Source organism: Syngnathoides biaculeatus, chromosome 15 (assembly GCF_019802595.1).
Source record: "Syngnathoides biaculeatus isolate LvHL_M chromosome 15, ASM1980259v1, whole genome shotgun sequence".
Lineage (NCBI taxonomy): Eukaryota > Metazoa > Chordata > Actinopteri > Syngnathiformes > Syngnathidae > Syngnathoides > Syngnathoides biaculeatus.
Window position 1 is genome coordinate 5,290,389 of NC_084654.1, and position 288,358 is coordinate 5,578,746.

Sequence of the window (288,358 nt, forward strand, 5' to 3'; positions counted from 1 at the left end):
TGTCATGCATGCAATGCAAATGATGCATCGACAGTTTGTCCTAGTGGGCTTGCCGTAGTTTGCAGTGGAAGTCGATGTGCGTAGATGCAAAAGGGTCAAACAGCAATCAGTTGGCGCAACTAATTATGGAAACGCCTTTGATTTGACAAAGGTTGCTTGAAGAAAAAAGTATGAGTACTGGAGGTTTTAAGAAGAACGGACAGCCTTTGGTGAGAGAGACAGTTCTGCTGTGTCTAAATTCACAGATGGGGAGTATGCCAAAGTATTCGTACACGATGTTGCAATAAACATTTCGACATCGCATAAAGACAAGATAATCAAATGAATAAAAGACACGCCTTTGTCAGCAAGTACTGTTCACCATCATACCAGCATGATGGCAAATGAAATTGAATTATGTTACAAATAATGAGCCTGAAACTTGAAATTGACGGTGATGTGTACTATGGAATTTGAAGCTATGCCCCATAGGTACGATGTGACTTAGAGGTGAAAGAGGAATTCTGGAAGGAACTAGATGAAGTAGTTCTGAGCATCCCAGAGACACAGGGAGTTATGTTTGGTGCAGATTATAAAAGACATATTGGTGAAGGATGCAGGGGTGTTGAAGAAGCTAAGGGTAAGTATGGCATCCAGGAAAGGAACTTTGAGGGACCGATGGTGGTGGACTTTGCAAAAAGAATTGAAATGGCAGTAGTGAACACTTTTTTCCTCTCGACTCCGCTTTGGCGGTGGGAGACCATCAGCAGCACCAGCATTCCAACTTCAGGAATCGCCTCTAGGTGAAATTGGAGATACAGAAGAATTCCTGGCAATGAGAAAAGGTGGGTTCATTCCCACAACGATCAATTGAACAACCCGCTATTTCTCTCCTTGCTCAACAACAACAGCAGCAGCAGCGCCCACTTCTTACCAATGCCTTGGTGTTTCTCGACCAGCAGCAGTAGCCGCCACGTCTTGACAATGCCACGGCGGTGCTCGACCAGCAGCAGCTGCCGCCTCTCGACCATCCCATAGCAGTGCTCAACCAGCAGCAGCTGCCACCTCTTGACCATCCCTCGGCAGTGCTCGACCACCAGCAGCAGCAGCCACCACTGCCTCTCGACCAGGCCTTGGTGGTTGTTGATCATCAGCAGCTGCTGCGTCTCGCTCGGCGGCGCTTCGTCCACAGATGTCACATGCTCCTCTTTGGTTGCTGCTTTGCCATTGGGACCCTCTTTGCAGATGTTCGCCTGAGTGGCCCTGTAGGGACCCTGTTGCTTGGCGATCTCACCAACCTCCTGAACTACTCAACAAAGCTCCTCGCGTTACTCAACCTCCTCCTCCTTTTTAGTTGTATGAGGGTTCAGCTTGGAAAACTAAATTTGTGAGGTGAAATCTTCATTCTCTTAAACCAGTGGTTCTCAGTTATTTTCTGTTACGCCTGTGTTATGCAAGTTTTGCAGTGCGCAGCTTCTCAAAGCTTAGTTGTCACAGTGAAGCCAAGCTTTTTAATATTTCTTCATTTTAGCTTTCGGGTGACTTTCTTTTGTCTCATTGTCTTTGTCTCTCTCCACCTTTCTTTTCATCCCTGTTTAAAAAAAAATCATGTCGTCTCTTATGGGTTTGTTTACTGTATTTCAAATGGCCTGGTTGTGGCAATAAAAAAAAACTATACCATAGAGTTAATACTCCCTGCCCACACTCTGACAATGAGAGTGCCACTGCCAACTACTGTAGTAGCTGTGTAATTACACTTTATTCTAGTACGGCAAAAAAAGCATGTTCCTCAGGGTCAAACGCCCCCTGGCTCCCACTATTTGAGAAGCATTGTCTTAAACTGAGCTGCTGGGCATAGCTACAAGTGTAGTGCATCTGTACACACGATAAATGGCTTAAAATATTTTCTGAATCCAAAGTGATTCATTTTCAATATGAAATTGCATATTTTTTTCACAGAAATTACATAATTCTTGTAGAACTGTAAAGTCATCATGTGGTTCCACTACTGAAGATTCACCTATTTTTTTCACAGAAATTACATAATTCTTGTAGAACTGTAAAGTCATCATGTGGTTCCACTACTGAAGATTCACCTATATTCATTTGGATAACAGAAGAATGATGAAATTCAAGTTTAATAAACATTTTTCAATACAGGTACCTGTAATATCCCCTCAGTAATTAGTGTCACAGTAGTGAAAGTATAGTGTGTCGACATTTCAGAATCACAATTACAGTGAAGAAAATAAGTATTTGAACACTCTGCTATATTGCAAGTTCTCCCACTTAGAAATTGTGAAGGCGTTTGAAATTTTCATCGTCGGTGCATGTCCTCTGTGAGACAGATAATCTAAAAAGAAAAATCCAGAAATCACAATGTATGATTGTTTAACGATTGATTTGTGTGATCTTCTTCTTTTCCTTTCGGCTTGTCCCGTTAGGGGTCGCCACAGCGTGTCATTTTGCCTCACTCTTCCCCCTCCACTTTTCTCATTCACGCACATATATTCTGTTTTACTTTGGCTAATCTTCATTCCTCTCCTTTCCAGTGCATGTCTCCATCATTCTAATTGTTCCTCTGCAAGCTCCCTGCTTTCACTGCATATCACAATATCATCTGCGAACATCATGGTCCAAGGGGATTCCAGTCTAACCTCATCTGTCAGCCTATCCATTACCACTGCAAACAGGAAGGGGCTCAGAGCTGATCCCTGATGCAGTCCCACCTCCACCTTAAATTCCTCTGTCACACCTAAGGCACACCTCACCACTGTTTTGCTCCCTTCATACATGTCCGGAATGGTTATAACATATTTCTCCGCCACACCAGACTTGCACATGCAGTACCACAGATCCTCTCTTGGTACTCTGTCATAGGCTTTCTCTAGATCCACAAAGACACAATATAGCTCCTTCTGACCTTCTCTGTACTTTTCCACTATCATCCTCAAGGCAAATAATGCATCTGTGGTACTCTTTCTAGGCATGAAACCATACTGTTGCTCGCAGATACTTACTTCTGTCATGAGTCTAGCCTCCACTACTCTTTCCCATAACTTCATTGTCTGGCTCATCAACTTTATTCCTCTATAGTTCCCACAGCTCTGAACATCCCCTTTGTTCTTAAAAATGGGAACTAGAACACTTTGATTTGTGTGATACAGCTACAAATAAGTATTTGAACACCTGAGAAAACCAATGTTAATGTTTGGTACAGTACCCTTTGTTTGCAATTACAGAGGTCAAACGTTTCCTGTAGTTGTTTGCCAGGTTTGCACACACTGCAGGAGGGATTTTGGCCCACTCCTCCACATGGATCTTCTCTAGATCAAACAGGGTTCTGGGCTGTCGCTGAGAAACACGGAGTTACAGCTCCCTCCAAAGATTTTCTATTGGGGTTAGGTCTGGAGACTGGCTAGGCCACGTGAAAACTTTGATATGCTTCTTATGGAGAAAGTCGTTGGTTTTCCTGGCTGTGTGCTTTGGGTCATTGCCATGTTGAAAGACCCAGCCATGACCCATTTTCAATGCTCTGACTGAGGGAAAGAGGTTGTTACCAAGATCTCACAAAACATGGCCGCGGTCATCTTCTCCTTAATACAGTGCAGTCGTCCTGTCCCATGTGCAGAAAAACACCCCCAAAGGAGGATGCTACCACCCCATGCTTCAGAGTAGGGATGGCGTTCTTGGGATGAAACTCATCATTTAACTTCCTCCAAACACGGTTAGCAGAATTATGACCAAAAAGCTCCATAATGGTCTCATCTGACCTTGACGTGCTGATTTAAGCAGGGGAACCTTCCGTGCCATGCATGATTTCAAGCCATGACGTTTTAGTGTATTACCCAGAGTCACCTTGAAAACGGTGGTCCCAGCTCTTTTTAGGAAATTGAACAAGTCCTGTTGTGTAGTCCTGGGCTGATTCCTTACCTTTCTTAGGATCATTGAGACCCCCCGAGGTGATATTTTGCATGGGGCTCCACTCCGATTGAGATTGACCGTTATGTTTAGCTCCTTCTATTTTCTAATGATTGCTCCAACAGTGGACCTTTTTTTCATCAAGCTGCTTGGCAATTTCTCTGTAGCCCTTTCCAGCCATGTGAAGTTGTACAATTTTGTCTCTGGTGTCTTTGGACAGCTCGTTAGTCTTGACCATGTCACAAGTTTGAGTCTTACTGATTGCACGGGGTGGACAGGTGTCTTTATGCAGCTAATGACCTCACACAGGTGCATCTGATTCAGGAAAATACATGGAGTGGAAGTGAACTTTTAAAGGCGGACTAACAGGTCTTTGAGGGTCAGAATTCTAGCTGATAGACAGGCGTTCAAATACTTATTTTCACCTGTATAACACAAATAAATTGTTAAAAAAAACATACATTGTGATTTCTGGATTTTTATTTTTAGATTATCTCCGTTACTGTGGACATGCACCGACGATGAAAATTTCAGACCCCTCCATGATTTCTAAGTGGGAGAATTTGCGATATAGCAGGGTGTTCAAATACTTATTTTCTTCACTGTATCTTTATTCAACAAGTATGTTAGAAATATACAAGGAATTTGACTCTGGTAGTTGGAGCCGCTCTAGTAAGACATACATGATACCAAACAACAGTCAATTGAGACATAAGGACATTATGGTAACAGTCACAGAGGAGTAAAGGATATTAGTAATCTGGCAATGATCGAACTCTTTTTTTTTTTTGACACATGTGCAAAGAATGCAGAGTTCAGTTTTGGTGTCGTTGGGCTTTCCGCACATACCGGCCATCAAACCTGCCTGCTGACTCATCAAGTGCTGTAAAATGTCTCTGGAAAAGGTGCATGGTGATCCTCGAAATTGTATAGGTTCTGAAGAGAATAGGAAGACATGATACACGTTTTGAGACAAATTTCCAAAACACACAGAGTCGCAACCTAAGGCTGGATGCAGCTCCGCAGCCGTGGGTTGCCGAACTGTGTGATAGAGTATTGCACAACTTGTCACTTTAAACTGCATACATTCCTTGAAGCCTTGACATCCTTTTCACAATGATCATTGTACTGGCCTATCGCTCTAATGGGCATTCTAATTGTTCAAAATGCTAGGAGACTTCCATCCTTTGCCCAACTTTGCAAAACAGTGAGTTTAGAAAAAAATCCCCGTCAATTGACAATATAATATCATATAATATAATATAATATAATATGATATAATATGAGGCAGCATGGTGGTGCAGCTGGTAGAGCATTGGCATCACAGTGATTCCGGACCCGCCTGCGTGCAGTTTGCATGTTCTGCCCGTGCCTGGATGGGTTTCCTCCCCGCACTACGGTTTTCTCCAACATTCCAAAAACATGCAACATTAACTGGACACTCTAAATTGCCCCTAGGTGTGATTGTGAGTGCGGCTGTTTGTCTCGATGTCCCCTGCGATTGGCTGGCAACCAGTTCAAGGTGTACCCCGCCTCCTGCCCGTTGGCAGTTGGGATAGGCTCCACCACTCCCTGTGACCCTCATGAGGATAAACAGTGAAGAAAATGTATGGATGGATGGATAATGTAAAATAATATATGTGGATGAATGTGAGGGGCGGAGGAGCAGTAGTGAACTTCCAGGGAGAAGCGATAGCGAGGGTGGATGACTTCAAATACTTGGGGTCAACAATACAGAGCAATGGAGAGTGTGGTAAAAAAGTGAAGAAACAGGTCCAAGCGGGGTGGAACAGTTGGCGAAAGGTGTCTGGTGTTCTCTGCGACAGAAGACTCTCCGCTATGATGAAGGGCAAAGTTTATAAAACACTGGTGAGGCCAGCCATGATGTACAGATTAGAGACGGTGGCACTGAAGAAACAACAGGAAGCACAACTGGAGGTAGCAGAAATGAAGATGCTGAGGTTCTCGCTTGGAGTGAACGGGTTAGATAGGATAAGAAATGAGATCATTAGAGGGACAGTCAAAGTTGGATGTTTTGGAGACAAGGTTAGAGTGTACAGACTTTGATAGTTTGGAGATGTTAAGAGGCAAGAGTGAGTATATTGATAGAAGGGTGCTGAGGATGGAGCTGCCAGGCAAAAGAGGGAGGGGAAGACCAAAGAAAAGGTTGATGGATGTTTTGAGGGAGGACATGAGGACAGTGGGTGTTAGAGGAGAAGATGCACGAGATCGGTTTAGATGGAAAAAGATGACACTGTGGTGACCCCTAACGGGACAAGCCGAAAGGAAAAGAAGATTTACAGTATGTAGTATTAGGGTGGCTCCAACTACCGGAGACAAATTCCTTGTGTTTTGTTTATACTCTTGCCCAATAAAGCTTATTGTGATGTCTCATTTTCCTGACCGACACAGACCATCTCTCTGTCTCATGTTTATTTAACAAGGTTTTCATACATTGTGAGCCATACAGGTTTGAATGTTCCACCCAGTCACATTCTTGCCACCTCACTTTATATCGCTCTGTCACTTACGTCTTCATAATTCAGAGCTGCGGGCCTATTGCACTAGAATGAGTGTATGATTGAAAGGGTCACCTGCTGAAATGTGCTGCCTCAAAAGGAAAAGCAGCCATTCCCAAGTGATGAGTGTCAGAGGTTAACACTTACTGCCAAGAGCAGCATACCACCTAGGATAGGAGTAGCGACGAATAGCAATGTGGTGCCATTCTATCAAAATTTAAAGAGTGCTATTGTCTTATTCATGTATGGATTATCTGCAATAGTGTGGCCCAAATTCTTTTCAAATTCTGAATGAGAAATACCATGTGGTCCAATTATTTACATTAAGTATGTGAACATGTTCATCCATCCATCCATCCATTTTTTTTCCCCATTCATCCTCACTCGGGCCACAGTTGAGGTGGTACCTACGATGCATGTTTTTGGAATGTGGGAGGGAACTGGAGTACCTGGAGAAAACACAGGCAGGCACAGGGAGAACATGCAGATTCCACACAGGTGAGTAAACAGCAAATGTTTAAACAGTATTTGAAGCTTCTGATTTCCTTATTCTTGAAAGACGAGGATGCCGTAGGACTTTATTCAAATAATTCTAAAGAAATGAATACCGCTCTATTATTAAATCAAAGGCTGAACATTTTTTAAAGCTTTGGAGCAACTATTGAGCAATTTTGTTTATCCTCATCACTCTAACATGCATTTTATATTTAGCCACACTTGAAACTGATGTTAACAGGAAAGCTCAGTGATTCAACAATACAGACACATTAATAGTATTGTAAAAGAGACTTCTAGAGACCTATCAAATGTATTCAAACTGCCACAGACACAAAGGTTTATTAATTTTTTTTGTGCAGCAAAACAAGACAATGTGCTTGCTCAACCCTCTTCCTCGGTAACTCGTTAAAGAGCAGGGTTTTGTCATGACCAGAACGCGGAGTTAGACTCAAATGCACGACTTGGTAAACGGGGAGGCAGTTCGGGAAATATCTTTATTCAGTCCACGAGAGAAGTAGTGATAATGACGTCAGGCTTACGGAGCAGGTCGAGAGACAGGCAGGTGTCGGTACTCCGGGAGTCGAGATCAGAGTCGAAGAAGTGCAGGAACGAGGCATCAATGGCAACAATCTGACAAAGCCAGACCATCCGCTGGGTCCTATAAGTACTGCAGGTAATTACTGGGGATGAGGCGCAGGTGTGCGCCTCCTGATGACTGCCGGTGTGTCGGGCGACCTGGACAGCCAGGGCTCGGACCGCCAGGATCATGACTCTTTTTTTTTTTTTCTTTTTCTTTGGGCATTCAATTTTGTACGTTATAAATGTATCACTCTCCTCTGGGACTTTAACTGGAGCTTTTACAACAACTTTTATTTGACCTTAACTCAAAAGACCCAATCTCAAGAGTCCTTGCAATTAATAGGTTGGTCTAAAATGTTTTTTATTTATGAAAATTATGGCAGAAATTGTAGCACGACATCATTTTGGTCACTCGGGATCAAGCACACATTTTTAGTCCAGATAAAGACTAGATCACTCGACTGAAAATCTTGTCAATATGATGAATGATCTCTAATGTAACCACCCATCAATACAGTAATATTATTCCTTGACATCAGCGCTGCCTTGGATACTGTCGATCACAATAAACTATCAGATCACCTCACTAAACCGATTCCTATTACAGGCTCACCATTTTATTAATTTAGATCTTATTTCGAAGATAGGACGTACCGCATAATTATGGTAAAGTGACTTATTATGTCACTTGTGGAGTCACGCAAAGCCAAAGCCCTCTTTTACTCACTATTTATATGCTGCTGCTTTGCGAAATTCTACGCAAATAAAGGATTGTTAGGAATGTTATGCCAACAGCACCCAGCAATACATGCTATTAAAACTAGCAGACTCACATGACTGTTCTAATTTTGAGGCATGTCTCTTAGAGATTAAATAATGCATGTCTTGTGAATATTTCCTCCTTAACCCTGGGAAAACTGAACTGTTCATGATTGCTGCAATACAGAGAAACTTGTTGAAGGACACCATTCTAAGTTTTAACAACAGCACCATAACCCAAAGTGACTTAGCAAATAATCTGTTATATTTGACTCAATTCTCCTCTTTCAAAAGCACATGAGTAATATCACCAAAACTGCTTTTTCCATCATCACAATATCGCTAAAATATGGTCCATCCTATTTGTTCGTCACACAATTGTTCCCTCCTGCCATGAGTACTGTAAAATGCCACTCCCTAGTCTTCCCATGTCTTGCGTTAAAAGTCTGCAGTTAGGTCAAAATGCTGCAGAAAGACTTCTGACAAAGACGAGGAAGTCCGATCATATTACCCCAATTCCGGGCAACTTGCAAAGGCTCCATGTCCTCTTGTGATGTGATTTTAAGGTTCTGTTACTCACTCATAAAGTATTACTGGTGTTAGCTCCCTCCTATCTCACTGGTACCTATGCTGGTCGCTCTGAGTGCCAGAAATAAGTACGCAGGCTCTGGAGCCTTTTCTATTTAGGCTTGAATATTGGAACGACTTACCAATGATTATAAGTGCTGCTCCCTCAGTAGAAATGTTGAAATCCCAATTTAAGACTTAATTTTTCTCTTAAGGATTCAGGGAACGTACACCTTGGCCTTTTCCACTTAAATAGGAAAAGTCCATGGGTGTCTGCACCAATTGAGCAGCAGCCATGCTCGGATGCACCAAAGGCTTTGTCAGTACAGTGAAAGGAAGAGACCCCGATATGAATGTTACACATTGTTTTTTACACCATGAGGCCCTCATCGCCAAGACCTGACCAGCAGACCTAGTTCCTGTGTTGGAAGATGCTGTGCGCATGGTGTCTTTGCATGTTTGCATTTTTATGTGAGAAAATGGGTGTGGAACATAAAACCTTATTGTTTCATAGAGATTTTGTCCTGTGACAAGTTACCTGCCTGTGTTTAAGAATTGCTGGAGAAAATAAAAGTGCTTCTGACAAATGACAAGTTGGATTACACAAAACTGCTTGCAACTGATGAGTAAGGTGCAGACCTGGCATACCTGGCTGGCATTTTACATCATCTAAATCAGGGGTGCCCAGAGCTACTTTTCAAGCAGCCAGCCTCTTGCGATCTACCAAAAGCAAAAGAGAAACCGTAAATAGGAGGCCAGCTTGCTAGAACACGCCTTTATGTGCCTGTGATCGATGTATTGGCCTCACCTGAATTGAGTGACAAGATGGATGATAGGCTGACGCCTTTTTATTTTTTTTTTTTTGGCACAAATGCACGCAATCGACCAAAACTGCATCTGCGATTGATTGGTCACTCGCGATCGACACATTGAGCACCCCTATTCTAAATTAACTGAACACATCTATGCAAGGCTGAAATTAAAACCTGCCTACAGACACAGAAAAAATAAATGGATTCCGCTCAATATTCCCTCTATTTTTTCTGTGACTGACAAAACACAATATGCCCTTGAGCGCTCCCTTTGAGCACTGTGGGCAAAATCAGACGTATGTACTGTGGTCAGATCAGTGTCATCCATTGATGTTACATGCACAATAAAAGATTCAGATTATAGAATTTTCAATCACATTAGAACATTTTTAAGAACAATTTTGTATATTTGCAAACTTACTTTGGGGGGGGTGCAGGGGGTATTTTCTTTATTTCTGCTAATCCTGCGAAAGTCACATGGTGAGCCGGTTGTATTTTAATACTGTGCATTAAGCACTGGCTTATCGTTTATTAATTTGATGTACAGTATAGTCTTACATTTGTTTTATTTTTCATAAAACTGTAAGGTTGCAGTGCATAATGTCCGCATGCTTTAACTCTGACTGCGAGAGGTGGCCTTTTGGATGGTATAAACCTCACACTCTGCTTTTGATTTCATTTCATTTGATGCAGAAATAAAACATGGACCTTGCATATTACCTAGGGCCCGATTTCCGTGACATGTTAACTTTTCCCAAAATATGCTGTGAAGCACTATCATCATAACGTAGCAAAAAAATATATATTTTTTTTTGTCATAAAACATCAAATATTAAAAGAAAAGACGGGCTCGCTCTGGCCGCCGTTGAGCTCTCGAGGGCTGAGACGACGTGGTAATAACGCACGGTATCATCTGAGATCCAGTGGAGGGCGAATCGGGCCTCCATCTGCGCGAACCACGCTGTCGCGGACGTCTCCCAAAACTCCGGCAATTTATTTATTTATTATATATATACATTTCCTTTGCCTCTTATCCTCACGAGGGTCATGGGAAGTGTTGGAGTCTATCCCAGCTGTCGACAGGCAGGAGGTGGGGTACACCCTGAACTGGTTGCCAGCCAATCATAGGGACAAAATGTCACACTCATAATCACACCCAGGGGCAATTTAGAGTGTCCAGTTATTGTTGCATGATTTTGGTATGTGGGAGGAAACCAGAGAGCCCGGAGAAAACCCACACAGACACAGGGAAAATATACAAACTCCAAACAGATATAAATGTATTAATGCTGTTTTTTTACTGGCATAGTCCAAATGCAAATTCATGATAAACAAGAGTGTAAAAAAAAAAATTGAGCATAATGTGCCCCTGTACCGGGCTAACCTGGCCGGTCCTGGGGGCATCTACCCATTTCATAATCCCCCTTTCCCATATCATGAAGCTATAATATAAGTCTATATAACAGCTCCATGGATGCCCACACAGGTACATCTGATTCTCGTCCTTTCCAGCCATGTGGAGTTGTACAATTTTGTCTCTGGTGTCTTTGGACAGCTCTTTGGTCTTGGCCATGTTACAAGTTTGAGTCTTACTGATTGTATGGGGTTGACAGGTGTTTTTATGCAGCTAACAACTGCACACAGGTGCATCTGATTCAGGATAATACATGTAGGGGAGGTGGACTTTTAATGGCGGACTAACAGGTCTTTGAGGGTCAGAATTTTAGCTGATAGACAGGTGTTCAAATACTTATTTGCAGCTGTATCACACACACATAAAACATTAAAAAAATCATACATTGTGATTTCTGGATTTTCTTTTTAGATCGTGTCTCTCACAGTGGACATGCACCTACGATTAAATTTTCAGACCCCTCCCTGATTTCTAAGTTGGAGAACTTGCAATATAGCTGGGTATTCAAATACTTGTTTTCTTCACTGTAAATGTATTGATCTGGGGAGGACCGTGTCACTTGAGGAAGAACATGAATAGTGTCATTCTTAATGAGATTCAGACTCACTGTTCCCATGGCTTTTTTAGGAGCACTGCCAGCTTTGAAATGACAGTTGATCACGGAATGACACACTTTCCCACCTTAGAAGAACCATCCTTTCCTCAGCTGGCATTGACATTCCTCAGAGGAGAGAGGGAACCTGCCCAGTTGAATCGGTTCATCCATGGTGTTGCTGGCCAGTGGATTGAGGGCAGCAAGTTGAATGAACGCAAATAAAAAGTCATATCAGTATCACACAAATTAAAAAAAATCATATCAGTATCACACAAATAATTCATTTAAAAATCATACATTGTGATTTCTGGATTTTCTTTTTAGATTGTGTCTCTCACAGTGGACATGCACCTACGATGAAAATGTCAGACCCCTCCATCATTTCTAAGTTGGAGAACTTGTAATATAGGAGAGTGTTCAAATACTTATTGTCTTCACTGATTATATATATCTTGCATGGTACTCCTTTCTGATTGAGATTGACCGTTATGTTTAGCTTCTTCTATTTTCTAATGATTGCTCCAACAGCGGACCTTTTTTTCATCAAGCTGCTCGGCAATTTCTCCGTAGCCCTTTCCAGCCATGTGGAGTTGTACAATTTTGTATCCTGTGGCTTTGGACAGCTCTTTGGTCTTGGCCATGTTACAAGATTGAGTCTTACTGATTGTATGCGGTGGACAGGTGTCTTTATGCAGCTAACAACTGCACACAGGTGCATCTTATTTAGGATAATACATTGAGTGGGGGTGGACTTTTAAAGGCCGACTAACGGATCTTTGAGGGTCAGAATTCTACCTGATACACAGGTGTTCAAATACTTATTTGCAGCTGTATCACACAAATAAATCGTTATAAAATTATCCATTGTTATTTGTGGAGTTTTCTTTTTAGATTATCTCTCTCACAGTGGACATGCACCTACGATGAACATTTCAGATCCCTCCATGACTTGTAAGTTGGACAACTTGTAATATAGCAGGGTGTTAAAATACTTATTTTCTTCACTCTATATCTTTCTAAAGCATGTCAAGGGGAAAGGTTTTCTACTTCAAGATAACGTGGTACCACGGGAAAAAATGACTGTGCACATTTATATTTATGGACAGACTCGTCTTCGAACTAGATCAAGTCAAAGTAAATCACAATCTCATACTTATTATAGTTAGATACTAAAACATTATCTGTCCTATATCACAGAAATGATTTTAATGTAACTCAGAGGTCCCCAGTTCCCCCCCAATATCTACTTCTCAAGCAGGCAGCCTCTTGCGATCACCCGGGGGGCGGGGGTTTGGGGTGTTGGGGAAGGTGAAGCTGGTGCATGCACGCATCGCCGCGACTGCCATAAATAAGAGGCTGGCTTGTTGGAACACGCCTTTATGTGCGTGCGCTCGACGTATTGGCCACACCTGAATCAAGCGACAAAGTGGATGATGGTCTAATGTCTTTTTTTTTTTTTCACATCAACCAAAACTGCCTCTGGAGCGACACATTGAGCACCTCTGCTGTAAATGAATTTCCTTTGAGACACCTCATTATGTTGATGACTTTTGACGTAAACGCGCTCGGAGTACGTGAAGCATCTCGAAACATGTGCTTTTGGCATCACTTTGCATGTTCAGTACGGTTAACTTGCATTTCGTGTTTCCGAGTGAATACTGATTGTTTAGGAAGAATGCTTGTTTAGTTAAGAACGTTTATGAAAAAACACGTAAATCAATGTCAAGACTGCACAAAATAAGGGACATCTTTCAATATCTTTTTCTACTCGTAACAAACTTTTCGTGCGTGATTTTTTGCGCTCGAGTGTGCAGATTTGTGAGCGCTCGTCAATTCACAGTGACTGCATATGTAATGGGAGGTACATACCATCACAATATTGTAATGATATATTTTCAACATTCAACATTATAATAATTAATTATGAAGGTTAAACTGAAACACACCAGTGAAAAGTTACTTCTTTGTGACTGCCTGCGCGGTTTTTACAGTTAACAGCGCAACAAGAATTAACCATATTGACACCACAAAGCTAAACCCAACGTATTCCGTATGTTTCACAATATACAATTGTAAGGATTTCAAAGGATGTTAACTTTCACGTAAAATAGTACCCAAAGCAATGTTTTTCCCTGACCGGAGGTTGAAGCTGAATTACCACATGAAAGAGGTCTGTGCGCAGTCTAGTTTTTATTGTACGTCACTGACCTAACACCATAGAAAAGGAGGGCAAGAGGCTACGCTGCGGAACCAAAACTCTTATGATTCAAAAAAATATTTCCTCACAAACACCATGGATGGCACAGAGGATGACATGCTGTGGGAGCAAAATGGGATCACTGTTCATGATTCAATGGAGGAAGTACCGGAACTGTACAAAGTCATAGACGAGTTCGATACTTATACATCAAAGGTAGCTACGATGAATATGTTTCAGGTTGGAGGTGAGTCAGATGCTTCTTTTGAAGTCTTGGCTAAGGATATGTAATGTAGAGGATAAATTGCACATTGCACAATTTTTTTATGCACAAATATTTAATGCAAAAATGTTTAAGTTAAACAGTGTTAAATAGTTTATTTAAGACTGTAATATGTGTTATCAATAGTATTAATAAAATATTATGCCATCATTGAGCACTTATTTTAGAGGCCCTGTAGCTCAGTGGTTTAGAGCACTGGTTTGGTAAACCAGGGGTTGTGGGTTCGTATTATTATTTTAGTTGGTTGAAGGGTTCTGTTTTGACAATGACAGGGACCAGGACAAGCGTGTCTGTGACCTGTCCCGAGATTATATTACTGCGACATCAGAACATGCACAATGATTATCATTAATGATTGTCGTATGGACAGTTTTTTTGAAAACCAATAGTACAAGTACAAACCTAGAAAAATATAAATACAGATAATTTCTAATATTTATTACCAAATTGGTGGTGCACATTGTTTATTGATAGAAGGGTTTTCCTGAAATTTTTAGGTGAACTGTGGGGGTGCGCATTATACTTCAGAACGCATTATACTCGAAAAATTACGGTAGTTGCTGATGCCCATTCAAAAGTTTGAGTTCAAATTAAAATACTCTTTTTATGGAGTGAAGTTTGTAAAGCTGTTCACGCCTCATCATATGTAACTTCCAAAGATACTTCCATGACTTTGTCACTTTTCTACACATTTTCAACAATATTCTACGACTTTATAGTTAAACAAATGTTACAAATATATTTAAATGTTAAATATACATGTTCATCTAAATCTAAAGTCAAAATATTATATATACAAATCTTAAAAATATATGTACCTGAAATCTCACCAGTTGTTCCACCTTGCCGCCCAGTTTACACTGCATTAAAATTAAATAATTTATCATTTTAATTTTTTGAAAGCAAAACAGAAGAGGCATGAAATGGAATATAGAAGAATCACACCGCTTAACACTGGTGCGCCATACTCCAAGTATTCATAAAGAAAAAGATGGAATGTAGAATTCCAGATGGACTTCAATATTATGACTCATGAAAATTGCCAGCTCGTTTAATTAATTCATAATTCATTGGTTTGCAGGTGGTAGCATGGTGGAGCAGCTGTAGAGCATTGGCCTCACAGTTCTGAGGACCAGGGTTCAATCCCGGCCCCGCCTGTTTGGTGTTTGCATATTCTCATCGTGCCTGCATGGGTTTTCTCCAGGTACTCCGGTTTTCTCCCACATTGGAAAAACATGCATTAATTGTGCACTCTAAATTGACGCTAGGTATGATTGTGAGTGCGATGGTTGTCTCCGTGTGCCCTGTGATTGGCTGGTAACCAAATCAGGGTGTAGCCAGCCTCCTGCCTGATAACAGATGGGATTGGCTCCAGCACTCTCATGACCCTCATGAGGAGAAGCAGCTCAGAAAATGAATAGATGGGTAGCTTGCAGGTTGAAGCTAAGTGGTTCCACAACTTTGGTGGTTGTTGTTGATTAATGGTAGGTTCTCCAGATGTGCAGTTCCACATGGTCCTGCAAAGTGTCTCAGGTTGTCACATCGACAAAAGGGGTCCTGTGAGTCTGGGTGAGTGAAAATTTATGAATTGGTTGTGGAAAGCCAAGCTTATCCCTGGTTTCAATGAGAAGATTGACTGACTCTCTTTTATACAGGTATGTTGGAAACATAATTGACACTTTCCTGCCCTGTTTTCATCGAACATCAACACGGATGAGATTTTCTATAATTTTTTCCCCATAAAGTGTCAGGCTACTCTTGACTTCATTCTGCATGCTGGTTTGGCTTCTTTGTTGTTAAATTGAAATTTTGATCCTAGAAATGTCTCCTTTACTGTGGAAATAAAATCATATTAGGAGTGTCAGAGTTATTTGTGAGGCAGTATTTTAGTACAGTTCACATCAATGGGAAGTGGAGGGGCTGGAGTTGTGCTGTGGCCTACACAAACTGGAGCTAAACTCACTCAAAACTGGAGAGATAATTGGGGATTGTAGGAGGCATCCTTCAGCAGAGTGGTGTCATGATCCTGCTGGTCCTAGCCCTGGGTGTGCAGATCCCACGACACACTGGCAGTCATCAGGAGGTGAACACCTGCACCTCAACCCCAGTAATTACCTGCAGTACTTATAGGACCCAGCGGATGGTCTGGCTTTGCCAGATCTTTGCCATTGATGCCTCGTTCCCGCACTTCCTCGACTCTGATCTCGACTCCCGGCGTACCGACCCCTGCCTGTCTCCCGACTTGCCCCGTAAGTCTGACGTCATTATCCCTGCTGCTCTCGTGGACTGCCTGATTGGTTACCGACTCGAGACTGAATAAAGATAGACAAGTGGTCCCTCATGCTGTCTAACTGCTTTGTGTCAACCATCAAGACCTTTAGGTTCCTGGAAACTAATCTCTCAGGACCTCAAGTGGGAGACCAACATCAACTCCGTCCTTAAAAAATTCCAGCAGAGGATAAACTTCCTGTAGCTTCTGAGGAAGCATGGCCTGTCACAGGACCTGTTGGGGCAGTTCTACATAGCAGTCATACAATCAGTCCTGCTTCATCCATCACAGTTTGGTTTGGTATTGCCACAAAAGAAATGTAAAAAAAAATTGACCAATGCATCCCACTCCTGTGGTTGAGATGTATCTGCACCAATGCACAATTCACACAGTTCCTCTTTTTAACACTACTACTAATACTACGACTTTTGAAATTCTCATATTTTTTTAAAATCTCTGTCCCATTTGCATAATGGTCACTGTACCAGATTATTGTTCTGTTTTGCATAGTTTTCCAAAACTCTGTGGAGTATCCATTACTTTCCCTGTGCTTGCACATTTCTTTTTTTTTAAGATTTTTGTGTGTGTGTCCATTCCATTCTATTGACTGTAACGAAGACTATAAATTGTATGTGTCTGTGAAAACAGATAAATACCATGTAATGTCTTCAGACTTTTTTATCCTGTACTGGTAACCTTACCGTGTCAATCAACAGTGCCTTGCTTTTTAGTGTTGGTCAAGTGCATGATCTGTAAGCAACTAAGTTTGGCCCTTATTTACACATCACCTGGTCATGGTATTATTTCAATTGCCATTTTAGTTTTATTAGTATCAAACTCAACTGTCTGTAGTGCATCAGATTTTTTTCAAGTCTGTAAAATGAATGCAGCACATTGTTGTTCTCACACTATGGTATCCTTTTGTCGCGCATTCGCTTAATTCCATGGTTGCTCCTTGTTAAGATTCCAGCAGGTGCTGGTAAGTGTCATGAAATGTGGAGTCACAAAATGAATAACCAGATTGTTAATGTTCCTCTGGGAACAGACGGTGCAGGGGTTGAAGTCAAAGGATTTTTTTGTGTAACTTGTATTAGTTCCTTCACTACGTCAGGCTGTTCCTTCTTTCCATCATTGGATTGTTTCCTTTTAATGTGGTTGTCTTTCTGCTCTAGCAATGCTCTTTTCTTCTGGGTGAATTAAGCTAAAAATACAAGCAGACACATCGTGAATGAATAATTCATTGCCTATTAATAAATTCACGAGTTTGTTAGAGGCCAGGGAAGCAGCTGAATCCGAGTTTAGATGGAGCTAAATCAATCCTGAAATTCATCCCGATTTTTAATTCCTGTATATTATTCTGTTTACCTAAATAATGCAGCCCTATGGGGGCACAAACCAGTGCAATCTGTAGGCCGGTCCCAAGCCCGGATAAATGCAGAGGGTTGCGTCAGGAAGGGCATCTGGCATAAAAACTGTGCCAAACAAATATGAGCGTTCATCTAAAGAATCCCATACCGGATCGGTCGTGGCCCGGGTTAACAACGCCCGCCCCCGGCACTGCTAACCTGCAGGGCGTCGGTGGAAATTCAGCTACTGTGGGTCGAAGACAAAGAAGAGGAGGAAACCGGATCCAGCGTCAGAAGAAAAAGAGGAATGCACAGAGCCTACAACTGAGTGTAGGGACTTTGAATGTTGGGACTATGACAGGAAAAGCTCAGGAGTTGGTTGACATGATGATTAGGAGAAAGGTTGATATTCTGTGCATCCAAGAGAGCAGGTGGAAAGGTAGTAAGGCTAGAAGTTTGGGAGCAGGGTTTAAATTATTCTACCACGGAGTAGATGGGAAGAGAAATGGAGTAGGGGTTATTTTAAAGGAAGAGCTTGCTAAGAATGTCTGGAGGTGAAAAGAGTATCAGATCGAGTGATGAGACTAAAATTTGAAATTGAGGGTGTTATGTATAATGTGGTTAGCGGCTATGCACCACAGGTAAGATGTGACCTAGAGTTGAAAGAGAAATTCTGGAAGGAACTAGATGAAGTAGTTCTGAGCATCCCAGACAGCGAGAGAGTTGTGATTGGTGCAGATTGTAATGGACATATTGGTAAAGGAAACAGGGGCGATGAAGAAGTGATGGGTAAGTACAGCATCCAGGAAAGGAACTTTGAAGGGCAGATGGTGGTGGACTTTGCAAAAAGGATGGAGATGGCTGTAGTGAACACTTATTTCCAAAAGAGAGAGGAACATATAGTGACCTACAAGAGCGGCGGTAGAACCACGCAGGTAGATTATATTTTGTGCAGACGATGTAATCTGAAGGAGGTTACTGACTGTAAAGTAGTGGTAGGGGAGAGTGTAGCTCGACAGCATAGGATGGTAGTATGTAGGATGATTCTGGTGGTGGGTAGGAAGATTAAGAAGACAAAGGTAGAGCAGAGAACCATGTGGTGGAAGCTGAGAAAGGAAGAATGTCGTGCGGCCTTCCGAAAGAGGTGAGACAGGCTCTCGATGGACAACCGAAGCTCCCGGAAGACTGGACGACGACAGCCAAGGTGATCAGAGAGACAGGCAGGAGAGTACTTGGTGTGTCATCTGGTAGGAAAGGGGAGAAGGAGACTTGGTGGTGGAACCCCAAAATACAGGGAGTCATACAAGGAAAGAGATTAGCGAAGAAGAAGTGGGATACTGAGAGGACTGAGGAGAGGCGAAAGGAGTACATCGAGATGCGACGTAGGGCAAAGGTAGAGGTGGCAAAGGCTAAACAAGAGGCATATGAAGACATGTACACCAGGTTGGACACAAAAGAAGGAGAAAAGGATCTCTACAGGTTGGCCAGACAGAGGGATAGAGATGGGAAGGATGTGCAGAAGGTTAGGGTGATTAAGGATAGAGATGGAAATGTGTTGACTGGTGCCGGTAGTGTGCTAAATAGATGGAAAGAATACTTTGAGAAGTTGACGAATGAAGAAAATGAGAGAGAAGGAAGAGTTGAAGAGGCAAGAGTGAAGGACCAGGAAGTGGTAATGATTAGTAAGGGGGAACTTAGAAGACACTACAAAGGATGAAAAATGGAAGGCAGTTGGTGCTGATGACACACCTGTGGAGGTATGGAAGCAATTTGGAGAGGTGGCAGTGGAGTTTTTGACCAACTTACTCAACAGAATACTCGCGGGCGAGAAGATGCCTGAAGAATGGAGGAAAAGTGTGCTAGTTCCCATTTTTAAGAACAAAGACGATGTTCAGATCTGTGGGAACCATGGAGGAGTAAAGTTGAAGAGCCACACAATGAAGTTATGGGAAGAGTTGTGGATTCTAGACTCAGGACAGAAGTAAGTACAGTACTCATTTTCTTCACTGTAATGACATCAAATTTAATTGGAATAAGTTAGGTATAACTTTTTTGGTGTCAAGATGGTTAATTCTTGTTGCGCCGTTGGCTGTCAAAACCGTGCAGGCTGGTAAGTGGGTTTCAGTTTAAACTTCATAATAAATTATTCTAATTATGAATGCGGAAAATATATCATTACAGTACCGATTAATGTTTTGAAGTATTAGCTCTAGGTGTATAAGTGGCTTCTATCACTGATAATATATTTCATTATCCCAGGCATATATCACACTTCATCACAATTATTTTGTGCCACACTAACTGATATTTCAGTATCATAGGCATATATCACACCTTGATCACAATTCTTGTATATCATAGTCACTGATGTATATTTCAGAATAACAGTTTATCACAATTATTATGTATCGCAGGTTGTATAGTGTTGATATTAATGATGTTGCAAACGTATCTCAATCTGTGTATAAATGAGTGAAAGTGTATACTAAAGGTTACATTTCAAGTTCATAGAGAATAAATCTCTATAAAAGGGTATCAACTGAATATGTGTTGTTGCGGGTGTTGTGACGGTGGGCTTGGTGCAGGTGTACATATTCTGTAGGTGAGATGGATTGCGCATGCGTGTTGTGTGCTAAGCGCCAATAAGCGAATCAATGCACCGTGTTATTACTACTCCTGCCATTGAGCTTTGGAGGTGCGACATGAGACCCTGAGGAGGACAACCTCAGCCCAGGAGAGACGTCCCCCCTGCCACTTGACCACGGTCAGGCGACCGGTGTAGGAACCGTGAAGAGTGTACAGTGTGTGGAATTCATTGATAATGTTTCCGAGTTTGTTCAACCTCTTGCACAAAAAGTGAAGAATCCCTTGTATATGTGGAATATATATCAATTGAAATGCCTGCTACACTAAGACGAGTGGTGGGGTGACAGTTGACGTGTTTGGCATGGGGAATATTATTAAAGGTATGGAAGTGGAAGTGGAAATGATTACTAAGGGGGAAGTCAGAAAGGCATTACAAAGGATGAAAAACGGGAAGGCAGTTGGTCCTGATGACATACCGGTAGAGGTATGGAAGCAATTTGGAGAGATGGCTGTGGAGTTTTTTGACCAACTTATTCAACAGAATACTAGCGGGCGAAAAGATGCCTGAAGAATGGAGGAAAAGTGTTCTAGTTCCCATTTTTAAGAACAAAGGGGATGTTCAGAGCTGTGGGAACTATAGAGGAATAAAGTTGATGAGCCACACAATGAAGTTATGGGAAAGAGTAGTGGAGGCTAGACTCAGGACAGAGTAAGTATCTGCGAGCAACAGTATGGTTTCATGCCTAGAAAGAGTACCACAGATGCATTATTTGCCTTGAGGATGCTCGTGGAAAAGTACAGAGAAGGTCAGAAGGAGCTACATTGTGTCTTTGTGGATCTAGAGAAAGCCTATGGCAGAGTACCAAGAGAGGAACTGTGGTACTGCATGCGTAAGTCTGGTGTGGCAGAGAAGTATGTTAAAATAGTACAGGACATGTATGATGGCAGCAGAACAATGGTGAGGTGTGCCTTAGGTGTGACAGAGGAATTTAAGGTGGAGGTGGGACTGCATCAGGGATCAGCTCTGAGCCCCTTCCTGTTTGCAGTGGTAATGGATAGGCTGACAGATGAGGTTAGACTGGAATCCCCTTGGACCATGATGTTCGCAGATGATATTGTCATATGCAGTGAAAGCAGGGAGCATGCAGAGGTACAATTGGAAAGATGGAGACATGCACTGGAAAGGAGAGGAATGAAGATTAGCTGAAGTAAAATAGAATATATGTGCGTGAATGAGAAAAGTAGAGGGGGAAGAGTGAGGCTACAGGGAGAAGAGATAGCGAGGGTGGATGACTTCAAATACTTGGGGTCAACAATACAGAGCAATGGAGAGTGTGGTCAGGAAGTGAAGAAACGGGTCCAAGCAGATTGGAACAGCTGGCGAAAGGTGTCTGGTGTGTTATGTGACAGAAGAGTGTCTGCTAGGATGAAGGGCAAAGTTTACAAAACAGTGGTGAGGCCGGCCATGATGTACGGATTAGAGACAGTGGCACTGAAGAAACAACAGGAAGCAGAACTGGAGGTAGCAGAAATGAAGATGTTGAGGTTCTCGCTCGGAGTGAGCAGGTTGGATAGGATTAGAAATGAGCTCATTAGAGGGACAGCCAAAGATGGATGTTTTGGAGACGAGATTCGAGAGAGCAGACTTCGATGGTTTGGACATGTTCAGAGGCGAGAGAGTGAGTACATTGGTAGAAGGATGCTGAGGATGGAGCTCCCAGGCAAAAGAGCGAGAGGAAGACCAAAGAGAAGGTTTATGGATGTGGTGAGGGAAGACATGAGGGCAGTTGGGGTTAGAGAGGAAGATGCAGGAGATAGGCTAAGATGGCAAAAGATGACACGCTGTGGCGACCCCTAACGGGACAAGCCGAAAGGAAAAGAAGAAGAAGAATTCTGTTTACCTAAATGAGTAATTGTTTCTGTATGAGATACAGTATGTACATTACAATTTCAAAAAAAGAATCAAGATCAAGAGCAGTTAACACTCAAATTTAACACTCAACATTTTGTTGAGTGAAAACAGTAATATACAAATGAAAACTACAAAAAGACAATAAATGTTATTGAAGCCAAACAACATTAATTACATTCAGGGAGAGAAACTGAACTGAAATTGTATTGTTTAGCAAAATTAGCGTTAAAGACAGAGTGTCACATATGGGAAGTGGCTGTAAAAGTTTTCTGCTTCAGATCCATGAAGGAGGAGGACAAATCTGACATTGTACTGTAGATATCTCGGCTGGCATGGGACCGCCTCGGGATTCCCCCGAAAGAGCTGGATGATGTAACTGGTCTGGGCATATCTTCTAAAGCTACTGCCCGAGTGAGCCGACCTGGTATAAGTTGTGGAAAATGAATGAATGAAATTAATGCAGTGCCCTGCAATTGGCTGGCATCCAGTTCAGCGTGTAACCTGCCTCCTGCCCATAGACAGCTGAGCTATGCTCCAGCACTCCTGTGACCCTTGTGAGGATAAGTTGCTAAGAAAATGAATGGATGGATGGATGGATGAATCAATGCTGAACATGATGGGTAGCTTTTCTTCATATTAATGTTGGTGCCTACAACACCTTCAAAAAATGCAGGTACTGTATATGTTTATCACTGTGTTACATCATCTTTCCTTTTAAAATAATTTCATAAGCATTTGACAACTCAGGACTCAAATTATTGAAGCGTTGGAGGCTGAATTTCTTCCCATTATTGCTTGATGTACATTTCATTTTGTCCACAGTCTGGGTCTGCATTGACATATTTTCCAAATCATAATGCGCTGCCTAAGGGATCAAAACTCATAGGAATTCAATGTTTTTGGGCCTTGCCATTTATTTTCAGAGATATTACCATATTCCCTCAATCTTTTGATGACAGAAAGATTATGAAATCATTAAATACTTTGCAATTGTAGATTGAGAAACGTTCTTAAACTCCCCTTTTTTACATTTTTCATTGATTGTTAAAAAACATCAAACCGGTAACATTTTGGGTAATGTTGCACACTCTTGGCTGACCCTCAGGTGCACTCTGAGGCAGCCAGGCAAGCATGGAGTGGTGGTTCCTGTCTCCAGGTCAATTCCAGCAAAACATTGACACATTCACAGCCATCAAATATACAGTCTGAGGTGACCAAACGAGTGCAACGAACTGGTCTCTTCCTGGATGTTTTTTTTTTTTATTGTTTAGTGACTTGGGGGTTGTTTCTCTGGATGGAGTGCTGAAATGAGGGTGCATTCAAATATTGATAACTGTTAGGTCCAAAGCACGGACTTCTCACTCAATGTTGACCCAGAGGCTCCGGCACCAGGATAGAATGATTGAGACAGAGGCAGAGTTATTTTTTTACCAAACTGCAGTTTGGGGAGAACTCGGGGAAGAAGAACATATTCTTCAGCCCGCACGTAAGACTCTCTCCGAGCCCCTCCAAAACTACACATTTTATTGAGCTTCACACATAGGGTGGGGGAGAGCAGGTTTCACAAGACAAGTAAAGTTGTTATACAGAGACAGTTAATCTTCTCAAGGCTGGGTGTCCTCTGATTAGACACAGTTCTTCCTGTTACAAAAACCCACAAGAATGCAGCTATCATAAATTTGCAGTCACCTTGAGCTCTTAAGCCCACAAGAATGCAGCTATCATAAATTTGCAGTCACTTTGAGCTCTTAAACTTCCCATAGACAAACAGTGCACACACACATCTTTGCACAGTAACAGAGTTATTAAAAGAGATTTATGACACATGAGGTGATACATTTCACAGGCCTCTGTGAAATGTGTAAGCTTATCTTACATTTCCCCTCTGTTGTGGATTTTTGGAACATCAATTGAGCTCAGTCCTATAACAGGTTTTAGAGCACAACATCATAATAATGCACAACATAGGTACCCAGTCAGGGGGAGGCGAAAACCCTCTTAATAGGGAAAAATTCCTCCCCTGCCCTCCACTTGGAGCGACAGCCTCATGGCCTGGCTGAGAATCAAATAAAATATGGCAGAGAACACAGTAAACCTAAATAAAGAGGGAAAGAAAGCAGAGGACAGAGGTTACTAGCACATGTCCTCACCGGTGGGGTTTGGTTCTCAGTACCGCACCCGTAGACAGTAGGAAATCAGTCAGTATTTATACCGGGTCGTCAGGTTCGTGGAGAGCCTTCCTCTCCCGGGTCGTCAGGGCCATGGTAGGTCTCGTCATGTGATGCTTCGGGGCCTTCCCCACTAAACCAGATCAGTGTCCCTACACTGATCAGGAGGACGGTTGCTACAGCTGCAACTGTAACTCTCACACTGGAACCCATAGTAGCTGCTTTAAGTGACAGGATGGACCTTTTTGGTGTGGGACTGTGAATCCACGTCTCTCTCTCCCCGCGATTTTGACAGCTGTAGGTGTGGTCAGGAGCACTGTGAATGGGCCTTCCCACCTCGGGCTGGACCAGCACTTCCTCTTGATGACCTTTATCAGCACCTGGTCTCCTGGAGTCAGCGGTTCCTGTGTGGAAGGGAGAGAAGGACCTGGCAGATCATTTGCTCTTTTCACATTGTCATTTTGGAAAAGTCTAAGCAGCCATTCTGTCATGGGGTCAAGTTCCCCTTTTTCCTCCTGTACTCCTGACGCTTCCCATAATGGAAGATGAAAAGGTCTTCCTTTTACTGCTTCAAAAGGTGTGATGCCTGTTACTGTTGGAACTATTCTCATGTATGTTTTGACTAAGGGCAAACACTCTGGCCATGGTTTCCCTGTTTCTTCCATGGTCTTTTTGAGTCTAAGTTTGATAATGCCATTAGTTCTCTCCACTAGTCCTGCACTCCGTGGATGATAAGCACAGTGATGTTTTAGGCTGATCCCTAGATGTTGGGCCATTTCTCCAATAATTTGGTTAACAAAATGTGACCCATTGTCACTCCAAATAACTCTTGGAATACCGTGATCTGGGATGATGTTTTTACATATAGCTTTTGCTATTGTCAGTGCATCTGGCTTTTTTGCTGGGAAGATTTCTACCCATTTTGAGAATGAGTCCACTATTACTAAGCAGTATTTGTGTGGACCGGATCTGTTCAGTTCTATGAAATCCATGTGGATGATTTCAATGGGTAAGACCTTTGTGGGCACTTCCCTCTTGTAGGTCTGACATTTCCCTGAGCATTGTGTTTGCAGCATGTGAGGCACGATCTGCAAAAATTTTTAAAATAGGTAATGAGGCCTTTAGTACAGTAGAAGTTATTTTCTACTATCCCCACCATCCCCCCTACTGAGACATGGCTTGGCCCATGACTCAATTTAGCCACTGCTTGAAAAAGACTCCGAGGGAGGCAGGGTTTGTCCAAAACTCTGTAAATGCCCAGGCCGTCCATTTTTGCTCCTGCTGCAGTCCGCTGTTGCTTTTCATTCGGCGGGGCATTGTCCTGCATGTCCTTCAGAACTTGGAGAGGGATGATGTCTTGCTTCTGCGAAGGATGTGTCGTTCGTTCACACTTATCGTCATCTGTGCTGTCTGCTTCTTCTTGAACATGGGTGTGGCTGGTTCCCATCGCTGCTTGTTTTGCTGCTTGGTCAGCTTTAGCATTCCCTTGGGAGACTGGATCTGTGGCTTTCGTGTGGGCTTTGCACTTACAGACAGCAATTCTCCTTGGGAGTAGAACTGCTTGGAGTAAGGCTTTGAGCAGGTCAGCATGCTGGACTGGTTTTCCACTTGATGTTTGCATGCCTCTCCTGGCCCATTGTGCAGCAAAGACGTGGAGCGTTGAATAGGCATATTGGCTGTCCGTATATATCGTGACCTCTTGACCTTGGAAGAGTTTGCATGCTTCTGTGAGTGCCACGATTTCTGCTGCCTGGGCTGACCAGTTGCCAGGGAGCTTTCCCGCTTTGAGTATTGCCTCTTCTGTTCCCACTGCATAGCCTGTATTGTTCTTTCCATCAGGTGTCTTGGATGAGGACCCATCAACATAGACGACGTGACCTACTCCCAATGGAGTGTCTCTGAGATCTGGGCGTGGCTTGCAGCAGACTTCAGTTTTGTCTGTGCAGCTGTGCGGGTCTCCATCTTCTGGAGTTGGCAACAGGGTTGCAGGGTTGAGAGTGTTGCATCGCTGTATGGTCAGATGTGGTTGTGAGAGTAATGTAGCAGTAATGCTGAGGTGTCTAGCTGGTGACAGAAATGACATCTTGGACTGAGTGAGCAGGATGTCCACCGTGTGGCTGACTTTCAAAGTGAGTGGATGAAACAGGACTATTTCCGCTGAAGCTTGTACTGCCATTGCTGCTGCACAAACTGCTTGAACACATGGTGGCAGTGCAGAAGCGACAGGGTCTAGTCTCTTGGAATAGAATCCCACTGGTTCCTTCCAGTCTGATCTTGAAATCATGGACTGATTCTTCTGGTTTCTGGCGGCACTGTCTGATTTTGCTGTAATCTGGTGGCTTCTGGTAAGCTGTCATTACTCGCTCCAGTACTTCATCCATCGTGGTAGTCAGGAGGGGGTCATCTGGGCGTAGGATTGGTCCATTGTTTCCTCCACGGGGGTTAAAATTTCCTCTCACTCTTCCCCAACGATGTTTCAGCGCTGTCTTGAATGCTGTCTCCACTTCAGTCCCATTAAGGTGAAAAGAGCTTTTTAGTTCTCTGAAATTAGAACACCAGGAAGTTGGGTCGGTCTCTGGATCCCCCAGGCCTGTACAGGCTTCAGAACATTCAGTTGCTGTCCATGGTCTTGGCACTAGGATGGTGGGTTCGTTACCTCCATCCATCCCATAATGAGGATTGGCAACAGCATACAGTGGGTACATCTCTGCAGCTCCACTTGTAGTTCCACTTGGCCCCGCTGGGTGGCGTTGTGTCCTTGCTGGGGTCTGCTCCTGCCAATCAGATAAGCTGGGGTAGAACTTCACTTTTGTCTCATCAGCTCTCCGGCGTCCCCCTCTGGTGGTGATCAGCGAGAATGCAGGGCCTGCAGGATCCATTGCCTCTCTCCAATCTTCTTCTTCCTCTTCAGCCCCACCTTCTGCTGGGCTTTGGCTCACTGCTAGGGTGGTTTCACTTCCTCTTGTGCTTGCAGCTTGCTGGTGTGCGTTTCCTGTTGCTGATCTTCTCTGTGGCGCGGTTGTTTCTTCATCTGGCTTGATGCCAAGGGCAGCAATCAACCCCCCTGTTTGTCTTTCTCGTCTCTCCTTTTTTTTCTGTTCTTTTTTTTATATCTCTCTGCCTTTTATTTAACACACTGGTCTTCCCAAATTTTCAACTTACTTAATTCCATCTCAACTTTCCCTGTCTTCTTTCCCTTTCTTTCTTTTTTTTTTTTTTTTTGTTGCTCCTAAGGCAAGATTTTTTTTAGAAAATTCTGAATTTTGACGGGTGTGGTTGGGGCTCACGAACCTCCTCCTCCTCTGCTCACTTGTGCAGCGTCCTGCAGCGTTTACTCTATTTTAGTTTCACCTAGAAACTTCGCGTATGCAGAAACCTATTCTGCTTGGTCTCACCTAGAGACTTACTCTATTTTAGTTTCACATAGAAACTTCGCGTATGCAGAAACCTCTTCTGCTTGGTCTCCCCTTGAGACTTACACGTATTTTACTCTATTACAGAAACCTATTCTGTCTGTGTCTCACCTAGAGACAAGTTTTAAAAGGCAGGAAGTATCGGAGCGGTCCTCACACACCACTTTTAGTCTCCTATTTTAACGTAATTTTACTACTTGTTAAATCTGGGTTTATTTCCACTCTATTTTATTTTTAGATGTTAAGTTATACCATATAACCATCCTATGAGACCAAATAAGTTTTATCCTACCTCAGTGCCGTGGCCCTGGTCCATTGGGACCCGTCACCTGACGGTCCGGTCCGGCGCTGGATCAGCGATGTGACCGATCCTTCAATGGAGGACACTGGTACCAGATTCTTGGTCTCGCTGATCCTGCGTCGTTCCAGGCATCAAGCTGTTGGGTTCCCGGGTTTCGGCACCAGAGAAATGTTAGGTCCAAAGCACGGACTTCTCACTCAATGTGGACCCAGAGGCTCTGGCACCAGGATAGAATGATTGAGACAGAGGCAGAGTTATTTTTTACCAAACTGCAGTTTGGGGAGAACTCGGGGAAGAAGAACATATTCTTCAGCCCGCACGTAAGACTCTCTCCGAGCCCCTCCAAAACCACACATTTTATTGAGCTTCACACATAGGGTGGGGGAGAGCAGGTTTCACAAGACAAGTAAAGTTGTTATACAGAGACAGTTAATCTTCTCAAGGCCGGGTGTCCTCTGATTAGACACAGTTCTTCCTGTTACAAAAACCCACAAGAATGCATCTATCATAAATTTGCAGTCACTTTGAGCTCTTAAACTTTCCATAGACAAACAGTACACACACACATCTTTGCACAGTAACAGAGTTATTAAAAGAGATTTATGACACATGAGGTGATACATTTCACAGGCCTCTGTGAAATGTGTAAGCTTATCTTACAATAACTGCATCCAATGTCTTGAAATTTGGAAGGCCTGGCGTTGATTAACATTAAATATTTTTAACTTTATTCTTGGATTAGCTTCCAGCCAAGAATTATTGCTTTCTTAATAGTCAGAGTGCAATGTCGAAGGGATTTGCGGTGACTGAGACCAAGATAAAGATTTAAGATTATCTGGCTTTATTGGTCAATGTCCGTTCAACTGTTCGAAATGATACAACAAAAGGTATGCATTTTCACATATATGCACTTTATATATATAAAAAAAATTTTGTGTAAATGTTCCTATATATACACTGGCACCCCCCTCTCCCCATACACATACATTACAGTGTATGTTTCCAATGTCCATCCCTATTTGTGACAACCATGACATTTTTCCGAAGTTAAATTGAAAAACTCATTGATAGATCCATTATCGACTGTTAAATATTGGATTGTCGACCCCCATCGGTCTCCCGATTGGATTAGTGTGTCTGTCAATTACCCTTTGGCTCTAATCCAGATCAAAATCACATGGGCCTCAGACGGTCACTGACAGACAAGTCTTCAAATCTGTTCATAAGAACTCACATCGCTATCTACACTGGAGTACTAATATTCAACTACTTTAGCCACAGCACCCAACTAGCTGCCTAGTCTTTGTTTATTTATCAACTCTGTATACCACATTAGTCCACCCTTCTGTTATAAGTCGGTCACACACTGATTTTTTTTAAGTTGATATCCTCAATTATTCCACCAGGAGGTAGACAAATACCAAACGAAAAGCTGATGTACAACATGTATTTGGCTGTGTAGATCTTGTGGGAAGATAATTGTGTGACTCCAGCGTTACACTTTTTGTCTTTGTAAAAAAAAAAAAAATATATATATATATATATATATATATATATATATATATATACATATATATATATTGCAATAGAAAACAAGGCTTACATCAGTCTACTATCTCAATAAATGTGGCGCTTTCAAATGTGAAATAATTTCATGCTGCTGTTCATTCATTCATTCACTTTACCATTTTTTCACAACCATAAGGTGCACTGTATTAAAAGGTGCAGTCTCAGTTACAGCCGCTAATTTTGGACTAAACATACATGCACCGCATTATTAGGCATAGGCATGGTAAAACCTATATTTACTTAAAACACACTGTGGAACTCACAAAGCAGCAAGGAAAACTGCACTTTTACATTTGTGCGCAAAAGAACGTGCTGACACTTCCCACACAATCACGTGTTAGCAACTCATTAGTCAGCATGTCATGTACAATCATTGCGTCATAGCGAAAATAAAATGATCACACCACAGCAAACTGAATAGCATAACTAGCAAATAAAACTAATAAAACAATGACTGAAGAAATAACTGAGACAAAACATGCACTTTAAAAGCTTCCTGGGAGCACTCCAATACAATACAATACTGTAGGTTGCTTGGAGGCTGGAGGCACTCCCAGCATGCTTTGCAGCACTAAGAATGTAAATACCGTTAAAAGTAAATGTTTTGTGTCAATTATTTCTTCAGTCATTGTTTTAGTTGTTTTATTATTCGCTAGTTATGCTATTCTGTTTGGTGTGGTCTGGCAATTTTAGTTCCGAATACACACCATGATTGTACATGAAATGTTAATGCAGTCTTATAGGGGCACAAGCTAGTACAATTTGTAGGCCGGTCCAAAGTGCAGAAAAATGGATTGCATCAGGAAGGGCTTCTGGCCAAAAACTTTTTCAAACAACTATGAGCATTCATCGAGAGAATACCACACTTGATCGGTCATGGCCCGGGTTAACAACGCCAGCCCCTGGTCAGCAGAAGCAAACGAATGCACGGAGCCTGCAACTGAGTCTAGGGACTTTGAATGTTGGGACGACGACAGGAAATGCTCAGAAGTCGGTTGACATGATAATGACGAGAAAGGTTGATACATTGTGCATCCAAGAGAGCAGGTGGAAAGGCAGTAAGGCTAGAAGTTTAGGATCTAGATTTAAATTATTTTACTATGGAATTAGATGGGAAGAAAAATGTTAGTAGGGATGACAGTATTTTAAAGGAAGACCTGGCTAAGAATGTGTTGGAGGTGAAAACAGTATCAGATTGAGTGATGAGGCTGAATTTTGAAATTGAGGGTGTTCTGTATAATGTAGGTAGGATGTGACCTAGAGTTGAATGAGAAATTCTGGAAGGAACTAGATGAAGTGGTTCTGATCATCCCAGGGAGAGAGAGATTTGTGATTGGAGGAGATTGTAATGGAGATGTTGGTGAAGGAAACATGAGCGATGAAGAAGTGATGGTTAAGTACGGGATCCAGGAAAGGAACTTTGGGGGACAGGTGGTAAGGGACTTGGCAAAAAGGTTGGAAATGGCTGTAGTCAACACCTTTACCCATAAGAAGAAGAAACATAGAGTGACCTACAGGAGAGGGGGTAGAGGTGGATTATATCTTGTGGAGACGATGTAATCTGAAGGAGGTTACTGATTGTTAAATAGTGGTCGGGAGAGTGTAGCGCGACAGCATAGGTTGGTGCTGTGTAGGATGGCTCTCGTGGTGGGGAGGATGATTAAGAAGACGAAGGTAGAGCAGAGAACCATGTGGTGGAAGCTAATGTTGAGCCGCCTTTCAGAAAGAGGTGAGACAAGCTTTTGATGGACAGGAGGAGCTCCCGGAAAACTGGACTACTACAGCCAAGGTGAACAGAGAGACAAGCAGGAGAGTATTTGGTGTGTCTTTTGGTTGGAAAAGGGAGAAGGAGACTTGGTGGTGGAATGCCAAATTACAGGAAGTCATACAAGGAAAGAGATAAGAGAGGAATGAGGAGAGGCAATGGAGGACAAAGGTAGCGGTGGCGAAGGCTAAACGAGGCATATGGCAACATGTACACCAGGTTGGACACGAAAGAAGCAGAACAGGATCTCTAAAGGTTGGCCTGACAGAGGGATAGAAATGGGAATGATGTGATGTATGATGATGATGATGATGTATGATGATGTTGATGATGATGATGATGATGTAAAAGTAATTAAGGATAGAGATGAAAATGTGTTGACTGGTGCCAGTAGTGTGCTAAAAAGATTGAAAGAATACTTTGAGAAGTTGATGAATGTTGAAAATGAGGGAGAAGGAATAGTAGAAGAAGTAAGTGTGAAGAACCAGGAAGTGGCAATGATTAGGGGGAAGTTAGAAAGGCACTAAAGAGGATGAAAAATGGAAAGGCAGTTGGTCCTTGTAGGAATAATTGTAAAATACAATTATCATAAATCAGCTTCCAATAAAGATAACGTGGCAGCCGCTTAACAGAAGATAGCACAAGAACAAGAACATCTTTTCATCAGAACTGTTACAACCAGGACCATCTGTTGTCTGTTAAAAAATGATGACCACACATGTACTCAGCAATCTTCCACATACATTCACACACACACAGACATGAACAAACAAGTACACTTTGTTTCCAACTATGTTTTGCTCCCTGGTCTTCTTTTTATAACATCCATGTAAATAAGCGATGTTTTGGAACCAAATAAATAGAGGTGCTGAGGAGAGGATAATCAGAGAATGCAGTAGTGAATTGTATGAGACAGTTCCTCTCCTCTCTCCTCATGAGCTGTCAAACTTGAACTGAATGAATTTAATGAATGTCTAATTGGTAAACCTGACAGTCCTAATGACATACCATTGGAGGCAACTTATTCAATACTCGGAGGTGAGAATATCCCTGAAGAATAGAGGAAAAAAGTGTGCTAGTTTCCATTTTTAAGAACAAAGGCAATTTGCAGAACTGTGGGAACTATAGAGGAATAAAGTTGATGAGCCACACAATGAAGTTATGGGAAAGAGTAGTAGAAGCTAGACTCAGGACAGAAGTAACTACAGTACAGCCTCGGTTCTCGACCACAATCTGTTCCACAAGGCAGTTCGAGAAGTGACTTGCCCAAAAACTGAATCAATATTTCCCATTACAATGAATGGAAAAAGAAATAATGTGTTACAAAGTTAAAAATTTTTTTTAGCTTTTCCTGATAATAAATAGTAGGAAAACATGTATCGTTTTAAATACTTTATATAATAAAATAATTTAAGAAATAGATTTATGCTCTAGTAGTAGAGTAGGCTAGGCTGGGAGTGCATTGCTGTATCTGTAGCGATTTAGCCCAGTTCACAAAAGTGCAGAATAACTTCAAACAAGGAATAATGAGCGGAAAAAAGCATCTTTGTTTTTTTTTTTACAAAAAGTAACAGATAAAAACATTAACTCGTAACTCGAGTTAACAAAATCTTTGAAACAAAAAAAATGCAGAAATGCTAATGGAACAGAGCATTATTAAAGTTCACAAGAAAAAAGCAATGCAAAACTAAATAACAGTTAGGTGTGTATAGCACTATGAAAAAAAAGGTTGGGGGGAATTAATTTGTTTAACAGTTTATAGTGTGGTGTTTATATAATTCACCCACGGGACCTCGAGTTGGGGTGCGAGGTTCCGCACTGATTGTTTTTGCTTTTGCGCTTCCGGAATAAAAGGTTAACAGAGTTCCCGGCCTTATGGGAGTAGTGTTTTGATGTCGAACAATAAAACAAGTTTTGTTCCTGTGTCCGACACTCCGCCTCCGACTCCTTTACTCCGGCGCTACACTGGTGACCCCGACGTCATTCCCGGCGTTTTTGAGACTGAAACGAACATGGCAACCGCAGTCCTCAAATTGCCGGAGTTTTGGGAGACGTCTGCGGCAGCATGGTTCGCGAAGACGGAGGCTCAGTTCGCCCTCCGCGGGATCTCAGATGATTCCACGCATTACTACCATGTTGTCTCAGCACTCGGGAGCTCAACGGCGGCCAGAGCAGTGAACTTCATCACCTCTCCCCCGGGCCGAGATAAGTATGCTGGGATCAAGGCTCACCTTCTCAAGGTTTTTGAGCTTTCACGGCCGGAGCGTGCCCGACGTCTGTTGGCTATTAATGGACTGGGGGACAGCAAACCTTCCGAACTCATGGAAATAATGCTAAACCTGCTGGGCACGGAAGAGCCCAATTTCATTTTCATGGAACTGTTTCTCAGGTACATGCCACCGCATGTTCAGACGGCGCTCGCTAACAGTACTGTCACTGAGCCCCGGGCCCTGGCCGAGGAGGCCGACCGTTTCTTCCTGGCCACCCAGTGCTTCTCCCCTGAGACGCTGGCCGCGACGCGCAGTTACTCGCCTCCGGGAGCGGGGGTGGGATCCAGCAGGGGCCCCATCGCCACCGACGGCCGTGCTGGCACAAGCTTGTGCTACTTCCATGCCCGTTTCGGTGCGAAAGCGATGAGGTGCCGCGCCCCTTACAACTACGACGCGTCGGGAAACGCCAATGCCCACGCTTCGCAGCGGCCGTGAGCGCGGGAGCGAAGAGCCGGCTGCTGTTCGTCAAGGACACCCTTTCCGGGCGCAAATTCCTCTGCGACACCGGCGCCCAGAGGAGCATCCTGATGGCCACTGCGGAGGACGCCGCTGGCGGGACTCATGGGCCACCCCTACTGTCCGCTAATGGCTCCCCTATCCGCTCTTATGGCATGAGGACTGTGGACTTGTGTTTCGGGAGTCAGCGCTTCACATGGGACTTTGTCACTGCCGATGTCTCATTCCCTCTCCTCGGCGCTGATTTTTTTTGTGCCCACGGGCTGCTGGTGGATGTTAAGAGGGGCCGTCTGGTGGATGCACTGACTTTCTCCACGGTCGCCTGCGTCCGCAATGAGGCGACTTATGGCGGTCTCTCCAGTTCGCTCTCGGACGGCACCAAGTACCGGCTCCTCCTTGGTGAGTTCCCTGGCTTGACACGGCCCACTTTCTCCTCTGCCACGACTAAACATGGGGTCGAGCACCACATTGAGACCAAGGGTCACGCGAGGGCCCGACGGCTTGACCCCAAGAAGCTAGCAGTCGCTAAGTCCGAGTTGCCAACATGGAGTGCCTGGGCATCGTCCGCCGCTCGGATAGCCCATGGGCCTCACCGCTACACATCGTCCCTAAACCGAGTGGCGGGTGGCGACCGTGTGGTGACTACCGCTGCCTTAACGACGCCACTACGCCCGACCGCTACCCTGTTCCACACATTCAGGACTTCTCAGCCCACCTGGCGGGCAAAATCCTGTTCTCCATAAACCATAAACCCCTCACTTTCGCCATGTCCAAGGTGGCCGAGCCGTGGTCCGCCCGCCAGCAACGCCAACTGTCGTTCATCTCGGAGTACACTACGGACATCCAACACATCGCCGGCAAATCCAATGTGGTCACGGACTGCCTCTCCAGGGCGATCGTCGGCACTGTGCATCTGGGTCTCGACTACTCCCGCATGAGCGCAGACCAGGCCTCGGACCACGGGGTGCAGGCCCTCAAGACTTCTGACACGGGTTTGCGCCTGGAGGAAGTCGCGGTTGGTGACTCGGGCGTCAGGTTGCTGTGCGACCTCTCGGCTGACCAGCCTCGGCCGCTGGTCCCTGCAAACTGGCGGGGAGCTGTTTTCGAGGCGGTCCACAACCTCTCCCACCCCGGAAGGAAACCATCCGTGAGGCTGGTGGCCCAGAAGTTTGCGTGGCGCGGTCTTAAGATGTGCAGGCCTGGGTCGACTCGTGCGTGGCCTGTCAGCGGGCTAAGGTGCATCGCCACACAAAAGCCCCCCTTGGAGCCCTTCGCTGTCCCCGAGAGGAGGTTTGACCACGTCAACGTCGACTTGGTAGGTCCACTTCCTCCCTCGCACGGTTTCACCTACTTGCTCACCATGGTGGACAGGACGACCCGCTGGCCCGAAGCCGTTCCCCTCTCCTCGACACCGTCGTTAGACGTGGCCCGGGCGTTCATCGGCACTTGGGTTGTACGCTTCAGGACCCCGTCCGACCTTTCCTCTGACTATGGCCCTCAGTTTATCTCTGAACCCTGGAACACAGTCGATGAGAGGACCAAGGAGGACCTGATGTTCTTGTCCGCCGAGCTCGTCTAAAGCCAGCGGCTGCGGGTCCCTGGCGAATTCATCCCAGATGCCACGGCGCCTTGGTCTGCAGCCAGACAACGGTCCTCCCTGCTGGAGGCCACCAAAGGGTTCGTGCCTGTTCCCACGTCTCAACATGGCACCCCAGGTGCCCCGTTGCCTGTGCTCTGCGGAGTTTGTGTTCATTCGACATGACTGGGCGTTCATCGGCACGTGGGTTGCGCGCTTTGGGACCCCGTGCGACCTTTCCTCCAACCGTGGCCCTCAGTTTACCTCTGAACTCTGGAACGCAGTCGCTGAGAGTTTGGGGGTCAAGCTGCACCGCACGACCGCCTATCATCCCCAGGCAAACGGTCTCTGCGAGCGGTCCCACCGCTCCATGAAAGCAGCCCTGCGTGCCGGCTTGACGGACGGCAACTGGTTGGATAAGCTCCCGTGGGTCATGCTCAGCCTCAGGTGCGCCCCCAAGGAGGACCTGTTGTCCTCATCCACCGAACTCATCTACGGCCAGTCACTGCGGGTCCCCGGCAAATTGATCCCAGATGCCACAGCGCCCTGGTCCGCAGCCAGGTAACGGTCCTCCCTGCTGGAGGCCGCAAAAGGGTTCGCGCCGGTTCTCATGTCACAACATGGCACCCCAGCTGCCCGGCTGCCCCGTCACCTGCGCTCTGCGGATTTTGTGTTTGTTCGTCATGACGCCCACCGTGCGCCATATTGCCAGTCAAACAAAGCTACTCAGCAGCGCGGGAGTCGTTGAACTGGACCACATTTTTCAAATTGCCCGAGACCTGTTGTTTTGTTGGTTGTCACGATATCATTCTATAGAATACCAGCTGAAAAGACCAGAAAAGATTGATGGATTCTGGCAATTCAATGGGATGGATGGTGCGCAACAAAATACATACGCCTGTGTTGCGATCATTTAATTTCGGGTAGGAATTATTCTTCTTAATTTCAAATTATCAAGAAGTATTTATAACACCAAGTTCACTCATTTGAGAACAATGCGTATTAAAAAAAATGTCTGTCAAAGAGAGTTTTACGGAGGTTAACGTGTGGCAGCAATACACTTCCACGTAAACGGGATACGACTCCCTGGCCGAATTTTTTTTTTCTAATCATAGTTAATGAATGCAAGTTTTGTAAAACCAGGGGTCATTTATTTAAATATTGGTATTTGTATTGAAAAATCTGAGTGGGTCTATCACTATGTGGGCTTTATTCCTGATTGAGAACAGATCCAGCAAGGAAGTATTTCTATGCACCCAGACCTTTATACGTTTTGAAATTCTTCTGTGTTGAAACGACTTACTGTATTTACCAGATACACGTGTATATCCAGTTGTACAAGACAGGGAACCGAATTAACAGTCAAATTTCTTATCGGCGAAAACATCAACTTCGGCATTGTCAAGTCAACTAACAGGAAGAGCACCTGTTCCCCTCCAGACCTGCAGGGGGCAGAGAAACCCCAATCACACAACTCTTCAAATTTCCATTCAGAGACGAGGGGTCGCCATATTGCTCACCGACGGAATGTGAGCTTGGGTGTGGAACAAAGAAAGCCTAACAGCAAAAGGAATACATCACTAACAAACGACTGAAGTAACCAAGAAGCAACTAAAAAACCCAAAGGTTTCTGGTCAGACGCAACTGGTAGGGAAAGGACTTGGATGCTAATTGGTTAATTTGTGTCATTTCAGCTACAAGCTATGTTTGTGTTTGGCTAACTTCTGAATTAATCCAAATAAAGTATTCATGGAGACAAAGTGGATGCTTTTGTTTGGTTTATTCATTCAGTTATGGTGCTTATTTACTTTGTTACTTTTGAATACTTAAATGTATGTCATTAATTTAGTGAGGTTAAAGTAATGCTTTGATGACCTATTTATTTGCAATCTGTTCAATGTGCTTCTTTGTTCAAGGTTTTCAACCTAATCGACCTCTAATCATCTACCACCACCATCTAACCACCTTGATCATCAAACTGTGAAAAGAGGAAGATTTGAGTTGTTTGTGTGTTTGAAGACCAAGGCCCTTTTCAAGTGGGGGCAAAGAACTGAGGGAGTTTAAGACAACTTGACAGGCATTAAATATGGATCCTCTATGCCAAGTGTCTCTAATTTTTCTACGTAACTTCATTCACCATCAGCTTCTATCTATCTTCTTGTTGTGCTATAAGACATTTTGTTTCGTTTCAATGGAATTAACTTTCAACAATGCTTTGCTTGATTGGCAATACGCCGACGTAAACAAAAATCACATGATTTTATGACATTGGTGCACGATCTCTATCGTCATCATAGTCAAACGAATGTTCCGGAAATGTCCAAAAGACAGAAGGCAGTGTGGTGTCCGTGTATATGTATACTTATCCGAAAGCAGCAGTATGAATAAAAAGCTTCGTTGACAGTCATCACCGTTCTTATAGGAACATTCTAGAAATCCGCGTCTGATGACGCAAGAGTCCTTCTCTTAGAACATAACAAATGATCCACGACATAATAACTTAAAGTACGTAGGTCATGGGTGCTCAATGTGTCAGTGCGTGTCGGCCGCCGTTTCCCCCAACGCGGAGGTGGGTCGGGCGGGTAGGCAGGCGCGTGCGTGCGGTCACACTGGGGGCAGGGAGGAGAATAGAGCTCCCCCTCACCGGCCACCAGTAGCTGGGCACCCCTGACGTATTTACTTCGCCCGGCATGGGTCTTCCTGAGTATGCTATATACATAAGACTTGTAAAAGGGTTAGGAAATGGAACAATTATGGGCCAATCATTTACAATATTTCATCAGGTCCCTCGTCCTCCTTGTCTCCCCACTCGTCTGTGTCTGTAGGAGAGTCTGTTGTCATTGGAAAAGTGATCTGCATATCTAAATATGAATTGAAACGAAATGGTAAAATGGGTCCGGTTGCTTCATTTGCTTCTGAGATGTTAGTCTCCGAATGGGCGTCAGAAAAATCCAAAAATCGCTCTCCTTCATCTGGGATTCCATTTGGCACAGTGTGTTTTCAATCCCAGGGATCCAGTGTGTCATAATCTGTGTGCGTGTGATGGCTGGACATGACGTCACAGACAAATACGGCCGCCACTGGGATGCGCATTGACTGAGACTTAAGCAACTTTGCGCTTTTATGAAACCCTCCCTGCTCACTTTATGTTATCATCAAAGTGATCTATTAGTGGGCTTTTTCAGATTTTATTTATTTATTTATTTATTTTACAGGAGGCTGAATGTGTTGCACACGCATTGAATGGTATTTGGAGCTAATCATAATTGCCCATCGCATAAGGCTTACCTGTAGGTTTGGAACACAGTCCCAATGCGTGCTGCTGCCACCACCATGCTACATTGTGTGTAGCTCTTTTGATCATGCACAGTATTTTTGTTGTTGTTGTGCAAAGCACACCTTTTGGAATGGCCAAAAACTTCAACCTTGGTTTCCTCCTACACGTTTTCTCATATGAGTTTTGGGAGAAATTCCTGCAGCCCCTTTCATGATACTGTCAGCTCCTTAGCATCCAGCACGACCATTTTTTTTCCTCATCTTTTGAACAATTTAGGAGGGATGTCTGGTTTGTGGCAATGTAACTGGGTGCTTTATTTTCTCCACTAGATGATGACTGTAGTCACATTCCCAGTTATAAGAGGGTGTGCATGGTTGTGCAGCCACGTTGTTTGAGCATTTTATTTTTGATTCCCAAGTGTAAGGGATAAAAATAAGGGTCACATACAGTTATATTAAATGGTGGAAAACATTTTGGAATAATTTATCTTAGTCCCTTTTATAAATGGAAAAAAATCATAGCATTTTAACAGGGCTTTGGAGAGTTTTTACATCCACCATATCTGTGAAAATAAATACCAGAATGTGTATGTGTGGGTTTTTTTTTTAAACAGTGTTATAAATTTCACTGTGACCAGAGAAATGAAACTAATCATCTGATTGGTAATTGTTCAGAGCCTGACATATGTACTTTCTGATGATACAGAAAGAATCAAATATAGATGTTCAAGGTGGAAATTTGGACCATTGCTGTTTACAAAACTCCCTAGTTAAATCAATATCATTAGGTTGAGGTCCTGACTCTGACTGGGCCACTCCATCAAGACTACATTTGTGAATACATTTTTCTATCCTTCAAGCTGAAAATCAAACCTTAATGGTGGTCATTTTTCTCACACATGTAGCAATAAGTGTCCCTGTCAAAAAAGTCAACTTTTATCTGTACACAGAGTACTTTGGACGTGGCCCTGTCAAATCCTCTGGTGCTCTTTTGCAAATGTCAAGCTGTAACATTTTTCATTTTTTTTAAACATACTGTTTGTTTATTTGCCATGACTTAATGCATATCAAATCATGCATTTCATGAGCAATTTATGCAGGAATTCAGGTGAATCTAATTCCTCTCCAGGAGTTGGAATCACTCTAAAATGTGACACAAGAGCAATAAAAGGTTGCTAGTAACCTGATAATGCCTGTAATGTTTATTGTTTATTAGTGCTCAAAAATATGACTTAAGGGCATACTACCCTGAGAAGGCCCGATCTCGTTAGATCTCGGAAGCTAAGCGGGTTCGGCCCTGGTTAATACTTGGATGGGAAACTGCCTGGGAACACCAGGTCCTGTAAGGTTCTCTCACCGGCTGAAATGCAGAGGGGTTGCGTCAGGAAGGGCATCCGGTGCAAAACTGTGCCAAACGAAGATACGTTCATCTGAGGTGACAAGCTGTGGCGACCCCTAACGGGACAAGCCAAAAGCAAAAGAAGAAGTGCACAAAAAGATGCAGTCTTCTGGCAATTAGATCAGTTTCAATGACTAATCGAGCAAACGTCTGTTGCAATGACCATTGTGCAAGGGGCACTGAGACTTCAAGATATGTATGCAATTTAAAGTGACTAGTAGAGCATAATGATGGACAAGATTTATTGTGGAAATGTTGTAGATGCTTCTCAGTCGATTGGGAAAATGGAGAAGATGCTAGTCAGGCCCATAGGTAGCCAGCATTGGTCAGCAACTGATGTGCAAATAGTGCAGCTTGGCAATTCTACTGTAGTGAGTGCATGAGTAATTTTTCTGACATAAATTTGACAACAAAGCCTTTTTCAGTTGAATTGTAAGTTAGTTGTTCAAGAAGTTAATGGCAAGAGGGAAGAAGCTGTTGGCATCGCTGCTAGTTTTAGTTTGCATTTTTCAGCAGCGTCTACCTGAGGGAAGGAATTGAAAGAGATGATGACCATGATGTAGAGAGTCCAAGAGGATTTTACATGCTCTTGTCTTAGATCTGGCAGAATGCAAGTCCACAAGGGCGGGTTAGGGGTTACCGACAATGTTTTTAGTAGTTTTTATTGTCAATTGCATTAACACTTTGTCCTTTTTTGTGACAGGACCAAACTAAACTGTGATGGATGAACACATGACATATTTGATGACCGCTGTATAGCGCTGCCTCAACAGCTCCTGTGACAAGCTGTGCTTCCTCGGAAGCCACAGGAAGTACATTGTCTACTGGGCCTTTTTGAGAATAGAGTTGATGTTGAAGTCCAACTTCAGGTTCTGATGGACCGCAATTCCTAGGAACTTCAAGGTCACAACGTTTGACATAAGGCATTGGACAGTATAAGGAGGAACTGGGGCAAGTCCATAATCATCTCGAGTCTTTAGTGTTCAGCTCCAGATTGTGTCGACCGCAGCACAGCTTAACCCTATCCACTTCCGGTCAATACACAGATTCGTCACTGTTTTTGGTGAGGCGAACGACTGTGGTGTCATCTGCAAACTTAACGAGTTTGAAAAGTAGCAGTAGTAGTTGAAGTAAACACACCTCTTCACAGAAACTGATCTAGGATGTGGCAGTGTCCGTATAGTCATCCAGACTGCCAGCTGAATCGTCAAAGCCACTCCAGTCTGTGCATTCGGCAACTTTGAAGTTTTAGCTTTGCTTCATTTCACATCAAATATTTACAGTGAAGAAAATAAGTATTTGGACACACTGCTGTATTGCAGGTTCTCCCACTTAGAAATCATGGAGGGGTCTGAATGTGTCATCGTAGGTGCATGTCACCTGTGAGAGAGATAATCTAAAAAGAAAATCCAGAAATCACAATGTAGGATTTTTTAACAATTTATTTGTGTGATACAGCTGCAAATAAGTATTGGAACACCTGAGAAAACCATTTTTAATATTTGTTACAGTAGCCTTTGTTTGCAATTACAGAGGTCAAACATTTCCTGTAGTTGTTCACCAGGTTTGCACACACTACAGGAGGGGTTTTGGCCCCCTCCTCCACACAGATCTTCTCTAGATCAAACATTTTTCTGGGCTGTCTCTGAGAAACACGGAGTTTCAGCTCCCTCCAAAGATTTTCTATTGGGTTTAGGTCTGGAGACCGTCTAGGCTATGCAAGAACCTTGATATGCTTCTTATGGTGCTACTCCTTGGTTTTCCTGGCTGTGTGCTTCGGGTCATTGTCATGTTGAAAGATCCAGCCACGACCCATCTTCAATGCTCTGACTGAGGGAAAGAGGTTTTTCCACAAAATCTCACAATACATGCCCGCGGTCATCCTCTCCTTAATACAGTGCAGTCGTCCTGTCCCATGTGCAGATAAACGGGCCTTGACATGTGCTGGTTTAAGCAGGGGAACCTTCTATGCCATGCATGATTTCAAACCATGACAACTTAGTGTATTACCAACAGTCACCTTGGAAACGGTGGTCCCAGCTCTTTTCAGGTCATTGAACAAGTCCTGTCGTGTAGTCCTGGGCTGATTCCTCAGCTTTCTAAGGATCATTGAAACCCCACGAGGTCATGTTTAGTTTCGATTTTTCTAATGATTGCTCCAACAGTGGACCTTTTTTCACCAAGCTGCATAGCAATTTCTCTGTTAGCCCTTTCCAGCCATGTGAAGTTGGACCATTTTTTTCTCTGGTTTCTTTGGAAAGCTCTTTGATTTTGTCCATGTTAAATGTTTGAGTCTTAATAATTGTAAGGGGTGGACAGGTGTCTTTATGCAGCTAACGACCTCACACAGGTGCATCTGATTCAGGATAATCCACTGAGTGGATGGTTGACTTTTAAAAGCGGACTAACAGGCCTTTGAGGGTCAGAATTTGAGCTGATAAGACAGGTGTTCAAATACTTATTTGCATCTGAACACACAAATTGTGAAAAAATCATACATTGTGATTTCTGGATTTTTATTTTTAGGTGATCTCTCTCACAGCGGACATCCACCTGCAATGAAAATTTCAGACCCCTCCATGATTTCTCAGTAAGAGAACTTGCAAGATAGCAGGGTGTTCAAATACTTATTTTCTTCACAGTAAATTAAATTGAGGGAACATATTTTCATTGTCACATAATGCAACTTTATGCCTTCTAAAATTGGATGAGAACATGTCATGGTCCTACCGGTCCCAGCCCTGGCTGTGCAGGTCCCCTACACACCTGCATTGATTTGGAGGCCCACACCTGTGCCTCATCGGTGATAATGAACCCCAGTATTTATCGGACCCAGTGGGCGGTCTGGCCTTGCCAGATCGTTGTCATCCATGCCTCGTTCCAGCACTTCCTTGTTTCTGATCCTGAATCCCGGTGTATCGACCTCTGCCTGTCCTTCGACCAACCCAGTAATCTTAACGTCGTTGATACTGCTGCTCTCTCTGACTGACCTCCCGGTTTACGACCTTGGAACAAATGAAGACCTTCCATTAACTGCCTTCCTGCTTACCGAGTCATGCATTTGGGTCCACATTATAGTTCTGGTTATGGCAGAACGATCTGGCCACGGCACGGACTCACCCAACTCAGAAGCCATCCGCTGCTCTTTAAAGATCCAGGGCAGATGCCTGGCCGAGCAGGAGACTGCTCTTCAGATTACCAACCAAAGACTTCTCCACCCCACATCGCGGAGTTTCAGCGGTTCGGGTACACGCCTCTCTACCGGCCCAAACTCTTTTCCGGAGACATTGGGAACATCAAGCCCTTCCTTTCTCAGTGTGACCTCCACTTCGAACTGCAGGCTTCTGCCTTCCTGACGGACCGCGCACGGATTGCCTTCGTCATATCCCACCTGACGGGGAGAGCGGAGGCATGGGCTACAGCAGAGTGGAGTTGTAACTCCGAAACGTCCCACTCCTGGACCTCCTTCGTATGTGCCATGATGCAAGTCTCCCAGTATGCCTCGCCGGAACACGAGGCAGCGGCTACGTTGATCACACTTCGACAGGGACAGCGTCGTGTGGCAGATCATGCAATTGATTTTCGCATCAGAGCACCTGAGAGTCAATGGAAAAGCAAAGAATCGATGGAACAAAGAGGCCCTTCTCGACACCTTTTTCCAAGGACTTTCACCGCAAATCCATAGTCACCTCATTGCGGTGGAATTGCCTACCTCCCTGGATTTGCACATCGCCCTGTCTCTCAGGATTGACCAGAGGCTAGCAATCCAGGGACAGGCTCGCTACTAGAGGGGGAGCAGGGCGCGCCTATGCAGGTTGAGGGCTCGATGGCCCGGCTGATGAACGACTGCTACGCCGGCAAGAGGGCCGATGCTTTTACTGTGGATGGCTGGGCCACTTAATAGCCCACTGTACGATCAGGCCCAAGCGTTCTGCCCTCAAGATTACGACTCCGGTGAGTGTGAATTACACTGCGGCGGTATCAAATCGAGTGGCCTTTCAGACGCAACGGTTCCGTCACGCGTATGCGGCCAATGGAAAATTCTTATGCCGAGTAACACACCGTACGCAATCTCTGAGGATGACATTTCCGGACGCACACACTGAGAAGATAAGCTTCCATGTATTTAACTCCCGGAGAAGTGATGTCATCCTGGGCAGCCCCTGGCTTAAGAAACACAACCCGCACATTGACTGAACCACTGGTCAAATCAGGGCATGGGGCGCTGAATTCAGTAAGTAAGTAAGTAAGTAAGTGTCTCAGGGCTTTAAAAGAGAGGAACCTGCAGATCACCCCGATAGACTTACAGGAGCCGAGGTTCGTGCCAGAACTATCAGCAGTTCTGTCTTGTTATTGGGATCTTAAGGAAGTATTTTTGGAGGCAAAGGCCAAGTCCCTTCCGCTGCATGGGCCGTACGATTGTGCTATCAAGTTGTTGCCCGGTACCTCACTCCCTCGAGGGAGGCTGTTTTCGTTGACAGGACTGGAGCACCAAGCTATGATCGAGTACGTGGAGGAGTCACTGGCGGAAGGTCTCATCCGACCAACATCATCGCCTGCTGGAGCGCGATTTTTCTTCGTCAAAAAGAAGGACGCCTTGTCACGGCCCTGTATTGATTATCGGGACTTAACAACATCACCATCAAGGACAGGTACCCTCTTCCCCTAATTGCCACCGCATTCGAGGTCCTACAAGGGGCCCGGATCTTCACCAAGTTGGATCTGCGAAATGCGTGCCATCTGGTTCGTATCAGAGAGGGGGATGAGTGGAAGACTGCCTTTGATACACCAACAGGCCACTACGAGTACCTGGTGATGCTGTTTGGTCTGAGTAGCGCGCCAGCAGTTTTTCAGAATTTTATAAATGATGTGCTATGGGAGAGAGTTATCAAGAATGCATTTGTCTCCCTAGAAAACATTTTGATCCTTTCTTCAGACGAAGCTTCCCACATCGAGCACTTTAGGGAGGTGCTGCAGCAGCTAATACGACATAACTTATATCTCAAGATGGAAAAGTACGAGTTTCATCGGCCTTCCGTCACATTCCTGGGATTCATCTTGGCCAAGGGAAAGATTCGCATCGATCCCAGTAAGGTCAACTGTTCTCTAATGGCCCACCCGCACCAATCGGAGGGAGGTGCAGAGGTTCATTGGATTCGCTAATTTCTACCGCAAGTTCATCAGGAACTTCAGTTCCATAGCTGCCCCCTTACCTGCCCTCACTTCACCCCGCAATTCATTCAAGTGGGATGTGACCTGCCAGGAGGCCTTTGACAGACTTAGGTCAAGTTTCACCACAGCTCCAGTCCTCATCATGTCAGATCCAGAGTGGCAGTTTCAGGTGGAAGTGGATGAATCGGACTTGGGAATGGGAGCAGTACTCCTCCAGAGGTGTGCGATGGATGGGAGACTTCACCCGTGCGCCTTCTTATCTAAAAAACTGACTCCGGCAGAACAGAACTGTGACGTGGGTGATCAGGAATTTTTGGAAGTCAAAACGGTGCTGGATGAGTGGAGGCACTGGCTGCAGGGATCGCAAGTTCCATTTATGGTCCTTACTGATCATAAGAACTTGGAATACCTGAGTACCAATCCAAGAGATTGAATGCTCATCAGGCCAGGTGGACACTTTTCTTTACTCGCTTCCGTTTCACTCTGTCCTTTCATCCAGGTTCGAAGAATGGGAAACTGGATGGACTATCCTGGATCCATGAAGGGGAGCGAACGGAAGCCGTCAGTGTTCCCATACTTCCAGAGGCCTGCTTCGTGTGCGGGTTGACTTGGGAAATCGAGACACGGATAAAGGAGGCCCTAAGGGACTCTCCCGGCCCAGCCGAATGTCCTTCCGGTCGTCTGTTCGTGGTACCCTCACTATGGGGAGACGTCATCGATTGGGCCCACACGAACAAGACCGTCTGCCATCTCATCATGGTGAAGACCCGCTCTGTAATTGAACAACGGTTTTGCCGGCCAAACCTGGGAAGGGACGTGAAGAAGTATGTCAACGAATGCCTGATCTGCATGGGTAATAAGACCTCTCGCCTGCGACCTATGGGAGAGCTTCGCCCGCTACCAATTCCCTCTCGCCCTTGGTCACACATCTCTCTCGACTTAGTTACAGGTCTACCCTGTTCCCAGGGGAATACGGTGGTACTCTAAGTTATCGATCGGTTTTCCAAGATGGTTCACTTCTTACCAGTTCCAAAGATTCCGTCCGTCTAGCAGACTGCTCAGCTCCTGCTAGATAAAGTCATTCGCTATCATGGTCTGCCAGTGGATGTAGTGTTGGATAGAGGACCACAATTTGTGTCTCGGTTCTGGAAGGAGTTCTGCACCCTCATCGGGGCGAAACTAAGTCTTACGTCAGCCCATCATCCTGAGTCCAATGGTCATACGGAAAGAATAAATCAGGATCTGGAGACCGGTCTATGCTATCTAGCATCACATGATCACAGCACTTGGAGCCAGCACCTCGGATGGGTGGAATATACCCACAACTCACTGCCTTCCACTTCCACAGGTATGGTTTCGTTCCGCATCGTTCATGGGTACCCCCTCTCTCTGTTTCCATCTATAGTTGCTGACTCCACGGTGCCATCCATATAGGCAGTAGTGAGACGCTGCAAGCCGACCTTGGAGCTAGCCAGGAAGACGCGACTACGCATGGGCAGCTCCTACAAGTCCGCGGCAGATCTCAAGAGAAGAAGGGCAGCAACGTTCTAAGTGGGACAACGTGTATGGTTGTCCACGAAGGATCTAACACTGTGGACGGAGTCACACAAGCTAGCTCCCAGGTTGGGGGATCCTTTTCCGATCACCAAGATCATTAACCTTGTCGCTATTTCCTTGAAGCTTCCCAGATCGATTAGGGTTCATCCCATCTTCCATGTGAGCCGGCTCCGGCCAACTCCTCCATCGCCATTAGGCCCTCCAGCCAAGCCAAGCAAACACCAATGGATAATGATACAATCAGCATTAGTTTTTCCAACCTCTTAGCCATCAGATCTATGGAGTCATTTTCAGTGTGATATGATTATCACGAGTCGTACATGGGATCTTTCAATTGGTATGCAAAAGAATCAATACCTACATAGTCAGCTGTATATAACTTAGTACGTACCTTTGCACTTGTTATTTTCCCTCTAGTTATCGCTCATGGCATAGTGGTACACTCTTCTAACTTAGATGCGTCCAGCGTAGGTTGAGTTCCCACTTAGTGGCGGTGTGAATGTGAATGTGAATGGTTGTCCGTGTCTATATGTGCCCTGTGACTGTCTGGTGATTAGTTCAGGGTGTAGTCCACCTTTTTCCCAGAAGTCATCTGGGAAACCTCCAGCAGCTCGTTACCCTAACTAGTATTAGCGGTATTTTAAATGCATATTTTCCCACTATATTTAAACTTAGTTGTAATGTTCAGACTGTGCATAATGTTACAGTATCTTATAACGTTAAATTTTATAACATTAAATGAATTGTAAGAAATAAAACATTCTCCTCTTTTATCATGAACACTAAGGCCTACTACGCTAGCTTATGTATGAACATAGTGGTGATACTTGGAGGGCTATTAAATTTTTCAAGAATTACTTGGTGTCAAATGTTTCAGAACCACTGTGCATAGATAAGATATGAAATGATAAAGTAAGAACTGATATAAATCTGCTTGGATGGAGAAAACTGACAAAAAAGAGAGAACTGAAAAGAGCAGAGGAAACAAATTGCCATGAAGAAAGCCAAAAACAAACTCATCTGGAGAAATTCCATGTTTGTAATGCACATCTGTTCTGTCTAGAGATGGAGAGTTTTTTTTCCCCCTCAGTGAACACAGCAGATGGAAAGAGAGCTGTGTCAAGAGATGGGTAGAGTAGTGAAAAACCATACTCAGATATGACTACTGCTACTTTAGCTGAAGTAAAAGTAAAAAGTTGTCCTGCAAGTAATTTATTTAGTAAGAGGTAGTTAACATCCATCCATCCATCCATCCATCCATCCATCCATCCATCCATCCATCCATCCATCCATTTTCTTAGCCGCCTATCCTCACAAGAGTTGTGGGACTGCTGGAGCCAATCCCAGCTGTTATCGGTCAAGGGGCAGGGAATTGGTTACCAGCCAATCGCAGGGCACAGAGAAACAAACAACAGCTGTACTCACAATCACACCTAGGGGCAGTTAATGCATGTTTTTGGGATATGAGAGGAAACTGGAGTGCCCGGAGAAAACCCACACAGGTATGGGGAGAACAACACTCAGAACTGTAAAGCCAACACTTTACCAGCTGCTCCACTGTGGTGCCCCTGTTAGTTAACATTTTGTGGAAAAACTATTTAGGTAATGAGTAAATTAGATTTTAGATCATTTTAGATCATGCATGAATTTATATCCATAATCCAACCCGCTAATCCTCACAAGGGTTACTCAAGTCTGGAGCCTATCCCAGCTAGCTTTGGGCAAAAGGCAGACTACACTCTGAACTGGTTGCTAGTCAGTTGCTGGAGAGATAGACACCATCACTGAGCGGGAAACGATCCCACTCTGCCTGCACCAAAGTCAGGCATGCGTACCACTACACCATCAATAAACTCTTCCATGCATGAATATTAGAAAATAAATTGAATATGCAAATTCAAACATTGCTGAACAATATAATTTTATCACCAGTGCCATTAACCAAAAAGGTGCAAATTCATCTACTACATTAAGCTTCTGTGGGGCGAAGACGAAGGAGAGGTGGAAAGTTGGAAAGTTTCCTGTCCTCTCACTACCTGGTGGAAGAGTGAAGGGGTTCAGATGCAGTTTGAGCTGGGCGATGGCTGAAGTAAGGGATATTGGCCGTCCAATCCTCTTCCACATAAGCTACTCAAGTGAAGCGGAATTTGACCGTTCTGGGGGAAAAGAGCCTGAGATAGTGTGTTAGGTCACAATATTCCAACCACAGAGCTCACCTCAACAGACAGCTTGCACTCTGGTACCAATGTTTTTGAGATGATTTGGACTCTCGTCCACTCTGGAGTTGCACACACTCAGACTTATCAAGATGGTGTGCACATACATAATGCCCAACTGCTTGGTGCATGTATGTTGGGGTTCATCCAAATAGACGAGAGGGTAGTCATGCTTTGCCTTCGGGTGGGGGAATGGGTCCTGACTGTTGTTTGTGCCAGTGCACCAAACAGTAGTTCGGACTAACCATGCTTTTTGGAGTCCTTGGAGAGAGTTCTGGAGAGCGCCCCTGCTGGGGAGTCTCTGGTTCTGTTTGTGGACTTCAATGCTCATGTAAACAATGGCATTATGGCCCCTAAGGGTGTGACTGGATGAACCCCCACCCATCTGAACTTCACTGGTGCTTTGACATTTGAGCTCGGCAGAGACTATTTATAATGAAGAACATGTACAAACATAATGGTGTCCATAAGTACACTTGGCACCAGGACACCCTAGAACGCAGTTTGGTGATTGGCTTTGTGTTCACATATTTTGGACACTTCAGTGAATTACCTGGTTGTGTCGGCTTTGATGGGGAGCAAAGATGCCAGTCCAACCTGGTAGACCCAAACGTATTGAGAGTCCTGTGTCAGAAGGCGCTCAAAGTCCCACTTCTGCCAGAACTTTGTGAGGGAAGGGACACAGAGTCTTAATAGACCATGCTCTGTACCTCATTGTTGAAGTGGCCGACCCGAGATATGGTCATAAAGAGGTAGATTCCTATTGTGGTGGTAATCAACGAACCTGGTGGTGGACACTAGAGGTTGAGGGATGCCAACAAGCTGATGAAGGACTTTTAGGCATGTAGTACTCCGGAGGCAGTTGATTGAGACGAATGGGTCATGTAGTTTTGTTGGTCACTGGGGCAAAAACTCGGGCATGTACAGTGATGCCATGGAGAATGAAATTGTGGGGTACCATCCGGCGTCTCAATTGGAGGAACCATTGCATTATCAACATTATTTATAGTAGGGATGGGGTACTGCTGACCTCAACATTGGAAGTTGTGAGTCAAAACATAAAATACACCTATGACCTCTTCAATTCCAGTGACAAACCTTCCCATAAGAGAATCAAGTCCAGGGAGCCATGGAAGGCTCTCCTATTTCTGGAGTTGAGGTCACCAAAGTGGTTGAAAAGATCCACCAGGCTCTGATTGTATGGCTGTCCCAGCTGACAAGCCTCTGCAACATTGCATGGACATCGGGGACAACGCCTCTGTATTGGAAGATCTGATAGTGGTCCCGATTTTTATGAAAAAGAACCATTGGGTGTGTTCCAACTATAGGGGGATCACTTTCCTAAGCCTTCCTGATAAGGTCTATCAAGGGCTTCTGCGGAGGGTTCATTGGGAAATTGAATATCAGATTCAGACAGAAGAAAATAGTTTTCATCCTGGATGTGTAACAGTGGAACAGCTCCACACCCAGGAGCAGGGCCCTCAATGGTACATAGGAGCTCACCCGATCAATTTATATGTGCTCTGTGGACCTCTAGAAAGCTATTGAAAATGTTCCCTTCAGGGTCCTGTGGAGGGTGATATACTGTACTCTTGGCATCAGATCACTTCATCAGGGCTGTTCAGTCCCCGTACAAATGGTGCGAGGATTTGGTCCACATTGCACAATACATTTATGAATCCAGTTGGATGACCCCAGCCTTGCATCACTTTTTTTCCCTTTTTTTGTAGATGTTGTGGTTCTACACCTTGCTTTCATCAAGCTATGATCTTCAGCTCTCACTGGAAGAGTTTACAGCTGAGTGAGAAACGGTTGGGATAAGATCGGCACTTCCAAATATGTGGCAGTTGCAAAAGGTTCTTGTGCTCTTCCCAAGTTGAGGAATAGATCCTGCCCCAACTGGAGAAGATGAAAGATCTTGAGTCTTGTTTTCAAGTGAGGGACGAATGGAGCTGGAGATCAACAGACAGATTGGTTGAATATTTGCAGGAATGTGCCGTCTGCATCGATCTGTCATATGAATTGTGACCCAAAGAATCAGATTGCGGACACAAGAGATAGGGTAAGAAGGTCAGTCATGCAGGAAGAGGGTCAGAGTCGAGCAGCTGCTCTTCTCCATCGAGAGGAGCCAGATGAAGTGGCTCAATCATCTGGTTAGAATACCCCATGGTTGCCTTCCTGATGACTTGTTTCAGGCACATTTCACTGGAGGAGGCGGTGGATAGATGATGTTTCCTGTCAGGCCAGGGAATGTCACAGGATCCCACCAGAAGAGCGAGACAAAGTGGCTGGGAAGGCGGATGTGTGAGCATCCCTGTTTAAGATGCTGCCTTTGTGACTGATAAGCAGAAGAGGTGAACCAAATATTTAGTTCATTTTAAAATGTTCGTTTCTAAATTATACTATTACTTGCTTGCTCTTACTAGCTGAGCTATGCCTGAAAAAGTTTTTCAAATAGTTTCAAGGGGATAAGAATTGCAAAGGTGAAGCTGAGGAGTAGAATGTACAGGATTAGATGAATGAGCAATAAATCACTCTCAAGTCAAAGAAAACTCTTTGCTCAACATAACATGTGTGAAGCAACAATGACCCTGACACCTTAATACACCCTCGCACTAAAGCTGATTTGTTATTGGCACCTCTCCAAGGTCACAGCTTGTGTTTGATTGACCGCGGCATTATAATTTTGACAAAGTGGAATGTTGTCGTGCCAACACTCGCCAAGGCCAGACTAATAGAGAAGAAGCGTGACGTATGATTAATATAGATTTTTGTGTTTGATATTTCTCACCTTTACTGTTTCTGATTAAATTGATAGTGGTGAAACATTGAACACAGTTTAAAATAATTAAGAGTTGTTAATGCTTGAAGGAAAAAACAAGGACCAGATTCTCTCCACATTAAAATGTGCCAATGCCTCTATTCTAGTAAATTGCAAAAAAAAAAAACCTTGTTCAAATGGAAAGCAAGGAAGTTTTACACAATACAAAATAATACACGTAATATTCAGCATTACTATAATCCCTCATTTAAAATCCCATATTTGTCTGTCTATGATTATTTCTCCTCTACAATGAGGGGGAAACACAGTGAGCTGATCCAGAAACATGCAATGCAATAATTTGGATCAACCATGTCTTCCCCTCATATAACATCTTGTTCTCAAAACTTATTGTACAGTCATTTAAATAGTGTTGTAGCATGTATTGTTTGGATAACAATGTAATTATTTTGGGAAAAGATATGAAGAAAGGTTAAACGCCTATGTTCACTTCCAGGTCAATCAGATTTATAGTGGGTATGGAAATTTTTCAGACCCACTTAAATTGGTCACATTTTGCTAGATTGCAGCCATTTGTTAAAATAATTGAAGTTAATTTTTCCTCATTAATGTATACACAGCACCCTAAATTGACAGTAAAAATAATATAATTTAATTTATAATAATTTTTGAAATTTTTTGCTGATTTATTAAAAAAGAAAAATTGAAATATCACCAAGCCATAAGTATTGAAACTCTTTGCTGGGACACATATTTTTATCTTTTGTTCTGTCCATTTCTTCTGATTGTCCTTAAAATGGTTGTACACCTTCACTAGAGTCCAGCTGTGTTTGATTAAACTGATTATACTTGATCAGGAAAGTCCCTGCTCTGGTTATATACAACTCAAGTGCAAATGAGATTCATGAGGTCAAACAAACTGTCCGAAGATCTCAGAGACAGAATTGTGGCAAGGCACAGATTTGGCCAAAGTTACAAAAATTATTGAAATTAATCTTCTACATTCAAGGTTCATAAAAGCAGAGTGGCCTCCACAATCCTTAAATGGAAGACATTTGGGATGACCAGAACCCTTCCAAGAGCTGACTGTTTGGCCAAAATGGGCAATCGCGAGAGAAGTCCCTAGATGAGAGCAGTAAAAGAGAACCCAAAGATCACTGTGGCTGAATTCCTCAGATGCAGTCAGTAGATGGGAGAAAATTCCAGAAAGTCAACCATCCCTGCAATCCTTCACCAGTTAGAGCTTTATGGCAGAGTGACCTGTCGGAAGACTCTCCTCAGTGCAAGACACATTAAAGTCCGCATGGAGTTAGATGAATAAAAAAGAAAACATGTAAAGGACACCAAAACGATGAGAAATAAGATTTCCTGGAATGATGGTCCGATTGTTTGTCTCCATGTGCACTGCGATTGGCTGGCAACCAGTTCAGGGTGTACCCTCCCTCCTGTGTGATGACAACTGGGATTGGGTCAAGCACTCCTGTGACCCTCATGAGGAAAAGTGGCACAGAAAATGGATGGATGAATAATCATAAAAATAACGTTTACAATGAATTAATATGTACAGCGATTCAGACGGCTTAATGTCTGTTGTTCATATATTTATGAATAGAATACATGTGACAAATGACATGCACGGACTTCAGAATCTGTTTATCGGTTGCCGAATTAAATTCTCCAAAATCAGCTTTGCCAGGACTAAGATATCGTCTAAGCAGGCGCATATTCGGACTGATTTTCTGCCACCAAATTTTCCAAATGTGGGGCACATGGCCAAGGAAACTCCATTGCTTTACGAGAATTCCCAGCTTAGCGAACTTGAGCAGTGAGATCATCAGGATACCTCAGCATTTGTGCCCACCCACAGATGTGCCGTCCATGGAAAAAAAAAAAAACCCAGAGGATTCTTTCTCACCATTTTAGTTGCCTTGATTATTTTGGGAGAATATGCACTTGACCTTTCTGGCATGAGTTCTCCCTCCCCCTCTACATAAGTACTGAGTGCCTTCATTCCATCACCTACTATTAACTGGCGCTATTGCAATTTGCTTAGTTTTTGTTACAAGGCCCATTTCTACTAGTACAGCAGGCCATTAGCTAGCAAACTAAGTGTGCCTTCATCCCCCCCAATGTTTTTTGGATGGCACAATTAACAGAATACCTCAGCATTAATTAATTTCCCGTGTTATCTATGTTGGGTTATTCAATGCAGCCCTATGGGGGCACAACGAGTGCAATCTGTAGCCCGGTCCCAAGGCCGGATAAATGCCAAGGGTTGCGTCAGGAATGGCATCTACCTTAAAACTTTGCCAAACAAATATGACTGCTCATCTAAAGAATACCATGCCGGATCGGTCGTGGCCCAGGGTAACAACGTCTGCCCCTGGCAGCTATTAATTTGCAGGGCATTGGTGGAAATTCAGCTATTTTGGGTCAAAGAAGAGAAGGAAAGCAGATTCGTTGGCAGAAGAAGAGGACTCTACACAGCCTACAACTGAGTGTAGGGACTTTGAATGTTGGAACTATGTCAGGAAAACGCAGGAGTTGGTTGACATGATGATTGGGAGAAAGGTTGATATATTTTGCATCCAATAGAGCAGGTGGAAAGGGAGTAAGGCTAGAAGTTTTAGGGGCAGGGTCTAAATTATTTTGAGGCGTAGATGTGATGAGAAATGGAGTAGGAGTTATTTTAAAGTAAGAGCTGGCTAAGAATGTCTTTGAAGTGAAAAGAGTATCAGATTGAGGGATGAGGCTGAAACTCGAAATTGACAGTGCTATGTATAATGTGATTAGCAACTATGCCTCATAGATAGAATGTGACCTAGCTGGGAGCAGTTGGAGAAAAAATTGGAAAGGTGGAGGCATGCACTGGAAAGGAGATGAATGAAGATTAGCCGAGGTAAAACAGAATATATGTGCGTGAATTAGTTGGGCGGAGGGGGACTAGTGAAGCTCCAAGGAGAGGAGCTAGTGAAGGTGGACGACTTCAAATACTTGGGGTTAACAGTCCAGAGCAGTGATGATTGTGGTAAAGAAGTAAAGAAACTGGTACAGTACAACGGGGATGGAAAAGTTGGCGGAAGTTGTCTGGTGTGTTATATGATAGAAGAGTACAAAGGATGAAGGGCAAAATTTTTAAAACATCGGTTAGGCCATCAGTGGTAGTTAGGGTGAGACTGAATATCAGTCTTAAATCGAACAAAGAAACGGTTTAGTTCTTCTGCCACCAAGGTGTCCATGTTGGTACTGGTTATTCTTGTTGTAGTTTGTGATGTGTTGTAATCCCTCTCACATCTTTTTAGAATTATTTTCTGTATAGTAGTCCTCAATTATCATTTTGTAGGCCACCTTGGGCATTTTGAGGCCTATCTTTAAGTCACCTCTGGCAGCGCTGTACTGTGGGTTGTCTGCTAACCTGAAGGCGGCATTACAATGTTTCAGGAGTACCGGAGTCTCCTGGGTTACCAGGAATTTTGATTGGAAAAATATGAAAAATGAATCAGGTCCAGGTAGCTAAGTGAGTGTGGCTTTACAAAAAACTACAAATAACACAAAAATAAACCCTTCATGATCCACCATCTTGTCTTTGTGAAGGGGTTTGTGTGTCCCAGTGATCCTAAGAGCTAAGTTGTCTGGGGTTTCACGCCCATGGTATGGTCACCCACGATAAAGAAGTCCCAAGTGAGGAACAACATTTCAGAATGCCCACCCTTTTTGGAGTCCTTAGAGAGAGTGCTGGAGACCGTTCCCATTGGGAACTCCATTGTTCTGCTAGGGGAGTTCACTAATCACTTGGGCAATGACAGTGCGATCAGGAAGAGTGTGATGGTAAGAACCCCCCGATCAGAACCCAAAGAGTGTTCTGTTATTGAACTTCTGTGCTCATCACGGATTCTCCATAACAAACACCATGTTCAAGCATAAGGGTGTCCACCTGGCCACTTGGTACCAGGACACCCTAGATTACAATTTGATGATCGACTTTGTGGTTGTGTCATCGGACCGAATATCTTGGACACTTGGGTGAAGAGAGAACAGAGGTCTCAACTGATCACCAACTGGTGGTGAGTTGGCTTTGATGGTGGGGGAAAACAGGCCCAAATATTTTGTGAGGGTCTGCCGGCAATGTATGGCAGAATCCCCTGTAAGAAGGAGTTTCAACTCCCACCTCCAAAAGAACTTTCCCCGTGTTCTGGGGAAGGCAGCGGACAATGCCTCCAAGTGGACAATGTTCTGAGCTTCTATTGCCAAGGCCTGTCATGACAGCAATCTCCTAACCTGTTGGTACGTACCAACGGTGAGGGATGTCGTCAATCTGAAGACGGACTCCTATCAGGAATTTTTGACCTGTGGGACTCCTGATGCAGCTGATAGGTACGGGCTGGCCATGTGGAATGCTTGGGCATGGGAGGAGTTTGTGAGGCTATGTAGAAAGTCTTACCGATAGCTTTGGGGAAATTCTGGTCTCAGGAGGCAAAACAGTGCACTATGTATAGTGAGGACGTGGCGCTACTGACCTCAACTTGGGACATTGTGAGTAGGTGGACAGAATATTTTGAAGACCTCCTCTGCTCCACGACCATCTTTGGCAAGGCTCCAGGGATGGATGAGATTAGCCCTGAGTAACTAAAGGCTGTAGATATTGTGGGGCTGTCCTAGTTGACATGCCTCTGCAACATCGCTTGGACATTGAGGATAGTGCCTCTGGATTGGCAGACTGGGGTGCTGATCCCCTTTTTTTTAAGAAGGGGCCCAGACTAACTACAGGGAGATCACAGTCAACCTGCCAAGTAAGGTCTATTCTGGGGTGCATGACAGGAGGGTCCATCGGTATGTCAAATCTGTGATTCAGGAGGAGCTATGTGGTTTGCATCCTGGCCGTGGAACAGTGGACTGGCTCTACACCCTTGACAGTGTCCTTGAGGATACTTGGGAGTTTGCCCAACCAGTCTACATGTGTTTTGTGGACTTGGAGAAAGCGTTCGACCATGTCCCTCCAGAACTCCTGTGGGGGGTGCTTTGGGAGTATGGTGTACCAAACCCCCTGATACGGGCTGTTTGGTCCCTGTACGAACGATATCAGAGTTTGGTCCGCGTTGCTGGCATTAAGTCCGGTAAGACTTGGATTCCGTCAAAGCTACCCTTTGTCACTGATTCTGTTCATCACATTTCTGGACAGAATTTCTAGGCACAGGCAAGATGTAGAGAGGGTCCGTTTTGGTGGCCTCAGCATTGCATCTCTGCTTTTTTGCAGATGATGTGGTTTAATCTCAACTTCATCATGCGGACCGCGTCCCGGAGTTCAGCTCTGAGTTTAACACCATCATCCCTGAACTCCTCTCTTCCAAACTTTTCCAGATCAGTATCTCACCTGCCTTCTCCAGGTGGATCTACAACTTCCTGATGGGCAGAACACAGCAAGTAAGGCTGGGCGACACCACCTCATCCACATGCACCATCAGCACCAGGAGGGACCCTATTGATATGTCCTCTCCCCTCTGCTCTTCTTGCTCTACACTAACGACTACACCTCGTGGCATCCGGCTGTCAAACTCCTGAAGTTCACAGATGACACCACAGTCATCGCCTCATCAAAGACGGCGACGAGTCTGGGTATCGACAAGAAGTGGCGAGACTGGAGCTTTGGTGTGGTCAACACAACCGGGCTTCTAAAGAGTGTATGGATGATTGTGGACTTGAGGAGGCATCCCTCACTACAGCTGCTCCTGACGATGTCCATCTGTTTTGTGGCAACTATCGAGACCTTCAAGTTCTTAGGAATTACAGTCTCAGAGGACTTGAAGTGGGAGACGAAGATTAACTCCATCCCTAAAAAAAACAGCAAAGGATGTACTTCTTGCGGCTTCTGAGGAAGCACGGTCTGTCACATGAGCTGCTGAGACAGTAATCAGTACTGTGTACCTCGATCATAGTCTGGTTTGGGGCCGCCACAAAAAAAGGGCAAACTGGGACTGCAACGGACAATCAAAACGCTGAACGGCTTGTTGGCACCACTCCACCCATTATCGAGGACTTGCATCCAAGGTGAACAAGTTCCAGAGCAGGCAGGATCCTTTTGGATCCTCCACATCTTGGCTACCAGCTCTTTCAGCTCCTTACGTCAGGAAAGTGCTACAGATCAATGCAGGTCAAAACTAGCAGGCATTTGAACTGTTTTTTTTCCCTCTGGCAATTTAATCATTAAATTCTTGATCAGTGAACCTACTATTTTCTGCATTGTGCCATTGTTAGGACACTCACTCACATCCTGCTGGTCCAATCAGTATTAGTATTACTAATATATTTTGTAGATAATTGCAAGATTCGTCACTTTTAACTGTTCCCTTTGCACAGACGTTATTGCACTGGTCTATAACAGGAACCGCGAATGGGTAAAGGCACTATATACAAGCTTAACACAATGTGGGATGTTAACACACTCATCTCTTATGTGTTCTAAATTAAGAAGATTTTACATCTTGCATGACTATAAGGAATAGTTCCTTTAAATAGAAATGTCCCTTGTTCTTTGTTCTTGTTGCTTTGTTGTTTGTTCTGTATGTCATACCAGGGTAGCACTGACTGCCGGAGAAAAATTCCTTGTGTGTTTTTACACACTTGGCCAATAAAGATGATTCTAATTCTGTTGGCTTCATCAAGCCATCATCTCCAACACTCATTGGAGTGGTTTGCAGCCGAATTTGAAGCAAATGGGATGAGAAGCTGCACCTCCAAATCAGAGATCATGGTCCTCAGTCAGAAAAGGGTGGCGTGCCCTCTCCAGGTCGGGGATGATATACAGCCCCATGTGGAGAAGTTCAAGTAGCTTGGGGTCTTGTTCAGGAGTGAAGGAAGAATGCGGGAATGTGGGAGATTGACAGGCAGATCAGTGCAGCATCTGCAGTGATGTTGACTTTGTATTCATCCGTTTATGTACAGAAGGTGGTAAGTCAAAACACGAAGCTCTTTATCTATCCCTCGATCTACCCTTTACCCTCAATTTTGATCACGAGCTTTGGGTCATGACCGAAAGAAAAAAAATCCCAGATACAATTGGCTGGAATTAATTTTCACCACAGAGATAGGGTGAAATGCTTGGTCATCCGTCCCTGTTCGAGCTATGGTCCCTGGGACTCGACCTCGGATAAGCAGTACAATATGAATGAATGAATGAATGAATGCGCACCAAAATAATTAAAAATAAAAAGGACTAAATTGGAGAGGTGAGAGCTGCTGCACCCATGTGCCATCCTACTTACAATTCCTTTCACTTACTTTTCGTGGAGGTGCAGTGATCACATTGCTCAATATATTTTCCCTATTCAATGTCTGCATGAAAATCATTTCTCATATCACATTGCATTTATTGGGGTTTAAAATTAAGTAACTGTTGAAGGACGCTTTTCTTCCTCCGCATGTTCGTTTAATTTCGGGTAGTGAGAATGTTGGTTATCCAAATAAAGGCTGGAGATGATGAACAGTTTTTCTTCGAAGAATTTACTTACAGAATATTCCGGGCACTTATGAGTTCCAGACAATGGCTGTAGAGAGCAGATCATAAGTGTGAAGGTACAGAGAAAACACACATCCTTTATCTTGTCAGAAGAGCGGACTATGGGTGGTATCAAACCTGCGGCATGACATCGGGGCTTTCCAGTGAGACAAAGGGTTTCTGTATCAACCGGTTCTAGCTGGCAATGGATTATTACAAAGTGTCCAGTATGCAGTTCATCAAGGTTAGCATACGTGCAGAGATACACTCAAGGACTCATCTAGCTAAAGAGCAGAGCCCCACTGAGGACATGACGAAATTATGGAGTCATGACTAAATATGGGCATAAGACTTCATAACCATTATCAGAAGTTGGCTAAGTTTGAAATGGTTAGAGTAGGGAAATGCAGTGTAGTGTATGGAACCATCATGTGACTTTAATACAAAAGGGGCTGACATAAATTGGTTTAAGAAAAAATCTGCATTTTCTGTAAAATAAAACACGAATGGTTCAGTGTTTGTATCTATCTTTTTTCTGGCTTGAAGGGGAATCCACCAAAATCTTCTAAACCTGTTATTCTCCTTTGCTTAGTACAGTCACATTCACCATTAAAACAGAGTGACACAAAAATCTCAAAATGAATGTAAGTGAAATAATAGGAACTTTGCACAGTATATCATATCATCCATCCATCCATCCATCCATCCATCCATCCATCCATCCATCCATCCATCCATCCATCCATCCATCCATCCATCTTCTTCCACTCATCCAGGCTCAGGTGACAGAGGCAGAACCTTAAGCCAATTGCTCCAAAACTTCCAGGGTGATCCAGAGGCTTTCCCAGGCCAACCAAGGCGGCAGTCTCTCGTGTATCCTGAGATGACCCTGGTTCAAATGTGACACTCCCGAAACACTTCACGAGGGGGGCGTCGAGGGGGAATCCCACCAAGTTGCCTGAGAGCTAACCTCATATGACTCCTCCTGTACTCTCAACCTCTCGGGTGAACAATCTTTTCATATTATCCCTTAGAGCAGGGCTAAGCAACCTTTTTGAGGCTGAGGGCTACTTCGTGAGCACCGATCGTATGAAGGGCGACGTGACCTGTTTGGGGCAAATTTCAGACTCAGTTCATTACATGTACATTAAATATTTTTGTTTTAATTTAATGTAGTAAACAACATTACAGGTATTTTTACATTTTAATTCACGCAAGCAAGTCAGATTCAGAATTTAATGTACAAAAAATAGTAACAATTTGTGGACGATGGTATTGTTAGAACATACCTCGCGGGCGCCTTCTATGGTCCTCAAAGGCTACGATTCGCCCGCAGGCACCGTGCAGGTGACACCTGCCTTAGAGAGAGCCCAGACTCCCTTCAGTGGAACTTCATTTAGGCTGCCTGTATTGATTATATTATACCAAGGGTGCTCAATGCATCAATATAGGCAGTCTTGGTTGATCGTGGGATGGCGTGCCAAAAAATAAAAAGATGTCAGCCAATGTTACCTCTAAACTGTGTGGGCAATTGTGCACTGCTGATGCGGTCTCTTCACAGATATTCTCCGTTGCGCGCAAAAAAAAAAAAAAAAAAAGAAAAATCCAATGCAACTTGAAAGTATAACATACAGCTACTCAGTTTGTGGCATTTTGCAATGTGATTCAATGAGTGAGGCATGACTGGTTGTTACATCCAATGGCAAAAGTCACATAAGTACTGTAAAAAATGAAAAGAAGAAGCCAGCACACGGAACTTTGTCTAACAATGACCCCTGCTCCAAGACACTCTCTTTTTCCTAGTTTACCTTACACCTCTTCCTCCCCCGCTCTTAAAGACGTACACGCATAATTCCAAATGTTACAGTACTTACGCAGCCCATCAATGTGTTTTACAATGACAGCGTCCACCACCGCTGCTTTAGTTAGCAACACAGTCTGGGCAACGTAGAGTAAAGATGAGCTAGACATGCTGCTTATGTTTACTTTCGATATTAATGGAGAAAGTTAAAAAAGAAATGTTGTTGTTTTAAGATGCAATGACTGTCGGAGTATGTGAATAATTGAAGAAAAAGTGGTTGAACTGGATAAGATTTCCTCTTTTCCGAGTGAGAAAGGTCTGGTCTGAACCTAACGTAAAAAGTGCAGGATGAGATGGTGTGTAGTTTTCAAAATCCACCTTAGCACAGCCTGATCCAGGATGAAAGCACAGACGATACAGTGCACAAAAAGCTAAATCTGGATTTTAAATATAGGAGGAAACATAACATTAACCTTAAAACAGTTTGGGAGGATCATCTCACACACACACACCACACACACACCGCATCATCAGTAGCTCGCGAGAGGCTGGCTGCTTCAAAAGTAGATCTTGGGGTAAAAAGTCTGAGCACCCCTATACTATATTTATGGTCATGACTCACAACTTTTGATCACTGGTGTGGGTATAAATGCAGACAAGTAAATCTACAGCTCCACCTTTCGTTCCAACTCCTTTTCCATGATCACAGACAGATAGAGTCTGCATTACTGCAGAAGCTGCACAAATCTGCTTGTTGATCCCCTGCTCCATTATTCCTTCATTAGTGAACAAAACTGCACATCCATCCATCCATTTTCCTTGACGCTTATCCTCACAAGTGTCACAGGAGTACTGGAGCTAATTCCGGCTGTCAATGGGCAGTAGGCAGCGTACACCCTGAAATGGCTCCCTGCCAATCACAGGACACATAGAAACAGATAACAGCTCCACTCACAATCACACCTAGGGGCAAATTAGTCTTCAATTGGTGCACGTTTTTGGGATGTGGGAGGAAACCAGAGTGCGAGAACATGCAAACTCCACAAAGGGAGGGCTGGGATTGAACCCTGATCCTCAGAACTGTGAGGCCAGTGCTTTAGAGCTGCTCCACCATGCCACCCAAAACTGCACGTCTTCTGAAACCAATTGAATTTATTTCTGTCGAGAGAGTGAAACCACAACCACAAATAGTGATTTTTTTTTAACATCGCTCAACCAATATTTAGTTGTATAAACGTATGTTATTGAGAATGGCTTCACATCTGTGGATGAAGTCATACACTTTCTGGCATCAGTGAATTTGTTTTGAAGCCCAGGACAATTTGACCACTTTTCATTCCTCAATTTGTCTGCATTTCATGAAACGTCAATGTGAAGTCAAGCTAAATGTTAAAGAACAAAGTTAGTAGACGACTGCGCACAAAGCTGTATTTTTTAAAACATTTGTTTGTTTTCGGTACTGCAGAATTCTGCATTGTCATGTTTTACCTAATTCCCTTGACAGTATTGTCGGTTACTGAACTGCACTCATGAGTCCGTGATCACATCATAATGGCACTTTTTATTTCGGAAATTACTAGTTAATTTTAACACTTGTTTGAAACTCTTTTGGCGGCACGGTAGCTAAGTTGGTAAAGCGTTGGCCTCACAGTTCTGATTTCCCGGGTTCAGTCCCGGACCCGCCTGTGTGGAGTTTGCATGTTCTCCCCGTGCCTGCGTGGGTTTCCTCCGGGCACTCAGGTTTCCTCCCACATTCCAAAAAACATGCAACATAATTGGACACTTTAAATTGCCCCTAGGTGTGACTGTGAGTCCGTCTGTTTGTCTCAATGTATCTTGCGATTGGCTAGCAACCAGTTCAGGGTGTACCCTGACTGCTGCCCGTTGCCAGCTGGGATAGGCTCCAGCACTCCCTGCAACCTTTGTGAGGATAAGCGGTGAAGAAAATGGATGGATAGATGGATGAAGCTATTTTTGGATCATGTAGGGTTGCACTCACATGTCCTCTCATGTTTTCTCATCTTGTTTATTCAAGCTAGTATTATGATATTATGGAATTAAACATTTTTTTTCTTTTATCTCATGAGCATCTCTGCCATTTAACTCAGGCTTCCGTTGAATGTTTGCCTTGGTCTATTTTTATGGTTCCTTCTCGCACTCCCTGTAAGATCCTAATCCCTTGTCATCAATTTTTCAAAGATCGCAGTCCATGGTAAAATTTTGATAAAGTAACGATCAGCTGACATTGCAAAATGTGACCCAAAATTACAAAAGGAGATGGTAAATCTTTCATTAATATGAGCAACAAAATATGGAAAATGGAGATTAAACAAGCCCTGAAAGTGAGAGATAAGGTGTTTCGGCAAAGCCTCTTACCATTGAGCGTTTACAGCTAAAGGAAGGCATGAGAAGGTCAGGAATATGTGTGTGTCTATATGTTTGCATGTGTTTATGTGTGCATGACCATGCGTGTAGTCTTCCTGCTGTGGAAACAGAGGATCCATGCCACTGAATTGTAACACAAATTAAGGAATGGGACTATCATCAAGGAAATTTGTTTTCCCTGTCATTTAATGCCACTTTCGAAAAACTCCGGTTGCTGTTACAACATTCTCTTGATTTCTGTTGGCAGCATCAACTGATGGAATTTGAAACCTGGGAGAGAAGTAAGGTGATTTGTGTTGGAATTTAAAGTATCTAATAGATCATGTCATATGTACTGTATCTTGAAAATGTGATGTTAACGCTCTCTCATTTGATGGTGTTTTGAGATTTTTATCGGCAATTACAAATCTTCTTTGGCGCCGTCATTTTGGCGAGTCACATGACCTATGTGTCTGGATGTGACGTATTAGATGCGGCAATAAAAGCTCGCTTACGTTGGGAAATAACTGTGGCCAGCGCTGATTTCTAGAAGTATCGGTTGATCGGGAAGATGGACGAATACGTCCATATAGATTTGAACCTGTGGGTGTAAATAATGTTGAATATTCGGGTGGTTCTTCAGACGAGAATGACGCGGAGTCTGACTAATGGAGGCCGACGCGCGGGACATTAAATGCGTAAACAAAGGCTCGGTTACATTCCTACACAATCACGGACAGCGTTGATTTATCTGATTCGGGGAGACAGAGGAATGCGTCCATACAGATTTAAACCTGTGGCTGTAAATAATGTTGAATATGCAGATGGTTCTTTGGAGGGGAATGACTACGCAGAGGCCGACGCGCAGGACACACCACATCCCATACATCCATCCTATCGATTTTGGAGTGCATTTAGGCCAGCCAGTGGAGGACTCCACTGAGGACAGCACTCATGGCCATGAAGGATGGTAGAACCCATTAGTGAAAGGTAGGCCTTATATTGTGGGAAAGGTTGTTTTAGCCAACAGGGTGGGGTCCAAGTGATAATGAATTGATATTTGGCCTAGTAGAAATTAATACTGCCTCCACAACAACCGCACGGTAGGTCAGCTGGTAAAGCGTTGGCCTTACAGTTCTGAGGACCCAGGTTTGATTTTTGTGGAGCTTTTTTTTTGTGTAGTTTTTTGTGCATGTGTGTATGTGTGTGTGTGGAATGGAAGTCTTTGCTGAAGAGCAAAACAAACACAACTGAGCAAAATAAAATGAAGCAATTCTGCTGATAATTTTAAGAAAACCAGCACCCAAAGTCAAATTTAATTCACTTGAGTGTGCCAATGTCCCTTCCTTGAGCTGTCACCCTATCAAGGTAGGTGGGTTTATGTGTCCCGGTGATACTCAGAGCTAAGATTGTCTGGGGCTGTATGCCCATGCTTGGATCAACCAAGGCAGACAGGTCCTAAGTAAGAGACCAAACAAAACACAGCTTCCAAACCAAACTCCACACAGGCAGCACCGGGATTGAACCTGGGAACCTCAGAACTGGGAGGCCAACGCTTTACCAGCTGAGCCTCCGTGCCGCCTGCTAAAACAACCTTTCCCACAATATAAGGCCTACCTTTCACTGATGGGTTCTACCATCCTTCATGGCCACGAGTACTGTCCTCATTGCAGTCCTCCGCTGCTGTACTTACACGACCATCAAAACCTACATTTTGTTTACGAGGACCGTGAGTATTTAGTAGGAAGTTGGGCAAGTAGGAACGTCAACTTAAACTTTCTTATCGGCCCAGACCACCTTAGCTTAGCTGGCTAACAACGAGATGAGTTTGCGATGAAACTGTGCTATTGAAGAAACATTGAACGTGAGTAACTTCATAAGTTGAATGACTTATAGGAAATTTAACAAGTCTTATCTTAGTATATCTTAGTAACCAAATTGGTGCTGTATCGTTCCCGTTGAAGCTGCTCGGCCTAAGTTAGTCTTGCGCGCTAACAACATTACCTACGTAGAGTATACAACGAGGACCAAACATCGAACGTGGACTCAACCTTCAAGTACTAGAGTGAGGGCCATTGTGGTTTGAATCCCTTCCATCCACATATCCCTTATAATGCCATATCCTTTATATTTTCTCACAGGTAGGATGTGATTTGTGTACCTTGTGTGCTTACTGTGTTTATTTGATTATGTTTATCTGGCTTTAACCTTAACATAGAATAGCTAGTATGTCAATTGTGTATCTTACGTGCTGACTTTGTTTATTTGATTGCTTGTTTTGACTACCTGCAGCCCAAAGGGGGGAACAATTCCTCTGTGTCCTGTAGGCCGGTCCCAAGCCCGGATAAATGCAGAGGGTTGCGGCAGGAAGGGCATCCGGCGTGAAACTGTGCCAAACATATATGACCGCTCATCAAACGAATTCCATAATGGATAGGTCATGGCCTGGGCTTACTATGCCCGCCCCCGGCACTGTTAATCTGCAAGGCGTAGGTAGAAATTCAGATAATGTAGGTCGAAGACAAAAAAGAGGAGGAAATCGGCTTAGTTGGCCGGAGAAGAAGAGCCATGCACAAACCCTACAACTATGTGGAGGGACTTTAAATGTTGGGACTATGACAGGAAAAGCTCAAGAGTTAGTTGACGTGATGGTTAGGAGAAAGGTTGATGTTTTGTGCATCCAAGAGAGCAGGTGGAAAGGTAGTAAGGCTAGAATCTTAGGAGCAGGGTTTAAATTCTTTTACCATTGAGTAGATGGGAAGAGAAATTGAGTAGGGGTTATTTTAAAAGAAGAGCTGGCTAAGAATGTCTTAGAGGTGAAAAGAGTATCAGATCGAGTGATGAGGCTGAAATTTTAAATTGAGGGTATTGTGTATAATGTGATTAGCCCCACAGGTAGGATCTGACCTCGAGTTGAAAGAGAAATTCTGGAAGGAACTAGACGAAGTAGTCCTGAGGATCCCAGAGAGAGAGAGAGAGAGAGAGAGAGAGAGAGAGAGAGAGAGAGAGAGAGAGAGAGAGAGAGAGAGAGAGTTATGATTGGTGCAGATTTCAATGGACATGTTGGCGAAAGAAAGAGGGGCGATGATGAAGTGATGGGTAAGTACAGCATTCAGCCATGGAATTTAAGGGGCAGATGGTGGTGGATTTCGCAAAAAGGATGTAATTGGCAGTGGTGAACACTTATTTCCAGAAAAGACAGGAACACAGAGTGACCTACAAGATCAGAGGAAGAAGCATGCATGTGGATTTTATTTTGTGGAGACGATGTAATCTGAAGGAGATGACTGATTGTAAGGTAGTGGTGGGGCAGAGTGTTTCACAACAACATAGGATGGTGGTGTGTAGGATGACTCTGGTAGCAGGTAGGAAGGTTAAGAAGGCAAAGGTAGGGCAGAGAATCAGGTGGTGGAAGTTGAGAAAGGAAGAATGTTCTGTGGCATTTCGGAAAGAGGGAGACAGGCTCTAGATGGACAGGAAGAGCTACTGGAAGACTGGAATACTACTGCCAAGAAACTCAGAGAGGCAGGCAGGAGAGTAGTTGGGGTGCCTTCTGATAGAAAAGGGGAGAAGGAGACTTGGTGGTGGAACCCCAAAATTCAGGAAGTCATCCAAGGAAAGAGATTAGCGAAGAAGAAGTGGGACTTGGAGAGAACTGAGGAGAGGCTGAAGGAATACATTGAGGTGTGTCGTTGGGCAAGGGTAGAGGTGGCGAAGGCTAAACAAGAGGCATACGACATGTACACCAAGTTGGATACGAAAGAAGGAGAAAAGGATCTCTACTGGTTGGCCAGATAGAGGGATAGAGATGGGAAAGATGTGCAGCAAGTAAATGTGATCAATGATCGGGATGGAAATATGTTGACTCATGCCTGTAGTGTGCTAAGTGGATGGAAAGAGTACTTTGAGAAGTTAATGAATGAAAAAAAATGGGAGGGAAGGTAGAATTGAAGAGGGAAGTGTGAATGTCCAGGAAGTGGCAAGGATTAGTAAGGGGGCAGTTAGAATGGCACTGGACAGAATGAAAAATGGAAAAACAGTTGGTCCTGATGACATACCAGTGGAGGTATGGAAGCAATTTGGAGAGGTGGCTGTGGAACGTTTGACCAATTTATTTAATAGAATACTAGCGGGAGAGAAGATGCCAGAAGAATGGAGGAAAAGTGTGCTAGTCCCCATTTTTAAGAACAAAGGCGATGTTCAGAGCTGTGGAAACTATAGAGGAATAAAAATGATGAGCCACACAATGAAGTTATTGGACATGTGTAGTTCAGGGATCCACGCTGAGGCCCTTTCTGTTTGCGGTAGTAATGGATAGGCTGAGGTTAGACTGGAATCCTCTTGGAGTATGATGTTCACAGATGGTATTGTGATCTGCAGTGAAAGCAGGGAGCAAGTGGAGGAACAATTGGAAAGATTGAGGCACGCACTGGAAAGGAGAGGAATGAAGATTAGCCGAAGTAAGAATATATGTGCATGAATATGAGGGGTGGAGGAGGAAGATTGAAGCACCAGTGAGAAGAGATAGCGAGGGTGGATGACTTCAAATACTTGGAGTCAACAATACAGAGCAATGGAGAGCGTGGTAAAGAAGTGAAGAAACGGGTCCAAGCGGAGTGGAACAGTTGGCGGTGTTCTATGTGACAGAAGAGTCTCAGCTAGGATGATGGGCAAAATTTATAAAACAGCGGTGTGGCTGGCCATGATGTACGGATTAGAGATGGTTACAGTGAAGAAACAACAGGAAGCAGAACTGGAGGTAATAGAAATAAAGATGCTGAGTTTCTCGCTTGGAGTGAACAGGTTTGATTGGATTAGAAATGAACTCATTAGAGGGACAGCCAAAGTTGGATGTTTTGGAGACAAGGTTAGAAGAAGCAGACTTAGATGGTTTGGACATGTTCAGAGGCAAAAGAGTGAGTATATTGGTAGAACCGTGCTGAGGATAGAGCTGCCATGCAAGAGAGTGAGAGGAAGACCAAAGAAAAGGTTGATGGATGTTGTGAGAGAGGACATGAGGACAGTGAGTGTTAGAGAGGAAGATGCATAAAATGGGTTTAGATGGAAAAAGATGCTACGCTGTGGTGACCCCTAATGGGACAAGTGGAAAGGAAAAGAAGAAGACACAAAAAAAGAATAAAGGTAATTTGACTACCTTTGTTATTTCAGAAACGCTACCTGGTACCCCTTTCATTTGATCAGTGCAGATAGAAGTAATTAGCTCAATATCAAAATTTGACAGATTAAGATTGAGATTGACGACAGTTTGTACGAAAAAGGAATGTAGTCCCCACATTTTGGGATCTTGTGAAATCAATACCTAAGTGTCGAGGGTTGCCAAAACACAGTCTAACTGCTTAATGTGTCCTGAAAGTCTTCAGTGGGGAAAAAAATACTCCAGTTTAACTCATAGTGACTTTGCTCCAACCATGACACGCAAAATTTTCAATTCAACCTTTTTTTTTTTTATTTTACACAACATACCAACACAGTACATGTTGTCTTTTTCTGTACATAAGTTTTCCAGGAGTATGTGACCAACCCAGGCTGCAGAATTCTGTCAGTGAAATGTCTTTGTTCTTGATGTTTTTTTTATTCTTCCCTTTAAAAACATCAATTTCATAAAGGGTCTGTAAAGTCTCCATCTGGTGTTTTGTCTATTTGACAAGAAACACCACCAATTCTATTACTCTGTAGGTAAGAAAGGCTGTGTAAAATCTTTCCGTCTACTCTTTGCTAGTTTGTGGACCTTGATGAAGTGGTACTTCCGGTTAGAGTATCTTTGTGCAAAAGAAGGCACCGACTGCTATCGTTTCTCACTGTGTGGTCACACACTTGCTGTTGGGTAAGACTATATAAATGGTGGACAGTGAAGTCGGACATTTTTTTTCCATTCTCTTTTGTTCCCAGTGACAATTCCATTTTTATTCTATTTGCAGATTGAGTGAAAACTATTTGGTGAGCCCATTGTCTTGTATTGTTTTATATTTATGATGTGGAACCAACAGGACAAGTCGAGGACGCAACAAGACAAGGCAAGATATCAACTTGCTGAATGGTAGGCTTTCAAACAGATACAAAACTGCCAAAGTAGAAACAAAAATTCTCTGACAACAAATCTCTTTGAAACAATGACAACAAATAAATGCCTGAAAAAAAGACATCTTGTACCTTTGTCACCCAGAATTGCATTAATCCTTGTCCATGCTCACGCACAAAGTTGAACATAAATATTCACACCCTCAAAAGAAACAATGCAGTTTTATGTCCACCCTCACTTTACACTTCACTCACACAAACAAAACTCATACATATAATGTAACAACCCCCAAAAAAAAACAATGGTAATGTATATTTTGTTGACTCATTTAAATTTAAACCGTGCTTTCCAAGATCCAGTCAGAATCACAGCGCCCTCGATCAGAGTCTCCCTCTCTTTCTTTGGAGAAAACCATTCCACTCATTGATTGACTCCTTTTGTACCGCACTATACGTCCTAATTTTGGTGCTGCTGCACTTTCTCTCTGGGATGAGAGAGTCTTTGAGCCTCCTTCACTGAGGGAGTACCTTCTCCTTGTCCTGCTCTTCCCTCCCTCCTCCACAGGGAGAGTCTGGTATTTTGCAGTGGAGGAGGTGCGGGCACGAGGAACCCGGCGCAGAATGGGTGTTTCTTGATATCGGATGCAGTGAAGTGGACTCGGGGTGGCAATGGGAGCGGGCTGGGCTTGGTTTAGTGAGGTGGAATTGTTACGGTTGGTGTTGAGGGTATCTAGAGGAGGGAGAGTAGAGGAGGTGCTAGAGGCAGATGAGGAAGGAGGGTGAGAGAGATTCTCCAAGGCAGCTGAGATGTTAGAGCAAGCCGAACCAGGTTTCATCGGAGCAGGCTTACGCTTTGACCTGGTAAGTGAGCTGGTGGCAGTGGGTGAGGATATACTGGTTATAGCTCTCTCCTGACACGCTTTCTCCTGTTCCTCAGCTCCAACTGTTGTCCACTGCTGCGTAAGAAGAGAGGTGGCTGTGGAGCAGTCCGGCAGGGATGAGTTGGATGAAAGAGTTATCGCATCTTTGCCTCCTCCTGCTCCACTCCTCTTCTTTGAACCTCCTGAGAGGTCCTCTAATCCAATTGAGCCGTGCTTGGAGGTGCTGGGAGTTACACTGCACCTTTCCGACTGCTGGCCATTTGTCTGAGAGTGAACGTTGGTCATAGACAGTGACATGCCTTTAACACTGTCTCCTGGGTTACACACCTGTGGAGGATAAAACAAAGAAAGATAGTTAACTATTTTTCTCAAATGTACACTCAACAAAATTGTTGGCTTTCCAAGAGAATCATTCAAGCTTTAGTGACCCTGATGTAGAACTGCAGAATACCCAGTGTTCATACAAGTCTACTTTCTTCAAATTCAAATTTTGTAAGATAAATTTGTTGGAAATAAAAAAAAAAAGTATTTCACAGTATTCCATCAAAACTTAACATTTTCCAGACTAGTAGGCGTCCTTGGAAAGTCACCAACAGGTTTTAATATTTGCATAGGTAAAACAAAAATGAAATATGCATCTCTCATCACTCAACGATCATACGATATATATATATCTGTATACTGTATACTTGTATATCAAAGTATTACCTCTCTGAAAGTGTAGATACTTACTTTTACATCTGTCAATCGTTAAAGGGCAGAACTTTTGATTTGATCCATTTTGACTGGTTTGTTAGCGGGATATAACATAACTTAAAGTAGAGTGGTGCTTGGACCAATGAAGAACATTTACATTTTGGTGGTATTCTTACGTCTACCCATTTTCACTATAAGTCTGTCCATCCATCCATCCATCCATCCATCCATCCATTATATACACCACTTATCCTCACTAGGGTCATAGGTATGTTGGAGTCTATCCCAGCTAACTGTGGGTGGGCGGCAGCGTTTACACCCTGAATTGGTCACCAGCCAATGGCAGGGCACATATAAACAAACAACCATTCACACTGACATTCCTATCCACAGACAGTTTAGTCTTCAATTAACCGACCTTGTATGGTTTTGGGATGTGGGAGGAAAAATGAAGTACCCAGAGAAAACCAACAGAGGCACGGGGAGAACATGCAAATTGCACACAGGGGAGTCTGGATTTGATTTATAAGACTTTGAAGTTGTAGTGTTTTTAGTGTAATCATAATAACTTCAATAATGGATATTGACAGTAAATCCCAGGTTTATCATCCAAGTTTGGTATCCCATTTATTATCCCTGATAGTCTACCCCACCTTACATGACCGAGTAATTTCTTCCTTTCATTGAGAAAATGCATACAGATTTTTAAAATGAAATATCTAATTTGTTGGTGGCACAGTGGCACAGCTGTAGACCGTTGGCCTCACAGTTCTGAGGACTGGAACTTAACTCTTGGCCTCTCTCTCTCTTAGCCCGGAGTTTCTCAAGGCTCTGGATGTTGTGGGGCTGTCCTGGTTGACAGGCCTCTCCAACATCGCGTGGACATTGGGCACAGTGCCTTTGGATTGGCAGACTGTAAGGGTTGTCCCAGAGGGGGACCTCAGTATTTATATCCCCTCTTTTTTCAGATGTTGTACTTCGATTGAATTCAACCCGTGATGGCCACGACTCATTGGAGCAGTCCGCGACAGAGTTTGATGTGACTAGGCAATTGTTTCCCACTGCCTAGTGAGCACCATCATATGGTAGATGTCATGCATGCTGAAAGAATTGTAAATATCTATGCTAACAACATGATATGCAAGTGTTAGGTTTTACTTCATTGGAAAATCCACACAGTAATATTTACAGATTTTTTTTTTAACTTGTGTACACACAAGGCGCACATTATAGAGTCTCTCATTTTTTTAGGAAAAAATTTAAGACTTTTAAGTGCAACTTATTATTGTGAAAATATGGTACATTATGGGACAAAATAACAACTTTGAGAGCAAAATCCCCATATATGAGGGGCCGCAAATGGTGAACCACGAATGGGTAAGGACATACTGTACGATGTATAATAGCAACAAATTGAAGACCACTAATATGTATTTTCGGTGTGAAAGGGACTATAGCCCTAAAAAAAAAAGAGATAAGAATCTCAGTTAGTCAATGAGTGAATTTCAAACATACAGTACAACTCTATGAAAATAAAACTAGAGCGCTCAACTCCAAATCTAAAAGGTAGCTACACATTTAGTCACGAAGCCCATTTCAGCGTAGTGTGGAATATAGACCAACCAGTCAAATTTTGAAATGAGCAACAGAATTTTCCATACAAAATGGTCAATTACAGACAAGTTGCTGTTGCACCATTATTGCTTTCCAAATTAGAATACTTCCAAACTTCAGACATCATTTTGTTGTTCCCAATGTTTTGAAACTACAGCCAGAAAACAAAAACAAAAACAAAACTGTGAGCCTTGTGTACTAGTATAAAACCAAGCTTTTAGTGTTCCAATCGGTAATATACACTATACTGCCAAAAGTGTGCTTTGACTGATATGAATTTCAGTGACATCTCATTCTTAAGCCACAGGGTTAAACATGACATTTGGTCACACTCTTCAGTAGTACCATTGTAGTCTTCCGGGAAGGTTTTCCACAAGGCTTAGGAGTATGTTCATCAGAATTTCTGAACTTTTATCTAGAAATGCATTGATTAGGTTACACACTGATGTTGGACCAGAAGGCGTGGCTCTCAGTCGCCACTGTAATCCACCCAAAAGTATTCTATACTGTTGAGGTCATGACTGTGCATTACAGTTAAGTTCATGCACATCAAATTCTTTCATCCGTGTCTTTATGAACGTTGATTTGTGTAATGATGCATTCATGTTTGAAAAGGATAGGGGCATATCCAAACTGTTCCCACAAAGTTGGAAATGTCCAAAACATTAGCCCCTGAACTCCATTACAAGGAACTCTGAATCCTTCAACATAACAAGAAACGTTGAGCAGCAATTTGGTATGGATGAAATTGGCTGGGTTGCACAGTCCTGTTCTCATCTAGAGAGAAGACCTTTGGGTTCATTTCAAGTGGACATTGAGCCGGCCTTCTCATCCAACATCAGTATGTGACCTTAAAAATATCCTCCTGGAAGAAAATGCAAAAATTCCTGTAAAGTCTCTCCTAAACCTCGTTCAAAGCCTTTCGACAAGAGTTCATGCTTTTCCAGCTGAAAAGAGTAAACCAACATCATATTAAACAAATACAGCCTTGCCAATGGGAAGTTTACATGTTCTTCCTTCCCAGAGCTGTGTGTTTACTCTAGCGTACTCCAGTTTCTTCCCACATCCCCAAAATATGCATTGGTGTTAATACTTTAAATTGTCCGTGGGTGTGAATGTGAGTGTAAATGGTTGTTTAGACAATATGTGCCCTATAATTGGATGGCAGACAGTTCAGGGTGTACCACGCCTCTCCCCCAACAATAACTGGAATAGGTTCCAACATGCCCGCAATCCTGCTGATGATAAGCGGGGAAAAATATGAATGATTGGATTTGGAATAGGATTTAACTTAAAATTGTATGTGAGTCAAAGCAAGTAAGGAAATACTTTTGGCAGCATAGTGTATTTATATTTTGGGATTATATTTTAATTGCTTAGTGAACGTTAAAAGAGAGAAAAAATGTTTTCACCTGATACCATCCATCCATCAATCCATCCATCCATTTTCTTAGCCGCTTATCCTCACGAAAGTCGCGGGAGAACTGGAGCTTATCCCAGCTGTAAACTGGCATGAGGGAGGGTACACTCAGAACTAGTTGCCAGCCAATCGTTGGGCACACAGACACAAACAGCCGCACACACAATCACACCTACGGGCAATTTAGAGTGTCCAGTTAATGTTGGATGTTTTTGGGATGTGGGAAGAAACCGGAGTGTCTGGAGAAAACCCACGCAGGCACGGGCAGAACATGCAAACTTCACACAAGCGGAACCCAGCACCTCAGAACTGTGAGGCCAATGCTTTCCAGCTGAGTCACCGTGCCACCCTCACCTGATACCAATCATCTGAAAAGTTGATGATCGGCCCTGATTCCTACTTATGTAAGAAGATCGGGACAACTTTAATTATTGTGAATCTTTTCAAATTCTTGACAAACAGATAGTTATAGACAGATGGACCCACCTTGTACCGTATCATCAAAATGATGATGAAAACGAGCACTGAAGCCACTATAATCCCTCCGATGATGATGATCATAGTCCCACCAAGGAATTGGGACTGCATGAAATGACACCTCATATATTCTGATTCGGTGGTGAACTGCACACATCCCACCACGCGGGTTGCTGTCAGGGAGGTCATGATGTCATCATAGATGGCGAGCACACACAGATCGTACTGGCTTCCTGCTGCTAGGTTGTTGACCAAGAAACTCTTGCTTGATGGAGGGATCATTCTGTGTTGCAATATAGAAAGAAAGTAACATATTGTAATTTCAATTGACATTTGAGCATCTCCTAAAATAGTATCGTGACCCATATGATTTAAAAAGGGCATACAGTCCCAGTCACTAAATTTGTAAGGTATTTTGCTCCGTTTCCTGTTCGTGCTTCCTGGGTATACTGGGTACAGTCATGGGAATCAAATCTGGGGTCATATTAACCTTTCATCCAGGACTGTCTCATGTTACAGTGAATATGTGTATTGTATATCCTGTAGTTTTGCCTTGAAATAATGTTAAAGGTAGGCTATTGTACATTCAGCAGCTTGTGGTCTTCCTTTTCAGCTTGTATTTGTTGGTTAACAAATGTGCAAAGCTCCAATAAAATTTCAAAATATATTTTTCCTGAAATGACCAAGGTTCAGATGTTCCACCCTTGAGAGGCACACATGAACACAATTCAAGTGTAACAGCTCAAAAGTCAGCTATAAATTTTGTTTCCTGAGGCAGTTTTAGCTGTACATGTAGGTGATAAGGAAGTACTGTCGTGATTTGTTGTGTTTCTGAGGAAAAAAACAGAGAACGGTTACACATTCACATTAATCAGTTCACATCCTCTATAGGGTATTTTGCCAGCTATTTAAGTTGATTATTGGACACTTGTTAATATGAGAATTTGCCCATTCGTCCTTCAGTTTCTTGGCTTGTCAGCTTTTCCGGATTTCCTAATTAAAATGCTAATGAAATTCCTCATTAAAACCAGTCAGGGGCAGTTCATAGATCTTAGCCTTTTGTGCACTGAGAGGAACAAAAAGCTGCATTAGTCAGTTTTGTATATATATATATATATATATATATATATATATAAGTAAGATGGCATGTTAAGGTTTAGTGGTTAGTCACAAGCCATGGGAGAATATACCCATAGGTCATGAGACTGCCCTTTGTTGAATAACAATGTATTGCTATAGGAGTGTGTGTGTGTGTGTGTGTGTTGATGGCTCTCAGTGACCATCTTTGTGAGCGCATGAATACTAAAAGGCCCAAGTGAACACTGAGCTAACCATGGCTGATCCCCTCTGTGCTTCTCTTGTTGGTTTCATCTCTCACATGCTCTTGCCGCAGTTAATTGGGAGCAGTGAATGCCCTACGCTCCTACAAACTCACATTCACGCAATTTCCACACAGATACTGTTGATGTATTAATTTGCATATAATTGCATTGGCATTGCCTTTTCTTTGTAAATGAGCTGTTATGTTTGTCTCACACAGGCTTATGCACTGTCTACCAACCAAGAGAGATTATTAATTAATTAACTAACTAACACTCATGGTAAATGCGTCTGCAAAGTAAACAGACAAAGTACTCCAGTGATGAAAACTAAAGCCTTGGCCTTCTCACTCAGTGATAGTACATGCTCATGGCCAACAAACAAAAGTTGATATACTGTACATACTATCCATATAAATGAAGCGAAACAAATGAAAAAACAATATATTCAAAACAGTGCGGATGACACCTCCTAGATATGATTAGTGTAGGTGGTAAAATAAACAATAATTACAATATTTCCTGGATGACAATCCACACTTAATAAACCACACCCACTCTGTGTAGCACTTTTTTTTCCACCATACATTAGTCAAGCTGGACCATACACTGCAGTTACAGTATATATGTACTGTATGTTATGAAATTAGATACTCACACAGACTAAATTTTTATTTACATACATTGATTCCAAACAGTGACTGTAACACAGCAATGAAACAGCTCAAACATCACAGAAAAAAATAATTGTTTTTGATCAGCTGATCAGTTTTGATGTCTAACCTAACCCTATCCCAATTACCGGCCGATCTGATCAGGTCAATAAAATCAATGTAAAGTCTATTTCACATATTGTATTCCTTGTTTTTGTTCATTTACGGCAAAGATCTTCAAACATGTATGATGTACTGTATTTGGAAACAAATCACTGAATTGGCTTTTACAGGGTCTGTATATTTTCAAACCTGATAATGGTAAGTGCTCTACTGATTGATATTGTACTGCAGTTCATTCTCACTGACTTCATAAAATATATTTTTATGCAAATTGACCTATTTTTTTGTCTTACCATGCTCCCAAAGTTACCTTGAAAAATAACCTGAATTACTTTACTGATTACTTCATTTCAAAAGTAAATTACTTCATTTAAAAAGTAACTAAGTTACAAAAAAGCTACTTTTCAGTTACTTTCAGTAACTGCCAGTTGGGAGGTATACCACTGATCCACATTACAAAAAAGTATTAACCCCACCGAACCCATTACTTAGTATTGTAACACCACACGTTTCAGAATAATTTCATCACAATGAACCACTAACTTAAATGTTAGCGTAGTTGAAGCCACATTAAATGAACAACAAAGTGCAGACTTCACATGCACTACAATATGTAAATAAAAGTAAACAAGCACAAAATTCTGAGTGCATTTCTCTAAAGACGTTTAACTGATAGATAAATGCCGATTGTGGTCCATGAAGGCAAAATCTGTGTCTTTGTCCGTGTGCGTGCATTTGTGAGAGTGTGTAAATTGACAGATTGCCCCCACCTCACACACACGCACACACGCACACATCCTTGCTTTTGTGGCATTGTTGGGCCACCAAGTAGAACATGCATTGTGGGAACCACCCTTTCTAAAGGTATACAGCCCTGAATTTTTTTTAAATATCCTAGAATTTAGATAAATACAAAAATCACATCAACTAACCCATAACACTAAGTATAGGGGTTTGACCTGACTACAGACCATCATGTGGGGACTTTGTCTGGTTTTTGTCAGTTCTGGGCTCAGTATCTAAGCACAATTTCTGTTTTTTTCCTTCTTCCTGGGTACCACATACACAACATCACATTTTACCTACATTGTGGAACCACACATAATTGCCTATGTATACTCTAAGGACATTCAGCTCGAGACCTACATTATGGTGTATTAGAGGGACACCCCTTTTTGCTAGCCCTACAAAGACAAAGTGTAGATCGAAATATTTGTTATTCTACTCTAGGAATCTCGCTTCAGAAGTTCAATACACACAACACAAACAAATATATTAACACTTGATAAAATGCTTGGTTCTGAGGACATAGATCATGAGCTGCATAAGCCACACTTATGACAAAAATAGTAATTGTAAGGCCTGACAGGATTATAGGGACAGTGGTTTTCCAACACACAAACATGTCACTCAAGTGACAAGAGTCTTAACACGACTTCATGTGAGTTGGCTTCTCACCTTCAATAACAATAAAAATTAAAAGACTTAACTGATATGGGGACAAACTTTTTTAGAAAACAAAACTGTGAAATGCAAAGCCACACCTGATTGCCTGATACTGGCATGTTACGAAAACAATACTATTACAATATTTGCACAGGATACCTACATAAAGTAACAGCTCTGAAACGGATAATGGAAAAAAGATGTAGAACTGTCATTGAACGCAGAGAATTATTATTTTCATGCTTTGAACAATATAACTATAACCTGTATAAACTTGAAATATTCAGGAACTCTTGAACCTCCTTACAAAAAATATGACAGCTCAGTTTTGCATTTCTTTTTTTAAAGAAATGCTACGATTCCTAATGAAGTCCCTGATGTTGTTTTGTGCAATTTGCTAAAGGAGGATGCTCAGCAGCATTACACTGATGGCACTGTAATTTTGTTGCTAGTTTCCCCTCCGTTATCATCCCTTGAAAGTGTCTCATGACTTCAGCAGAAGACCAAGGTTGTTTTTGTTTTCTTAGAAGATCTGCCACTAAATTTGAGAGAAATCAGAGTTAATAGAAATACAAACTGTACAACAGCAATTGATTTTTTTCACATTTCAAATGTGACTTACAACTTTGAAACCACCCTGAGATTTGAGAACATCTTCTGCTCTATTCAGCATTTAACTGGCAATGCAGGTAATAGAAACAAAGCAAATAGTGTATTAGAATTATGATCCTTGCCTCACCCTTATTACTGCATAGATAAGTGGTACTCTGTTTGTGTGACTTGCCATTTCCTTGTGTTTTTGGTCTATTTCTGACCTTTTTTCCCTTGTTGTTCTCTGCAAAAGTGAGCAAAAGCAATACATTACAAATGTCAACGATAACTGAATTTAATTTCAAACATTAGTGAAACCAAACAGCACTGTACAGACAAGGACATTCCACATCATACCTCTCAATGTTCCTTCATATGCAGGGTCATCTGTGAATGGAATTATTTTATAGTCATACAACATTCAGTGTCATTTTTTGCAACAAAAAAATAATGTGCTTGTGTGGTTGGATAGAGGACCATACCATTTGTGGTCCCTGCAGGTTCCTTAAGTTGCTGGCCTATCTCTGTTCCTACAGAAAGTGTTGCAAAGCTCAATGTACTGTCAATGTGCAACACAATTGGGCCAAAACAAGCTTATTTTGATGATTGATATGATTCATTGTCTCAGATTGTGTGATCTTCCCGAATCCTTTTTTGACCCAGATGCAATTTTTTTTTACCCTTTGCCTAATTATGTTCGCCCTTGTTTTTTTTTGTTTTTTCATAGCCTAAGTCTTTTACTTCTGACTTGTTCCAGGGCACCTGGTTGGCCATCTATCTGGGTCCACTGCACGGTGGCCAGCAGAGGTGCCCCAGTAGAGCCCAGTATTCATCCTCATGCTCCGCTCCCAAGTCATGCAAAACCAATCCAGCTCCTGAGGCACGTTGTCCCGTTTTCTTGAATCCATTGGGTCTCCTTCCCAAGTCCTTGTGCACTCTGTCGTTTTCCTTTCCACTCCTCTCTGGCCTCATGCCCGCGTTCCTGCTACGCGGCAGCAGCCTCATGCCCCCATGCCAGCTCCCCGGCAGCGGCCTCTTGCGCCCGTGCCAGCTGCCCGGCAGCCACCAGATGCTCATGCCACACCCGCATCTGCCTTCCAAGCCAGCTCATAATTCAGCAGTGGTCAATCCGCATCTGCCCTCCAAATCGGCACCTGTGATGGCTGCGCTCGATCCGCGTCCGCCTTCCAAGCCTACTCATCTATGGCGATATCTGACCTGCATCCACCCTACAAGGTCATATGCATTCACAATTCGAAACACTTTTTGTACATGATGTTTCAATGCACAATCTCAATTTTCAGGCCTCTAGCTCAATTTATTCATGAGATATTGAGAATTATGGTTAAAAAGCGGGCCTAGTGGCGTTGACCTTCATAGTTGGGAAGTTCACACGCGTTCGCAATTGGAACACTCATCGTGCATGAGGTGTCAATACACAATCTCCTTTTTCAGGCCTCTAGCTCAATGCGTTCATGAGGTATTGAGAATCATGCTTAAAAAAAAGGGCCTTAATGCCGGTGACCTTTTATGGCGGTGACCTTTCATACTTGGGACGGTCACACGCGTTCGCAACTTGGAACACTTATCGTGAATGATGTGTCGATGCAGAATCTCCATTTTCAGGCCTCTAGCTCAATGCGTTCATGAGATACTGAGAATTATGCTTTAAAAATGGACCTAGTGGCGTTGACCTTCATACTTGGGAAGGTCACACATGTTCACAATTCAGAACACTCATCGCACATGATGTGTCGATGGACAATCTCCATTTTCAGACCTCTAGCACAATGCGTTCATGAGATATTGAGAATCGCGCTTAAAAAAACAGGCCTAGTGGCTTTGACCTTCATACTTGGGAAGGTCACATGCGTTCGCAATTCGGAACACTCATCGCGCATGATGTGTTGATCCAGGATCTCTATTTTCAGGCCGCTAGCTCAATGCTCTCATAAGATATTGATAATTTTGCTATAAAAAAGGGCCTTAATGGCAGTGACCTTTTATGGCGGTGACCTTCCACCTGTCAGGGGGAACGGTGATGGTACAGGAAGAGGAGATAGCCAGGGTGAAAGACTTCAAGAACTTGGGGTCAACAATTCAGAACAATGGTGAGTGTGGTAATGGAGTAAAGAAACGGGTCCATGCAGGTGGGAACAGCTAGTGGAAGGTATCAAGTGAGTTTTGTGACAGAAGAGTCTCTATGTCACTATGTCTCTAGTCTCGATGAAGGGCAAAGTTTATAAAACAGTGGTGAGGCCGGCCATGATGTACAGATTAGAGATGGTGGCACTGAAGAGACAACAGAAAGCAGACCTGGAGGTGGCAGGTCGGATAGGATTAGAAATGATCTCATTAGAGGGACAGCCAAAGTTGGATGTTTTGGAGACAAGGTTTGCGAGAGCAGACTTTGATGGTTTGGAGATGTCCAGAGACGAGAGAGCGAGTATATTGGTGGGGAAGGAAGAAGGGTGCTGAGGATGGAGTTGCCAGGAAAAAGAGCTTGAGGAAACTAAAGAAAGAAATATGGATGTTGTGAGAGAAGACATGAGGGCAGGGGGTGTTAGATAGGAAGATGCAGGAGATAGGCTTAGATGGAAAAGATGTGACTGTGGCGACCCCTAACAGGACAAGTTGGACAAAGATGACATGCTGTGGCGACACATAACGGGGCAACCCAAAAGGAAAAGAAAAAAGAAGTTTGTAACAGTTCTTGAGCCATTCAAGGACAAAACATTATTGAGAACTTATTCACAAACGAATCAGGTAATCAGGTTATGATAGACTGTGATAATAATGCATACCACTTGTGAATTGTTGTTGCACTGAGGGTATAAATTAATCTTGGCATGCAAACTAATGAAACACTTGAGAATACACAGACACAGTGCTCATAATTCCATCACTCATCCGGTATGTGTACAGTGAGAACAGTGCATCTGTAATTTCAAGCCTAGAAAACCCATCTACTATATCACTGACAGTGTATGAATACAGTCCTCAGAGTTTCCCTACCTGACCAATACATTCTGAGGACTCTGTATCTAATCTTTATTACTTCCATCAGGTCAAACTATGTTGCTTCTGAAAACATTGATTTCAATGTCACCTTCAATATTAAATGAAGTCACCTGGTCAGCATCTTTGGTGGAGTCAGATGTCATGGTTATGTCTTGATCATCAGCTGTTGTTAAAGCCTTGAGCAGATAAATAGACAAACACAGTTTAATATCTAGTTACTAGTTTTCTTGTAAGCCACAAGACTGTAAATGCTATGTATGGCGTACTGTATGCAGTCAAAAGAAAACAGGATAGGGTTTATATGTTGGTATTATAGGCATTATATGCTGTGGAGTAAATATACGTAGAAAACTAAGTAACTGTGATAAACAAACTTGCCTTACTAAGTAATCATACTGGTGAACAAGCTTGGAATAAAATAAGTCAAGAGTCAAAATGTAAGAGCTCTGAAAACGCAGTGGACAGCTGCACAATGTGTGGACAAACTTTCTTTCATCATGTGATGTGGAGGACGAGCTATTTGTAGTTAGCTTTAAGATAGGCTACAGTGTCCCTACATGAAGCTTGCCTTTCCCAAAATTACAAGATTAAAGTGATAATTTACTAGCTAGTGACCAGTATTGAAACGTTTTTAAGAGAGTCTCTGAAATGAATGAGCGTACTTTAAGTCTTACCTTTTTAGTCCACAGCTCCGAGTGATCACGTGCAGATTTGGCGAGGTGTCTTGTGTTGGGAAAAAAAAAAAAAAAACTGAAGGGGGTTTTTTGTAGAGTAAGCTACAACGTCTCCTTTAACCTGTGCCCGTGTGAAATAGGGCACTGCTGATGTGGGGTCTTCGCACAAACGTTCTGCCTTGTGCACAAAAAATAAAAATCTGAAGTAATTAGAGGGACAGCCAAAGTTGGATGTTTTAGAAACAAGGTTCGAGAGAGCAGACTTCCATGGTTTGGACATGTCCAGTGGCGAGAGAGTGAGAATATTGGTAGAAGGGTGCAGAGGATGGAGCAGCCAGTCAAAAGAGCGAGAGGAAGACCAAAGAAAAGGGTGATGGATGTTGTGAGGGAAACCATAAGGGTAGTGGGTGTTAGAGAGGAAGATGCACGAGATAGGCTTGGATGGAAAAAGATGACACGCAGTGGTGACCCCTAACGGGACAAGCCGAAAGGAAAAGAAGAAGAAGTAATTCATATTTTGCGTGGCATGATGGCTCAGGTGGAAAGCGTTGGCCTCAGAGTTCTGAGGTCCGATCCCAGACCCACCTGTGTGGAGTTTGCATGTTCTCCCCATGCCTGTGTGGGTTTTCTCCAGGCACTCCAGTTTCCTCCCACACACCAAAAACATCCAACATTTATTGGACACTCTAAATTCCCCCTTTGTGTGATTGTGAGGGTGGCTGTTTGTCTGAGGGCGGCTGTTTGTCTCTGTGCCCTGCGATTGGCTAGCATCTAGTTCAGGATGTACCCTGCCTCCTACCCATCGACATCTGGGATAGGCTCCAGCAGTCCCGCAACCCTCGTGAGGATAAGCAGGTAAGAAAATGGATGGAAGGATGGATTAATATTTTGATATTGCCCGTATTTTATTCAAGCGAGCGATCTCGATTGAGCTATCCCTGTAAATGTCAAACACAAAGATGATTTCATCATGCTCTCATGTGATGGCATCAGCCTGTCTTTTACCATTGGCTGAAATATTTGACTGTCACTGGTTCCTTGTTTCTTGGCCTACATCTGCAGAAGACCAATTCCAGGTACCAGGGCTATGTTGTGATTTGGAGCTTCTGGTGTGGTATGCATTTCATCTTGTGGTTGGTGAGCTTTCCATGCAGTTTCTGCTGTGGAGGTTGATCATATTTGATTTATCCAGACCTGGTGAGTTGTGGCATCCATCCATCCATCCATCCATCCATCCATCCATTTTATGAGCCGCTTATCCTCCCAAGGGTTGTGCGAGGAGGAATTGGAGGAATTTGTGGTTTGTCGTGGCCTCTTTTTCTCTACTGGACCTGGTCAGGACCATCAGTCTGCCATACAAGTCTTTGGTCTCTCTTATGTCCTCAGTCTTCATCTGAGTTACATCTGCATTCAAGATCTATTACTAGTCAGAGCTACACTGTTTCCACGATTCATCACATTGTGAACTTTGTGACTAAGGAGAAAATTGAGTTTCATGTTTGAGAATGGGTGGCTTGATCTTGTCCATAACATTATAGTCTATCTCAGTAGCAAGGTCATGATGACTTTTTTGTTTTGTCAGGTTTCAAATCAAACTAACGCCTGAATCCTGTTGCTATATGGGAGAATCATGTACAATAATCAGACCATTAAATCTCTGCTAATGGCCCAGCAGTTGGTGCTTATTTTAATGGATGAAATTTTATTCTTGAAATTAGTATTAATGCATATATGGTTTAACAATTGTGTAAACACTTCTATTGGATTTGGTAGTCCTGAAAATTGTAGTTTAGCTGTCAAAATAAAATCCCTAGATTATTTAGAACCTTATTGATATTTGGTATTGATGAAAAGCTTCTTCGCAATACAGTAAACCGTCTCTACTTCCCGGATCACCTGTTGCGGATTCAGTGCATCATGGATTTCTGAGCAACCCCCCCCTCAAAAAAAAAAAAAAAAAAAAAAAAAGATGGATCACTTTGTACTAATGTGCCATCCCTGGCGTGATGACATGGACCAATGAAGAAAAAAAAAAAAAAAACATCAGCATACATTTGTACATTACTGTACTGTATATTACGGGGGAAGGCAGTGTGCCATCCCCGGTGCAACGACATGGACCAATGAAGCAAAAAACAAAAAAGAAAACTCCGCCATACATTAGTGCAGTACTGTAGAGGGAAACTGGATTGATCGGGTATAATGTGGCATCCCCAGCAAGATGACAAAACCAAAAAAACAAACCAAAAAAAAACAAAAACGCCATTTACCCTTACTTCGCAGTTTTTCACTTTTCGCGGGTGGGTCTGGTAAAAATTAACTGCGAAAAACAAGTGATTACTGTATTTGTAAAATCCAAGATGGCGGCCATATAGGACTTCATTCTGAAATGTTCTCTTCCTCTCAAAGAGCTTCAGCCTCAGAAAGGGCGTCAGAAAAATCCGAAAATTGCTCTTGTTCATCTGCCATTGCATTTCGCACAGCGTGTTGTCAATGGTGACTGCCCCAGTGTGATGCCTGCATGAGATGTCACAGGACATCACAGACAAGATGGCCGTGAGTGGGATGTCGAGTCATACTTTCGCAATTTTGCGCTTCCATAAAATGCTCCCACCTCACTTTTTCCGACTCATATTATAATCAAAGGGATTAATATTACATTTAGTTGCAGTAATAATACCCATTTTAAAATATATATTTTGTTGTCAGTGGCACCGCAAGTTAAAGCTGTTGCTTGAGAGGAATATAAGTGTCTGTGGCTGCACTACCATTTGGGTCAAAGGTGGTAGCACTGAGCGCACACACTGAAATGTTAGTGTTTGTGCATTGTGGGAATTTCTTTGAAAATTTAGTCAACTGTGTGCAATTGTGTGTGTCTTGGCATTGATCAAAGAATGCTTCTTTGGGTATGTTATGGGCTTTGTCCTTAATAATTGCCATGGTCATTGGACTGAAGCCCAAATATTTACGTCTTTCATGTTTGTCGGTTTCAATTCTTTGTCTGTTTTTTTTTTTTTTTTTTATGATGTAAAGTTTGTTTCCACGGTCATTGTTTTTTTCTTTTTTGTCTGGACCAACATTGTTTAAAAAAAAAAAAAACAGCTTTCTTCTTTTGGGCCACAATGTGTAAAAAGGTGGGCGAAAAGGGCAAATAAACTTCTAGCGCACAAACACAGATAATCAATATGCATGAGCAGAGCAGAAACACTACGGTGCTGAGGCCATTATTGTGAACAGGACAGGGGCTTCGTGAAGTCGACCGTCTTAAACAGAGAACTCCCTGGACAGACGAAGTTGATAGTTCTCACTTTTCATTGTAACTATTTAAAATAGGTATTGTAATTCTTGTTAAATAATCATCCATATGTTCTCATTTTGTTCAAACTGTAGTTGGTTACACATCACCACCAAGCTTGTACCTTTGAACTCACTTTCTTGATGTAATCACTCTAACTTGATGTAAATGTAAAACTTAAACTGATGAAAACAAACAGTCTGACACGTCTTAGTTTATGTGTCGCAAGAGTTCAATGGTTGTGACACACTCACACACACACTCATCATCTGATTCACTGAATAAAAAGAAGCTGCAAGGAGACACAAGTTGGAGTTGGTTGGAAGCAGGGAAGTCCTGTCGCTCCCCTTGCAGCAAGTAAAACTTGAAGCCTTGTCTGTTCGCCTTCTTTTAATAGAGTCAAGCTTTTAAACCCGACAAGTCTTTTCTTGCGGCAGCCCTTATTGTATAACAATTTATGACCGTGAATTTCGGTATGAGTAATTAACACACAATGCATTTTGCGCTAAACCTTGACAGTAAAATTGTACTCGTAATGTCCAAGTAAAATGTGCATTGTGTAAGCAAAATGTATTTTTGTTTGAACCACCCACCAATCAAATTAGTGCTTGGTGAGAGGTATTGAAGACTGAAAAGTAACAACTGCTGGTTTCAAGAAGTAACTGTAGAACAAATTTTCCTGGGAAATATAACACATTACTTTGCTCGTTACTCAAAATGGTGGGATTTTGGAGAACCGGGACCACTGATCTTACATTCCATTGTCTCCTCAACTGTCTGGAATTTATAGAATGGCAACTTAATCTAAATGGACTGAGTCATTGTGACTCATTTCTTTGGGCGCAAGTTGAATGGTGCTGGTAAGATTTGTTGATCCGCAGTGGGCAGATGATTGCATTGGCCGAGGCTATTACACTAATCTATCCACTCCACTGTGCCAAGCCCTCAGCCTACGGTGCATGTGTGAAAAATGTTTGTCTGTGTTGTGGCTTCGTTACATGCAGTGTATGAGTGAGAGTTCATGCTGCCATATGATAATGCATTTTTTCATGATGCCTATATAAATCTCCAATAAATAAGTGTGGGAACTGTCTCCATGTGGCCTGCGATTGACTGGAAACCAATTTAAGGTGTACCCTGCCTCCTGTCCAATAACAACTGGGATTGGCTCCAGCACTCCCACGATCTTCATGAGAATAAGCGGCTCAGAAAATGGATGGATGGATGGAAGTAAATCACTGATGCACACCCAGACCCTTTCCTGTCTGGCTTGTTGTGTGTGTGTGTTTGTGGGTGTGTGAATGCTTCCCTCACTTCAGCCTGGACACAGCCAGAAGGGCAGTGTACTCTCCATTAGTCACTTTCATCTCTTTGTCTCAAGACGAATTCCTTCATCCATGCACAGAACGGTGAACTATTGTACCAGATTGCTTTGTTTCAGACCATTTCAGATTATTAATAATTGGACACGGCCTTCAGGCCACAGCCATGCATGATTCTTCAAGCATTCATGACAATCATTCAACAGACAAGACAAGGAGCTCTGGGCTGTGATAAACGGATAAGGGGCAGAAGCTGTAACTTCCTCAGCTGTAGTTTTCACTCAGTAGAGCCCAGCTAGACCATATGTGCCACATTGGCTGACATTTCTGGCTTTTTATGTATAAAATGCACTGCTTTGGCCTAGTTAATTAGCTATTTTATCCATCCATCCATCCATCCATCCATCCATTTTCTTCACTGCTTATCCTCACGAGGGTCGCGGGGAGTGCTGGAGCCTATCCCAGCTGTCAATGGGCAGGAGGCGGGGTACAGCCTGAACTGGTTGCCAGCCAATCGCACATAGAGACAAACAGCTGCACTAACGATCACACCACGGGGCAATTTCGAGTGTCCAATTAATGTTGCATGTTTTTGGATTGTGGGAGGAAACCAGAGTGCCTGGAGGAAACCCACGCAGAGACAGGGAGAACATGCAAACTCCACACAGGTGGACCTCAGAACCGTGAGGCCAACGCTTTACCAGCTGATCCACCGTGCTGCCCTAGCTATTTTATGTGCTTGCAAATCAATTTATTTTGTCAAAGCTCACAAAGGAATGAAAATTGGCGTAGTTCAAAGTTTTATGGGTGAAAGAATTCCCAAATATCTTAATGTATTTGTCTTTTGCAAGAAAAAGGAGCTACAATCTTCTTTTTCTCTGATTTTATTTCAGTAAGGGGTAAGGGAAACCATGCACTATTTAGCTTTCCATCTCTCGTACTGCTTCTTAATTAGCGACACTTTAATGTTACAGCAATTTCAAGATAAAAAAATATATAAAAAAATTCCAAGTCATTCACATATATTAAGATATATTTGAGAGTAAGGATTATCATGGGTTTCAGTGTCTAACTAAAGGACTCTTGAGATGTGTGTGTGTAAGCGTCAACTCTGTAACCTGAGGCTTATTCCTTATGCCACATACCTGAGAACATTTAATTAAGATTTAGGCCTGATGTTACTTGAGACAGTCATAACCTATAAAGAAATACATTCATATTTCATTTGTAAACATATATTAGGGACTCAAAATGTATACAGGCAGCTGAGTCCCTTCTGTACTGCCAACTGACACTGCTAACTGTTTGCTGGCCACAAAGCATACTGAATGGATTGTATTGCACAAAGAACAATAGTCAAGATTGCACATTAAAAACCAAAGAATACTTGGCTTAATATCAATATCACCATACTCAATATTACTAAAACCCATGGACAATTGTGAAACTGTGAATAAATTGACAATAGTCCCAGAATGTAAAATGGTGTTGCCTCCAGCTAAAACAACCCATGCTACTCTCTAAGACACGACAGTACCGCCACAGATAGTGACTGCTATGCCTAAAAATGTCAGCATCAGATGAAGCCACGGCAATAAATGACACTTGAATAGTTTTAAAATTTAAACATTTCAGTTTTTATTTTTGTCTTGTCATCAAGAAACCCATTCAAGAGAAATATTTAAATTGAATGGATTTCCTCTCACAGCAAAGCTGCCTCACTGCAGAAAGGTTATGACTTTGAAAGTTTGCTTCTGTGTACAGTTTGCATTTTATCCCTCAATTTGCACGGGTTCTCACCAGTTGGTTTAATTGAATCTAAATTGCTTAGATGTGTGAATGTTTGAATATCTCTGTCTTCCACAGCTATGTAACTAATTGGTCATTGGCCCAAACTCCAGAGTGTCCCCTGCCTGTCGCCCAAAGTGGGCTCGGATAGGCTTTAGCCCTCTGACCTGGTAATGGTTTCAACACAAACAAAACCAACATAATTCCATAACAACGTAGCCAAATACAATGTATTTCTATATTTAAAAAGCAGTTTCGAGCTCAATTTGAATTTAATTAATGATACTTCTATTACTACTACATTCCTGTTGATCTCAAAGCTAATATGTATCCCCCAACAGATGGCACAATGACACATTAATAGATTTTAAGTCTCACAGGGAGACGGAAAACCCCTCCGAGCCTTGCCTCTTATCGCTGTTTTACCAAGCATAATGCCCCCAATGACAGAATTAATGTTTAACAAGAACACACACAGCTTGTACTCAGAGGTGGAACAAGAATCTTGAGCCCAAGACAGGTGGGTTCAGTTAATATACCAGCCTATTCATTTCATTAATCTCCCTTATTCCAAAGTCAAACTGAATAGAACAGAACATATTTGCACACTGTTTTGGGAATATTTTTAGTTTATGTCAAAGGTAATTTTAGGGTTTAAGCATTACAAAACTGCCAAAGCAGCACTTTCAGAATCAGCCACAGTGAGAATTGCGTTGGATTCTGATCTGTATATCCTTATCTGTTTTATTGGCCTTATAAATACATAACATGGCCGTAATTTTTCCTTGTATCATATGAATGTTCTTGATGTACACCAAATATTAGAAACATTACCATTGTGCTGCAGCCATAGACTGGATTCAGGAAGACTAGGGAGAAAAAATGTTGGAAACTATAGAAATTGCTGGGAGTTATAATCAACCAAGATGTTTTTCTTACGGAGCAAAAATCCAGCAAGTGTGAGTGTGAGTACTGTACGCTGCAGTGCAGTCCTGTCATTTATACATTTACTATAAAAGATGTACCTGGTCCTGTGGATAAAATACAAGACTTTAGCAAACAAAAAAGGAGCAACATGAAAAAACAAAATCAGCACTCAAGATAAGGTTTTTGGTTGCTGAGAGGCATCAAATTCCTTTCTATGTTGTGTGCTGATACAGTCTACCTCTATGAGGGTAAATAATGCCCCCCAGCACTCAGCTGTTAGTTTTCAATATTTCATAATGTTAGACTTGTGGGCAGTGTGCATTTTTCATCCATGGCAAGTTCACTGAGGAAATCTCGGTTTTGACTGACCACAATGGCATAACCTTTCCAATTTATGAGGTTTTAAGGGAACTTGCAATGTCCTTGCTTGAGAAAGTAAAGCAAGAAAGAAAATGACTTGCATGGTTTTATCTGTTATTTCCAGAAGATCCTATAATTGTGAGTAAAGTAAATTCAAATGTAAAACGACTGATATGATCTGCCAAGTCCACATACAGTGTGATGGTACAACACTGAAAATCGTTGATTAGCTCAATTAATTGCTGAGTATGACACTGAACGTGAAAGGAATGTCATTTCATTAAAATCTGTTGTCAACGGGAAGAAAAGAGGATCTAGCTGTCACATTTTCAATCAAGGTGTCAATGGGAGGAAATCTAACTAGGTTTACCTTGCTGTTTATCTCGATACAACAAGCAGAATAGAGTGCAACAAAGTGTAGTGTAATAAAATGGATGGTGTTTCAGTTCTATACTGCGCAGTAGATCTGCTAAGATCAGCTTCATTCTCCAAGTTAAGATGAGTCATCCACATTCCTCTTTAATGCTGTGGTTTGCACAGAACATAGTTCCCCTCCTCTACATTGCATTTTTCGTGTTTGCCAGTCCTTTACATATCAGTTCTGCTCAGTCATTTTTTTTCCCCGTTATTTAATATAACCATACAACAAGTCATGTATGTGCAAGCGCACACAAAAACAGAATCCATTTTTGTAGAACACCTTTCATGTTTGATTTGGCATTTTCAGATTGGTTACCACCACACAACTACGAATGTTACTGACTAAACACTAATGTACTATATAAAAGTAAATTTTTTTTTGTTAGTTGATGTAATTGTTTTTGAAAACACTGTCAGCTATTGTTAGCAAGAGTTACTAAGTGAATTAAACTAACGTGTGTGTAGAAACAACATATAGACCGAGCTTAGCCAAGTGAATTCCTTCATATAAACATTATTAACAGATCATACATGCCTTGCCCTGCGATTAGCTGGTAACCAGTTCAGGGTTTACCCTGCCTCATACCCGTTCACAACAGGGATAGGCTCCAGCACTCCCGCGACCCTTGTGAGGCTAAGAAAATGGATGGATGGATGGATGGATGGATGAATGATACATTCCTCTTAACATGAAGATACTTAGTGAGATCTTATTGGTAAAGGAAACATGGTTTTGCCATTTAGAGTGGAATACGTAATGCAATGTAATGTAACATTTATTGGAGGCATAATGTCCAAATTTCTAGCAGGATTCAAACACAAATTACAATTTTAAAGCTGATGGTGAGGTGCAGTCAGAAAGACTGAGTAAAAAACTATTCTGTACATTTCTCTAAAGAGACTAAAAGGCTGATACCCTAGAACATTTTTTGTGTGTTTGTGTGGGGGTGTTGGGGGGTATATTGTGTTTGGATACATATTTCACATAAGACTATGGACTATAAAATAAGTCTGAGGCAAAGACAGTCATATTTTGTAAAAGGATATTGCACTCTAAATAGTAAATGGTGCTTGAAAAAGGTTCTGCATATCATTGGAAGTAGTTGTTACTTTGAAATCACAATGCAAAGAGCTTACGAAAAGTCAAAATGCACAACATGTTTCCTGATCAAAGCTAGTTCGCATTTTGCTGCTTAGAGAAGTAAAACCGAGATTAGATTTCAGTGATATTGTCCATATTCTTTATAGACAGGTTCATCCCCAGTAGTTTCAGTTTTCCATCAAACAACTACACTATTCATGTATTGAATCCTCTAAAAATTCACATGGAAGGCAAAAATGTCAGTTTTTTATTGGGTTTCCTGCAATAATCAACAGTTAATTTTTTCATGCCCATCTCTAATTGCTATTTCTTATTGCCCACAGTACACTTTTAGCATCATACCTGAACTATGATTCTTTCCCAGCCTACTGTCTTGAATACAGCAGAATCACATCACATACTCCTGTGCACTCAGGACTATTTACATTTTAAAAGAACAATTTGCTATTTGTAGTCAAACCCCTGTTTTGTTAGGATAACAATAACAGTGTTATAATTTTGTTCTTGTATGGACTGAGGTTATGTGTATTTGTGCCTGCAGCTAAGATGGGTATTACACCCCAAGAGCAATTGATTAAGATTAAGTGCCTCTGCAGGGGAAAGTTGGGAGGAGGTAGGGACACAATGTCTTTTATCAACATCCATATGCCTCACCTCTTTTTGTGATTATCTGAAAAAACTTGCTGTACAGATGGAATGGCTCGAGGGTAATATTTTTCTTGAGGCATTTACTTGAGTGTCTATCCTTAATTATGTCCAGTTGTAAATTCTGCATAAGAGTCTTGTATTATGTCACCTACATGCATTATATTTCTCCTCAGTTATCAGGGGCTTCAATCCTTAGATCTCAGCCATGACTGCAGCAACGTTTTGTCAGTGGTGGTCTATTGCCCTACAACCTCGGAATGTCTACCCACAACAATATGTGAGACATTTATGTTCAATGCAGTCATTCAAATAAAATTATTGGCTCAGTGATTACAGCATTGTAATAGTTTGCTGTCTTGCTTATTACCCACATTTCAACGAACATGGATAAAATTCTGATGACTTGTGATGCTATTAATTATAAAATGGAACACTGACGCCTTTGAAGTAAGAATAATTAGAATGTAACGCAACATGTGATGTAAAATATGTTGCACGTAACTGTCATGCCTGATAACAGGCATATTACTAGATGTGAGACCTCAGACCTCACCTGATAATGACAAGTGCATGTTTTGGCATTTTCTTTGGTCATTTGTGGCATTTTTGCAACACTTTGTGCGGACCGCGTCGCGGAGCGAACACGGAAATTGAAAAGCGGTGGAATGTGCTTTTATATCAATGAGAAATGGTGCACAGTTGAAATACAGCTCTGCACATACTGCAGCCCACTTTTAGAGTCCTTGTTTTTAAACTGTCTTCTTCTTTTTAGATTTTTTTTCAAACTGAAGTTAAAATGTTCGGTTTGATATATCACAACATCTGCAGAAATATTCCAAACATATGACTTGATGCTGATGTCACATTTTCAACTTTTTGGTGCAGCTGCAAGACTTTGAGAGCTATTTTTGCTGATCTGAAGCCCGAAAAAGCATGAAATGTGGTTGAACCATAAACAGATGACTGGCCGGGAGTAAATTTTAAACAATCTCTATCTATATGCTTTATCTTTGAATACAAAGTACAAATTTGGGAGTATTTTAAAATAAGATATGATTTTTACATCACTTTGTGGGGCAAGGTTAGTAGACAAAATTCGAGTTGAGGGGAGTGATCTTGACTGGTCCTCCATCCTTTTAGAAATACGCCCTGGGTTTTTAACCAGTGAATCCCTCCACATTTTTTTGACTTCTTCTTTTCCTTTAAGTTTGTCCAGTTATGGGTTGCCACAGCGTGTCATCTTTTTCCATCCAAGCCCATCTTGTGCGTCCTCTTCTGTAACACCCACTGTCCTCATGTCCTCCCTCACAACATCCATCAACCTTTCTTTGGCCTTCCTCTCGCTCTTTTGCCTGGCAGCTCCATCCTCAACTGCTCTCTCCAACCTTATCTCCAAAACATCCAACTTTGGCTGTCCCTCGAATGAGCTCATTTCTAATCCTTTCCAACCTGTTCACGCCAAACACGAACCTCAGCATCTTCATTTCGGATACTTCCAGTTCTGCTTCCTGTTGCTTCTTCAGTGCCACCGTCTCTAATCCGTACATCATGCCCGGCCTCACCACTGTTTTATAAACTTTGCCCTTCCGCCTAGCAGAGATTCTTTTGTCGCATTGAACACCAGAAACCTTCTCCCAACTGTTCCACCCCGCTTGGACCCATTTTTTCACTTCTTTACCACACTCTCAATTGCTCTCTATTGTTGACCCCAAGTATTTGAAGTCATCCACCCCCATTATCTCTTCTCCTTGGAGCTTCACACCTCTTCCTCTGCCCCTCACATTCATGCACATATATTCGGTTTTACTTCGGCTAATCTTCATTCCTCTCGTTTCCAGTGCATGCCTCCATCTTTCTAATTGTTCTTCCGCCTGCTCTCTGCTTTCACTGCAGATCACAATATCATCTGTGAACATCATAGTCCAAGGGGATTCCAATTTAACCTCATCTGTAAGCCTGTCCATTACTTCCGCAAACAGGAAGGTGCTCAGCACGGATCCCTGATGCAGTCCCACCTCCACCTTAAATTCTCCTGACACAGCAACCGCACACCTCACCGCTGTTCTGCTGACCTCATACATATCTTGTACTATTCTAACATATTTCTCTGCCACACCAGACTTGCGCATGCAGTACCACAGTTCCTCACTTGGTACTCTGTCATAGGCTTTCTCTAAGTCTACAAAGACACAATGTAGCTCCTTCTGACCTTCTCTGTACTTTTCCACGAGCATCCTCAAGGCAAATAATGCGTCATTGGTACTCTTTCCCGGCATGTAAGCCGTTTTATTCACCACATGAGTTCACCTCTTTCATTTTCGTTGGTGTTTACATTTGGCCTGTAGCTAGCATGAACGCAGCACTGAAAACAAGATTGAGAAAAAGCACCCAGATTCACCGCTCATTATCCAAGAAGATTTAAACACAGCTAAATTTAACCACGAACTCCCTAAATATAAGCAGCACATGAAATATCAGAGGAAGGCAAATAACATTCTAGACTAGGTGTGCCAAGACCTTTTTACCCCAAGATCTACTTTTCAAGCAGCCAGCCTCTCGCAATCAGTGGGGGGCAAAAGAGAGACTGAAATAGGAGGCCAGATTGCTAAAACGTGCCTTTATGTGCATGCAATCCACGTGTCTGCCCCACCTCATCAAACGATGAGATGGTTTAGAGGCTGACGTCTTTTTTTTTTTAATTACCAATGAAAAAATAGAATCACCGAGTCACAAACATCTACCCAACACAAAAATGCAAAAAAAAAAAAAAAAAAAATATATATATATATTTTTTTTTTTTTTAAAGTAAATTGAGGATTCTTTGTGTGTAAATGTATGTTTGTGTGCCTTGCATAACAGCATGAGCCAATATTGCACAACACAACATAATTAACTTTGAATATTTTTCAGAGTGAAAAGTGACAGCTGTCCGGCCAATTGGGATTTTAGTTTGTTCACTTTGTTCATTCTCAGCTCGCTTTTCGGTGAAAAGTCGGTGTTGTATTTTCGACGAACAGTTCGAAAATGCCGGTCCACATTTCCCTTCTTTCGTATTACAATAGTACGCTAGCAGATGGGGCAAACGCACTTCGAAAATGACACAATGAAAAAAAAGTCCGCCTCCCATTCTGTGTAAAAGTGATACGTTTCTGTCTTCTTCTTTGCTCCAGCATCCATATGCGTTTGATAAACTTTCTATACTTTAAGAAAAAAGTGAGGTCTTAAAATAGGGGGGAACTCGCTGACTAGCGTGTTTTGCTGTACTAAGTACCATTGTTTGCACATGCGCGGTGAGCTAAAGGTCAGAAAAATACGGGTGATGTCTTTTTTTTTTCTGCACACCATCGCGATCACCAAAACTGCCTCAACACATTAAGCACCCCTGCTCTAGACCACCGTTATACTTCCATTAAAAACGCATATTCATATAATGCATATAACATATAATGACTCCAAATCAGTTTGGCACGGATGACAATCGCTCAGTAATTACAAGCGACGTTGCCCCCCAGTAGAAAACAAGAGCGAACAAGTCGACGACCTAAATCGCTTTTACTGCAGATTCAAAAAAGACACTTCCACACCACAGACCCACCAATCCGCACCAGAAGCCGCACCACCTTCCCCTCCACCGTTTAACATCAATGAAAGGGACGCTAGACAAATCTTCAAACAACAAAAGATCAACAAAGCGCCAGGCCGAGATTTTCTGCGTCAAAGTCTGCACGAACCAATTTGTTCCTGTCTTCACAAAATGTCTCTTCACAACAGGTCTCTAGAACTGTGTGAAGTACCAGCCTGCTTCAAATACTCCACCATTATTCCGATCCCCAGAAAAGCAGCAGTCTCAGGTCTTAATTACTACAGGCCTGTTGCCTTGACATCTATGGTATGACGTCATTTTAATGCCTTGTGCTGGACCACCTCAAGACCGTCAAACATCCCAAGCTGGACCCACTACAGTTTGTCTATCAAGCTAACAGGTTTGCGAATGATGCCGTCAACATGGGTCTGCACTTCAACCTTGAACATCTCGACAGTGAGGGTGCCTATGTGAGGATCCTGTTCGTGGACTTCAGCTCTGTGTTTAACACCATCATCCATGATCTTCTTTCCTCCAAACTTCTCCAGATCAGTATCTCAACTGCCATCTCCCGGTGGATCTACAACTTCCTGATGGGCAGGACACAGTAGGTGAGGCTGGGGTACACCACCTCATCCACACACATTATCAGCACCGGAGCACCCCAAGGTTGTATCCTCTCCCCTCTGCTCTTCTCGCTCTACACAAATGACTGCACCTCGAGGCATCCGACTGTCAAACTCCTGAAGAACGCAAATGACACCACAATCATCGACCTCATCAAAGACAACAACGAGTCTGCGTATCGACAGGAAGTGGTGAGAGTGGAGCTTTGGTGTGGTCAACATAATCTGACGTTGAACACTCTAAAGACTACTGAGATGATTGTGGACTTCAGGAGGCATCCTTCACCACACGCTGCCTCTGACGTTGTCCAACTGTCTTGTGTCAGCCGTCGAGACCTTCAGGTCCTTGGGAATTACAGTCTCAGGGGACCTGAAGTGGGAGACGAACATCAACTCCATCCTAAAAAAAGGCCACCAAAGGATGTATTTCTTGCGGCTTCTGTGAAAGCATGGCCTGTCACAAAATCTGCTGAGAAGGTTCTACAAAGAGGTCATCGAATCAGTACTGTGTTCCTCCATCAAAGTCTGGTTTTGGGCTGCTACAAAAAAGGACAAACTGTGACTACAAAAGACAATCAAAACTGCTGAACGAATTGTTGGAACCACACAACCCACCCTTGAAGAACTGCGAATGGGTAAAGGCACTCTGTACAAGCTTAACAAAAAGTGGGATGTTGACACACTCTTATCTCTTACCTGTTTACCTTTATATCTTGTTCTTTGTCCTTGTCACTTTGTTATTCTTTGTTCTGAATGTTGTACCAGGGCAGCACTGACTGCCGGAGAAAAATTCCTTGTGTGTTTTTACACACTTTGCCAATAAAGCTGATTCTGACTCAATGTCTGAGTTTTTTCAAAGATGGTTGTGATTTTACATATCATTCTCATGCTTCACTGTCTTTACTTTTTTTTTTATCTGAGACAAATGAGAATGATGAAGATACAATGGTGAGGTGCGTCTGGAGTACTCAGCGAGCAGCTTTGCAGCACCAAGGACCTATATACAGGGAAAACTACAAACAGTGAAGAAAATCAGTATTTGAACACCCTGGTATATTGCAAGTTCTCCCACTTAAAAATAATGGAGGGGTCTGAAATTTTCATCATAGGTGCATGTCCGCTGTGAGAGAGAGATCATCTTCTTCTTCTTCTTTTCCTTTCGGCTTGTCCCGTTAGGGGTCGCCACAGCGTGTCATCTTTTGCCATCTTAGCCTATCTCCTGCATCTTCCTCTCTAACCCCAACTGCCCTCATGTCTTCCCTCACCACATCCATAAGCCTTCTCTTTGGTCTTCCTCTCGCTCCTTTGCCTGGCAGCTCCATCCTCAGCACCCTTCCACAAATATACTCACTCGCTCACCTCTGAACATGTCCAAATCATCAAAGTCTGCTCTCTTGAATCTTGTCTCCAAAACATTCGACTTTGGCTCTACCTCTAATGAGCTAATTTCTGATCCTATCCATCCTGGTCACTCCTAGAGAGAACGTCAACATCTTCATTTCTGCCACCTCCAGTTCTGCTTCCTGTTGTTTCTTCAGTGCCACTGTCTCTAATCTCTACATCATGGCTGGCCTCACCACTGTTTTGTAAACTTTTCCCTTCATCCTGGCAGAGACTCTTCTGTCACATAACACACCAGACACCTTCCGCCAGCTGCTCCAACCTGCTTGGACCCGTTTCTTCACTCCCTTACAACACTCACCATTGCTCTGGATTGTTGACCCTAAATATTTGAAGTCCGACACCCTCGCTATCTTTTCTCCCTGTAGCCTCACTCTTCCCCCTCCACTTTTCTCATTCACGCACATATATTCTGTTTTACTTCAGCTAATCTTCATTCCTCTCCTTTCCAGTGCATGTCTCCATCTTTCTAATTGTTCCTCTGCATGCTCCCTGCTTTCACTGCATATCACAATATCATCTGCGAACATCATGGTCCAAGGGGATTCCAGTCTAACCTCATCTGTCAGCCTATCCATTACTACTGCAAACAGGAAGGGGCTCAGAGCTGATCCCTTATGCAGTCCCCCCTCCACCTTAAATTCCTCTGTCACACCTAAGGCACACCTCACCATTGTTCTGCTGCCATCATACATGTCCTGTACTATTTTAACATACTTCTCTGCCACACCAGACTTACGCATGCAGTACCACAGTTCCTCTCTGGGTACTCTGTCATAGGCTTTCTCTAGATCCACAAAGACACAATGTAGCTCCTTCTGACCTCCTCTGTACTTTTCCACTAGCATCCTCAAGGCAAATAATGCATCTGTGGTACTCTTTCTAGGCATGAAACCATACTGTTGCTCGCAGATACTTACTTCTGTCATGAGTCTAGCCTCCACTACTCTTTCCCATAACTTCATTGTCTGTCTCATCAACTTTATTCCTCTATAGTTCCCACAGCTCTGAACATCCCCTTTGTTCTTAAAAATGGGAACTAGAACACTTTTCCTCCATTCTTCAGGCATCTTTTCGCCCGCTAGTATTCTGTTGAATAAGTTGGTCAAAAACTCCACAGTCATCTCTCCAAATTGCTTCCATACCTCTACCGGTATGTCATCAGGACCAACTGCCTTTCCATTTTTCATCCTTTGTAGTGCCTTTCTGACTTCCCCCTTGGTAGTCATTGCCACTTCCTGGTCCTTCACACTTGCCTCTTCAACTCTTCCTTCTCTCTCATTTTCTTCATTCATCAACTTCTCAAAGTATTCTTTCCATCTATTTAGCACACTACCGCCACCAGTCAACACATTTCCATCTCTATCCTTAATCACCCTTACCTGCTGCACATCCTTCCCATCTCTATCCCTCTGTCTGGCCAACCTGTAGAGATCCTTTTCTCCTTCTTTCGTGTCCAACCTGGTGTACATGTCTTCATATGCCTCTTGTTTAGCCTTTGCCACCTCTACCTTTGCCCTACGTCGCATCTCGATGTACTCCTTTCGCCTCTCCTCAGTCCTCTCAGTATCCCACTTCTTCGCTAATCTCTTTCCTTGTATGACTCCTTGTATTTTGGGGTTCCACCACCAAGTCTCCTTCTCCCCTTTCCTACCAAAAGACACACCAAGTACTCTCCTGCCTGTCTCTCTGCTTACCTTGGCTGTCGTTGTCCAGTCTTCCGGGAGCTTCTGCTTTCCATCGAGAGCCTGTCTTACCTCTTTCCGAAAGGCCGCACAACATTCTTCCTTTCTCAGCTTCCACCACATGGTTCTCTGCTCTACCTTTGTCTTCTTAATCTTCCTACCCACCACCAGAGTCATCCTACACACTACCATCCTATGCTGTCGAGGTACACTGTCCCCTACCACTACTTTACAGTCAGTAACCTCCTTCAGATTACATCGTCTGCACAAAATATAATCCACATGCGTGCTTCTACCTGCGCTCTTGTAGGTCACTATATGTTCCTCCCTCTTCTGGAAATAAGTGTTCACTACAGCCATCTCCATCCTTTTTGCAAAGTCCACCACCATCTGTCCCCAAAGTTCCTTTCCTGGATGCCGTACTTACCCATCACTTCTTCATCGCTCCCGTTTCCTTTACCAATATGTCCATTACAATCTCCACCAATCACAACTCTCTCGCTGTCTGGGATGCTCAGAACTACTTCATCTAGTTCCTTCCAGAATTTCTCTTTCAACTCTAGGTCACATCCTACCTGTGGGGCATAGCCGCTAACCACATTATACATAACACCCTCAATTTCAAATTTTAGTCTCATCACTCAATCTGATACTCTTTTCACCTCCAAGACATTCTTAGCCAGCTCTTCCTTTAAAATAACCCCTACTCCATTTCTCTTCCCATCTACTCCGTGGTAGAATAATTTAAATCCTGCTCCTAAACTTCTAGCCTTACTTCCTTTCCACCTGCTCTCTTGGATGCACAGAATAACAACCTTTCTCCTAATCATCATGTCAACCAACTCCTGAGCTTTTCCTGTCATAGTCCCAACATTCAAAGTCCCTACACTCAGTTGTAGGCTCTGTGCATTCCTCTTTTTCTTCTGACGATGGATCCGGTTTCCTCCTCTTCTTTGTCTTCGACCCACAGTAGCTGAATTTCCACCGACGCCCAGCAGGTTAGCAGTGCCGGGGCCGGGCGTTGTTAACCCGGGCCACGACCGATCCGGTATGGGATTTTTTAGATGAACGCTCATATTTGTTTGGCACAGTTTTTACGCCGGATGCCCTTCCTGACGCAACCCTCTGCATTTATCTGGGCTTGGGACCGGCCTACAGATCGCACTGGTTTGCGCCCTTATAGGGCTGCATTGAGAGAGATCATCTAAAAATAAAAATCCAGAAATCACAATGTATGATTTTTTTAATGATTTATTTGTGTGATACAGCTGCAAATAAGTATTTGAACACCCATCTATCAGCTACAATTCTGATCCTCAAAGACCTGTTAGTCTGCCTTTAAAAGTCCATCTCCACTTCATATATTATCCTGAATCAGAAGCACCTGTGTGAGGTTGTTAGCTGCATAAAGATGCTTGTCCACCCCATACAAGACAATGCAAGATATCACCTCGTGGGGTCTCAATGATCCTTAGAAAGGTGAGGAATCAGCCCAGGACTATATGACAAGACTTGGTCAAAGAGCTGAAAAGAGTTGGGACCACCGTTTCCAAGGTGACTGTTGATAATATACTAAGACGTCATGGTTTGAAATCATGCATGGCACGGAAGGTTCCCCTGCTTAAACCAGCACATATTCAAGGCCCGTCCTAAGTTTGCCAATGACCATTTGGATGATACAGAGGAGTCATGGGAGAATGTTTTGTGGTCAGATGAGATTGAACTTTTTGGTCATAATTCCACTAACCGTGTTTGGAGGAAGACGAATGATGAGTTCCATCCCAAGAACACCATGCCTCCAGTGAAGCATGGGGGTGAGAGCACCATGCTTTGGGCATGTTTTTCCGCACATGGGAGAGAACGACTGCATTGTATTGAGGAGAGGATGAACGCGGCCATGTATTGTGAGATTTTGGGGAACAACCTATTTCCCTCCGTCAGAGCATTGAAGATGGGTCGAGGCTGGGTCTTTCAACATGACACACAGCCAGGAAAACCAAGGAGTGGCTCCGTAAGAAGCACATCAAGGTTCTGGCATGGCTTAGCCAGTCTCCAGACCTAAATCCAATAGAAAACCTTTGGAGGGAGATGAAAGTCCACGTTTCTCAGTGACAGCCCAGAAAACTGTCTGATCTAGAGATGATCTGTGTGGTGAAGTGGGTCAAAATCCCTCCTGCAGTGTGTCCAAACCTGGTGAACGACTACTGGAAATGTTTGACCTCTGTAATTGCATACAAAGGCTACTGTACCAAATATTAACATTGGTTTTCTCAGGTGTTCAAATACTTATTTGCACCTGTATCACACAAATAAATCATTTAAAAATCATACATTGTGATTTCTGGATTTTTCTTTTTAGATTATCTGTCTCACAGTTGACATGCACCTACGATGAAAATTTCAGACCCCTCCATGTTAGATTAGGGTTAGGGTTCTAAGTGGGAGAACTTGCAATACAGTGGGGTGTTCAAATACTTATTTTCTTCACTGTATACAGCATGTATGTTCGCTGTGTTCGTCTTTCTGAGACATCCATAGTGATCATGAACACGACAAGTTGTTGAATGGGACATGTTCAAGCATGGATGGAGATGTTTCTGAATGGCCGGAAGTTGACTAAATATACACGCATGGAGCACCGGCATCACTCATACCGTCACACCGAGCTGGCTCATCCATACTGTCTGGGAGTCTGTTGTAAGTTATAAGGGATCCACATATAATCTAAATATGGCTTGAAACGAAAGGGTAATATTGTCCCGCTCACTTCACTCGATTGTGAGATGTTCTGTTTGAAAAGAGCTTCCGTGTCCATCATAGGTGGGCGGATGAGCCACCGACAGCTAGCTTTGGCCGGGCTGGCTCATACATACTGTCTGGGGATCTATTGTTTGTTAGAAGTGATCCGCATGTCGTCTAAATATGGCTCGATACGATAGGGTAATATTGCCACGGTCTTTCTCTTCTCTTCTCTTATTTAAAAAGACCTTCCGTGTCCCACGGTAGGTGGCACAGCATGTTTTCAATGGCAAATGTAGCGGTGTGACGTAATGAACAGAGACTGCAGCCAATATGGCTTCCACTTGGATGTTGAATGTCACTCCCGCAACTTTGCACATGGATCACGCGCTCTCCGCTCATATTTATTTTTTCATGTGGACATTGAAGTGAATATTTTTATATGTATTTTTCATTACAATATCTATTTTAGAATGTTTATAGTCATGACACTTGACCTTTAATTGCCTATTCTAGGTTCGTGATATATGCACAGGTGTGGAGAACCCTAAGAAAGCCAGAACACACTGGAGAATACTCCCAGTGCTACACTCTGACCCTCCCGGAAGCGCCACCTCTAACAAAATCGCAGACAGATGACATCTTGACAAAAGAGGGTGCATATCATTAATGCTGACGAAGTCAACCAATCCCTGTCACATGACAACATGTGGCTAACAAAGTAATCATATCCTGGTCGCTAAGTAAAAGTAGCCATTTTAGTCCATCATGCTTGTCATGTAGCTTTCAACCAAAATAGGCAGGTCATAACCACACTCTATGCTCCTCATGATTTATGCTTACACACAGATTGCTAACATGTTAATGAACAACAGACTATATGAAATTACTCCTTTTCTAGACAATTTGCAATAAATAAAATTCTATGGCACCGACAGGCCCCACGAATCCCCCCCACCTCAGGTTTTTCCTTATAAGCTCTAAAGCTTGTAGCTCCACAGCTCCAAACACTGAAGAAAAACTTTCCTTGTCGCCCGTTCAATCAGTGACACTCAAAGATGCCACTTAGCATATTGAGGATGTGACTGGGAATCACTTGCTGTCTGGCAGTTATGAAAGCCAAATTGTGAATTTTCAAACAGCACAATTTTGGATTTGATCCCAAAATGCTTGAACTCGGGAAATTGACATGACCAATACTCAGACACTGGAGCTACTCTTTGAACATTGCTGCACTGCGACAAACCTTAACTTAATGCTTCCAACCATCCTCAACCGTTAGAGGATTTTCAGCATAGACCCCTTCTCAACTGAATTTCCATTCAGAATTTTTTCTAACTGAAGTTAAAATGTCCGGTTTGATATTTCAAAAGATCTGCAGAAATATTCCAAATATATGACTTGATGTCTATGTCACATTTTCAACTTTTTGGTGCAGCTGCAAGACTTTGAGAGCTGTTTTTCCTGATCTGAAGCCCGAAAAAGCATGAAATGTGGTTGAACCATAAGCAGATGACTGGCTGGGAGAAAATTTAAACAATCTCTATCTATATGCTTTATCTTTGAATAAAAAGTACAAAGTTATGTTACAAAGTTAAGAATATTTTAAACTAAGATATGATTTTTACATCACTTTGTGGGGCAAAGTTAGTAGACAAAATTCGAGTCGATGGGCGTGATCTTGACTGGTCCTCCATCCTTTTAGAAATACGCCCTGGGTTTTTAACCATTGAATCCCTCCACTTTTTTTTGTGTCCAGCCTCTTAGGTGTCTGGCTCTCCAGGTGATCTCGGTATGATTCCAACCAGGCCGCCGCCACTCGCAACTTACCTTTCTTTTGTTCAAACACGCACCTCAGCAAAGGTGAGCCTTGAAGATGGAGATCCAGCTCCCTCATCTCCGTGGCTCTTGTAAGTGTAATTCTTTCCCATACTTGCTTGATGTACAACTTCAGCTGTTTGTTTCCATTGTCATATTTTAAATTTCACAATGTGCCACACATTTTACTACAAACTCACGCTGTTGGAATAAATGCAAACATATAGTTTGGCGTTATTTTGCTGAAATAAGCCAGTGCGTCCGTGAAAAAGATGGATGGCAGCAAATGTATTTCCAAAACCAGTATGTACCTTTCAGCATTAATTGTAGCTTCACAAAGGAGAAAGCTAGCCATGCCATTTATCGTCACACAGACCCACACCATTACAGATGCTGGCTTTTTGAACTTTGCATCCATAACATGGTGGTGATGGTTCTGTTCCTCTTTGGCCCAGAGGATTATAACTTCAACTTTAAATGATTATTTGCAAAAAAAAAAAAAAAAAAAAAAAAAAAAAACTAAACTGAACTTTATCAGTTCGAACATCAAATATCTTGCCTTGGTAGTGTATTCAATTAAATTTACTGTAGGTTGAACATGATTTGCAAATCATTGCACAATTTTTATTGATGTTTAACGCAAATTCCCAACTTCATTGGAATTGTAGATCAATAGAGACTGTATATAGTAGCCTACTTTAGAAGACTTCACGAGCTACCACTGCTGTTACTACATTTCTTTACTACACAATCCTCCGTATTTATTGAGTTGTTTGGCTGCAGCTTAACCCGCTTTCAACTTATGCCCTGGTTCCCATTCTTTTGGCTCTCTTTTTAATGAAAAGGCAGAAGCAATGCCATTGACTCTTGTTTTTGTCGAGCGAGGTGTGAAAATCAATCTGCTTTCTGAAGAAAAGAGAGTAAAATAACAGTTATGCAAATAACTTCAGTATTTCATGATGAGAAGGGTAGTATGGGAGAAAGGGGGTGGAAAAGACAGTAATTCACTGACATGACTGTTTCAAGCACAATTTTCCTGCTGGCTGATTTGGATTTGGAGCTCATCTCGCCCCCTAGCTCAGTGGTTAGAGCACTGGTTTGGTAAACCAGGGGTTGTGGGTTTGTATCCCACTGGGGCCTCCACTCCCTGAGAAGGGTTGCGTCAGGAAGGGCATCCGGTGTAAAAAAAATTGTACCAAACATACATGTGCGTTCATCTGAGATGACATGCTGTGGCAACCTCGAAAGGGACAAGCCGAAAGAAACTCGTCCTCATCACGGTGTGCACAGGAGGCAATTACGAAAGTCTTGCTCATCAGATTTGTAACGTCAGAAATTTGGTGTTCCAGAACAATGGCCTTGCACAGTTGAGTTAAAAATCATTAACGCCTAAACTTCTTCCTTCATTGTGCATATGGATGGAAAGAAAATGGTATAAAATTGTAAAGGCTAGTCATGACAAAATATTGGAAACCACACAGCCATCATATCAAGCTGAACATATATATCCAAGTCAATCTCACTATATATAAAAAAAGATACATTCTTCATCCAATTTTTTTCTTACATGTTGCACTGCTCCCTATTACTTCCGTGTATGATCTATTGTGTGGCGATATGGGGGTACAGATATAAAACAAATACTCACCCTATTTTCATCCTACAGAAAAAGAGCAATAAGAATTAAACACAGGATTACACTGAAAGAATCAACAAATACACTATCGTAAAAATGACAGCGCTAAAATGTCAAGACTTGGTTGATGATAAAAGTATCCAGATCATCTTTTTCAAGCAATCTCTTATACATTGCTTCCAGTATCCTCAATGTTTTTTTCATCTAAGACAAATTATACACTGAGAGAAACCGTAATACTGAACTGAAAATCAACCCAAAAACAAGATGAACTCAATTTCACTGACATTTAAAGGTGTGAGTCTGTGGACTAATTGTTTGAAAGAACTTACAATGTGTCAGACTTTTGCAAACAAGCTGAAAACTTTTAATCTTAAATTCCAAATACTGAACAGCTAAAATAAATATTACAAAAAAGATCCTCTGCTTTATTGCTCTTTTCTGGTTTACTGACTTCAGGATTTTTTATTTTCTGTTTTGTAAGATTAGCTGTCTTTCTTGGCTATATAGACGCCCTGAAAGCGAGCATGTAGAATATTTTTTCGCTGCATAAAGTCGGTTGTCCTTTATCATGTTTATTAAACCATAATGAATTAGTAGTTAATGAAATAGCGGGTTGCTAAAGAGAGAAGTTTGGGGGACAATAGTGAATAGAATTGTGTGACTATTTTAAAAGAGGCTCGTTCGCTCCCATTCACTGCAGTGCACCCAGTGCACTGACTGACCTTTCATCAACAAGCTCTGCTGCTTTATCAACGGGGATATTATACGTTTTTATTGCCTGATTTTGTGATGCTGTGCACAGATGATTCAAAATTTTAATTGCGTCAAAATTAATCATACAAATTGTTAAGAGTCCCTCATACTGTATAGAGTTGAGTCGGTTTGGCCGCATTGCTCAGTGCGCCTTTTAGTATCTGCACATGACTGACTCCTCGGCAGAAGACATTTGTCAGGCCTGTGAATTAGTTGTCATAAGCACGAGGCAAGGGACTAGACCCAACTGCAGGACTCTGAGGCAAGGGCATGATGTTAAGAGTGGTTTTATTCAAAACTGAGGTCATACACGGGAAAGCAGTCTGAGAAGCCACAGGCACAAAAAACGCAAGGCAAAAGGCAAGTTCCAAAAATGTGAAACAATGTCTGATGACTATAAGACAAAACTTGGAAATGTGAACAAGACGTAACAAGACTATAGTGGCACAGGAACGCTGAGACCAAGGGAAGCATTACACAATGCTTGCAAACTCGCGTACGATAGTGGAGTATCCATTACAGAGTAACACAACGAACTGGTAAATGCAGAAGACACACTCAAGGCTTAAATGTCTGGTCTAATTAGTGTCCATGCAGGACAGGTGTGGGACTGCTGCCAGAGGCAGTTCCACCTAGGGCAGCGGCCTGGCCATGACACTGACAGAGCCCTCTCCCAAGGCGCGGACCCACAGACACAACAAAACACACAAAAAAAGACCAGGGGAGGGCACAAACCCCCCACCCTAGTCTGTCTCGTGGCCGTTCAGGCAACCCAAAGCGAGGAACCCGACTGAGCAGTTTAGGAGGAGACTCCAGCGAGGAGTGATCAAAAGTCAGCTATGTTTCTGTGGCCAGCGAGGTGTGGACGAGAGTTCATTGTAGCTCAACTGCATTTATTGCTAAAATAGTTATACATAATATATACAGCATATACAGTATTCATCCATCCATCCATTTTCTTCGCCGGTTATCCTCATGAGGGTCGCAAGGAGTGCTGGAGCCTATCCCAGCTGTCAACGGGCAGGAGGCGGGGTACACCCTGAAATGGTTGCCAGCCAATCCCAGGGCACATTGAGACAAACAGTCGCACTCACAATCACACCTAGAGGCAATTTAGATTGTCCACTTAATGTTGTATGTTTTTGGGATGTGGGAGGAAACTGCGAGGAGTGCCCGGAGGAAATCCATGCAGGCATGTGGAGAACATACAAACTCCACACAGGCGGGTCCGGGATTGAACCCGAGACCTCAGAACTGTGAGGCCAATGCTTTACCATCTGGTGCTCCGTGCCGCCAATATACACTATATATATATTAAAAATTTCACTAATATTAGTGGACTCTTAACATTCACTCTCAATGCTCTCCTCGTTCATGATGATGTGCACAGATGGAGTGAGTGTTGGGATTAGAGTTGATGTGAAAGGCAGATAATACTGACCCATCTCCAACAAATTTTCATTCTGTACAATAATTCGATCATACCATTGCACGTGAGTTATCATTTAGCTCAGATAACAATCATTCTTGGCGAGCCTGATTTAATTTATGTAGTCCGAACACCTTCAACGAAAAAAGAAAAAACAAAGAAGAAATCCCTGCCATAAAAGAGCAGCTTCCTTGTCAAAGCTTATCGCAGGTTGTTCATATTCAGGTCACAGACTGACTTGTCAAAACCCTGCCCATCTGATTGTTGACTGAAAAGTTAGATGAGCTTTAAAGACTATTTGCATGGTCATTTTGACAACAGAGGGCAAGAAAATAGTTCTCAACAAAACAGTTCAGTTTTTGAAACATTCCTACGGTACTGTATATTGTGCCAATTTTCCAGCATACAGTACCTACCTTGCGATATTGATTACAGTATTGTAATTCTTAGTATTCATATTTGAAACATTTAAATGTTTCTAATGTTTGTAGTTACCCTTTTCATTATGATTTTGTATGCAGTAAATAACTGATGTCCTTGAAAACCCTCTCTTGCCAAGTTAGCAGTTCTTGTATTGCCATATTCCAGCTCATATTGTATACTGCATCATCCTTTTACCCCAGGGTCATTAAATTTTCATGTAATCCAAAGTAATGCAATCAATAAAGCTCATGGTCATTCTGAATGTTCCCATTGCCCATTCACATTCGCCAGTATGCAGTTGCCATTATATAATCTGTCAAACATCATTGTGCTTTATTCAATGAGGAAGTAGTGATTCTGTCAAACTTACCGATACACAAGTGAGTCATCCTGGCTCCCATTATACTGTATCTGGAACATCCGAATACCTGGAATATTCCTCTGGAAGTTAAACTTGATCAATGCAGTTGATGATGTAGCTTCAGCAGTCACCACCCTCTTGTCTGCCCCACCCTTTACATCGCCAGTAACATTGCTTCCATTGTTTCCAGTTCGGGTGGATGTGGAAATGTCAGAGGATCCTGGATCAGGCTCTTGGATGTTGTTGGTGTTGTTGGAGATATGTGGGAGTTTAATGACAACCAAGTCTATAGTCTGGTGGGCTTCACCGGCAGGGTTGGAGGAGATGCAGGTGAAAGAGCCCGTGTCTTTTACAGTACTGATGAGGATATCCAGACTTCCATTCATGTAAACCAGTGTTCTTGATGAGTTTGAAACGAGTTTGCCATCAGGAGATATCCAGTGTATTGCTGGCTCTGGGTCACCTCTGGCCTTACATCTATTGAGGAGTAGAAATGTCATTAGTCACAACACAAAATGCACTAGTCTGATTAATGATGTTTTAAAGGATTAAAAGTAAGCATTTATACGTTAATAATCTGTTTGCTACAAAATAGACATGTTCAAACAAATGCTTGGACAGACTTTGAGAGTATATAAGTATCTATGGATAAATTCTGTATGTTATTTGTCACCACGTCAATTGAATAATGTTCACTAATACTGTATGTGTTCGCTGGTTTCCTCCAAGATCCCAAAAAACATGCATTAATAAGATACTCTACAGTGAAGAAAATAAGACACCCTGGTATATTGCAAGTTCTCCCACTTAAAAATCATGGATGTCTCAGAAAGACGAACACAGCGAACATACATGCTGTATACAGTGAAGAAAATAATTATTTGAACACCCCACTGTATTGCAAGTTCTCCCACTTAGAACCCTAACCCTAATCTAACATGGAGGGGTCTGAAATTTTCATCATAGGTGCATGTCCGCTGTGAGAGAGATCATCTAAAAATAAAAATCCATAAATCACAATGTATGATTTTTTTAAACAATTTATTTGTGTGATACAACTGAAAATTAGTATTTGAACACCTGTCTATATGCTAGAATTCTGACCCTCAAATACCTGTTAGTCCGCCTTTAAAAGTCCACCTCCGTTCCATGTATTATTCTGAATCAGATACACCTGTGTGAGGTCGTTAGCTGCATGAAGACACCTGTCCACCCTATACAATCAGTAAGACTCAAATTTGTAACATGGACGAGACCAAAGAGCTGTCCAAAGTATCAGAGACAAAATTGTACAACTCCACATGGCTGGAAAGGGCTACGGAGAAATTGCCAAGCAGCTTGGTGAAAAAAAGTCCACTGTTGGAGCAATCATGAAAAAATGGAAGAAGCTACCACCGTTTCCAAGGTGACTGTTGGTAATAGACTAAGATGTCATGGTTTGAAATTATGCATGGCACAGAAGGTTCCCACTCCGATTGAGATTGACCGTCATGTTAGCTTCTTCAATTTTCTAATGATTGGTCCAGCTGAGCTGTGAAGTATGTCTTATGCCCATATTTAGTCATCACTACATAATTTCCTCATGTCCTCAGTGGAGCTTTGTTCTGTAGCCAGATGTGTCCTTGATCGCATCTCTGCACGGAGGATAACCTTGATGAACTGCATACTGGACACTTTGTAATAATCCATTGCCAGCTTGAACCGGTTGAGACAGAAACCCTTTGTCTAAGTGGAACGCCCCGATCTCACACCACAGGTATGATACCACCATAGTCCGCCCTTCTGACAAGATAAAGGATGTGTACTTTCGCTGTATCTTCGCACTTCTGATCTGCTCTCTACAGCCATTGTCTGTAACTCATAAGTGCCCAGAATATTCTGAAAGTAAATTCTTCGAAGAAACTGTTCATGATCTCCAGCCTTTATTTGGATAACCAACATTCTCACCATCCGAAATTAAACCAACACGCGGAGATAAAAAGTGTCCTCCAACAGCTGCTTGGCAATTTCTCCGTAGCCCTTTCCAGCCATGTGGAGTTATACAATTTTGTCTCTGGTGTCTTTGGAGAGCTCTTTGCTCTTGGCCATGTTACAAGTTTGAGTCTTACTGATTGTACGGGGTGGACAGGTGTCTTTATGCACCTACCAACTTCACACAGGTGCATCTGATTCTTGATAATACATGGAGTGGAGGTGGACTTTAAAAGGCGGACTAATAGGTGTTTGAGGGTCAGAATTCAGGCTGATAGGTTTTCAAATACTAATTTTCAGCTGTATCACACAAATAAATAATTACAGAAATCATACATTGTGATTTCTGGATTTTTCTTTTTAGATTATGTCTCTCACAGTGGACATGAACCTATGATGAAAATTTCACACCCCTCCATGATTTTAAGTGGGAGAACTTGCAATATAGCAAGGTGTTCAAATACTCATTTTCTTCACTGTAAATCTTCCAGGGATGTTCCTTTTAGATGCAATTATGACACGCACCTGCTTGCAACTAATCCCAAACAGGTATTTTTTTTTACTCCATCTTCATTTTTCATCCAAGTCACAGCTTTTTTGGAACATTTTGAACGCCTAATTCAAAATGAAAAGGAGTTTGAATATTATACTGTCATGATCCTGCCGCTCCAGCACGAGCTGTGCGGGTGTCTGCGCAGGTGCGCTGATTGGAAGGTGCACACCTGCGCCTCATGCAGCCTAATTATGCTGTGGATTTATATGACCGCGATGACAACTGGCCGGCGCCAGTTCGTTGATCTTCATGTCCCGTTCGTGTGCTCCGGTATCCCTGATTGAACCTGTGTGTACCGACCTTCGTCCGTTCTCCGACCAACCTTGTAAGCCTGACTCCTTCGTTACTTCTGCCTGCTTTGATTGTTCTCCTGTGTACCTACTCCTGTCTGCCCGCTCCCCTGCTCTCTTCGCCCGACGTCCCAACTACCGCTGCTGCACCCGACTGCCTGCTTGATCCCCTACCTCTGCATATAATAAACGTGTCTCCTTGAACTCCCTTGCATCTTCCGAGTCCTGCATTTGGGTTCTACTCTCGTTCCGATGGGACGTGACAGAACGAACTGGCCCTCACAGGACCCAGCGAGAAAGACCCGGCGTCGCCGGGACCGACGCAAGGTAGACCGTCTGCTGGAGGACCAAGCCTGTCCGATCCGGGTAGGCTCCTTGATGTCCTATGGTTCCGTGTCTTACGCTCCACCAGTGAGGTATGAATACGTCCCGAACACGACCTGTCCGGCTCTTCATATTCTTCTGGACTCTGACTTTTTGGAGTATGAGGAGGACCGTGATTTGTATGACCGGCTGCCGGAGTACGACTCCGATTATTATCCAGAGGAGACGTCCCGGCCAGGCGCTCCCCAGTGCCTCCCGCTGCGTGGCAACTAAGACATCATCCTCCCACTCCTCGCCGGCAACGGCGAAACCAGCATACCCGCAGCTGGTGGCGAAGCTTCCAGCCCAGAGGGAGGAGGAGTCGCCAAATCACGAGGCGTTCCGCCGCGAAATGCTGGAATGCAAGGCAAGGATTGGCGAACCAGCCGAGCTACGCTGACGTCACAACGGCGACGGACTCGCTGCTGATGCAGGTTCACGTGGCAGTTGGAACTGACCCGCTCCCGAGACACGCCCACGTGTCAGTTTCGACTGACTCTCTGCCTACTCTTGTTCACGTTGCCGTGGAGACCGACCCGCCCCCTTGCCAAGTGCACGCCGCAGTGGGAACGGACTCGCCACCTCGTCAAGTGCACGTCGCAGTGGGAACGGAATCGCCACCTCGCCAAGCGCACGTAGCTGTGGAAACTGACCCGCCTCCTCGCCATTCCCACGTCGAGGTTTTGGCTGTTCCGAGCAGAGTTTACGCAGCAGTTGGAACTGACCCGCTCCTGAGACACGCCCACGTGTCAGTTTGGACTGACTCTCTGCCAACTCTCGTTCACGTTGCCCTGGAAACGGATTCGCCACTGCGCCACGCCCACATTGCTGTTTCAACGGATGCACTGGAAGCTCACGTGGCAGTGGGGACCGACCCGATGCCGCCTCACGTTGCTGTCCAGGAGGTGGCGACGTCTCCACAGCCGCTTCTCATTCGTGCTCTGGAGTACCTGTGGCGACCGGCCCGCGGACGCTCCACACTCCTGCTCTGTCGGCAACCGACCCGCGGTCGCTCCCCGTTCCTGCTCTGTTGGCGACCGGCCCGCGGTTGCTCCCAGTTCCTGCTCTGTCAGCGACGGGCACGCCCATACTTTCCCGTCCAGGAGCTGGCGACCGTGACACTGACGCTGCCTTCTCACGTTCCTGTCCAGGAGGCGGCGACGGTTCCCCAGCCACCTCACGTTCCCGCCCAGGAGGAGGTGGAGTTGGTGATGCTGCCTCCGCCTTCTCACGTTCCTGTCCAGGAGGTGTCGACAGTTCCCCAGCCGCCTCACGTTCCCGTCCAGGAGGAAGTGGAGTTGGGGATGCTGCCTCCGCCTTCTCATGTTCCTGTCCAGGAAGTGGTGGTACTGGCAACGCCTTCCCACGTTGCTGTCCAGGAGGTGGCGATGGTGTTGCCGCCTTCTCACATTGCTGTCCAGGAGGTGGCGATGGTGTTGCCGCCGTCTCACGTTGCTGTCCAGGAGGTGGCGATGGTGTCGCCGCCTTCTCACGTTGCTGTCCAGGAGGAGGCGATGGTGTCGCCGCCTTCTCACGTTGCTGTCCAGGAGGAGGCGATGGTGTCGCCGCCTTCTCACGTTGCTGTTCAGGACGAGGCGATGGTGTCGCCGCCTTCTCACGTTGCTGTTCAGGAGGAGGCGATTATGTCGCCGCCTTCTCACGTTGCTGTCCAGGAGGAGGCCATGGTGTCGCTGCCTTCTCACGTTGAGGTCCAAGAGGAGCTGGGGAGTTCTGTGGAGCCACCCTGGAGCTGGAGAGACTTCGGGATGGCGGTCATGGCTCTGGTCCTTCTCTCCATCATCCTATTCGCTCCAGATGGCTCCCAGCCGCTTCATGACCTGGCCTCGTTGGTGACCAATCCACGGCTGCCTACTGACCAAGCCTTGGTGGCGACCAGTACCTGGTTGTCTCGCAACCACGGCGTGGGAGGTTCTCGTCCGGAGCAGTTGCCTGCCCCTGCCTGGTTCCTGCTTCGTCGTTTGGTTCCTCACAGAGGTCGTCCGCCCGAATCGCTCCGTGGGGACCCTGGTGCTTGCCGGCGCCAGTTCATTGATCTTCATGTCCCGTTCGTGTGCTCCGGTATCCCTGATTGAACCTGTGTGTAACGACCTTCGTCCGTTCTCCGACCAACCTTGTAAGCCTGACTCCTTCGTTACTTCTGCCTGCTTTGATTGTTCTCCTGTGTACCGACTCCTGCCCGCCCGCTCACCTGCTCTCTTCGCCCGACGTCCCAACTACCGCTGCTGCACTGGACTGCCTGCTCGTTCCCCTACCTCTGCATATAATAAACGTGTCTCCTTGAACTACCTTGCATCTTCCGAGTCCTGCATTTGGGTCCTACTCTCATTCTGATGGGACGTGACATATATATCTTCTCTTTGTCGTATATTCAATTGAATGTAGTCAGAAAATCATTAATTTCTGTTCATTTAAGTTTTTCACAACATCTCAACTCCACTAGAATTAGGGTTTGTTCTTAGAGTAAATTCAGGTCAAGACTTAATGAGAGTATAAAAATAACAAAATAACGTTTATCTCCTTTTACTCTCAGTGTTATGTTTTAACAAAACACTTTGTCATATCTGGATGTGTGTGACCAATATTCACAACTGACAAACTGAGTGTTTGGTTTTTGGTGAAATATCATGAAAAAACCTAAAATGCAATTAGACCTTTACCAGTTGAAATCAAAGTAGGAAATGTACTGGTTGATTCACAGATTAAACACCTGTTGTGAATGTTGCCATCCAGCTCCCTGTGAGAGAACAGCATTTTGTGTAAAACGAGTGAAGCATTCAAAAGTTTAGATGTCAAATGATGTTCACCTCAAAAGGCTAAAAGCTAAAGAGGCCTGATATTTTTTTTTCGAGTTGCTTGTATACAAATTAGGTAATCATATCTAGTATCTTGATGTAGTCAACGATTGGATAATGAGTACTGTGTTTTCACTCTTTTCATGTGCATAGATACCTGAGTGACACTCTCTGCCCTTCGAGCACCCTCATCTCTTGGGAATATCTGGTTATGAGCGGAGGTTCACACAGGAACTCTTCTTCAGGAATAGACCAAAAGTATCGTCCAGAGAGGTGCTGAGGTGAGGCACATGTCTCTAAGTCATCCTCTCGATTAAGCCTTCGTAGCCAAAGTAGCTCACAGTTGCAATGTAGTGGGTTTCCGCCAAATGACAGTGCAAAGGTCGAGGAGCTCAGCATCCCAGATGTGACCAGAACCTAAAATGGAGTTTGAAAATGTTTTATAGATTCAAAGAAACAATATCGCAGACAAACAGCACTTTCATTATGGACACAAGGTGCTTCATTTAAATTGTGTTACATATGAGGAAACATGTTTGAAGTGATACATATATTTTGTCTATGTTGGTGATAATATTAATTGAAAAACATTTGTTAACTTACCTGTGCTCGCTGAAAAAGAGGATCCGGAGGGAGCTTTAGGAGTTTATTGGAGGTGACGTCGAGCCGGTTGAGTTTCTGCAGCAATGAAAATGTTCCCTCTGGAATAAAGTCCAACATGTTGTGGTCCAAACTCAATGTATGGAGACTTGTCATTTTCTGTTGAAGGTACACATGCAAATATAACACATAAGAATACTTGCAAAAATATATATTGTATACAATCGTGTTTAAAATAATAGCAGTTCAATGTTACTAACCAAATTCATCCACGTTTTCAGTATATATATATATATCCATTCATCCATTTTCTTTGTCGCTTATCCTCCCAAGGGTTGCATGGAGTGCTGGAGCCTATCCCAGCTGTCAACGGGCAGGAGGCATGGTACACCCTGAACTGGTTGCAAGCCAATCGGAGGGCACATGGAGACAAACAATCACACTCACAATCACACCAATGGGCAATTTAGAGTGGCCAATTAATGTTGCATAGTTTTGGAATGTGGGAGGAAACCCACACAGGCACGTGGGGAACATGAAAACTCCACACAGGCGGGTCCGGGATTGAACCCAGGACCTCAGAACTGTGAGGCCATCGCTTTACTAGCTAATCCACCGTGCCGCCCTATAGAGCTCGTGCACCTACGTCATAAAATCATGGGACTTTTGTTTACCTCGCCATATTGCTGGTGAAGCTCAGCATTGCTCAATGCTAAGTCGGTTGGAGACGACACCCAAATATGTCTTGTAGGACGACGCCCAGAGTCTTACCCAATCCCGTTAGACATTTAGAAGGTGAAAATAAACGACGGTACATTCGAAAATTAGATCAACTTAGCATAGAGGACCCGTATTTAATGCCAAAGTCGATCAAGAAATTGGACCGTTCCTTCGCTTCCACTTGTCTTGGACAACTAGATATACACATGGATCTGGTGAGTAAGTCGTCGGGATTTACACAAGATATTTTCAAAAAGCTAATAGAGCGCATTATATTTAGATAATATAGATTGTATAGTCGTATAGAGGTACATAGAGTGGTAAAAAAGTTATACATATACATTTCGATATGATAGTCGATGTCTCATGTTTCACATTTATATACATTATGGTAATATGCACCACCAACCTGAGTTCTATGACCTCCTCGGGCAGCTTAACATTTTACGATCTTTACCATCGCACATATGTTGCTCCTGCACTAAAGATCAGAAACGACTGAGAATTTTCCTCGATACCCATGAATGTATAATGTGTACTAGTTAATGTTTTTTAGGGGGAAAAATATGCTTTATATACGAGAAATTATAGTACTCAAAAATGTGATTTAATTTTTTGCTGTACTACTCCAAGCCAAAATAATAGCGACACCATATGTGTATTTTGCACATTTTAAAGGGCTACTGTCATGAAATGGATGATTTTTAGTATGTTATTAATGAAAAAATGGCAGCCAATATGGGCCCGTGTATTTTTTCACCACAAAACATGATTTTGACGTGTACAGCTTTCTGTAACTCCCGCCATGGAAATCGTCTTGAGGGATTCGTTTTCGAGAAGAAGCAGGAAATGATGTAAGCAACAGACCCACCCTTAAGTGGACTCGTTTGTTTCCATTAGTTTTACCTCCGGGAAAGTAGCTAGTTTTACCTCCGTGAAGGTAGCTCGTTGTCCCTTCATGTTAGCCAAAATGCCGGCTCGTTGCATTGCTGGACATTGCTTGAACACTCGGGAGGATGGATTTACTATTCTTAAATTTGCAAGAGACCCGGTTCATTGTGAAAAATGGATTGCATGGGAGCAGAGGACGAGAGCTTTGTGGGTTCCAGATAACAGGTAGGTGTGTATACAACTACAAAAAAAAATCATAGTTTGGGGTGGACCACATAATTGGTCTCTCATGATGTAACAAAAGATCCGCATACGAAATATGTCGATGTGCACGTCGGACGGCGTCAAGCAGCTGCGTAGCTTCGCTCGCGAAGGTTGCGCTTCGGGTTTCGCGGATCTGAAGAACCCAGGCAAGAATGCCTCACTCAGCCGTCTGCGCGTAGTAAAGCGCCCCGGCTTGACGGTGTTGTTCATTGCGTACTGCGGCGGCTATGAACAACCCCCTAAAGCAGCACTGCTCGGTTCCATTATAAGCCACCGCAGCGCCGAAAATGAGCCACACCGGCTGTTGCGGTGGATTCAGCGGTCACGGCTTCTGGGAAGGCTGCGCGTCGAGGTTTGCGGACGGCGGCGGCTCTGAAGAACCCAGCCGAGAATGCCTCACTCAGCCGCGTGCGCGCAATAAAGCACCCCGGCTCGACGGTGTTGTTTATTGCGTACTGCGGCGTCTATGAACACTTCCGTAAAGCAGCACGGCTCGGCTCCGTCATAAGCCACACCGGCCAGCTGCGATGAGTCGCGATGGCTCATCCCCGCCGCGGAAGTGGATTGGACGGGGATACAGATTGGCCGTGATCGCATATCATCTGAATATGTCTCAAAACAATAGTGTAATATTGCCCTGAGGGCTCAAAACAATTGTATAATATTGCCCCCTATCTTCACTCGTTTGTGTGGTGTTCTCCTTTTCGAAAAGAGCTTCCATATCAGAAGGGGCGTGTTTGTCTCCCACAGTTAGGGTGCACGGCGTGTTTTCATTGGCGGATGACGCTCTCTCCGCTCACATTTACTTTTTTGTATAGACACTGAAGTGAATCATGTTATATGTACTTTTCATTACAATATCTATTTTAGAATGTTTATGGGGATGACACTTGGGCTCTAAGTGTCAATATAGTTATTTAGGTTTTTAGAATGTTTGCCATTTCTCAGTTCACTTACGGTATTCAACAAAAGTCTTTCAATGAAAATTGTACTTCGCTAAATTGCTTACCTGGATGGCCTCCCATGGAATGGAATCTAGGTTATTATAACTGAGATCCAGTTCTTCCAGTGCAAGCAGGTCATTGAATGCTCCCTGGTGGATCAGTACCAACTGGTTGTTGTTCAGAATTAGGTGGTGTAGCTTGGACATCCCACTGAAAGTGTCATTGCCGATCCTTGTCAGCCGATTACTGTAATATATTCACAGGTAGGCAACCATTAGCGAATTTCCATCCTGCAGATTCCAAGTAGCAGTAACAATAGATTTAGCATAATTCTAGGCTTTACCTGTTGAGATGGAGGGCTCTGAGGTTCTCAAGATCAGTAAAGGCATGAGGTGTAATGTAGGAGATGGTGTTTCTGGATAACGTTAAGTCTACAAGCCGTGTCATGTTTGCAAAGTCTTTCCTCTTCACACTAAGACAGACATATGCAGTGTTAAAGACATCACAACTCCAACATTATTGGTAGTAAGATTTTTCCGCAAATTATTCCATTGTTATTAGTAAAATAAGCCAATAAGCGGCTTCATAACAAAATTACTCTGATCTTCCGTCAAGTATAAAAATACATAGATTTACACTGGGTATGTAAGTATTTTGCTTGAACAAATGCTTAAGTGATGATACTGTAAATACAGTATAACTTAAGTATGGCTGGATTTATACTACAGATGTGCCTTTTCAACTGTACTTTCAAGGAACCAATTATCCAGTATCCAGTACATTTATATTCAGTGAATTTCGATAACAACCTGTGTGCATGAGGAAAACTCACATACTCTCAATAAGACAGAAGTGTCATCAGTCAGCAATGACAAAAAGTAGATTTAGGTAATAATATAGTTTTTCAATTTGGCTTGTGTGGACTCTCTGGGCTTGTAACCTTAGGTAATGTCTATTAACTTATAAAATAAAATAGCGGGCAATATGACTTCTTCTTAGAATCATAGTTCAGTCTAGACTATTTAATTTCCAAGGAATTAATTGTGTTATATTTTATCTTTGCTTTGCCATGCTTTAACGTGAAAGAGTCTTATTTTGCAACAATTTTCCTTGTTTTCTTTTGCAAGATCTATTCAGTGTTAGGATACTGTGATAGTGACTTAAAATCCATGTAATGTTAAAAACATATAAAATATATATTCAAAATCAAAAAAATAATATCCTGTGGATGTGTACATATTCAGATGCTTTGCTAAGACAATTCACATCTAACTTCTATTCATTTCTATTCAGTATTTCAACACATTGGACAAATCAAAATAGCTCCCATTTTTCATAAGCTGAACTCAAACACCTAAAATTTTTCTTTATACAAAAGACCCATTTTCTCAAATATTATTTACCAATCTGTCTAAATCTGTGTGAGTGAACACTCCTCCTTGGCTAAAATAATATAGCCACCTCACAGGTGTGGCTAATCAAGATGCTAATTAAACCCTACAGGCTTCGTTTTGCATGTGCCTGGATGCTCTAAAATGAAGAGTTTGACTGTATGGTGGTTCAGAAAACCAGTCAGCATCTGGCGTGACCACAGTTTGCCAAATCAAGTGCAACTGTAATTTAATGTGTACTTTTTTCTGCTTTGGATCCTAAATAAATAAATAAATATGATAAAGATGCCAGGAAGTAAATATAACAAATGATAATTGATGGTATAAGATCACTGCTATTGTTTATCAAATAATAAAGACAGCTATGATAATGGTCAGGTTCTAAGGAATCTGGAGTCCTGTGACATTTACCTCGTGACAAAGTTGTCAGCCAGCCTCAGTTCGACTGTATGTCTGTCGATGTTTGGTGGAACAAATAGTAGACCTTTTTTGGCACAGAGGGTTGCCAGATTGGGTGAGAGGATCTGACATACGCAGCGCTTTGGGCAGATCTGTGCGCGAACAGCCATGGCAACTGCTAGCATTACACACAGCAACAGTCTCTCCATGGTCACTGCCTGACAGAACTCGACACCTGAAGAGTAAAATTGACAGAGAGAGAGAGACATTTATTATTTGTGACTTATCTCTGATCATTAAATAAACATTCAAATACTTTCACACATTCATTTCGCCCGTTACCAGAAAGATAACTTAAAAAAAAATAGTCTTGCAGCAATATGCCTGCTATTACAACTAAATCAAATCCAATACAAGAGCTGTATAAAAAAAACGCCTTGAGAAAGATAATAATGCTTAGTTTGGATGCTTATTGGAGGGTAATTATTTAACATGAGTTTCATTTTGTGAAGATTTGAGATTTGTAAACATTTTTGAACCAGAGCGTGCAGCCAAAAAAAGAACAAGATATTGAGGAGACCTTGCCCATTACTCTGTGGTGTGCAACAAAACATATGCAGCAGTGTGCAAATGAAAATTCCCTCCAGAGATCATAATTAGCATAACATTTTGGAAACAAATATATTCCAGTTTATCGTGGATGCCATTAACAGTGGTACCACTCCACTGCATCATTGTGTCTTGGTTCTCTTTAGGGCTCGCATGGCTTTTTATTTTTTTAATTCACACTATTGTAATCAGAATCAAAATCAGAATCCTCTTTCTTGCCAAGCATGTAAAAAACACACAATGAATTTGTCCCTGGTAGTTGGAGCTGCTGTAATATGACAAAAGACAGCTATTAAGACTTTACTTCGAGTTACTTTTATTTTGAGACACAAAGACACACTACGGAAGGTCACTTTGCATCCAGCAATTTAATAGCAAGTGGGAAGAAGTTGTTGGAATGTCTACTGGTTTTGGTTTGCATTGTTCAATAGCCCCTGCCTGAGGGAAATGTTGAAAGAGGTAGTGACCAGGATCTTAGTACTGGCAACATGCAAGTTCTTAAGAGAGGGTAGAGAGATACTGAAGATTTTTTGGGCAGTCCTAATTGACCGTTGCAGTCGGAGTTTGTCCTTTTTTGTGGCAGGACCAAACCCGGCTGTGACAAGACTGATTTAATGAGGGCAGTGTAGAACTGCCTCAACAGCTCCTGTAGCAGGCTATGCTTCCTCAGAAGCTATAGGAAGTACATTCTTTGCAAGGCCTTTTTTTATTGGACTTGATGTTGGTCTCCCACTTCAGGTCCTAAGAGACTATAATTCCCTGTAACTTGAGTGTCTTTACAGTTGACATGGTGTAGTTGGACAGCCTGAAAGGCAGCTGTGGTGAAGAATGCATGCTGAAGTTTGGCTGCACAAAGCTCCAGCTGCGAGACTTCCTGTTCTCCCTGCTCCTCATCGCCATCTCTGAAGAGGCCAATGACTATGGTGTTATCTCCATACTTCAGGAGTTTGACAGCCGGGTGCATTTAGGTGGTTTCGTCCATAAAGAGAAAGAAGAGCAGAGGAGAGAGGCCACATCCTTGGGTCACCCGGGTGCTGATGGCATGTGTGGGTGAGGTGTTGTCCCTCAGCCTCACCTTCTGTGTTCCGCATGTCAGGAAGCTATGAATCCACTGGCATATGGCAGTCAGGACATTGAGCTGGAGAAGGCTGGAGGCAGAAGTTCAGGGATGATGATGGTGATGATGATGGTGATGACACACACAGAGCGGAAGTCCACAAACGGGATGCTGGTGTAGGTCCCCATACCACCGAGGTGTTCAAGAATGAATTGCAGTCCTATGACTGTATCATCCACAGACTTATTTATTTGGTAGGCAAATTAATTCAATTAAACTTTCGATACTATTTTAATTTATTGAAATGTACCGACAGTATATTTTGTATCCACCTCAAATACAGTCACAGGCTAACTATTGTTTATAGTTGTTTTTATCTGACCATGTTTTCTGAGCAAGAACACAAGAGGATTGATGAGCCCTAAAGGTGTGATTGTATTTCCAACCAGAAACAAAGTCCTCTTGCTCAATATCAGGCTCATACCACCATAGTCCACTCAACATAAACCTTGTGAAGCATTGGGGCTTGGACCTTGTGGCCATGCTCAGTCAACGGGGTAACCTGTCCGTTTTCTGGGCTCAGCACTACAGTAAGTTTGCGTGGTGGAAGTTTGAAAATAATAAGCCACCTCCTTGTGTAATGTGGAATAATTCCTTTCCCCTTTCTCTGATTCTCTCTCACTTACCAAAGTTATATATTCAGAAATAGAAAACAATCATTTTAAAGTAATTAAGGTTGCTCATGTCAAAATGTAACAGCTTATGTGTGTGCTGCTGCTGCTGTGTGTGTGCATGTGTATGTATGTGCGTGCGCGAAAGACAGCAGCAGAATCAACTGAAACCGCATTGCAATGTTTAATTATGAATAACATTTATGTGTCCACATCCATGTACATAAATATAATCCATCTCTACAGCTTCAATTTACATCTGCCATTGTTCGTAAGCAAGTTTATAGTTTTTCAGCAAAGGCTTAACAGAGAGAGTGGGGCTCTCGTGAGCCACTGAAAATTAGTTATTATTGACAACCTTGATCGGTGTTTGAAGGACATGGTAGAACTAGGATTAAAGGGATAACAGTGCAAAGGCACATGCACACGATCTTACATGTCAGAATAAAGCCTCAACCAGGCATTCAGTTATGTCTGATTCTGATACCAAGGTCACATCATCAGTTGAACTCTTTTAAGTATGGACTTTTTTTGTATCTGTATTCATTTATTCAGGTTTTACATTTGGACTTTTGATTACCAATTTACTTTCATCTTATCATATTCAATTAAGTGTCAAGAAATAACAAAATAAAAAAAAAGATGAGTGGTAAATTATTTTATGGACCTGGTGAATACAATACTCACATAATCCAACTACTTAACTTGCTGACTATTTGACTTAGATAAAAAGAGGATGATAAGAGTAAATAATGGGGCAGAATATTATTTTTTTAATGGGAGCTTGAACAGACATATAGACTGCTCCAATACAGATAAATATCTAAAACAGTGAAAGGGGAAATGGTGGTGGCAGTCCCACATTTATTTATTCATTTTATTTCTGATTCTACTTGACAGAGAAAAACGTTTCTTTCGGCTTGTCACTTTCGGGGTCGCCACAGAGAGATAGGGGCCAAATGGAATGCCTTCCAACTCACATGCACTAAACAGAAGGAGAGCATGACATAAAAGCAGATATGAGCTCATTAACTACACCGAGCAAAGGCTTCACTGAGAGTGAACAGGTAAGAGAGAAAGAGAAAAGGAAAGTAAACTAGGGAGAATTAGCAGCAAGAGAAAAAAAGAACATCAGGCAGCTCAGTAATTAAAATGAACACTGGGGTGTGAATAGAGAGGGATGAATTACATGAAGAGGAAACCAGGTAGTTGCTGATGCGCCTGTTGCACAGTTCTGCTAATTTCTAATGCACAAACAATACAATACACAGGACAGGCAGCATGGGTGAAATATCATTAAAAAAATGACTCCTGAGAAGACCTCAGTTTCATTCAACACAACGCACAAAATACACTTTACTGACTTCAGCAAGAAGTGATATTGCAGTGCGACTCGGATCAAAGAGAATTGTGAATTGACCGAAAGTATTATGTATAAGGAAGAAAAGTTATGGGGAGTTTGTAGTGGTGTGTAAAATATGATTCTCTTTCACATATATGCCACCAGCCTCAGCCACGTCTTTGAAACCATTTCACAGTGACAGGCCTGTTCTCTGGGGGTCTACCATCAAGCCAGTTTTACTCCTGGCTTGTCTACTGATGGCAGCACAAATGGATTCTCCACACACTCCATACACTGAAACTGATCTTAGTCTGCATTCAAATCTCATAGGGGTGAAAAAAAAAAACAAAAAAAAACAAGAAAATCTCATCGGGATAACCAGCAGACAGACTTGGCAGCTCGAAATGACACATTGGAAGTATCCGTGCAATCCAAATCTTTTGAAGCTCTCTTTAAACCAGTAACTGGAGATTTGTGTAGACTTTACAAGATCCCCTGCAGCTTTTCCACACTTAATGCTGATCTAGTTTTTTATAGTGCCAACAATTGCAATGGATTGCAATTGAAATCCCGTGTCCAACACCAAACTCTAAAAAAGCACACAACCATACTAAATAGTGGTTGTTTGAAATCAGAACAAATATTCATGTTTAGTATCTTACTTACTACATCTTACTATTTTGAACTGAGTAATCGTTATGGCGATTCCCCATTTGTTAGTCGTCCTTCATGAACATCTACTGTATAAATGGAGAGATGGATAAACATAAATGTCATGTCATGAACTATCTTTAATTTTTCTAATTCACTATTATATAGGCATTATTAGCATTGTTAAAACAATTAATCACTTTGATTTGAGAGTTGCAGATGATATTGTCATATGCAGTGAAAGCAGGGAGCATCCAGAGGAACAATTGGAAAGATGGAGACATGCACTGGAAAGGAGAGGAATGAAGATTAGCAGAAGTAAAACAGAATATATGTGCGTGAATGAGAAAAGTAGAGGGGGAAGAGTGAGGCTACAGGGAGAAGAGATAGCGAGGGTGGACGACTTCAAATACTTGGGGTCAACAATACAGAGCAATGGAGAGTGTGGTCAGGAAGTGAAGAAACAGGTCCAAGCAGGTTGGAACAGCTGGCGAAAGGTGTCTGGTGTGTTATGTGACAGAAGAGTCTCTGCTAGGATGAAGGGCAAAGTTTACAAAACAGTGGTGAGGCCGGCCATGATGTACGGATTAGAGACGGTGGCACTGAAGAAACAACAGGAAGCTGAACTGGAGGTGGCAGAAATGAAGATGTTGAGGTTCTCGCTCGGAGTGACCAGGTTGGATAGGATTAGAAATGAGCTCATTCGAGGGACAGCCAAAGCTGGATGTTTTGGAGACAAGATTCGAGAGAGCAGACTTCGATGGTTTGGACATGTTCAGAGGCGAGAGAGTGAGTATATTGGTAGAAGGCTGCTGAGGATGGAGCTCCCAGGCAAAAGAGCGAGAGGAAGACCAAAGAGAAGGTTTATGGATGTGGTGAGGGAAGACATGAGGGCAGTTGGGGTTAGAGAGGAAGATGCAGGAGATAGGCTAAGATGGCAAAAGATGACACGCTGTGGCGACCCCTAACGGGACAAGCCGAAAGGAAAAGAAGAAGAGAGTACTGTACATTTATAATCTATAACCTGACTCACTTCAACATGAATTCAAACATTTTTTTCTTGATTCAGTCATTCAAATTACACAACAGTTAAAAGAAGTTTACCCTCAGTGAAAATAAATTTGAGGCCATAGTTTTGTGTGATTTAGTTTCTATAGTAACGGTAACCGATCATTGACTCTTTAGGGACGCAAGAAAATGAAGAAATTAGGTCATTTAAAATTAGATTAATAAAATGTATTAATGATTCAATTATGTGATGATGTAGCATCCTTGAATGGTTATGATTTTTTGTATTCCTGTGATTTTTTTTTTCCCCACTCACTGCCTTTGTTTCCACTTACTGGCTTTGTTTTCTTGTGTCTGCTAGAATACACCTTAAGCTTACGCTAATGGCTTCACCCATTTGAACCGCAGGGGTCAGCAGCTGCTTAAATGCATTACAATTACTCTTTATTTAATTACTGAGGTTGTGTGGGCAAGTTTAACACGCAAGCACACAATCAGCCACCAGTGGCAACACACACAATAATACCTCTTTTTAAATTAACACAAATCTGTTACATTCTCTTTAATATCAATTTAAGGCTAAGACATCCATCCATCCATCCATTTTCAAACCCGCTTATCCTCACAAGTGTCGTGGGAGTGCTGATGCCAATCCCAGCTGTCATTCTGCAGGACGCGGGGTACACCTTGAACTAGTTGCCAACCAATTGCAGGGCGCATGGAGACAGAGAACAGTTGCACTCACAATCACACCTAGGGGCAATTTACAGTGTTCAATTAATGTTGCATGTTTTTGAGATGTGTGAAGAAACCCGAGTGCCTGGAAAAAACCCACGCAGGCACGGGGAGAACATGGAAACTCCACAGAGCTGAGGCCGGGATTCAAAACCCAGACCTCAGAACTGTGAGGCAGACGCTCTTAACCATTTTGTTCACAGCGTCGCCTTAAATATTGTATGTAATTTTTTTATTGATTGTGATTGTTTTTTTTGTTTTTACATTTGCATAAAGAGATATACTGTACAAGGTGATGTCTATCACAATCGGAAAACAATGGCATGTGTAAATATAGATACAAATGGGCTTTTAAAGTCTAATGCAAGTTCATGTAACATCCACAAACATACAGTAGAATGACATTGTGTGCCAACATGTAAGGAGTACTCAAATATTGATTTACAATCCACTTGCTTGGTCAGTCTTTGTTTTCTGTTAGAGAATATGGACATCACAGTCCAAGAAATACAACTGCTCATCCATCTAATTTCCGAACCCCTTCCCAACTATCTTGGAGCTAGAGGCGGGGCCTCCAATGTGTAGAAGAAGTAGAATTTGTTTTCAGTGCTCACTGAAGAAAAATAATCTACTTAAATTGAGCATAAAATAAGAAGAATACACCTCAATTGTGTGTGGAAGAAGAATCTACCTCAATTGTCCAAAGAAGAAGATGAAGCTACCGCTAGCGTCTGGAGAAGAAGAGGGTGCTAGTTTTTGGTGACCACAAAGCAGGACACACACCAATGTAAAAAATATGTATTTAACACACAAACATATATATATATATATATATATATATATATATATATATATACCAAATAAGTATGCCTATTTCTGAAACAACCATTCTACACCTCAGCTCCACTTTTATATATCAGTGTGCCTAATTAATATAATAACCACTCCCACACAATGCTTATCAACCAATGGCTTGACTCCCATTCTGGATGGTCTTCCAGAGCAAAAGAGAACCTTTAAAGTTCCACCTATAGCGCAATCATGTGAAAGCCAAAATGAGCTGCACTGTTTGTCCAGATTCATGTTGCACGGTCTTAGGAGAATTAGTTTGTGAAAAATAATATTGCAATAATTTAATGATGTGAGAGTTGGGCCATTGTGTCATTTTTTTAATAAATTTGTATTTCAGTTAGTGATTAAATGCTGCATGTGAGAATGCAATGGGGTATTGTTGGCACTCTCTTTCAGAATATGTCAGTGTATAGACAGAAATAATTTTAAATTGTGTGAAAAAAATCACATTTTCTATAAAACCAAAGCAAATTTATTGGTATAGCGCATTTTATTTTATTTTTTAATACTCTTTTGGGGGAATCCAGTCAGAAGACCATTACAGTCGTCAAGTCTACTTGAGATAAAAGCATGGATGAGTTTTTCCTGGTCTGCTTGACACATACAAGACTTCACTCTAGATATGTTTTTCAGATGGTAGAAGGCAGTTTTCGTGATTGATTTGATATGATTGTTCAAAGTCAGGTCAGAACACCAAGGTTTCGGACTTGGTCATTGATTTTTAATGATAGAAAGTCCAGGTGTTTACTAACGGCAATTCTCTTTTCTTTTTTGGCAAAAACAATTGTCTCAGTTTTGTTGTGATTTAGTTGAAGGCAATTTTGGCTCATCCAGTTATTTATCTGATTTAGACAGTGGCACAATACCTCAATTGAACTGTAGTCATCTGAAGACACTGCTAAATATGACAGGCACAGGTTCAAATCTGTATGTACGCATTCCTCCTTCTTCCCGATTAATGAATGTAACCGGGCCTCAGGTTGAGAACATGACACGTCACATCTGCGCACGTAGGTCATATGAGTCGCCAAAATGTCAGTGACTGGGAACATTCAAAATTGCCAATAAAAATATCCTCAACACAAACTTAAATTATATCTGATGAAAATCTATATTTAATTTAACGTTACAGTACCAATGACATGACCTATCTGATATACTGTTATTTTCCATGAGTGGACCTCCCATTTAATGGCCATAGAGGTTGTCTGAACTTTTGGAAGAATCTGTAATTCAAAAAATACACAAAAATGATCAGAAAAAGCCATATCCTTAATGTCAGTCCATAGAATTTGAACATCTATAGAGATGACCAGTTCTATGATGTGACCTTGAGTGTGCGTGTGATTCTTTATATGTTGAGAGAGGTCAAATTGTTAATTTAGTATTGCAGAAAGTTCTCTGGATGTTTTATCCATGTTATTGTCAACATGAATGTTAAAGTCCCCTGTTATGACAAAAGAGTTGTACTAAGTACAAAAATCTGACAGAAGTTCTGAAAAATCCTACATGCATTTTCCATTGTATCTTGGAGGTCTATTGATTATTAAAACGATAAACTTTGATCTTTAATTAAAAAAACACAGCTATTCAAAACAGCTAAAATCACCCAATATAATTTCTTTACATTTAAATAATGATTTAAAATAATAGCAATATCAACACCCTTTTCCCCTGTTTGACACTTGTTCATAAAATGTAAATTAGATGGAGTTGCCTAATTTAAAAGGGTATTGCATCTGCTTTCTGTTAACCATGTTTTATTTAACAACAAAAAGTTCAGATCATAGGTTGTCATGATGTCGTGAATCAACATTCATTTGTTACCCAGTGACCTTGCAGAGACAACTGGAACAATCTTTTGATACTCACATTTTATCCTCACTTAGTTGAAAGTTCTACTTTTTTTGTGCCTTATCTCTTTGACCAATAATGAGTAATACTAAATATTAGATCGATATATAGACTGTATAGTGTATATTAAACACACAAATGCTAACATTTCTAGACAGTTAAAGATTGTTCTTAAAAAGACTTCATGTAGCATTGTATTCTGTCATTACAGGAGGGAGAGGTAGGCAGAGAAGTATACCTGAACATTTTTGTTTAATTTAATGAGGAGTCTACATGCTTTAAATATATACAAAGCAATAACATTGCAAGACTATCGTGACATGCTCTTCCAAAAAGTGTACTGCACAATCTGACAAAACTGAAGATTTTATGCTGTACATATACATGTGTGCGTGTGTGTGCATGTGTATGTGCGTGCGCGCCCGCGTGTGTGCATGAAAGATGCTTGAATTTAAGAAAATTAAGAAAATGACGTGCAGAATGTTCATTTTCATAAAGGGATCTCTGGGGTGAAAAGAGAGACTAATGTGAATTGGGATATGAATATTTAATTTAAGTTGTTGGAATTGGGTCACAGATTTCTATGTTAAAATACATCAAACACAGTGAGTGGCAATAATGGCCTGTATCACTCTAGTAGAAAAACAAGCACTCGAAGACTGACATGCAAGCAAGTCAAATTAGAACACATTTAAGTTGGGGCGACAGTAGTTCAGCTGTTCAAGATCAGTCATCGCGACCCGGGAGGTTGATGATATCTACCTATATTCAGTATATACTGCATATTCGTAAAAAAAGAGTATATATTGTATCTCACGTGTGTTTGTGTGTGCATGCTGTGTAACACTGGGACAAATCTCTCAAGAGTAAAATGCTTCAATGTCCATAAAATACAAAATATTAGGGCTATCATTACAGTTTTTTCAGAGGTCGAACTAAACTTTGGTGACAATTCATTTCAGTTTTCTGACATTACGCTTAATGAAGGTTATTTTCTTTTGTGAGCAAAAAGAAGAGTTGCTAAAAGGTCTCCCATGAAATCGAATGTGCTCTTTTTCATTGCGACTGACTGGCGACCCAGCTAGTCTCCAGGAAACATCACCGGGATGTCGGCACAACCACTGGAGACATCAGTCACCATCATGTCGCCAACTAGTCTCTGAGCTATTGAAGCGGGTCTAAGGCCTTCATTTTGATCAGAGTCAAAATGCAGCACTATTTTCACCGCATATGGTCAAGTCTAATACAGTCTACAAAAAAATGTGTTCCTATTGAGAGTTGTTTTCATTTTTTTCTACCCTATCAAACTTCGTCGTGTCATTTTTCAATAATTATCCATTATAATACAAATAACCAAAGAGCCAGTATATAAAACTTCTCTGTTTAACAGAAAAAAACTCCTCCAGCGTGAAAAAGTTAACACATTCTCCATTCTGCAATATCAAACAGCCGTGGAGGAAAGGTAAATAAAAATAAAAATGACTAAATCTATATTTTTTAATCAACCTCACCATTGGTCATCCCTAAATCTAAATTCTTGGGCTGTTCAGCTTGTACTTTGTCCGAATCCAAATGCAGTGTTTTTTGGTAAAATGCTCTATGAGAGAGGGCCACTATACTCTGTATAGGCTTTGCGACCATAATTACAACAGCCCAAACATTCATTCTAAGATGTATGTTTGCATGTATGAAGAGGATCCCACTGACATGATCCCACTCATTCACATATCACATTGCTCTCTTACGCTTACTCACAGATTGTCTATCAATCCTTGAAGAGGGACTTCAATTTTTTTCTTTCCAATGCTGTCACTGTTGCCGGGTTTAACAGGCTGAAGATTCTGACAATGCTTCTGAAGCATATGGAAGGTGCCCACCAGTTTTTTTTTCCTTTTGCACAGTTAAATGCTGGAAAGAGAAGAGGGGAAGGACATGGAGAGGTGGGAGTAGGCCTACATAAAGCCCAGTCCGCGCACGCACACACACACACACTCAAAGACATTAGTTGTTTATACCTGCAGAGCGTACGTTTAGTTGACCTCTACATGTTTATGGGAAAACATAGGATGTTATGATCGTGTAATTACCCATTCCTTAGATATGTTTTAGAATTCAGATATATTCTGTTTGAAGACACAATAAGCAGCATGAGAGCATTTATCTATGCTTCTATTACAATCTAATTTTCTACTGTACTGCATGGGTGCCCCTGACAGCTCACAGTAAAAATGCGTGACAAGGAAAGATTGGTATCTTTCTTCTTCACAATAGTTAAACAGACAAGTGAAAAAAAAGGTGGGGGTTGGAAAATGTACTGAATTTCCAACAGGAGGAAGAATTAGGCATATTTCCTCATCTCAATGCTTGCCATTCAGATCATGTGCCATCATCTATTTCTTGGAGAAGTAGTAAACTGACATTTCTAAGGCTAATACAGTGAAAATAATTCGATTTTTCTGGCAATGTGGCAGTTATTATTCAATGCCCATGCAGAATTCGTGGTTGTTTGTCAATATCAGATAATGCACTGAAGCAATTACGTTTTTCATACTGTCACAGATGATTCCATTTAACCAGTTATGGGCCCTGATATCTTTTGTCTTTAACTCTTATCATGCTCCCCTAAAAACACAGAGTTGATGTAGCAAAAAAAAAAAAAAATTGCAGTGGGTTGCATCGAAATTCATTGAAAGTACAATAAACATTTAAGACTCCGTAATCTTAGAAGATAAAAAAATGATAATGATTCATGTCTTGTGTGGCCAACACATGCCTACTATGAGGCACCAGAACAATGTGATTTTAATTATTTAACTGCAAATCAGCTATCTTAGGTTATTGATGAGAAAAATGTAACGGGCGTGTCCTTCCCCGACCTCGGGCACATCTGCTCCGGAGAGCAGGCATCCCACCTGCTCCCTTGTTCACGCTAATTACCATCTATATATATTGTCACACATGTTGTCTGGTTTTTCGCCACATCATTGTACTTTATTGTCACATTCCCGCATTTCCTTGTCTTATTACTGACTTTGTTTTGTGTTTGACCTTGCCATTTCACCTGCCGATTCTGTTACTGTTGCTCTCTTGGACTGCCTTCCTGTGCTCCTAACCTGGAATGAATAAATCTACCTGTTCTCCAGAACCGTGCATCTGGGGTTCACCCCAAGTTCTTCTCATGACATATGCATTTTTATATTTTTTTATAATTGTGAGTAAATACTACAGAAATTAAAAAAAGGCTTTGTATCATATTTAAATTCATGTTATCTCCACATACAGTTAATTGTTTATCGCAGGGTTTAGGACACCCCCGCAAATGATAAAATATGTGACGTAGCACACATTTTTTTTTTTATGAATTACACACATTTTATCCATGTTAAGCTCCCAAGACAGAGTTATTCACGGTATCCTCCTGGCAGTCATCTTCACCTCTACCATTGTCTTATACATTTTCTCTTCTCTCAAACACCTATTAAACATAGAGCAATGCACAATGCATTCTATTTCTTGAAACAGACGTTCAAATCCCGGCCCCGGCTGTGTGAAGTTTGCATGTTCTCCTTGTGCATGCATAGGTTTTCTCCAGGAACTCTGGTTTCTTCCCACATCTCAAAAAGCATGCATTAATTGGACTCTAAATTGCCCTTAGGTGTGATTATGAGTGTGAATGGTTCACAGTGTACCCCTTCTACTGCCCGAAGGTAACTGGGATAGGCTCCAGCACTCCTGTGACCCTTGTGAGGATAAGTGACTGAGAAAATGAATGAATGGATGAACAATTGTTTAGTCACCTCTTGGTCTATTCATCCATCAATTTTCTTTGCCGCTTATCCTCACAAAGGTTGCGGGGAGTGCTGGAGCATATCCCAGTTGTCAACGGGCAGGAGGCAGGGTACACCCTGAACTGGTTGCTAGCCAATCACAGGACAAATAGAGACAAACAGCTGCACTCACAATCACACCTAGGGGCAATTTAGAGTGTCCAATTAATGTTGCATGTTTTTGGGATGTGCGAGGAAACCGGAGAGCCGGGAGAAAACCCACACAGGCACGGGGAGAACATGCAAACTCCACACAGGCGGGGTCGGGATTGAACCCGGGTCCTCAGAACTGTGAGCCACCCATGCCGCCCTCTTGGTCTAAGGATGTCAAAATCAGAACAGCACGATGAAGGGCATAACAGGCAGTAACAATTCTAACTGAACCAAAAAATGACAGTGGTTGATTCATAGATCAGCACATGTGTTTGTGGTGCTGTTTAGCCCAATTAAAGACCAGCTTGCATAACAGTTTGTTATTTAACTGAAAGCCTGTGATATGACAACCTAAGAGCAACAGAAGACAAGACTATTTTAAAATATAGATGAACATTTATAGCCACCTAGAGTGCCTCTTGCATTGCATTTGCTTTTTGTGCATTCTGCCATGTTGTTATCAATGTATAAATAAAGAGCTTTCTTATTCTCTCCTATGAGCTCAGCTGCAGGGTGTAGTTCAGCTACAGTCATCTTTTGAAATAGATGATGCCGAGTGTTGGTTCAGTGCCAGCCGGGGGAGATGTTGACTGCCTAAAAAAAGTTGCTTTTACTTTGTAATATTCATTGCAAAAAGAAGAAAAAATGAGATACAGAGTATTACAGAAGCTGAAAGACCAAGACCCACCACTAAAATCGTAGCATGCAGTGTGTCACACTGAAATTGGATATGAGTCTTTGATCTCGTTTGAATAGTATAGAATTTCACACGAGCTAACTCAAGCTTAACTTTGTGCTATCTGTTGTCACAAAAGCTTGATCAGGATCCAAACAACTAAATTTTTGTGACTTATAATGTTCAAATTCTGCTAGCTGATTTGAAGCAAAAGCTAAACTCCATTTTGTTTTGGTCGCCGAAACAATCACAGTGCAATTATGAACCGTGTCTGGAGAGGGAATCAATACCCCAGCTTGACAAAAACTAGACATAGGACTACATGTCTCTCAATGTTTTTTGATCATGACACAATATACATCAAAAGATCTAGTATTGTTTCAAAGGTTGTCAAATTTTCAGTACATACAAAAACATACAGGGGAAATTTAGAACCACCTGTTAAGTGACACATTTCCTGACAGAGACAGGTCAGAAAATATTTCCTTGGTTGATTAATTTTAAACTTGGCGGTATGGCAGGGACTTCAGAGACCTTCAAACTAATGTATAATAGTAATTATCTTGACAGGACTAGTTATGATTGATCAAAATTATTATTTACTGTGATAGTCAAAAATATTATAACATGCAAAGTGCATCAATAAACAGTGTCATCAATAGAGCAGAATCACATCATATCAACCTGGCAGTATTAAATTGACACTAAGCAGGGAGTGAAAGTTTCTTGTTCCATTCATTGTTCAAATCCTGTGTGTATTTTTGCCATTTTCTAGAGATCTGTAGTATCCATTGTAGTACACTTTGTGTTTTGACCCCAGACCTGAGTCACTCGCAATTTTGTGCGGGTTAGAATCCCTATAGTTTTTGTTCTTCTCTTGGCATCATCCTTCTGCTGTGGCTCCATCCAGCTATTTGTTTTACAACAGGATTATTAGTAATTGTTTCACTCTCACCTTATCATCAGTGTTTCTGATGGTTTGTATTGTTACTGCTTCCGCTTACGTGTTATGTGCACTTTTAGATACCATTTTCTACTGGTATGTCATATACTACTTTTGTTATTAAATTGAGTGTACGTTACCAAATCTCATGCCTGCTGTTAGGGTCCATATTCTCACAATGTTACCCAACAGACATCACTTTGTCTTTATACAGTGGAGGAGGGTACTCACAATAGAAAGTATACCACCCTACTCTTTGACGTCAATGGGCCATGTTTTAGCTCAACCCACAAAATCAGGAAAATTAAAACAATGAAAAAGATGATAAAGCTATATCTCAACAATTCTGCATCATATTCTTATAAATCTTTCCAGATGTTTCCAGCACTTCACGCATTTTAACTTATTTAGAAACAAAACACAAATATCTGCTGACAGCCACTTTAAAAAGTTGTCATAATTTATTCTATTTTTGAATCGGGGCCGGTATTTGTAACCAATAGCTCTACCAAGTGGCGAGTAGCTTTAATCTGTAAAAATAAAGGGAGCGATTAAAGCTGTGAAAAGACAATTTTCCTATATACATACATACATCCATTGATCCTTTTTTTCTGAGCTGCTTATCCTCATGAGGTTCGGGGTAGTGCTGGAGCCAATCCCAGCTGTCATTGGCTTGAGGGCAGGGTGCACCCCAAACTGGTTGCCAGCCAATCGCAGGGCACATAGAGACAGACAACAGTTGAATTCACAATCACATTTTGGGGCAATTTACAGTCTCCAATTAAGGCATGTTTTTGGGTGTGGGAGGAAACCGAGAGGAGTGGGACAACATGCAAACTCCTCACAGGTGGGGCAGGCATTTGAACCCAGGCATCCTGTGAACTGCGAGGTCAACACTCTACAACTGTGGCACCTCTTTGTTTATCATTAAATTGTTTGTTCCTGTGAAAGTCCTGGGAAAAAAAATGCTATAACATATAACATCCACTTTAAATGGGAAAATTAAACTACCATCCTTGGGGGATGTTGCTTTGATGTGTGAGACTTCCAACAGCCACAGACTAAATACCTGAGTATGTAGGTTAAACACAGATAACAACTTTGTGTGAGTGTGTGCCCACACAAGTACGAGGCTAAATGAAGCTTGTGTATTTGTGAATCAAGTGCGATGTCCGCATGGTTAGTGTGCATTTATGTGGATTGGCCTTTGCTGTAAAATATTTGCATGCCATGGTATGTGGTCGCTTCTTCATGACTGATGACTGATCACATCGAGACAAACAGCCACACTCACAATCACTCCTAGGGGCAATTTAGTGTGTCCAATTAATGTGCATGTTTTTGGGATGTGGGAGGAAACTGGACTGCCCGGAGGAAACACACGCAGGCACCGGGAGAACATGTAAAATCCACACAGGTGGGTCCAGGATTAAACCCGGGACCTCAGAACTGTGAGGCCAATGCTTTCCAGCTAAACCACCGTATAATGGGCCATTGAGAGTGTTTATATCTAAAAATTAAAGACTGGCTATCTTGGTTGTGGTTAGAGTGATAGTGACTGAGACAGGAAATAATTTAAAATTTGCGAGGGGTTGTGGCTGCATACAGGCATAAAACCGACATATTTATCAAGGATGTCATTATTACAGGACGATGTGCCTGTTTATCCATCGAGAGGTATAGAAAGAAATGGAAAGGCATAAAGTCTTACAATGAAACACTAGCCATTAGAGTGAAAGTAGAAGCGGACTGACAAAACCCTGAAATGTTAGAACAAGCTGTTCAATAAGAGATGAGGCAGAGAGAAAAGAAAGGATAGTGATTGGTACCTGATCATAGGATGACAGGCAATGAAAAATGATAGTATCAGGGAGGAAAATAGATATCTGAGAGGAGAGATTAGTGTGCAGGGAAAGGCATGCAGTTAAAGAGTTAGTGTTGCGTCCAGGAAGGGTACTCGAGTATCATTAAAAATGAAAGGGAGGCATCTCAGGATAACAGTTGCGAAATGAAAAAGCACATCAGGAAATGTTTGTAAAACATTAAAGAATGAATTAAATTTCAACAAATTTTCGAAACCAACCCAATATAAAGGGATTGACCAGCACTTTTAGAAAAGATTGAACAATCAACAAAAAACAATCACATCCATTCATTATCAAAGCTACTTATCCTCACAAGGGTCACAAGAGAGCTGGAGTCTATTCCAGCTAGCTTTGGGCAAAGGGCAGACTACACCCTGAACCGGTGCCCTGTCAGTCGAAGGGTAGACATCAACACCATCACTGACTAGGAATCGATTCTACGCTGTCTGCAACAAAGTCAGGCGTGTGTACCACTACACCATGAGTGATTCATTACAAACAACAGAGAATTTAAATCATTACTCTCAAATTCAAGTTTTTATCATTTTCAACATGACTCCTCCCACATTTACTAAAAGTAAAAAATGTTGCATCATAATCACATCCTTTCTGCAAAATTGTTCCACGCAGCCGAATCAAGAATTGTCCCCTATAATTGCTTCTTAATGTACTGAAAAATAAGTAATCCCTAAAAGTTGAGACAAAGGCAAGTGGATGTTTTTTAGAACAATGCCTTAAATAGGGGCTTCCGACCATGCTACCCTGAGAAGGTCCGATATCGGAAACTAAGCGGGTTTGGACCTGGTTCAGTACTTGGATGGGAGACTGCCTGGGAATATGAGGTGCTGTTAGCTTCTCTCCCTGGCTAAAATGCAGAGGGGTTGCGTCAGGAAGGGCATCTGGCGTAAAACTGTGCCAAACAAATATGCGTGGAATATGGAACATGCTCCTAGAATGCTTTGCAGCAATATGGAGGTCCGGAGTGCATGATTTGGGTCAATTATTTTGTGAGCCATTCTTTTATTTGTTTTATTCTTGCTAGTTATGCTATTCTGTTTGCTTTGGTGTGATAATTTTAATTTTGATGTGACACCATGAGTATGACCAACATCGTCAGTAATGACCTGCCTACACAAGCAGTGTAAAGAGAAATGCAAGCTTCTTCTGCGTATAGATCTGAAATGCAGTTGTTTTTCCACTGTCTTGTGAGCACAATCATACTGTAGCTTATGCTACTAAAATACTTCTTGGCAAAGGGTTAGGAACCTAACCCCCGTTACATACACATTCAGTATACTGTATTTACTGTACTACATCACTAATCATCTCATATTCAATAGCTTTCACACATATCTTCAACTGACTCAGACTCAAGGTGTGCCCTACCTTTCACCCGAACCAGTGACCCTACTTGGGATAAGCAGAAGAGAAAATGGAGGTATGGATGTCACACGTTACTGGAACTAAAACGCTGACCATTAATGTAACCCAAAATGATCAGTGACAACACCTATGTCATATGCTATATACAATAGTCAGGGCTCTCACTTAATGATGGTAATTGCAGTTCAGCCTCAGGGTATATATTTAAGAGTGAAAGGAAATACATGTGAAGAATATGAAAGGAAGGGACACTTTAAAGCCCCACACTCCCATTGAGTAAAAAACAATTAAGGGCAATCACACTTGGAGATTGATGATACAATGTACATCACCTATGCTGTAACAAACATCCAGTGCAAAGATGTTACAGCAAGGGGGAGCCAGAACATGACATCTTTGTGTCAGCAAACATCCATCCATCCATCCATCTATGTGCTGGGGCCTATCCCAGCTGTCAATGAGCAGGAGACGGGGTACACCCTGAGCTGGTTGCCAGCCAATCGCAGGGCGCATAGCGACAAACAGCCACACTCACAATCACCTAGGGGCAATTTAGAGTGTCCAATTAATGTTGCATGTTTTTGGGATGTGGGACGAAAACTGGAGTGCCGGGAGAAAACCACGCAGGCATGGGGAGAACATGCAAACTCCACACAGGCAAGTCTGGTATTGAAGCTGGGACCTCAGAACTGTGAGGCTAACACTTTCCAGCTGATCCACCATGCCGCCCGTTATCAAACAGTGAAATTGAAGTCTAAGCCCAACAAACAGAACGACACAATACAAATGCAACTGATCTTCGGGCTCAAACTGCTCATCAGGCAAAGCCCCTAAAATACTTGCAAACTTGAGCTTGTCCCATTCAGTCAAGTCCATGCAAATGTTTGCATTATCTAACTATTCTGTTTTAATCACGGTATTTATGTCACGGTGCAATAATTATTTGGTTACTTGAAAAGTAAGGTATAATACAGAGAATGACAGACTCCTTCAAGCATACGATGGAAAACACCACACACTCATGCACTGACATTTAACCTAATAAGAAAATAAAATTCAATAACACCGGCTGAGTGTTTAAAACAATTTAAAGCCATGTGAATTAAGTTATTTCCCTGAAATTATTAGGCACTAATATTATAGATTCTAGTAACGCTTGTTGTGCAGTACTCATTACCGTAGATCGTTTGGTCGTTGTGGATGGTCTTTCTCCGGGCATATCAGGAGAAAAGCAAAGTAGATTAAGTTGAAGGAGGAAACACAAAGAAAAGAGCCGGAAAAAGAAAAGCTGTTGTCACCTCAGGTGTGGTCATAACTTTCTTGTCGATTGACTTTATGGTGACCCCAACTGTTGCTCCCAGCTGTGTTTTTAATGGATTTTAATGGATAGATTTTTGAGATATGAGCCTGGTCACGGAAGGCATTAAATTTGTTCATCAAGGCACCGCTGTATTCACACATTTCTGTCGCTCTTCATGAAAACAGACTGTCTTTGTGTGTCATCAAATTTAGGCATTTATTTACACACACCTCTCACTTCATAAATTATGACATTTTTTCTATTATATGAGATGTTGCGAACCAAACCAAGAAGTGAACTATAATCAATTTATGTCCTATTCTTGAATTAAAGGATAAAAATAAATATTTTCAAAATCTTATGTAGCAATTAATAAAAAATACAGATTAATTGCTTATAAAATGATACTGAGTTGCAGTCTTTATTTATTGATGTTTATTAAAATTCCAGGTTGTGAATCGGAAGAAAGAAACAAGTCTCTTCCCAACCTCACTGTCCTTTTCCATTTCTATCATTCATACATGATTTGCATCCACTCTGGGGGGCTTTAGGTGCAAAGCAAACAAGTATGGCCATCCTCACATCGTGTTTAATACACTTCATTTGTCACAATGCCTAAGGTGTGAAAACCAACACAGAGATGGAGAGGATGGTGAAAAACCTTTTTGTCAGGGATGATGTGAGTTTGTGTATATTGTGTCTGAGTATAAGTTTGTGATTGAGACAGACATGCACACGCTATAAAAAAAGAATACAATAGCATCCTAAGGGGAATGCTTTATTGAATCCACAAAAAAGGAAGAAATGACAGCATTATATCAGCAAAAACAACGAGGTCTAACGGTAAGGCCAATTATATAGAATTATGTGCATGTTTACTCAAAGTACAAGTAAAAACAGGACATAGTGAATCACAAGTAGTTATGGAAATTAAAACAATTGACTCTCCACTAGCCATGCGTTACAGAGACAGGAGTACACATATTTGTTAAGAAAATGCATCACTATTTTGCTAGCAACTCCATTTTCAACCATTACAATCCCTATTTGTATGCAATAAAGTGGTAGCCTACACTCACAAAAGTCAGAGTCCACCAGTTGACAACTCCTACCTATCATAAAGATGTGTTAATGAAGCTCATTATAATGTATGATTAGGGCTTGTTGCATTGATCTGTGTTTCTTTTGCAAACTTACTGCGTAATGAAGTGCCGTGGATGAGGTAGTTGTGTCCGGTGTGTCTATAAATTTAGTGCTCATTGCTGGTTGATGTTTTGGAGGGTTTTTTTTAGCTATAGATATTATTTTTCTCATTACACGTGGCATCCATATTATTCGTAAGATTTTGGGGTACATGAACATGATCCGAGGAGAAGCTGAAGTATTGAAAATCATCCACTCTAACTCTCTTTCAGTTCAGACACTAGTTGTAGTTTGTTGCATCATCTGGAGCCAATACTACTTTTTCCAAAAGTTCACCATGTAGAAAGAAGTAATTCCAAATATCCAAACAATCTTGGTAAAATCAAATCATTTGTCAGAGAAAATAAATAAATAAAATTATGGGCAGAGTATCAATAGTATCCTGTTTGTAAATGCTTTGGTTATCCATCAGGAGATGGACTCTCTCCATATTACTATTATATTATTTTGACAAATGCTTGTTTTGGAGGTTTTATTGTACTCCACAAAACCTTCTATGCTATTTCCTGTAGTATTGTATATGTACAGAGAATACACAATCCGATCATGTGAAAACCAGCTCAACCTGACAAGATTCAGCTAATCAAATCATTTATTCATGGCTTAACGGGTAGAGTGGTGTCAGGAGGAAAGGCGGTGGCGAGTAAGAATTCAGAGTTCAGGGTTTTCCAATAAGAAAATGGCAAAAATGGGAATTAAAACTGGTGTTCTTTGTAATGTTTGTATCTTAAATTTTGTTTTATATGCAGTTTTTGACCCAGCAATCCCCATGATCCCACTTGGGTATAATTATATCTGTTATGCTACGATGCTGTTAAAATGCTGCCATGGTGACAGTGCACTTAATCATTATGACACCTTATTATTCTTCAGCAGACGTGGCCAACCCACCGCTCGCGAGCTGCATGCGACTCTTTGACTGGTTTCATGACACTCTTGCATGCATGCCGATTTATAGTGACTGTCGCCAAGCAACTCAAAAGCACTTGGAATAGATGACACAATGTTTCAAAATAAAAACACGCCTTAAATACACATCTGTTGCAATGACCAAGATGCATTTGAATAGAATTTCATCTGGTGTCACAGGGACGAAATCTATCTTTTCCAAACAGAGGAGACGTACATTTTCATCAGATTTGCCATGAATTTAAATGTCTGCGCATGTTCTGTCTTGATGTAAATGCAGAGTTAGCTACTGCAGTAGATATGGTGGCTTCTCACCGCAGTGTGTATTTCTTGTTTTTTTTTTCTTGTTTAATCTTGTTTTTTAGAACTTGTAACTTATTATTATCAAGCGGTTGTTTTAATGAAAGCATAAAAACAATCCCAAGTCCTGTGCTGAATAGAAAACAGAGCTCCATTTTAATAAATGACATTTACACCGGTATGCACATGAATACTCCCAAAACTGAAAGTAATGTCCTGGGCTCCTGGCTACACCCCATCACCCTTCTCCCATAACAAAGAATTTCTGGAAGGAACTGTCCAATCAGATATGACTCTTCTGGGTATGTTACTGAAGTGAAAACTTGTGACTCTTTGCCTCTGACTAGTTAGCCACCAGTGTTCTACAGGCTGGGGTAGAAAGGATACATGTTTTTGAAAAACTCACAAAATAAAAAATGGCCACTGTGAACAAAATTGATTTACATCAATGTGTTTGTAATGAAACAGCATTTGACACAATCAAGTGTGGAAAACAACATCCATCGTGTGGTGTCAGTTTTCAGTAATGGATTTTTGAAGGGGTTCATTGTTCATTGGCTTCGTCTCTCTTCAATATTGCAATGGGATTTGGTCTTTTTTGATCTGTGACTTCCATGCATTACATCGAGATGATAAATAACTTCTTTCTGCCTGAACTGTGATAAAGGTATGACATGCAAATCCGATGTACTTTCTTTGGTTTTGGCAGGTTGAGGTAACGACCCACACAGCCAGAGCACAAATAGCCGATCATGGTCCTCTTGTCGATGACTACTTCATGACACCCCTTGGCTCTCTCAGTCCCCTGATTTGTTCATGTGTTGTTATATTTTGTACAGACACCTTAAGTCACATGTTTTTGCCAGACACTAGACAAGTTGAAGGAAGCTATTAGCAAGGAAGTCATCCAAATCAACTGAGCAAGACAGTGAACCATCAACACCTTTTGAAATGGATCAATGAAAACTCGATTGTGTTAAATGGGATTTCATATGAACACAGTGATATTAAAACAATTTGTTTGCAGCTACCATTTATTATTTTGTCTCTGCATTTTGTTCTACCCTGTATTTATATTTTTTAACACACCTAGTCATTTTCATTACTTTAATTCATTTGATACTTTTAGCCAAAGAATCAACATTTTGTTTCCCAAGTGCACTGAATGTTGACTGAATGAAGACAATAAATGAAGTCAAAGTCTAACTGTATGAACAAAGACAGCAAAACCAGAAGCTGCTCACATAAAATATACTCTGTGTTGTATATTAGTTGGTAGTTTTCCTGTTTTTTTAATTGTGTTGTCATTAAAAAAGACATCCAAGAAATATATTATCCTTTAAGTTCAGTGGGAAAATCAGCAAAAAAACAATTGTTTGTTCATTTATTGTAACTAATAAAGTTACGAATTGCACCCTGCAAGTTCCTGGCAACCAGTTTTGAGTGTGGTCTGCCTTTCACCTGAAGTAAGCAAGAAGAGGCTCCAGCACCCTCCACCTCTAACCCGGATAAGCGTTGTTGAAAATTGATGAATGGATGGACATTATCTTACGCTATCAAATAGAATTTGAGGTATAGTTTTAATTACTATTTTACATGGTTTTGCCATATTCATTTAAGGCGGCATGGTTGAGCAGCTGGTAAAGCGTTGGCCTCACATTTCTGAGGACCTGGGTTCAATCCCGGTCCCACCTTTGTGGGGTTTGCATGTTCTCCCTGAGCCTGCGTAGGTTTTCTCTAGGCACATTGGTTTGCTCCCACATCCCAAAAACATGCAACATTAATTGGACACTCGAAATATCCCCTCGGTGTGATTGTGACTGTGACTGTTTGTCTCTATGTGCCTTGCGATTTGCTCTCGACGAGTTCAGGGTGTACCCTGCCTTCTGCCCGTTGATAGCTGGGATAGGCTCCAGCACTCCCTGTGACCCTTGTGAGGATAAGCGCCAAGGAAAATGGATGGATATTCATTTAAACATTTTTTAATAAAATTAATCCATGAATGACCAGGCATCAATCAATTTCCATTTCAGAAAAAGTGGCCCTCCTAATGTGGAGGCCTGAAGTTTGCCAACATTTAGTACATTAGTTCTGTGAGGCCAATGCTTTACAGCTAATCCATCATTCCACCGCAAAATATATATAATTTTTAATTGCATTTATTTCACAAAAATTCGCCAAATGAGAAGGCGTTCCTTTTCTGAGGTCTGCCAATGGATTTGAAATGTGTGGAGCAGTTGCAGTTGGCTGGACTCCTACAGGAGAAAACAGCACAACTTCAGAGGTAACTTGAGAAGAACATTACATTGCGAGTGACAGAGAGACTGAAATAGTGTGTGACAGAGACTTTCTGAGCGTCTTTAACTCTGATACCAAAGACACTGACTTTAGTGGTATAAGTGAACAGGAGGAGGATGAATAAAACCACTAACTTTCCTGTCGTGTTTGAGCTGTTTCATTACAGTGTTTTGAAACAAAGTATGTCAATAAACATTTACAAAAACTTTCTGTGTGAATATCTAATTTCACTATGTACCAGTACATAAAGTATATGTCTGCTGCATATAGGCAGGCACGGCTTGTGTATGGGGGAAAAAAAAAGCTACACAGAGTGGGCGTGGCATATTGTGCGATGTGCGCTGTCATGCGGAAAATACAGGAAATGATCATTAAGTCATACTTTTCTTCAATTAAACTTACAACAATACTGACATAATTGTTTTGGGCAACAAAGAAAAGAGGATTGCTTTTAGTAAATCCGTGGACTCAATATCTTTAAGAACCAAATACCAAGTCTGTGTGAACCTTCGTGTTCTCATAGATTACAACCTGACTTTCAACAGTCTTACGAAATAAATTTTCAAAATGGGCTTTCACCATCTGAACAACATATCCAGAGTAAAGGCTTGTACGTGCAAAGCAAAAGGTCATCCAATATTTTTATCTCGAGCATATCTTACTATAGTAATGGTCTTCTGACTGGACTTCCCAAAAAGAGCATTCAACAGCTGCAGCTCATTCAGAATGCGGCAGCTCCGATTATGACCAGAACAGAACATGGCTCCAGCACTCCCACGACCCTTGTGAGGATATGCTGCTTGAAAAATGGAATTGAATATTACTCCAATAGTAAAGTCTTTGCAATGGCTACCAATCAGCTTTATAATAGATTTTAAAGTTCTGTTAATGGTCTATTAATCACTAAATGGCTTAGGTCCTGAGTACATGACAAATGCGAATGGGATATAAACTCAGTAGACCTCTGAGATCAACAAACCCGGTCAAATAGGGAAGCACAGAGTCCAAGGCCAACATGGTGAAGCAGCATTTACTCTATCTACTAATCTGCACATAAATGTAATAAGTTGCCAAATGAAATGACATCAGTGTGAACGTTTTTAAATCCAGGTTAAAAACTTCTTTTTGTCTCGTGGTTTTTGGGGTATTTCCATTTTTAAATGATATTTCTTGCACTATACAGTATTTTAATTGTGCACAATGTGTATTGTACCTTGTGTTACGTAATTAAATTTACTTTGCTTTGCTTTGTAATATAACTTTTTTCATTATATTTTGCTTTAGTCTTCAATTCATCTATTGCCCCATACACCAGAGGCAAAGAAGTGGGAAAATGTTAGCTCAGTGACCCAAGCCTGGCTCACCTTCTGCTGGTCTCGACAGCCAAACTGCCCCAAGAGATTCAGACTATTCGCCAACTGTATGGGAAACTGTGTGTGTGTGTGTGTGTGTGTGTGTGTGTGTGTGTGTGTGAATGCAGACAAAAACACATTCATGCATAAACTCAAGCAAGTGAGATGTAAATGGTAGGTCAACAGAAAGAAAAGATGGCATCCAATTGGAGATGAGAAAATTGGACACATGCACAATAGGATATGAGTGAGATAATTAAAAAGAATACCACAAATAACCAGGGAGTAACTGTTAAAGCAGTAATAGATCCATAAGAAAATAAAATCCTTTTGCCAAAGATGTGGGGAAAAGAGGGAAGTAGATGAAGTTTAAAACTAACTATTTTGCTTTTCATGGAATTTGTGTCAAGAGGGTTATGGAAAGGTCAGACACACCATTACTTGCACAGTACATATTTTACACAAATATTAATGATCATGGGATTGCAGCCATTCCTTCATCTCTGTTTTTCATCTGTCCATCCAGACCACCCTTCATCATTAAAGCAAGAAGTGTATAAAAAGGATGTTTTATTTCGATCTGAATTTTCCACTTACTCTCTCTCATCACATTAGGTGGGAGTAAGATTTTGATTACTTAACACCACAACATCCATAATGATTATGATTGTGGTGATAATACTCATTGGAGTTTCTTTCTCCTAATGATGATCTTAACTTTCTGCAAACATAGACATTCTTTTAACGTTAATAATATGTAATTATATATTTATTTCTTATTCCATCCCTTCAATTGGTCCAATTTATCCAGGCTCAGAAGCACCACTGAGTTGGCCTGGTTTGCATCCCAAGAGGTAAGGTAAGTTTAGGGCACCTGTTATTCCCAGTTGATCTCTACTAAGCAGACGTAACAATGTTTCTGAGTTCAGATGAGATCGGGCATTCTCAAAGTTGCATGGATGCATTTTTATAATTGCATCCCTTAATAACATCAAAATTATCCATCAATCTATTTTCTCAGCTGCTTATCCGCACAAGGGTTGCAGGAGTCCTGGAGCCTATTCCAGCTATTTTCGGGCAGGAAGTGGAGAACACCCTGAATTGGTTACCAGCCAATCGCAGGGCAGATAGAAACGAACAACCATTCGCACTCATAATCACACCTAAGGGCAATTTAGAGTCTCCAAATAATTTCGCATGTTTCTGGGATTTAGAAGGAAACCGGAGTGACCGGAGAAAACCCACGCAGGCATAAGTAGAACACACAAACTCCACACATGTGGGGCCAGGATTTGATTCCTGGTCCTCAGAACTGTGAGGACGACCATGCTGCCAACATGAAAATCATCATCTAAATTTTTTTTATTTTCACTACGGCTGAATATTTAGTTTTTATATGTAGCATGTAATTTTTTTCCCCAAGAGTAAGGAGGCTGTCATCACTTCAGTAAGAAGACAAACTTCTATATTTTATTTGCATAGGTATCACACCTGCTAACCAGCAAACCAAATTGTATTTTAACCAGACCAGTTGCTCATCTTTGAACGAATGTTAGAGCTGATGACAGAAATAAAAAAGCTTAATATTGAGCTAAAACTTCATCAAAGGTAAAACTAGCAAATTGACATCACAATGACTTGGAATACAATTTACATCGTCTCACATTATCACAAACACTCAACTTGTGCCTCATCGGTAAGTAGGTAAAGGAATCAACATTTTTAAATTCATTGCTTTTTTTCTTGTCATGTAAGTTTATTATTCTTGTCATATTCGTATGACATTATCTTTTGTCCCAAAATGGTGAGTTCTGGTACGTATCTTTCAAAATTATTGGCTACAAGCTTAAAACAGGAGGTCACGTTAAAACATGTACATTTAAACCATTTAAAATGATAAAACTGTCCCATTAGACTATTTTATGCCTATATTTAAAGTGGGAGTATCATCCTATAAACATTCTAAAATAGATATTGTAATCAAAAATACATATAACAGTATTCACTTCAATGTCTATACGAAAAAATATATATGAGGGGATCGTGCGTCATCCATGCACAAAGTTGCGCAGTTGAGTGTCCCTCGACATCCAAGTGGTCGCCATATAAGTCGTGTCATCTGTCCTTGACGTCGTCGTCACTTCCGCCGTTGAAAACGCGCTGTGCCTGCTACTATGAAAGCCGAACAACAGAGAGATTCGGATTTTTCCGACACCCCTTCTGACAGGACAACACCACACAATCGAGTAAAGTTACCGGGGCAATATTACACTATTGTTTCGAGCCCTCAGGGCAATATTACACTATTGTTTCGAGCCCTCAGGGGAATATTACACTATTGTTTCGAGCCATATTCAGATGATATGCAATCACGGCCAAACCGCATCCCCGTCCGATCCACTTCCGTGGTGGAGATGAGCCATCAGCTCATTGCAGCAGGCAGGTGTGGCTTATGACAGAGCCGAGCAGTCCTGCTTTTGTGGAGTGTTCACAGACGCCACAGTACTGAGCAACACAGTCGAGCCGGGGCCCTTTATGCGCGCACCCAACTGAGTAACGCATTCGCGGCTGGGTTCTTCAGAGCCACCCCCGTCGCAAAGCCCGACGCACAGCCTTCGCAGAAGCTGTGACCGCCAAACACGGCGTCTCAGCCAGTGTGACTGAGTTTCGGTGCCCGTGGTGGCATATAAGGAGGAGGTGGAGCCGGGCTATGCTGCTTTTAGGGGTATGTTCAAAGTCGCCGCAGTACACGATGAACACTATCGAGACGAGGCTGAGTGAGACATTGTTGGCTGGGCGACGCGCACATCGACACATTTCATTTGTTTTTTTGTTTTTTGTTTTTTATGAGAGAGACCGATTACGTGGTCTGCCCCAAAGTATTATTTTTTTTTAGTAGCTGTATACACACCTACCTGTTATTTGGAACCTCTGAAGCTCTCGTCCTCTGCACACGTGCAATCCATTTTTCACAACGAACAGGGTCTCTTTCAAACTTATGAAGGGTAATTCCATTCTCCCGAGTGTTCAAGCAATTCAATGAGCCGGCATTTTGGCTAACATGAAGGAAAAACGAGCTACCTTTCCGGAGGTAAAACTGATGGAAACAAATGTGTCCACTAGGGGGCGCCGCTGTCCTTTACGCTCTTCCTGCTTCTTCTTGAAAACAAATCCCTGAGAGGATTTTCATGCTGGGAGTTACAAAAAGCTGTATACGTCAAAATCATGTTTTGTGGTGAAAAAAGACACGGGACCATATTGGCCACAGGTTTTTCATTAATAATATACCAAAAATAATCAATTTCATGACAGGCCCACTTTAACATTACACTGAAACAGTAATTAATAAATATTAAGCCAATTGGATTAATTCCATAGACATTGTCTTTTAGTTGAATGGTTACAGATTGATACTTGTTATAAAAAACCTTGAGTCAAATCTTCATTTTTGTCTGTTTCATCAATGGCATGGTAGAGTACGTCAGCCTCACAAGACTGAAGACCACATCCATAAACCTTCTCTTTGGTCGTCCTCTCGCCCTTTTGCCTGGCAGCTCCATCCTCAGCACCCTACCACCAATATACTCACTCTCTCGCCTCTGAACGTGTCCAAACCATCGAAGTCTGGTCTCTCGAACCTTGTCAGCAAAACATCCAACTTTGGCTGTCCCTCTAATGAGCTCATTCAACCTGCTCACTCCGAGCGAGAACCTCAACATCTTCACCTCCAGTTCTGCTTCCTGTTGTTTCTTTAGTGCCACCGTCTCTAATCCGTACATCATGGCCGGCCTCACCACTGTTTTGTAAACTTTGCCCTTCATCCTAGCAGAGACTCTTCTGTCACATAACACACCGGACACCTTTCGCCAGCTGTTCCAAACCTGCTTGGACCCGTTTCTTCACTTCCTTACCACACTCACCATTGCTCTGGATTGTTGACCCTAAATTTCCTACCCACCACCAGAGTCATCCTACACACTACCATCCTATGCTGTCGAACTACACTCTCCCCTACCACTACTTTACAGTTAGTAACCTCCTTCAGATTACATCGTCTGCACAAAATATAATCCTCCTGCGTGCTTCTACCTCCGCTGTTGTAGGTCACTATATGTTCCTCCCTCTTCTGAAAATAAGTGTTCACTACAGCCATCTCCATCATTTTTGCAAAGTCCACCACCATCTGTCCCTCAAAGTTCCTTTCCTGGATGCCGTACTTACCCATCACTTCTTCATTGCCCCTGTTTCCTTGACCAATATGTCCATTACAATCTGCACCAATCACAACTCTCTCGCTGTCTGGGATGCTCAGAACTACTTCATCTAGTTCCTTCCAGAATTTCTCTTTCAACTCTAGGTCACATCCTACCTGTGGGGCATAGCCGCTAACCACATTATACATAACACCCTCAATTTCAAATTTTAGTCTCATCACTCGATCTGATATTCTTTTCACCTCCAAGACATTCTTAGCCAGCTCTTTCTTTAAAATAACCCCTACGCCATTTCTCTTCCCATCTACTCCGTGGTAGAAAAATTTAAACCCTGCTCCTAAACTTCTAGCCTTAATACCTTTCCACCTGCTCTCTTGGATGCACAGAATATCAACCTTTCTCCTAATCATCATGTCAACCAACTCCTGAGATTTTCCTGTCATAGTCCCCACATTCAAAGTCCCTACACTCAGTTGTAGGCTCTGTGCATTCCTCTTTTTCTTCTGACGATGGACCCGTTTTCCTCCTCTTCTTTGTCTTCAACCCACAGAAACTGAATTTCCACTGACGCCCTGCAGGTTAGCAGTGCCGGGGGCGGGCGTTGTTAACCCGGGCCACGACCGATCCGGTATGGGATTCTTTAGATGAACGCTCATATTTGTTTGGCACAGTTTTTATGCCGGATGCCCTTCCTGACGCACCCCTCTGCATTTATCCGGGATTGGGACCGGCCTATAAATTGCACTGGTTTGTGCCCACATAGGGCTGCATTGCATGAACCTCTACAGTATTTCATACAATGACCATCCTTATACTGGTTCACTATTTCTTTGAGCTAAAAATGTTTTAAATATTGCAGACTGAATGTGTCTCACATGTCATCCATATTGCTGGGATCTTCTTTTTTCTCTGTACACAGTCCAGGTTCTGTATTCCTTACTCATCATTTTCTCCTTTGCTCTTTCCATTTTCAGAGCGTTCAGTAGTAACTGAAATAAAATAGTACGAAAACTAACCATGAATTCTAATGAATCTGAAATTGTCAAAGTGGGCCAAACCATTTCCAATGGCAACGCTAATGAAATAGCGGGTTTCACTGTCAATTCTAAATTAGGCCACTTCTGTTACAGTGGTGAATCCCCACTAATGCATAACTGCCAAATGGGCTCGTTCTCATTTACATGGCAACTTCTAACTTTTATCCATTCTACACACAAATAGAATATAATATAGTTTTTAAGATTGCTTTTCGTATGAATGTCTCTTAACAGTTCCTGTCACGATGCGGGGCTCAAGGGTGGACCCAAATGCACGACTCCAGAGACAGCAGTCAGTACAGAGGAAACCTTTATTCGGTCCGAGGTCTGAGATCAGGTAGACAGTCCAAACAATCCGCAGTACCAGTACGGATGGGCTTACGAGGGTGGTCAGTGGACAGGCGTGGGTCGGTGCACGGAGATCAGAAGTCAGGAAAGCAGGAGTGCGGGAACGAGTCATCAAGAGCAACGATCTAGCAGAGTATTAGTCGTCCCCCGGGTCCTATATGTACTGGGTCTAATCAGTGTTCATGAGGCGCAGGTGTGCACCTTCTGATTAGCTGGCCACGCCCAGCCCGGGCTGGAATCCAGGAGCATGACAGTTCCATGCTGCTGATATATTTTTTTTTTTCCAAATAAGGAGTACTTTGGAAAATGGCATATTCCCACTGACTGCTCAAGTCTCTTGTCTGCTGGCAAATGTGCTGGTGGGAAAGCTTGCATCAAGCTATTTCCTTGCAATGTGCTTTAAGAGTCTGAACATTTCGTTTTAGATATTGTAATGTCATGGTGTTGAGGTAGATGGTTTAATTTATTATGAAGTACCCGAAGGTGGGCGACGGGATGGACAATTCCTCAGCACATCTGCCTCACAATTTTGAAGACCAGGATTGAAATCCCTGCACTGCTTGTTTGGCGTTTGCATCTTCTTCCCGTGCCTGCTTGTATTTTCTCTGGTGTCCACCCACTTTTCAAAAACATGCTCAGTGTAGTGAAAATATACATATTTGAACACCGTGCTATATTGCAAGTTCTCCCACTTATAAATCATGGAGGGGACTGAAATGTTCATCATAGGTGCATGCCCATTGTGAGGGAGATAATCTAAAAAGAAAAATCTAGAAATTAATGTGTGATTTTTTTAATGATTTATTTGTGTGGTGTAGCTGCAAATAAGTATTTGAACACCTGTCTATCAGCTAGAATTCTGATTGTCAAAGACCCGTTCGTCTGCCTTTAAAAGTCCACCTCCACTACATGTATTATCCTGGATCAGATGCACAAGTCCACCTCCACTACATGTATTATCCTGGATCAGATGCACTTGTGTGAGGTTGTTAGCTGCATAAAGACACCTGTCTACCCCATACAATCAGTAAGACTCAAACTTGGAACATGGCCAAGACCAAAGAGCTCTCCAAAAACACCAGAGACAAAATTTTACAACTCCACACGGCTGGAAAGGGCAACAGAAAAATTGCCAAGCAGCTTGGGGAAAAAAGGTCCACTCTTGGAGCAATCATTAGAAAATGGAAGAAGCTAAACATGACACTCAATCTCAATCGGAGAGGAACCCCATGCAAGATATGACCTCGTGGTGCCTCATTGATCCCTAGAAAGGTGATGAATCCGCTCAGGACTACACGACAGGACTTGGTCCGTTTCCAAGGTGGCTATTGGTAATACACTAAGATGTCATGGTTTGAAATCATGCATGGCGGAAGGCTCCTCTGCTTAAACCAGCACATGTCAAGGCCCGTCTTAAGATTGCCAATGACAATTTGGATGATACAGAGGAATCATGCGAGAAGGTTTTGTGGTCAGATGAGACCAAAACGGAACTTTTTGGTCATAATTCCTTTAACCGTGTTTGGAGGAAGACGAATGATGAGTTCCATCCCAACAACAACTTCCCTACTGTGAAGCATGGGGTGGTAGCATGATGGTTTGGGGGTGTTTTTCTGAACATGTGAGAGGACGACTGCACTGTATTAAGGAGAGGATGACCGCGGCCATGTATTGTGAGATTTGGGGAACAACCACTTTCCCTCAGTCAGAGCATTGAAGATGGGTCGTGGCTGGGTCTTTCAACATTACAATGACCCGAAGCACAGAGCCAGGAAAACCAAGGAGTGGCTCCGTAAGAAGCATATCAAGGTTCTGGCGTGGCCTAGCCAGTGTCCAGACCTAAACCCAATAGAAACATTTTCAAGTGAGCTGAAACTCTGTGTTTCTCAGTGACAGCCCAGAAACCTGTCTGATCTAGAAAAGATCTGTGTTGAGGAGTGGGCCAAAATCCCTCCTGTAATGTGTACAAACCTGGTGAACAACTACAGGAAACGTTTAACCTCTGTATTTGCAAACAAAGGCTACTGTACCAAATATTAGCATTGGTTTTCTCAGGTGTTCAATTACTTATTTGCAGCTGTATCACACAAATACATTGTTTAAAAAAATCATACATTGTGATTTCTGGATTTTTCCTTTTATGTTATCTCTCTCACAGTGGGCATGCACCTACAACTTTCAGACCCCTCCATGAATTCTAAGTGGGAGAACTTGTAATTATTGCAATGTAGTAGCCTTCTGTATTCCTTACTCTGGCAACCAGTCCAGGGTGTACCCCGCCTCTCACCTGGAGATAGCTGGTTTAGGCTCCAGTATGCCCGCGCCCCAATTGAGAATAAGCGGTTCAGAAAATTGATGGATGAGTCCCTGAAGATGAGAATCACAATGCTCCAATGGCAGTTAACCACCCTTATTAGTGAAGTGAGTAATGTCAATTACTGAAGCAAAATAGTTTCTCAGCTGTGGTTATAGTGGCTTCGACAACTTTACGTTCCTTTTTTTAGGTAACAAGACAAAGTTGACAATTGTTTCTCAAACCGGAGCAAAAAAATAAAAAAAAAAACCCATTCTTACCTATACAGGTGCAAAAGTCAACAGTCTTCTTCAGAATTCACATTAGCATAGTGTCATTGAAAAGGGTTCCATCCATCAATTTTCTTAGCCGCTTATCCTCACAAGGGTCACAGGGAGTGCTGGAGCCCATCCCAGCTGTAAACGGGCAGGAGGCGGGGTACACCCTGAACTGGTTGCCAGCCAATCGCAGGGCACATGGAGACAGACAACAGTTGCACTCACAGTCACACCTAAGGGCAATTTAGAGTGTTTGAAAAGGCTTTTCTTCAAAAAATTATTAAAAAAAAAACTTGTATTTTTCATCACTATAAATTAGAGTAAAAAAATAGACGACATAGAAGTCTGTAGTGTGTTGAATTTTTTTTTTTCTTTTTAGTGTCGTCAGCATCTTGATTGATTAATTTTCTTTTGCATTGAATGGTTTTCTGGTGTGCTCAGCAGCTTGGCTGACTTTTAACTGAAAACTAATCAATGAATAAGTGAGAGTTGAGAGTATCTTGAAATCTGGTCCACCCCCACAAAACATGGTAAAGCTGCTGCATTTCAATAACTGGAACACTGGCCATTAATCTGAAACTATCCCCACTTCCATCATTCCATTCACGATTTGACCTTTCAGTTACCCCAGCATCCTCTGCTTCTCTTTACCCAATTTTCCCACTTGGCTTTCCTCTCCCTGTTTGCCCTCTTTATACCTCTCTTGGTCCCAACGTCTCCCCTCTTCCTTTTCAGCTTTCTTCCTTCAAAGCACAGAGGACGCAGTGGAAACACAGAATGCTTCTATGGTAGCTGAGCCAGCAGGGTGAAGGGAAGGATGGGTTAAAAAATGTGGAAAAAGATGAAAAAATGACGGCAAAGCATAAGGAGGCTGAGCAAGATGTGACTTAAAGGGGTCAAAAGGGAAGCAAAGGAACCAGTCAAGAAAGAGCATAAGGATTAGAACAGTGATGGGAACTTTCTGAGGAATTGGCAAACAGAAGTCATTTGTTTTTTAGATAAGATGATCTCATATGCTCACAAGGTCTAGAATGTTCATTTGTGTTCCTCCTTCCTTCACTATAAACACTTTTAAATGATGCTGCCTCTCTGTTTGCAAACATAGAAGAAGACATTCACCACAGACTCTACAGTACATATAGATCATGCATGGGATACTGGTGCCCCCTACTCTTACTTATAATGAAGCCAGCTACTAATATGTACAAGATCTATTAATGGATAATTTGAAGTGCATGATGACCCATCCATCACTTATATTGTTAAAGGATAAAATGTGTCATAATCTGTTCATGCAAGTTTAGTTATGAATACAGGCATTGTGTACTTGTAATTGAAATACCTGCTTTTTATTATGATACATCTGGGTCAGATGGACCTTTTGCTTGATTGAAATACGTGAGTCAACAGGGACGCGGCGGGGTTAATACCCACCCAGGCCTGTTTGCTTGACCCCCTCCTTGAATTGGATGCCTTGCCACTTCTTTCTATCCTGATCAGGATGAGTGATAAAAATGCAGGGAAAGCCTCAAAGTCAATAAAAAACATAGTGAGATTGGACACAATAGGATGAGGTATATTTTCCAGTTTTGGGCATCGGGAATCAATAACTGACTAAAATTGTAACAAAATTTCCGGTGCTCCTGGAATTTTTCAAATGTGAAATTTTTAGGTTTGAGTTTCATTGCCGAGTCATTGCTCAAGTTCGGCGCAGTGGCAAAAACCACCAAAAATTGACAAAAACCAACAAAGAAGAACGTGCACAAAGAGATGCTTTTATCCAACGGTGGTGGCTGCAAACAAAAGAATGCCTTAACTTTGTTCGAATTAATGACCAGTCACCTCTGTATACCACTTTGAATACAATTGTATGATGCAAAAGAGGCTTTTACGATGTGTAGCAACTGACGCTCTCTGAGCCTCAGCCTACAATGTGTAAAACTGCAGCGAATTCAACTGAGTCATCTGATTGAGTGAAACAATAAAAGACATCGATGCTGTCATTGAGACAGCTAAGAAGGTAAACGGTTGGTTGCATTTATGGCTTTGGCATTTGCTTGAGTCTTCAAACAAAAGTAAGATCAAAAGCTTAATACTGCGTTGAAAAAAAAAACACTGCAGCAACTTTATGTCATAAGGAATAAAGGAATATACAAAAATGTTTCACAGGATCACAAACACTTTCCTGCAGTCTTAAGGGTGGGTAAGGAATAGAATCAATGTTCAATGTAGAATTTGGGTCCATGTATTTATACAAAAAAAATTGTATCCACTACAGGAGGGGTCGGGAACCAATGGCTCACGAGTCATATCTGGCTCTTTTGATGGTTGCATATGGCTCGCAGAGCCATCATAACGACATAATGTACATGTCATTTCTATCGCATAAGCAACGCATATGAGGCAGAGACAGTTTGTCCTAGTGGGGTTGCAGTAGTTGGCTGTGGCAGTAATGTGCACAGTCCAGTGACATAGAATAAAAACTTGACTCCGCACTCTGCATCCATTATGGACGTCACCATTGTCAATAGGCTCTGACTTCCAGTCAGGGCAAAAAGCATGGTAAACATACATACATTGCCAGTCACTCACATTTGACGAGCGCGACCGTGCTCGCACGCCTTCATGGTTGCAAATCTGCACAGTCGAGCACGAAAAATCAAGTGCGTAAAATTTGTTACAAGTAGAAAAAATAGGTATTGAAAGACGTCGCTTATTTTGTGTGGTCTTGACATTAATTTACGTGTTTATTTCACAAACGTTGTTAACAAAACAAGCCTGTTCCTAAGCCAGCGTTGCCCTATGCGTCGATCACGGGACAGAGTGGCAAAAAAAAAAGAAGAAAAAAAATAAAAAGACATCAACCAATGTTCTCTCTAAACTGCGCGCGTGCGCAATATCATATTCTGCGTTGGGCGCAAAAAAAATAAATCCATATTGAAAGCATAACATACAGCTATTCAATTTGTGGCATTTTGCAATGTGATTCAATGAGTGAGGGATGACTGGTTGCTACATCCAATGGCACAATTCACATACGTACTGTAAAAAATGAAAGTAAGCCACTGTTTCGTTTAGGCAGGACACAGAACTTTCTCTAACAATGACCACGATGACCACACTCTCTTAAAAGTTACAGTACTTACGCAGCCCATCATCCCCGTGTTTTATAATGCCAGCGTCCACCACACCAGCTTTAGTTAGCAACACAGTCTGGGCAACGTGGAGCAAAGGTGAGCTAGACATGCTGCTTATGTTTACTTTGGATATTAATGGAGAAAGTTAAAAAAGAAATGCAGTTGTTTTAAGATACAATGAGTATGTGTATGTGAATAATCGAAGAAAAAGTGGTTATACTGGACGGGATCTTCTCTTTGAGTGGGAAAGGTCTAGTCTGAAGCCAAAGTAGATAGTGCAGGATGAGATGGTGTGCAATTTTAAAATTCCACCTTGGCACAGCTTGATCCAGGATGAAAGTACAGACAATACAGTGCACAAAAAGCAAATTCTGTATAATTTTGTATTTTCTGTATCTGTAACCTTTAAACGGTTTGGGAGCATCATCATCATCAACACCCCCCCTCCTCCCAACCCCGGCGTCAGTAGCTTGTGAGAGGCTGGCTGCTTTAAAAGTAAATCTTGGGGTAAAAAAGTTTGGGCACCCCTGTCCTAAAAAATCAGTATTCACCCGGAAACAGGAAATGCAAGTTAACCGTACTGAGCATGTACAGAAGTTAGGCCAAGAGCGCATGTTCAGAGATGCTTCACATACTGTGAGTGTATTTACGTCGAAAGTCCTCAACATAATGAGCCATGTCAAAGGAAATTAAGTAACACCAGGGGTCAATGCGTCGATTGCAGTCTAACGTTAGACTATCTTCCACCTCGTCGCTTGATTCAGGTGTGGCCAATACGTCGAGCACACGCACATAAAGGCACGTTCTAGCAAGCCAGCCTCCTATTTACAGCACACAACAATGCATCACGATTACGGTCAGGAATGTTTGTTACAATGCTTGTTGACACTAACGCTGATTATGATGAACTAAACTTTTAGCATTTTCAAAACATTGCGGGTATAGAACGTTTGTGTTTATTCCTTGACAGGCCTGAAATCATGTGACCCTTGTGAGGACAATTGCCTAAGAAAATGGATGCATGAATGAATGGATAATTAGTTGTGTCAGTTAGTAACAGTTCCCTGTAGAACATGTTTTGCAGTCACATGACACTTATTTTTGCCTTAATATTACTTAAAACAATACCTGTATAATATTTAAAAAATTATTGACAAGAACATTTTGACATGCAAAACAATTTCATTTAGTCCATTTAGTTCTCATTTGAAACTACAAGCAACTTGAAGGTTAATCGTGAATTGTGTTTGCATTTCCTGGTTTCTGTTTTAACATTATTATTCACATTTTAATTCTTGGAACAAAGCTTCCAGGGAATCATTGCGTTGGTCCTCATACTCTAGCTGTGCTCTCAAAGGACCGAAGGTGCACATTTACGCCATGCGGTTTTCAGATGGTTGTCCTTAATTACTACACCATATCAGAAGTTTTTCGAGGAGCATCTGTTCTAAACAGGCACAATTTACTGTCCACCTGAACTGAATGTAATAAATCAAGCGCTATTTTGCATAATACATGCAAATCAAGTGCTGGCCTCAACTCAGGACTTTGTAAGGATACCCCCCACAAATAAATAAATAAATAAATAAATAAATAAATAAATAAATAAATAAACTCATCTATTTTGTAGTTTCAGAGATTTGCCCCAAAACAAATGCTAAATAAATACCCGGTCTCGTCTTGCCAACACAGCCCTACTTACTTAGTCATCGGTTGCCACTGAGGCGTGGACAAGAGGCGGCTGGGCGTCAGGCACTGTGTCTGTCCTGGGTGTCTCTGTCCACGATGTGATGTGTCTGTCCCCGATGTGGTGCGCACCTGCTCCAATGAGCTGATGCGCGTACCTGTGTCTCGTCTTAGTGATTACGGCTCACGTATATATTGCCACGTGTGTACTCTGGTATTTGCCAGATCGCTGGACTTCTTGTCATGTTCCCGCAACCCTTCGTTTACGTCCTTGCTGCTCCGTGTACCGAACCCTGTCTCATTCTCAACCTCCCCCTTACACCCGCTGATTCTGTTACTGCTGCCTCATGGGACTGTCTGCCCGTGTACCAACTGTGGACTTCATAAAGATTCCACCCAAACCATACCTGGTCTCTTAAGTCGTGCATTTGAGTTCAGCCTTGTGGTCTGGCTTATGAGAGTAATCAATCAATCATTACATTTAATGAGATACTGTACTCCCTAACACTGCCCGTACATACTGTTTTCCAATGAGTTATAGCACAAAGTTGGCAATGTTTCTAAAACAAAGTAGCCCATATCTTGTCTTTGAATATACAATGTGTCTGACAGTTTTTAGCGTTTGTGTTTAGTTTTAGTCTCCTCTCCAAATGGGGTGTCAAGAAAGAGCTTCAATCATGTCCAGGAAGGACAGAAAGACTTTAGTCACACACTTGCTGTAATCAACACAGTTGAGTTCAAGGTCTTTCACAATCCATGAACTTGCACACACAGAACACGGGAAGTAAAAATTCAAATAACAACTAAATATTGCATCTTGTTGAACTAATTTGTTTGATGATGTTAGATGTTGGCTAGTAAAGTTTCTTTCGGCATCGCTACAGCGTGTCATCTCAGATGAACGCACATATATGTTTGGCACAATTTTTACACCGGATGCCCTTCCTGACGCAACCCTTCTCAGGGAGTGGAGGCGCCAGTGGGATATGAACCCACAACCCCTGGTTTACCAAACCAGTGCTCTAACCACTGAGCTATAAGTTTTATTTTAAGGCCACCACATTTTATTTTCCCAAGAAACTTCTTCTTCTTTTGCTTTCGGCTTGTCCCGTTAGGGGTCGCCACAGCGTGTCATCTTTTGCCATCTTAGCCTACCTCCTGCATCTTCCTCTCTAACCCCAACTGCACTCATATCTTCCCTCACCACATCCATAAACCTTCTCTTTGGTCTTCCTCTCGCTCTTTTGCCTGGGAGCTCCATCCTCAGCATCCTTCTACCAATATACTCACTCTCTCGCCTCTGAACATGTCCAAATCTTCGAAGTCTACTCTCTCGAATCTTGTCTCCAAAACATCCAACTTTGGCTGTCCCTCTAATGAGCTCATTTCTAATCCTATCCAACCTGGTCACTCCGAGCGAGAACCTCAACATCTTCATTTCTGCCACCTCCAGTTCAGCTTCCTGTTGTTTCTTCAGTGCCACCGTCTCTAATCCGTACATCATGGCCGGCCTCACCACTGTTTTGTAAACTTTGCCCTTCATCCTAGCAGACACTCTTCTGTCACATAACACACCAGACACCTTTCGCCAGCTGTTCCAACCTGCTTGGACCCGTTTCTTCACTTCCTGACCATACTCTCCATTGTTCTGTATTATTGACCCCAAGTATTTGAAGTCCTCCACCCTCGCTATCTCTTCTCCCTGTAGCCTCACTCTTCCCCCTCCACTTTTCTCATTCACGCACATATATTCTGTTTTACTTCGGCTAATCTTCATTCCTCTCCTTTCCAGTGCATGTCTCCATCTTTCTAATTGTTCCTCTGCATGGTCCCTGCTTTCACTGCATATCACAATATCATCTGCAAACATCATAGTCCAAAGGGATTCCAGTCTAACCTCATCTGTCAGCCTATCCATTGCCACTGCAAACAGGAAGGGGCTCAGAGCTGATCCCTGATGCAGTCCCCACCTCCACCTTAAATTCCTCTGTCACACCTAAGGCATTTTCCCAAGAAACTAACCACCGTAGTTAAGTAGCGCATACAGGACTTGACATTTTTTACATTTTTTCTCACCAGCCACAATGAATAGTGGTATCCCAGTTATTAGCCACTCAGCATTTTCACAAGCCACAATTTTGACGTTGGATAATTATGTTAAATGAGATTATATAGGGTGGCACAGTGACGCGGCTATAAAGTGTAGGCCTCAAATTTTTGAGGACCCGGGTTTTGAATCCTGGCCCCGCCTGTGTGGAGTTTGCATGCTCTCCCCGTGCCTGTGTGGGTTTTCTCCAGGCACTCTGATTTCCTCCCACATCCCAAAAACATGCATTCGTTGAAGACACTAAACTGCTCCTTGGTGTGATTGTGAGTGTGACTGTTGTCTGTCTCTATGTACCCTGCGATTGGCTGGCAACCAGTTCAGGGTGTACCCCGTCTCCTGCCCGTTGACAGCTGGTATTGGCTCCAGCACTCCTGCGACACTTCTGAGGATACGTGACAAAGAAAATGGATGGATAGATGGATGATTTTGGGATGCCGGAGGAAACTGGAGTGCCCGGAGAAAACCCACGCTGGCAAGGGGAGAACATTCAAACTCCACACAGGTGGGAATAGGATATTAACCCCAGTCCTCAGAACTGTGAGGCCAATGCTTTAGAGCTGCACCACCATCCCACGCCATAATTTTTTAACCCTCCCAATTTTTTTTTTTAAAAAACACCATACATTGACTTCTCAGTTTGAACTTCCAGACATACTTCTGTGTGTCTCTTTTAAAATAGAAAATTAAATCCATCCATCCATTTTCTGAGATGCTTATCCTCATGAGGATCACTGTACTGCTGGAGCCTATCCCAGCTGTCATTGGGCAGGAGGCAGGATACACCCAAAACTACAGTAGTTGCCAGCCCATCGTAGAGCACATGGAGATAGACAACAGCAGCCACTCACAATCACACTTCAGGGTAATTTAGAGTCTCATGCAAGCTCCACACAGGGGGAGGCCGGGATTTTAACCCCGGTCCTCAGAACTGTGAGCCCAACGCTCCACCATGCCGCCCCTGCCGTGTCATATGAAAGAAAATTTCAAACGGGCCACTGTTTCAATAGGCCTGGTTTATTATGTCAGATGCCATTTGACAAAATTACAATAAAATATATTTTGCTGACGAGGAAGTTGCTTGCTAAGCAGCTTTATGTTAATAGTGGCTTTGTCTTTATTGTTCATGTTAGATGTTAATTATTGCCTAGCAGTCATAGTAATGTGTTCGTTCAACCTGTTTGTTTATTATTATTTATTAAATGTTGGTTTATGTATTCAAGCATTGTGAAATGTATTTTGTGATTAATGAGCTGCCGTGTTGTCGGTGACTTGTGCAGTCTAGTGCCTGTCATTGTCCTTTGAATAATATCATCATGAAAAGTTATAGTGATGTGTATACCCACTGCTGAAATCCACCAACCTTGGCTAAATGGCCGGTGTTAATGTAACCTTCGCCCCTTTTATTTCTTAATTTCCAAATGTTCAGCTCTTGTTTGGTGGCTCTACTGAGTTCCAGAGGAAAAGTGTTAAAAGGACTACATTTATATTATATATAAATACTCAACTCTGAATTTTGCATCTCATTTACGTTCATAAAGTTCATAGAAGAGACACCTCTGAAGCATAGCAGAATCTTTCTCATCATTACCAGTCAACATGGCCTCAGGGGGCTGTGTCCAATAACTGGACAAACTCACTCTACCACTTAGCCAAGCTGGGCGGGCAGAGAGGGTATCAGAATTGACTTTTTTCATCCACAGCTTGTAACTGTCATAAATGATGAATGAAGTTCATCTTCTCAGAGTGCCAAGTGCTTCACGCTTTGCTTTTGTGCTGTGAATGATAGCAAAACAAACTCTTTGTAGCTGCAAGCTGGAATTCAAAGTGTGTTAGATGACATAAAATTCATTTTGAACAGCAGCCTCTAGGATAATCCCACATAATTCTCAAATTGGTGTCGTTTAATTTAGAGAAAAAATTCTTCAATACTATACTCATCAATTGACAGGATTTTTTTTTATTGAATTGACATTCACAATTTACCATTTTTTACCCATAGAGTGACGTCTTTTTCAAATGAAATCAGAAAATGATGAATATTCATCTACATCTTTAAGTCTGTTATGCTACAGTTCCCTCTCTGATAAAAGAAATCACGTCCCTCTCCTTTTGTGCCAACACCAGCATTGGACAGTAACACCATCGGATTCACTGTTTGCACATTTGATTGACTCAGCATCTTCGGCACATTGTTATTTAATGTGAGCTGTAGAAATCTCAGCAGTATACACTGCAAGATGGACATTTACACTCAGTACAGAATCAACACACAAGCAAGAACTCCACATGTGCATTTGTCAGTATTATTAAACTTAATAGCTGGTAAAGCCGACATTGCCAATGGGAGCCTGAATCCATCAAACCTGATGTATTATCGCTTAGTCAAGAGATATTTGAATCAATTAAATTGATCATCTCCTCCTTGACCTGTCACCCTATAGTGGTTGACGAGGTTGTGTGTCCCAAAGATCTGGGAGTTAAGTTGTCTGGGGCTTTATTTCCCTGGCAGTCACCCATTGCGGAAATCTCCTCAGTCAGGGACCTGACAAAATACAGCTCTAAAACCCCCTATGATGAAAAACAATACAGGAAGATGTTTTCCCTTGCTTGGATGTGGGTCACCAGGGCCTGCTTTTGGAGACAGGCCTGGAGGTGGGGCTCAAAGGTGAGCACCTCGTGGCCGGCCCTGCACCCATGGGGCCCGCCTGGGCACAACCTGAAAGAGTAAAGTGGGTCCGCCTCCCCATAGGCTCACCACCTGTGGAAGGGGCGATAGGGGTCAGGTGCATTGTGAGCTGAGCAGAGGAGGCGACTTGGGCATCTCTCGAAGATGCCTCCTGGATGCCTCCCTGATGAAGTGTTCTGGGCACATCCCAGCAGAGACCAGGGACAACCCGGAACATGCAGGAGAGATTATGTCTCCTGGCTAGCCTGGGAATACATTGGAATCCTCTCAGAATAGTTGGAGGAAGTGGCTTCCCTGTTGAGGCTGCTACCCTGAGGACCCGACCTTGGATAAGCACAGGAAAATGGATGGATAAATTGATCATCAATCCTCTCACAGTTTTGTGTTGTGATATTTTTCAGACCAAGTATTAGTACTTGCACTTAAATTTGAGTACTGGTAAATTAAAAAGTATTGAAACTTCATCATACCATTATCTCTTCCTATTGTAATTCAATGACCTATTTAACACTGCAACCACGTGACTTATTCCATAGTTCTAGACTTCAAAATGATGTCTGCAAAAATAAATAACCTTAAAATTGACTCAGTAATGATTGTAGGTTGACAAATGGGCCATTACTTTTTCGCAGCACTGTATATGGGTTCACTCACCTCATAGAATTTCAAGGCTTTTGTAGTCTTTGGCGGTGTGTGAAATTCACCATCCATCATGAATAGCATAATTTGCAGTCCACTAACAAAATGTCATAATACGTGTTTATATTCAATTACAGTATCTCTACACTAATGACATGGCTCCTGCTCCACCTCCCTGTATATTGTTCAAGTGTTATCGATGTAATCTCTAAGCATTTTTTCGGAATGGCACAGTCCAAGATTAGATGGCACTGATAAGGATGGTGGACATTTTTGCATTTCTCTTTCAGACTTACGTGTCAGAATGGTTTAAAAGTGCAAAAAATGAAATGAAGATTAAGACCATTAACGTCAGGGGATGCTGTTTCATTGGATTACTATTTTGAAGGTGTCACGATCCTGCCGCTCCAGCCCGAGCTGTGCGGGTGCCCGCGCGCTCGCGCTGATTGGGAGGCACACATCTGCGCCTAATGCGGGCTGATTATCCCCTGTATATATAGGACGCCGATGACAACTGGTTCTCCGCCAGATCGTTGAGCTTCATGCCCCGTTCGAGTACTCCCGTATCCCTGATCGTCAACCCGTGTGTTCTGACCTCCGCCTGTTCTCCGACCGACCCCGTAAGCCTGACTCCTTTGAAACTTCTGCCTTCCTTGATCGATCTCCCGTGTACTGACTCCTGCCTGCCCGCTCACCTGCTCTCTTCACCCGACGTCCCAACTAACGCCGCTGCACCTGACTGCCTGCCCGATCCCCGACCTTCTAATAATAAACGTTTTTCCCCGAACTACTTTGCATCTTTCGTGTCCTCCTGCATTTGGGTCCTACCTCCGTTCCGATGGGTCGTGACAGAAGGGAAATGATCAATCAGTAATAAATTCCTCCCTGATTAAATGAAGACTTTGTCGAAACTAATAGGAATGGGAGCACACATTAAAAGTTAGTAGATGAGGGTTCAGTGTTTCTTTTAATGCCAGAGTTATCCACAGATTTCACCAAGAAACATCTCTAAATTGGAAAAGTATTATCAAAATTCCTCTCTTGCTCAGACATTCCAATGAGCCCGGCTGGAAAACTGACAGCCAATCAGCGTTTGCCACGCCTGTAGCGCTTCCTGTTCTGACCCATAATTGCTCACGCATACATTTCACCAAACAGAAAACGTCCACTATCTGGCATTTTGTGGCTGATTTTTGTGAAAAATAATTACAACCCAACAAAATAGAAATAGCATGATGTACAATGTTGAAGGCTGTGCGCTTGAGCCAGAATACACACATCCAGCACTTGAGTGTTAGAGAGGGGGCATGGCACTAGCTACAAACAATAACAGTCCTATTATGATGCTTTTCTGAGGACTTGGTTTCGATGTAGGGATTATACAGCAAGCGTGGAAAGACTTTTTTTTCTCCCAAATTGTACTTTTCAAGCAGTCAGCCTCTCGCGAACGACCGGGGGGATGGGGGGGCTTGGGTTGTGGAATCAGCTTGGTCTGCATGCGCCCATTGCCATAAATAGTAACCGGGAATTGTTGTGTGCTTACACATATATATCCATCCATCCATTTTCTTAGCTCCACGATAGTAGGAGCCCAGCTGTCAATGGGCAGGAGGCAAGTTTACACAAATGCAAACATGGGGAGAACATGCAAACTCCACACACGGAAGTCCGGGACTGAACAGCTGCGCCACCCTCATAATGTATGTTGTTGCTTATACAGTATTAGCACGAGGGGCTCAAACTCACCAGTTAATAACCAGTAATGATTAGATAAGTGCAAATTTCCCCTGCTGATGAACGAGCCCCAACTGTGACAGCCATAGCTGTATCCTGTCAGGTTAACCCCATGGGAGGTTAAAAAAGAAGACATTTGTGTGCATTTTCACAGTTTTGTTGCACAACACGTCGGCATCTTGGGTTAGCTAGAATGAATGGTCTGTAATGCTAAGTACTGGTGACGCCAGGGGCGGAGTCAAGGATGTTTCTTCCGCGTTTGGCTGTGAAAGCTGGCACACATCCAGATTATGCTTGGATTTAAAAAAAATGTACTTTATTTTCAATTAATGTCCGACATATATGTAATAATAATACTACTTCACATTGGGGGGTTTATTGTACATATGAAATTTGGGGAGAGTCTTCTTTTTTAAAAAAAAATGTTTTAGCATTTGGTTTCTGTGTATTTAAGATTCCAAATGGCTCAAGACCAATTCAAGCAATATTGTAATGTCTTTCCTGCTGCAAGATGTTGCTCTCTTGGTTTAAAAAATGGTGAATAGTGGAACAAAGTTGCTGAAGAAGTGTCAATTCCCCTGGAATTCATCATAAAATTAGGGTATCTTGCTTCTGTTTTAAATGCTATCTTCAGAGGAAACTCAGATCTTGAACACAGTCATTTGTTACCTCACATTTGTTTGAATTCCTCTGACAACCTCTCTCCCATAGGTGATACTTCTATCTTTAATCCATCCATCCATCCATCCATCCATCCATCCATCCATCCATCCATCCATCCATCCATCCATCCTTCCTCCATCCATCCATTTTTGATATCGCTTTTCCTCATTAGGTTTGCATGTTACAGGACACTATAGCAGCGAACTTTAGATGGTTGTGGGGGAAACACCTGACACAGGTCACAAGTCCATCACAGGAATCATATGGATAACCATCGATACGCACATCCACACCTATGTACGATTCAAAGACATCAATTCACCAACCTTACATACTGTATTTTTGCTGCTGGAGGCCCAGAGGAAAACCCACACAAACATGCCAGAAACAGATACTCAGACCAACTAAAATAAAATGATGAATAATGTCATCCTGGCTTCTTAATTTTTACAAAACTTTTGAAGCTTATTTTTTTAGCTTCAGTTGGTGTGTTCAAATTTCTACTCACTCTACTCGGGCTTTTATCTTACATGAAACATTATTTACAATGTTTGTTTGATGACACTCTTAAGTGTAAATACATTCTTTTGCAATCCTCAGATCAGTGTTTCTCAGTTTCTCCACTAAAGCACACTTGATCAGACCTATGAGGATTCTCCAGCTCACCATTGTGCCTCTCATCTTGTATCGTATTATTGTACTAGTATTATAAGCTTAGGTGTACACTGGGAGTTTAGCGTTTATTCCTTTTCCATTAGACTGGTCTGAGATGAATGCCTGAGGGTAATGCTTTGAGTTGCACTAAGGACAAAGGAAATTTTTGACTATAGTTAGAGAGATGTTAGTGTTAAGGTTCCCTTAGTTATTCAAATTTCTGCATTTTTTTCTTAAATTTCTACTGTGGCACTTGCATGCCCTACTGTGCAACAAGATTATATATTGTCTACACTTACTGAACAACAGTGAAAACAATGTCTTTTTGCATAACAAGAAAGACAGATCTACAGAGGCATGATGAGATGGGACAATGAGGTAAGAGGGAAAGTAGAATGTCTTCACAGATAGTGGAAGATGTGTGTAAGAATTGAAATAATGCAGAGATGAAAAATGTACCAGCTGCATACCACCACCTTTAAATCACATGCATGAGCACAGAAGATGAGATAATAAGGAGGAGGACAGTCTTTTATGGCTGTGCATTATTCCACTTAAATATCCATTGATAAAAATGATAAAATCACACATACTGTACAGTATCTAACACTTTAACCAACCTAGTATATTCAAAATGCTTGAGATTTCTGGACTGAAGTTGCACGCACACACAAAGGCTCACAAAGTGTCATTGGCACGCACACACATTTTGCTTCACTGTGTTTTGTTCAGTATATTTTAAACAAGCTCATATTATTTCATTTTGTAGTTCATACAGTATGTTCATACTCACTTGTTTGTCCAACCAACCCTTCCTCTGTCATGAGCACGTGGTTTAGAGGGACGTTTAATACAGGAAGAGGTCAGTGCACAGGTAAACAGTCTAAACAGGGGACAGCACAAAAACACATGGAAAAAGGCAAGATCCAAAAATTATGAAACGAGGCCAGATACTTTGAGGCGAAAAACATGGCACATGAACAAAAACAAAACTTAACTAGATTATGGTAGCACAAGAACACTAGGACGTGGCAACAAGGCAAATCAGTCATATGAATTCTGTGACTCGAAACTCACAAGCAATGACCCGGATAACTAAGAAATTATACACGTGGCTTAAATACATGATATGATTAACAAACATGTGGCAGCCACGCACAGCTGAGCCCAAGGCAGTGACATGACCACGCCCCATTCATCTTCCTGTTTATGTCCTAGACCAGCAGTGATCCTTAACAGAAGAGAGAAAAGGACAGATAAGTGGGGTCATATGAGGGGCGTTCATTAAAGATTTCCCCTGACCTACTTCCAATGAGCCGAGAGATTTGAATCTTGGCACAAATATTCATCTTTCTCTACAAAGGCTCTTGCAAGGGAGACACACTTCTCCTATCACTTTATGCAGTTTTGGAGACCTCTTCTGTAGAACTCAGCAGGTTGTGCCTGAAGCCATGCCTTGACATCAGAAATGAGGCTTTCATCGTTTTTGAATCGCTTTCCTTTTAAACATGACTTCATGGATGGACGATGCCAGTGTTTGACAATGTCATATGATGGGGCATCCTCCCCATAAACTTCTTTGTTCTCATCAAATGCCTCCGTTGGAGTGCGACCTTTCAAATACAGGAACCTGATGACTGCTCTGTACTCAAATTGCTCCATCACGCTGCCTTACTTTATTTCAGCACATGAAAATGAGAAATGAATTATGTATCAGAGCTGCAAATTACCATGTGACCGATAGAGGTGTAGGGTAATTTCCGTGTACAATTTCAACTTCCTACCTTAACCAAAAGTAGGTCAGGGGAAATCTTTAATGAACGCCCCTCTTATATCTTTGTATCTTTTTATTCATTCTTCCTTTTCCCCCGTTTATTCGAGGTCAGGCTACGGGGGCAGCAGATTCAGCATGGGCGCGCAGACTTCCCTTTCCCCAGCCACTTCCTCCAGCACTTCCTGGGGTGTCCCGAGGTGTTCCCAGTCCACCCGAGAGATGTAGTCTCTCCATTATGTCCTGGACCATCCCCGGGATCTCTTCCCAAGGGAACTTGTCCAGAACACCTCATCATTGGGGGGGATCCAAAACAGATGACCCAGCCACCTCCCGTTGCTCCTCTCAATGTGGAGGAGTAGTGAATCTACTCTGAGCTCCACCTGGATGACCGAGCTTCTCAACCTATTTCTAAGGTAGAGCCTAGACACCCTGCGGTGGAAATTCTTTTCAGCTGCTTGTATCCTGGATCTTGTTTTTTCAGTCATGACCCAAAGCTCGTGACCTTTAGGTAAGGGTAGGAAAGACTGAGAAATTGAGAGCTGCGCCTTTTGGTTTAGCTCCTTCTTTACCACAACAGACCAATGCAAAGCCCAGATCACTGTAGATGGTGCGTTGAGCTACCTGTCAATATATCATCTCCTCCCCTTGGGGCAGGATTTCATCCCGACCTGGAGAAGCAACACCACCCTGAGGATCATGGTCTTACATTTGTAGGTGCTGATTCTCATCCCAGCTGCTTCATACACGGATGCAAACCAAACAGTGACAGTTAGAGCTCATGGCATGTTGAAGCCAACAGGACCACCTAATCTGCAAAAAGCAATGATGCAATACTGAGCCCACCAAACGGGACTTCCTCTATGATGTGCTTGCCCCTAGAAAATCAGTCCATAAAATTTTTGAACAGAATCGGTGACAAAGTTTGACCCTCAACTGAAACAAGTTGGAGATACTGCTGGCAATGAAGACCAAACTCATGTCACTCTCCACATCAGGGGGTTTGGTACCCCATACTCCCGAAGAACCGCCACAGTACACAGTTAAACACCTTCTCCAAGTTCACAAAACTAATGTAGAGAAGTTGGGTGAAATCCAATGCACATATATACAGTGTTCCGTTGCTAAAATGTGGTTCCCTTTATGAGGCCAGATTTGTGTGTGTCTGTTTAGTTTTTACAGTGTAGCAGCCTTTTTTTTTTACAGCGTATGAATGTGGATTGTGTTCTGTATGCTGATTCGCTAAGGGAAAAAGCATCATGTTCGGCATCCAGATTGGCTAGGGGACTGTAGATCATTGTCAACCGCCCTAAATACCGGGGCTACCGCCGCAGGGGTTACTGGACTTGTTACATAATTGTTTTATTGTGTAATACAGTATATGGTTTCCTCTCGCATCCCAAAAAGCATGCATTAATTTGAGACTAAATTCCTCCTACGTGTGATTGTGAGTTTGACTGTTGTCTGTCTCCATATGCCCTGCGATTGGCTGTAAACCAGTTTAGGGTGTATCCCTCCTCCTCCCCAATGACAGCTGGGATAGGCTCCAGCACTCCCACGACCCATGAGAGGATAAGATAAACTTGCAAAACATTAGATTCAGCGCTCAAAACCAAACATTGTTGTCGAATTAGACACAGAGTCAAACAAAATTAAAAAGACCTATCAGTCATTATACAACATAGAAGAAAAGGAAAACCCAATGATCTGATTTTAAAGCTGTGGAGATCATCTCTATTGTTCAAATAGGAATGCCTTTTGCAAAACAAAAATACTGTTTGGCACTTGTAATAAATAAATAAATAAATACATTTATAAAAGCACTAGGTCAAAAAATATTATGGAAAATTGAAACACCTTTTTTGTAAAACACTGTATCGAGTCACACTGTAACTATGTACAGGATGAAAAAAGCAAATATTGTACCTCATTTCTGAATCTCCAGACCATGGTAGATACAGTGACTATACTTGGGAAAAGCTGCACTTGGTTAATTCCTGTATCCTTGATTGTCAACCCATGGCCAAGAACATGATCTTCGAAGGTTGTCCATTTCAGCTGGAATACATAATTGTTCTTTGTCTCATACTTACTCTCCTCTGTGTCCTTGACTACCTCCTACTCTTACTTTCGCTCTGTTTCTCTGATTGTCTCTATACATAATGAAAGCTCAACAACCAGTGCTTACTGAACTTTCTTATACTGTTTTGGTCTCTTCAGATCTTTAGCCACAAGTGTGATCAGTTTTGAGTTACTGTGTTGAGACACTGATGCGTCAAAGGAATTTCACTTATGCTACCTCTATTTACCATCATGTAACACAAGTGGATCAGAGTGTAAAACATGTTTTAGTGGCTGAAAGTTGTGTCTAAGTGAAAAATGGTTGGGATTCTTCCAACAGAGGGTCCAATTTAATAAGTGGGTTCAGGGCACTCGCCCAGGCTTTGTACTCCATGCTCGCTTAATAAATGGTAAAAATATATTTCAATGAATTATATTAAGTGTTTTTTTTATTCTCTTAATATTTTAAAGCAACAAAATCAGCTGTAACTCACATAAAACAGAAGTGAAGCGAATTCTGCAATGTGGGCAATTTTTCCAGTGAATCAATCGAGCACCTATAATTTCACAATAATTTTAATCAACACTGTTGTTTGTTTTGTGTTTGAACATTTGTGCTCCTTTAACATTTCGTTGTGGCTTTTTTTTCTTTTGAATGTGGCTGCAGCTGGTGTTTACTCTGCTTCCCACAGAGATATCATTATTCTTTATGTACAGTACATGTGTTCATTCAGCAGCCACGGGGCTTATTTGCAATTAGTTTTAAAGCTGCTCAATGTTGGAACTTCACAGTAGTGAACCATAATGTGCTCTTCTTCCAAATAAGCCTGAATTTTTATGCAAAAAGTGTATGTAAAAGGCATACAGAGCAAACCACACCTCTGGTCCTCAGTTTTGTAAATTGGTCGTCGTAGTGCACTCATGATACTTAATATATTCATGTTTCGGAATCGCCTTTTTGCTCTATTACAACTAAGTTGATGGAAGTGAAGACGTGCATTCTTAGTTTATCTTTCATTAAAAAAAGATCACAGTGAAATCTTCATTAGACTTTTTTGGATCTTTCAATTTTGATGACAAGAATAAGAGATGTGATTTTTCTGGAACAAATAGTTTTTATTTTACATGAAAATCTTGACACAATTTCACAGTTAGCTTCATGTTTTTATTTTGTTTATTAGGATATATTTAAAAAAAACATTAATCCTCCTTTACCATTCCTACTTACAAGACTTTACAAACAAGTGTTGATAAGAATTTACAAGAAGCAACTCGCAACATTTTTTTAGTGGTATTAGCATTCATATATATAATTTAAAGTGGGAACAAAACATTTTTTTTCCCCCAGTGAATAAATGTGGCTGTATCTAAATAATGCACAACAGCACAGATAATTCTCTTGGTGGACCCACAGTGGAAGAAATTACATCATCAGCAAATAAGTCAAATCCATCGTCTAGGATAACAACTATATTTTTTATGTACATCTGTGTGTGTGTGTGTGTGTGTGTGTGTGTGTGGTGTGTGTGTGTGTGTGTGTTTGTGTGTGGAGGGGGGGGTGTAATGCAATAGTTACATATGCTGGAAACTAGTTACTTTTACAGTGGAGTAACTCACTGAGTAACTCAGTTACCTTTTGAGAGAAGTTTGGGTTCATGCTGTGAAATGATGATTTCATCAGACTACCACAACTTCTACAGCATCATGGAATAGAAAGCCTCTCTGTGATTGTTCTCCCCAGCGCTAAACTCAAGAGGAAGTGGAAAGATGAGAAGCTAGCATGCTAGCACGGCTGAAGTAACTGTGACTCAAAGCGCTTCTTTCCAGCGACTTCCTCTCCAACGCGAGCTCCATTATAAATAAATCTGTTAATTTTCTGAGCTGCTTACCCTCAAGAGGATCGCGGGAGTGCTGGAGCCCATTTCAGCTGTCATGGGGTAGGGAGCAGGGTACACCCTGAACTGGTTGCCAGCCAATCACAGCCATAACAATTAAGTATGGCAAATTAAGGCTACAGATTTCAATGAACAAGGGTTTCTCCTAACTGCTGCATTATGAATATCAAGAGACTTGGCTAAAAACAACCATATGGGACTTGGCTAACATGTTTGGCTGCCAGGACAGGAATAGCAACTCTGGGAAGAGAACATGAGGGGGATTATGCATATATGACTATTAGAGTGTGTGCTTTGTGACTGAGTGGCGACCAGTTCAGGGTGTAGGTTGCTGCACGCCTGAGGTTAGCTATGATAGGCTCCGGCACTCCCTCAACCCTTGTGAGGATAAGCATACTCGGAAATGGATAGACGCACTATTTGAGTTGCAAAATGCAAATACCGTGGACAACTATGGTTCTTGGAGTACATGACCATTACATCCAAACCCATTTACCTACCTTTTGGATTAGCTAATGGGTTTACTGTCATCATGGTAATGGCCATATATAAACAGCCAGCAAAACTCTTGTCCTGATGCGAGTGCAGATTACTTTTTGTTTCAATCATGATGACATACGGTGAAAACCTCCAAAACAGCAATGCCAGGCAGTAAATCTGAACAAAAATCAGAAATCTGTTTAGTATTTCCAGTGACACTTTCCTCTTGAGTCAACACCAAAGTATTCTCCTTTGGAAAAATTCCATTTCTAATTATGTGCAGTATATTTCATGCTAACTCATATGTATTTTGAGATTAATGCCAACTTTTATTTCATGAAACAGGTGGCCTCAACATGGATAAAGGTAAATCCACTAAACATAATACTGTTATTTGTTCCAGACTGTTAAATCCATTCAGCTGCATTTTGGTGATTTTGTATGTCAAGCTGAATAAATTTCACAGGTTTGCTAAGCTGATGAGTTTTTCCACCTCAAAGAAAAAAAAATAGGTATACCAATAGGTATACCAGAAAGCTGAAAAAACTGTCATAAGCACATATGTGGAGCATTTTTTTTCCCATGTTGACAGATGTTTTCACAAGGCAGGCCGATGCCTTCAAACTGGAGCTCTCCTCTCTCGTTTGAGACACATTTTAGCATGGTTAAACTTTTTAAGACAAAGTGAAACTAAATTAAAGTTCAAATTCCTCCTGTTCTTGAAACTTAGACCAACAATGTTATCTATTGTTTGAAGCATGTCCTGCTCAGCTTTTTAGTCATCCAGCATGTCGGATCTGTATACCTTTTCTTGTCGGTATACAGACATGTACAGAACTTTTTGGGGCAGGTGATTAAGCCATAAAAAGGGGCAACCATTGCCACAATTGTTGATACTGTTTGGAATAAACAGTAGCATATATTTAACTTGTGTATCTAGTTCTGTTAACACAATCAACAGAGTCAATCATACAACTATTAACAAAGTAAGTGAAGGGAAACTGTAGTGGAGATAAAATGTCTTCACACCTCATTCGAATGGGTTTGTCATGTGATATACAAAAATGAGACTAAGATCATATTATTTTTTCCCACTATTATTTGAAAATAAAAATATTAAGTCAAAATAAACAACCGAGATAACATGGTGATCCGAGTGCACAAACCATGTTATGAATGTTATCATAATTAATCAATTACATTCAAAGTCATATTAAATGGAGTTAAGCAAATATACAGTATATTTGAACTGGCAAGTGAGTGCTACAACCTGTGGGCGAAGAACAGGATAGGACAGTGCAGGAGAGCACAGAGGACAAGCATATACAGCAGACAGTGTCACCCCTATAAAGAATTTGAGTGAGTGTGAGAGGAGAGTAAAGGAAGATAAAGTAATAAAAAGGGCTTTGTATAGCAATTAGAGAGTGGCCCTCCACCAGTTAATTGAATTGCGTGTGTCTACGGAGACATGCTCATGAATCAGAGGTTGCTAGCCCAATACACCTGAGCGGGTTATGTGGGCACATGGCACACATCCAAGGGGACCCTCCTGAGAGACCACCACCCATGGCAAGGGATTTAGGTTCATCCCCCAACCCCAACAAAGTGCAGAGACAGGCCCCAGGAGGAGGACGCACCTCTCTGATACCACAACCACCCTTCCTGAAACGATCACAGTGTGCGCTTACCCGTAGCTGTTTGTGGCCCCACTATTCAGATTTTTCTTTCCAAGTTTTATTTTTTTATTTACCGTATTTTCACAATTGCAGTGGTCTTAAATTTTATGTTAGAACATGTTTTAGCAGGTACATAATCTACTATATGAAGATGGTCATGACGCAGCGAGGAACAATTGCATTTTTGCATCTGGAAGCAGAAATTGTTTACATTGCTCCACACAGTGCGTATGTAGGCAGGCCATTACTGTCGATGTTGTACATACTCACAGTGTCATATCGAAACTAAAATGATCACACCAGAGCAAACAGAATAGCATAACTAGCATATCATATTACAGATAAAATAATGACTCTAGAAATAATTGACACAAAACGTGCACTTTAAAAGCTCTTTACATTCTGCCAGGATGCTTCGCGGCCCTAAGGAGGTAGTGCAATGTAAGCTTCTTCTGCGTACAGATGTAAAAAGCAATTACTCCTCTCTGCCTTGTGAGCATCATCATATGGTATCTTACATACGCACTAAAATATGTGCTGGAATACATGCTACCTGTGTAACCAGTGAGTTCAAATGCACTTCATTGGAAAAGTCAACCAACAATTGTGCACATAGCTATGCTGTTCATTTTGGAAAAATCTTAAGGCTTTTAAGTGCATCTTATGGTTGCCAACATAGGGTACATCTCATAAAGGTATATTATTAGTGCATCCATTATTTGTGGATTTCCATTGTTCGTGGAAGGAGTCACTGACGGTTTAGTGGTACACACGCCTGCCTTTGGTGTGGGCGGCGTGTTATCAATTCCCACTCAGTGATGGTGTTGATATCTGCCCTGCGACTGACTGGTGACCAGTTCAGGGTGTAGTCCGCCTTTCGCCCGAAGCTAGCTGGGATAGGCTCCAGCTTTCCGCTACCCTCGTGTGGATAAGCGGCTTGGCTAATGACGTGACATCTTGTTTGTGGTTATGTAGGGAACATCACCCCCATGGAGAATGGGGGAACACTGTAATTGAATTCAAACTGACATCGCAATGTAGCAGGATGCAATTTTCAAATTGGAAAGGCTGTGATTAAAAAGAAAAGGGCCGTAACCATGTTGAAAGAACAAACTAATCTTGTCACTATCTTTTCTCACATCACCCTCTCACACACACACACACCACACACACACACACCACACACACACACACAATTTGTTCTTCCCCCTTCTTTTTCCTGTCATCCACTCATTCAATCAAATCCGAACAACTGCTAATCCAATCACAAAGCCATTTCATGTCAGGAATTAAAAAAAAATATCAACAACATGCCATTGCTTCAACGAAACAACAAAAAAACACAAAGGTTTGTGCTATAATATCTTTGAAAAATGGGCTCAGCAGAACAGAGAGAGGACAACTGAGGACACTTTGGTATCTGAGAAGTGTAGTCCATTGGTTATCTGGAGCTATTTTGGATTTTGGAAAGACGATGTCTCATAGAGTAAGGATGAGGATGAGTTGCATTTGCTACCGGTGTACCGAGGTAACGCTATCTAAAGTATCACAAGTTCAAGTAAGTTTATTGTCAAATATGTTATACATACGTGACTTGCAACATATTTGAAATTAGTCTTCCTCTCAGAGCTACGCTGTTATAATAGATGAAACAATTAAAAAATAAATGGATAAAATATAAATAAACTGGTCTGTCCAAAATATATACATTGTGTTTTATACTATAGACAAAGTAACCAAAATGGTCAATCTGGATTAGCTAACAAGAACTGCAAGTTTTCATTTCATTATTGCATATAAACACAACAAAATTGCACAGGCAGCCACCATATAAAAACCACAACATTCAATCATCAGCAACCATAGGAAGCACATAGAATTTAATGCAACTCCTATAAACAGAATACAGTGTTAATTGCTTTTCTTTCAGTGGCCATAATATATAAAAAGGTGGACGAAAAAGGGAAGTATACTCCCAACACACAAACACAGAGAAGCAATATTCATGAGTTAAGCAGAAACACTTTGGTGCTGGGGACAAAATGGCGGAAGAAACACGGGCGTCGTAAAGTAGAAAAGTTTTAGATCTAGACCATTTCAACCCAAGGACTCCCTGTGGTAAGTAATGCTATACTTTATGTGATCACATGCATCATATACTGTACGCTGTCACATTTGTATTTGCACTGAATAACATCAATAGCAACAAGCCGTGGTATTCTGACAGACTTAGGTAACTCTGCCAGACTATAGAGATTGCATATCATAGTGGGGACAGGAGCCTATACAATCGCACTAGAAACCGGCTGACTAAAGAAATTAACATTGCAAAGAGGGACTATGCTGTTAAACCAGTTGGGTAATGCACACACTGCTGCAAGAGCAAAGTGAATACAACGTTTAAAGTGCGGTTTGTGCATGACCTTAATTTATGGTCTATAGTCAATGGCGGTGAAAAATGCAGCCCTATGGTGGCACAAGCCAATGAAATCTGTAGGCCAGTCCCAAGCCCAGATAAATGCAAAGGGTTGTGTCATGAAGGGCATCTGGCGTAAAAATTGTGCCAAACAAATATGAGGATTCATCTAAAGAATCCCATACTGGATCGATCCTGGCCCAGGTCAACAATGCCCACCCTCCGCACCGCTAACCTGCAGGGTGTCGATGGAAACTAAGCTACTGTGGGTCGAAGACAAAGAAGAGGAGGAAACGGGATTCGTCGGCAGAAGAAGAAAATTAATGCACAGAGGCTACAACTGAGTGTAGGGACTTTGAATGTTGGGACTATGACAGAAAAATCTCAGGAATTGGTTGACATGATCATTGGGAGAAAGGTTGATATATTGTGCAAGAGAACAGGTGGAATGGTAGTAAGGCTAGATGTTTAGGAGCAGCGTTTCAATTATTGTACCATGGAGAAGATGGGATGAGAAATAGAGTAGGGATTATTTTAAAGGAACAGCAGTCGAAGAATGTCTCGGAGGTGAAAAGAGTATCGGATTGAGTGATGAGGCTGAAATTTGAAATTGAGGCTGTTATGTATAATATGATTAGCGGTTATGCCCCACAGGTAGGATGTGACCTCGAGATGAAAGAGAAATTCTGGAAGGAACTAGATGAAGTAGTTCTGATCATCCCAGATGGAGAGAGAGTTGTGAATGATGCAGATTGTAATGGATATGTTGGTCAAGGAAACAGGGGTGATGAAGGAGTGATACAGGAAAGGAACTTCGAAGGACAGATGGTGTTGGACTTTTCAAAAAGGATAGAAATGGCTGTAGTGAACATTTATTTCCAGAAGAGGCAGGAACATAGAGTGACCTACAAGAGCGGAGGTAGAAGCACGCAGGTGGATTACATTTTGTGCAGACGATGTAATCTGACGGAGGTTCCTGACTGTAAAGTAGTGGTAGGGGAGAGTATAGTTTGACAGCAATGGTGAGTGTGGTAAAGAAGTGAAGAAAGAGGTACAACCAGGTTGGAACAGCTGGTGGAAGGTGTCTGGTGTGTTATGTGACAGAAGGTTCTCTGCTAAGGTGAAGGGCAAAGTTTATAAAACAGTGGTGAGGCCAGCCATAATGTACGGATTAGAGACAGTGGCGCTGAAGAGACAACAGGAAGCCGAACTGGAAGTGACAGAAATGAAGATGTTGAGGTTTTCTTTAGGAGTGAGCAGGATGGATAGGATTAGAAATTAGCTCATTAAAGAGACAGCCAAAGTTGGATGTTTTAGAGACAAGGTTTGAGAGGGCAGACTTTAATGGTTTGGACATGTCCAGAGGCGAGAGAATGAGTATATTGGTAGAAGGGTGCTGAGGATGGAGCTGCCAGGCAAAAGAGCGAGAAGAAGATCAAAGAGAAAGTTGATGGATGTTGTGAGGGAAGACATGACGGCAGTTGGGGTTAGAGAAGAAGATGCAGGAGATAGGCTAAACTGGAAAAAGATGACACACTATGGCGACCCCTAACAGGACAAGCCGAAAGGAAAAGAAAAAGCAGAAGAAGTCAATGGTGGTGGGTGCCAGGGAGGGATAATAATAATGGAGGCAAAACAGAGAGAGGGACTTTGACATCCTGACTGCGTGGTTGAAGAAAACTGTCTTTGGGCCTGATGGTTTTGCCCCAAAGGTTTTCCAGTCTCCTTCCTGATGGAAGCAATTTGGAGAAGCTGTGAGATGGATGAGTGGGTTCACCTGAAATCCTGGTGGTCTTGTGGGTGAGGCGGCTTTCATAGTGTGTTCCAGCATCTTGCAACCAGAGGTGATGCAAGCGGCATACCACACGGTGATGCTGCTGTACAGCAAGCTCTCAGTTGTTCCTCTATAAATGGAAATCATGAAAGGGGTTGGGACTCTCGCTCTTTTTAGTTATTGCAGTACGTATAGGTACTCTTGAGGCTTTTTAGCCAGTGCTGTTGTGTTATTCGTCCAGGACAGGTATTCAGAGATGTAAACACCCAGGACCCCCAGGAATTTGGCACTGCTCACTTGCTCTACTGCAGGACCATTGAGAGTTAGTGGGGGATGCTGAGTGAGCTCTCTCTTAAAGTCCACTGTGATAACCTTAGTCTTTTCCACGTTCAAGGCGACTCACCTCACTCCTGTAGCTTGTCTCATCGTTGTTGTTGAGTCACTCGAGGCGCCTGAGGATTGTGTTCAGAAGCGCTACACTCGCATGTGGCAGACTCCTCAGTCCTCCGAAGATAAGAAGAAGTAGAAGAAGATGATGAGAGAATGTCGGGAGCAAAAGACGACAGAGTGATAGATATGGAGGTAGAGGGGGCCCTATGACCAGCATGTGCCACCGGGACTAGTGGGGGAGATCCGAGCAGAAACTGCAAACAAAGCCTTGAAGTCCCGTTGAATATCAGTTCTGGCCAGAGCAGGTCTTGTGGCACCCCCGTTGGCAGGCGGTACAGGTGATCGAAGCGAAGTGACAGGGAAAAGGTTGCCTCCCACGGCGTGAGTCAGAGTGAAGTGACCCGGCTTCGCAAGGCTCCCCAGGAGGAGAGCCTCTTGCGGGACACCACGGGAAGGTACCTAGTCTTTGTCCCGATGTTGTTGTTGATAAAGCTCACCACAGTCATGTCATCTGGAAACTTGATGAATAGGTTGGAGTTGGATGTCGGTGCACAGTCGTGGGTCAGCAGAGTAATGTGGAAGGGGTTCAGCACACATCCATGGGAGGCCCCTGTGTTCAGCATGATGTGTTGGACATGCCGCTGCCAACCCAAACTGCCTGGGATCTCCGCATCAGGAAGTCGAACAGCCAGTTGCACAGGAGTACCAGCCGATCTAGTTTGAGGATGAACTTCTAGGGGTTAATGGTGTTGAATGCTGAGCTGAAGTTGTTGAACAGCATTCTGACATGTGAGTCTCTGGTCTCCAGGTGGATAAGGGCTGAATGGAGGGCAATGGAAATAGCATAATTTGTCGAGCAGTTGGACCTATAGGCAAACTGGTAGGGATCCACCATGAGGGGGAGGTACGACAAAACTTTCCGCTTGAAGCACTTCATATTGATGGAACTGAGTGCAATTGTGCAGTAGACATTGTAGCAAGAGGGAGATGGCTTCTTTTGGACTGGGATGATGGTGTTGGCTTTGAGGCAAGTTGGAATGATGGGTTGACTCACTGAGGTGTTGAAGATGACTGTGAGGACATCTCCAAGCTCATCTGGATAGTCTTTCAGGATGCAGCCAGAAATTTGATCTGGTCCGGAGGCCATCCTTGCATTGGTCCTTCTAAATGCTCTCCGGACACTGTCCGGAAACAGAAGCGGAGGCATGGGTATTTTCTGTGCTCGGGTGGGTGATGTTGTCTGCATCAAAGTGAGCAAAAAAGTCATTGAGCTGAGAGAAGAGGAGAGAAGAGGAGTTTTCACAAGTCTGTGGCCACAGGTTCCTCATGTCCCTGCGTCACTAAAGTGGTCGGCAATCCTCCTGGAGTACTACCTCTTAGCTTTTTTAATTAATGTCATGTGACAGGTTGGCTCCAGCTGTCCTGAGGCTCACCTTGTCCTAAGCTCTGAAGGAAGCATTCTAGGTGTTCATGAGCCGCTGGACTGATTGTTCCTGATGGAGATGGTTCTGCTGACCGTAACATCATCCATCCGCTTGACATAACAGTCGTGTGGTATGAGGTCCCAGATTGTTGGGGGGGTGGGGGCTTTTCAAGCTCCTTTGTGAGTTGTGTAAACATTGTCCAGGATGTTTTCTCATCTTGTGGGAAATTTAAAATGTCTATGAAGTTGTGGAAAATGGTTTTTGGGTTGGCATAGTAAAAATCCCTAGCCATTAATAGGAAGGCATCAGGATGTGATGTCTGCTGCTCATTGATGAGACGGTAGAGTTCAGTGCCTGACTCCAGTTATTAGTTGAGCTGGAAAGGATGTAAATAGCTGGAAAGGATGTAAATAACTGCCAGCAGAACACCAGATATTTCCCTAGGCAACTAAAAGACCAGCATTTGACAATGAACATGAACATGAACTCCAATAGTGTTTACAAACTTCAGCGTTGCAGCATTAAGCATTGCTGATATAATTACAAAATCTCCCACCCCTAGTCTTCCTTAAGTCTGTCCGACGTAGCTGAATGGCACGGTCTGGGACACTATTGTTGAGCGATGTTTCCACAAAATTAAAGACACAGCACTCACTCACTCACTCACTCACTCACTCACTCACTCACTCACTCACTCACTCACACTTTTTGTAGCTGTGCAGAGTAAACGGATATAGTAAATTTTGTTGTCCAGCGAGTGTAAGTTGATGGCCAGGTTGATGGAAGGGAGAGCTGGCCGGTGAAAACTAGCTGCTAATCTAGCTCGGAAACCTCCATGTTTGCCTCTCTTCTGCTTTCTTCTGTTTTGCACATCAGGAGGTTGCAGGAGTGGGGGTTAGGATTGCGCTCGCCTCTGGAGCAGACCACAGTCGAGTAGCACTTACACGATTGCTGGATTTATGTCCAAAAATAACCTTCTGCGAATGTCGAGGAGAAACACTTTGTAGTAGGTCCATAATGGGGTGTGAGTATGCGACGGAGACAGACACACACATTTCCCTTCAATAAAAGACAAGAAAACATTGAGGTGTACAGAGAGAAAGGAAATGCTGCGTGTGCGTGCATCACCAGTGTATCTCTATTACTAAAGCACTTGGAATGTTCCTGACTTGAGATCCATAGAGGTAGTTTTTTTTTTTAACATACGGTATATATGTTTTGTTTTACTTATTTTCAGAATATCTAGATAATTCAGTGTTTAAGAAGTCCAGTTGACATGTTTACATACGTTTCATGAAACATGGAAATCTGGACATGAAGTGATAATAGGCCCAGATTTGTTTGAATTATTGTTGCAATTTGATTTATTTACATTTATGATGTACTTGTTTGACAGAATTATTTTACAAGACTGTAAGTCAAAGTGTTTTGTAAGTTTTCAACAGTTATTGAAGTAGATAAAGTCTTTCATATTTATTCATGGTTCATTTACCTCTATTTTAGACTTCAATAAAATAAAACAATTTATTTCTGATATTGTTTATTACAATGCATATTGCATGAAAAGAGGATGTTAAAAAATAATGAATGGACTGTCATCAATGTTGACCAATGGTTCACGCTATTAACAATTTTCAACAATTTTGCCCCATATAGTGGTTCATCGTGCTGTGCATCAGTATGTAACAGGTTCATCAAGTCATCTTTCTTCTGACTTGGAGGAAAGAGGATTTCAAATGTGTTTTTTTATGACATATTTTGTGCTACTTGATTTTTTTTAAACCCTCGACTGATTTGTATTATAAATGTTAGGTTATTACGAAAAATGAACAGTGAATGTGAAAGCAGAAAATGTGTGTGCAGGCTGGGGTAATAAGTAGGCTGACAATATTTTTTAATCACCAGCTTTTACATTTCAACAACAGAAATTATTGCACTTCACTTCTCCTGCCTCAACTCATATTTTCTCTTCAAAAAAATTAAGTTTATATTTTGGGGGGATCTGCTTCAATATGTTTTAATTTTAGAATAACTTTTCCATTATTTTTAGATTGTCTTCCTTAATGTATTTTAAACAAAAAAATGAATATATAATTGATTTGATTGAATAGTAATTATTGATGTGATTCCAAGATTGGGCAAGATTGACGTTTTACAGCCTCATTATATACATTCTAATCGAATTCTCTAACACACAAAGCAATCAACCAGTTTTAAATGTTAAAGTTAAAATCCCATTGAAATATTGTTGCTTTGTGGCAATATGAATAAAGTACATTAGTAGTTGAACTGTCAAACTACTTTTCCCAAAATCATTTGAATCTTGTTTGATACATTTTGTCTGGATTTAAATGTTTTTCTTAAAAAAAAAAGAAAAAAAACACACACACTCAAAATGTGTTGACATTGTTTGGTTGAGTGGGATTAACTCACAGTAACAATTTCTGTAAAATATTTTTTGCCCTGTTCCTCTCTTGACAGGCCATTGATTCATTCACTCAATGTTTACTCAGCAACCACAGACAGGTACGTGATTGCTTTCAACAGCTACTTTAAACTGTGTGTTTATGTACAGTATTTAATATAAAAATTGAATACAGGTTGTATGTGCTCACACACCACATAGCTTACTGTACAGTAGTAGCCTTTCCAAAGTCTGCAGTAATTTCATTCACGTGTGACTAAAATGTGGACAAACAGAAATGCCAATGACACACTTGATAACATACAGTCAGTATGTGTCCTCTCTGAACAGTACAAAGTGTTCCATCACAAAGGTTTGGAAAAGTCAACTGGATGTCACAGCTGTGTAGGGGCTGTCTGTGCTGTCTCAATTGTGACTATTACCATACTAAGGAGCTTTGTAAGTGATTGTGTGCAAAGCAGTAAATATCATCCCTCTAGTCTGGTAGCATTGCTGATCTTGCACGTGACCCCCCCCCCACCCTTTAACCCCTCATTGACATAACCTATTACAAAGAGCAGTATGTCACATTCTCGAAAGCAATGTTTGCCAACTAACCTGTCGAGACACATTAGTGCACCTTGAGAGATCATCAGGTGTGCTGCACAAAATTAACCACTGTCACTTAATTTATCTGAAAATGATTTGTCAACTACGGCAGCACGATGGGGCAGGTGTAGACCGTTGGCCTCACAGTTCTGAGGACCCGGGATCAATCACAGCCACGCTGGTGTGGAGTTTGCATGTTCTCCCCATGCCTGATTGGGTTTTCTCCGGCCAATCTGGTTTCCTCCCACACCCAAAAATAGGCATTCATTGGAGACTCTAAATTGCCTTTAGGTGTGATTGTGACTGCGACTGTTGTCTGTCTTGATGTGCCCTGAGATTAGCTGGCAACCAGTTCAAGGTGTACCCTGCCTCCTGCCCAATGACGGGTGGGATAGGCTCTAGGACTCCAGCGACCCTCGTTAGGATAAGCGTCTCAGAAAACGGATGGAATGATGGATGGATTTGTCAACTATAATGTACCATTGTTAAACTATGTTAAGGACATATAATGATGGATTAATTCTGTAAAGTCTGTAAATACTGTTAACAACCATTTAATGCTACTTTTTGTGACAGTGTCTAATGTAATGATCTACTATGCATCTTGACTCAGAAAAGGTTGGGAAACAGTCCTCAAGTAATTATTCTTTCGTCCTTTTGCAAATATTACATCATGATATTTTACTGAACAATGTATTACACTGGACCTACATCCACCATATGTTTGTCGGGACATGACCCTCTTAACGCCCATCTCTAATGGTTTCTAATTCCCTAGTGAACATTTACAGGGTTGTTAAGTCTTTAAACAATTTGTTTTATCAAATGCAGCATCTTATGACGCTTACACTGTTATAATTGCTAATGTATTTAGTTGTGGCAAAGTGATTTAGTGCTTTACACTATTGTTACATGGCAAGCATGTTTTGGATTCAGATTTTATGTTTGCTAAGGCCTTTCAGTGTGGAGTTTAGACATGTGCTCTTCTGAGTTTTCTTCAAGTACCGCAGTTTTTTTCATCCATCCATTGTCCAAGCCCCTTATCCTAACGAAGGTCGAGGGAGTGTTGGACCCTATCCAAGCTATCTTCAGGCAGGAGGCAGGGTACTCACTGAACTTGTTGCCACCCAATTGCAATACACATAGAGACAACCAAGAGTCACACAATTATACCTAAGGGCATTTTAAAGTCTCCAAATAATACATGTTCTGTATACTAATACATGTGGGAGGAAACTGGAGTGTCCGGAGAAAACCCACACAGGCATGGGGATAACAAACTCCACACGTGTTGAGCTGGAATTTGAACTCTGGTCCTCAGAACTGTGAAGCAGACCCTCTAACCAATCAACCCACTGTACTGCCACTCCAGCCTCTTGCCACAGTAAAACAACCTCATGGTAGGTTTGTTGAAGACTACAGCACCTGGTGAATGTGATATAAAATGGATGTCTGTCTCTCTGTGCCAACCTTGCATTTGGCTAGTGATATGTCCAAACTTTGTATCTTGCCCAAGTCAGCAGGGATAGGCCCCTTATTTGTACTATTATTTTTTTATTCCAGAATAATTATTGGCCTTGCTTAAACATAAACATGGAGTCTATGTATGTACTGAAAGATCTGTTAAGTATCGAATTTCGAGGACAAAGAGCTGCTATATTTTTTTGTGTGCCGTGGACCCAGCGGCCTGTTTTCCGATACAGTTAAAATGTTTTTTTTTCACTAGCTATGAGTTTAAAAGTACAACAAAAACTTGTTTGAATGGAATGGTTCAAACATGGCTGTTCCTGACAATGCACTCGGGTTTGGGCATGTGCAGTCTTCTAATGTGGAGAAGAAGAAGAAGAATCTACCTCAATTGGCCATAGAAGAAGACAGCGCTAGTTTTTGTTGCCCTGCAAGGAGGAGCTGCACAACACTCACAAACACAGAATATATCTTTTTAAATTAATTAATTTAAAAATCATTCACAAAATGTGGCTGCATGCGGAGCTCTTCTAGTGGATTTTAAAACAGGTGAAGCAGAGTGTAAGAATCTACTATTACTAACAGATTAAAAGATCACACTGCTACGTGAGAACACAATTTTGGCAGTAACTCAGCATGAAAATGACATTGAGAGTAACTGAGAATGAAATGATATGTGAGACTTTCTGAGACTGTTCAACTCCAATACTTTAATGGCAGGATGAACAGGAGGAGGATGAATAAAACCAATTACTTATGTGGTATATTTGAGCCATTTTACTGCTGTGTTATAGTGACTGTTTGGCAATGGTATGTAAATAAACGTAAACCAAATCTTTCTGTGTGAATATCAAATTTTTACAATGTATCAGTGTATATGGTATACAGTATGTGGAGTAGTGTATAGTATATCCGTTTATCAGTGTATCAGTATATCCATATGGTCCGGCACGGCTCCTGTCTGGGAAAAACAAACAAACAAACAAACAAACAAACCTATTAACCGGTGTGTGATGTCGTCCGGAAAATACAGTAAATAGCCGTCCAACATTATAACATAGAAGCATCAAGCATGACTTCAAAACAATTGCAACATGAGTTTTGGAAACAATCTGTGATCACCAAAGCAGTATTTAGTTTTTATCATTCATTAGCATATCACACAATCTGTGATAAGAACAATGTTATCCACACATTTCTTTGAAAAAAAGACCTGGAAAAGTACTCTAGACACATCGAGTTGGCATTTGATAGCTGCCTATCCTCCCAGGGCTACATGTTTCAAAACCACTAAAGGTATTGTCGGCACCACCCTACCTACCCTTGAAGACTTGCACGCCACTTGAACTAGGACCAGAGAGGGCAGGATCCCGGCCACCAGCTCTTCTCGTTCCTTCCATCGGGTAAGGGCTACCGATTAATGCAAACCTTAACTAGCAAACAATCAAACCGTGTTTTTCCCTCTTGCAATTAAGTTATTAAATTCTTGTTCAGCAAACCTACTATTTTTGGCTTGAGCCATTGATGGGACACACCCGCACACGGTTGCAACTGTTAAGCGTTGGCCTCCCCGTTCTAAGGACCAGGGTTCAAATTCCGGCCCTGCCTCTGTGGAGTTTGCATATTCTCCCCGTGCCTGCGTGGGTTTTCTCCAGGCACTCCGGTTTCCTTCCTCATCCCAAAAACATGCATCAGCTGGACATTCTAAATTGCCCCTAGGTGGGATTTTTAGTGTGACCGTTATTTGTCTCGATTTGCCCTGCGATTGGCTGGCAACCAGTTCCGGGGGTACCCCACCTCCTGCCCGTTCATAGCTGGGATAGGCATCAGCACTCCCACAAACCTTGTGAAGATAAGAGGTTCAGAAAATGGATGGATGGATGGATGGATGATGGATGGATGGATGGAAGGATGGATGGATGGATGGATGGATGGATGGATGGATGGATGGATGATGGATGGATGGATGGATGGATGGATGGATGGATGGATGGATGGATGGATAATATGTAGACTATCACACAATTTGTCCTATTAAACTGCACCATTTGTACCATAGTCATTGCACTGGTCTATAACGGTGAACTACAAAAGGGAAAGGACACACTGTACAAGCTTCACATAATGTGGGGCGTTGACCTACTCTAACTGCTCTAAGTGCTAGAAAACTCTTTTCTTTGCACAACTGTGACTTATAAGAAATAGATCCCAATTTATTGAATGTCTATTGTTCTTCGTTCTTGTTAGTTTGTTTAATCTTCTTCTAAGTACTCAACATGAATAAAACATCCATCCATCCATTGTCCAAGCCGCTTATCACTTTTTCCACCCGTCTTTTTTTCCAGCTTTTGTAGTTTAAAAAAAAAAAAAAACTTTTTTTTAAGTATTCCACATTACAAGATGGGTGAGTGTGATTTCACGAAACTTATCCAACTTCTAAAGTGTTGGAATTTCTCTCCCTCATCATTGATGTCACCAGGCCAAGGTTCATCCCCTAATCTTTATCTTCAAATTAAAAGTTGCACTGATCTCAAATTCAAAGCCCTTCAATGATGCTGCAGAGTTCTGTTGGTAATTATAAGCTTCCAAGCTTTCAGAGACAAGCTTTGCTAGACCCTCTTTCATGCCTACCTGAAGAAAAACAATATTAATTGGTGGCAGTACATTGCTGCATTTTACTTGATGAACATAAATGACAGTGGATGGGTTAATACTCGAGAGCAATACCCAGTCTCATATAATATTTTAAAATGCTCATTATTATGATTATGATTGATAATCATGATTAATTCATTCGACACAAGGCCTCCAACCAGCAGAAATAATGTTCAAATGTCAACAAGTTTGCTCTCTGAAGAAGTCTTTGGAGCATAGAGTATACTTTGGGAACATGAGTGACATTTATCTAAACCATCCATCCATCCATTATCAAGATGCTTATCCTCACAAGGGTCACGGGAGAGCTGGAGCCTAACCCAGCCAGCTTCGAGCGAAATGCGGACTACATCTTGAATTGTTCCCCAATCACTCGGAGGGCAGATATGAACACCATCACTGAGCGGGAATCGATCCCATGCTGTCTGCACTAAAGTCAGGCATGTGTACCACTACTCGATTTGTTTTTAACAGCAAATTGAACTACAAGTAATGGAAAATAGTGGCAAGCAAATATTTTATTCATCTTTTGCCCACTTTATTTTAGGATGGAATTTGGTGGAAATAAATGCTTAGACAAATACTTGGAGTGGAGAAAAATTCAAATTTTATTCCAGATTTGTTCATCAAAATATATTAATAAATTAATCTCGCATTAAAATACAAACACTTTATTTGGTTTGGTGGGCCATATATAGTATTATAACAAGATTCTGCACACCAGATTTGTCCCTCGGGCCATCAATTCAACACCAGTTATGTGGCCCTTCATGATCAGGTCAACGGTTTAGAGCTGTTCCACCGTACGTCATTATTATATGTATTTATACAATAAATTTCATGCCTAGAACTGCATTTTATGATTGGTCTCCTCTCTTAAGGGCTGTATGACTCACTGGATGAGTAACTACCGAGGAAATATTGATGAAATATACTGTAGATTTGCAAGGTTTTGTCCACATAGTTGTACTGCATTCTAAATTGAGGTTTAAAGTAAAGTATTGTTGGATCAGGGAAGATTCCCAAGTGTGTCGTGTTGTTTCTTTGCTGTCTTTTCACAGTCTGAAGGAAAGGGGATTTGCTGAGAACTGCTAAAAGCTCCTAATGCAATGTTGACAGGTTGTTCAGCATGTATCTGTATTTGTGTGTACATTCATGCGTGTGGGTGCGCTACGTGTGTGCGGGCACTCCACTTCCACCATTGTCTCGCTGCTGCACACTAAGCATGTCACATGTCACAACCACTTTCCTCATCTGCTCTTTTACGGTCATGAATGCCATCAGACAAAGAAACATGTCCTCATTCACACACATAACAATCAAAATGAAAACAAATAATTTCAATTAATCTCATCAAATGTTCATAGTTTTTAAATCATCGATTTCATACTGATTTATAGCTGCAATGTCATAAGGAGGGATGAAGGGACGTGTAAGCACTCAGTTTAAGAGAGAGAGATGAATTTTTTGGTTCCCATCACTTCCACTGTGCCATTAAAGCATGATTATGGTGGCAATGACCCTGTAATTTACACACCTGTTCCCATTGCATACACACTATATCACTGCTCGACATTTCCTACATTTTGCCATTTATAGGGCCCTCGCAGCAACCCCTGCAAGGGACCTTTTGTCATTGACTGATTTATTTATTTTTTAATCCCCACTGAGTTAAACAGCATGGCAGGAAATAATGGCAGTAATCCAGCAAAATCAGATCTTAGATATGTTGAATGAGGATACCTTATCCTGCACAATGGTAATACGCAAAGGATAAAATCCAAGTATCAGAGACTTCTGTTGATAAAAATATTTATATTAAGACATAAACAAAAAAAAATATAAATCAATTTTGAAAATGAACACAATGGGTCCACCCAGCAGAGATGCTGTTCAAATGTTGAGGTTTTTTTGTCTGAAGAAGTCAATGCAGCATATACAGTAGTTTCAAAATAATAGCAGGCCAATGTGACAAACCAGATTATTCCATGATGTTAGTGTATTTTTTATTGCTACATGTCGAACAAGTTACCACTAGGTGCAGTAGATTCTCAGAAAACCAACAAGACCCCAGCATTCAAAATACACACATTCTTAAAGGTCAACTGTCATGAAATGGATGATTTTTGGTATATTATTAATGAAAAACCCACAGCCAATATGGTCCCATGTGTTTTTGCACTACAAAACATGATTTTGACATATACAGCCAGTCAGTTTAGCTGCATCTTCTTTTTAAAGTGGTAGATTTAAAGATATGATAACATCCACACCAAGTTCCTAAAACGCTCTGGATGTTGTGGGGTTGTTCTTGTTGACATGTCTCTGCAACATCATGTGGACATCCAGGAGAGTGCCTCTGGATTGGCATATCCAGGTGGTGGTCTGCCTTTATAAGAGAGGGGACCAGAGGGTGTGTTCCAAGTACAAGGGGATCACACTCTTCAGCCTTCCTGGTAAGGTCAATTCATGGATCTGGACAGGAGGGTCCATCTAGAAGTCAAATCTTGCTTTGAGGAGGAGCAGTCTGTTTTTCATCCTAGGTATGGAGCAATTGACCATTTCTACACCCTTGACAGGGTCCTTGAGAGTCCATGGGAGTTTCCTCAACCGTTCAGCAGTGTCCACCGAGTGGTCTTGTAGAAGGTGATCTGGAAATATGGTGTACCATACGCCCTGATACTGGCTGTCCAGGCCTTGTACAACTGGTGTCAGAGTTTGGCACATACAGTGAAGAAAATCTTTTTTTTTTTACATTATTTCTCTCACAGAGGACATGCACCTACAATGAAAATTTCAGACCCCTCAGTGATTTCTAAGTGGGAGAACTTGCAATATAGCAGGGTGTTCAAATACTTATTTTCTTCACTGTATTGTCGGTAGTAAGTCATATTTATTTCCAGTGAGAATAGAACTCTGCCAAGGCTACCCTTTGTCACTGATTCTGTTCATTACTTTAATGAGCAACATTTCTGGGTACAGCTGAGGCAGTGAGGAGTTGAGTTTGATGACCTCAGTGTTATGCTTTCCCTTTTAGCAGATGATGTGGATCTGTTGGCTTCGTCATGCTACAATCTTCCACTCTTGCTAGAGCGGTTCAGAGCCAAGTGTAACAATCAGCACCTCCAACTCTGAGACCATGGTCCTCAATACAAAAGTCATGGTGAGCCCTCTCAAGATCAACCAAGATATCTTGCCTGAAGTGGAGATATTCAAGTACCTCTGGATCTTATTCACCCGAAATAACGGACATTCGAAAAGCTATTTCCAGAAGGGACATTGATGCGTGAGTCTCCTGATAGATATCATGTGACTCATCGGGGGCAATGGTGGAGTGTGTTTGATGGTGGTTTTGCGTTTGGCTTTTGGGGTAACGTTTTTCCTGACTCACCCTTGAAAAAGGATGACAAAGTAGAATGGTGTGATTTTCATTTTGGGTTCCTCCACCCAGCACATTTGTTGTGCATTCACATTAACAGTGTGTGTTCCATTCTTTAGTTTAGCAAGGTAACATCATCATATCACTTGAAGAGCTTCAATAGGACATTTAATACATGGAGTAAGGGAGTTGAAAAAGAAGGGGGGGGGGTTGGTCGCTGTTTTTTATTGTTTGTGTATGACTCACAGCCATGAGGAAGCCAGTGGCATGACCCCTATTTATATTTGAATACATGAATATTTGTAAACATATTGGAGGGTGGCAGGGTGGAGCAGCTGTAAAGTGTGGGCCTCACAGTTCTGAGGACCAGGATTCAATCCCCGCCCTGCCTGTGTGGAGTTTGCATGTTCTTCTCATGCCTCTGTGAGTTTTCTCTGGGCACTCTGGTTTCCTCTCACATTCCAAAAACATGCAACATTAATTGGATACTCTAAATTGCCCCGAGGTGTGATTGTGAATGCAACTGTTGTCTGTCCTCATCTGCCCTGTGATTGGCTGGCAACCAGTTCAGGGTCTCCCTGCCTCCTGCCCGTTGCCAGCTGTGATAAGCTCGAGCACTCCTGCGACCCTTGTGAAGACAAATGGCTAAAAAAAGGATGGATGGATGAATTTTATCTGAGCAGGACAGTGGCGGAGCTGTAGAGCATTAGAATCAGGCTGCAAAGTTCTGAGGGCAGGATTTATGCAGTCACTCACATTTGAAAAATGTACAAGTGTGGTCAGTCATGCCTGCAGATATAAAGTTATGGGTGTGGTCCACCAGTCATGCCTGCAGATATAAAGTTGCGGGTGTGATTAGGGATGGAATCTCAAGACCTTTAAACAATTTACCGAGTTGTTATACCCCAGTATTTAGTTGTTGCCCAATACCATAATCCTAATTTATTAACACTGCACAGACTGAGACAGACATTTTTAAAGAGGTCAATAGACATTCAATTTCAAAACTAAATATTCATATAATCAAATAATTTTATTTCATCATGATGTATTGGTATAATCTCCCGTAATTTACGGCGCAATCTATTGTCAAACCATTGATGGAAGATAGCAGTCGATGATCTATATCTTTCTAAAGCATGCAGAGGGGAAACATTTTCAATTTCAAGATAACGCGGTACCACGGGGGAAAATGACTGTTTGCCTTTAGATATATGGACAGACCAGTCCATCCATCCATCCATTTTCTTTTCCACTTATCCTCACGAGGGTCGGAGGGAGTGCTGGAGCCTATCCCAGCTGTCAACAGGCATGAGGCAGGCCACACCCTGAACTGGTTGCCAGCCAATCGCAGGGCACTTCAAGACAAACAGCTGCACTCACAATCACACCTAGGAGCAATTTAGAGTGTCCAATTAATGTTGTATGTTTTTGGGATGTGGGAGAAAACTGGAAACATTTTTTTCTTACATCTTTAGTTTTTCTGTCACATTGGTTAAAGGTTAATCTTCATCCCATCTGTTCATAAAGCTTTGTAAGACTCTTCTACTTTTTGGAAAATTTCACCCAAGCCTTTTCTGTTCGTACAGTATTGTAATTAATGGTTGTATGTAATGGTTGTTATGTACTGCATCTTCTACTCTATACCTGTATTTTTGTTCATTTTAATGACTCCTGTACTCGAGAGGCTGTTGCCGATCGCTAATCGCTAAATGTGTTTGTCTGTTTTTTTTTTTTGTTTTGTTTTTTTTACACCTCTTAATCTTTCTGTGGTCAACAGTTGTTGTTTTACTGGATCTACTTTTCATCATCCGAGGCTTCTTTTCATTGACTTCAACAATGACAAAGATGAACCAGATGAAGTGGTATGTAAATTAAACCACTTGCTTCCCATATTTCACATATGCTCGAATCTAGGACTTTCTATCACGACAATGTCTGGAAAAAAATAATCATGGTTCAGAAATAATAACCTGGTCTTCAACACAACCAAAACATAAGAAATAATTCAGGTATAATAGATGACCTTCAGTTTCTCCACAAAAATGGGTATTGTGTGGACAGGGTCCCAGAATTCCAATTTCCACGTCAATGAGGACCTAGTCTGAAGAACCTACACCAGCATGTTGATTCAGCAGGCAGAAAAATACAAAGCCTTCACCAAAGACCAGTTGACGTCCTTCTATAGGCGCTCTGTGGAAAGTACTCTGATTTTTGTGTGGGTGACCATGGATCTGCACTGCAAATGAAAAGTCTTTCTTTAATCAACCAGTGAAAAATATGAATGTTTATAAATATTGTGTTGTTTTTCAATTTTACAGGGTGTCCCAAAAGTCACACTCCGCTTTGTTTTTTTTCCATTTAGTTTGAGGTATCATTTGGACAGACATGAGGCAATAAGCATTTAACAGTTTAGGATTAGTATTTTTATTTGGAGAGGCCCTGTAGCTCAGTGGTTAGAGCACTGGTTTGATAAACCAGGGGTTGTGGGTTCGTATCCCACTGGGGCCTCCACTCCCTGAGAAGGGTTGCATCAGGAAGGGCATCCGGCGTAAAAAATGTGCCAAACATATGTGCGTTCATCTGAGATGACACACACTGTGGCGACCCCGAAAGGGACAAGCCGAAAGAAACTTACTTTAAGGGGGGCCCTGTAGCTCAGTGGTTTAGAGCACTGGTTTGGTAAACCAGCGGTTGTGGGTTCGTATCCCACTGGGGCCTCCATTCCCTGAGAAGGGTTGCGTCAGGAAGGGCATCTGGCGTAAAAATTGTGCCAAACATATATATGCGTTCATTTGAGATGACACGCTGTGGCGACCCCGAAAGGGACAAGCCGAAAGAAACTTGCTAGGATTAGTATTTTTATTTATTTTAGGAATACTATTCCCCAGCCCATGGCTCGCTAATCGTCATTGGAGCAGCACTGTAAAACTACCACCCGCCAAGCTGTTTTTCTCTCACCCACTCCAGTTTAGTGCAAGTTTGAGAAGCATTTTGACTGTCCCACTGCTACAATGCCTCGGGCAATAAAAGTTTTTCTGGACTTCCATTGAAGCTGCCGTATGTTTGAATTTATGTCTAAAGTCTAATTTGCAAAGAAATTTGTATTTGAATCCTGTTTTCATCATTATTCAAATTAATTTATGTTATTGAGCTTTATGTTTCTTTACCTATAATTTATTGATTACACTCAAGAACATTGCCCTGTGACCAGAGTTGGGAGGAAGGTTATTGTTTTGGTGAACATTATTGGACATTTTACAATGGAAATGTACAAATACATCAGGTAAACTACACTGCACTCAAATATCCTGTAACAGTTTTGAGCTAAATTTACTGTAAGTTCAGGTGTCATGTATTATTTGAGGTTATTCCTGAGGCCAGTGATTTTCAACCTTTATAGAGACAATGCACATATTTTACAATTGAAAAATCTCACGGCATACCAACAAAAGTGTCACCAAAAATGGATCGATTAATTACTGCATGTACTTTCTGCCATCTAATAGAAGAGGATTTTTTTGTTCTGTCTGTCATTGGAGCCTCACTGGCATAAATAGATGAATAAATATACATTATTTCTTATAATTAATGTTTTTATTAGCAATTACATAAAATTGGATAACTTCCCACGGCACACTATGTACCCCGGGACAGTGTTTTGGAATCACTGTCTTAGGCTACAGTAACACAATGTTACAAGCAGCCATGACACCCCCGTTTGCCCTAAAAGTAAGGGGGAGAGGTACTTAGCCCCCCTCACTTTCCTAACGTGCCCTCTCTATCCACCCCCACACCATTACAGACACTAGAACACATCAATTGCTTATTAAAATGTCCTTGAATGCATCATGAACAGCCACGATGTAGACCATTAATCATACAGACAGCAGATAAAACAGACTTTGACTGAAAAACATGTTTAGGCTAGCCTGCATGTGGTTAAAAAAAATCATGCACAGATTTGTGGAAAGAAGCCATGTAATTTGATTAAAACTGTTACACGTTAGTAATGTATCCATTTTGCAAAATATTTAAGAATGATTTGGATCATTTTCCAAAATAATTGGTAATGTAAAAATTAAATGATAATATGAACTGAGTCTGTCATTCTTGTCAAACGAGGGAGATCGTGGACTCTGATATCCAGCAGGCGGGACGGTGATCCAACTTGTTCGAACATTGGTCTCACAATTCTGAGAACTCGGGTTGAAATCCCAGCCCCAACTGTCTGGAGTTTCCCCGTGTTCCCCCATGTTCTCCCCGTGCATGCTTGGGTATTCTCCGGGCACTCTAGTTTCCTCTCACATCCCAAAAACATGCATTAATTGGAGACTCCAAATTTCTCTTAGGTGTGATTGTGAGTGCGTCTGTTTTCTCTATATGCCCTCCGATTGGCTGGCAACCAGTTCAGCGTGTATCCTGCCTCCTGCCCGAAGTTATCTGGAATAGGATAGGATCCAGCAATTAGTCAATAGTAAATTATAAAGTGGGAGGGTTGAAAATTGGTCAAGTAGGGGGCTGATTGTTGTTTGTAGTTTAATTATTGACTGTTGATCCTTTTACCAGAGGTTGAAAATATATATTTAACAATTTACTTTGGTTCATTTAGTATATATACTACTGTGGTGGGAATGGTGAATGACTTGTAAGCATATCTGCCTGAGCACTGGAGTTCAAATCTTATCGCTGTCACGACCCATCGATACAGTGGGAGGACCCAAATGCAGGACTCGGTAGACGCAGAGGTAATTCGGGAAAAAAGTGTATTGTTCCAAGGTCGGGGATCAGGCAGACAGTCAGGTGCAGCAGCGGTAGTCAGGACGTCGGGCGTAGAGACCAGGTCCGCGGGCAGGCAGGAGTCGGTACACGGGAGATCGATCAAAGAAGGCTGCAGTGTCAAAGAAGTCAGGCTTACGGGGTCGGTCTGAGAACAGGTGGCGGTCGGTACACACGGGTTCACGATCAGAGATGTGGGAGTGCAGGAACGGGGCATGAGCCGCAACGGAAAAGAACGCAAAGATCTGGCGATGACCAGTCGTCCCCAGGGTCCTATATTCACCAGTCAATCAGCAGCATGAGGCGCAGGTGTGCGCCTCCTAATCAGTGCGGGCTAGATCGGCAGAACCATGACAATCCCCACCTGTGTGAACTTTGCATGTCATCTCCCTGTCTGTGTGGGCTTTCTCCATGTATTCCCGTTTTCTCCTACATTCCAGAATCATGCTTAGTAGGTTGATTGAAGATTCTAAATTGCCTATAAGTGTACGTGTGAGTGTGAATGAGTTTGTCTATAAGTGCCCTGTGATCGGATGGTGACCAGTTCAAGGTGTAACCTGCCTCTCGTCCAGAATCAGCTGAACTATCTCCCAGCACACCCGCGTCTGGTGAGGATAAGCAGTAAGGTAAATGGATCAGTATACTACTGTTTAAAAACAAAAATATATTTATGTCCTTTTTTTGCTTTTATAGAGGACAAAGGACACCATAGAAGGCTAAAATCAGAGCATCTAAAAAAAAAAAATATATATATATATATATATATATATATATATATGTAAATATATATTAAACCTGTTCAAAATCTTTCCACTTCCTAAAAATTTTGTCTGCATTTAGCTTGCTGACAAGAATGATGTCTTATGTAATTTTTGTTCATCGCTGCCATTGTACATGTAATTATATGGCTACATATGCTTTACGGTCATTATGCTTTACCTCGCATAGAGTGACAGTTTGGTTTTCACCATTATAGAAAGGACCGTATGAATGTGACAGGATGTCATTTATTCAGAAAGGTTGCTTTACACCATTAAAAAAACAATTTTCTATGCTAATGATCCACTTGGCTTTCCGAATGACTTCATACCAGCTGTGGAGTTCACCATTGAGGTACAAAAGAGAGATAACAATAACCAATGTGATGTTAATCACTGGCTTTCAAATGACTTTTTACTTTTCATTCATTTTTTTCCCCAACATGTCTTTCTTTTCTGTGAGTCTAGAATACTGCTAGAATTTAACCAGGAAATAATCACAGCAGTATTTATTTACTTTGTTTCTTTCAGCATGGAATATCAAAGATGGTTTTGTTACAAGTCACTGGTCTACCCTGGAGGAAAATAGGAAGTGTTTTTATTTTTTTTAAAAGCAAGGAAATATTTTTCTCTTCTTTTTAGGAATGACTGCAAGAATTTGGACTATGATTGGTGGAATTTTTGTCAGTTCCTTCACAAAGCGGATTTGTGGTTTCAGAGGACACTCAAAAACTATGTTCATGTTCAACCTAAATGTATTTGATGAGGTTGGAGTTAGGACAAAATTACAGCTGGACCAGTAAACTGTGCTTTGTCATTTCGATTGAGATAATTCTGATTCACTTTCACTGCAGGTATGATTAAGGTGTGAGGCACTCCGGCATTCATTAATCTCTCTAGGAAACTCTAATGTAAATGGCTCAGTCAAACATTAACGCTAAGACAATCTAATGACTGTCCTTGTTTGTCCATCTGTCTGACTCGTATTTTGTATGACCCAAGCTGCATCACCTCTTTCTCTCTCTCAATCTTGCCTGTATGTCTCATTTCCTTTTGTAACTCTTATCTGATGAAGTGAATTATTCATGTCTGCTCTTCAAGGAGGCTCTTTGTTCTCCTCCCGAGTGTTTTCTTCTTAAGCACTTGTGATGGTGTGTGCATTTCAGTGCGGTGTTTGTGAGATTGAATGGCACTGAAGTCATTCCAGTCTCTGGCTTTCATATTTTTCACACATGTACACACACAGACTAGTCACGCAATATTAAAAAAAAAAGACACAAAATGTGCCATTTGTAGAGTAGAAGGGGGCCCTTGGTAGTCCAAACCATGCTGGGAGTGCCACAAAGTATCCTGGGAGCATGTAACTAGCAATAAAGTGCATGCTTTGTGTCAAATATTTCTTCAGTCATTCTTTTGTTTTATCATTTGCTAGTTATGGTATTCTGTTTGGTGTGATATGATACCCTTATTTTTGATGTGACACCATGAGTGTGCACAACATTGTCAGTCATGAGCTGCCTAGACAGGGAGTATGTGGGGCAATCTAAGGAAGGGGATCTGATGTAAAATTGTGCCAAACAAATGAGATGGCATGGTGTGGTGACCCCTAACGGGACAAGCCGAAAGGGAAAGAAGAAGTGTAATAAAGCCAAAAGTCTAACACTCACTTTACTCTTAACCCACCCTCGGGTGCGCGTTGCAGCAAGGTGTCTGTCTCTGTCTCTCTTTAGCTGTAAAGTTCCCAACATTTTTGTTTGTTAAACTATCCCTTTTAATTAGAAAACTTACACTCAGCAGTATGGTATTGTGTAGAAACACTGTCACACCAGTTAGACATAATGCTTTAATGTTCTTTAATAAACTTTGATAATTCTGTAATGGCTGTCTGCTGTGTAAACAAACCTCCACATTGCATTAGTTTTAATCATTCACATTTCCTCCATGATACTCTTCGTCATGGTTTCTCTGTAACTTCTTCAGCATTATGGATCTCTTCTTCATAGATTAAAACATTTTAAACACCCTTGGCTTGTGTAATTTGGGTGTGTATCTGTGTGCATGTCATGTAAATTGTTCACACATGTGGTTGTTTAAAATACACATGGAATTCTCATTCTTTTATGGTTAGTTTGATTGTAAACGTCATCTACTAAGTCGCATTATAAAGCTCGAAGCCTCATTTTTGAAGAATATTTTGTAGTTATATCAGTCAAACCAGTGTTTATAAAGTGCCACTGCAGAGCCGTGGTATCTCAGGTTTGCGCTTACAAGTCAAAGAAAATACAACATAATACATCACACTTGAATAGTGTTTTTGATCAACAATAACAGTAGCAGCTGATGACAGACCTATTGTGAGAGCTGCTAAGAAGGCCCAAAATAAATGTTCTTGACATAAGCAACAACGTTGAGCAGACAAGGAGCGAAGGTATTGCAAACTACTGGTTCAGAAGTACAGATGCTTCACAAGAAGATGCAACTCACTTATGAGCAACAGTAGACTCCAATGTGCCCACAAAATATAGACATGGAATAGCCTTAAAGTGTGTGTTTTTTTTTGTTTGTTTGTTTTTTGGGGGGGGATTTTATTTGTTTTTAACCCGTTTCTGTCAGCAAAACATCAAATGGACCCCCTACACCCCCACCCCTACCCTGCAGATGGAGGACTGTGTTCAACTGAGTGACTTCCTCTAGTAATATGTAGCCATTACAGCACTGGTAATTTAATAAATCTAATGGTGACCTAATACTCTGGATTGTGATCGGCGTGTCAGTCATGTAAAATAATCCAGCCATTTTCTGAGCCTCTTATCCTCACAAGGGTCATGGGAATGTTGGAGCCTATCCCGGCTGGAAGAAGAAGGGTACACGCGGAACTGGTTGCCAGTCAATCGCAGGGCACATGGAGTTAGACAACAGTCACACTCACAATCACATCTAGGGGCAATTTAGAGTGTCCATTCAACATTCCATGTTTTTGGGATGTGGATGAGAAATCCCATGCCAGCACGGGGAGAATATGCAAAATCCACACAGGTGGGGCTGGGATTTGAACCTTGGTCCTCAGAACTTGGGGGCCAACGCTCTACAGCTGTTCCACCGTACGCCAATGTAAATAATAATAAAAATAATTCTCTGTCGACCAATCAACAGACCGCAGAATGTCCATTTTTACCCCAGGTACACAACAACAAAGTGCTGAAAATTAATACAAATCAGTTCCATTGGTCCCCTGCACAAGCTGTGACAATCATCTACAATTGCACATAATACCTAACAGTGTCCAGCCCAAATAGACCACTCAGCTATTATGATTGATCTTTAAATGATAGCTAATTCTACAAGATTGAATCAACATTATCACTGTCAATTGCTGATCCAACTTAATTTGTCAGTTGTCTGTCTCCATCTGCTTTTTTCTGTCACACTTTGTCATCTAAAATACAATACACTGACATCAAGTATAGGTCCAATAATCCACAAGCATTATATATGGAGTTCGCCAAGCATACCACAGGGCTCACAGTAATCATCAAGTGTTCTCGACTGTCACACAAAAAGTTCAGCACAACTCTGTACTGCTGATTGAAATACCAGCCCCTCTGCCAGTCTATGTCCTACAGGCAAAATGAATATTCATACTGGTTTAGACTGTGGTCATGAATATTCATAATGGTTAAAGCCAAATTAGCAAGCCAGCCAAGATGGCTCTAAAATCACAACATAATGGTCACATACAAACACACACACACACACACGTGTGCACTAGATTTTTTTCGAGGTCTTTCTTTTTTTTCCTAATGGCAAAGCATGCAGCCTCAGAAATAAAATTCAGAGGTATCAATGCAAGGACATGTTCTTCCCACTTCTCAGACACTTCTAGATAAAAGCCTTTTTTTTTATCACATCCACAGAACCCAAGGAAACTACCTCAAATTTAGTAAATTAATACTGTAAAGGACATTTCTATGAAGTAAGTTCATTGCCAAAGAGAGTCACAATAACATAAAATTATCATAACTGCTGTTGTCATGGCAACAGACATCGTTATTTCCACCGGTGGCAGCTCTTTTCAGCAGCAGCAGAACTAGGTTTTCGGCTCAAAGAACCCATCCGCTCCAGCCCTGCAGCAGCGAGCTGAATTTGCCACCTATCTGGTTTGAATGTGATTCAACACAATACCAAAAAGAAAAGACATCTCTATTTGAAGAAAATATTAACATTCAATGTAAAGAGGTAACTTAATAAAAACAATAACACGGAAATTAAATTTCAAGTGTAAACCATAGGCCATAGTGTCACTCATAGCAGGTTCCTACACATAGTGAAATCTACAAAAAATTATAGTTCTATTGATCATCTGATGGCACGGTGTCGCAGCTGTAACGCGTTGTAAACCAGGTTCAATCCCAGCCCCGCCTGTGTGGAGATTGTATGTTCTCTGAGTGCCAATGTGGGTTTTCTCCAGGCACTCCGGTTTCCTCCCACAACCCAAAAACATGCAACATTAATTGGACACTCGAAATTGGCTCTAGGTGTGATTGTGAGTGTGACTCTTGTCTGTCTCCACGTGCCCTGTGATTGGCTGGTAATCACTTCAGGTTGTACCCTACCTCCTCCCCATTGATAGCTGGGATAGTCTCCAGCACTGCCGCAACCCCTGTGAGGATAAGCGGCAAAGAAAATGGATGGATGGAATAATCATCTAAGAAAATATAAATGAATAAATTGCTTAAAATGATGTCATGACCAAGATTATATAAAAAATTCAAACTGCTGCATTCAACAATTCTCTGAAATCTCACTGTACTTTGTACAAAAACAAAACAATTTTTTTTTTCAGTATAACAACTCAACTATTAAGTTTTAAACCTATTTTTTGCGGTTAGAGGTCATGCTCACGGATACGGTTACCCCCATTTTCACACTGTCTCCCTGAACACACCACTACCATCCCCCACACAGAGCAGAGTGCTGCTTTGATATTGTCAGCACGATCAGATACTTCCTCTGAGCCAAAGCCTTGCTAACAAGCTTACAGTCTCTCAACACGTACTGTGTGTGGTTTTGCGAGAGCTTTTATTCTACATATGACACATCCATTATGACGGCACACACGCACACCTACTATCTCACGCACACAATGACACATCTGCACTTGTGTTCTGATACCAGATTAAGGCCGACTAGCTTTTTGTCTGTAAGATCGGCAACACTTGAGATCACATCGATACTCAGAGATGGCTGAAGAAAACAGCTGGAGGAGCATTAGATATGTTTTACTGTGCAGTCATAATGGGGTCATGTGAGCAGCAAAGCTCAAATGGGTCACAGGCTGTGACTCACTGTGTGGTACGCTATATCTGCACCCAATAAACGAACCACCTGGCAAACAGCCATCAATTTAAAGCCCATGGGCTGCTTTTAAAATAATAAAAACCACACTATATGACACCAGAAAAAAATCTCTACGGTTTTACTCTTTTTATCATCTCAGATTTCCATTGATAACAATAGTCCAACATTATAAATGATCTGTTGATACTTATGATGATATTGGTATGAATTGTTTTATGAGTAACAGAGTCAATTGTCAACAACACAAATTTAAATTGACATAACACAAAAAAGAGAGATTACAGCGTAATCTGGCGTAGTATCTACAACAACTATTTTTCACACAAGATGTTACCACACGACTACTAAAGATTACAGTATTCAATGTTTATTGTATTTGTATAACTAAATGATGTACTGTACATGTAACTAACTTTTGTCCGAAGACACCACTTATAACGAGCTCGGCTTCAAACAACCGTATAATCAAAATGTCGTCACGGTTGTTAGCGTAGCATGCACACAAAGACAGCTAACCTGTCATGTGACATTGCACATTTTAGAACATTATTTTGGTTGTTTACATTTTGATTTGTAATATATGGTATGATGTGATTTTGTTGCTGGTGCATTGGGCAGAATTTCCAAAATTAGCTACAATAAAGAAATGTTGGCAAACACAAAACCCAGGTGGCTTCCTAAATTTCAGATGTCCAATCTTGTCCACATTAAAGCAGGTATGCTTCTTAATACCTCTTTTGACCATCTGCTCAATGCAAGGGTTTCCTTTGCATCTTGTCTTGTTATTGTACACAAAACTTAACGGTAAACTCTAAATCCTTTAATCAATGCAGCTAGGTTAGAAGATTAAATCACTAATAAGATTAAGATGGTGTAAGGTTTGACTTTAAAGAGTAAGTACACCGAGGTGAATAATCTTGTGTGCACACAAGAATGCTGCAATACAATGGTTTTTCTTCACCCAGTACTCCATCATTTTAAAGAGAAGTATTTTAAAATAGGTAAGGCGATCGTAGATGGTAAAACAGTTTCAACAAAAGTAAAGGTTGCTTAAACAATGGTTCTTGAACAACAATAGAGTAATAGTCTATGCTTCTAGCTGCTTGTTACATTCACAGACCTTAATTGAAAAAGGTCCAAATATATTAGAAAAAGCAAATGCATGCACTACAGTGATATTTGATTTTGACCGCAATGTTTGACACAATTTTCAGTCAATAGTTTTAAAAATATTGTGTGATAAATTAGTCCATTTTCAAACAGCAACATTGATAAGACTCTTTGTACACTTTTTCATTATGTCTCTATCATCACCTGATTTAATGACATTGTTACCAAATAAAGGTTAAACAGACAGTTATGAATTCATGTTCAACAATTTGGTGTTCCTGGTCAGAAATGACTGTACCACTAAGACTCATGATAAAAAAATTTATTAATCCATATTGTCAGTACTTGTTTAGTTAGGTGTCTTAATTAACATTTGATGAATATTGAAGGAGAAGTCCGGTTGTTTGGATTAACAATGTATCAAATAGGTCATGTCTTATGTACTGTACCTTGAAAATTTGAGGTTAATCCTCTATCATTTAATGGTGTTTTGATTTTTATCGGCAATTACAAATTTTCATGGGGACCGTCATTTTGGTGAGTCATGTGACCTACATGCGGGGATGTGACGTATTACGTGCCGCAAAATAGGCTCGCTTACGTTAGGAAACAATTATGGCCAGCGCTGACTTCTCAGATTTATCCTCATCTGATGAAGAAATAGCAGTATCAGTTGCTTGGGAAGACGGAGGAATAAGTCCATACAGATTTGAAGCTGTGGCTGTAAATAACGTTGAATATTCAGATGGGTTTGTGTGTGTGTGTGTGTCGAGTATTGTGGAGTTTGCATGTTCTCCACGTGCCTGCGTAGATTTTCTCCAGACACTCCAGTTTCCGTTCCTTAAATGATACTTTTTCTCACTGGGCAGAACATGCCACCGAACATTCCACGGATGATATCTATCTGAATTATGGCAAAATTTCATGATACCGTAAGGTATTTTATCATCTCCAATCGTGGTGGTACCGCATGTGAAGACACTACAAACCGGTGATGATTTCTTTGTTTGCGCACGTAATACGTCACATTCGTGCATGTAGGTCATGTGACTCGGCAAAATGGCAGCACCCGTGACAATTCGTAATTGCCGATAAAAATCTTTTCAAAACACCATTAAATGATGGAGGATTAACCTCACATTTTCAAGGTACAGTACATAGGACATGACCTATTGGATACATTGTTAATCCAAACGACAAGACTTCTTCTTTAAAACTGTGGCACTTCCATATGGCCTTATTGATTTTAACATTTACAGTTGAAAGCGAGTTCCAAATAAACACAGTTATTGGAATACAGTACTGCTACTAAAAGGGAGCAGTTCAGAAGACACTTGGTATACTGCTTATAACAAAGTACTTTGGGTCAAAGTTATCAATTTAATTTGAAATTATTTACATTTTTTAAAGTCACAAAAAGTGACATCTGTTGTGCTGTTGGCCAAAACTGACCATGAATATTTTAATTCTGCAGAAAAGAAATGATCCTAAAACATTACTTGACATTGTCACAATCTTACAAGATCAGTGAATAGCCAACAAAAAAAGAACATAAGAATATTAACATATTAAACTGTCCAGATCCATTTCTTCTCATCTTCCCCCAAAAAATGGTCATGGTCATTTTTGAGCAGAGCAGCTCCTCACCAAGAATGCAGGACATGAAGAAATTGTCACCTCATGGTTTTTCCCCTGTGACCTGCATTCATCCTGCAACTGCAAGCTTCCCTTGGTTCTTTTTGAGAGCACTGTCTGTCCCAGTGTCCACCAACATTTGACTTGCATAACTTTTCATGGCCTCACAACGTGCCCATATATTTATGTCATATAGAGATGGCTTGCTTGGCATATGCTGCTTAAAAGGACAGCGTTCCCTAAAAGCTTCCTTTGGACTCGGGTTAGAGGTCCGCTCCAACCGTGGCTCCAACCGTCTTTTATCTATGTTCTCAAAATGCCTGTGACACAATATCGAATTTGAGGAGAAACATGGTGGTGACCTGAAAAGTTGGCCAACCAGTCTCTGAATCTTGTAAACTGCAACATGCAAACTCCACATAGACGGGGCCAGGATTGGACATGGTACCTAAGAACTGTGAGGCCATTTATCAACCTCTATTATACTGTTATAAACATTCTCTATTGTCTTAAACACCTTAAACTCTTCAACATACACCAATGCATACTTGTGCTGTACATGGTGTACATTTTATTCCTTGTTATATATGTTTTGAGGATTTTTTTTCCCCACGTTTTAATATTTTAGGATTGTAAGCATTTTATTTTACTACAAAAAGATACAGCATACACTAATAATCCTGCAACATGATTGCATCTGTGTCTCCTGTTACTGTGTGTGCATGTATTGTATGTATTTAAAAGAGTGTTTTCTAGTGTAGGTGTGATTCAGCGGTGTGGCAGCAATCAAGCCATCCTGACAGTCAAATTGACGGCTTATTAAAGTGGAACGCTGCCACCAAGGACACAAAGGTATATTTCCATTAGGTTATTCTGCTGAATTCAACAAGTGGAAAAATCTGGCATTTTGTATCCATGTAAACTAAACTGAAAACAACTTTTATTTTGAATTCATAAATATCCCATTTTACAGGAATATTTCTATACACTTTCAGTTTCAAATATTGTCTTTTTCTGCTGGTGGAAATGAAAACAATTTGCTTTGATAGAAGATTAAAAATAAGGATCCAACAACAGACAAATTCTAAACTCATGGTTATATTGAGTCAAAGCAATTATTTCAATGTCTTTCTGGTTGTAGGAGAAAAAAAAATCTGAATGACAATGATTTATTCAATTGCTGATCACACTTTCGTGTCTTGCTTGCAAACACTTAGAGTAAATACAAAAAAAATGCTCATATCATGTCACTTGAAGATCTTTGAAAGAACACTGGCAGCATAACAGCAAACAGAGACATCCCAAAGGAAAAGAAATGTTGAAAGTAGATTGCAAATATGTTTAATTTACTTCTCCTTGACAAGGGTGAGATTTATGTGCTAACAAATTGAGAGTAAGGCATATTGCTCCTGTGTCTCATCGTTTTCTTCAGAGCAATAACATGCCATTAATCTCAATTTAGTCTCCTTCAGGATTTTGGAGAGATCTATCTCAACAAGCTCTCATAAATTTGTCAGTTTCTCAACTATTGTGTCTGTTTGTGATCTACCTCAAAAATTTCTCAATGAACCCAATATACTCTCGTCTTTAGTTCCTCTACCGCTGAATCACACCTACACTAGAAAACACTCTTTTAAATACGTACAATACATGCACACACAGTAACAGGAGACACAGATGCAATCATGTTGCAGGATTATTAGTATATGCTGTATCTTTTTGTAGTAAAATAAAATGCTTACAATCCTAAAATATTAAAACGTGGGGAAAAAAATCCTCAAAACATATATAACAAGGAATAAAATGTACACCATGTACAGCACAAGTATGCATTGGTGTATGTTTAAGAATATTTCTATACACTTTCAGTTTCAAATATTGTCTTTCTCTGCTGGTGGAAATGAAAACAATTTGCTCTGATAGAAGATTAAGAATAAGGTTGTAGGAGAAAAAAAAAATCTGAATGACAATGATTTATTCAATTGTTGATCACACTTTCGTGTCTCAGTGGCTTAAGAATCAGTTCAACACTTATAACTCTGAGTCCGAATCAGCTTTATTGGGCAAGTACTGAAGCGTCTTGAGATAGACATGATCTGACGTAACGTGTTTTTTAGATATGAGACGTCATTAGGCCATTTTTTTTCTGTTTGTTTCTGGCATGCAGGCTCAAATCAGCTAGGAATGCTGTGTGGTGGCAGTGAAATCAAATTAACTCAATTCACAGTAACCACCACTTTTTCAAATGGTCAAAAATAAGTTAAAAAAGAAACTTCAAGCTGTATTTAAAACATCATGGGCTTTGGAAAATCTCCTTAGGTCAAAGCAGCTAACATCCATCCATCCATCAATTTTCTTTGCCGCTTATCCTCACAAGGGTCGTGGGGCATGCTGGACCCTATTCCAGCTGTCAACAGGCAGAAGGCAGGGTAGACCTTGAACTGGTTAACTGCCAATCGCAGGGCACATAGAGACAAACAACTGCACTCACAATCACACGTAGGGGCAATTTAGAGTGTCCAATTAATGTTGCATGTTTTTGGGATGTAGGAGGAAACTGGAGTGCCCAGAGGAAACCTCCTGTGAGAACTGCTAGCGAATGCTATTTATGTGCTGTGAGCTAAACGTGTATTCTGTGCTGTTTACAGAAATAAAATTTTAATCTGCTGCACAAAGAATTGGGTGACTCCAGTCTTTAAAGTGGAACATATTCAGCATGAAATGTGGTTGAACAATATGCAGGTTATGACTGACACGACCAAAGTTTAAATAATTGTTCCTTGTGTCATGATCCTGCTGCTCCAGCCGGAGCTGTGCGGGTGCCCGCGCGGTCGCGCTATTTGGTCGGCACACACCTGCGCTTTGTTTCGTCTGATTATCCCCTGTATATATAGGACCCGGTGACGACTGGTTCTCCGCCAGATCGTTGAGGTTCATACCCTGTTCCAGCACTCTCGTATCCCTGATCGTCAACCTGTGTGTAACGACCTTCGTCTGTTCTCCGACCGACCCCATAAGCCTGACACCCTTGATACTCCTGCCTGCTTTGATCGATCTCCCGTGTACCGACTCCTGCCTGCCCGCTGACCTGCTCTCTACGAACGACGTCCCAACTACCGCTGCTGCACCTGACTGCCTGCCCGATCCCCGACCATTGAATAATAAACGTTTTTCCCGATTTCCATCGGCACTCCCGTGTACCCCTGCATTTGGGTCCTACCTTCGTTGCAATGGGTCGTGACACCTTGCAGCTTAATGAATAGTTCAAGTTCTAAATGAGATCTAGCCTGGTGTGGTCTTCTCCCACTTTCTCCATCCTCCTTTAGAATGCTCTCTGGGTTATTAAAATGTCCCTCTCTTTCCTCTTGCTTTCTTGCTATTTGTGTGCCTTTTTCACTCTCCTCTTGTCCTGTTGCAAGGTTGCCACCGGGCTGGTTTGGGCAGTAAGTTCGAAAAGCCTGGGATGAAGACGGACTTCAATTCTCATCCTATATGTGGACCACCGCTAGGTAATCAGAGCAGGGAGTACAGGTACACTTTCAGCCATGTGTGACCACTCTGAAATTGCCAGCAAGCCCCAAAACAGGCAGGAAGAGAAACACTAATAGGTGTGAAGCCCTGTCATTTCTCTCAGACTGACTGAATGCATTAACTGCTCAGACACCATTATCTTTATCAAGAAACCACACATATGATGTCCTCTTTCATTTGTCTACTCCTAACTTTCTCTTTTTACCAGAAGTGTTATTTTATTTTTGTTTTTGTAGCTGTGTTTCATTTTCGATGATATTAAATTCCATAAATAAATCTCACTGCCTGTCGTGCGGTGTGTCCTCAGGTTATGAGTACATCGAGAACTCGTATAATAGAGCGGCCTTTATGATTCTGAGACTGACAAAAGTTTTGTAGTCCCCTTTTCATAAATGTTAAATATTTTTAAAGTATGTGTAGCCCTTCAAAACAATGTTTGATTTTGTAAAGTCAATCAGACAAACTTAGAAGGTGAATCTAAGCGTCCAATTCCGCCGAATGGATTTCCTAAATAAATTATGTTTTGCTCAACCTTGATACACACTACAGCTGTAATTTATGACAGTGATGTCAGTGTAACTGAAAATCCACAAAAAAAAATGCTTGCAAACACTTAAACAGAGTAAATACAAAAAAAATGCTCATATAATGTGTAGTTCTACAAGTCATATCATGTCACTTGAAGATCTTTGAAAGAACACTGGCAGCATAACAGCAAACAGAGACATCCCAAAGGAAAAGAAATGTTGAAAGTAGATTGCAAATATGTTTAATTTACTTCTCCTTGACAAGGGTGAGATTTATGTGCTAACAAATTGAGAGTAAGGCATATTGCTCCTGTGCCTCATCTTTTTCTTCAGAGCAATAACATGCCATTAATCTCAATTTAGTCTCCTTCAGGATTTTGGAGAGATCTATCTCAACAAGCTCTCATAAATTTGTCAGTTTCTCAACTATTGTGTCTGTTTGTGATCTACCTCAAAAATTTCTCTATGAACCCATTATACTCTCGTCTTTAGTTCCTGCCTCTCATACAAAGCTCAGGAAGGGCAAATTAAGAATTTTCCACAAAAACACTAATTTAATCCTATAACTGGTTTGAGTTTATCCACATATTGACTTGAACATTTACGATGACTCAGGATAAACTCTAGCTATTGATCCTGACACACAAGGATAAAAGCTATACTTTAAACTTAAAGCATTAGCTCTTAAACCATCAAAAAATCCAAAGAACATTGGTGTATATTCGAATCGAGTGTAAATCTCATGATAGACATAATAAAAGATGTATTATATAATTAATAAAACACCATAGTGCATCCATTTCTGTCGAAAACAAATACTGAAAGATTAAGTCATGCTTTTATTACTTGCAGAATTAATTACTATAAAAATCTTCTTTCTAGTCTTGAGAAAATGTAGCTACATCTGCTTACAAAGGAAAGAAAGAGAGTTCACATTGAACCAATTTTAAAGTCTCTGTCCTATTTATCTGGTCTGCTTTTAAACTATGACACCTTTAGAACACTCAGATCTTCATGAATGGGTATTATAACAATTCTTGAAATTACAAAAAAAAAAAAAAATACAGTACACGCTGAGACAACTTTTGGTCATTTTGATCCTCAATGATGGAACAGCCCATGTGGGTTGTCCATCAAGACTCTAGAACAGATTGGAACCGGGACTAACATTCCAGTTATCGCGCAATTGTTCATGTTTAGAAAATTTGGCTGACAAGTTTCGATGACTAGTCTGCTAGCCCGGAAGAAAAAGTGGAGAAAACCACTGAAGAAGAATGCACATGAAGACATGCTTGTGCCCAACGATGGCGGTCCACTTAATGCATGTTTTGGGGATGTGGGAAGAAAATTGAGTTCCCGCAAAAAACCCACACGGGCACAAGGGGAACATGCAAACTCCACACAGGTGGGGCCGGTATTTGAACCACAGTCCTCAAAACTGTGAGGCCAATGTTATAACCAGTTGCTCCACCATGCCGCCCAAAAGTGTCTTAATTTAGTGAAAATTAATTTCCAGTCACCTCAGTGAAACACCTGGAGTAAGATTATGTTGCGTAAAGGAAGCTTTATGCGTCGCTTCTGACATGCCACCGGGCTCAGCCCAAGTCAACTCCCAACGCAGTTGGTGAAACAATAAAATGTCAACGTTGAGACAGCTGACAAGGTAGACAATTCGTTGCACTTTTGGACTTATGGCTTTTAGCATTTATTTCAGACTTTACACTGATTTGATCGGCTTGATCGATATCAGCCAATAATTATCATTTTAACGGTGATTGGCTGATGCAATCTCATAATTCATAGTACTGCAAAACACGTTTCAATCGAGTACAGCATATTTGAATCTAAAAGTTCATTTATTTTTAGCCTTACCGTGTGTCTTTTGACGTAGTCCTGTAAATGTCTGAAAGCAATCCATCTATCCATTTTCTGTGGCATTTATCCTCACAAGGGTTGTGGAAGCGCTGGAGCCCATCCCTGGTGTCTTTGAGACAGAGAACACCCTGAACTCTTTGGCAGCCAATCACTTGGTACACATAAACAAACAATCATTCACACTCACATTCACACCTATGGACAATTTATAGTCTTCAATGAAGCAACCATGCATGGTTTTGGATGTGGGATGAAAACGGAGTGCCTTGAGAAAACTCATATCGGTATACAAACTCTACACAGGCACGATTTGAACGCCTGTCCTCAGAACTGTGAGGTGGTGGCTAAGCAGCCATGCCGCTGTCTAATAACCGAGGAAGTTCTTTTTAATAAAACATGCCGGGCGTGTGGGACAGAACACATCTGAGATGGACACATAATGCCTTGATCAGACAAATTTGGTCTTTCGCGATTGCACTATGTGTGACTATTCATCTATCCATTTTCCCCATGATAAGGGTGTAGTCTGCCTTTCGCCCAAAGTCAGCTGAGATAGGCTACAGCGCCCCCTGACCCTGAACAGTATAAACCGTGTTGAGATGGATGGATGGATGGATGGATAGTGCTGTTTGGAAAATACTAAATTTACTGTAGCTGTTAGCTATTAGACCGCATGTGGCTATGAAGTTTCACACTTGTTAACATTAAGGTTTGCTTGGTATATTTTAGGCTATATTTCCAGTTTGTAAGTCATCTCAGGTGGTTAAATGAACACAAGTTGCAGTGTTTCTCCATAGATCAGGTAGCAGGCAGGCATGTGTCGGGGGGTTCTTATCTCAATTAGGTAAGACATTACGTTACTCAACGACGATGAGGCGCAGGTGTGCACCTCCTAATCAACGCCGGTGCACTGGGACCCGCCCAGCCACTGCTGGACCGGCAGGAAGATGACAGTGCCCCCCTTCTAAGCTGCGGCTCCCAGACGTGCCTAAACAAAAGAAACACACACACAAAAATGTCCAGGGGCAGGTGGAAGGGGGTCCGGCGAAGGGCACCCAACATCCCCGGTCTGTCTGGTGGCCGTACAGGCCACCAAACACGAGGCGTCCGACTGGACAGGTCAGGAAGACGACCCGGACCCCAAGCACCAGGATCCCCACGGGGTGATTCGGGTGGACGTCCTCGTGGAGGAACCCAACGGCAAAACAGGAACTAGACAAAGGCATGCAACTGCTCTGGACGAAGCCCTCCCAAGACGCGGTTGCGGGACGACCGAGTATCGGTCACCACCGAGGCTCGGTCGGCAGGTGCCCAGGGGCCGGTCGCCACCGAGGCTTCATTATGAGGCAGCCGGGGATCAGTCGCTGCCAAGGCTAGGTCATGAAGCGGTTGGGAAACATCAGGAGTGAGGAGGATGACGGAGAGAAGGACCAAAGCGATGACCGGCACGATCATCATCATAGCCATCCCGATGCCCTTCCAGTTCCGGGGTGGGGCACATCTGACCTACCCAGCTCCTGACGCCGTTGAGACAGGGGCGTGGGGCGGCCCCTGACCGGTCGCTGCCTGGACTGGAACGAAGAGGACTGTGGTACTGTCTGCTGGACAGGAACGTGAGGATGCCAATGAGCCGTCGCCATCTTCTGTTGCCGTCGAGACAGGGGCGTGGAACGACCGCGTGCCAGTCGCCTTTGAAGCAGAACAGTGGGGCGGCCACGGGCCTGTTGCTGCTGAGACAGGGGTGAGGGATGGCTGGTGACCGGTCGCCACCGGTACTGAACGAAGGGGACTGTGACGCTGGCGCTGCCTGCTGGACAGGAATGTGAGGCGGCTACGGACGAGCTGTCCCCACCTCCTGGACAGGAACGTGAGGCGGCTGCGGAACCGTTGCAACTTCCTGGGCATGAACGTGAGGCAGCTGCGGAATCATCACCACCTCCTGGACAGGAACGTGAGATTTGGAGATTGGCTCCTGAAAACCCACAGGCGGCAGAACGCTGTGTTGTTGCACTTCCGGTGTTTGCCTTGGCACTCCTGGACTGGGCGCTTGTTCCTGAATGAGAGTCGGCTCCTTCAGATGGACACCGACTGGCTCATAGTCAGGGGTCCCGGAGGAGAACTGGCAAACACTAGGGGGCGTGAATGGATCATTCCTGGGCACAGCACGGAGCGACGGGAATGATAAGGTCCTCCTCCTCTTCACTAGAGGAAAATAGTTCGCCTCGTCTTTATCAGAATTCACTCCAGCCTCTGAACTTAAGCCCTCTGCAAGTCGTTTCTGGGTCTTGTTCCTTGGGAACACGCACATTGAAGGCGCTCTGGCAGGCTCATCCTCGATTGCCAATTCCACCCTTTTCCTATGGCGGTCATGATGACGCCTGTCACCACCGCGATGTAGGTGTGACGCGGCAGTGAATCTGTCGCCACCCGCGACGTGACCTCGGTCCGAAAAGGGGCTGAAGGATACCGTGGCGTGAGCCTGTATCAGCAGCACGTCTGTCGAAGCCGCAATGTGAGTATGCCGAGGCTGGGTAGCGGATCAGTGGCTATCGCAGTGTGCACTTACAGTGGATCCGTTGCCACAGCGACATGAACTTTGCTCGGTAGCGGGTCCGTTGCTACTGCGGTCTGAGCGTGACTTGTCCGGGAGTCCGTTGTCACCGCAGCATGGGCGTGAGTCGGGAACGGGTCAGTTGTCACTGCAACATGGGCGTGATCCACCAGCGACTCTGTTGCTACTGCGACGTGGGTGTAGCTCGGCTGATTCTCTAATCCCCGCCGAACCTGGGCCGTGAGGACCACGAGTTCGGCACTCTGCCGCTCTATCTCTGCCCGCATTTCGGGGGAGAACACCTCGTGATTTGGCGACCCCTCCTCCCTCTGGGCTGGAATCTTTGCCACCAGCTGAGGGTCTGCTGGTTTGACCGTTGCCGGTGAGGAGTGGGTGGACGTCTTTGTTGCTACGCAGCGGGAGGCACAAGGGAGCACCCGGCCTGTGTGTCTCCTCTGGCCGCCACGCGGAGGACCCGGGTAGATGGCCAAGCGGGTTCCCATAAATGGATTGGAGGACTTGGACCTACCGGGCGAAGACACTCGGGAGCTGGAAACATGGGGAGGTTAAACAAACTGACTGGGCTTAAAGATAGGGAGAGGAAATTCATAGTCAAAATCTGAATCATAGTCGGCCAGCCGGTCATACAAATCAAGATCCTCCTCATAGTCCGAAAAATCGGAGTCCAAAAGAAAATGAGGTGCTGAGCGGGTCGTGGTGAGGACGTATTCATGGCACGCAGGCGGTGCATGTCACACAGAAGAAGGGGACAACATCATGGAGCCTACCCGGATAGGACAGGCTTGGTCCTTCGGCAGTCGGTTTACCTCACGTAGGTCTCGGCGACGCTGGGTCTTTCGTGCTGGGTCCTGTGTTGGCCAGATCGTTCTATCACGACCCATCGAGACAGAGGGAGGACCCAAATGCAGGACTCCGGAGACGCAAAGGTAGTTCGGCAAAAGTGTTTATTCGGTCCAAAGTCGGGGATCAGGCAGACAGTCAAGTGCAGCAGCGGTAGTCAGGACGTCGGGCGTAGAGAGCAGGTCCGTGGGCAGGCAGGGGTCAGTACACGGGAGATCGATCAGAGATAGCAGGAGTGGCGAAGGCGTCAGGCTTACGGGGTTGGTCGGAGAACAGGCGGAGGTCGGTACATACGGGTTCATGATCACGAATACGGGAGTGTTGGAACGGGGCATGAGTTGCGACGATCTGGCAAACCCAGACCGTCCACTGGGTTCTATATATACAGGGGTTACTCAACAAGGTTGAGGCGCAGGTGTGCGCCTCATAATCAGCGCCGGTGCGCTGGGACCCGCCCAGCCGGGGCTGGACCGGCAGGAACATGACAAAATGGATCTGTTTTCGACTCACCCTCAATGCAGATAGGGGTGTGTCACAACACTACAACTACCATCAGCTCACCACTTCCCGCTCAAACTCAGAAAGTGTTCTGAAGATCCAGAAACTTCTCCTAGAAATTATCTGCAATGTGGATGATTCTATAAATCCTTTTAAGATTGTATGATGATAAATTTAATTACAGGATTTTTGCTGACCTTTAATAAAGAAGATGAAGATTGAGTCCGATCCACATTGCTTTATATATTCCAAAAGGGAAACACATTTGTCTGTCAGCTCATCTTTTATTTGCTAAAGAATCATAAAGCCCAATGACTCTGTGTACAAAGATCCTCTTTATTTTATATCACAGTCCTACACTGAAGAGAGAGGAACCTCCAACACTGTTTCTTTGCTCCGTCAAGATATGAAGAAGATGATTGGGTGTTGTTAAGAAATAGTACTAGTAAATCTAGTCAGAGAGTCATTGATGGTGTAGTGGTACACTCGCCAGACTTTGGTGCAGGCAGCGTGGGATCAGTTCCCACTCAGTTACAGTGTACAATATGTGTGCCATTTGACTGACTGGAGACCAATTCAGGGTGTAGTCTGCCTTGGGACTTGCCCCAGCACCCCCGTTACCCCGTGAGGATAAGCAGCTTGGAATAGGGATATGGAAATTCAGTCAGGTGGTAGGGAATGGTCACATGATTCAAGTCTTACATTATTTTCACTGCCAGAAAAATAAATCTGTATCCATGTAATCATTCAGTGGAGAACCTCACATGCATCTTTTTTGTTAGAGAATTTGGAGTGTGTGTGCGTGTTTGTGCGTGTGTCCGTATGACTCACATATTGCTCAATCGGAACTGCAGTATTTTTTTTCTCCTTTCTGAAATAAATGAGACGATTAAAAACAGTTATTCATGATTAGCGAGGTTTTACTATTTGTTCATACTTGACACCCTATACGTTCTTGTTTTCTCTTATTTCTCCTGGTGAGTTTTAGAATAGACATATGAGAAACATTGGTGATGAAAGAGAAAGTAACATGAGGCTTATGTGAGATTCTCAAACTTTGTCTCCTTAGCCATAGAAGAGTGAGCTCTGAGTAGTAACATTTTCCTCTGGGATAACAGAGCTTGCACTTGCTGTTTGGGTGCAATACGTGTGAACAGATGGCATGCGCTAACAAGCTAGGCTAAATGTAGCTTCTTTTGGCATAGATCACCACTGATCTCTGATTTCCCGAATCCAGGCATCTTAATTAAGTGTAACATTTAATCTTCTCAGTATGCAGTCCCTCATCCGCCCACAAAACATCAACACAGATGAGCTTCTTGTCCTTGTAATTAGTCTTCGACTGACATAAGTAGTTACATTTACAGGAAGAGTCCTGACTTAACCTATATACCTGTCTCTAACCAATTCGTACGAGTTAACACACTAGCCTTTCATCAACTAGTCACTTGCAAGATTCAAAACTTTCAAAAAAGTCCCTTCATTCTGTACTTGACTCAGACAGAGCATTTTAAATAAATAATCCTGCCCCCACAATTGAGCGTTGGCAGTTGCATAAAATATATGTTCCTTTATTTTGAGATTTCAAAATACACGACGCTAAATGTGTCTATCTTGGGATTCTGAAACATACTTCTCTATTGTGATTTGATCACAAGAATGAAATCCCACAGAATTGTGTATACATTTTACAGGAGTACTAGTTTAAATTGAAAACAACAAACCAAAGATGTTTCTGCAATGTTTGCATTTACTGCATTTTATGCTGTAGCTTTCTTTGCAGCGTTTTGGCTCAAAACAACAAAAAGTATCTCTGATTGCCACAGCCAACTCATTAGATGTTGATTGTTTTATTGATGTTGCATTCAAACAAATCACAATTTCACTCAATTTCAGTGGGACCGCAAACTTGACTATAATTTTGAATCAAGAAAATTTTTGGTTTGCATATATCATATACTGTATGTATAGTGTAGGGAAAAGGGTATACTGCCTCTTCCTTTTTCCCAGTTGTTTGCATAATAATCACACTATCAATGTTTCAGATTATCAAGTCAATTATAATTCACAAAGACAACCCAAAAAATATAATTTGCAGTTTTAAAATACAGATTATTTTTATATAAGGAAAATCATATTAAATGTATCTGGCCCTATGTGAAATAGGATTTGAAAAAGTGTGCAACTCCAATGAACCACAGAAATGGAGAAAGTAGGTAAACTAATGAACCTTCTCAATAATGGTGGGTGAAGCAAAATTATTCAAAGAGTGAAACAACTACTCATCCACCCTAAGACACCATCCACAGGCATCACTGGTCTCAGTTAAGGTCAGTGTTCATGACTAAACACTAAGGAAGAGACTTGGCAAAAAAAGGAATCCATGGGGAAGTTCCCTTACAAAAAACATCCATCCATCCATCCATCCATCCATCCATCCATCCATCCATCCATCCATCTTCTATGGCTTCTCCGGGTTGTGTTGCGGGGGCAGTAGCTCCAGGCAGAAATCCCCGAACACAGTGGTGGACACCAACAATCAAGCTGAAAAAGGAGTCCTATCATGCCTTTTTGGTCTCCAATACTCCTGAGGAAGCTGATGGGTACTGGGTGGACAGGTGGAATACTGCTTTAGTAGTCACTGAGGCAAAATCCTTGGCATGGGAGGAGTTCGATGACGTTATGGACAACGAAATGAAGACGGCTTTGAGGAAATTCTGGTCCAGTGTCTCAGGAGGGTGAAGCATTGCACTCTCAACACTCCGAATAGAGAGAACATGACGCTGCTGACTTCGACTTGGGATGTTGTGAGTCGGTGAGAAGAAGAGCTCCTTCATTTCACTGACATGCCTTCCCATGTGGAAGCAGGGTCTGGGTTCTCTGAGGCGGGCTCTCCTATCTATGGGGTTAAGGTCACTGAACTGGTTAAAAAGCTCCTCAGTGGCAAGACTCCTGAACTGGATGAGATTCACCCAGAGTTCCTAAAGGCTCGGAATGTTGCGAGGCTGTCCTGGCTGATATGCCTCTGCAACATCACATGGACATTGGGGATGGTGTCTTTGGATTGTGGATTGGCAGACTGAGTTGTCCTGGTTGTGAAACAGTGGACCATCTCTTCACCCTTCCCAGGAATTATGTTGTGTACGAAGCACGTCAGATATTTCAGGACTGATGTTATAAAGGATAAACAATATTTTGCAATCTAAACTACAAGATTTTCCATTTGAGGTAATCCCCCTTGGAGTCTAATGTGCTTTCCCAACCTTCTCTGCCACACTTTAATGCAATCTTAGAAAGAGTAGAAAGATCCTCTGCAGCTCCATGGTCACGGCCATCTTGATGAGTTTTGGAAAGAGGGAAAAAATGTCATCTGGCCTACATTTAAGAGGAAAACTCATAATTTGTGTTTGACATTCCTTTTGTGACAACGGTCCTGAAATGTTTCTTTAAAGCCTTAGCTGTCTCTCTCTCTCTCTCTCTCTCTCATATATACAGACACATCTATTTTCAGAGCCAATTATCCTCACAAGGGTTGCGGGAGTACTGGAGCCTATCCCAGCTGTCAACTGGCAGGGGGCAGGGTACACCCTGAACTGGTTGCCAGCATATCGCAGGGCACATGGAGACAGACAACAGTAACATTCACAAACACACCTAATGGCAATTCAATTTAAAGAATCCAATTAATGCATTTTTTTATGTCAGTTCAGCGTCTACCCTGCCTCCTGCCCGATGACAGCTGGGATAGGCTCCAGCACTTCCACGACCCTTGTGAGGATAAGGTGGGATTTTTGTTATTTTGTATTCATTAAATTGTTTCATCTCAAATCTACAGTATTGTGTTAAAATCTCGGTCACAGCTACTTCCCTCAGTTTATGTAATAATCCTTTTTCACAGCAGTCAATATAACTGAAAACTGTAACTAAAACAGCATATCCTAACACTGCAGGTTTACAGAAATGTATCCAAAATTAATGTCCATAAAACTTTGAAGAGGAGAGATGCATGGAGGAAAAAACAATTACATTTTAACAACCCATTATATTTCAGTTTTGCTGATGAGCTGGATAATTGTACATCATTATTGTCTTTTTATCTTAATTTTTAGAATGTGTCTCAATGTCAGTCTATTGAACTCTCTAATCACCAGAATCGTATTGCCACATGTTCTTCATCCTCCATTAATCAGGAAGCAAATATACAAACAAGACCAATTACAAAGCTGTCTGAATTGTTTCCACACTTTATTAAATCTTCAGACTTGTTGGACCTCTGTTCTGTACTTAGTGGGTTTCTAGTTACTGGATACCACATATCTGTCATGCCCCTGACATCCTCCTCAGGCTGGGTGTGGTCAGCCAATTAGTCAGCACACACCTGCACCCTGTTTCGGCTGATTACACCCGGTACTTATAGGACACGGGGGACAACTAGTCCTCCGCCAGATCGTTGATTCCCATGCCTCGTGCCCGCATCCCGTATACTTGACCTACCGTGTACCGACCCTCAGCTGTTCCCTGACCATCCTAGTAAGCCTGCCTCTTCTGATACTGCTGCTTTTCCTGACTGACTCACTGATCATTGACCACGGAGGGAATAAAGGCTTTCTGTACACTAACTGCTTGCCTCCGGATGTTCTGAACTGCTTCATGGACTGCGAGCGCATTTACATCGAAAGTCATCAACATCATGAGCCATGTCAAAGGAAATTCAGTTACACCAGCGGTGCTCAATGCGTCTATCGCGAGGCAGTTTTGGTTGATCGTGTGACGGCATGCCCCCCCCCAAAAAAAATCCACCTCGTCGCTTGATTCAGGTGTGGCCAATATGTCGAGCGCACGCACATGAAGGTGCGTTCTAGCAAGCCGGCCTCCGATTTACGAGCAGTCCTGGCGATGCGCGCATGCATCCCCCCCACCCCGCCAGTCGATCGCAATAGGCTGATTTAGAGTGAAGAAAAAGAGGATTGAACAAACTGGTATATTGCTTCGGCTCATTGTCATGTTGAAAGACCCAGCCACGACCCATCTTCAATGCTCTGACTGAGGGAAAGAGGTTGTTCCTCAAAATCTCACAATTCATGGCTTCGGTCATCCTCTCCTTAATACAGTGCAGTCGTCCTGTCCCATGTGCAGAAAAAAAACCCCAAAGCATGATCCTACCCCCCCCCATGCTTCACAGTAGGGATGGTGTTCTTGGGATGGAACTCATCATTCGTCTTCCGCCAAACACGGTTAGTGGAATTATGACCAAAATATTAAATTTTGGTCCCATCTGCCCACAAAACCTTCTCCCATGACTCCTCTGTGTCATCCAAATGGTCATTGGCAAACTTAAGACGGGCCTTGACATGTGGTGGGGTAAGCAGGGGAACCTTCCGTACCATGCATTATTTCAAACCATGACGTATTAGTCCTGGCATGGCCAACCCGCGGCTCGCGAAACTCATGCGGCTCTTTAACTAGTTTAATGGAGCTTTTAAGGAGCTTTCACATGAGATGCGTCAAAAATGCTTGGCTGGCACTGTCATTCACTCACCCTACAGCTAGATGCCACACTGACCATGTAAGCTTGTTTGAGTGACGTCAAACGAGCCATGAGAAAATCTTTCGTATGACATCATTTGTTTTGTAAACAATTTCCGTCAAGTTACCTCTTGAAATGGCAGGGGAAAAAAGCACAGCCAAATGAAAATATGAAGAAGAACACAGGACGTTTTTGCCAGAGTGGGAGAGTTTATATTTTTTTGTTGAACGTAATGGCAAGCCGATCTGCCTTATATGTCACACAGCATTAGCGCATTTCAAAGCTTCAAATCTTCAGCGTCAATTCAGCTCACTCCACCCTAACATCGAACAGGAATTTCCAAAAGGGACTGAACTTCGCAAGAACAAGTTGGTTACTTTGAAAAGCCAGGTGCAGTTTTTCCAAAAATTTACGAAACACTCAGAGACCGTAACGCTTGCATCATATCAGATGGCTTGGAACATAGCACGGGCTAAAAAGCCATACAACGAAGGAGATTTCATAAAAAAATGCCTCATTGACGCCTTTGAAATCTTGGCTCCCGGAGTCGACAAACTAAAATGGAGCGTATCAGACGTTCAACTGTCCCGCCACAGTGTTGAACGCAGAATATCGGATATTAACAGCTGTTGAATCACAGTTGCACTCTGATCTTCAAGCATGTGAGTATTTTAGTGTGGCATTGGATGAGAGTTGTGACATACAAGACAAGACTTGGTTGAACTGGTACTTCGTCTATGTGAGAGAGCACACAATTTAATTTTTTTTTAGAATACTGCCCTGTGGTCTTGGTACTCTGGAGGAGTATTTTTCTTGTTATAATGTTGGTGTGTGTGACATTTACAATAAATCTGGCTGAGCAAAGGTATGTGTCTGAGGACGGAATAATATTCGTGTGTATGATGTGGCTCTTTGCCGTAAGACAGTAAAAACTGTGGCTCTTCATCTCTGACTGGTTGGCCACCCCTGTGTATTACCAACAGTCACCTTGGAAACAGTGGTCGCAGCTCTTTTCAGATCATTGACCAAGTCCTGTTGTGTAGTCCTTGGCTGATTCCTCATCTTTTTAAGGATCAGTGAGACACCACGAGGTGGTATCTTGCGTGGTACTCCACTCCGATTGAGATTTACCATTATGTTTAGCTTCTTCCATTTTCAAATGATTGCTCCAACAGTGGACCTTTTTTCACCAAAGAGCTAGCCAATTTCTCCATTGCCCTTTCCAGCCATGTGAAGTTGTACAATTTTGTCTCTGGTGTGTTTGGACACCTCTTTGGTTTTGGCCATGTTACAAGTTTGAGTCTTACTGACTTTATGGGGTGGACAGGTGTCTTTAGGCAGCTAACGACCTCACACAGGTGCATCTGATTCAGGATAATACATGGAGTGGAGGTGGACTTTTAAAGGCAGACCAACAAGTCTTTGAGGGTGAGAATTGTACCTGATAGACAGGTGTTTAAATACTTATTTGCAGCTGTATCACACAAATAAATCGGAAAAAAAAATCATACATTGTGATTTCTGAATTTTTCTTTTTAGATTATCTCTCTCACAGTAGACATGCACCGACAATTAAAATTTCAGACCCCTCTGTGATTTCTAATTGGGAGAACTTGTAATATAGCAGGGTGTTCAAATACTTATTTTCTTCACTGTACATTGAAAACATTTCTAGGATATAATGTAGGTAATGTTTCAGTATCTAACTATAATAAGTATGAGATTGTGATTTACTTTGACTTGATCTAAGTGCTAATGTTAGACTAGTCTATCCATATATCTAAATGCGAACGGTCATTTTCCCCCGTGGTACCGTGTTATCTTGAAGTTGAAAACTTTTCCCCTCTACTTGCTTTAGGAAGATATAGATCATCTACTGCTAGCTTTAATCAATGGATTGACAATAGATAATGCCATAAATTACGTGATATTATAACAATACATCATGATGACATAAAATGATTTGATTATATGAATATTTAGTTTTGAAATCAAATGTCTATTAACCTCTTTAAAAATGTCTGTGTCAGTCTATGCAGTGTCAATAAATTAGGATTATGGTATTATGCAACAACTTCATACTCGGGTATAACAACTCAGTAAGTTATTTTAAGGTTTTGAGATTCCATCCCGAATCACACCCGCAAATTTATATCTGCGGGCATGACTGGTGGACCACACCCGTATCTTTAAATCTGTGGGCATGACTGACCACACCCGTACATTTTTCAAATGTGAGTGACTGATGATGACTTTGTTCATGTTAGCGTGAAGGAGTATTGTTGGCATAAAGGTTTGGAAAAATATATTTATTCCATGTTGTAATCAGGCTTTAACACAACAAGTGGAAACAGTTAGGCACTGTGAATACTTTCCAGATGCACCATTCATGATAATTGTGGCATTTCTAATATGCATGGTGGGGCAGCTGTAAAGCGTTGACCTCACAATTCTGAGGATCCAGGTTCAATCCTGGCCCCGCGTGGAATTTGCATGTTCTGCCTGTGACTGTATCGGTTTCCTTCCACATTCCAAAAAAATACATTAAATGGAAACTCTAAATTGCCCCTAGGTTTGATTTCTGAGTGTGACTGTTGTCTGTCTCCATGTGTCCAGCAATTGGCTGGCAATCAGAACAGGGTGTACCCTGCCTCCTCCCCGATAGTATCTGAGATTGGCTCCAGGACTCCCATGACCCATGTGAGGATAAGCATCTAAGAAAATGGATGGATATATAAATACTGTATAAAATTGAGATGTCACAATGACAGTCAAATATAAGGCTTGTCACCCCTTGGCAAATTTTAGCTAACATCCTTGGTCACCAGCTTTCTTGCTCCCTTCTATACTCTCACTTTTCTCTGGTTCAGTTGATTCAGCTCTCCATCTCTCAGCAGTGGAATAAATTGAATTAGAGCTCCACCATCCACTCTGCAGGATCCTGCAACCCTCTGTCAGATAGTTGAAGAGAGAGTGAAGGGAAGCTGCTGCTGAAAGCTGAGATAAACAGAGGGCAAGAAGAAAGACGCTGTAATAAAAATCCCCCAGTCCCTGTAAAGGACAGTCTTCACAGCCATTACTTCCTTGTACTATAGACCTGATATTAGTCAACATGTTTGTCTTTCCTTCGGTAGGGCAGGGGTAAACTAAAAACAAAATTGAGACAGTGTACAACTGTGACTGAGGTTTGTTGCAAATAAACATGGGCAATTGATTACACCCCTATATTGATATTTTAAATCATAATCATACCACAAACACATCTTACAACTTTTACTTTCGCTAACAACCTTGTGAAAACTTTGCTTCTCCTTGACACAAAAATCTCTCAATCAATATGTATCACTTTAACATACTTTCTTGACAGCAATTAATATTTTCCTGTTAGCCAGGGTTCTGGTGCCATTTTGTGGAAGATAAGAAAGGTTCAGATGCAACACCAGCTAAATCCATCAATGTCTTTTGTGGGAAATTATTTTTTTTTTTTCTGGAGAGCTGTACAAATGGGTTCATGTAGCCTATTTCAGTCCTTGTGGAGGCTGATGAATCATGGGATAAAATTTGAAATTTTCAAAAATCAAAACTCAACAGTGTAATCAATTTTCCAACATGTATCATTTTTAGGTGCAAAATCTGCTAAATCCCATCTCCCTCAATAACAAAAATGTCTAAATCCCAATTTTCTGCCAAATGGCAACAACTTGTTGAAAATCAAATAAAAGTGGTGCTGTTGCATTAAATTACTGTAATCAATCTACTGAGGACATGAATTGTGTTCTTCAAGACATTTAAATAAGGTGAAACATACCCTACACAACCTTAAAGTACAGCAAAATGAACAAATTCAATAACTGCAAAAAATTATGAGTTTGTCCATTGTCCAGTGTGTTTTCAAATGAAGTGCAAGTTCTTTACATCAAAAGACTAAGTGATGTTTTTGTTCTTTAGCAAAAGTTATTCTTCATCACGCTCAAGATCCTGAATGACTTCCTGCTCCACCAGAGTGACCAGCGCACCTTTGTAGTATTCTCCAACATGGGACACCAAGTTCATTCAGATGTTTCATAACCACTTTCTTCTTGGCTTTTTTGACACAGTTCAGGTCAGGAAAAAGAGTAAACTGTGACCACTTTCTTTCATGCATTAGAATCGAATGCTCGCAGAACTCACTACCGAAACCAGTCTTGGATCCTAGTTTCTCTCCATTAATCGATACGACTCGACCCTCGCTGATTTCGAAGTAATGTTGGCTCTGGGTGAATTCAGCTGCCTCAGATTCATAGTCGTAGTTTTTCCAGTCTTTTCCGTATTGGTGGAACACATCGAGATTTCTCATAATTTTGGTGTACGGCGCAGGGATTAGGATTGTATCATTTCTGCGGATTTCCTGTGCAATAATCCCAAAAGTGTGAGAAATCTGCTCATGTATTAGGAAAGAATTAGGAGATATTAAGGTTGGGTTGCAACTTGTAACAGAGAGCAAACAACATGCTCTCTTTCGGTCAAGGTTTTGCCAGCACACGATGCATCATTGTGTTGACAAGCAATCGTCGGAGTTTTATCATCACCACTATGTTGATCTTGTTTGTCCTTAAAATGCGTGGAATTCTCCGGTTGCCTACGTCTGCGTTTACCAAATGGTGGTTTTCCATGACTTTGGAGCAAAGAATGAAACGAGCGACAAAAAGGCAAAGGCCATCCATTTTCCTTTGCCGCTTTTCCTCACATGGGTCACGGGAGTGCTGGAGCCTATCCCAGGTGTCAACAGGCAGGAGGCGGGATACACCCTCAACTGGTTTCCAGCCAATTGCAGGGCACATGGAGACAGACAAGTCACACTAACAATCACACCTAAGGGCAATTTAGAGTGTCCAATTCATGTTCCATGTCTCTGGGATGTGGGAGGAAACCAGAGTACTTGGGGAAAACGCACGCAGACATGTGGAGAACATGCAAACTCCACACAGGGAGGGCCAGGATTGAACCCTGGACCCCAGAACTGTGAGACCAACGCTTTACAACTGTTCCACCGTGCCGCCCAGCAAAGGTTACATATTGCAAATAAAAGGTTCCTTTCATGGGGGGCGTGGCTTTTGTTGGCATGTGACCTGCAACACGTTTCCTATTGTTGCAGCGGAAGTAACACCTTTTGTGGAAATAATGTAACGGCGGTTAGCCAACTCTGACGATTCATTCTGTTTTTAAGATCATAATACATGGGCTATAGAAGATTTTGCGGTGGTTTGATTTGACTTGCTTGTAAATTTGTTATGAAAAAAGTAATGAAGGGAACACACTAGGGCGGGGGTTGCCAAACTTTTTTACCACAAAATCTACTTTTCAAGCAGCTAGCCTCTTGCGATCGACCGCTGGTAAGGTGGGAGTGTTGGGGGGGGCCTGAAGTTTTTTTTTTTAGAATGACTAATAATGAAATAGAATGACCAAGCCACAAAGATCAACCCACTACAAAATTGCAAAACATATTTATTTTAAAGTACATTGAGGATTCCTTACGTGTAAATGTATGTTTGTGTGCCTTGCATGACCCAATATTGCACAACACAACATAGTGAACCATAAACATTTTTTGTAACTATCTGAGTTCACGTTGATGATCACTAAACACCATGCGAATTAAACGGCACACCTGGGCTGTGTCCAACAGCAGTTCGAAACACCCACAACCTCCGATGTCCTTCCACACCAGCCATTGCTTCACAGCTTTGTGTAACTGTACTCCTTTACAGCTGGAGGGATTTTAATGAAGATAATATCCCCGCCTTATTTTTAAAGATCGGAACAATGAGTCAGCTATTCCTCTATTATCATCTCTCCGTCTTGGAAGGACTTCTTGTTATTAACGATGATGTGACGAACCCAGAACGATGCTTCGGTGGCAGCTTTCGCTGTTGAACGATATTGTGTGAAAAGTGACTGCTGTGTGGCCAATTGGGATTTTAGTTCACTCACATTTCTCATTCTCATTTTGTTTTTTGGTGCAATAAACATAAACAGTTCGAAAATGCCATTCCACATTTCACTACACTGGCAGATGAGGCAAACACACTTAGAAAAAAAATGTGAAAAAAAGTGTGCCTCACATTCGTGATACGTTTTTGTCTTCTTTACTTTAGCATCCATACTGATGTTTGATAAGATTTCTTAAACGAGGGCTTAAAATAGGGGGGGGGGGAACTTGCTGACTTGCGTCTTTTCCCTGTACTGTCGTTGTTTGCACATGAGCTAAAGTTCAGAAAAATATGGCTGATGCCTTTTTTTAATACTCGCGACACGCCGGCGGTATCGACTAAAACTGCCTCACGATCGACCGACGCATTGAGCACCCCGGCGCTAGGGGCTGCTATCTCAATTTTTTTTTAAATGGCTGTTACCTGTCTTTGTGCCTGAACTCGTCAAACGTCTGCCCGAGGATAGGTTCCACTCCCCTAAAACTGTGAACAGGTAAATGGTTTAAAAGTGAACTGGAAATAGGCTTGGTTTCACTGTAAATGAGCTCAAGAAAATAACCTTTACCTTCCTTACAATTTCTTAATGCTCTGTTTATCACAAAGACAGAAAAGCATTGGCTGTAACAAACAGCAGTAGGCCCACAGCTAATTCCACAAACATTTATGAAAGTGGGCAAAACTTTAAAAATAAATCTTATTCCTGTGTTGCATTATTCAGGTAAAAACTCCAATTCGTTTATCCAGAAGCTAATGGAATAGCAAACCACCCTTTTACATGTAAATACAACACTTAAGCAAAAGTACAATGGAGTGAAAATCACCAGTTCTTCAAATACTTAGCCAAGCTCTCTTTTTAGTGCCAGAGAGCATTATATAATGCTTCCATATCCATGGGCTATTATCACCAGTATGAGTGGTTCATTTGGATATGCAGTGGAACGTTGATAAAAGGACCCAATATAACAGATATTGGATAAACAGACTGCTATGACTTAACGATGTGTCCCAAAATAGTTTACATTTGCACTTGTTCACTCCCATCTTGGGGCAACAGAGCTGGAGAATGCGACTGGTGTATTTGTGGGTCACAGATATACAATAATACTTGAGCCTCCTGTGGCGTGAGCATGTTCAACATGATTCATTGACGTGGTGAGCGATGTCATGACATGTCAATTGTCCATCAACCAGAGAGAGAGCATCATGGCTGCAGGATTAACTCTGAGATATACAAAACACAAGTCTGTGAAATCTGGAACATCCAACTTTTGGTAGTAACAATTCACTGTTCACCTTTTGCAATAGATTTGAAGCTGGGAAGCAAGCTAATTCTACTTGGCTCATGAAATCAACTCGTCTATGAGTGTACTACATCAACAATGTCACCATAAATAAACACACTGGTGTGGTAAGTTTGGGTAAAATGTGAATTTCAAACATTTCAAGATTTTTTTTTTTTACATTTATTTGCAATTATTCTTTTTTTTTTTTTTTTTAACAGCGGCTCAACAGATGACCGGTCAGCACATTTGTTTCACAGTACTGAGGACCAGGGCTCGAATCCACACTATCCCTTTTGTAGAGTTTGCATGTTCTCAACGTGTCTGTTAGGCTTTTCGGTGGGTATTTCTGTTTCCTCCCACATTCATAAAACATGCACAGCAGCTTAGCTGAATATTCTAAATTACCTATAGGTGTGAGTGTGAATAGTCATTTGTTTAAATATGTCCTGCGACTGGATGGCAACAAGTTCAGAATGTATCCCACATCTCTTCCAGAGTCAGCTGGGACACCTAGTCACGATACTAGTGAGGATAAGTGATGCAGAAAATGGAGGGAGTAATAGATAACCTGTTACTGGATGAAGTGTGTTCAGCCAAGTGAAAAAAAAAAAACCCTTGCTGTCTGGTTAAGGTGTAACAAAGAATATTAATTATACGTGTTAGCCTGATAAACCTCCATGGAGTGGTTAAGCCACTTATTCACTGTGTACCCTTTTTTGGGTTAAAAATAAGTCATTTCCACCTAAATTCCCACTAGAGGACATGCCAAGATCTTCCAACATTTTGTTGTATTTGTCAAAGATTAAATGCGTTTATGTTTCGTACCGACATAGCCGATCCCCATTTGCTAGCGCACTGAAAATGGCATATGATCAGAAACATTTTACTGAGTAATGGGTGGAGCGGGGTGTCGTCAAATGCTATTTGCCCAAAGTCAGATGGGATGGGCATCATTGGTGCATACTGTAAAATGGATGAATTCCTCGATGTCAGTATAACCTCCCATAGGTGGAAAAAATGCATTTATATTTATTCAATAAAAAAAAAATGTTCAGCTATGATGCAGCAAAGTCAGCTCAGTTATATTAGAAAGCAGTGCACAAGATGCTTTCCTTGATTATGATGGATCAATGAAATCAATGCCCATGTATCGCTGTTTCATACACCCTCAATTGTAAATGTTTTATGAGTGCTAATTATTGCTTTGAAAATCCGTTGAAGAAGCCTGAAAAACATGGGGATTTTTTTTCCAAATATAATTATAAAATGTATGAGGGTGAGGAATACTTATCTAACACACAAGGGCGGTCTTTGATGAGAGGTGCATTTCACTTAACATGCACACAGGTAACAACTCACACTCATGAAACGTCGAAAAGGAATGGTTCACTTGAAATACATAAATCTTTAATGTGTATATTTTGTTTTCGGTGCTGTATGCGCGTTCATGTTTTGGATCCACTATAAGGTGAAACTTGTGCTTTTCACACTGCACACGACATATACGACATAGTCCTGCAGGTGCAAAACACATATATATATATTGCTGCCACTTATGTTGTGAAGAATTGTCTAATCAGACATTGACCCGTATATCATCGTGCGCGTGAGATTGCATCGGAGTCGCACCACTCTTACAGGCGAATAGTTTGCTCACCCCAGGCAGCTGGTGAAATTTAGCCTGGGCGCACTGACATCCGGTCAAGGATTACACGCGCACACGTCACTGCGCGCGCACACGCACCCTGCACCTGGATAACTTGCACTGGACTCCTACTATGACCTTGAAATGTACTCATCTGCTACAGTAAGCCATGCACCCCACCTACCCAGCTATATAATAACACCACCTCCTTCGTCCCATGGCGCACACCGAAGACCCCAAACCCCAATGAGCTGCCACCATTCCAACATTCAAATCCGGTACACTAACTCAAACAAATACACAACAAGGGAGGATGGCGTCTATGTACAGATATAATGGACGTAACTCTACATATTTAAATAATATTGTTATTAAAAATAACTTTACCTCTTTTCCTGAACGTGTAGCCTTTTTTGGCTTCCTTCGATCGCCAACCGTCAAGGCTCAGTTATCTCACCAAATCCCATTTTTAGAATTCAGTTCCACTCGTAACTCCACAAAAATAGGTTCCAAACGAAAAGCAAAGGACCCATGAATGTGTGCGCATACAGTTGAGATCCCCCGATGAGAATGTAAATCCCGTATAGGTTCAGATTTCAGTCTTCCAGAGGGGTGCGTCCGTTCTGCATTCACGTCGACCGCGTCCTGCTTCTCACTCTCGTCTCTCCTGCTCTCTCTTTTCCTCCGTGTTTCATCCCTCCATAAGCTTGGTGAGTAAAGAATCCCATCCGAGAGAACCTGAAAAGGGAGTCACTACAGACGTTTACCTTCGCCACTTCCACCCCATGCCACCACCAGGTGACCCACGAACAAGTCCTCTACAAGAAGTCAATATATGAAGCAAGACACATTCAAAAACCAGCTCGTTTTAAGAAAATGATCACAACCTTCGGTGGCACCTATAAAAATAAATAAATAAAAGAAACATTTGGATACATTTCACAGTCAGAAACGGGTTTCTCCCTTTCTCTTCGCATATGTGAATCTGTATCAATTCAAAAGAAAGAATATGAAATTGGAATACAGCAACAAAATGTTTTTTTTTTTCGTTTGTTTACCGATAAGGGTTTCAATGAAGTTCGAGAAAGAGTCCTCCCCCCACCCCACCACAGACGATTTAATAACAGTTGCTTGGCCGATCCTCGGTCCACTTCTCTTGCAGAGTAATCTAGACAGCGCATCGGGGATAACAGCAGTCAAATGACGGCATTTAGGGAAGCCTACTTCCTCTTGTGTAGTTTTCAAAATAAAACTCAAGATGTACGCCCATTCATTTAGAAACGAAACGATTAGACAATTCAAGTATAAGGATTCAATAATAATCCATCCATCCATCCATTTTCTTAGCCGCTTACCCTCACATGAGTGCTGGAACCAATTCCAGCTGTCAACGGGCAAAAAGCAGGGTACAGCCTGAACTGGTTGCCAGCCAATCGCAGGGCACATCGAGACAAACAGCCGAAATCACAATCACACCTAGGGGCAATTTAGAGTGTCCAATTAATGTCAATAATAATAATAATAATGATGATAGGGCGGCACAGTGGCTCAGCTGGTAAAGCGTTGGCCTCACAGTTCTAAGGTCCCAGATTCAATCCAGGCCCCGCCTGTGTGGAGTTTGCATGTTCTCCCTGTGCCTGCGTGGGTTTTCTCCGAGCACTCCGGTTTCCACCCACATCCCAAAAACATTAATTGGAGACTCTAAATTGCCCATAGGTGTGATTGTGAGTGTGGCTGTTTGTCTCTATGTGCCCTGCTATTAGCTGGCAACCAGTCCAGGGTGTACCCCGCCTTCTGCCCATTGTCAGCTGGGATTGGACCCTCATGAGGATAAGTGCTTTAGAAAATGGATGAAGAGATAGATGTATAATCATCATAATCATCACCATCATCATCATCATCATTATAATTGATCATCATCCACCCAAACAATTAGGTTGCAGGAGATCTGGACCGTATCACAACTGACTTTAGGTGAGAGGCAGGCTAAACCTGGACTGATCACCAGGCAAGTTCCAAAAATATGAATCGAGGTCAGATCACTACAAGGCACAAACTTGGAATGTGAAAACAACACTAGACTTGACTTGGGTGGCGCAGGAATGCTGGGATGTGGTAGCAAGGCACATGCACTAACAAGAAGCTCATAAACTCACACAAACTCACACACAACGAACTGGCAACCTAACATGACATAAGGCTTAAATACATGACATTATTAACAAATGAGGTGCAGGTGAGCAGCTGCTGCCAGCCAGACAGGAGGTGCAAAATGTATTTGAATATGCAAATATTTGTAAATATTTTATTTGAAAGCGTGGTGGAAGAGCTTTAAAGTGTTGGCCTCACACTTCTGAAGACCCGGGTTCAATCCCAGACCCGCCCATGTGGAGTTTGCATGTTCTCTCGGTAACTGCGTGGGTTTTCTCCGGGCATTCTGATTTCCTCCCACATCTAAAAACATGCAACATTAATTGGACACTCTAAAATTACCCCAAAATGCGACTGTAGTCTGTCTCCATGTGCCCTGTGATTAGCTGGCAACCAGTTCAGAGTATACCCTGCCTGCAGCCCGATGATAGCTGGGATATGCTCAAGCACTCCCGTGACCCTTGTGAAGATAAGTGACTCTGAAAATTGATCGATGGATGGATTTTATTTTAACGGCACGTTGGAACAACTGGTTAGAACATTGGTCTCACAGTTCTGAGGACCAAGGTTCAATTCGTGGCCATGTCTCTCTGGAGTTTGTACATTTTTCTTATTCCTGCGTGGGCTTTCTCTGGGCACTGTGGTTTCCTCTCACATCCCAAAAATATGCAACATTAATTGGACACTCTAAATTGCCCCTAGATGTGATTGTGGATTGCAACTGTTGTCTGTCTCCATGTGCCCTACGATTGGCTAGCAACCAGATCAGGGTGTACCCTGCTTCTTGACAGCTGGGATTGGCTCCAGCACTCATGTGAGGATAAGTGGCTAAGAAAATGGATGGATGTATAATCATCATCATCATACTATTAATAATAATTGACCATCATCCACCGAACCAATTAGGTTGGGGGAGATCTGGACTCTATCACAACTGACTTTAGGTGAGAAGCAGGCTAAACCTGGATTGATCACCAGCCAATTGCAAGGCACAAACAGAAAACATTCATTCACACTCACGTTCATTCCTACGGAGAATTTAGTCTTGGACGAACATAGCTGGAGACAAATTCCTTGTGTGTTGTTACATGCTTGACAAGTTTAGCTGATTCTGATTGTGTTTTTGGGAATGTGGCATAGGAAACCCCAAACAAACACGGGGGGTGTATTGATCACCAGGATACTGTGCTGCGACCCTGAATTCAAATGACTATATTTGTTGCATTGTCTCTGAATCTAAATCGAGACCATTAAGCCTAAAGATAGTAATAATAAAAATCAATAAGTTCAAATTTTCAGATGCTGTTTATGTTGAAAAAAGTGACAAGGAACCTAACAATGATCTCTAATGTTTGACTAGAAAATAGTTAATCGTTAAACATTTGACATCTCTGTGAAGTGGTGTGGGTCAAAGTAGTATTGTTTTGCCAGGGACCCCAAAACCATGCAGTACCCATGAAATTCCATCACTGCTCGCATATTCCTTTCATTAAAATTAAACAATTTGGATAAGATTGTTAGCACTGCGTTAAACAGTCTGTGAATTTATTGAAATATCCAGGTGATTCAGAAAATTACTGTAAATATATTTTTAAAAGATGATGTGAGTACAGGGTGGTTTAAGTAACAATACTGAATCCATATTAATCCTAAAATCAAACAAAGAAACACATACATCAAGGATAAAAAAGGATCTCCTTCCTCATTCATTTTATTTTTATATAAGAACTCTCTTCTTTTTAGAATATGCTGTGATGATAACAATTCACTCTGTAAAGTTTAAGTGTTTCATGGAAGTTATTGTCTTGCCTGTAAAGGTATTGGAGACACAATTCCTTACCTCTCTAACTCCATCTTTCCTTACATGTCAAGCACTGTAAAGAAGGCATTTGAAACTATACGAAGCAGATGAAGAGGATTTAGCTTTACAGTACATATCCGCATTGTCATTTATATTTTGTATGAAGGTAGGATGTTTTGGCAATGAACAACATGGTTCCCATCATGTTCAAAAGAACATCAAAATGTATTCTATACCAGATCTCCTTTTATTATATGAGCATTAGCATATTTGCAGCTGGATTAGATGGAAAGTGGTTGTTGATTAAGTGTGTTTACACAGCTGACACCCCATGGTTATGTTGTAACGAGTGCACTGTAAAAGACAGATTTGGAGATACCGTATATACTTTCTGCAGTGCACTGATAAGACTGAATGCTCAACAGTTCCAGATTCCATGCGCAGGAGCATGCATATAAAGGGGATCACCTTTGCCGGTCTTCAAATGGATAACATTTGTTCTAATGTGATCAAATTTATTCTACATACCAGTAAACCATCTCACTGTGTAAAAAGGATGCATCCTACAACCTTGAAAAGTTTATGTAATTCCGTAATTCCATTCCTTTGGTTTTGGTTTGGGTTTTTTAATTTGGTCACATTTTCTTGTTCCATGTTTTAACGTCTTGTGTCCTCAGTCTATTGTGTCCACTTGTTCTCGTTAACCTGTCTTATGTTAACCAATCCACTCCCTCCAGCCACAAGTGTATCATCCAGATGTTCCTCATTGTTTTGGCAATCTGTTTGGATTGAGTGCCCTGGTTTATTTCGGTTCTTGTCAGCCCATTGTTTATGTCAGTGTCCGGACCAATGTCATTGTTATGTTTTTTGTTTCAAGTTTTAGGTCTAATCAAGGTTTTCTATGTTAATTTGGTTTTCAATTTTGGTAGTTTGTTTAGTTTAGCATTTTGTAAATTAAATATTTTGTTGAGACTCTTGCCTCTCTGCGTCCTTGCACTTGGGTCCTCCACGTTCTGGACCTGCCTTCCTCACTTTCGCTTTTGACACAAAAAGTTAAACTTTCAGTGATTATGAATTCAGGGCCCACAATTGAAATAATTTCTTGGATTTACTGTATGCCATGATCTGTGCCCTGCAGTTCCCTTTTTGGATCTTGGGTGGTGCTTTATAATCAGCACCACTAACATCACACTTCCTGTCTCGACGACCCTCCAGTCTGCCTCAAGGATCCACCTTAGAATCTCTTCTCAAATCATTCTCCACAAACATCTTCAGCCTCCACCTGCTCCTGAGTCCAACTAAAATTAACACGATTGCATTGGGATAATTAATTTATCGTTAAACAATTTGGGCTTCCAACTCATTAAAAAAAATGGGAATTTCAAAAAATTTAAATACTGTGAAGATGTCAGCCCAAATTTTGCTGGGCATAAACGTTTTAAACTGTGTGCCACACACAAATCATCTACTAAACTCTAAGCCCCTGCAAAGGTTTCCCCAGGTTTCATAACATTTCTTCGGTTTGGTTCAATTGTTTGACTTGGGTTCAATATGAGTCTATAAGTCTTCAAACTTTACAACTGGCCAGAAAACCATGATTGTCACCCTTTAGATGATGGGTAAGCCAATAAAGTTTATCGCTAAGGAGGCTTGCTTTTCACAGATTGCTGTGTCCAAGCAGATCTATGGAAGGACTGTCAAGAACGAGACTCGAGGGCGGACCCAAATGCACGACTCAGGTGACAGGTAAGCAGTAAGGAATAGGCCTTTATTTGTTCCAGCGTCAGTTACCAGGGAGTCAGTCCAAACAAGCAACAGGATCAGTAATGGCAGGCTTACGGGGAAGGTCGGGAGACAGGCATTGGTCGGTACACGGGAGGTAGGCGTCAGGAATACGGAAGTGCGGGAATGAGGCATGCGAGGCACCGATCTGGCGAAGACCAGTCCTCCCCAGGGTCCTATAAATACCGAGGTTAATCAGTCAGGATGAGGCGCAGGTGTGCGCCTTCTAATCAGCGCCGGTGTGCTGGCCACGCCCAGGCAGGACTGGAAGGCAGGATCATGACAGTACCCAAAACGGCCGGCTCCAGACGGCCCAGGAGCATCAGGATGGGCCGCGTGGAAGTCCCTGATGAGGGTGTGGTCGACGATAAAGCGGGAGGGGATCCAGGAATGCTCCTCATGGAAGGTGGGGTGGACCCTCATCGACCTGGGGAGCTTCAGTGACACGGCGACAGGGTTGATGATCTTGCTGACAGGGATAGGTCCAAGGAACCTGGGAGCAAGTTTGCGCGACTTCGTCCGCAGCGGAAGATCCTTAGTGGACAGCCACACTCATTGTCCCCCCTTGAGCGCCAGCGCCCCTCTCCTCTTGAGGTCCGCTGCGGACTTGAAGGAGGTACCCATGCGCAGCAGCGTCCTGCGTGCTGCCTCCCAGGTTCGCTTGCAGCGTCTTATCACTGCCAGGGCGGACGGCACCGCAGAGTCCGTGGCCACAGAGAGGGGGGATAACCGTGCACAATTTGGAATGGAGTCATACCTGTGGAGGCGGAGGGCAAGGAGTTGTGAGCATACTCCACCCATCTGAGGTGCTGGCTCCAAGTACTATGGTCCCGGGATGCCAAGCAGCACAGGCTGGTCTCCAAGTCCTGGTTGATCCTCTCTGTCTGGCCATTGGACTCCGGATGGTGGCCCGATGTCAGACTCGCCGAAGCGCCGATGAGGGTGCAGAAGTACTTCCAGAACTGGGAAATGAACTGTGGTCCTCTGTCCGAAACAATATCCACCGTAAGTCCGTGATAGCGGATAACCTCGTCCAGCAGCAACAGGGCCGTCTGCTTGGCGGATGGAAGCACGAAATGGACCATCTTGGAGAACCGGTTGACTATGGAAAGTACCACTGTGTTCCCCTGGGAGGGAGGTAACCAGGTGACGAAGTCTACCGTGATATGTGACCACGGGCGAGAGGGAATAGGCAGAGGCCGCAGCTCTCCCAAAGGACGCAGGTGGGATGTCTTGTTGGCTGCACACACTGGGCAGGCGTTCCGGTCCAGCACTATTAGGATTGGCCCGGTGATAAAACTTGGCTTTTCGAAGGCCTCCTGACAGGTCCTGTTCCACTCGAAGGTGTTACGTGGGGATGTAAGAGCATGCAGAGGGCCGGCAATGGTACTGAAGTTCCGTATGAACTTCCGGTAGAAGTTTGCGAAGCCAATGAACCTCTGTACGTCCTTCCTGCAAGCGGGAGTGGGCCACTGAAGGACCACGTCGACCTTCCCGGGATCCATTCAAATCTCCCCTTCTGCCAGGATGAACCCCAGGAAGGAAACGGAGGCTCGGTAGAATTTGCACTTTTCCATATTCACGAACAGCTGGTGCTGTAGCAGCCGCTGAAGTACCTCTCTGACTTGTCTGATGTGGGAGGTCAGGTCCGAAGAAAAGAATATAAATATCATCCAGGTACACAAATATATTTTTATTCAGTTGCTTTCGAAGCACGTCGTTGATGAAGCTTTGGAAAACGGCTGGTGCGTTAGTCAGTCCAAACGGCATCACCAAATACTCATAGTGTTGTGAGTGGGGGTGTTGAATGCCGTCTTCCATTCGTCCCCCTCCCGGATCCGCACTAGATGGTATGCACTCTGCAGGTCCAACTCGGTGAAGATCCGGGCCCCCTGAAGTAGTTCGAACGCCGTCGCAATCAGGGGAAGAGGGTACCTGTTCTTCCCAGTGATGTTATTGAGTCCTCGGTAGTTGATGCAGGGCCGTAGCAAAGCGTCCTTCTTCTTAACGAAGAAGAACCCTGCACCGGCTGGTGAGGACGACGGACAAATGAGGCCGGCTGGCAGCGACTCCTCGACGTACTTCCTCATAGCCTGGTGCTCCGGACCTGTTAGAGAAAACAACCTCCCTCGATGGGGTGAGGTGCCTGGCAGGAGCTCGATGGTGTAATCATAAGGGCGATGCGGCGGCAGGGATCTGGCTCCATTCCACCGCGGTCCATGCCCCCGCCCTTCCCATCATGTGCGATATGACGAAGGCGATCCGGGAGCGGTCCGTAGGGAAGGCGGACGATTGTAGTTCGAAATGGAGGTCGCACTGGGCGAGAAAGGGATTGACGTTCCCCGAGTCGCCTGAGAAACGTTCTGGTCGGGAGAGAGGAGTTATGCCGGTACGTTGGATCTCCGCAGCGGCCGGAGCAGACAGAGCGAGCTGAATCGGAGCAGCAGCCAGAATGGCCGCCGTCGGCATTGTAGCTGCGCTAGCTTGGGAGGCTAGCCACAGCTACAGCCGGGCACAGATCTCAAGGAGCCTCTGATTAGTCACCCGGAGGGCAGCCTCCTGCTCGACCACGCATCTGCCCCGGACTTGCAACGAGTGGCGGATGGCTTCAGAGTCGGCTGGGTCCATGTTATGGCCAGATCGTTCTGTCAGGAATGAGACTCGAGGGCGGACCCAAATGCATGACTCAGGTGACAAGTAAGCAGTGAGGAATAGGCCTTCATTCGTTCCAGCGTCAGTTACCAGGGAGTCAGTCCAAACAAGCAACAGGATCAGTAACAGCAGGCTTACGGAGAACGTCGGGAGACAGGGTTTGGTCGGTACACGGGAGGTGGGCGTAAGATGGGGTAAATTCCTCCTTTAAATCCATGTGTAGTTCTGAGGTCCCAGATTGAATCCTGGACCCGCCTGTGTGGAGTTTGCATGTTCTCCACGTACCTGCATGGGTTTCCTCCAAGCACATGGCCGCGGTGTTCCTCTCGTTAATACAGTGCAGTTGTCCTGTCGCATGTGCAGAAAACACCCCAAAGCATGATGGTACACCCCCATGCTTCACAGTAGGGATGGTGTTCTTGGGATGGAACTCATCATTCGTCTTCCTCCAAACATGGTTAGTTGAATTATGACTAAAAAGTTCCATTTTGGTCTCATCTGACCACAAAATCTTCTCCCATGACTCATCTCTATATCATCCTAATGGTCATTGGCAAACTTAAGACGTGCCTTGACATCTGCTGGTTTAAGCAGAGGAACCTTCTGTGCCATGCATGATCTCACACCATGACATCTTAGTGTATTAACAACAGTCAACTTGGAAACGGTGGTCTGAGCTCTTTTCAGGTCATTGACCAAGTCCTGTCGTGTAGTCCTTGGCTGATTCCTCACCTTTCTAAGGATCATAGAGACCCCATGAGGTGATATCTTGCATGAGGCTCCACTCCGATTGAGATTGACCATCATGTTTAGCTTCTTCCATTTTCTAATGATTGCACAAACAGTGGACCTTTTTTCACCAAGCGGATTGGCAATTTATCCATAGCCCTTTCCAGCCATGTGAAGTTGTACAACTTTGTCTCTGGTGTCTTTGGAAAGCTCTTTGGTCTTGGCGACGTTACAAGTTTGAGTCTTACTGAGTGTATGGGGTGGACAGATGTCTTTACGCAGCTAACGACCTCACACAGGTGGATCTGATTCAGGATAATACATGGTGTGGAGGTGGACTTTTAAAAGCGGACTAACAGGTCTTTGAGGGTGACAATTCTAGCTGATAGACAGGTGTTTAAATACTTATTTGCAGCTGTATCACACAAATAAATTGTTAAAAAAATCATGCAATGTGATTTCTGAATTTTCCTTTTGAGATTGTCTCTCTCACAGTGGACATGCACCTACAATTAAAATTTCCCCTTAATGATTTCTAAGTGGGAGAACTTGCAATATAGCAGGGTGTTCAAATACTAATTTTCGTCAATGTAGCCATGTTTGTGAGTGCAGCTGTTTATCTTGATGTGCCCTGCAGTTGGCTAGCAACCAGTTCAGGCTATAGCCGGCCTCCTGCCCATTGACAGGTGGGATGGGCTTCAGCACTCCCCGCGACCCTTGTGAGGATAAGTGCCTAAGAAAATGGATGGATATATAAAATGCAGCCCTATTGGGGCACAAGCCACTGCCATCTGTAGCAATCTGGATAAATTCAGAGGGTTGCGTCAGGAAGGGCATCCAGCGTAAAACTGTGGCAAGCAAATATGAGCATACACCTATCGAATACCATACCGGATTGGTCGTAACGTGGGTTTACAACGCCTGCCCCCAACACCGTTAACCTGGAGGGCGTCGGTGGAAGTTCAGCTAGTTTGGGTCGAAGACAAAGAAGAGGAGGAAACTGGAATCGTCAGCAGAAGAAGAAAAGGAATGCACAAAGTCTACAACTGAGTGGAGAGACTTTGAATGTTGGGACTATGACATGAAAAGCTCAGGAGTTGGTTGACATGATGCCGAGGAGAAAGCTCGATATATTGTGCATCCAAGAGAGCAGGAGGAAAAGGAATACGTTTAGGAGCATGGTTAAATTATTTTACCATGGATTAGATGGAAAGAGAAATGGAGTAGGGGTTATTTTGGCGAAGAATGTCTTGGAGGTGAACAAAGAATCAGATCAAGTAATCAGGCTGAAATTTGAAATTGAGGGTGTTATATATAATGTGATTAACAGCTATGCTTCATAGGTAGGATGTGACCGAGAGTTGGAAGAGAAATTCTGGAAGGACCTGGATGAAGTAGTCCTGAGCATCCGAGACAGAAAGAGCGTTGTGATTGCTGCAGATTGTAATGGACATGTTGGTGAAGGAAACAGGGACGAAGAAGAAGTGAAGGGTAAGTGCGGCATCCAGTTAAGAACTTTGAGAGACAGATGGTTGTGAACATTGCAAAAATAATAAAAATGGCAGTAGTAAACACTTTTTTTCCAGGTGAGGCAAGAACATAGGGTGACCTACAAGATCTGATGTAGAAGCACGCAGGTGGATTATATTTTGGGCAGACGATATCATCTGAAGGAGGTTACTGACTGTAAGGTAGTGGTAGGGGAGAGTGGAGTTCGACTGCATAAGATGTGGTATGTAGGAGAACTCTGGTGTTGGGTAGGAAGATTAGGAAGATAAAGGTAAAGCAGAGAACCATGTGGTGGAAGCTGAGGAAGGAAAAATGTTGTGCAGCCTTTTGGAAAGAGGTGAGACAGGCTCTGAATGGACAGGAGGAGCTCCCAGAAGACTGGACTACTCCAGCCAAGGTGATCAGAGACATAGGCAGGAGAGTACTTTGTATGTCTTCTGGTAGGAAAGGGGAGAAGGAGACTTGGTGGTAGAACCCCAAAATACAGAAAATCATACAAGGAAACAGATTACCGAAGAACAAGTGGGACACTAAGTGAACTGAGGAGAGGCGAAAGGAATACATTAAGATGCAACGTATGGCAAAGGTAGAGGTGGGGAAGGCTAAACAAGAGGCATATGACACACCAGGTTGGACACAAAAGAAGGAGAAAAGGATCTCTATAGGTTGGCCAGACAGAGGGATAGCGATGGGAAAGATGTGCAGCAGGTACGTGTGGACAGGTGGCTGTGGAGTTTTTGACCAACTTATTCAACAGATTACTCGTGCGTTTCAAGATGCCTGAAGAATGGAGGAAAAGTGTGTTACTTCCCATTTTTAAGAACAAAGGTGATGTGCAGAGCAGTGGGAACTTTAGAGGAATAAAGTTGATGAGCCACACAATGAAGTTACGGGCTGTTGAGGCTGCACTCAGGACAGAAATAAGTATCTGCGAGCAACAGTATGGTATCATGCCTACAAAAAGTACCAACGATGAAATCTTTGCCTTGAGGATGCTAAGTACAGATTTAAGTACAGAGAAGGTCCGAAGGAGTTACATTGTGTCTTTGTGGATCTAGAGAAAGCCGATGACAGAATGCCAAAAGAGGAACTGTGGTTCTGCATGCATAAATCTGTTATGGATGAGAAATATGTCAGAATAGTCCAGGACATGTGTGAGGGCAGCAGAACAGTGGAGAGGTGTGGCGAAGTTGTGACAGAAGAATTTAAGGTGGAGGTGGGACTGCATCAAGTGTCAGCTCCTTCCTGTTTGCAGTGGTCATGGATAGGCTGAGGTTAGTCTGGAATCCCCTTGGACTATAATGTTCGCAGATTATAATGCTTGATATATAATAATAATAATAATAATAAAAGAAGAAGAAGAATCCATAAGGGAAAACAGATTATATGTGCGTGAATGAGAAGCGTGTAGGGGGCAGAGTGAAGCTCCAGGGTGAAGAGATACTAAGGGTAGACAACTTCAAATATTTAGGGTCAACAATCCAGAACAATGGTGAGTCTGGTAAAGAAGTGAAAAAGTGGGTTGGAACAGCTGGTTGAAGGTGTCTGGTGTGTTAAGTGACAGAAGAGTCTCTGGTAGGATGAAAGGGCAAAGTTTATAAAACAGTGGTGAGGCCGGCCATGATGTACGAATTACAGACAGTGCCACTGATGAAACAACAGGAAGCAGAACTGGAGGTGGCAGAAATGAAGATGTTGAGGTTCTCGCTCGGAGTGACCAGGTTGGATAGGATAGGAAATGAGCTCATGGGAGGGACAGCCAATTGTGGATGTTTTTGATACAAGGTTTGAGAGAGCAGCAAGAGAGTGAATATATTGGTAGAAGGATGCTGAGGTTGGAGCTACCAGGGAAAAGAGTGAGAGGAAGAGCAAAGAGAAGGTTGATGGGACAAGCTGAAATAGCCATATATATATATATATATATATATATATATATAATATATATATATATACATATGTCCATTTTCTTCACCACTCATCCTCACGAGGGTCGCGGGGAGTGTTGGAGCCTATCCCAGCTGTCAATGGGCAGAAGGCTGGGTACACCCTGAACTGGTTGCCAGCCAGTCACAGGGCATTGAGACAAACAGCCGCAGTCACAATCACACCTCGGGGCAATTTAGAGTGTCCAATTAATGTTGCATGTTTTTGGAATGTGGGAGGAAATTGGAGTGCCCAGAGGAAACCCACGCAGGCACGGGGAGCACATGCAAACTCCACACAGGCGAGTCCAGGATTGAACCAGGGACCTCAGTACTGTGAGGCCAACGCGACCCCCTTGAATTTTTCAACCTTTCGCCACATTTCAGGCTTCAAACATAAATTCAAACACACATTTTTTTGTCAAGAATCAACAACAAGTGGGACACAAATGTGAAATGGACCGGAATTTATATATATATATATATATATATATATATTATATATATATATATATATATATATATAAAATTATATATGTATATTATTATATATATATTAGATATTTTAAAAAAAATTAACAAATAAAAACCTGAAAAGTGGGGCATTATTCGGCCCCCTTGCATTAATACATTGACGTCCCACCTTTTGCTGCAATTACAGCTGCAAGTGGATTGGGGTATGTCAGTTTTGCACATTGAGCGACTGAAATTCATGCCCATTCTTCCTTTCAAAACATCTCAAGCTCAGTGAGGTTGGATGGAGAGTGTTTGTGAACAGCAGACTTCAGCTCTGCCCACAGATTCTCGATTGGACTCAGGTCTGGACTTTGAGTTGGTTATTCTAACACCTGGATACATTTATTTGTGAAACATTCCATTGATGATTTGGCTTTATGTTTATGGATCATTGTCCTGTTGGAAGATTAATCCCAGTCCCAGTCTCAGGTCTTTTTCAGACAGGTTTTCTTCCAGAATGGTCCTGTATTTGGCTCCATTCATCTTCCCATTAATTTTAACCATGTTCCATGTCCCTGCTGAAGAAAAGAAGGCCCAAACCTTGAGGGTGTCACCACCATGTTTGACAGTGGGGATGGTGTGTCCAGGGTGGTGAGCTGTGTTACTTTCACCCCAAACACACTGTTTTGCATTGTGGCCAAAAAGTCATCGTCTAGACTTGTAAACGCTTTCAAACGTTTCTGTGTGAATCTAGACAATTTACTCACCAGATACATGTATATATCCAATTGCCGTAGACAAGCGTAAGTGAATTAACAGTCCAATTTCTTATTGGCGAAAATATCGACTTTGGCATTAAATATGGGTCCTCTATGCCAAGTGTCTCATTTTTCCACGTACCTTCGTTTATTATTACCTTCTAAATGTTTAATGGTATTGGACAAAACTCTGGGAAACCATGCTTTGTTTGACCGGCAAGATGGCCAGTCACGTGATTTCGATTATGTAGGTGCACAAGCTCTATACCCCTCAAACACAAAATGCACATCATCGAAAAGGGGAGGGGTGGAGATGATCACAGTACTTATTACGGGAGGGTGTGTCCCCTTTAAGTATAATTCAACTGCAACTTAATTTCAACATTCCATTAGGGCGGCACGGTGGATCAGCCGGAAAGTGTTGGCTTCACAGTTCTGAGGACCCGGGTTCAATCCCGGACCTACGGTTGTGGAGTTTGGATGTTCTCCCTGTGCCTGTGTGGGTTTTCTCCGGGCACTTCGGTTTCATCCCACATCCCAAAACATCCAACATTATTTGACACTCTAAATTGACCCTAGGTGTGATTGTGAGTGTGGCTCTTTGTCTCTATATGCCCTGCGACTGGCTGGCAACCAGTTCAGGGTGTAGCCCGCCTCCTACCCATTGACATCTGGGATAGACTCCAGCACTCCCCATGACCCTTGTGACGATAAGTGGCTACGAAAATGGATGGATGGATATAATTATGGAGCACATTCACTCATATACTTACTCAATGAACTGGCAACCAAGGAGATGACACACAAGGCTTAAATATATATTTTAGAACTGACATCTACTAACATTTTAACTAAACAGACATCCTAACCACCACCGCAAGTTGTGCCAACTTTGCATGATTAAATCAATCTTGAATTTCACTTTACAAAGACTTTGAGCCATTTTAGGGGGCGATAATTACAATTTTGACTGTTTGGCTGTCTCATAGCATAAATACTTGGAAATAAACTATACAGGTATATCTCGATGAGCTTTATAGCCTTATAGTCCACCGGTGACTCACCACTTCCTTGATTTTGGACATGGACTTGATTCTATCAGAGTAAATTTCATACATATTCTGTGTAAGTGGAAACTGCTCGTAATACTCTGCATGTTGGGAAATTTATGTTGTCTTGTAATGCACAAGTATTCTTGTCCTCGCCAGATGTTGTGTGGGTACAGTAAACAATGCACAGTGCTTATAGATGTGCTGAATAACACACTATAACTTTTCACAGCTTCTGTTGGTGACATTACTAATTTGATCTGAGAAGAGTTGGACAGACTGGGCATAAAACACCCGACCAAGACCTATTCAGCTGTCAGGACATATAAATTACTGAGGCTTATTCTGTTGTCAGAGCCAAGAAATTAACTGCCATCTAAATGGATTTTTAATGTAGCCCAGCGGGCTCCAAGAAATAACAATAACACTCATCTGTTAAATGTTAAAATCCTTTACTCCATAGGGACGATATACATGCTGTACACACACAAACACACACGCACACACACACACACACACACACACACACACACATATATATATATATATATATATATATATATATATATATATATATGTGGTGTGCCAAAAAATGTAAACACATTTTAAATAATTGTAAAATTGTAAACCCTCATTCGAATATTTTTTAACATGGAAAATAATTTACAAATATAATTATTTAAAGTGTGTGTAGATTTTTTTTGGGAAACTCTGGAAGCATGGTGGCTCAGCTGGAAAAGCGTTGGCCTCACATCTCTGAGGTCCCTGGTTCAATCGCAGACCCACTTGTGTGGAGTTTGCATGTTCTCCCCGTGCCTGCGTGGGTTTTCTCTCGGCACTCCGGTTTCCTCCCACATCCCAAAAACATGCAAGGTTAATTGGACACTCTAAATTGCCCCATAGTGAGATTGTGAGTCGGGCTGTTTTTCTCGATGTGCCCTGAGATTGGCTGGAATCCAGTTCAGGGTGTACCTCGCCTCTTGCCCGTTGACAGCTGGGATAGGCTCCAGCACTCCCTGCAACCCTCGTGATGATAAGCAGCAAAGAAAATGGATGGATGGATGCAAATATATACATCAATTTTGTTAGCCTTTTATCCTCACAAGGGTCATGCGTATGTTGGAGCCGAGCCCAGCAATCTTCAGGCAGGAGGCAGGGTACACACGGAAATGGTTGCCAGCCAAACGGTGAGCACATAGAAACAACCAACCAGTTGGACTCAAATCACACCTAAGGGCAATTTAGAGTCTCCAATTAATGCACAATTTTTAAATGTGGGAAGAAACTGGAGTGCCTGAAGAAAACCCACACAGGCACGGGGAGAACATGCAAACTCCTTGCAGGCAGAAGCGGGATTTGAACCCCAGTCCTCAGAATTTGGGAGGCTAACACTCTAACGAGTCACTCCACCGTGCCACTTGGTGGATATCAGGTTGCAGGACCTCCTTCGCCTGTTTGCTTCTGACAGTAATAGCCTACTCACGTCATATTATCGCTCAATGTTTATATTACCAATTATTTTGCAAAATGATTCAAATTATGGCGGCAGGGTGGAGCAGCTGTAGAGTGTTGACGAACATGGACATGTTTAAGTCGCCCGTGGTTATCACCAGCTCATACTGTATTGAATCATATTTTCTTTGCCAGACATGCCACGTGACAATGGTTCAATTTTACTCTTTCCTTGAAAGTGAGATTGTAAATTAGCCGCCTATTTTGGCGGCAAATAAAGTTTGCTGTATTTTACGCTAAAAGGGCACAGACAGACCCGTTTATTAAATACGCCGGCTGTGCTTGCCTACAAAATTACAAATAACCCTTCTAACCTGACTTCTCACACCGTGACGCCAAACACAGCACTATACTTCCACTAGTCAAGAAATAAAGTCTGAGCTGTTTCCAGAGTAACCAAAGTTGACAATTTTTTATGTCTGGGTTTTGTTCCTATTTCTATTTCCCATGTTTGTTACAATAAATAATACTCATGTATTTGACTTTTGCCTGAGACAACAGTCATCAAGACAACATTTTAGTAAGTGTTGCTTGAAACCAACATGCCATCAACCTGTCATTATGCTGTAGTTTATACTGTGCCAGGACATTCAAGGAGATAAATGATCAAGGTCAAATAAGTAGCCATCTGAATAAAGCTTCAATGAAATTTCTACTCCAGTCAGGCAAAGACCCCACTCCCGTGGCTATTTTTTGGCCCTTATAAGTGATTAATGTAGATGTTTACATTATCTCGAATGCCCTTGCAGCAAGACAAGCAAAAAAAAAAAAAAAAACCACTCTTGTTAATAATCCACTGACCAAACAGAACAAAATGTCAGACATCTATTAAATTTAACCAGTATGTCTAAATCTAAATGCAATCATCATCTCACTTCGAGTAAAGTTAATTGGGATTTCCTGTTTTTACTACTTTGCAATTTTTTTCTTTGGAGACTCATTTATACATTGGATCGCAGCTTTATATAACACAAGAAAAGTGGCAGTCCCTCCAAAAAAGATCACATCACAAAGTTTTCAAGAGGCATCAGACAAGGATGCAACTTTCACCAGAGCTATTTGCTATATTCATCAAAATTCTTGCCACCGCTATATATAAGAGTCCTAATATGAAAGATTTCTGCTCCCCAGGGACAAATACGTCAATTTCTATCCGGAGGATTTTCTTTATTTACAGGAACCCAAGTCATCTCCTCGGGCGGTGTTCAATGTCATTAAAAATCCATCGATTTTCTTTTGCCACTTTATCCTCACGAGGGTTGTGGGGAGTGCTGGAGCCTATCCCTCCTGTCAACAGGCAGGAGGCGGGGTACACCCTGAACTGGTTGCCAGCCAATCGCAGGGCACATCGAGACAAACAGCTACACTCACAATCACACCTACGGTCAATTTAGAGTGTCCAGTTAATGTTGCATGATTTGGGATGTGGGAGGAAACCGGAGTGCCCGGTGAAATCCCACACAGGCACGGGGAGAACATGTAGACTCCACGCAGGGGGGTCGGGATTGAACCCGGGTCCCCAGAACTGTGAGGCCAACGCTTTACCAGCTGAACCACCATGCCACTGTCATTGAAAAATTTTCACAAATATCAGATTACTCTGTCAACTGGACAAAATTGCTAATAATCCCCAAATAAAAATAAGACCACTTTCCTCAAAATTGTGTATACGTGGCGATTTGAGCATAATCGACCTTCCCCAAAAAATAATCATAATCAATTAAAAAAATGTTCTTGTGTATCCTGTTCCGCTGTTAGATCAGATCAGAAAATGGAGGGCTGGATGGGTGAATAGATGGATGGATGGCAGCACCGTGGATCAATTCGTTAGAGTGTTGGCGTCACAGTTCTGAGGATTGGAGTTTCGTCCTGGCCCCGCCTGTGTGGAGTTTGCATGATCTCCCCGTGCTTGCGTGGGTTTTTCTCCGGGCACTCCGGTTTCCTCCAACATCCATATATACATCCCATATTGCATTGAGTCATTGTGAACAATTGGGCCATGGGCCAAGTGTGGGACTGTAATTAAAAATTGCTTCGCTGAGCTAAGAAAAACAAAATGTTATTTTGTATGTCACTACATTGTAGAGTAGAATAAATTTAAATCTGGATAAAAAAACATTTATTTATTTGTTTATTTATTTTCAAGCAACACCTCCCAAACGACCTGATTTACTAGAATTCCAAATAACAGGGACTAAATTGTATTTTGGTGCTAACAGGTGGCACAGTTCATCGAAGAACTGCATGTGCAAAAAACAAAAATGGCTTCAATTTTTTTATGCATGCAAAGAGATGCAAAAACTCATCTAATCTCTTTTCTAAATTTTTCCTTTGCCTATTTTGTCCTGAGCATGTGCAAATAGTTGAAATTAGTGATTAAATGTCTAAAACCTGAGATGAATTATGGTGGGTGACATTGCGTTTTTAAATAGTGAATCGGAAAGGCAGGTACATGTTGCCTGTGTACCATGATAAAAAAGTGAGAGGAGAGAGGAGAAACTTTTACGTTCATGTAAAAAATGTTTTAAAGGCCAACAGATATTATTTTAACGCATCCTCTATTCAGTAATAGAAATTTGGAACTTCTGAGTTGGCTGACATTATAAACGAAATGTTATGCACAATGTGCATGTGCATCCAGGTTTAAGTTAATCATAACAGAATGTTTATGTGGTTGCCGGCTTACCCAAAATTAGTGCAGCAATGAAATTATTTCCTGTAAATTAGGAGTATGTTTATTTACCTCTTCCACTAACTCCTCAGTTAGCACAAAACCTTTTTCAAACACAGCTGTTGAAATGTTTCACATGTGCAAAGCCTAACCACAACGATGAGGAGCTAGGCTGTGGTTCTTCTCGATATAAAACATTCTGGGTAAAAGAACGACTGGAAAAAGTTTAACAGTTGTTTAATTGAACTTGCCGAGTTTGTGGAAGGTGAATGTAAAAGTACTAAATGTTCCAATAACAGTATTTTTTAAATTTGGGACTGTACACCAGTCCAGCACCAAACATGTGCTAAAATTACCCAAGTGCACAAAAAGTTGGGAGGAAATTTTGTCATAGGTGATATGGCACCATTGCAATGTTGAAACTTGTTCCAAGTCAGCCCCTTGATCATAAGAAACTCCAAAATTTAATTGAGAAATTAACAAGAATGGAGTACGTTTTTGTCAAAACTTGTATTGGTCAAGAACCTTTGCAGCAGTGGCAAAGGAAAAAGAGATACCTCAAAGGGTGCTTTATTACCTCTAGACATAAAATCGTTATCAAAGGTCTTGCTCCAAACAGGCTTAATCGGAAAAGCAAGTACCAGACCAGTGCACTTACGGTGACAAGTGAAGCCAATAAGACTTTAGGCTGCACACATTCCCAAATACTGCATTGATCATTTAATCACCCTGGGACATTGTTATAAACAGCATTCGTTCTGAAAAAAATGTAACTTGATAGCCCGAAAGAACACAGATTCAATTTCAAAGAAATGAAATAAAACACATGAATACATTTTGATCGGGTTAAAAGCCCAAGGTTCCAAGATGGCCTCAGTGTCAAATTGCTGCTGTTCACAAGAAATCAAAACTATTATATTTATTTTGTTTCTTATAATGACGGATAACACTGATTTTGGAAAAGGCTACATTAACCGAAATTGTGACTGTGAGTGATCATTTGTCAATCACTGTGGATAGTGAGGGAAAACACAACTTAGAATGCTACAATGCTACCATCATGACCAGTGTACACTATCCATCCATCCGTCCATTCATCCATCCTCTTCAGTGCCTAACCTCATTAGTGTCAATGGGGAGCTGGAGGCTAAACCCACCCGATTTTAGGCAAGATGCTTTATATCTATTGAACCGATCATTAGCCAATTGCAAACCAGTGTATCCCACCTAAATTACTTATTTTCAGCTAAATACAATGTTTCTTTTCAATATCTAGGGATAATTTTAAACAAGCTCTACAATGACAGTATAAGCAAAGAAGAAATATGGTTTTTCTGTTTTTTATCCATGTTTACACTTTAATATGCTAGGAAATGGTTGCCTTCCAGAAGAAAGCCGAATGGAGCAGAGCTGTCAGAAATGTGGCGCTAATGAATCTCATACCTTATTTGTAGACGCTTCAGCCACACAAGACGATTCGACTGTAAAAGGGAGCAACTTTAAAGGGCAAAGAGAACTGACATACTTTTGTATTCTTATCTTTGTGGAGCAACATTTTTATTTATCTAAATCACTTCCATTGACATATGGATGACCTGACATGATGACATCAGTTTGTTTTTTTGATGTATGGTATTTCCTCATTTATGTTTTGCCTCTGTGGCTGCCTGTTATCCAGAGATCTGGAGATGCACATATTTTGTTTATTTTGTCCTTATTCTATTTTATATGCATTTAGCTGCAATCAATACTAGGTGTCTGTGTCTCAGATTACTACCACTATTACTAAAACTACTACGACTTAAAAAGTGAGACACAAAAAAAATCTTACAAAATCATTTATGAGACTGTGTTCACACAAAAAAAGGTTTTAAGATGCACCCCATAAAAACTGTGCTAGTATGATTAGTTTTCCTGGTACAGTAAACCGTAATAGTGTAACACTGTCCATGGTCCTGATGTTCTCCTAACTGCGTTTGCAAGCAAACCAGTGTATCCCACCTAAATTACTTATTTTCAGCTAAATACAATGTTTATTTTCAATATGTAGAGATAATTTTAAACAAGCTCTACAATGACAGTATAAGCAAAGAATATGATGGTTGTTTCTTCAGATTTTCATCTTGAAAAAACTGCATGTTTCTGTTTTTATCCATGTGTACACTTTAATATGCTAGGAAATGGTAGCCTTCCAGAAGAAAGCCGAATGGAGCAGAGCTGTCAGAAATGTGGCGCTAATGAACCTCATACCTTATTTGTAGACGCTGCAGCCACACAAGATGATTCGACTGTAAAAGGGAGCAACTTTAAAGGGCAAACAGAACTGACATACTTTTGTATTTTTATCTTTGTGGAGCAACATTTTTATTTATCTAAATCACTTCCATTGACATATGGATGACCTGACATGATGACATCAGTTTGTTTTTTTGATGTATGGAATTTCCTCATTATGTTTTGCCTCTGTGGCTGCCTGTTGTCCAGAGACCTGGAGATGCACGTATTTTGTTTATTTTGTCCTTATTCTATTTTATATGCATTTAGCTGCAGTCAATACTAGGTGTCTGTGTCTCAGACTACTACCACTATTAATAAAACTACTATGACTTAAAAAGTGAGACACAAAAAAATCTTACAAAATCATTCATGAGACTGTGTTCACACACAAAAAAGAGTTTTAAGATGCACCTCATAAAAACTGGGCTAGTATGATTAGTTTTCCTGGTACAGTAAACCGTAATAGAGTAACACTGTCCATGGTCCCGATGTTCTCCTAACTGCGTGCCAAGTAAAACTTCAATTCACATTTGCAATATGCATGTGTTTATGTTCACAGTCTACTTTTTTGCTTGACTGTGTGTGTGTGCGTGTGCATGTGTTTGTGTGGCTGTGTGTTCTCTTATGTAGCCTCTAATTTTGTCAGAATTCAAATAAAATCCATCCATCCATTCTCTAAGCCGGCAGGAGCCAGGCTACACCCTGAACCTGTTGCCAGCCAATCGCAGGCACATGGACACAGACAACAGTCACAATCATAATCACAACTAGGAGCAATTTAGATTTTCCAATGTATGCATGTTTTCGGCATGTGAGGGGAAACTGTAGTGCACATAGAAAACACGTGCAGGCACGGGGGAGGACATGTAAACTCCACACAAGCGAGGCCATGAATTGAACCCTGGTCCTCAGAACTGTGAGGGCAGAGTTATGGCCAGTTGCACAACCATGTCGCTCAAATAAATTGCTCATTGAGAGGAGCCAGATGAGGTGGCTGGGGCATCTGATTTGATGCGTCCTGGATGCCTCCCTGGTGAGGTGTTCCAGGCATGTCTCATTAGAAGGTGACACAGGACATACTAAAGAGACTCATCTTTCAGCTTACCTGAAAACGCCTCGGGATCACCCCAGAAGCGCTGGAAGAAGTGGTTGAGAAGAGGGAAATCTTGGCATCCCTGCTAAAGCTACTGCTCCTGCGACCCGACCTCAGATAAGCGGTAAAAGATGGATGGATGGATGTAATGTAATATTAATACTAAAATATAAAAAACACAACCATTGGATTTTATATGCTAAGTGAAATTACCTGTCCTAATTCACGTTTACATGGTACTCATTCTTGTCAAATATGAATTCATTATTCAAGAAAGTGATCTTACTGTAATATTTATTTTCCTTTTTCCATCCATCACAAACATTGGGCAAAATCATCACAACCATTTGGAATGTCCTGAAAAGGAAAGAAACTACTGGTGAACTTAGCAACAGATATTAAACAGATCGGACAAGGCTATCAACAACATTTGATGACAAACATTGGGAGAGCTGTGAAGAAACATTACCATCGTCCACAGGGCAGGGGTGAAGGTATCACATGCCACTGTTCCAAGAAGACTTCAAGAGAAGAAATGTCCCGAGAATACCTCGAGATACTATCCACAAAAGGAGTCAGTTGAGATTTTCAAAGAACTACAGAGATGAGCCACAAAAGTTTTGAAACAAAGTTTTCTGGATTGATGAAACCAAGTTTAAGCTCCACCAAAGTGATGAAAATGTCAATGCATGAAAAAAGAAAGGATGTGCTTCAGATCCAGAAGACAAGCTCATTTGTGAAGCATGGTGGCGGTAACGTTATGGCTTTGACCTGGATGCTTACTTCTAGAACAAGCTCACTAATCTTTATTGATGAGGTAACTCATGATGGTAGCAGCAAATGAATTATGAAGTCTGCAAAATAATTTTGTATGGCAATGTAGAGAAAAAAAAAATGCATCCAAACTAATCAGTAGAAGCTTCATCATGAAGTAAGACAATGACCCAAAACTCACTGCCAACACAACAAAGGACTTCCTCGGGGGAGAAAATTGGAAGCTCTTAGAATGGCCAAATCACTCACTCAAACTAAAGCCAATAAAGCATATATTGTCCTTTATGAAGAGGAGACTGGAGGGATAAATCACCAGAAACAAACAAGTAAAAGAGACCGCGGTAAAGGTTCGGAAAAGAATTTCAAATAAAGAATACAACAGTCTGTTCAAGTCAATGAGTCAATGCCATTATTGCAATGAAGGCTGATGCCACCAAACGTTGAATGCTATTCGCTTCAAGCTAATTGATTAATGTCTGTTTCAATACTTTTGCTGACTTGAAAAGTGGGTGACTTCCAACAAAAGGTGTTCTTTTCTGCATTGTTAACCACAACTGGATGCAAAAGCCAGGAGATAAAAGCTTCAATTGTGAACTTTTATATCATAGTCATTTTTTAAACTGAAACGAAAATGAATTCAGTATACAACAAAAACAGAGGAAGGGACCGTGCCGCTCCGCTACTTTTTGAGGGGACTATATATGTATGTAGAAAGTCCATCCATCCATCCATCCATCCATCCATCCATCCATCCATCCATCCATTCATCCATCCATTTTCTTAGCCGCTTATCCTCACGAGGGTCACGGGAGTGTTGGAGCCTATCCTAGCTGTAAATAGGCAGGTGACGCGGCACACCCTGAACTGGTTGCCAGCCAATCGCGGGGTAATGTAGATAGTCATATGTGTTCATGGAGTGTAACCTATCCCAGATAAAATGAGAGTGAGATTACACCTTGTTCTGATGACCAATAAATTACAGGTCACTTAGACTATAAAATCACTTGCATTCACAGATATGTGCAGTTTTGAGTCTGCAATTAAGGGGAGTTATGTTACTAAATGTTGAAAAAAAACTGTCCTTTTTTTTCACTCTCGCGTCACCTGACAGTATTATATTAGTATGACGAACAGTGATAAAAGTCATGGCCTCACCTTCTTCCTCTGATTAGATTTTTATTTCAACCTTCGAACCTAAGGAAAAAAAAAATATCCGAGCCAGAAGGTGTGACTCACAATTTGTCCACTCGCGGGCACATTTATAGCAGGCTCATGCTGCTGCATTCTTACCCGTTACAGTGGGTTTGAGACACTTTGGTCAAAGTATTTAAGTTTTCGGTTAGCAAAAAAAGATAAAAAGATGGACTTTGACAGAACATAGCAGCTGGCTATCTAAGGTGCACTGGCTACAGGTGCTGAGAGGATCCAGAACCAAAATAGAATTAGCAACTTTTCTACGACACAAGCATGTTTATAACCTCTTTTTTATTTTTAGCAGCTTGTACTTTCCAAAATAATAAACAAAATTTCATGTTCCAATCACATTTCCTTATATAAAAAAAAGTCATGCTACCAACACAACATCCCTGGCAGGCATCAGTTTACTTACAGTGTATGAATCGTGCACATCGAGGAGACACATGGTCTTGGTAGGAGATTTTAGTTGGACATTCAGATTTTAGGCATCAAACTGCCCTTTAACCAAACATGAATGTCTTTGCCTATGGGAACAAGCCAAAGTAACAGGTCTGAGCTGAGTTTGAAACTTGATGCCTTTCATTTGTGAAATTAACTACTAAACACTTCTCCGTCATTCTTCCTTGTCCTGATGTATTAAAATACTTTTCACTTGTTATTTATTTATTTATTTTTTTTTTTTGCTCTATGGTAACTTCCATAAGGGCACCTCAACAAACCTAGATTCATTGTAGCAAGTTACGAGTTGCACATAATTTTTGCCTGCTGCGAGATTAGTGCTACCTTTTCCAACTGTGGATGTACGAGAAAAGCCCCAGAAGCTACGCGTTGCAATCAGATGCTGTATCTGGGTTTTTCTGTTACATTAGAACATGATTTTTCCCATAAACAGTGTTAAATCCTGAGTTGTCTGAACATAAATCCATCCATTTTCTTGTCCTCATAAGGGATGGGGGGGGGGGGGTGTTGTGGGTGCTGGAGCCTATCCCAGTTATCAACAGGCAGGAGGTGGAGTACACCCTGAACTGGTTGCCAGCCAATAGCATGGCACATCGTGACAAACAGCCACACTCACAATCACACCTAGGGGCAATTTAGAGTGTCCAATTAATGTTCCATGTTTTTAGGATATGGAAAGAAACTGGAGTGCCTGGAGAAAACCCACGCAGGCACAGGGAGCAAATGCAAACTCCACAGAGGTCCGGGATTGAACCCGGGACCTCATAACTCTGAAGCCAATAGTTTCCAGCTGCTCCACCGTGCTTCCATGAACCTAAATCCAATCCACTTAACTAAAATCAAAAGAACTGCCAGTTTGTTTGACAAAGTGTACTCTTCTGTAGGTGTTACCCCTTGCACCCAACAAAGTGTCGGCTTCATGAGTGAGCACTGCCATATGTCTTTTATTCATGCATGCCACCAGACACACCGCACTGTTACTACCGAATGTTTTGTCTGCTTCAAGTCACAGCATCTGTTCTGTAACCTAGGGAACTGTGCATCTGTGACTTTTCCCCTGAGCAAGATACCTGTTCAATTCATGTTAATATTTGCTCCTGCCTTTGCACCTTGCAATGTTATCTACGTCAACTCAGATAAGCATTGTAAGTGCATGGATGTGAATTTGTGCCTGTATGTGATAATGTGTGTCTACCTCAACAGTGAATGAATGGTATTGCCAAAAAGATAAGCTTTCTCCGCAAGCCTCTTATTCACACAGGGCCCAACGAGACAAGCCAAGCGATAATCACCCATCTTATTTATGCTTCAGTGTGACCAAACAAAGCTTGTGTGCACATATGTTAATTGAGTGTCTTGCCACTGCCTCACAAAAGGTGTGATAGTAGCCAGCATTACACACATTCACAAAGCTTTATATGTGTTTGCCCATTTATAGACATCTTCAATTCTGTGATAATTATTTTATTTTATATTGTCCCGAATTCTTTTATTTTATATTGTCCCATGACAATATATTTCCTGACTTCATTATTTTGGTGCTAACAGCAACAACGGTCGTCATTACTAATGATATTAAATCTAAATTGTCAAAAAAAAAAAATGCAAGTAATAACGTAGGTCTCTGACACCTCACAACGGCCTCATTGCCTGAAAGAAACAAAGATGTAACTAAGTAAATAAAATGGATCTTGTCTGTCCCTTGTGTACTGATTGGGGCGCTTTGGTTTGGATAGGGAACCACCCTAGTATTGGGCTCCTTACAAGGGAGGCATTTTCTTCTAGACCCCATCATAATTCTACCACCAATGAAACATCTGTTTTGAAGTAGGGGGAAATGGCTAAAGAAATAAAATCCTTGCTGAAAAATCCATCCATCCATTTTCTGAGATGCTTATCCTCATGCGGGTCGTGGGAGTGCTGGAGCCAATCTAACCTGTTATCGGGCAGGAGGCAAGATACACCCTAAACTTGGTGCCAGCCAATACAGGACACGTGGAGACAGACAACAGTCGCACTCTCATTCAATCCTAGGGGCATTTCAGAGTGTCCAATTATTTCAGGTTTTTGGGATGGGGGAGGAAACTAGAATGCCCAGAGAAAATGCACGCAGGCATGGGGAAACCATGCAAATTCCATATTGGCATTTCAATCCTGGTCCTCAGAACTGTGAGGACAACGTTCTACAGCTGCGACACAAAATAAATAATATAAATAATACATTGCGGTATGGCTTCCGGTTCCCAAACTGGTGGAACCTAAAACGAGGTGGCCCCGGTCCCCCCCATCGTACTTCAATAAATCTTACTAAATTTGGACCGAATGTTGTGAATCCTCGATGTGGGACGCGACAACTTCAGAGATCCAAAGTCATTATCTGTGTAATCCTAGTCCCAATATTGGAGCCGCATTGTGTCCGTTGAAGCTGCGCAGCCTGGTCTAGCCTAGCCTAGCTTGCTAACAGCAAGACACGTCTGTAATCAAATCTTTACTGAGGAGGAAAACATCAAATGCTAGTACCTACACGGCTTGCAAAACATATGTACCGTATACAACGAGGACTGTGAGTACTTATAGGAAGTTGGGCAGGTGGAACCTTCAACTTAAACTTGCTTCTCGGCCCGCCTACCTTAACTTAACTGGCTAACAACAAGACGCATTTGTGATCAAATCGTTGCTGTTGAAGAAACATCAAATGTGAGTAATTTCAGTACATAACTTTTACGACACAATTTGTGCAACGAGGACCTTGAGGAGTCACGGAAAACTGCACAAGTTGATCCAACATACAACTACTAGAGTGGGAGCTATTGTGGTTTCATTCTCTTTCATCGCCATATATCCTTTATATTTAAAAGATGTTATTTTTTTATATAACATTTATATTTAAAGGATATATAAAGGATAAAGGATATATGGATATATCCTTAATATTTACATATTTATTTAAATTATATATATATATACATACATTTATGAAGAAGTGATGGGTAAGTACGGCATCCAGCAAAGGAAATTTGAGGGACAGATGGTGATGAACTTCGCAAAAAGGATGGAAATCGCAGTAGTGAATACTTACTTCCAGAAGAGACAGAAACATAGAGTGACCTACAGGAGAGGCTAAAGGAATACATTGAGATACAATGTAGGGAAAAGGTAGAGGTGCCTAAGGCTAAACAAGAGGGATATGACAACATGTACACCAGGGTCGGATACGAAAGGAGAAAAGGATCTCTACAGGTTGGCCAGACAGAGTGATAGAGATGGGAAAGATGTGCAGCAAGTAAAGGTGATTAAGGATAGCAATGGAAATATGTTGACTGCTGCCAGTAGTGTGGTAAATAGATGGAAAGAATACTTTGAGAAGTTAATGAATGAAGAAAATGAGAGAGAAGGAAAAGTAGAAGAGGCAAGTGTGTATGACCAGGACCTGGCAATGATTAGTAAGGGGAAGTCAGAAAGGCACTGAACAGGATGAAAAATGGAACGGCAGTTGGTCCTGATGACATACCAGTGGAGGTATGGAAGCAATTTGTGGAGAGGTGGCTATGGAGTTTTTGACCAACTTATTCAATGGAATACTAGCGCATGAGAAGATGCCAGAAGGATGGAGAAAAAGTGTGCTACTTCCCATTTTTAAGAACAAAGGCGGTGTTCAGCGCTGTGGAAACTATAGAGGAATAAAGTTGATGAGCCACACAGTGAAGTTCAGAGAAAGAGTAGTGGAAGGTAGACTCGGGAAAGAAGTAAGTATCTGCGAGCAACAATATGGTTTCATGCCTAGAAAGAGTACCACAGATGCATTATTTGCCTTGAGGATGCTCATGGAAAAGTACAGAGAAGGTCAGAAGGAGCTACATTGTGTCTTTTTAGACCTAGAGAAAGCTGCATGTTCAAGTCTGGTGTGGCGGAGAAATATGTCAGAATAGTACAGGATACAGTATGTATGATGGCAGCAGAACAGCGGTGAGATGGGCCATACGTGTGACAGAAGAATTTAAGGTGGAGGTGGGACTGCATCAGGGATCCTCTCTGAACCCCTTCTGCTTTGCGGTTGTAATGGATAGGCTGACAGATGAGGTTAGACTGGAATCCTCTTGGAACATGATGTTCGTAGATGATATTGTGATCTACAGTGGAAGCAGGAAGCAGGCAGAGGAACAATTAGAAAGATGGAGGCACACACTGGAAAGGAGAGCAATGAAGATTAGCTGACGTAAAACACAATGTATATGCATGAATGAGAGGGGCAGAGGGGGAAGAGATAATGAGAGAGGACGACTTAAAATACTTGGGGTCAGCAATACAGAGCAATGGTGAGTGTGGTAAGGAAGTGAAGAAATGGGTCCAAGCAGGGCAGAACACCTGGTGGAAGAGGTCTGGTGTTCTATGTGACAGAAGAGTCTCTGCTAGGATGAAGGGCAAAGTTTATAAAACAGTGGTGAGGCTGGTCATGATGTACAGATTAGAGACGGTGGCACTGAAGAAACAACAGGAAGCAGAACTGGAGGTAGCAGAAATGAAGATGTTGAGGTTCTCACTCGGAGTGAGAAGGTTGGATGGGATGAGAAATTAGGTCATTCGAGCGACAGCCAAGACCAGGTTCAAGAGAGCAGTCTTAGATGGTATGTACATGTCCAAAAGCGAGAGAGTGGATATATTGGCAGAAAGGTGCTGAGGATGGAGCTTCCAGGCAAAAGAGCGAGAGGAAGACCAAAGAGAAGGTTGATGGATGTTGTGAGGGAAAACATGAGGGCAGTGGGTGTTAGAGAGAAAGATGCACGAGATAGGCTTAAATGGAAAAAGATGACACGCTGTGGCGACCCCTAACAGGACAAGCCGAAAGGAAAAGAAGAAGAAGACAAAATAATACATTGCTGGTTTCCCTTTTGTTTGGTTGCAAAGCAATACGGTAATGGCCACGTTGGAGCCTATCCCAGCTAGCTTTGGGCAAGAGGCGGGCTACATCCTGAACTGGTTTCCAGCCACTGGAACAGCCAGTTGCAGGGTATAACGAAACAAACAACCGTTTGCATATGTTCATACCAACCACACCGAGGCTAGAATTTGAACCTCAGAACTGTGTGTGGTCTGCTAACCAGTGGTCTACCATGCCGTGAATCAAATTAATAAGCCACAAATTGAATCTTTGTGAAAACAATTTGTTTGCTGCTAATATATATATATGAGAGAGGTTAACAACTGCATTCATTTAATGGAGCATAAGTACTATAATCATTTTAGTGGGGCTGGAGTTCTCGAAAAAAGACCCAACATTACCACTGGTATGTATATATTTACTTTTAGTAGTCTTTCGGCTCTGGGGAAGAAACTATTCTTCAGCTCTGCATGCTCCGTAGTCTCCTTCCTGATGGAAGCGGGACAAATAGTGTGCGGGATGGATGCATGGATTTCTTCCAGATACAAGTGGCTCTCTTCCTCAATGTAAAAGTAGCGATTCAGTTGGCTAGATCCAACAACTCTGTGTGTTGCCTTCACAATTAATTTTATTTTTGTACTTGCATCCTACACACCAAAAAGCTGGACAAGACAGAACACAAATGCGTTTAATCAAAAGCTTTCTGTTACCCTGCCATCAGCCCTTTTCATTTTTCAGACATTTTGGGGATGTACACATCAATGCTTGCACAGCAGGAATCTGAGAGTGAAGATGAATGTTTAATGGGAAAGAGGAGAAATGATCCAGATTGGCTACATCACATGGCTTGGAACCCCTTTTCTGGCTGCTTCATCTCAGCCCTTACATTTGCCCTTACATTTCACTCCTATTTTCTGGTCATTTCTTTGTGTTTTCAATTCATCCATTGTCTGAACTGCTTATCCTCACAGTACAGGAGAGCTGGAGCCTATCCCAATTAGCTTTTGGCAAAAGGCAGACTACTACATTCTGAAGTGGATGCCAGTCAGTCACGGGGCAGAAATCCACACCATCATAAAGCGGAAATCGATCCCATACTGCCCGCACCAAATTCACACATGTGTACCAGTTGCTTTGTGTTTTGGTTCCAGCGATTTTCCTCGAAATACTTGTCTAAATTATATAATCTGGTGAGACCTTGTTCTTATCATTGTTTGTGAAGACCAACTGTATTACCTCAGTACATTTACTGGCACATGCCTTAGTCATGGTTTTTAACTCTTTGAATCGGGGTTTTCAGAGTATGTTTGCAGAAATAAAACTGTTTAATTAAAAGTTTTTTTTTTCCCCGGTTTTGCTTGCTTACTACTGATTTACGACTACCCCGCCAACCCCATTTCTGACCAAATCTGTGCCACTTACTGACTTGTATGAAATATTCTCAAACATGGCAATTCATAAAGGAAAGGATTATGAATATCAAAATAGTGGCACTAGCAATACTAAGACAGCATTATCACTCTCAACGTTAGCCACAGCTACTTACAGTATGTTGCTAGCATGACTTATTCATACTAGTCTTTTTATATAAACTCAGTTTATTGGTTTGAAAGGTTGATTTTTGGAATGTACAATCAGTTAAAAATCAAAAGGAAGAAATAAACATACATGTCTCGCAGAAATTTTGGTAATTATGCATCACTTCTGAGTCCTCTTAGCTGCCTAAATTGCCTTTGCACTTCTTCAGTTTGATAGTCTTTGCCAACTGTTCACAAACAAAGGATAGGCTTTTATTCCATAGTTGAATGTTCCAAAATAGTCCTCAGTCTTTAGTTATCAGAGTGTGCCTGAGAGTGCATGGCAAGTGATGAGTATTTTGTTGGTGAGATCTTAACACTCTAATAGGTTGATCTTCCTTGGGTGTACACAAAGTGTACTACTAACAAACTATGTTTCATGATTTGAAATATTGACTAAGTGAAGTAAAAAAATGTGTACTTAGTGTAAGAGTTCTTCGCCTGATTTGGTTTGGAGCACTTCAGGTAAATCTGTCATATATACATCGTTACCTATATATTAGTATAGGCAATGATATGTGAACTGAAGAAGACAATAACTGAAACTAAGGCATTTTTCATCTTCATCTCAGCCCTATTTCAAGTTCTTTTTTGATTATTTTTTTTCTTTTTATAGAAGTGGCAACCTACTTCCACCTACTGTTTTTGCCTCTTTTGTATTTCTGTCAAACAGTTGTAAATATTTGGCAGGGCTATCTGGTTGCTTGCTCAAAAGAAAAAAAATACATTGCTAACGTTTAAAATTACAGTAAAGAAAATAAGTATTTGAACACACTGCTATATTGCAAGTTCCCCCACTTTGAAATCATGGAGGGGTCTGAAATTTTTCATCGAAAGTGCATGTCCATTGTGAGAGAGATAATCTAAAAAGAAAAATCCAGAAATCACAGTGTATGATTTTTTTAAGTTGTTTTTTGTGTGGTACAGATGCAAATAAGTATCTGAACACCTGAGAAATCCAATGTTAATATTTGGTACAGTAGCCTTTGTTTTCAATTAAAGAGGTCAAACATTTCCTGTCGTTATTCACCAGGTTTGCACACACTGCAGGCGGGATTTTGGCTCACTCCTCAAACAGATCTTCTCTAGATCAGACAGACAGCTGTGTTCTTTTTTATTATCCTTTTCTATTTATCCATCCATCCATTTTCTTAGCTGCTTATCCTCACAAGGATCATGGGAGTGCTAGAGCCTATACCAGCTGTCAATGCGCAGGAGGCAGGGAACACCTTGAACTGGTTGCCAGCCAATTGCAGCGAACATAGAGACAAAAAGCCGCACTCACAATCACACCCAGGGGCTATTTAGAATGTCCAATTAATGTTGCATGTTTATTGAATGAGGATACCGGAGTGCCCGGAGAAAACCCACAAAGGCACGGGGAGAACATCCAAACTCCACACATGGAAGGCTGCGATTGAACCCGGGATCTCAGAACTGAGGCCAACGCTTTCCACTGCACCACTGTGCTGCCCCTTTTCTATTTATTTATTGTTCGTTATTCTACAAAAAAACTGACAATTACTGCCTCACTTACTACCAAAATGGTAATTAGGAGTTCCTCCAAGGTTGCATATGGAAGATCTCTTCACTATTTAAAAAATCTTATTTGATTCAGATTAGTCACTGTTTAGTCACTTTCATATTCATAATTTTGACATCACTTGTGGCAAACCTAATCGTGGAGAGATCATCATGTCCTGCACCTTCTCCCCACCAAACCATTCATCAGGATGATCCTGGTGACTCAGCCAAGTGATTTCATCTTTCATGACAGGCTTCCGTTTATGTATGGCCCATGCGGGATTTCACTGTCATCTTGTTCTTGCTTTAGCCTTCGCCACCACTACCTTTGCCCTACGACACACCTCAATGTATTCCTTACTGCTCTCCTCAGTCCTCTCCGTGTCCCACTTTTTCTTCGCTAATCTCTTTCCTTGGATGTCCTCCTTTATTTTGGGGTTCCACCACTAAGTCTAGCACATAAGGTACACAAATCACATGCTACCTGTGTTAAAAATATAAAGGATGTGGCGATTTAAAGGATACGTGGATGGGGTGGATTCAAACCACAATGGCCCTCACTCTAATAGTTGAAGGTGGAGTCCACTCTTGATGTTTGGTCCTCGTTGTATACTCTATGTAGCTAATGTTGTTAGTGCCCTAGGCTAACCTGGGCCGATCAGCTTCAACGCGAACGATACGGCACCAATTTGGGTACTAAGATGTACTAAGATAACACTTGTTAAATTTCCAAATTCCTCACAGCCCTCATTGTACACGTTATGAAGTTACTCACTTTCTATGTTTCTTCAACATCCACGAATTGGTCACAAACGCGTCTCGCTGTTTGCAAGATAAGCTCAGGCATACTAGGCCGATAAGCAAGTTTAAGTTGGCGTTTCCACTCGCCCAACTTCTTATTGGTACTCAATATCCTCGTTGTATATGACACATAGGTTTTGCAGGACGTGCAGATATTACCGTTTGATGTTTTCTTCCTCAGTAAATATTAGAAAACAGACACTTTTGTTGTTAGCGGTTTAAGCTAGGCTAACTTGGGCCAAACAGCTTCGACACGAACGATACGGCTCCAATTTGGGTACTTAGGTTGCACAGATGGTGGTTTTAGTCCACTGAAGTCGTTGCCAGGAGCGTCCCACATCATATATATATATATATATATATATATATATATATATATATATGTGTGTGTGTGTGTGTGTGTGTGTAAAATCTAAAATCCAATAATACTAACAATAATCCATCAATTTTCTTTGCTGCTTATCCTCACGAGGGTCGCAAGGGAGCGCTGGAGCCTTTCCCAGCTGTTAAGCTAATTACAGGGCACATAGAGTCAAATAGCCGCAGTCACAATCACACCTAGGGGCAATTTAGAGTGCCCAATTAATGTTGCATGTTTTAAGAGTGTGGGAGGAAACTAGAGTGCTCGGAGGAAACCCACACAGGCATGGGAAGAACATGCAAACTCCACACAGGGATGTCCGGGATTAAACCCTTAAAACTGTGAGACCAATGCTTTTCCAGCTGAGACACCGTGTCACCAATAGTAATAATAATAATAATAACCCCTTGCACTTATGTTGGGCTTTTCTAGGCTTTTTGAGTGGGGGGCATCACATTTTCATTTACTTGGATTTTGATGTCTGCAGCATGCTCACAAAGAATTGCAAGAGCATTTTTACCTTCCATCCATCCATCCATCCATCCATCCATCCATCCATCCATCCATCCATCCATCCATCCATCCATCCATCCATCCATCCATCATCCATCCATCCATCTATCCATTCATCCATCCATTCATCCATCCATTTTATTTGCCGCTTATCCTCACGAGGGTCGTAGGGAGTATTGGAGCTTATTCCAGCTGTTAACGGGTAGGAGGTGGGCTCCACCCTGAACTGGTTGCCAGCCAATCGCAGGGCACATGTCAGAATCCTACCCGGGGGCAATTTAGAGTGTCCAATTAATGTTGCACGTTTTTTGGGGGGATGTGGGAGGAAACTGGAGTGCCCAGAGAAAACCCACACAGGCACAGGGAGAACATACAAACTCCACGCAGGCGGGCCCAGGATCGAACCCGGATCCTCAGAACTGTGAGGCCAACGCTTTACTCGCAGAGAAGCCATGCCGCCAGAATTTTTACCAGTTACGTCAATTTTTATTTTAACAAGACTTATGTGTATGGGAACTGAAGAAACATTTTTTTTTTCAGCTTTGTAGGTGGAATTCTTTGCCTCACACCAGAGAGCAGTCTTAACTGTTCTTCATGAAGAAGACTGCATCTTGCACATCTCTGACTCTTTTAGGAATCATTCATTGAATTCTTTGTTCATAGTTTGTTCTTTGGTCTAAATGTCGTAAGGCGCCACCGACTGCCCGAGACAAATTCCTTGTGTGTTGTTACACACTTGTCCAATAAAGCTGATTCTGATTCTTTCCCATTCGTCTTTGATGTGCAACCTCCCAACAGTGTGGGGTCTCCATTGTTGTGTTTGCACTTCATAATGCACCAAACATTTTTAATGGGAGACAGGTCTGGACTGCTGGGAAGTCAATCTACTACTCGGACTGTTTTTGGTGTCGTAACACATGGACGATGTTGCTTGGCATTGTCTTGCTGAAATCAGCAGGAACATCCCTGAAGAAGACATTGTCTGAATGACAGGATGTGTTTCTTCAAAACCTGTATGTACCTTTAACCATTACCCTTACAGATGTGCAAGTTACCCATGCTATGAGCTCACAAAGTGATGAACCTCCCCATCTTTCTTTGTGGCCAACTGGGCCTTTTGGGGATTTCCCATTTTTACCCCCAGTCATAACCCTGAGCTTTTTCGAATTTACTTGTTCACCTGTGCAATGTTCCAAACAGTTTTTGTTTGATTGTCTGAGTTTTTTTTTTCCAATACCTTTTGTAGTTTTTATTTGTCAACTTTTGGGAATGTGTTGCAGGCATCAAATTCAAAATGAGTGAATATTTGGAAAAAACAAAAACAAACTCAAATGTTCATCAATTCGAACGTTAAATATTTTGTCTTTGTAGCTGCTTGATTCAAGAGATTACACTTAAATTAATCCAACTAAACCCTTAATGTTGTTTTAGAAGCTTTACTCTTGTTTTATTTTGAAGAAACAGAAGCCTGGCTCATGTATCAAATTGCAACATACTCATTATTTGTTTCTGTCACTTTTATCAAGGTAGTATTGTGTAGATTTCTAATTTTGTCTTTCCTCTTTTTTTTATTGGCTGTGTGTATGGATGTGCCATTTTGTTTAATGACTTCCAAAGTCTTTGCTGCCCTACAATTGTCTGTAGTATTCTTGTGTAAAAGTATCTGACCTTTTAAAAGGACCTTTTAAATGGTAAGGTACAATGTTGTCCGTGAACATCTTGTAAACAGGAAACAAGAGGCGGTGTGCGGGGCTGGGGGTTGGTTGGTGTGGCAGCAGTGGGTGCTTACATTTTTCTCCTGGTGCTTGATTTTGTGGTGCTTTGGTAGGGCTGATGGACGGCCCTAGATCGCTGTGAGTAGGCCAGCCCTCCCCTCTCATTTAGTTCTCCTCTGAGATTTATTATGCAGGCGAGATGGTGTCAATTCACTTGACTATGTCCATACACACACACCCATTGGGATTCAGTTGCTTAGTGTAGGGCCAATACCTTTTTGCTATAAACTACTCTGAACTTGCATAGTTTTTGGAACGTCCCCTCACATGCACTCCACTTCTACAGATGTTTCTAATTTACAAAGCCACACCCATCACATTACACTTGCATGGCCAGGTCTCTTACCATTGTCCTGTGCTTTTCCCTTCCTATTCCTGTCCTGTCCTATTCTACATCGTCCTCTTCCTCCCTCACAGGGTGTACCACTGCTCTCCCATACAAAACTCAGTATAATGTGACATTGTGGCATTCATATTATGCATTATTTTGTTTGTTTGTTTTAAAGCTATTGGCTTGTCTTTTTTTGTTATTTTTTCTCTCTCTAGCCTCTCCCCATTGCACAGAATAAGTGTCCTGGCATAAAAAGGAATACAGATCCATCATTCTACATGACCTAGCAGTTGAAGAGGACAGGTTTAAAAAATAATAATAAATAAATCATCTGATGGTCACACAGCCGTCATCCCCTTTCCATCCTATATAATCTTGAAATTTCCCAAATTCCAAAGTGAATGGGATTACACAGAATCAAACACAATTTCACAGTGTGGACCAGCTAATGTATATTGGTGACATTATTGAAAAATGAAAGTCACAGCTTCATCACCCTCCTATTTCGAATTCTGTGTCCTCTGCACTTGATCTTTTTTTTTTTTTTTTGCCACATGTAAGCGTCAAAATGGGACAAAGATAACATATTTTTGGAAAATGTAATGAAAATGCATGATTGTCATGACAGATACACATACTGAACCACCATGTATGTAGGCTTCGACATCAGTCTAAAATGCTGTAGACACGGGATTGACGACACAGGAGTGGAAGATGTGTTGAGTCAACAATTTACTCTCCACGTCACAAAAGCAACTGTTAACAATAGCTTGACAGGTCTACTATAGTTCTCCAGTGATTGATCTCATATGTAGAATTACATATTTGTATTTAATGACGTTTGTCTGTTTTTTGTATGTGTTTCTCTATTAATAGATCAGATTTGGTATGTATGCGTGGAGCCAGAGGGGAGGCTTTAGTAGCACAGGACCCCTGAAATCCGATTGGATCCTCCCAGGGGATTGACATATCATGGCAGTGCATGTGTAGTCGAAAGGAGCTGTTTGCATTTTGAAATCAGTGACACCTTTTGGGTGACACTAGCAAAACTAGCAGACAATTGCCCAGCGAGCTGTTTCATGTTTTGTTGGTTTCAATGAAATCGCATGTAATGGATGTTGGGGATTTTCCTGAATGTTCTCTATACTGTTGGTAGACTGACGCGTTTGTTTGGAAGCTATCAAACTGACAGAGCAAGACTGTCAAAAGCATTGCTTCAGCATTTTTCCGCTTCTATTCAGTATCTTATTTCATGCATAATGTTCTGCACAATATGCCGGCTTTGAAGACAAACTAGAGGAGAGCTTCCAAAGAAAACGTCAGGAGCTCAGGCATCACTAAAGTGCTGTTCATGAGCTTAAAGTTAATGTTATGCACAAACCTCATCTTCTGTGTGCCTAGTATGTACACACTGCAACATTTAGAAACTCAGATTGCAATTCAGTGGTCGAGAAAAAAAATTCATTGTCATTGCTTGTAGAGCCCCCTCAGTCCCACTCCCTGTAATAGCCTTGGCCACCCCTTGGTTACCCCAAGGATAAAAGTGTAGCTCCACCGCTATTGCTCTGCCTGACCTATACTGCCGCACACACTGCATGCTATCACTACAGTGGACATCACTATTTGGAACTCTACATATTCTGACAAAGCTTCAACCAATTGCCGCTGGCTCACTCGTGCAATCCACTGCGCATCTGTGTCTTTTTTGAAGGCATCCTTTTGAAGTCAAGCAATGCTCCTCGCTTGGCTGCCACTGTTGGCTGTAGTTCACTGATTCCTGCCTCAAATAAGTGCAGCTTTATTCTCCCTCTGGCAGAAATTTTCCAAGGATGCGATGCTTTTTCACTTTAGAGTTGCCTCCTGAGCAATCTTTCTGCACTTGTCTGTGTTGTCGTGGTAGCTTGTACAAAGCAGGTATGTCTCAAGTGTGTTGATATGTGGGTGCCATTCTTTATTACACAGTCTGGGTATGCAGGGGGAAGAACACCCTTTGCAGTGAATCTTCGGAGAGTGCAGAAATGCAACTGGTGAGATACAGCAATTATACTTTGTATGACACAGATTATGCAACAACAAAACATGACACATTTGAATAAACACTACAATTAAAATCCAGACATGCTTAGAAGTGAATCCATTTGACCTTCCCATTTTTTTTAGTTACAGGGAGAGTTTTCAGTTTTCAAATTAATAAAAAAACATTTTTGTCATATGTTTACTGTTTGTATGACCAAACAATAGAATATTATTAAAATGGTGTTTTAAAAAGTCATTCCTCATATGAATTATTGTTTTACATCTGTGCATGGTAAAACTAGAATAGAAAATCAGAGAGTATAATAACAGGAGGTGTGAATGAGCAGTCACCATTCATTATTGGCCGTTGTCTATGTGTGTGTGTGTTTCTGAGAGGGTTACAAATTTAACTGGGGTCCATTCATTTTCTGAACCGCTTAGCCTCACAAGGTTCGCAGGAGTGCTGGAGCCAATCCTACCTGTCTTAAGCCAGGAGGTGGAGTACACCCTGACCTGGTTGCCAGACCAATGACAGGGCACATAGAAACAAACAACCATTCACACTCACATCTGTAAAAAAATTACGAGTTTGGGTCTTGTCATTCAAAAATGTTATGTGTGGAATTTATTTTCTGCCCCCAAAAAACTATTGTAATTTCTCAAAAATAATGCCCAAATGTTTCCAAAATTATTTTCAAAGTGTTAATAGAGAGCATTATATTTAGGTTTGGATGAAATATTCAAAATACAATCACATGTCATGAACCAGGCTGGACCACAGCCAAGAGGGTCGTGGCCACTGCCCTGGGCGGTGACATCTGTGACCGCTCTCAGCTGTTTAACATTGGGACAATAATTAGATAATGTATTTAAATTGGAGTTTTGTCATTGGCATTTGCCAGATCGTTCTGTCAAAACCCATCGGTGCGGGGGAGGACCCAAATGCAGGACTCCAGAGGTGCACCGATGTGTCGTGACAGGATGATCTGGCAAATGCTAGTGACAAAACTCCAATTTAAATACATCATCTAATTATAGTTCCAATGTTAAACAGCTGAGAGCGGTGACAGGTGTCACTGGCCAGGGCAATGGCCATGCCCCTCTTGGCTGTGCTCCAGCCTGGCTCATGACAATCACATTGTATAGTTGTATACAGGTACATAGCGTGGTTAAAAAACGTATACATATATATTTCGATATGATATTTGACGTCTCATCTCTTGCATTTTATGATAGTTAGGGTACCATGCTTGTTGCTACTGCACCAAAGATCAGAAACGAATGCCCATGAGTTTGTTTAAACTTAAACTAAGACAAAAAAAATGTCAACTACAGCGGTTAGATGTGCAGCTGCTTTTAAAAGAAATGTATCTTCATTCGTGCCAATGATGCCAGCAACCCAGAAGTCGGGCCGCAGCCCGAAACAACGATAGCGCGCCTCTATGGCTTCAGGTGGGTATCAAAACAACGTGAGCTCAAACTATATAATACGGACGTCATGGGGTCATTGGAAAAAAAAAACAAAAACGGGAGAGCGCAGACAATGGGTTGTTTTCACGTGACATCACCCATTGGGCTGCCTTGAACAGTGGCCATTTTCCAACCCTGAGCTCCCGTTACGCATACTTAAGCAAGGTGGACAACATTATGTTTCTAACCGCATTTTTTGAAGACGCGACCGACAGCACATAAAGCCCAGATTATTAGGCTACCTGGCATACACACATCATGGGACTCAGGACTGCATGACAAAGGTGCAGTATTGTGCGCTTGATCTTTTACTCTATGTGACAGAAATCACAAAGGAAGAGCACTTACCTGTATGCTAACACAGAAAATTAAAGGCGGTGGAACATATATATATTTTTTTAAATCTAGGCTAACGTACGGAGCCCCTAAGGGGACATTGAAAAAAAATGTATTGAAAAAAAGTGTAACTTATTTTTCTCATTGTAATGAGTAATTTACTCATTGTAATGAGTAAATTAATTATTACAATGAGAAACAAGTTTTTTTTTTTTCAATGTTCCTTTAGGGGCTCCGTACATACTCCATTTATTCAATTTTTTTTCAAAAACTAAAACCTTTATATTAGTTCACCACAAGCAAAGTTAAATGTTTATTATTTATTTAAAATTTAATGACAATGGCAGAAAAACAAAGAATAAACAAATCCAGTATTTCACCAAATTCTCAGATCTTTCAAGTGACAAAAAACAAAAATGATCTTAACTGTAATGTTAGCCTTCTGAAAAGAGAATCAATTAAGCTTGTAGCTTAGCTCGGCGACACATCAGCAGGATGGAGGTTGAGACCGGGCAGCGGGATAGCAGCGTCGGGCAATTGTCCACAAAGCTAAGTCTCCATGAAGCACAGAGCTGCGGAACGTCCAAAGTCTTTCATTGGAAGCGTGAGACGAGGTCCCCGCTTTCGAAGTCGGACTTGTAGCCCGGACCGTGAGCCTCTTCGTTGCGAGGCTTTGAAGTGCGCGCCGGCTAGCAACTCTGGTAAAAGCTTCAGCGACTTGAGGAGGGTTGTTAAAAAAAACTCAGAGGAAAAGTCCAAAGAAGCCTCTCTGATGGTTAGCAAGTCCTGTCTTGTGTACTTGAGTCCCGAGACGCCCATGAAACACAAAATCACAAAGAGTAACCAAGAGTATTCCGTAGACTTCCACACTGGGTACGTGCTAGGTAGGGAGGTTAAATGGCGCTGCGCAGTGGTTCAGCAAAAAATGTGATGTCAGTGAAAACAACCCATTGAAATGCCTGCTTTTTAGAAAATGTGCCCAAACGCTCGTTTCTACGTAGTTTGAGCTCACGTTCTTTTGATAGCCACGTGATGCCATAGTGAAAGATGCTACAGATTGGAGCGGAATGGAAAGGCAGAGGTTGCGCTGTGCAACCCAAACACTTGGGATTAAAAAAATATTTCAAGTCATCAATGATGAGTTCCACAGCGGTGCACCAAATAAAGCTACTATGGATCTTTTTCAGATTGGAGATGAGTCATAATGCTTCTTTTCAAGGCTTGACCAAGGATGTGTAATGTAGTGGATAAACTGCACTATGCACAAATTTTTTCATGCACAAATATCTAATGCAGTGTTTAATAAACAATGTTAAAGAGTTCATATTTTAACAGTATTAATAAAATGTTGTGCCATCATTGAGCATTTATTTTAGTTGGTTGAGGGATTCTGTTCTGACAATTACAGGAACCAGAACAAGCGTGTCCTGAGGCCTGTCCCAAGATTATATTACCGCTACATCAGCACATGCACATTATTATTAATGATTGTTGCACGGACAGTTTTTTTGAAAACCAATACAAGTAAACACCTAACAAAATATAAATACATATTATTCCTAATATTCTGAGCATATGGGTTGCTGCAAATTGGTGGTGCACATTGTGAAAAGGGTTTTCATGATTTTTTAGGTCAACTTTGGGAGTGCACATTATACTTCAGGGTGCATTATACTCAAGATGGTTTCTTTCGGCTTGTCCCTTTCAGGGTCGCCACAGCGTATCATCTCAGATGAACGCACATATATGTTTGGCACAATTTTTACGCCGGACGCCCTTCCTGACGCAACCCTTCTCAGGGAGCGGAGGCCCCAGCGGGATACGAACCCACAACCCCTGGTTTACCAAACCAGTCCTCTAACCACTGAGCTATGGGGCCTGGTGCACTATACTCAAGAAATTATGGTAGTTCAAAATGTCTATTTAATTAATTGATTTAATATTTCCATCCATCCATTCTCCAACCCGCATATCCTCAGAAGGGTCACCGGAAAGCTAGAGCCTATCCCAGCTAACTTCGGGCGAAAGGCAGACTACGTCCTGAACTGGTCGCCAGTCAGTTGCAGGGCAGATATCGACAGCATCACTGAGCGGGAATCAATCCCACGCTGACTGCACCAAAGGCTGGCATGTGTATAACTACACCACAGTGACTCCTAATTTAATATTTGGTTATCCAAAATAAAAATCTACATTTATTATTCCAATGACGACAGGATGTTGTGTTGAACAAATAAAAATAGAATACAATGATTTTCAAATTATGTTTAACCTATATTTTTTTTTATATTTTTATTTAGAGTTTATATTTATGCAGTACAAACTGTTAAACTTCATTGTTTTTACCAAATAATCATGAACTTTGAATTTTAGAATTTTAAATACCTGGAACTGGTGGCAAAAAAGAAGAGGAAGAGTCATCCAACATCCTACCAGTGAACAGGCTAATTGGGAACAGGTGGGTCCCATAAAAGGAGCATCCCTGAATTGCTCGGTCATTCTCAAGCACGGGTAAGGTGGGGGTTCCCCACTTTGTGAACAAGTGTGTGAGAAAATAGTTGAACAGCTTAATAACAATACTGTATTCCTCAATGTAGAATTGCAAGGAATTTAGGACAAGGCCGAAAAATGAAATTAAATGCCCGTGACCTTCAATCCCTCAGGCAACACTGCATCAAAGACCGACATCAATGTGAAAATGATATGACCACATGAGCTCAGCAGGACTACAGAAAAACAATGTCAGAAAATACACTTTGGGACTACATCCTTAACTGTAACTTAAAACTCTACTATGCAAAGCAGAAGCCATTTATCATCTACACCCAGAAATGCCACCGGCCCCTCTGGGCCTAAGCTCATTGGGGAAAAATGTTCTGTGGTCCCACAAGTCCACATTTCAAATTGTTTTGGAAATGATGGACTTCATGTCCTCCGGGCCAAAGAGGAAAAGAACCATCTGGACTGTTATGGACTTTTAAAATTCAAAAGCCAGCATCTGTGATGGTATGAGGCAGTGTTAGTGCCAGTGGCATGCACATCTGGGAAGGCATCATTAATGCTGAAAGGTAGATACATGTTTTGAGGTAACATATGCTGCCATCCAGCCAACATCTTTTTCATGGAGGCCCCTGCTTAACTCAGACTATGCCAAACCACACTGCATGTTTTACAACAGCGTGACTTCGTAGTAAAATGTGTGACCCTTATGAAGCCAAATATTCGACAACGGAGACCCCGCACTGTTGAATAGCATCAGCTGTATATAAAGCAAGAATTGGAAAGAATTCCACCTACAAAGCTGAAACAATTAGTGTCCTCATCTACCAATCATTTATTGAAAGTTGTTAAAAGAAACAGTGATGTAACACAGTCGTAAACATGACGTTGTCAGCTTTTTTTTTGAAAATGTCGCAGCCATAAAATTATAGGTTGATGATTGCTTATTTGCTAAAAATTAGTTTATCAGTTTGAACATTAAACATCCTGTCTTTGTAGTAAATAATTAAATTAAATTAAATTAATTAAATTAAATTAAATTAAATTAAATATAGATAGAACATGTTTTGCAAATCATTGTGTTCTGTTTTTATGTTTTACAAAACGTTCCAAATTTATTTGAATTGGGGTTGTAGAAAGGAAAATAGAAGACCACATCTACGACTGTAATCTCTATTTTTGATTTGTGATTTGATTTGTCCATATAATAACCCATACATTCATGTGTTTAATTTCTTCCCTCAAAAAAAAACAAACAAACAACAAAAACATCTCATCAATAAACAATCATCTGATATATCCAAACAGTAGGTACTTTGGAATGCTCTCTCTTTCGGTATGTATTACCCTTGGAGTGTCATCTCATCCATCAGACTTCACCCTTTTCTCAGTAAAGGTCATTTCAACTCCATCAGAAACCGCTGTAGCAGCAGTATCAAGGACGTTAAGCTTCCTGGGTTGGTTGGAGGACAGGCAGAAGTCGATACACGAGGATTCAGGATCAGGAACAAGGAAGTGCTGGAACGAGGCATGAATGGCAACGATCTGGCAAAGGCAGACCGTCCACTGGGTCCTATAAGTACTGGGGTTCATTATCACAGATGAGGTGCAGGTGTGCACTTCCTAATCAACGCAGGTGTGTAGGGGACCGGCAGAACCATGACAGTGGAGGGGGCTTGCCTGGAGGGACTAATGGCGATGGATGAGTGGAACGTGGGATGAACCCTCATCGATCTGGGAAGCTTCAAGCATACGGCGGCAGGGTTATTGATCTTGGTGATAGGAAAAGGACCCATGAACCTCTGGGAGCTAGCTTGCGTGACTCCGTCCGCAGCGGGAGATCATTTGTGGACTGCCATACACGGTGTCCCACTTTGAATCTTGGTGCCCTTCTTCTCTTGAGCTCTGCCGTGGACTTGTAGGAGCTGCCCATGCGTAGTAGCAACTTCCTGGGTATCTCCCAGGTCCGCTTGCAGCGTCTTACTACTGCCAATGCAGATGGCACCGCAGTGTCGGCAGATATAGATGGAAACTGAGAGGAGAGGTACCCATGAACGTTGTGGAACGGAGCCATGCCTCTGGAAGTGGAAGGCAGTGAGTTGTGGGTATATTCCACCCATCTGAGGTGCTGGCTCCAAGTGCTGTGATCATGTGATGACAGACAGCGTAGACCGGTCTCCAGATCCTGATTTATTCTTTCCATTTGACCATTGGACTCAGGGTGATGGCCTGACGTAAGGCTTACTTTCGCCCCGATGAGGGTGCAGAACTCCCTCCAGAACCGAGACACGGATTGTGGTCATCTGTCCGACACTACATCCACTGGCAGACCATGAGCAAACGACTTTATTTAGCAGGAGCTGAGCAGTCTGCATGGTGGACAGAATCTTAGGAACGGGTACGAAGTGAAATATTTTGGAAAACTGATCAATAACTGAGAGGGAACAGGGTCATCCTCTAAAAAAGTCTAGAGAGATGTGTGAACAAGGGCGAGAGGCAATTGGTCGCGGGCCAAACGTCCCTTCCCAGGTTTGATCACCAAAACCGTTGTTCGATTACAAAGCGGGTCTTCACCACGGTGGGATGGCAGACAGTGTTGTTAGTGTGGGCCCAATCGATTAGATCTCCCCATAGCGAGGGTACCATTAACAGAGGACCGGAAGGACATTTGGCTGGGCCGGGAAGGTCCCTTAGGGCCTCCTTTACCCATGTCTCAATCTCCCAAGTGAACCCCGGACACGAAGCGGGCCTCCGGAAGTATGGGAACACTCACGGCCTCCGTTCACTCCCCTTCATGGATCCGGGATAGTGCGTCTGGCTTGCCATTCTTCGAGCCTGGATGAAAGGACAGAGTGAAACAGAAGCGAGTAAAGGAAAGGGCCCACCTGGCCTGAGGAGCATTCAATCTCTTGGCGGTCCTCAGGTACTCCAAGTTCTTATGATCAGTAAGGACAAGGAATGGCACTTGCGAACCCTCCAGCCATTGCCTCCACTCTTCCAGCTCGGTTTTGAAGTCTCCCATCCCTCGCACACCTCTGGGAGGGTACTGCTACCATTCCCGTCCAGTCCGATGCATCCAATTCCACCACAAACTGCCTGTCTGGATCTGGCATGATGAGGACTGGAGCTGTGGTGAAACTTGACCTAAGTCTGTCAAAGGCCTTCTGGCAGGTCACATCCCACTTGAATGAATTGCAGGGTGAAGTGAGGGCATGCAAGTTGGCAGCTATGGAACTGAAGTTCCCAATGAACTTGTGGTAGAAATTAGCGAATCGAATGAACCTTTGCACCTCCTTGCGATTGGTGGGGGTGGGCCATTGGAGAACAGAGTCAACCTTACTGGGATCCATGCGAATCTTTCCCCCGGCCAAGATGAATACCAGGAATGTGACGGAAGGCCGATCAAACTCGCACTTTTCCATCTTGACGTATAGGTTATGTTGTAGTAGCTGCTGCAGCACCTCCCTGACGTACTCGATGTGGGAAGCTCCGTCTAAAGAAAAGATCAAAATGTCGTTGAAGTAGACGAACACATTCTTGTTAAGTCTCTCACGTAGCACATCATTTATAAAATTCTGAAAAACCACTGGCGCATTAGTCTGGCCAAACGGCATCATCAGGTACTATTTGTGGTCTATTGGTGTATTAAAGGCAGTCTTCCACTCGTACCCCTCTCTAATGCGTACCAGATGGTACGCACTTGAATGCGGTGGCAGTTAGGGGAAGAGGGTAACTGTTCTTGATGGTGATGTTGTTAAGTCCCCGATAAGCAATACAGGGCCGTAACGAGGTGTCCTTCTTCTTGACGAAGAAAAACCCCGCTCAAGCAGGCGACGATGATGAACGGATGAGACCCGCTGCCAGAGACTCCTCCACGTACTTATTCATAGCTTGGTGCTCTGGTACTGTCAACGAGAAGAGCCTTCCTTGAGGGGGTGAGGTACCGGGCAACAACTCGATAGCACTATTCTACAGGCGATGCGGCGGAAGGGACTTGGTCTTTGCCTCCGAAAATACTTCCTTAAGATCCCAATAACAAGATGGAACTGGTGATAGTTCTGTAAGTCTACCAGGGGGATCTGCAAGTTCCTCTCTTTTAAAGCCCCGAGACACATTGTACTGCATTGGGCGCCCCATGCCCTGATTTGACCAGTGGTCCAGTCAATGTGCGGGTTGTGTTTCTTAAGACAGGGAATGCCCACGATGACATCACTGCTCCAGGAGTTAAATACATGGAAGCTTATCTTCTCGGTTTGTGCGTTCAGAAATGTCATCCTCGGAGATTGAGTATGGTGTGTTACTCAAGCTCCAGAAGTGGGATGTTTCGGAGTTACGACTCCACTCTGCTGTAGCCCATGCCTCCACTCTCCCGGTCAGGTGGGACATGACGAAGGCAATCCGTGCGCGGTCCGTCGGGAAGGAAGAAGCCTGCAGCTCGAAGTGGAGGTCACACTGAGAAAGGAAGGGCTTGATGTTCCCAGTGTCTTCGGAAAAGCGTTTGAGTTACTTCTGCCTGCTTTGATTGTTCTCCTGTGTACCGACTCCTGCCTGTCCGCTCATCTGCTCTCTTCGCCCGACGTCCCAACTACCGCTGCTGCACCGGACTGCCTGCTCGATCCCCTACCTCTGCATATAATAAACGTGTCTCTTCTTGAACTACCTTGCATCTTCCGAGTTCCTGCATTTGGGTCCTACTCTCGTTCCGATGGAACGTGACAGAACGAACTGGCCAATACAGGACCCAGCAGGAAAGACCCGGCGTCGCCAGGACCGACGCAAGGTAGACCGTCTGCCGGAGGACCAAGCCTGTCCAATCCGGGTAGGCTCCCTGACGTCCTCTGCTTCCGTGTCTTACGCTCCGCCAGCGAGGTATGAATATGTCCCGAACACGACCCGTCCGGCTCCTCATATTCTTCTGGACTCTGACTTTTCGGAATATGAGGAGGACCGTGATTTGTATGACCGGCTGCCTGAGTACGACTCCGATGACTTTGATTTTGAATCTCTTTGCCCGGCTTTTCATCCCAGTCAGTTTGTTTCACCTCCCCGCGTTTCCAGCACCCGAGCGACTTCGCCCTGTAGGTCCAAGTACACCAATCTGTACGAGGGAACCCGCTTGGCCATCTACCCGGGACCTCCGCGTGGCGGCCAGAGGAGACGCCCCAGCCGGGCGCTCCCTTGTGCCTCCCGCTGCGCGGCAACTAAGACACAGTCCTCCCACTCCTCGCCGGCAACGGCGAAGCCCGCAGACCCGCAGCTGGTGGCGAAGCTTCCAGCCCAGAGGGAGGAGGAGCCGCCAAATCACGAGGCGTTCTACCGTGAAATGCGGGCGGAGATAGAGCGGCAGAGCGTCGAATTGGCGGCTCTCACGGCCCAGGTCCGGCAAGGATTGGCGAAACAGCCGAGATACTCTGACGTCGCAAGGGCGACGGACTCGCTGCTGATGCAGGTTAGCGTGGCAGTTGGAACTGACCCGCTCCCGAGACACGCCCACGTGTCAGTTTCGACTGACTCTCCGCCTGCTCAGGTTTACGTTGCCGTGGAAACCGACCCGCCCCCTTGCCAAGTGCACGCCGCAGTGGGAACGGACTCGCCACCGCAAGTGCACGTCGCAGTGGGTACGGACTCGCCACCTCGCCAAGCGCACGTAGCTGTGGAAACTGACCCGCCTCCTCGCCATTCCCACGTCGAGGTTTTGGCTGTTCCGAGCAGAGTTCACTCTGCAGTCGGAACTGACCCGCTCCCGAGACACGCCCACGTGTCAGTTTCGACTGACTCTCTGCCGACTCTCGTTCACGTTGCCCTGGAAACGGATTCGCCACTGTGCCACGCCCACATTGCTGTTTCAACAGATGCACTGCAAGCTCACTTGGCAGTGGGGACCGACCCGATGCCGCCTCACGTTGCTGTCCAGGAGGTGGCAACGTCTCCTCAGCCGCTTCTTGTCCGTGCTCTGGAGTACCACCGGCGACCGGCCCGCGGACGCTCCACACTCCTGCTCTGTCGGCGACGGGCACGCCCATACGTTCCCGTCCAGGAGGTGGCGACGGTGACACTGACGCCGCCTTCTCACGTTACTGTCCAGGAGGGGGGGATGGTGTCACCGCCTTCTCACGTTGCTGTCCAGGAGGGGGCGATGGTGTCGCCGCCTTCTCACATTGCTGTCCAGGAGGGGGCGATGGTGTCGTCGCCTTCTCACGTTGCTGTCCAGGAGGGGGCGATGGTGTCGCCGCCTTCTCACGTTGCTGTCCAGGAGGGGGCGATGGTGTCGCCGCCATCTCACGTTGCTGTCCAGGAGGGGGCGATGGTGTCGCCGCCTTCTCACATTCCTGTCTAGGAGGGTGCGATGGTGTCGCCGCCTTCTCACGTTCCTGTCCAGGAGGGGGCGATGGTGTCGCCGCCTTCTCACGTTCCTGTCCAGGAGGGGGCGATGGTGTTGCCACCTTCTCACGTTCCTGTCCAGGAGGGGGCGATGGTGTCGCCGCCTTCTCACATTCCTGTCCAGGAGGGGGCGATGGTGTAGCCGCCTTCTCACGTTCCTGTCCAGGAGGGGGCGATGGTGTCACCGCCTTCTCATGTTCCTGTCCAGGAGGAGGTGGGGAGTTCTGTGGAGCCACCCTGGAGCTGGAGAGACTTCGGGATGGTGGCGGTCATTGCTCTGGTCCTTCTCTCCATCATCCTATTCGCTCCAGATGGCTCCCAGCCACTTCATGACCTGGCCTCGTTGGTGACCAATCCACGGCTGCCTACTGACCAAGCCTCGGTGGCGACCAATCCTTGGTCGTCTTGCAATGGCAGCGTGGGAAGTTCTCGTCCGGAGCAGTGGCCTGCCTCGTTATGGTTCCTGCTTCGCCGTTTGGTTCCTCACAGAGGTCGTCCGCCCGAATCGCCCCTTGGGGACCCTGGTGCTTGGCGTCCGGGTCGTCCTCCTGACCTGCCCACCCGGACGCCTTGTGTTTGGTGGCCTGGAGGGCCCTCCTCCGGACACCCTTTCCGCCCACCCCTGCCTGTGTTAATTATTGTCTGTTTTTTCGTTTAGGCACTTCTGGGAGCGATGACATGCTACAACTGCAGCCGAGTTGGGAGTGAGTGAAAAAATCACTTGCCTGAAAGCCCATCTTGCCCAATGGCACAAATGGAGCAAAAATGAAAGCCTCACATCACGTGAGAAACTTGTTTAAAACGTGGAATGCTCTTCCTAACAGTCACAGTGAAAAAAATAAGTATTTGAACATCCTGGTTTATTGCAACTTCTCCCATTTAGAAATCATGGGAAGGTCTGAAATTTTCATCATAGGTTCATGTCCACTGTGAGAGAGATAATCTAAAATGAAAAATCCAGAAATCACAATGTATGATTTTTTAACAATTTATTTGTGTGATACAACCACAAACAAGTATTTGAAAACCTGAGAAACCAATGTTAATGTTTGGTACAGTAGCCTTTGTTTTTCAATTTCAGAGGTGAAACATTTCCTGTAGTTTTTCACTAGATTTGCACACACTGCAGGAGGGATTTTGGCTCACTCCTCCACACAGATCTTCTCTAGATCAAACAGGTTTCTGGACTGTCGGTGAGAAACATGACGTTTCAGCTCACTTCAAAGATTTTCAATTGGGTTTAGGTCGAGAGACTGGCTAGCCTACGCCAGAACCTTGATATACTTCTTACGGAGCCACTTCTTGGTTTTCCTGACTGCTTGCATCAGGTCATTGTCATTTTGAAAGACCCAGCCATGACCCATATTCAATGCTCTGACTGAGGGAAAAAGGTTGTTCCCCAAATTCATCTTCTCCTGAATACAGTTCATCTCATATGACCACAAAACTTTCTCCCATGACTCCTCTGCATCTTCCAAATGGTAATTGGCAAACTTAAGACTGTCCATGTGCTGGTTTAAACAGAGGAACCTTCTGTGCCATGCATGATTTCAAACCATGACGTCTTAGCGTATTACCAACAGTCACCTTGGAAACGGTGGTCCCAGCTTTTTTCAGGTCATTGACCAAGTCCTGTCATGTAGTCCTTGGCTGATTCCTCACCTATCTAAGGATTATTAGCTGGCTAACAACAAGTCACATCTGCGATCAAACCATGCTGTTGAAAAAACATCGAACGTGAGTAACTTCATAACGTGTACAACCTACACAACGTGTACAACGAGGGATGTGAAGACTTATAGGAAATTTAACAAGTCTTATGTTAATACCCAAATACAAGCCATATCGTTCGCATTAAAGCTGCTCGGCCCAAGTTAGCCTAGCTTAGCGTAGCGCGCTAACAACCTTACCTAATCCCTTACATCCACATATCCTTTCAATCGTCAAATCCATTATAATTTCATACAAGTAGGATGTGATTTGTGTAGTTTATGTGCTGACAGTGTATTAGATAGTTTTTATCTGACTTTAACTTAAACATAGATTAGGTAGTATGCAAATTGTGTATTTTATGTGCTGACTTTGTTTGATTGTTTGTTTTGACTATCTGCAGCCCGAAGGGGGGATCAGTTCCTGTGCATTCAGTAGGCTGGTCCCAAGCCCAGATAAATGCAGAGGGTTGCGGCAGGAAGGGCATCCGACGTAAAACTGTGCCAAAAATATATGAGTGTTCATCAAACGACTACCATAACAGATAAGTCGTGGCCCGGCTAACTTTGCCTGCCCCCCGCACTGTTAATCTGCAAGGCGTAGGTAGAAATTCAGATTATGTAGGTCAAAGACAAAAAAAGGAGGAAAGCGACTTATTCGGCAAAAGAACAAGAGGCATGCAGAGTCCCTATAACTCTGTGTCGGGACTTTGAATGCGAGGACGATGACAGAAAAAGCTCAGAAGTTAGTTGACATGATGATTAGGAGAAAGGTTGATGTATTGTCCATCCAAGAGAGCAAGTGGAAAGAGAGTGAGGCTAGACGATTAGGAGAAGGGTTTAAATTATTTTACCATGGAGTAGATGGGAAGAGAAATGGAGTAGGGGTTATTTTAAAGGAAGAGCTGGCTAAAAATGTATTACAGGTAAAAAGAGTATCAGATCGAATGATGAGGCTGAAATTTGAAATTGAGGGTATTGTGTATAATGTGATTAGCGGCTGTGCCCCACAAGTAGGATGTGACCTTAGTTGAAAGAGAAATTGTGGAAGGAACTAGACGAAGTAGTTCTGAGCATCCCAGAGAGAGAGAGAGAGAGAGAGAGAGAGAGAGAGAGAGAGAGAGAGAGAGAGCAAGAGAGAGAGAGAGAGAGAGAGAGAGAGAGAGAGTTGTGATTGTTGCAGATTTCAATTGACGTTGGCGAAGGAAACAGGGGCGATGAAGGAGTGATTGGTAAGTGTGGCATCCAGGAAATAACTTTGAGTGACAGATGGGTGTGAAATCTGCAAAAAGGATTGAAATGGCAGTAGTGAAACTTTTTCCAGAAGAGGCAAGAACATAGTGTGACCTACAAGAGCTGAAGGAGGTTACTGATTGTAAGGGAGTGCTGAGAGAGAGTGTAGCTCGGGGGTCTAGGATGGTGGTGTGTAGGATTACTCTGGTAGTGGGTAGGAAGATTAAGAAGACAAAGGTAGAGCAGAGAATCATTTGGTGGAAGTTTAGGAAGGAAGAATGTTGTGTGGCCTTTCAGAAAGAGGAGAGACAGGCTGTAGATGGACAGGAAGCACTCCCGGAAGACTGGAATACGACTGTCTCGGTACTCAGAGAGGCAGGCAGGAGAGTACTTGGGATGTCTTCTGGTAGGAAAGGGGAGAACGAGACGTAGTGGTGGAACCTCAAAATACAGGAAATCATTCAAGGAAAGAGATTAGTGAAGAAGAAGTGGGACATGGAGAGAACTGAGGAGAAGTGGAAGGACTACATTGAGATACGACGTAGGGAAAAGGTCGAGGTTTGCGAAGGCTAAACAAGAGACATATAACGTCATGTACACCTGGTTGGATACGAAAGAGGGAGAAAAGAATCTCTACAGGTTGGCCAGACAGAGGGATAGAGATGGGAAGGATGTGCAGCAATTAAACCTGATTAAGGATAGCGATGGAAATATGTTGACTGGTGCCAGTAGTGTGCTTAATGGATGGAAAGAATACTTTTAGAAGTTAATGAATGAGAGAGAAGGAAGAGTAGAAGAGGCAAGTGTGTATGACCAGGACGTGGCAATGATAAGTAAGGAGAAGTTAGTAAGGCACTGAACAGGATGAAAAATGGAAAGACAGTTTTTCCTGATGACATACCAGGGCGGTATGGAAGCAATTTGGAGAGGTGGCTGTGGAGTTTTTACCAACTTATTCAATAGAATACTAGCAGGGGAGAAGATGCCAGTAGAATGACAGAAAAGTGTGCTCGTCCCCATTTTTAAGAACAAAGGCGATGTTCAGAGCTATGGAAACTATAGAGGAATAAAGATGATGACCCACACAATGAAGTTATGGGAAAGAGTAGTGGAGGCTAGACTCAGGACAGAAGTCATTATCTGCGAGCAACAGTATGGTTTCATGCCTAGAAAGAGTACCACAGATGCATTATTTGCCTTGAGGATGCTAGTGGAAAAGTACAGAGAAGGTCAGAAGGAGCTACATTGTGTCTTTGTGGATCTAGAGAAAGTCTTTGACAGAGTACCAAGAGATGAACTGTGGTACTGCATGCGCAAGTCTGGTGTGGCAGAGAAATATGTTAGAATAGTACAGTACATGTATGAGGGCAGCAGACCAGCAGTGACGTGTGCCGTTGGTGTGACAGAAGAATTTAAGGTGGAGGTGGGTCTGCATCAGGGATCCGCGTTGAGCTCCTTCCTGTTTGCGGTAGTAATTGATAGGCTGACATATGAGGTTAGCCTGGAATCCCCTTGGACTTCGCAGATGATATTGTGATCTGCAGTGAAAGCAGGGAGCTGGTGGATGAATAATTAGAGAGATGGAGGCACGCACTGGAAAGGAGAGGAATGAAGATTAGCCAAAGTAAAACAGAATATATGTGCATGAATGTGAGGGGCGGAGGAGAAGGAGTGAAGCTCCAGGGAGAAGAGATAGCAAGGCTGGATAAGTTCAAATACTTCGGTTCAAAAATACAATGGAGAGTCTGGTATAAAGTGAAGAAACGGGTCCAAGGGGGGTAGAACAGTTGGCGGAAGGTGTCAGGTGTTCTATGTGACAGAAGAGTCTCCGGTAGTATGAAGGACAAAGTTTATAAAACAGTGGTAAGGACGGCCATGATGTACGGAATTTAGATGGTGGCACTGAAGAAACAACAGGAACAAGAACTAGAGGTAGCAGAAATGAAGATTCTTAGGTTCTCACTTGGAGTGAACAGGTTGGATATGATTTGAAATTAGCTCATTAGAGTGACATCCAAAGTTGGATGTTTTGGAGACAAGGTTCGAGAGAGCAGACTTAGACGGTTTGGACATGTCCAGAGGCGAGAGAGTGAGTATATTGACAGGAGGGTGCTGAGGATGAAGCTGCCAGGCAAAAGAGCAAGAGGAAGACCAAAGAGAAGGTACATGGATGTTTTGAGGGAGGACATGAGGACAATGGGTGTTAGAGAAGAGTCACGAGATAGGCTTAGATGGAAAAAAAAAGATGACACGCTGTGGCGATCCCTAACGGGACAAGCCGAAAGGAAGACAAGAAGATTGAGACCCCACGAGTTGGTATCTTTCATGGGACTCCACTCCGATTGAGATTGACCATCATGTTTAGCTTCTTCCATTTTCAAATGATTGCTCCAACAGTGGACCTTTTTTCACCAAGCATCTTGGCAATTTCTCTGTAGCCCTTTCCAGCCGTGTGCAGTTGTTCAATTTTGTCTCTGGTATCCTTGGACAGTTCCATGGTCTTTGCCATGTTACAAGATTGAGTCTTACTGATTGTATGGGGTGGACAGGCGTTTTTATGGAGCTAACGGCCTCACACAGGTTTATCTGATTCAGGATAATGCATGGAGTGGCGGTGGACATTTATAGGCGGACTAACAGGGTCAGAATTCTAGCTGATAGACAGTTGTTCAAATACTTATTTGCAGCTGTTTTACACAAATAAATCGTTAAAAAAATCATACATTGTGGTTTCTGGATTTTTCTTTTTAGATTATCTCTCTCAAAGTGGACATACACCTGCAATGAAAATTTCAGACCCCTCCATGATTTCTTAGTGGGAGAACTTGCAATATAGTGGGGTGTTCAAATACTTATTTTCTTGACTGTATAGGAACAGGAGGCAATGGGCATTTGGAGGATTAGCCATCTTGGATTGACATGGCTTTGCAAGCAGCTATTCTAAAATAAATCCAAATAGGGCGGCACGGTGAAGCAGCTGTAAAATGTTGGCCTCATAGTTCTGAGATTCAGGGTTCAATCTCGGCCCATCCTGTGTGGAATTTGCATGCTCTCCCCATGCCTGGGTGAGTTTTCTCTGAGCACTCCGATTTCCTTCCACATCCCCAAAACATGCAGCATTAATTGGGCACTCTAAATTGCCCCTTAGTGTGATTATGAGTGCGACTGTTGTTTGCCTCCATGTGCCCTGCATTTGGCTGGAAACCAGTTCTGGGTGTACATTGCCTCCTGCCCATTGATGATGGGATAGCCTCCAGCACTCACGTGATCCTTATGAGGATAACCGTAAGAAAAATGGATGGATGGATGAAGGTCTGAAATTACAGGAGCTATCGTACACCAGTTGACAGATGGTGCGTCATTCTCTCCAGGAAGCGGAGGAAAATGAAAAATTGAATCATGAATGTTTAATTTGTCTTTTGGATAGTGGTCTCATATGGACATACACCATTTGTTGCCTTCATCATAAGGGTTGTATAAGGCTTTTATTTTTTTGGTGTTTCCAGACAGATTAGTTTTTTTTTTTTTTTTTGTATTTTTGGTCCAATAAGACTCTTTTGACATTTTGGTTTGGCGACTCCTGAGTTAGAGAATCATGGAGCTCCACAAGTCTGACTCATCATTGGGTGCAATGTCCAGATGCTCGAAGGTGCCACATTCACCTGTATTATACACACGTTTAAACATCATGTCCAGCCATCACATTGCTCAGGAGGCAGAGTGGCCCTGTGTCCCAGAAATGAAAGTGTTTTGGTCCAATGGCATGAAGATCCAACTCACGAAAGGAAAATTCTCAGCTACTTTTTGCATTGATGCTAAGCATTAGCTTTCTTCTTCTTCTTTTTTTCCCTTTCAGCTTGTCCCCATAGGGGTTGCCACAGCGTGTCATCTTTTTCCATCTAAACTTATCTCCTGCATCTTGTCTTCCTTCACAACATCCATTAACCTTCTCTTTGGTCTTCCTCTCACTCTTTTGCCTGGTAGCTCCATCCTCAACACCTTTCTGCCAATACACTCACTCTCTGGCCTTTGGACATATCCAAACCATTGAAGGCTGCTCTCTTGAACCTTGTCTCCAAAACCTCCAACTTTGGCTGTCCCTCTAATGAGCTCATTTCTAATCCTAACCAACCTATTCACTCCAAGCGAGAACCACAGCATCGTCATTTCTGCTACCTCCACTTCTACTGCCTGTTGTTTCTTCACTGCTACTGTTTTATAAACTTTGCCTTTCATCCAAGTGGTGACCCTTCTGTCACATAACACACCAGACACCTTCCGCCAACTGTTCCACCCCGCCTGGACCCGTTTCTTCACTTCTTTACGAGACTCTCCATTGCTCTGTATTGTTGACCCCAAGTATTTGAAGTCATTCACCCTCACAATGTCTTCTTCCTGGAGCGTCACTCTCTCCACCCGTCTCATTCACGTACATATTCTGTTTTACTTCTTCTAATGAGGACCAACTGCTTTTCCATTTTTCATCCTGTTTAGTGCCTTTCTAACTTCCTCCTTATTAATTAATGCCACTTCCTTGTCCTTCATATCTGCCTCTTCTACTCTTCTCTGTCATTGTCTTCATTCATCAACTTCTCACAGTATTGTTTCCATCCATTTCGCACTCTTTTGGCACCAGTCAACACATTTCCATCTCTATCCTTAATCACCCTTACTTTCTGCACATCCTTTCCATCTCTCTCCCTCTGTCTGGCCAACCCACAGAAATCCTTTTCTTCTTTTGTGTCCAACCTGGTGTACATATCATATGCCTTTGCCATCTCTACCTTTGCCCTATGTCGCATCTCAATGTATTCCTTTCACCTCTCCTGTGTCCTCTCAGTGTCCCTCTTCTTCTTCATTAATATCGTTCCTTGTATGACATCCTGTATTTTGGAGTTCCACCGCCAAGTCTCCTTCTCCCCTTTCCTACCAGATGACACACCAAGTACTCTCCTGCCTGTCTCTCTAATCACCTTGGCTGTAGTAGTCCAGTCTTCCCAGAGCTCCTCCTGTCCGTGGAGGGCCTGTCTCATCTCTTTCCGAAAGGCCACACAACATTCTTCCTTTCTCAGCTTTCACCACATGGTTCTCTGCTTTACCTTTGTCTTCCTAATCTTCCTCCCCACCACCAGAGTTATCCTACACACCACCATCCTATGCTGTTGAGCTACACTCTCCCCTACAACTACCTTGCACTCAATAACCTCCTTCAGATTACATCGTCTGCACAAAATATAATCCACCTGCGTACGTCTAACTACCTTCTCTTGTAGGTCACTCAATGTTCCTGTCTCTTCTGGAAAAAAAACTGTTAACTACTCCCATTTACATACTTTTTGCAGCCCCCCACAAACTGTCCCTTGAAGTTCCTTTCCAATATGCCATATTTACCCATCACTTCTTCATCGCCCCTGTTTCCTTCACCAAAATGTCCATTGCAATCTGCACCAATCACAAATCTCTCTCTATCTGGGATGCTCAGAACTACTTCATCTTGTTCCTTCCAGAATTTCTCTTTCAACTATCAGCCACATCCTACCTGTGGAGCATAGCCACTAATCATATTATCCATAACACACATAACACCCTCTTTGGATCGAATACTCTTTTCACCTCCAAGACATTCTTAGTCAGCTCTTTTTTTTTTTTTTAAAAACAACCCTTACTCCATTTCTCTTCCCATCTAATCGATGGTAAAATAATTAAACCCTGCTCCTGAACTTACTCCCTTTCCACCTGCTCTCTTGGTTGCTCAGAATATCAACCTTTCTCCTAATCATCATGTCAACCAACTCCTGAGCTTTTCCTGTCATAGTCCCAACATTCAAAGTCCCTACACTCAGTTGTAGGCTCTGTGCATTCCTCTTCTTCCTCTCCCGATGAATCCGCTTTCCTCCTCTTCTTTGTCTTTGACTCAAAGTAGCTGAATTCCCACCGACGGCCTGCAGGTTAACAATGCCGGGGGCGGGCGTTGTTAACCAGGGCCACGACCGATCTGGTATGGTATTCTTTAGATTAATGCTCATATTTGCTTGGCACAGTTTTACGCTGGATTCCCTTCCTGACTCAACCCACTGCATTTATCTGGGCTTGGGACCGACTAACAGATTGCACTAGCTTGTGCCCCCATTGGGCTGTATTATGCTAAGTGCTAGCCTAAACATCAATATTGAGACAGCAATGGCCGTGTTGGTCTTGAAGTTCACATGCCATCAAAATCCAATTTTTACAACTGTTTTATGCATATCATAAGTCAAAATGAGTCTGGCAGACTTTTATTTTGACATTGATGCTTTTTGTTCATTGAATGGAAAAGCCAATAAATCCCATAAGGTTCGTAAATGGAACCAGATAATATTTGTTTGTTTACGATAGTGTCTTGGTGTACTGAAGCAGAGTTCCTTTCATTGGAGTTCAATTTGGGAATTGTCATCATAGGGGCTTATGGACCAGTCCTTTGTCTGGTCCCTCACCTAGGACCTTTTTACCGTGGGTGACCCTACCTGGATCGTGAAACCCTAGACAATTTAGCTTCTAGGATCAGTGGGACACACACACTCTTCCACCATGATAAGGTGACAGCCCAGGGACCGGTGTCCTGACTCCCTTGCTGCAACACTGTTCAGAGCCACTGTTGGTATTGCAAAGGAAAAAAGTAAAACATTGGGATTCAGTTCCTCTTTGCCTTTCCTGGATAAATAAAGGGTTAGGTTTCACAGGTAAGATATCTAAACTTAGATGACGGTATGAAATAAAACAACGTTAAACCTTGAGTTACCAGCAATTGTTTTTGTTTTCTGTTTTTTTTTTTCATCCAGTCGGTTTCAGTAATAAGCATCACAATAGGTCACTACACATTTGGTTAAGCTATCCTGACTTAAGAGATGTGGTAGAAACACAAACCATTTGGGCCACAGTAATGTTTTATTTCCAGGAACTCAAAGTTGGGTGGTTATTGGAAGGGGTTAGCAGTCACACTCACATTCACACCAAAGGACACTTAAAAGAGTCTTAAAATACCCTGATATACATGTTTTTTTTTTTTTAATATGAGAGGCAACTGGAGTACCTGCAGAAGAAAATGTATTAATCATTAATTAACAC

At 42.3% G+C, this 288,358-nt stretch overlaps 1 protein-coding gene and 1 pseudogene across 7 annotated transcripts; one reads left to right on the forward strand and one right to left on the reverse strand.

The window, feature by feature from the left end:
* The first annotated feature begins 40,260 nt into the window (after window positions 1-40,260).
* LOC133513877 (5S ribosomal RNA) lies at window positions 40,261-40,379 on the forward strand (annotated as a pseudogene).
* Window positions 40,380-69,342: 28,963 nt separating this feature from the next.
* Window positions 69,343-230,222, reverse strand: lrfn5a (leucine rich repeat and fibronectin type III domain containing 5a). Of its 7 annotated transcripts, XM_061843343.1 has the most exons (11): window positions 230,116-230,145; window positions 229,445-230,042; window positions 167,543-167,632; window positions 120,298-120,520; window positions 118,839-118,967; window positions 118,561-118,741; window positions 115,680-115,835; window positions 115,234-115,493; window positions 109,096-109,563; window positions 74,950-75,223; window positions 69,343-71,060 (listed from the first exon to the last, which is right to left on the reverse strand). In XM_061843343.1, the coding sequence occupies exons 3-11, from the start codon at window positions 167,571-167,573 to the stop codon at window positions 70,188-70,190; spliced, it is 2,595 nt and encodes an 864-aa protein (XP_061699327.1). In that variant the 5' UTR covers window positions 167,574-167,632; window positions 229,445-230,042; window positions 230,116-230,145; the 3' UTR covers window positions 69,343-70,187. The 7 variants fall into 7 exon arrangements, with proteins under 7 accessions (XP_061699327.1, XP_061699326.1, XP_061699331.1 ...); XM_061843342.1 differs by having other exon boundaries at window positions 229,445-230,222; XM_061843347.1 differs by lacking the exons at window positions 229,445-230,042; window positions 230,116-230,145 and adding an exon at window positions 130,820-130,972 and having other exon boundaries at window positions 167,543-167,627.
* Between the last annotated feature and the right edge of the window lie 58,136 nt (window positions 230,223-288,358).

Excerpts from the sequence above, each read along its gene's own strand:
- lrfn5a (XM_061843342.1), bottom strand. The coding sequence starts at position 167,573 with ATGACAGAGGAAGGGTTGGTTGGACAAACAA. Across the intron at positions 115,494-115,679 it reads CTCTTTTTCAGCGAGCACAG|GTTCTGGTCACATCTGGGAT; the intron begins GTAAGTTAACAA and ends ACTCCATTTTAG. Across the intron at positions 109,564-115,233 it reads GGGCAGAGAGTGTCACTCAG|ATGTAAGGCCAGAGGTGACC; the intron begins GTATCTATGCAC and ends ACTCCTCAATAG.